The 288,358-nt window shown below is 41.6% G+C and overlaps 4 protein-coding genes and 1 long non-coding RNA gene across 24 annotated transcripts in view; 3 read left to right on the top strand and 2 right to left on the bottom strand.

The window, feature by feature from the left end:
* TBC1D5 (TBC1 domain family member 5) overlaps positions 1–92,471 on the top strand; it is a 252,557-nt gene extending 160,086 nt beyond the window's left edge. For 7 of the 10 annotated variants that reach the window (XM_079947228.1, XM_079947229.1, XM_079947230.1 and 4 more), the window contains 10 exons: positions 31,760–31,902; positions 37,412–37,518; positions 47,769–47,854; positions 54,098–54,363; positions 59,164–59,253; positions 63,679–63,842; positions 73,603–73,702; positions 79,416–79,495; positions 81,501–81,677; positions 88,406–92,471. In XM_079947228.1, the coding sequence (XP_079803354.1) occupies positions 31,760–31,902; positions 37,412–37,518; positions 47,769–47,854; positions 54,098–54,363; positions 59,164–59,253; positions 63,679–63,842; positions 73,603–73,702; positions 79,416–79,495; positions 81,501–81,677; positions 88,406–88,702 (1,510 nt within the window). In that variant the 3' untranslated portion in view covers positions 88,703–92,471. Of the gene's footprint in view, positions 1–31,759; positions 31,903–37,411; positions 37,519–47,768; positions 47,855–54,097; positions 54,364–59,163; positions 59,254–63,678; positions 63,843–73,602; positions 73,703–79,415; positions 79,496–81,500; positions 81,678–88,197; positions 88,311–88,405 lie in introns of all 10 variants that reach the window. The other 3 variants (XM_079947234.1, XM_079947233.1, XM_079947226.1) reach the window with 2 other exon arrangements.
* Positions 92,472–117,206: 24,735 nt separating this feature from the next.
* On the bottom strand, positions 117,207–271,046 carry PLCL2 (phospholipase C like 2). Of its 9 annotated transcripts, XM_079947189.1 has the most exons (12): positions 270,142–271,046; positions 265,961–266,610; positions 255,720–255,778; positions 228,943–229,018; positions 211,452–211,523; positions 205,341–205,935; positions 139,437–141,923; positions 136,217–136,420; positions 127,097–127,172; positions 123,458–123,567; positions 118,311–118,466; positions 117,207–117,406 (listed from the first exon to the last, which is right to left on the bottom strand). In XM_079947189.1, exons 6-12 carry the CDS (start codon positions 205,650–205,652, stop codon positions 117,395–117,397), a joined length of 3,357 nt encoding a protein of 1,118 aa, XP_079803315.1. In that variant the 5' UTR covers positions 205,653–205,935; positions 211,452–211,523; positions 228,943–229,018; positions 255,720–255,778; positions 265,961–266,610; positions 270,142–271,046; the 3' UTR covers positions 117,207–117,394. The 9 variants fall into 9 exon arrangements, with proteins under 9 accessions (XP_079803315.1, XP_079803307.1, XP_079803308.1 ...); XM_079947181.1 differs by lacking the exons at positions 117,207–117,406; positions 228,943–229,018 and having other exon boundaries at positions 117,452–118,466; positions 270,142–271,043; XM_079947182.1 differs by lacking the exons at positions 117,207–117,406; positions 265,961–266,610; positions 270,142–271,046 and adding an exon at positions 257,149–257,382 and having other exon boundaries at positions 117,452–118,466.
* Positions 153,733–155,942, bottom strand: LOC307227135 (uncharacterized protein). The gene is made up of 2 exons (XM_079996228.1): positions 155,059–155,942; positions 153,733–154,157 (listed from the first exon to the last, which is right to left on the bottom strand). Exons 1-2 carry the CDS (start codon positions 155,926–155,928, stop codon positions 154,119–154,121), a joined length of 909 nt encoding a protein of 302 aa, XP_079852354.1. The 5' UTR covers positions 155,929–155,942; the 3' UTR covers positions 153,733–154,118.
* On the top strand, positions 230,644–235,044 carry LOC307199576. Its single transcript, XR_013832076.1, has 3 exons — positions 230,644–230,889; positions 231,019–231,093; positions 234,791–235,044. It is a non-coding gene; the product is annotated as an uncharacterized lncRNA (long non-coding RNA).
* A 2,272-nt stretch (positions 271,047–273,318) lies between the features above and the next one.
* On the top strand, positions 273,319–288,034 carry DAZL (deleted in azoospermia like). 3 transcript variants are annotated; one of them, XM_079947431.1, is made up of 11 exons: positions 273,319–273,479; positions 275,169–275,303; positions 276,669–276,760; positions 277,563–277,614; positions 278,391–278,457; positions 279,455–279,585; positions 281,026–281,103; positions 282,253–282,303; positions 283,693–283,794; positions 285,241–285,339; positions 287,173–288,031. In XM_079947431.1, the coding sequence occupies exons 1-11, from the start codon at positions 273,477–273,479 to the stop codon at positions 287,224–287,226; spliced, it is 864 nt and encodes a 287-aa protein (XP_079803557.1). In that variant the 5' UTR covers positions 273,319–273,476; the 3' UTR covers positions 287,227–288,031. The 3 variants fall into 3 exon arrangements, with proteins under 3 accessions (XP_079803557.1, XP_079803558.1, XP_079803559.1); XM_079947432.1 differs by lacking the exon at positions 273,319–273,479 and adding an exon at positions 273,712–273,894 and having other exon boundaries at positions 287,173–288,034; XM_079947433.1 differs by lacking the exon at positions 273,319–273,479 and adding an exon at positions 274,162–274,295 and having other exon boundaries at positions 287,173–288,034.
* Positions 288,035–288,358: the final 324 nt, after the last annotated feature.

Below are 288,358 nucleotides of genomic sequence, written 5' to 3'. Positions count from 1 at the left end.
ATATGGATTTAGACTTTGTTCAGTAATTTGCTTTCCTGCATATGGTGTCAAAAGTGATTGGTATATAAGTAGGATGAAAGATGGGTTGAGAAATGGGAAGTATCCATTTGAGTTCTATTCTCTTGCCACTTAATTATATGCTGAGATGTTAATGAATAGAACTGAGTAGCTGTGAGGATAGAATACAGATTTGTCATGTTACTCCTAGATGCAGGTGATGTGCCTTCAGTCTCAAGTGCTGAAAGTAAGATATAGTCAGAATAGATGCCTGGCAAGTAAACTTTCATAGCACCTCTTGTCAAAATGTCCTGGGGGTGAAAAGACTGCCAACTTTAACATTGCTAAGCACTGGAAATTAAAGTGAAAATCTGGACTAGATGAAGACCTTTGGCCATGTGAGTTTTTATTATGAATATTCAAGAAATATATTCCAGGATATTTGGAAGACTGTTTTTGCTACTCTTTGAATTGTTATCTTTGATGTGACTGCACAAGGTAGCATAGTAATCTCACAGTACTGATCACAAGAATGGATCCTTCTACTAAGCTACCCAGGAATGATGTTATAGTGGTACCTCAAGTTAAGAACTTAATTCGTTCTGGAGGTCCGTTCTTAACCTGAAACTGTTCTTAACCTGAGGTATCACTTTAGCTAATGGGGCCTCCTGCTGCCGCCGCACCGCCGCTATGCAATTTCTTTTGTCATCCTGAAGCAAAGTTCTTAACCCGAGGTACTATTTCTGGGTTAGCGGAGTCTGTAACCTGAAGCGTCTGTAACCCGAGGTACCACTGTATATGACTGCTAGTGTGAAAAAAGAAATAACAAAACAGATGTACCTAAAAGGAGTTACATGAGATTTGTGGGTCATATTGCACAAAAAGGGCAAATAAGGCAATAAGTTCCTTAAAACATGTATCTTTAATCCAGTTGTAATGGAATTGTTTGCCACAGTCAGATAGTACTGTTTTGGAAGCAGAAGAAGAATCAAAGTTAATTTTTACTTTGAGGACTGTTGTGATTTAGAAGATGTTTGCCACCAGCATATTAACATTTTCTTTTAGGAGCTTTGTGCATCAAAGTGCACAGGGTGAAAGCTGATCATAGGCTGCTAGAATGAATGTCTCTTCCATTCACACACAGTGTTAATGCTAGGGAAGCATACTATAAAAGGATAATTCACAGTTTTGACCTCAGTTTTTTCCAAACCATAGTAGGAGTTAGAACTTTTAGGAACTTCACTCTTGTGGCTGCAGAATGATTTTAACAACATATACAGATACTTGCTATATCCTAAGACTGCTTTAAATGATTCCTAATGTAGCTGTGCTTAGCTAGTGATAAGCAAGCAGTATGTTGGGTAACAAGTAGGTCAATCTAAGTGACTACTTTGGGCTAAGATGAGCAACAAGCCAATGTATAAGGATGCAGCCTTATATCCTTGCATGTGTATTTAGAAGAACTGCGTATTGTTGGTCATTATAGGAAAACAGGATGCTGAATTAAATGGACCTCAGCAGAACTGCTGTTATAGGCAAGCAAGGTCCATTCATTCATTTATTTTCCTCCAACCCAACCTAAAATGAAGATCAGTCTAGCTTCGTATTCAAAAAGGATATTTTGATAAATACTTTTTCCTACAAAGAACCAGAAGCATAAATGAGTTGGGTGGATCTTTGCAGAATTGTGTATATGTGTAATACAGGGTTGACACTATTTTGCTTTGTGCAAATATAAATGAAATAAAGTGAAAGAGTTGTTGGGATAATTATGTGGCATTCTGTTTAGCACCCTGGAAATAGGATTACTACAGCCCTTCAGGTTTAGACTTAAAGATAATACAGTGAAGATTTGTATGTGCAGACTAGTTACCTTTCCCCCCCTCCATGCATGAGATTGTATGGATAAACTTCAATGTGATCTAGTCTGTTCACATGGGAGGAGAAAGAATGCACGTTTTCAGGCATTTTCTTGGAAATGACTACTGGGTACTGTATGTTGTTTAGTGTTCATTCCAGTTCACACATTTCTCTTCACAATCCCATAAATGGAAAGGATCACATTGGGGGGGGGGGTCTTACCCTAGAAATCACTTAATGGTTTCACCACTATTGTCCACAGGATGTAGATTTGCATCCACAATCACTTTATAAAGTTAAGATAGTCAAGAAAATCTCTCCTGAACATATTAGGACTAGTAAATCTCCTAGGAGAAAAACTGCAAATTTCTAATTTAAGAGTAAGCTTTTCAAAACAGTAACTCTGTTTTAAATCTGAATTGCATATTAAAAAATGTGTGTTACTAAAGCATTGGTATTATGTAAATATGTTTAATCTTATTTAAATTTGCTTTTATACAGTAAATTATTATGATAATAATTTTTAACATTTATAGACTGAGAAATATATTCCAGTCCTTTTATAGAACTAGGAATGGAGATCTGTACGATTGTCGTCAGTTCATTTTTTTGCAGCATGTATTGTTGGGTTTGAATAATCACACGTCAGTGTAAACAAAGAGCATATGTAATGGGGGGGGGGATCCTGCTCTGTGAAAGCAGTATCGTAAATTGTGCTACCATTTAGAATGGGTGAGTCACACAATGGTTTTCATTAATCTTGCGGGGGGGGGCGAGTTTCCCTTTTCCACATCTGTCAGGATAGAAACTTTAATGAGGAGCCTGCTTTAGTCAAACTAAGAGCTAAAGTATTTAAACCTTCAGTATCTGTTCTGCGCTAGAGAAAAACTTTCTTAAGACCAATACTGCACAGACTAGGAATCTCAGTACCGCTTTAGAGTATCTGCCACCACATTCAAGGAGCAGAACAATACAGAATTGTGTTTGCAACTGAGGGAAGGGATAACCTGATGGAAGTATATTGTGTGGAATGTAAGTTGTGTTTCCCAAGTGTTGACAAACTTAAAACCATCTCTAAAGGTACACAGCTTTTGCCTGCAAATTAGTTTGGATCAGTTTGGGGGTAATTAGGGTTGTTTCCACACTAATTGACAGCCAGCACGTGCTAACTGTGCTTACTAATGACTCATGTTGGCTTTGTGTGTTGTGTGTGTGTGTGTGTGTGTGTGTGTGTGTGTGTGTGGCTGTTGTTGGTTGAAAATACCAGCCCAACACTACTCTGTTATCCTAGAGTAAACTTACAAACTGCACAATTGAGCTATGATCATGAGTGGCAGGGAGAGGATTATAAATCAGCATCAAAAAATTATCCCAACAAAGACCATGTATGGGAAGGATCTGTATCTATGGGAATCAGATGTAGATATGCCAAAAACTCTGAAGAGGCTTAGCACAACCATCCCAACACTGGCACCGCCTTCTGACATTTGTTATTGCCATGGTTATGTAGTGACGTGTGTAAGTGTGTTTCACGGACCCGTGGGATCACTCCAAGAAGAGAAAATCATTATGTAGGGCAAACACTGGGCACTTGAGATATTTTGGACTCCCACTCCCATCATGCCTGGCCCATTGACATAGTGGCTGGGAATTATAGGAGTTGTGTTCCAAAATATCCAGAGAGCACTAGGTCGATGAAGACTGCTGCAGGATGTGACCCTCAACCCTCACTACATAAAAGAACCGGCTTACTGCCTGCAGGAAATCTTCACTAGACAACCCAGCTACATACTTGTATTAGTATGGTTAAAACAATACGTTAGAGAACTTAATTTGTTTTGCTAAAATATGCCCCCAGAAGCTTATTAATAAGAATAACTTGTTCTTTTCTAAAAAGATATCTTACAACACATTCAGGTGACAGTGGGAGGCATAAGACCAGTTTTTCAGGTCTGCACAACCATGTTGCCTATTCAGTATGTTCTGGTGAGGCCTCCTGCAATCACTGTTGAGACATCCTGCAGTCACATCTTTCATATGCGAAAAACAAGTGTGTGTCATCCTTTGCTAAACATTTGAGGTGTGCTTTTATATACCTTTTATGCCAGTGGTGAGCTTCTAAATGGTGCTTCAGAATTATGTTATTCAGCCTTGCCTGTGACATCACCAAGCAGCTGTGTTGCATTATACTTAAAATAGCATTAAACCTTTACATTTTAAATGAATATTTTTCTTTGCAGTGATCTAGAATGCATAATAAGCATCTGTGGGCTATGCAATTAATGTCACTTGTGAGGAAGGACCTTCATGATGCACAAGGGCTTCAGCACTCTTAAATTATGATTCCTTTACTGCACTCATGGGATAAATTCTATATCCCCCAGATGCTTATTATGTATCTTCTATGTCCCTTAATTCCTATTAGCTGGATTAGCAGTTGTTGTGATGTTGAGGTTTATGGTAATTTAACTGGGATTGTTCTTACAGATCAATAAATAAACTTTGCAAAACTTAACTCTGTATTATCTTTCAGCTTTGATGCATACAATGTGCTAATAATTTAACAGTATGTACGAAAATATTTACTTACATGAGCTTGAGACGTTACTATGGAAATACAAGCAGGCCCATCAGTATAACTGATTGATTGAAAGATGCAGAGAAACTTACTTAATACAAACAGTTAAAATACCATATTGTAATGAAAAGGAATAATTTGTTAAAATTACTGTTATTGCTCCCAGTGGTAAAGATTCTTACTTTATTATGTGTATAACCCATGCATTAAACACAAAAATGATGGCTCTAAAGCTATTTTAAAAAAACAAGTTGAAATGAATACTATGGTGCCTCGCAAGACGAAATTAATTCGTTCCGCGAGTTTTTTCGTCTTGCGATTTTTTCGTCTTGCGAAGCACGGACTTTGGAAAAGCTTCAAAAATCACCAAAGATTTCAAAAACCTCAAAAAAGGCTACCACACCGCGTGAATGCACGGTTTTAAGAAAAAGGAAACAAACTTGCAAGACAAAGGAAACAAACTTACAAGACGTTTTCGTCTTGCGAAGCAAGCCCATAGGGAAATCCGTCTTGCGAAGCAACTCAAAAAACGAAAAACTCTTTCATTTTGCGAGTTTTTCATCTTACGAGGCATTCATCTTGCGAGGTACCACTGTATTTGTTTGTGGGCTGATATTTACTAGTTATCTTTTCCCCTTAATTTTCAAATGTTTTGAATTTTACCTGCAATGATATTGCTTTCTATGAAAGCAGAGGAGATGCCAGCTGGAAAAAAAATCTTGAAGAATTATCCTCGATGTATAGCCTATTCTGGCAAATTAAGTCAATTCTTTCTTCAAATTAAGTCAATTCTTTCAATTCATTCTTCTCTTTCTTTCAAGTAAGTAAGCCCCACTGAATTCAGTGCAGCTTCCTACTGCATAGACATGTACAGAATTGCACCATGAAGCCAATGCAGCCATTTCATAGAAGTGTTTCCTGGGCTCATCCTTATACATTTAATAAAGTTTTCCCATTGACATCATAGGGGGTTTGGCTCCACCTGGTGGATGAAGGCAGGAGAAGAACTTCCTGGGAAGTAGGCGGCTCCCATTCAGTTTTTGCTCTTGCCTTCCAATGTTACCACACTTTTCTTCATCTTTAGGATTGTTTATTCAGCTTCTCCTCTAAACTATATATATTTTACTTTTCTCCTGTACCTATTGTTTTTGTACTCTTCTTTCCATATAGTCTTCCCTTCTCTAAAGAGACAGACTACCTCCCACCCTTTTCTGTCTTAACCACATCCTTTCCTAATTCCTTTTCTCCTCCTCAAACAAGAAAAAAAGACCCCAAAAATCATTCTCAGGGGGTTTCTGCCATGGCACCTTTGTAGCCTGACTGATTTGCTCCTGGACATGCACCTTGACCCCAGAGTGTTGGGATTTCGGCCCAATCAGAGAAGAAGACTGTTGCTGTGGCCTCTCCACATCCTCATGGCTCTGTTATCCTGGTCACATGGCAAATGTAGATTCTAGATTGTGAGCTAGACAGGTACAACACACTGAAGCAGGCCCAGCTGAGACCTAGGGACCCACCGCTTCCTCTTGAAGGTTGCGTATGGCCGTTCCAACACAGTCACCCCTCCAGCCGCTTATCAAACAAAGATGTTTCAGACCAGCCTCTACCAGTGACACTGACTCCACAGCAGTCCACAAGGCCACCAAAAAGACAAAGCAGCCTAGTAGCAGGACGAGGCCAGGAGAGCTCACCTCCTTGGAGAACTGGTAAGGTCATAGCCGCCTCTCCCTCCTACCTGACAGAGTGCAGTGACTGACTCAGGCATGACATCTCTTCCAATACCCTGTGGGTTCAGCCTGGATGGCCAATAAAATCCATACTCCAGTTGTCAAACAGGATGTTTGTTTCGGCATTGCAAGGCCAGCTGCGAAACAACCTCAACCAGCAAGTGATTGAAGGGTTGGCACATCAAATATGAAAAAAAAAATCACTTGTGCATTGTAGACCCAGCTCAACTACAGCCCACCCACTCTGCTACCCTCTGAGGAGGACAAATTATGGACTTTGAAGATACTCCAGCTTCCTCTCCATTGTCTCCACAAACAGGGACCCAGGACTCATTCCTGACACAACACCAGTGGGCTTCCAACTCACAAAGGACATACACAAGCCCTGCTTGGCTGCATATAATTGGAAGTAGGCAGATCCACCGCTGCCCTCCTTGCCTAATCCTTGCTGCATGCTTCAGCCTAGAACAAGATCCTGTCGTCGTCCCTGCCTAATCCTTTCACATTGTTGTTTAGTCGTGTCCGACTTTTCATGACCCCATGGACCAGAGCACACCAGGCACTCCTGTCTTCCACTGCCTCCCGCAGTTTGGTCAAACTCATGTTGGTAGCTTTGAAAACACTGTCCAACCATCTCGTCCTCTGTCGTCCCCTTCTTCTTGTGCCCTCAATCTTTCCCAACATCAGGGTCTTTTCCAGGGAGTCTTCTCTTCTCATGAGGTGGCCAAAGTATTGGAGCCTCAGCTTCAGGATCTGTCCTTCCAGTGAGCACTCAGGGGCTGATTTCCTTCAGAATAGATAGGTTTGATCTTCTTGCAGTCCATAGAACTCTCAAGAGTCTCCTCCAGCACCATAATTCAAAAGCATCAATTCTTTGGTGATCAGCCTTCTTTATGGTCCAGCTCTCACTTCCATACATCACTACTGGGAAAACCATAGTTTTAACTATATGGACCATTCTCAGCAAGGTGATGTCTCTGCTTTTTAAGATGCTGTCTAGGTTTGTCATTGCTTTTCTCCCAAGAAGCAGGCATCTTTTAATTTCGTGACTACTGTCATCTGCAGTGATCACATTACAATCTACCAATACTGGGGAACCTGACAGCTCTTGGGCAATATCCTCCATAGGGTCTGACCTCTTTGTCTTTCAGGATGTGGAAGAAAGGGAATGGAATGGTAGTTCTGTGGTGGACAAACAGCTATCTCTTTCCTTATTTCAAGACGCTCATAATATGCCACACCTCTGTCTCTCAGGAGCAGCACTAGACCTTAATGCTAAGTCATCTGAACCTACCCCCGCTCCTTCCAAGGGGGCAGTGGTGTTTCCTGAGACCCAACCTTCTTCTAAATTTGTACCAGCGCCAGGCTATTCAAGAGAATCACTAAAACAGGATGGGATACTCCCACACAATACAAAAAGTTGGTCCAACTAACCAACAATTATCAAATCCTGGATATTGAGATCATTGACCTCTTGAAGACCACATTGCAAAACCGAACCAGGATCCCAACTGTGTCTACAAGACACTACTCAAAATATCGAGGTCAGCGGCATTTGTGGCAGAAGCCACCTAGGACTTCACCCAGTTCACAGTGTGCTCAATGGCAGCAGGTGTGGTAACTTGCAGGTTGCAGTGACTGAAACTCTGGGAAGTAGACAAAACATACAAGATCAGTTTCTCCACAGCACCCTTTGTAGGTGGAAACTGTTTGGTGAAAAAACCCTGGAGCACCTCTGTAGATGAAGGTCCTGGTCACTCAACAAGATGTGAGGTGCTACTCTACATGTTATACATCTTACCAGGTGAATTAGTTCTTTTGGAACTACCACTTAGACGGCAAGCACCACAACTACAAATCCAAGCCATCCTGGAACAAGCACCACCACTTCCCCAGATGATGTCAGGGAAACAAGTTTGGGTCCTCCAAACCCCACCTACCCGGCACACCAGTAAATGGAAACAATGACATGAGTATCAGACAGGTGTGGGTAGGCTCCAGACATTCATTCATCTTGCCTGGCAAGATACAACTGCAGACCACTGATTTCTCAACATTATATCACAGGGCTACAGGATCATCACCAGTGTCACTTGCCCCAGAAAATATTGCATTGCGTGGGATTTCATATGATACCTTCTCAACATGGGAGCCATAGAACAGGTACTTCCAGTAGAGTTCTGCTTTGACATCCACTCTATATTCTTCATCATGCCAAACAAGGACCAACACTTCTGGTCCTGGATCTCAAATAACTCAATTAACAGGTGGTCTTCAAAAAAGGATTCAAGACGAATTCCCTTTATTCAGCCAAGAAATCGCTCCACATCAAAGACTTATATCCATCAACCTACAGGATGCATACCTCCTCATTCTTTTCCACCCAAGCTGCCACAAATACCTCCAGTTTGCCATAGGACCCCACCATTTCCAATACAAAGCTGTCTCCTTCACATGGGCCTCCTCTCCCTACTCTTTTCATGAAGATAATGGTTGCCTTGGTGGCCCAAGTAACATCTCAGCTTTGGATGGCCATGAAATAGTGAATCAGAGGTACCCCTTGCTGGATGCTAATAAAGCAATGAAGAGGGGAAACTCCTCTTTGGAAATCACAACTTACTGATTTGTTTAAAAGTAACTTATAGGCACATATACTTGCTGGCAAACTTATGGTAGCCTTGAAATCTGATTTGATTGTTCTTGTTTTGTTTTGTTTTTTACTTCAGGTTCTAAAAATAAAAGTAAGCAGTGTTATTGAAGAGGAGATATATTGATCAGAAAACACTTTGACATAGCCAAATTATACCTTTTTAGATGCAGGTTCATGACAGATTTTTCTTGTTCTTCCTTTCCTTTTAGCTGGCTCTTGCTTTGTTTACACATTGCTACAAGAGATGAGATCCTATATAATTTCTAGATTATGCCCTATAGAAATACAAATGAAATAATATGATCTTGTTGTGGCTCTAAATATGCAAACACCACCATTTCCCCCCAAAAAGTATGAAAAATGGAAAGCAACTTGAGAGAGAAAATAATACAAAATTAAATATTTTGGTATCAAGGCAAATGAAATGGTGAAGTAACAAATTGGGTTGCATGCAATTAATTTGGCACTTCCTTTTAACCGCAAATGGTTCATTTTATACACATCTGCAAGGCAGTGTTTTTTTCTTCTTATTGGATCTTTTAGTAACCTTCTACTACAGTACATAAATACACATTTCTGCCTGCTTAGTATTTTTTCAGATGATGATTGCAGAATCTCTCATCTGAGCTGCTTAGAAAGAGTTTTTGATATTGTAATTTTTTACAGGAGAAATTTGAACTTAGGCCATGATAGCACCATGGATCTTCCACCTGAAACTCTGCCCACAATTCTGACAATCACTTTGAAAATCCATCCAATTATATTCCTTCCAGGCAGTTTCCTAGGTAACAGCCATACAGTTTGAGGAACGGGGGCTATCCACATCAGAAGAAACAAAAACAAATGGCAGTATTCCCAGTTTTCCAATACGTTTTAATTGTAAATTGTTACTGAATGTTGTTTTAAAACCATGCATTTAATGCACTATAAAATATAGCATAGGTATTTATGACATTGCCAGTCCTTTTGATGCTAACACGGGCTTTTAGATTCTTTGTCTTCTATGAATGTAATGGTTCAAATCTCTGCCCTTTTCTTCTCAGTGATAGCATGGTATGCTTTATACAACATATGTATAATATGTGTAAACACATTAGATATGTTACAGGGGACCATCAGACCCAACTTGGTTTCTGCTAGTGTTCAAAGCCATGAGCACTGCTAATACGCAAGCTCAGCATGAAGCTCTCACTGCAAGAAAATGAATGAAACATCAACGTAAAAAACAGAGTAGAGCTTTCAAATGGATATCATAGATTTGTAGAGTTGGAAGGGATTACGAGGGTCATTTAGTCCAACACCACAACCTTGAGATGCTCTACCAACTGAGCTATATGGGAGCCAACAGTCAGGGCTAAGAAGGCCGGAAGTTGTGTATAGAAGGATTTATGGAAACCGTTCCACCAGAGGCTTTGAGGGAACGTGAAGTAGAGCGGAATGCTAGGCATGGAGACTTGCTGAAAGAGCCCAGAGGCTTAATGTGCAGCAACCCAGGAGCACTGCTGGATATGTGCAGCACACATGAGCAATCTATAAAGTATTCTGCGATGTACTGGTCCTGAAGCTTAAGCTGGTGTCTGAGCCTGGAAGCCAAGGAAGATCTTCCTAGATGTTTTGGTGTACCAAATGTGGGTGGTAGCTTTTCGGGTATGTGGCATTATCAGTTCATATTTACGTTAGCTAGAAAATCTTTGGCACGTCAAGATTATTTCACTTGGTTATAATGCACTAACTGCTGCTGTAAAAACACTATTCTCATGCCCCAGGAAGACACTAAGGCAAACTGGCAGGTGTGTTTCTTCATAGCCTGTAAAAAGGTAGTTAAGACTGCACTATAATGAGCAATCCTCCCCACCCATTGACAGTTTATCATTCATAAGATGATACGAGTTGCCCGTGTCAAAGAATATGAAATTAATGTCAACTAGCATATGTGACATGGCTTTCCTCTAATGTGTGAGCAAGCTTCCTAGCAGAGAAATACAAAGCATGTTGACTTTTCATAAAGGCCCATTTAGCAAATACTGTTTTGGAATAATTAATTGCGCAACTGCATAGTAAGCATAAATGCCAATCCTTTAAGCAGAGGTTACCTAAACATTTCAGGCCCCCTGTATAATACAAACCCACATTTGTATTCACAACTAAAGCTTTTTGTTTATTTAAAAAAGCGCTAAGTACTTTACAGGTAGTTTCCATAACCTTGTTCTGTTGTACAGTGAGCAAATGTGCAGCTGAGTTGCACCATGTACAAAATGGTTTACCATTGAAAATACTGTGTTCCCACCCTATTTACTTTTATTTCTGTTTCACTGTCTGTAAAGGCTATACTGCTAGAAATGATTATTTAAACTAGTAGGCTTAATTATAGGTAGGTATCAGAACAGATTACTCAAATGCCAAAAAATCCCTGTTCATTCCATATACAGTGTATTCTTGTACATTCAATTCTGCTGCTTTTTTTTTTTAGGAAAATAAAAAGTCTGTAGAATTACCACTTATATTTTTAAGTAACTTGCATTATTGGCAGCAAGAGTGGCCAAATTCCTGTTTCAAGTCCATGTCACTTCTGCGTGTTTTTATTCATAATTCTGTTCTGTTTTCATATTAATCTGCAATTTTTAGCAGAAAATCTCATATATATATATAGAGAGAGAGAGAGAGAGAGAATGTTAATACCTAATTTTTAAATATTTTAATGTATGTTTTCTCTCAAAATATGTGCATTTTGGTACATTTCAAACTGCTGAGAATTATGTGGCAACAGTTGGGAAAGTGTGAAATCCTGCAAATGGCTGTGTTCCAAAACTTGCATTCATTTGACAGGTGTAGATCAGATCATTTTGTGTAGGAATGTGCAAAGATCAGTTTCCTCCAACATTCCAAATTGGCAAAACCAGTCAAGAAATCCCTGTCTACATGCATGGTTCCCTTCCATGTGCATCAGCAACTCTTTTGGATCAAGAGCTATGTATGTCTCTTGTAGCTATTCAGAGCAAGCTGACATTTGTAAGACTGATTTTTCTCACGGGCTCTTGGCTAACACACTGTGCCCAGGGTAAACTACATTTTACTACACCATTTAACACTCATGTTCATACACTGCAAAGGTCAACAGGTATTCTTTTTCCTAGTGCATGATTATCATCACAAACAAACCATGGGATAATTATGGGAAGGACAGAGAGCGAAGAAGCTATATATATTGGCTCTAAAAATACAGCCTACTTTGTTGAATAAGGGGTGTATTTGTGTGTATCCCACCTCGTGAATAATACAAGGAAATTCAGTTATCACGTGACTGAAAAGCAGCCAGTTGGACTCTGGTAATGCAAGATTGAAATCCACGCACAGTTAAGTTAGTCTCGGTCTTTTTCATGTACATCAGGAATGATGTACGGGATTCCTATTCCCTGAATTCATTCATGTGTGCTAATTTCACAAATATACAGATTTAGTTTTCAAAGAGGAAATAATGATCCGACGGCTAGGTAGCAGAATAGCAAAAATACTCAGTCAAACTGGTTTCTGTGAGTTTTTTCGTTGCCCCCCCCCTATTTTCTCCAGTTGTAAAAATTGCAGTGATTACACATCATAAAGCCTATCTGTAATAAAACGCATCAGCTGGCCAAGGTTTTCATCGCTCACTCAATAATCCATTAATACAGCAATGCTGCCCAGGCATCTTTATAATACCAACTCGGAGGTAATTTTAATCAGCTAGACCAGCTGGTATTTAACAGCAGCTGCTGGAGACGCCACAAATATACTCAATAGCTGACATCTTTATTTGCAGTTTTTCAAGGGGAGAAGAGATTCCCCCTACGGTTACTTAGATTAAGGTTTTATGAAAAAGTGTTGGGTATATTAAGGTTACCTCACAGAGCGCAGGAAGGGTTAATGCGAACAATAAAAATGGTGGAAGTTATGTATAGATGCTTGTTTTTTTTACAGAAATTGATTTTTTTCAACACAGCTTTGTTTGAAAGTGCAAACCATTTCCTGCTACATTTGTATTGATAATAGATTTCAAAAGAAGCACAAAGTGTATTTAGAAAAGCTACATCTTTCTCAGTTACTGAATCTTTTTCTGGTTCACAGTATAAGCATGTAATAAATAGTATTCTTGCTAGTGAAAAATTTGCCATTTTAATATGTTTTGCCCTTTTAACTACAATATACCTCTCTTTCAATCTTACAGCTTGTCTTAGTTGTGTGCACAGGCTGACTGAAAATATAGGCAACGTTTTCGTTATTATTTTTTCCAACATTTTCTTATATTTTAGTCTAGATATAAATTTCACATTGTGCACTCTGCAGCTGTAAACTGCATGCCATTTCGCATTGGGGTGTGTGGGTAGCGGGGGGACAAGCAGAGGCAACATGAAGTTAACAGTCACAAACACATAAATAAAATTTTAATTATACTTGGGGGAGCTTGGCTTACAAAGCTCACAAATCCATAATGGAGCTTGCTGGTAATAAAGGCCTGATCTGTTTGTTAAATTCCACTGTGCCTAGCCTAACTTGTACCTCATCTTTCCTTCACGAGTTTTCTTACTGAGTGCTGGTTGCAAAACGGACTGATTAAGTCTAGCGCAGAGTACTTTCCCAGTGTTAGAAATAAGTTGTGTTTCTGTATGAGGAAAACGGGATAATTTTGCTAGCTGGGAAAAGCAAGGTATCTAAGCAAACTTTTGGAAGTATCAGTTTCACCCTATGTGCTACATCAAATGAATTCTTAGATTTAGTGCAGATCTTATGTGGGTAAAGTATTTTTATCTTTGAATTCATTTCTGTTTGCATATATGCAGATTTCTGATAATATCCATTCCCTAATGAGAGCGTAGTAGTATCCCAGGATTAATTTAAACAGTCCTTTAAATACCTTGAAGACAGACATTATTAATAATAAAAGAAGCATTTCTGATAACTGAGAACTATATAGCTACTCCATGTATGTAATTCAGTGGTGGAAATAATTTATAAACTGATACTGTATAATCAAACCAATAAATGTATAAAGATTATCAATATTTGTGTTAAATCTAGCAAATGTGTGGGAATTTCCACTGTGTGAATGCTGTCACAAACCAGAAAATGTATCATTGTCTAGGATGATATACTTAATACTGAATCCAGTTAAAGAATGGACTACCAAGATTGCAGTTTGACTAAAAAAAAAAAATACTTAGCAAGCATATTTTTTGTTATTTGCAGTGATAGGCTGTTTAAGTTTGTATAGAGTGTTTGACAACAGACAGTTTGATATATTGCTAGGCACAGCGGTAGGTTGGACTTGAGTGGTATTAGCTCTCAGTGTTTTGATTAATGGTAATTGTTGTGATGAAAATGCATGTTTTATGTGCAACTCATAGTTCTGAAAAACAGAAGCCAACTTACAAGATCTGTAATTACTATTCAGAGTTAGCATATAAAAAGATCATTGAGAACATACAGACAAGACACAGTAGGATATTTTGTATGTGTGTTTATTTGGTATTGTGTTAGATTTCTGTGCTGTTTTTTTAAAAAAAATGAGTGTGGGGATCTTGTTTTACTATCATTTAAACATCAAAATGAGCATTTGTATTGTGAATTTTGGAATTGCAAAATACACCAGCTTAATTCCACTGAATGATGACATTTTACCTTGAATCAACAAGTAAAAAACTCACACTTGAGAATTCCAAAATAGTTCAAAGGAAGGTCAAAATACATTTTATATACAAGGTGCCTTTAAACAGCCTCAATTGCTTCAAGCCATTCATGCTAATTTTGCAATATTGTTCTTCAGAATAGTCTTTATTTTAAACATTTCATTGTTCTTTTCACATGACTTAAATTGCAGCATATTCATTGTTTTTATGTTTAAAAGGACACAGCAATAGCATACGATTTCAGTAGTAATAGTTTCAACAAGATATCAAACTCGTATTAATATGCTTTCTATAGACTGTGACACTGCAATCTTGTATGTGGACTAATCAGATATAATTGAAGTCACTGAGATTAGTCAGCAATGCAAGATTTCAGCCAGCATCCTTTGGTCATCTTTACTTTGTGTAGATGGAATCAAATATTAATTTAAAATACAGCTCCTTTTGTGATTTATTTATAGAGCTTTTCTAAATTTCTTAATATAAAAAACTAAGCATTATCCAAAAATAACATAAAATCTGCAACGTCTTACCATAAAAACAGTAAAACAGCATTATAAAAACAGGAACAGGTAAAAACAGGTGACTATGTTGTATTTGACAGAGAGATCATCAAAAATTTATCTCACTTTTGGATGCATAAAGTTGCTAACAAAAAAGATACATTTAGACTACTGTAAGCCCATCTTTACAAGATGAACACTTCACGTTGCAATTCTAAACTTGTTGACTCAGAAGTAAGTCCCACTGGATACCCCCAAATAAATATGCCTAGGATTGCAGCATTAGTTGCACTAATGTGTTGCGTTCATTCAGCCTTCAGATTTTACTCTTTTGTGATACATTATAGAATTCAAAGTATTCTTCTGCATCTGAAATTTGTAGTCATGCAGATTACCAGAATAGTTCCCCGACTGATTTTTTTTTTTAAAAAATGAACAATAATATCAAAATTATACAAAAGCAACTTGATTTCTAACTGTAGTGCCAAAGTTTGTAGTCTGCAACGAGACATCTAATGGAAAAAAAGAATTAGTCCACGTTGGTAATAGCAGGATATGAGACTCATTATTAGAGCTTGCCTAAAAATATTAACACACAATTCGTGGTCTATTATATATTTGTGTGGGAGATAAAACCTGCAAGGCATGAAATTGTAGTGTTACAAAATAATTATTTCAAAGAGTAAATGATCTCATTTCAGACTGGAACTAGCTTGGAACACTGTGTTAGTTGTCAGGTGGTTTATCTCTCGGCAAAATACAAATTAATAAATGCATCTTCGATATACACCTAAATCTATGAACTGAAAATAAATCACCCTCCCACCAAACTTTCATTGCAGCTAGCAACCATGTGTCATTGTGGCATCTTTTATTGAAAGGAACTTTATTTAAGTAGCATAAACTTGTTGGATGGGCTTCAATTAAATGATGATTTGTTAATGCAAATGTGTAGCGAATGACTGGTAGTACATCTGTCTCTTCATCCATAGGCCATTACTGTAGAGCATTAGCACATGATTGTAAAAAACTGGAAATCATTATATGCAGGTAGTACATATTCAATCAATTCTGACCTTATGTCTCCGATGAAATAAAAAAACCCCAAGTAATGTAAATTATATTTAATTTGTAGCTGGGGGTGGGGGGAAAGTAGAATCTTGGAATATTTGTGATTCAAGCTGTTATTTGATGTGAGGTGACTGCAATTTGGATATGACTGTCATTGGTGTCTCCAATGGGAACCATTAATCCTCTGTTACTCCTCCTACATGCTCTTCCAATCCAAATAGTGATGTTTTGGTTTACATTAGCAAAAAATATTGTCCCTTTTCTTTTAGCATGCAAAGTGTTTTAACCTGAATGAGAGTGCAGGGTAAGGGCAGTATAATTGTGACCAGCATTAGTTAGTTAAGCAGGCAGTGACAATTAATACCCCCCCAAAATCATACAATTAGCTTCAGCTCCATAAGTATCTAATGAGCCATTTGTCAGTCTTTTGGTGAAATAAACTACTCTATCTTAATTCTCCACTCTTGCAGCAAATAAATAGAAATTATGAAACACCCGGGCACCAATAAAATATAATTTATTTCATAGGGCATGACAGAACTCTTTACATCTCTAAAATGAACATGTTATTTACAAACGACTTGTGATACTAATATATAAAAAAGGATTTTAGCGTTAACTGCTTTCATTAGGCGGTAGATATTTTTTCCTGATTTGTTTAATCATTTAAATGTGTAATTACTCCTAAAGGCATGAGAGCTAAAATGACTATTCCTGACGTGATTAACTCATAAAGTCACAATGAACCTCACAAGAGAACCCGGGAAATGCCAGGGATCAGCATTCTGCAGCTGAAGGCATTAAGAAATTTCTGGAAAGGACAAAGTAATTATTTTCATTATGGAACATTTCTCAGCTTGCTATTTCTTTCTGGCCTCTTTAGTCTTGTCGACATGAAAATCATAAGCCAAATAGGAAGGAGAGGAAACAGTTCTCTTCCTCAAAAGTCAGCCGCAACGAAGAAATGCAAGAACAAGTCTCAAGGGCTCCAGAAGGTGCAGGCAAAAGCCTTTCCTTTCTGCAGTTCTGTGGAAGGAGAGTTCAAGGCTCTAAACCGGTTTCAGTTTTCTCTGCAGGAAGCACTGGAGAAGCTAATGTCTAAGTGTTCCATTTTCCACAGCAGGAAAATTCAATCTCCCTAAAAGAATCCAGAACTGAGAATGTTTTTCCTTATCAGAGCTAAGCTAAGAAAAGATCCTGCAGCATTTAATACTAATTACATCAATGCAGGGTAAGGGAGACTTGTTGTTCAAGCCTAGTTTTATGGCTTTCCCAAAGAAGTCTTGTCTTTACCAAAAGGTAGGTGCTTCCTGCCTGTCAAAGGTGAATCATACTACTATGATTCAGTCTCAAGTCCTTGGAGGTAGCAGTCATGATGTCCTAGTGCAGGCAAACTTGGCCCTCCAGATGTTTTGGGACTACAACTCCCATCATCCCTAGCTTACAGGACCAGTGGTCAGGGATGATGGGCGTTGTAGTTCGCCTATGCCTGTCCTAGTGGCTGCCTCATGTGCTGTGAAGGCAGCCATTCTGGGAACGCAGGCTTCATCCAAGTTTCATACACTCTTCCAGACTGTCATGGGTGCTTCTGAGATCACACACTGCTCATTGTACACTGTTACACACTAGTAGGGCTCTAATCCTATCACAACAGCCTAAATTCACAATTGGGCTTCCTCTCTGGAGCACAAATCCCCCCCCCGCCCCCGCCCAAGGTGCTCTCCACAATTAGCATCTAGCTGACTAGAATGGGTATATAGAAACTAGAAATATGAATAAAATGGGTTGCCTTCCAGAAAACCTAGAGAAGTGCTCAAAAGTGGTAAGCATGTTGTTCTCTGGCCACGAGCATGCAAAAGGATTTGTTGTAGGGAACCAGAAGTGAGTTATGGGGTTGTGTATACTCTTACCCAAACCTTTCCTCTGGCATATAGTTTACCCTTATCCTAGGAACCTACTTCATTGTTAAGGGTTGAACCAGCAACATAGTTAGTTATAGCTAAGACTAGCAAAAGTTAGTACTCAACCAAGATGGGTGGAAGGGATTTTAGCTTCATGAAAGAAGGGAGGGAGCATGTGCCCTAATCCCAAATTTGTCTTAACCGTGGCTAAACAATCAGGAACCTTCTGCAAACAGATATAAAAATAGGAACATCTCTCTGGAGGCATACTCAGCATTCTGCTGAAGTACTGGAGGGAATCATGACAGAGTCTCAGGTCAGGAACATTAGATATATTCCTGGAGGCTCTTCCATTGCTCATTTTGCTTGAAAATCTGAGAATTCAGGTCAAGTGTTGACGTACATGAGAATCTATCTGGCATCTCCTGTTTACTGAAACCACCAAGCGTGTGCTAAAGCACAGCACCCTATACAGTCATACCTTGGAAGTCGAATGTAATCTGTTCCAGAAGCCTGTTTGACTTCCAAAATGTTCGATTGATATCAATGATAAAAACATAATAAAAAACATACTGGCAGACAACCTGTTAATAAAATAACCTTCATAATAACAGTCATCTCCCCTCCTCCCATACACACTTTCACAGGCCAGATTATTTAATAGCCATAGGCCTGGATTAAGAGGAATGTTTTTGCCTGGTGCCTAAAGACATGGAGTGATGGTGCCAGGTGAGCCTCTCTGGGGAGAGCATTCCACAATTGGGGAGCCACCACAGAGAAGGCCTGTTCTCTGGTTGCCACCCTCTGAACCTCTCCGGCAGGGGTCAGCAAACATTTTCAGCAGGGGGCCAGCCCACTGTCCCTCAGACCTTGGGGGGGCGGACTATATTTTGGAAAGGGAAAAAAAGAATGAATTCCTATGCCCCATATATAACCCAGAGATGCATTTTTTAGAAAAGCACACATTCAACTCATGCAAAAACACCAGGCAGGCCCCACAAATAACCCAGAGATGCATTTTAAATGAAAGGACACATTCTATTCATGTAAAAAACATGCTGATTCCCGGACCATCCATGGGCCGGATTTAGAAGGCGATTGGCCCGGATCCGGCCCCTGGGCCTTCGTTTGCCTACCCATGTTCTCTGGGATGGGGGACATAGAGAAGGGCCTCAAATGACAATCGCAGGATTTGGGTCGGTTTGTATGGGGAGAGGCAATCCTTCAGGTATTGAGCCCCTGAGCTCTATAAGGTTTTACAAGTCAACATAATACCTCTAGTAGTGTAATGGGATCTGAAGACACCCAACCTCCTCCTGTTTGACAAAAAATATCTGGCAGTAGTAATAGGACCACACAGTGAACAGGTATAGCAGTGTACGCAGTCAAAATCATATGCACCAGAGCCTCAGACATCAGGAAGTATGTTTTCCATGACTCCTTGAAACTTACAAATGTTTTTCCTTGTTAGTTGAATTTTTCCCAGAGTTTATCTGAAGTTGACCCAAGCTCTAAAATATCTGAGCAATTAAATTTGTAAGGCATATATTTCCCCTTTTATTTCCTTCCAATTCTAAAACGCTAGGTTAATGTAAAAATAAAAAAGTTATTACCTGAAAACAATTGATTAGATCAAAATAATTGTTAGTGGGGAAAATAGATGCTAGTGCTGTTCTGCAAATACTTGTATGGGAGTTTGTTCAGTGCTGTAATGGGCAGACACTGTAGTAGCTCTCACAGTTATGCCTGTGCAGAAACTCCTGCAAAAGTGGAAATACATTTTTTATTAGTTTCACTTCATGCATCGTTTTTTGCAAGGTGTAAAATGGCCTATCCTACAACAGAAATGCCTGTTGCATAGAGCAGAGCATCCAACGGAATAACCATTAGTAACAGCACAGAGGCAAGCTGGGAGCGGTAAGAGATCAGGGACAATAAATTCTGTCATGTACTTCTTGCTGAATTCTGACCATGCTGTAGGCGTTACTGTTCCTGACGGTTTCCTTGGAAGCCGTTAGCTGTTCTGTCTTCTCTCACCTCCGCTCAGGTCAAAATGTTTCCAAGTTGTTCTGTAACAACACTTTGGGGTGGGACAGGCAATCTCAGCTGGAACCACTGCTTTCACAGTCTGTGACATCTCTGGGATCCTCAGAAGAGTCATTTATGCACCAGGGAGACCCCGTATGGGACAGCTTCATATTCCTGCATTGAAGGGGTTGGACTAGATGATCCTCAGGGTCCCTTCCAACTCTACAATTCTATGATTCTCTGACTCATAGTAGTATCTGGTTGGGGGAGAAACATGTGTGGAATCTTAAGTCACCCCTCTGCCATTTCCCAACCAGTTCCCCAGGGTTGATGTACACCTGTGCAGTACCCTGGCTAAAATCCCCAGGGCAACCAGGTGTGGTTAAATGCAGCAGTTCAGGATCTATCCATCAGGACACACCAGATTATTTCAACCAAAGAAGTCGGTTTGTTAATAAGACCATACAGAATATAAAATTTCAATCAAGCAAACGGGGAAGTTGGGGCCAATTCCTAAGACATACCCTAACTACCAGATAGGCAGGTTGTTCTTCTGTTAGATGTTAGTCAGCTATTGAACTTATAATAATAATAATAATAATAATAATAATAATAATAATAATAATAATAATAATTTATTATTTGTACCCCGCCCATCTGGCTGGGTCTCCCCAGCCACTCTGGGCGGCTTCCATAAAAAACAAAAATACACTAAAATATCACAGATTAAAAACTTCCCTGAACAGGGCTGCCTTAAGATGTCTTCTGAATGTCAGGTAGTTATTTATTGCTTTGACATCTGATGGGAGGGCGTTCCACAGGGCAGGCGCCACGACCGAGAAGGCCCTCTGCCTGGTTCCCTGTAGCTTTGCTTCTCGCAATGAGGGAACCGCCAGAAGGCCCTCGGCACTGGACCTCAGCATCCGGGCAGAACGATGGAGGTGGAGACGCTCCTTCAGGTATACTGGGCCGAGGCCGTTTAGGGCTTTAAAGGTCAACACCAGCACTTTGAATTGTGCTCGGAAACGTACTGGGAGCCAATGTAGGTCTTTCAAGACTGGTGTTATGTGGTCTCGGCGGCCGCCCCCAGTCACCAGTCTAGCTGCCGCATTCTGGATTAGTTGTAGTTTCCGAGTCACCTTCAAAGGTAGCCCCACGTAGAGCGCATTGCAGTAGTCCAAGCGGGAGATAACTAGAGCATGCACCACTCTGGCGAGACAGTCCGCAGGCAGGTAGGGTCTCAGCCTGCGTACCAGGTGGAGTTGGTAGACAGCTGCCCTGGATACAGAATTGACCTGCGCTTCCATGGACAGCTGTGAGTCCAAAATGACTCCCAGGCTGCGCACCTGGTCCTTCAGGGGCACAGTTACCCTATTCAGGACCAGGGAGTCCTCCACACCAGCCCGCCCCCTGTCCCCCAAAAACAGTACTTCTGTCTTGTCAGGATTCAACCTCAATCCATTAGCCGCCATCCATCCTCCAACCACCTCCAGGCACTCACACAGGACCTTCACCGCCTTCACTGGTTCTGATTTGAAAGAGAGGTAGAGCTGGGTATCATCTGCATATTGATGAACACCCAGTCCAAACCCCCTGATGATCTCTCCCAGCGGCTTCATATAGATGTTAAAAAGCATGGGGGAGAGGACGGAACCTTGAGGCACCCCACAAGTGAGGGCCCAGGGGTCTGAACACTCATCCCCCACCACCACTTTCTGAACACGGCCCAGGAGGAAGGAGCGAAACCACTGTATAACAGTGCCCCCAGCTCCCAGCCCCTCTAGACGGTCCAGAAGGATGTTATGGTCGATTGTATCAAAGGCCGCTGAGAGATCCAGCAGAACTAGGAAACAACTCTCACCTTTGTCCCTAGCTTGCCGGAGATCATCAACCAGCGCGACCAAGGCAGTTTCAGTCCCATGATGAGGCCTGAATCCCGATTGGAAGGGATCCAAATGGTCCGCATCCTCCAGGCATGCCTGGAGTTGTTCAGCAACCACGCGCTCAATCACCTTGCCCAAGAAAGGAAGATTTGAGACTGGGTGATAGTTGGCCATACTGGCCGGGTCTAAAGATGGTTTTTTAAGAAGCGGTTTAATGACCGCCTCTTTCAGCGGATCTGGGAATGTTCCCTCACAGAGGGAAGCATTCAGCACCCCGCAGAGCCCATCGCCCAGCCCTTCCGGGCTTGCTTTTATTAGCCAGGATGGGCAAGGATCCAGGAGACAGGTGGTTGGTTTCACGCGTCCAAGCAGCCTGTCCACATCCTCGGGGGTAACGGATTGAAATTGATTCCATGCAACTTGACCAGACAGAGCTCTAGCACTCTCCCGCCCCGGCACTGCTCCCACGGTGGTGTCTAGCTCCTTCCGAATATGAGTGATTTTATCTGCAAAAAACTTTGCAAAATCGTTGCAGGAGATCTTGGGGTCTTTACAAGGCCCCGGTGGTAAAGGTGGTTCCGTTAAATTACGAACCACCTGAAAGAGTCTCCTGCTACTATTTTCTGCAGATGCAATAGAGGCGGTGAAGAAAGTCTTCTTCGCCGTCGCTATCGCCACTTGGTAGGCTCGACGTTGAGCTCTAACCTGTGTCCGGTCAGATTCGGAGTGAGTTTTTTGCCACCGACGCTCTAGCCGTCTCAGCGATTGTTTCATCGCCCTCAGCTCCGAAGAAAACCACAGAGCTGTCCGGGCTCCATGCAATCGGAGAGGGCGCTTCGGAGCCAGACAGTCGATAGCCCTGGTTAACTCCGCATTCCAGCGGGCCACCAGGGAATCAGCTGAAAGGCCATCAACATGGGATAAAGCATCCCCTACCACTCTCTGGAAACCATTTGGATCCATTAAGTGGCGGGGGCGGACCATCCGAATTGGTCCCACCTCCCTGCAGAGGGGAAGGGTCGCGGAGAAGTCCAGTTGCACCAGGAAGTGATCTGACCATGGCACTTCTTTTGTTTCACTTTTACTTAGTGTCAGATCACCCACGTCACTAGAGGTGAACACCAGGTCTAAGGCATGTCCATGACTATGAGTTGGGCCAAACTTATTCAGGGACAGCCCCATGGAGGCCATGCTTTCCACGAAGTCCCGAGCAGCCCCTTGTAAGGTCGTGTCGGCATGGATGTTAAAATCTCCTAGGACAACCAAACTAAAAGTGATTTGAAATTTCTACAGTTTAAATCCTGGCATTCCCAATTCCTTCTCTCCCTTAATAACTGAAGTGTATTTCGTTCCTGACCATTTCCATAGCCTACTCACATAATGCTTCCGATGTTATTGCACCAGTGGATTCATATAGCTCAGCAGAATATTTGCTTGACTCACCTAAACTTCCTGAAGGTCAGCTATCCACATGGATTCATCTCTCCCTCTCTCTCTCTCTCTCTCTCTCTCACACACACACACACACACAGAGAGAGAGAGAGAGAGAATATACATTCAAACACTGATATATGCTGACTTGCATTGAAAAGAAACACGCATGCGAACTTGTGCTGGTCAGAAGTGATGGTGGCCTTGGCCCTCAGTCCCAGGGCTTGTAGGTATGCATTTCACGTGTACTGTAATGCATGCTACATAGTTGTATAAAATCACAATGGAACATTTCATTACGTCTAAATAATGAAAAGTGCATATTGTTTGAATTACTAACCATTCAAAACATTCAGTACAAGTCACTTGACACTAATTTTCCTGGTCAAATCATTTTTTGAAAGAAGTCTGCCTTGACAAGCAATTTAGTAAGTACCTTTGCAGAAAGAGCCAGGCTTGATGGGTCGTCGCATAAGCTACTTGACATTTGTCCCCAGTCAGACCTGATGCCACATGAAAAATTTACTCTGGTAAAGGGCTCCCAGGAATAAACAGTTCTCTAGTGTTGCTCACAAGGGAATCAGCAAGGTGAGCGGAACTTCAACTTGTCACGGATGCACTGTTCTGACAAACATAAGTAGATGCTAATGGCTAAATCGTGACAGAATAAAGTCCCACAACCATATGGCTAATTGCCACAACAATATCTTCAGTGTTATTAATCAAGTTTTCATAGTGTGCCGTGATAATTGGAATAATTAGAAGCAGCATAGACATTGCTTGCCTCTGCTTGTTTCTCTCTCTCTCCCCCCTTTCCCTCTCCAGACAGGGACTTAGAAGAACCACAATTTCTGTACTGCATTATTTAATGCATATTTTCCAACAAATACTGTAGTTAATGAATTAGCTGTTTATCATCCAAACTCTTTAGTGCCAGCAGGGTTTCTATAGGAATATGTAAGTAACTAAATGACTAAATGATACCACATTTTCCTGCCCAAAAATGTTAAATGCCCAACTAAGGTGCACCCCCCAATCTCTACTAGCTATAGGCAATCTACGTTAGAAAAGTAAGAAAGTGTGTGTGGTGGGTAAACTGTGTTTCTTTGTATAAATAAAAGTACTTCTAGTATAACCCTCCTTTGCCCTGTTAAAAAAGTAATAGGAATAACCTCAAATGCACAAAATTGTGTAGTTAAATTAGCACATTGTAATACCGTCTATATAAAAGACTGTTTTAAGGTTCTCTAATTTCTTCCTTACAAATTTTAAATCCTCACCCAACCTATTTTTAGCGCTGCCAAAAACTACATCTCAAAAAGGTGTACTATGAGATTTCAAGAAGCCCAAAATTATTCTTTACCTCTGACCTAGGGAAGTAAATAAAGCTGCAATTTAGCACTTTTTGCTTAGCAGAGTATTTAAATCATCATCTTTGTACATTTCAGACTGGACTAGCTGTTTACTGAGCTCTCTCTGGAACTGTGTTAGCAATGAGAAAACACCCAGTATTTCCTGGGTACATGCATAAACAATTAGTCAACTGGTCGGTATAACTGGAAGATTGATGATAATGACTCTCTTCATGAATGTATGAAGGCATTTAGCCAAACTAATGGATTGAAATGGACTGCTGTCTATGGCCTTTGAAGGGCAGCTTAATTTAGTTTTAGAGCTTACCATAGGCATAAGATGAAATACTGTGATGACATAAATCTCTCCTATTTCTTCTTTCTGAAATGTTAGCTTTTCCTCAGTTGCGAATTTGCAGAACAAATATCTTTTGAAATGTTCTGTGCTTCATTATAAAGTGGCCTGAACTACCCAAGTCATAACCTGGTTTTGATTGAAGTTCATCAGCTGTTCATCTACAGGGCTCAACTGGAGCTTAATATAATAGTTGTGCTGGACTGGAAATAATCCTTCTCATAGTGAATGTTGTGGGTCCATGTATAGCTGGGAATGTGAGAACAAGGCAGAACATCAAGAATACTGGTCCTTTATGCAGCTTCCTTCATTCTCTGTGCCTATTCCCAAGCAGTAGAGCAGTCAAGTCCAGCCCTCTTGGTCCATACGCTATAAGCACAGAACTGTTTGCAATAGGCATCAAGACCAAGCAGCAGAGTGGTTTATGTGTCCCTACACCTTCCTGGGAAAATGGCAAGAGCTTTTCTGGGCTGGGCCCTGTTCCTCCAGACCAGCCAAAATTTACAGGATTGATCCCTCCAAGACTGAAAAACTAACTTCATTTCTGCTCCTTTTCTGAACATGACTCCTTCAGGATTTTGGAAATAGGTTTTTGGAAACATATTACTAGCTCCTGCATTCTGCCTTCACAAAAGGAAGGAGGAACATTGATTGCTCCAGCTGTGAAAACCTGGTTTGGGCACTTAATAGTTAATGAACAGGTTGTGCCCCCACCATAGCGATGTACTCAAGTGCAGGCTGTTTTACTTTTCCCCATTGAAGTGAATGGCAGGTGTTAATTTGTATGATAGAAAATGAAGAGAGAAATGGGTAAAATATTGGGGTGGCAGATAAAATTTTCCCCTTCTCCCAACAATCAAAAAGCAGGCTCCATCCTTGATTAGGATATAATGATCTGCAGAGACAAATCTATAGCTGAAACATCTTACATTCTCTGTTAAAACCATAACTATTCAATACAATTTTCCTTATCAATCGGAGCTGATTTAGGTGCACAAGAAGCTGACTTATACTGAGTTAAACTATTGGTCCATAAATTGTCAGCAGTGGCTCTCTAGGATTTCAGATGGGAGTCTCCTAGCCCTACCTTGAGATAACATTGATTGAAATTGGGACTTTTCTGTATGTAAAGCAGATGTTGTACCACTAAGCTATGACCCTTTCCCAAATCACTGCTAAATCTGGTTAGGTGAGGAGTACACCCATTCCTATGAAGAGCTTGAAGAGTGATAGAAAGGTTTGTTTTTCCCCTCCACTAAACTCACCCTTCTTGGTGCTTCTGTTGAAAATAATAGCAAACATGGGACAAGGAAACTGAAAAGAGAGAATCAAGAAAAGACACATTGGGTTTAGGGAGGGAGACTAGAAAAAAAGCTTGATTACCAAAACAAGACAGTTGCAGCTTTTTTAATGTATCTGTTCTGCATACCTACTACAGTATCAAGGTAAGATTGCATGTTTTAATTATTTGAGTGAGAGCAGGACGTTTGCAGCTAGATAATTCTTAAGAATGTGTTATCAGGTGTAAAGGAAAATCAGATTTTGGAATTGGCACACAATGGATTGAAAAAAGGACCTGTGGAAGTTAGTGCTGCTTATAGGAAATTGGAATTATTGGAAAAACTGGGATTGATGAGAGGAGTTAAGACCCCCAAAAGCATGGAAATGGTTAGTTATGATATTACAAAGCTGATAAATAAAGGTTGGGGGGGGGAGAGAAGGTAGGCATCAACCAGACATTTTAGGAAGTGTATTATGGTACACAACCAAACAGTGTGGGGCTGTTCTTGGAGAAGAAGACTGAAAATGGGTGATGTGTGTAAATGGACAGCACTGCAGTAATCAAAGATTTTTTTGGGGGGGATCATGTATTTGGAACATAGCTGCTGGGGGGTTATACTGGGGGACAGCATAGGTGCATGCTGTATTTTCAGCTACAGAATAAACAGTTGGAGTTAAAGAATGCAAGACAGGTAAGCGTGGAGAGTATATTTGAAACACACACACAGAGAGATGTTGATTCTTGGGTGGGGTCCAGGCGACCTCTTAAAGTGCTTTATAGTAATACTAAAACAAACCATGAATTAAAACTAGTTATATGAACACTCCCAAATATGGTTTTATCACTTACGATTTGTGCAGTTTTGTTTCTTAGGTGTTGGGCTTTGGAGCTTTGTCTTAAATTTGTAAGTCACTTTGAATTAATTGTATAATGAAAAGCACAATATAAATGTTTAAGAATGTATAAATGTTGTGAACCACCCTGGGATATTCAGATGAAGGACAGTATACAAATTTCAGCCACCATCAAAGTAAAGCCCAGATATGACTATCAGAGTAAAGCTAAAACATACTAAAAAAATCAGTAGCAAAACTGAGAGGTAAGTGTTGCATACTCATCAGCACGTTTTAGAGGATATGCATGGCCAAAAATGTATGTATGTATGTATGTATGTATGTATGTATGTATGTATGTATATACTGTTGCTTGGGGAGTGAGAGTTGGATGTGTGATGGTAAGGTAGAAGCATATGTCAGGTTGGACAAAGCTCAGCCGGGGTGGGAGGGCTATATTATACATATATGGGTGCAGACAGTAACAGGAAGCGATACTGAGTTAAACGTAGGGTGTCAGCTATGGGTGAAATAATTGTGCTTCCCATGGTTTCGTATTCCTCCTCTCAATAACATTTTTCTCTCACAAAACAATTGGCATTCCACGTATCCTATCATTCACACAGTTCCTTGTTTCTGTGCCAATCACTGAAGACTCCTCCCGGTTATTTCATCCATTCCATAAACTCTCCCGGGCACCAACCTTTCACATGACATCCTCTGCCCACACTCCACATTCCATAGATACGGCTTCATTGTATTCTTTCAAAGCTAGTTAGTGGGATCTGCGAATGGCAGTAGAATTTATTTCCAAATTGGCATCGCTGATGAATCTGTTCCTTCCACTGGGCATTCTGGGTCATTAATTTCAACTTGTAAACAAATTCTTATTAAACATTTATATAACAATGACACCAGTTCAAATGCAGTGAGGGAAGGACTGGAGAGAAAAAGAGAAGGAGAAAGGCAAAATATGGGTGCGTGAAGCCTAAATTGTAGGCAGTATAAACCATCTGTACTATTTACGTGATATACATAAGAGCTCGGCTAGATCAGGCCAAGAATTGCATTGTTTTATCACTGATGTGTTTGCTGTCCTGGGCTCCTTTGGGAGGAAGAGTGGGATACACATTTTTATTTTATTATAAATAAATAAAACCTCTCATTCACCACCCTGTTTTCCACAGTGGCCAATCACACTTTTTTCTAGTAAGCCCACTCTCCCCATGCTTTTGTGTTGTCCCCCCCCATCAACTGGCATTTAAGTGTAGACTATTCCCAAAGAAAGGGGTTCCATTTAACTAGCATGTCTTAATTAGCTATTGTTAGACCTATCCTCCTTTAATCTATCTCAGTACTTGTGAGTTAGCTTTCTGTAATAGAATTTGAGTTCTTAGTAATTTCATGTATTTATTTTGTGTAAGCATTGGAAGTGAAGGTTTCTCTATTGCATGCTATTTTTATTTTTCTGGTGATGTTTTTTACAGAATATTATTATTATTTACACAATTTGGAATAGATACTTTGAACTGTAACAAGTGCATGTGGGATGAGTTGGGGGGAAGTCAATATTAAAAATAGATTAGATCATACATAAATGAAGAATATGGAAACGAGCCGGTGTTGGGCATCACAAAAACAAGGACATTGTATGCCTGGTTCCACTGAAGACCAAACGACATTTGAATGAATGTGTATTCTCCCTCCTGGCTGCTTTTCCCCACTGCCCAAGTGTTGTTTACCTTGTGGGGAGGAAAGCAAAGCTCAGGGGCATTTTCAGAAGAAAAACAGCACAGGACCCCAGTCCAAATTGGAAGAACATTTTAGATAAAGGTTTGTTTCCTGCTCTCCCTGCAAAAAATGAACGTGTGCTTAGCAGGTATCTGGTGTCTCTAGCATGGAAGGCCTCACCTATATTGGTAGTAGACTTTTCCAGATGCAAATAGATCAACAATTGGTGTAGAGTCTGTGCTTGTGAATGACATGGAAGCCGATGATGGAAACCTGTTATGCAGAGTCTCTTTGCTGTTACTGTACTGCCTATGTTATCAGTGTGTTCTTACCTTGCAGAGTCCATTAAATTTGCAAAGGAAAGTCAATTGAGTAATGTGAAAGGGGTTGTGGTTGGCTTAAAATGTTTAAGGGAACGAGGGAGATGTATTGTGGGAGAAAGGCATGTTAAGAGCAGGTTCAGAATACCTTGAATCTCAGGTCAAGACATCAGCCCCACTTGATTTCCCAGACATGCCCCTTTATGGAGGGCTAAGACCCTAAAGGACAGTCGTCTCTGCCTTTGAAACCTCAAGAGCCTTCAGCTTTTTGTGGGACCGTTATTGAAAAAGATTATGGATGTAGTACAGAAAACAGCAAGCTGTATCTGAAATGCTTGTTATTCTCAGTCAGAATAAAAATAGTTTACGCAGATAAGGCAATGCATGACTCATTAGGTTCCCCCCTCCACCACCAAAAAATAACCTATGCAGAGGTTTAGTTCCTTATACTGAGTCAAATCATTGGTCCTTTGAGTCCAGTATTGTCTGTCTACCCTGACGGGAAGCATCTCTCTGAGGTTCCAGGAAGATGTTGTTCCCAGGAACTCTTAATAAAAATTATTTCCTTTTAAAGTTTAAATTTGATTTTAAAAATATGTCACTCTTGTAGTTTAAAGTTTCCAGAGCATTTGTTTCTCTGTGTTGCAGGTCATTATTAAACCACTGTCTGTGGGTAGTAATTACAGATTGTTTGGGGATTATGGTTTAATTACATAGAAATCATCTGTAGAACATGGGGTTATGCATTTCAGCAAGGAGATTGTAGTAACTCTTATATTTATTATTGCTTTAAAAACTCCCTTCTGTATTTGCAGTTGGTTGCAATTGCTATGTCGGTGTGGTAAAATACAGATTATTGTGTTACCGAATGTGATAAAAGGGTACACCGTTGTGAGCATAGTAGTCTGCAGGTGTAGCAGATGTGAGGCTGAAATTAACAGGACACGGCTATAATTAAACTATAGACAGCCATCTGAAAAGAAAGGGGCTCCTCTTGTCCAACAGTATCATTAAGTGAAACTTAGATTGTCTCTAAATATTTGAAAGAGCAATAAAAGAGTGTTAATTAGTAAGAAAACACTCCAACTTAGAACTTAATTCCTTAAAGCATCCCTTTTTATGAAGGCAAACTTGCTGAAGTCAAGCCATATGGTAACATAGTTCAGAGACAATAGGGTCCTTGGTTTATGGCTGCTACAAGGGAAATGTTGCTGGAAAAGAACAGATAGCAGTTAGTATACATCCATTTTCAGTTGTGTGAATTGCTTACACCCATTGAGACACAGAGGTTCAGATCATTAATGGCAGCATTATGGTTACTAAAGCAGTCCAGTTCGTCAGCTGTCTGCATCTGTGAAAACAGAATACCTCTGGGGACTAAGACTTAATATTCCCAAGAGAATTTCTAAAAGCAGAATAGAAGAAGAAAGCAGGGAAGCTGATTTTGGTTTGAGCAGTAGAATCCTACATTTACAAACGATTAACACTGCATAATGAAGTGGTAATGAAGAAAAGGAGATTTCTGATAAAAGACTAATAACAAATCCCATTATGCCATGGTGTATTTTTCGCCTTTAAGTGTATTAGTTTTATCCATCCTCTGTCCTGAATTGCATGAGGTCGTTTGTGAATAATGTCAGCTCAAATGCTTCAAGCATTGCTGAGTTATGACTCCTAACAGTTTGTGAAATGTGAAAGGTGGGTGGGGGGGGGGTTAAGGGAAGGCACAAGTGCTACTTAAAGCGATAGACTTCCTGCAGAGTCTGAGTAATGTTTGCGACACTGAAAGGTAATAGTTTCCTGTAGGCTTGTCACTGAGGGGTAATTTCCCACTATTGGGTAAAACACCTTGCACATAATGTTGTTAGAATTAATTGTGCAAAATTAGCTTTGCTCCATGTTTCCCCTGCTTCCCCTATTGTAGCACCTATTCAGATTTCAGAAGTAGATATTCATAGGGAGCCAAAGGAAAGCTACTGTGAGATACGTTTAAAATTACACATTATTGTCTTTTTTCTGTATTCTTCATGAAGTGTTTATTACTCCTAATATGCACACAACAAAATAAACCCTCGTTGAAAGTTACTCCATCTTGCACCTAGTGTTGTTTAACCAGATGGCAGTTGCAACTAAATCCTTAAAGTAAAATTTATAATCTTAAGTGCCCAGTGGTTTCTCTTAATGCCATTTTAAGATTATGGGTTCAGTTCAGACGTTTAAGTTCTTTTAAATCAGAAGGAAGGTGCTTTCCTGCTCAATTCCACTGAAAGCTGTTACAGCTGAGCTCATCCGCGGACTTTTTTGGAGTTGTTATTGCAGCTGCTTCTTTCATTTGCTTATAAAGCTGAAATGATAGGTAAACTGGGACAAAGCTTTTCTAATAAAGCCTATCTGCTAAACAACATTGGAGAGCTAGAGTTTTTAAAGTCTTTCACACACTTCCTTCTATAACCAGGTTAAGATATAATGTAGAACATCGTAAACATATCTATATTAATTTTAATCATAAGTTACTGTGTGTTGGATTTCCCCGTAAACTATTAATTCCCGATCTTTTTGGTTCAACTTTTGATATGTTTTGTTGACTTTATTTGCAGGCGATGGGTAAGGCTTCTATTTGGGCGAGAATTTCCCCTCCAGGACCTTCTTGTCATCTGGGATGCTTTATTTGCTGACAGCATCACTCTCAATCTAGTTGACTATGTTTTCTTAGCCATGCTGCTATACATTAGAGATGCCTGTGAGTATGCATTACATTATACATATAGCCTATATATATATATATATATTTAATGCAATATATTTCTAATTGAAATAAAAAATTAAAAAATCATTTTGATTGGAAGTTGTTTGAAGTTGTTTATAATATATAAGAAAGCAACAACTTTAAAGCACATTTTGGTTTTGGGGATGCTCTTCCTCCTGCTATGCCTCTTTTAAAACACAGAAGTGTAGATTGCATTGCATAAAACAAAGTGGCCAAGGTAAGTATAGAGCTCCACCTTCTGTCACATGTAGTGTATTGAGTAAAACTATACATTCACTACTGACATATTTTATGTATTTCTAAAATAAGGGAAAATGTATTAAAAGAAAATTTATTTTTTACAAAAATTCTCTGCATTTTATTTTATTTTATTTTGCCTTTAACTATGTCACATGAGCACGTAAATTATTTTTGATGTGTATTAGAGTCCCATAAACTTAATTAACACAAAAGTTCAGGGGAATGTTTAGAACAAAACTTTGATTTTCATATAGATAACTATGTGGAGATTTACTCTAAAGCAAAATCTCTATTAAGCAAGTAGGAAGTAGAGAATACTTGGGAAGGTAAAAAAGTAAATGAAATAAATTTGTAATAAAACCACCAATTTATCCTAATTAGTTGAGAGACGTGCAGAACCACAAAAAGGTAAATTAAGCAAATTATGGTTATCAATAACCAGGCCTTCCAGTAGATTGTATTTTAAAGTCAGCCCACCTTTCCAGGGCAAATTTGTATGCATCTGGTAACATTCCAACTGCAAAAGTCTGTGAAGTCTTTGTGAATAAGCCTTTAAAGATTTTGTGTGCGTTAGCTGACTTGCAGGAATCATGCAGAAGTCTCCAGCACACCTGTGGGTACTACCTGAGAGCCAAATCTTGCAAACAATTATTCACACTTGATTCTTTGATAGACTCTGTTGCCTCAAATGCTCCATTCCCAATGATCTGAGATGTTGAGGTTGGCCCAAAAAAAGCATTTGGACTGAAATTCCTGAAACCATTTAAAAATGGGCTTTTTCCAGTTTGTTTGTTTTTTGTTCTTTTTTTTATATAGAGGACATTGAATTGATGCTAATCCATTTTTCTACAACCACCAGATTTTTGAAACTATCAAGTGTTCTTTCTTTTCTCTTCTTTTCCAGTTCATCCCTAGGCTTTTCTGCACAAGGCCTTAGCACTGTTCTAAAGGGGAAATTACAGGTGGACTCTTCCCTCCTCTCTTGCATCGGGGTAGCATATGGCAGCCACTGTAAAAAGACCCCTAAGTGAGGCAGTTGCAATCTGCAAGGGACCTTTTGGCCTTTTTTGTGTCTGTGTCCTATGAAGTTCCTTCCATACGTAGATACATGACCCCCAAAAGGCTGGACCAGACCCTTATTACTTTGGAATTTACAATCTGATTCCCTGTAAGGAACCGCAAAGCAGTTCAGAAGAATTGTGTAAATATATAAATATCAGCATTCAATATAGTACCACTGGTACAAAAACAATACATCCCATCTAAGAGGAACCTGCAACAAAATGTTGCTGTGTATCTTCACCTTCTAACAGTACTGAAACTGTTCAGGGGTTCCAGCCATCCCCACCTTCAGGATACTCCATTCCGTCCTACTGCCATCACTTACTTTCAGGTTTTATTTTCCAATTATCAGTTAATGTTCCATAGCTACTGAGCTTGATTAGTCCTCACTGAGCCGTTTCTTGTGAAGAGAGTTGTTCCCTTAATTTTTATTTTTTTTTACATCACTTGCAGTAGCTAATATAGGAAGTGGCTTTTTTTTAACTGCCAGAACTATGGAATAAATGGAATGCTTAAATATATATATATACTATTACAGTCTTTCATGGGACTAAATGATCAAGCAGGCTGTAAATAGAGCCCATGGCCCAAAAAGTCGTTCTGTGAGCCCAACAGAGCTTTTTAGATTTGTTTTACTAGTTGTCCTGTAAGGCAAGATGACCTTCCACAAGCTCCTTCCTATAGCCTGAGCACCTCTTCAAATCCTAAAGAATGAAAAAGAATATCAAGTTTATATTACCATGTGAATAAAAATATATGTCTTTCTAAGGTATTTTTTTCTGAAACAGTTTAGCCACCTGTTTTTATTTATTATGCTGTATTAAGTTTTTATTGATGTAGGTTTTTTATATCTAATACACCACCTCTAGACTGATGTGAGAGACAGTATAAAAGCATTAATAATTAATTAATTAATTAATGTAGGGCCTGCTTTCTCCTTTCACTTGTTTGCTTAGGCCACCTTATGATGAAACAGACACTTGCACCAATGCCCATCTGGTTCCAGTCTTGCATATCTCTCTCTCTCTCTCTCTCTCTCTCTCTCTCTCTCTCTCTCTCTCTCCTCCCTCCCCCCCCAAATGTGAAAGCATATAAGGAAAGCAGTGTGCAGCTAGATGGCCACTGCCTCATAGAGTCCTGCACTATAGTGCCTCTCAACTTGCAGAGGAAAAGGATTATGACTAAAAGACCAAATGGAAGTGTGGGTGTATGGAGGCTAATTTGTAAGCGAGTACTATGGGTGAACAATGGGACGCGGGTGGCGCTGTGGGTTAAACCACAGAGCCTAGGACTTGCCGATCGGAAGGTTGGCGGTTTGAATCCCCGCGATGGGGTGAGCTCCCGTTGCTCGATCCCTGCTCCTGCCAACCTAGCAGTTCGAAAGCACGTCAAAGTGCAAGTAGATAAATAGGTACCGCTCCGGCGGGAAGGTAAATGGCGTTTCCGTGCACTGCTCTGGTTCGGCAGAAGCGGCTTAGTCATGCTGGCCACATGATCCAGAAGCTGTACGCCAGCTCCCTTGGCCAATAAAGCGAGATGAGCGCCGCAACCCCCAAGTCATCTGCGACTGGACCTAATGGTCAGGGGTCCCTTTACCTTTACCTTTACTATGGGTGAAACTGTAAAATGGGACTAGCCATGGTGGAGCCTTCCAGTTGTTGTGGGCTACAACTCCCATTATCCCTAGCTAGCATGGCCAGTGGTCAAGGATTATGAGAGTCATGGACCACAGTATCTGGAGGGCCCCACATTGGCTACTTCTGTTGTAGAGTGTGTGCTGTGATGCAGTAGTTAGCCGTTAGCAAAGGGTGCCTTAATTTAAACTGTTAATGCTTTTGGCACGTAAGTTATAAGTGATTTAATTACTCTCTTAATCTGAATATTTTTTAAAAAAATTAAAATTATATAGGTTGTGGAGATTGCAAATGATGTCTATATGCTATGTTTCTAAAACCATAGTCTTCCCAGATTTGTTAATCTAGAGTTAGAAGTTTGTATTTTTAATTTTGCTCCACACCAATACAACTATTCTTAGGATGTTTTAAGCCTTCTAGACATATAATTGCTCACTTATGAGCTAGATGTCTTTCTTTTTCAAAAAGAACCTTGTAGTAGAAATATTCCCCCCCCCCAGCTATATTTCCAGGTATTTGCCTATATCTTTCAAAGAACTGATATAAATGAGAAATGATTCTGGTATCCAAATGTATCAGCTTCACTCCACTGATGTTGCAACATACTGTTTCCACCAATTTGAATTCATAAGGGTGTCTGCTTTTTTTCCAACCTTGAAGATGAAATAGAACTAGAACAAAGTATTATATAAAGGAGTGTCTGTTTTTGTCTTACACATGTAAGGAAAGTAGCTATCACAAAAAAAGACCCCAAAAAGTTTTCACCTCCCATTTGCCACCCCGTTTAAGATAATAGGTTGGTTTTGGTCACATAATAGAGAAATTTCATTTCTTCTGTTTGTTGCATTTACCTATAATTTATAATAGCAAATACCTACGATCAATATTTTAATGCTCATTATTGAATCAAATCACACTTCGTCTTTTTCCCCCCAAAAAGAAACAAATAAAAAAGTCTAAAATCTGGCTTGAAGAAAATACATCAGATGTTGTCTTACAAAATCCATTTAGGACGAACTACTCCCAGCATTCTTATTTATTTTAAGAAAGTATAAAGAATCCTTATCACAACTGCCTTATACTGTGTTACGTTTGATTTGATTGGTTCTATATAATGCATGGTCCCATCTATTATACTCGGCAGAAAGAACTCTTGACTGAGCCCATTGTATTGCATTCATTACGCTAACTTCAAAGAGAAGAGAGAAAAGCAGGTATCTGAACATGAACAAGAAAAACAAAAGGAAAGGAAAAGAAACAGGCAGAACAGATAAAAAATGAGTAGGATAAGTGAGTGCTTTACAAATGAAAGCAGATGTATAAAATTACAAGCTGTCGGATCAGCAACGGAAATGAAGATGATAAAGTGGCTCCCTACACAGATTATAATTATTCATTTTGCCCAGTCCTGAATCTTTTCCTCATAAACCTCTTCAGGGAAAGATGGGAAGCTACCAAAGGATATGAGATTGACTCACATGGAAGCGGGTGCAGGGAAGCTGTTTAGTAAGTCTCTAAGGCCATAAAGCAGTCAATATATTTTGGATTTCTTTTTTTATCAATGATTTTTGCCTTGTGTTGCAAGAACATTTTTCACAAAGGCTTTTAATTAATAAAAATGATATTATTTCTAAAACTGTAGTTCTCAAAATTGTAAACTTGCACTATCTAAAATATATTTATTATTAATAGCAATTTAGGTGAGCAATTCAAAAATAATTGGCACTCCTTTGACAGCTCCAGTAGATGGATTGCCAAGATTTAGATGGTGCTAAAGAAATGAAGTAGTTTACATAGTCTTGGCAGAAAAGATTTATTTAATTTCACCCATAATTAAGTTCATCACATACCCAGAAAGGGACAGTTGTGTGCTAACTAGACGGAGGTTAGATAATGGAAATTTAATACATCCTATTAAAATATGTAGCAAGCTTTTAAGAGGGGCCAATAAGTGGTTCTCTAAGCTAATTTAGAAGGGACATGGGTGGCACTGTGGTCTAAACCACTGATCTTAGGGCTTGCCGATCGGAAGGTCAGCAGTTCGAATCCCTGCGACAGGGTGAGCTCCCGTTGCTCGGTCCCTGCTCCTGCCAACCTAGCAGTTTGAAAGCACGTCAAAGTACAAGTAGATAAATCCTCTGGCGGGATGGTAAATGGTGTTTCCGTGTGCTGCTATGGTTTCGCCAGAAGCGGCTTAGTCATGCTGGCCACATGACCCGGAAGCTGTCTTTGGACAAACGTCGGCTTCCTCGGCCAGTAAAGCAAGATGAGCGCCGTAACTCCAGAGTCGTTCGCGACTGGGCTTAACTGTCAGGGGTCCTTTACCTTTAAGCTAATTTCAGGATTAACATGTTTGGGAAACAAAGCAAAAGCTGTAAATCAGCCCTCAACCATTTGAGGCTATGTTTAACTAAAGAGAGAGAGGAGCTGTATACTATTTGGTAACAATAATTTTTTTCCAGAACCCACAAATTGTGCTTAGAATGATTACTTTTATGTTAAACTGAGAGAAAAAAAAATCTTATCATATTTCCTATTACTTTTAGTGATATCAAGTAATTATCAGACCTGCTTGGGACTTTTGATGCATTATCCTCCAATTGGAGATGTCCACTCATTGATCTTGAGAGCTCTGTTTCTCAGAGATCCAAAGGTAAGTCACTTCAAAATCTTTGCAGTTGAGGCACATCCCAACTGCTTTTAAAACACCGTTACAGTCCTTGTTTAATGCATGAGGAGAGGGAAGAGTTAACAGTGGAGGAAATTGTCATTTCAAAAAGAAGCATCTAGGCTCAGACTCATAGAGAACTTGCATTGTTTTGACCTAGGCCCTTGTTGTCAGCTTCTAGCTTTGGATGGCAAAGTGATAGCTCCGAGTTGCTCACTAAGGGCCATTCAGAATGAATGCCCAGAAAACAGAGGAGCAAATCCCACCCTTTTTTCTTTTTAAATTTGAGGTCACATGCCCTCACACTGTATCTCCAGCATTTTGAAATGTAATCTCAAGTGGCAATGTTTTCTCATGCTACCAAGCATAGCCCCTCTTGCATTACATTTGACAAGGATATATCAGAGGGGAACCCTTTGGATCCAACCCATCTTATTTAAGGTCCCAAACTGGTTTTAGTATTTTCATTGTAGGTGTTGTGTTCTAATGTTAATAAAGAGGTCCAGAGGGTGGCAACATGAGAACAGGCCTTCTCTGCAGTGGCTCCCTGTCTGTAGAATACTCTCCCCAGGGATGTTCGCCTGGCGCCTTCATTATACACCTCTAAGTGCCAGGCAAAAACGTTCCTTTTTTACCAGCCCTTTGGTTGACCTGATCAACACCCCATACCCTTTTAAAATGTGGCTCTTTTTGAGGAGGTATTATTGGGTTATTGCTTTTATTTTTATTTTATATACTATGATCTTTTTATGTGAACCGCCCTGAGACCTCCGGGTATAGAGCAGTATATAAGTTCAAATAATAATAATAATAATAATAATAATAATAATAATAACAACAACCCCAGCAAAGGTGGTGAGACCTGGGCCCAGATACAAGCTTTGGTGGGTTGTCTCAAAGAAGGAGGAGGCAATGCAAAGTCTCAAACACACCTTCTCAGAAGGTCATTCTGGGATATCTCCTGGTTGGAAGCCTTTTTGGCTTGAGAAGTGATATTCAAAGATTCCATTACCTGCAGTTCTGAATATTTGTCTCCAACAGCCGGGAGAAGCCTCATTGTGGTTTTCCGGAATGAACAAAGCTGTCAAAAGCAGCCAAGGATTGTGGAGGCTTGCAATCTTTTATCATCTCTGACTGCCTGTGGCTGCCTGTGGCTTGCCCCCAGCAGTAGTTAGTTAGTTAGTTAGTTGGTTGGTTGGTTGGTTAGATAGTTAGTGTCTTTATATGCTATTATGGCCCACTCTTCATCTTGCAGTCTCATGGTGGGTTTCATACAGCTTAAAGCAAAGAGTAGGTCCTGCATAACAGCACTAAATTAGCCCATAGCAAACAGCAAGCAAAACATGCAACAGTGCTGCAGAGGGAGTGATAACTCTGAGATCGTGCTCTACCCCCAAAGGCAAATGTAAAACAAAACTTATACAATGATTGTGCCAGGTGCACATGAGAGGGAAGGGCATTCCACAACCTGGGAGCCACCACAGAAAAGGCCCTCTCATGCATTGTGGAGCTGCCAGCACAAAGGGAACAAGTGCAGACCCTTCTCACCAGCATCCTGGGTTCTGCATTCTTCAACAGTTGCGGCTTCTGAACCATCCTTGAGGGCAGCCCCAGTTACAGAAGTCTAGTCTAAAGGTTATGAGAGGTGAGGAGATTTCACCCCTCCCATATCCAAGAATCTCCTGAGGAGCCTGCTGATTCTACAGAGAGGAGGAGCAATGTTCTGCTTTCTACTTAGTCAGTGAGTGAATCAGTCAGCGAGTCAGTCAGTCAGTGTATCGGAGAGAGAGAGAGTGTTAGAGATCGTGTCTAGAGATAAGGTTGCTGCTAAGAGCAGCTGCAGACTCTCAGTGTAGCATTGATCTATGCTTAGATCTTTTAGCTCTGTATATAGTTTTGTATCATAGTTGTAGCTATAGAATAAAAGGAAGATATTCTACAGAGCTGCTCTCCGAGTGGTTTATACTCTGCAAGACTCTGCAAAACTCTGCTGCGCAACGACTGTATTATTGTGCAAGTGAATCCGGTGCTCTCAGCTCTAAGCTGTGAGTCCACAGCACGGTGACCTGTCCCTGTGAGAAGGGTGGTCGCTGGCAGTGCTACCCAGCTCGCCTAGCCCAGTCGGGGTTGTAGTGCATGAGTCCAGTTGGTACACTGGCTCAAGGGCGATGCTGACAAGAGGATGGGTCACTGCGGCAAAGCCATATCTGTCCAGGAAGGGCTGTAGCTGACAACTGATTGGAGCTAGCCATGGGTGCTCCTAGCAGCTGAAGGCATGTGAGTTTCAAATGGCGAGCCAGGATCAAGGAATACTTCCAACTTGATCACTCCGGAGGAGAGTGACCCTGTCCAGAACAGGTCATCTGCTCACTTTGCAAGAGCTCACACAGTACCTCTACTGTATCTGGATTTGTACAAGATCCAGTCTGGCAAGGTCTTAGGGTCTCAAAAACAAACACATATAGAGTCACATCAGCATCAGTCCTAAAGCACCATGATCACCTAAACCCCCAAAGTGCTTTTCTCCTAAAAAATCATTTTGAGTTAGTCTTGATTCTGTACCCCTGTATGAACTGGCTTCAGAGTCTCTTTCTGCCTGCAGGTGGATCTGAGCTGGCCAGCCAGAGGTCCACATTGATCTACTACATGGATCATCCATTGATTAGCATTGATTGATATTCATTCATTTATTTAAAGCATTTATAAACTGCTTAATATTTTAAGGATCTCTAAGCTGTGTACAGTGTAAAAGCTGTTAAAAATGTTATTAAAACAGAAATTCAACACAAAAGTAGCATAAAAACATATAAAAGTAATTCAGGGAATTTATACTAATAAAAACAGAATTGGAATTTTATGCACTGTTCTTGGTTACTGATTATTTTCTACAAGAATTGTTACATTAAACATGTAGATTTTTTTAAAATGTCATTTTTAATTCTGGTTTTGCATAGAACTGCTTGCATATACTGCTCCTCTTTATTGTGCATAAACTTTCCTTTCTGACAAAAAGCAAAATCCATGATACTTGAAAGCATTTTGGTCTTTTAAAAATCTGAGTATTCTGCACACATAGGCACTAAAGCAGAAAAATGTTTAAAATGATGCACTTTAAAAACAGGATTCCACTCTTTACAGCAAAAAAATTGTTCATTGGTTTTATCTCTCTACATTCTGGGGAATAGGTGTTTATTATACTATTTTCCTTGTATGGGCCCCATGACTAAGGTCAAGGGGGGGAAAGTCTTGTCTGATAAGTTCCACCCAGTTGGTCTCAGAAATAGATTTTTTACTATTCACTCAGTGTTAAATGCAGGTGTTGCAGACATTTTCAGGGATTGGCACCTGTAATTGAAGCAAGAACAAGAGAGACCAATTCTTAAAACAGTACCTGTACAGGGTAGTGGGCATTAATGGACAGCATGATGGAGCTCAAATGACTTCCCAGTAGATGACTTACTGTTGCCTACCAGGAAGGAGAGGGGAAAGGTGCTGGGAAGGTCAGCATGGTGCAAGCACACCAGCAAGAGCACTAGATTGGCTCTGCATTTCGCTATGTCAGCATCCCTCTAACCCTCTTCCTCCTGTTAAGCAGCAGTGACTCAGCTGCTTGGGAGGTCAAGAGACCAGCTCTGTACCACCACACCATCCTCCAGTTGTAGTGGATGCTGGCTTCATTTTATTTGTGAAAAATAGATATTGTTTCATATGTGAAAAAATGGTTTCATCAAAAACCAATAGATATTTGGGAAATATTCAGTGAATTTTGACATTACTGTAGTGATTACAACTGAGCCAAAGGGGGAAAAGTAGATTTATGGTGCAATCCTTTGCCTATGAACATGCAGTGCATTAAGTGGGACTTACTCTAAGGTTGGTGTGCATAGAATTGCAGTCCTAGTATAGTCTCAGACATCTTCTCATAGGGATGCAAATAACTAAATATCCCAGCTTCCACATATTCCTTGTAGTATCTTTACGGTCTTTGGCAGAGATTACAATCTCTAAGAAAACATCTTCATTCCACCAGAAAGGAGCCAACAGTGCAACCCAGGATCCAACCAGCCCAGCAATGCAACATAATATTTTTCTCACTTCAACATGGAAATTAGAAGTTTGTACAGATGTTTTACTAAGCACAAATGCCTGCTATACCTTATTTTCTGCCTTTACACACCTGCTTCTCCTGCAAGTGACCATCATCTTCCTTTCTTCTTTCCAAAACAAAATCTTGGAAACAATAATAAATTATGTACATTTGCATGACTTCTTCCATTTCACTGGAATAATTTGCTCACTTTGGGATTACCTGTAAATTTCCCTTCTTTCCTTATTCAAATTGTGGAGAGGAGGGATGGGTTACTATTTGATCTTTGGGTGATTTGCAGTAGATAGACCAGAGTTGTTTTGGCGTCCAATTGTTGTTAACAAAAGCAGCAACAAAATGCCTTTTCAGGCTACTGACACGAAGAAAGCGTGGGATAACCACGCTTTTTTGTGAAAGGACTGCAAGCTTAGCTCAGTTCTGGTACTGAAAACAAATACTGTAGAATGAGTTCAGAGGCATCATTTTCTCTAACAGAGTTTCTTTTGCACCTGGCTCTGATTGGTCGATCTTGGGGTATTCATGAGTATAAGCGATATGAACAAACTTCGAGCCCTAGCATGGAAAAAGGGATCTCAAATTCTGCAAAATAAATAGATTCTGAATAAAGCCTCTAGCATTGTCAACTTTATGTGAAGTATAATTATGTAAATATTTGCTTGCATGCAGTTTTTGAGCTATTTAGGTACAATAGATGTAAAATGCCTGATTTGATTGTTTTAAATTTATTTCCTGACAATCTAATAATCATTCAGAATTCTCCTTTTTACGGTTTGCCTTTCTTTTTGATATTATTAGTATTTATTTCATTTATGAATTGCTTCCAATGAGGCATCTTGAAGTGATTTTACAATAAAAGCATATTTAAACAATTATATATATATATATAAACAAAATTAAAAACATGTGCATACATAAAAACAATGTTTTCAAAAATTGCATATAAAAGAATTTTAAAACCTAATAAAGTTCAGTTCGAATACAGGTAGCAACTGGAATCTCCACTTAAAAGACGTATTGAAAGAGGATAATCTTCAGCAAGCACCTAAAAGGTGGCACTTGCAATGGGAAGCCAGTGCTGCTGTGCTAAAGGCCTGATTATTACATTGTGCAGAACAGACCTTCCAACAAGATCTGCAGGATCACCTCTCCTGCAGAGCACAGTGATCAATTTGGTGTATAGGTGATGTGACGATGTTCTAGATACCTTGCTCTTAAGCTGTGTAGGGCTTCATACACCAGTATCAGCAGCTTAAATTAAGCTCAGTAGATAATTGGCAGCCATTCTTATAAAATGTGCTGTGATAAACCCTTTCTTTTCATTGCAACATTTCAGAAGTGGTTAGTTTATATACTAGAAGGACCGTGTTGAGGTTTCTTAAAACAATGCTAACTTCCATGTCTTTAATATAAAACTGCTATGGAGAGCAGTCTCCAAATTTTCGTTTTCTTAATAGAAATGTTCAAACGTACGCACTTCACTGTTTTTCAGAAGCAAAGTATTACCCTGATGTGAAAAGGACAGTATGCTGAGTGCAAAACCAATTATTTTGCCCAAAGCACCTAGAGTAGGTGTTTGCTGTATTTTTACTATCCAGCAGTTTCCTATTTTTTTCTGCACCACCACCAATGAGAAGTGCCGTTAATTTTCAAAGCAGACGCTTTCAGATGGAAAATAGATACATAGGGATGGCAATCACAAAAATATAAAGCGATTAAAAAACAGTTCTAACTAGAGTTGTTCAAATAAAGAAAAATTAAAAACTAAATTAGAAACAAAAGTCATAGAAAATGTGAACATATTGTGTTCCTTAAATAACCAGATGTTCTTTTCTTCCTGAAGGCAGTCAAGCCTAGGAATAAAAGGTTTTAAACTATTGTTTTAAGTTAACTGTGAATTTTGCAAATCTGTTTTACCCTATAGCAAATAAAATTCTAATACAGCAACATAAGCAAAGTAATTTTCATCTTTGGGTGTATGTGGTTGCGCTAACCTTATCACCATGACTTATTATGAAGCTAAACTGCTATATAGAACATTACCATTTTAGATGATGTACAAAGAAGTTGCCAGCTATATTTTGTTTGAGTACTTACAGTAGTTGTCCCAAGTATGTCTGCCAAAAAAACTTTAACGAACCTCCTATCAGTAACGGTGGTGTAGCTGAAGGGGTCTTGAAATAAGGTTGTTTAGCATTGATACTCAGAAACAATATATGGTATTATCACAAAGAAGTGCTAAAAGTTTAAATTGCTTTGGATTATTCTAAACCAATAGATTTGGGATAGATTTTCAGGGAAGAAGGATTTGGAACTAAAGAATTGTGCCAGTCTTCCATGTGGTACCAGAATGTTTCTTGGGGGGAGGGGTCCCACACACAAAAGACCACTAAAACCTCTGTAGTGGCATCTAGCAAAGAACAAGTGGGAGTAATCAGAAGCAAATCAGCAAAATATTCTTAACGTGCATAGAAGTGCACAGAATTCTCGCAATCCTGACCCATGGTTTGAAGCTAAGTGACCCTAATGAGGCACTTAATCTCAAGGTCATGGTTCTAGCCCCACGTTGGGCAAACAATTCCTGCATTGGAGGGGATTGGACTAGATGGTTGTCATGGTCCCTTCCAACTCTTCAGTTCTAGTATTCTAATTCTTTAAGACATTGGGAGTGTTACCTTTGTGTTATCTCTAAGTATGGGTCCAGACAGTACTAGTTTTCTCTTAGACTAATAATGCAGGATCATGATTTTGTATGTGTGCAGGTGTTCATTCTGATCCAGTGAGAAGGATTGCCATATTTCAAAGAGTGCAAATCCAGACACAAAAGCTGCTGGGTTGTTGTTTTTTTGCCAAAGTTGTTCAGATTTTTTAAGTTTTCCCCAAAGTTGTTGAACTCTTTTTAAAGAAATTCTCCAATGTCTTCACTCCCGACATGGGTTGCCGTATGTCCGGATTTCCACCAGGACACTGTTTCCAACAGCCTAATGCTGGCTATGTCTGGGAAATTCCAGACATATGTCAATCCTACCAGTGAGTAAGGATCAATAAATGCATGACAGTGATAAGCAGCAGATCCACAAGTATGTGGCTCCATCTCCATCATAGGTATCAATGGGAGGTTATTCCCTCCGCCCACCAAAACTATTGAATTTTCAATCAAAGCAATCTTTTGTTACAACAAAATCCATGATATAGGTACTTGCAAGGAGAAATTTGATTGAAATAGTGAAAGAATAGCCCATACATTGCTTGTAGTTTAATATAAAAAGAATACAAATAGATAGAATTAGATATTTGAAGATGGATATTGTACCTCCTCTCAGTCTCCTCTTTTCCAAGCTATACATACCCAACTCCCTCAACTGTTTCTCTTAGGCCTTGATTTCCAGACCTTTGATCATCTTGGTCACTATCCTCCACACACATTCTTACTTGTCAATAGCCTTCTTAAACTGTGGTGCCCAGAACTGGAGACAGTACTCTGACCAAGGCAGAATAGAGTGGTACTATTACTTCTCTTGATCGGGAGACTATACTTCTGTTGATGCAACCTAGAATGGCATTAGATTTCTTTTTCTTTTCTTTTCTTTTCTTTTCTTTTTGCTGCTGCTGCATCACACTGTTGACTCATGTTAAGCTTGTGATCTACTAGGACCCCTAGATCATTTTCACATGTGCTGCTGACAAGTCAGGTGTCCCCCATCTTATATTTGTGCAACTGGTTCTTCATGCCTAAGTCCAGAACCTGACGTTTGTTCCTACTGAAATTCAGTTTGTTAGCGTGTGCCTGTGCCCAGTTCTCCAATCTGTTAAGGTCATTTTGAATTCTGATTCTGTGAGGGCGTAGAACATGGGTAGGCAAAATATGGCCCGGGGACCGGATCCAGCCCAATTGCCTTCTAAATCCGGCCCGCGGGTGGTCCGGGGATCAGCGTGTTTTTACATGAGTAGAATGTGGGCTTTTATTTAAAATGCATCTCTGGGTTATTTGTGGGGCATAGGAATTCATTCATTTTTTCTTTCAAAATATAATCAGGCCCCCCACAAGGTCTGAAGGACAGTGAACTGGCCCCCTGCTGAAAAAGTTTGCTGACCCCTGGGGTAGAATCAACTTTGCAGCGCCAGCATAACTCCTGACAGTGCTTGTGTGTCACGTCCCTCCAGCGGCTCATCTCCTGCAATGGGCAATCTCCTCCCTAGGGGCATTTTTCCCTCCCTCCCTGCATCATTGTTGCAGAACAGTCCGCTCAGCTCTTTCAAGAAATTCCTCATCTTGCCCAGTAGCTCAAAGTGTGGATAGACAGGCCTCAAGTTTCTGTACCTTCTCTTCCAGCAAGGCAACCAGCTTGCACTTGCCGCAGGTGTGGTTTTGCACATTCTCAGACAAGAAGACAAACATGGCACCCTCGCAAATGCCCCTGTTTACAAGTCCTGCTCACGAAAATGAAGGCGTGTTTACAAGCTTGGCTTTTCATAATAAAATCAAGGGACAGCCCAATACACCTTGCTGCCTGATTTGGACAAAGTGGCCACACACACGTACCCATTCCATGTTCAGAAGACCAGACTAACGGTTTAGTTTTACTTCAACACTGATGATGCGGCAGCCTGTTCCACCATAGCTTAAGGCAGCAGGCTAACTTAGGGGACATAGAGAAGGACTCATGCCACACATAGTTCTGCCTTCCAGCTCCTTGCCCTTGCCCCCATCTACCATCTAACGGCATACTTGGGAATAGTAGTTCTTAGAGCAGGCATAGGCAACTTTGGCCCTCCAGATGTTTTGGACTACAATTCCCATCATCCCTGACCACTGATCCTATTAGCTAAGGATCATGGGAGTTGTAGGCCAAAACATCTGGAGGGCCGAAGGTTGCCTATGCCTGGCTTAGAGCAGTGCTCAACTTCAATTCCTTTCTAATAGCTGCAGCTGTTTTACACACACACACACACACACACACACACTCAAAAACGAATAAGCAAAACCTGAAGTTTATAAACACCTAGCACTCAAGAAACATGAGTTTTATTTTGTAGTGCAGTTTCTAAATCCTGTTAATTTCTGGAACAGAAATATACCAAAAATGTTGTTTTATCTCTGGTTTGACAGTAAAATAGAAAGCTTTGTAAATGTACAATCAAAGTAAAAAAAGATGGGAGGGGGAGATGTTTCTTCCCCTGAAGTTATTGAATTGTCATTGATGTGCATAAAAATGTAGATATAGCTTCAGAAAACTTACTGCTACAGGTATGAAAACTTTCCTGCTAATTCCTATTACAGTTCATGAGCTCAAAATAGTGTTGCTTTTTATTGATTTCTACCTTGGAAGGCTTCAAGATAGAATAGACATTGTAGTGTCTCTAGACAGCAATGAATATAGAATTTTAGCAACCTGAATGAAAAATATCCCAGCAGAAATCCCTTGAGGCTTAAAACTAGGGATGGGAAAGAGCTGTAGTACAAGACCATCTGTAGGCCACAGTTTCCTCATCCCTGATATAGAGGTTATAGCATGCTACCATACCAAGTCTCCCATTCATGGAAATTTTATTTCTAAAAGCAGTTTAAAACCAGTCTTCTCTACGTTTAAGAGAAAATTGATCTTGAAGCACAGAACCAAATCATACAAACTTCTTCAATTATGATTAGGTTTTTTAAAATATATATATATCTCACCATAGTTTTGTTTGTTTGTTGTGTTATCTGCATATGTTCCTTAAAGGTACTATCAAATAATGTGTGTTCTTTTATAGAAACAGATTATTAATCCAGAATAATTTACTTAAAGCAAAGTTTTATTTAAATTAAAAATAGTAATTTTTCATTTGCCACCTTTGAAGGAAAAATAAGACAGCTATTTCAATATTTTGTACAAAATATGTAGCCTCCCATTGTGGGCTAACATTCTATCCTGTATTTGTTTGTAATAGTGGGAGAGAAGGTTGTATGCACCATCTAGTGGCTGTGCTAGATTTAGTCAGAAAAAGAATAGTAACCTGAAACATAGCCATAATTTTCCCTAATACTTTTAAGCTGGGACAAATGATATGAATAGTATTATGTTACAGTATAATGACAATTTGCTATCCATGCTTTTACTTATGCAGTATGATCATTCTATATTTTTAGAGAAATCCAAGACCTGTGACTTACCAGTTTCAACAAAATTTGGATTACTACAAAGCACGTGGAGCAGACTTGATGAATAAAACTCGGTAAGCCTTTATTGTATTTTGCCCAAATAAAATGTCTTTAGAAAAAACTTATACAGGTTAATAATCCTATATTCATTTGGGACTAAGTTCCATGTGCATCAGAGGCCTGCTCTTGAGTAGAATTGCATAGGGTTGCAACCATGATTTGTTTCTGTTTTTTTAAATTAGGTAACAGGTAAAACTGATTGCTGAACTTGGTTTTTACAAATGAGAAAAACTAAGAAAACCCCAGCCTGGATCAGAACAACGGTCCATGTAACCCAATGTCCTGTTTTATCACAGTGGCCAGCCAGATGATTATGTGAAGCAGTTGAGGGCAATTGTCATTTGTAGTGTTGCTCCCAGCAGGTGCCTAATATATTAAGTAAATAAATGTTTGGTGGTATACTGCCATTAAACTCGGAGATTTCGTATATATGAAGCTGTGTTCACAGGGAGCACTCACTGACCCTGACAACATAAAGTGGGCAACTCCTGCTCATCCAGAGTCCTTTATCTAGTCTAAGAAGAATGTGTTGATCTTTTTAGCAAATGTCAAAATAGGTAAGGGTGATGGCGGCCCTATCTTACATTTCAGAGACCGTTAAAGAGGTAGATCCTTGCTCGACTTCACACCATAGATCCAGCATGGTGTCGTGGTTTGATAAATGGACTAGCAGCAGGGAGACCCATATTAAAATCCCACCCACTCCCCCAAATGTTAAAAAAGAAAAAAGGACCACTTCCTGACTCGCACTGCTGCTTGGTGAGGAGATCAATCAGGGTGGTAGGGTTTAGGGTTAAGGGTTAGGGTTAGCAGAAAAATAGCAGAAGGAAGAAAACTGCAGACAAAGCAGTAGAGCCACAGCGGGGAGGGGGCGAATGTGGCATTGTGTGAAGGGAGAAGACAAAAAGCGCCCCAGAGGACGCTTTGTCCAAGACTTTCTCAGACCTCGCAGCTCCTGGTCTCAGTACAGTGGTACCTCGGGTTACTTACGCTTCAGGTTACATACGCTTCAGGTTACAGACTCTGCTAACCCAGAAATAGTACCTTGGATTAAGAACTTTGCTTCAGGATGAGAACAGAAATTGTGCTCCGGTGGCGTGGCAGCAGCGGGAGGCCCCATTAGCTAAAGTGGTACCTCAGGTTAAGAACAGTTTCAGGTTAAGAACGGACCTCCAGAATGAATTAAGTACTTAACCTGAGGTACCACTGTAATTACTCATGACAGTTGGCACACCTTCTATTACACCTTCTATTAAGAGCATTAAATAAAAATAAGATTTAGTCAGGAACCAAAGTTTACCAAGTGGTGGCAAAACTTTTTCTCAGGGACAATCTGATTGACAATGTCAGTTGTCGGCAGCCACATGGTTAAAGGGCATCTTGGCACGCCACCCCTTTAGATAAGGATATCTGTATATAAGAGTGGGATACACAGACTTGGCTCAGGCATTAAATAATTGTACTTTTTCAAATAAGAGCTGCAGTTTGTTAATTTAATTGTTGCATTAATTAATTAAGCCTTTCAGTTAAGACCTAGGGCAAAATTTGTCCCACAATACACAAGAGGATACCATTTTTCCAGTGTTATAGATAGCTACAGCATTTCTAGGTTGAATTCTTTGAATCAAGTATGTGCAAGTTCAACATAGCAGCATGCCTGCATGAAGCAAAATGGATTATTCTCAAGGTGAGGTAAAGGACACTGGGTGTAAAATGCTAACAGTTAAGTGTCAGTTAGGAAAGCGAGTTTAGGGTTCGGGTGGGGAGCACATGTGGATGGCCTTGCTATAGGGAAAGATTATAAAAGCAGAAATTGAAGAGAGGGAGGAACAAGCATAGCATTACATGCTAGCTAGAAGCACTAAGTCAGGCTTCCTCAACTTCGGCCCTCCAGCTGTTTTTTTTTCTTTAATTTTTTATTAAATTTTCCAACATACATTTGTAGTATCCAATCTAAATTTATCACATATTTTCTCTTTTAGACTTCCTTCAACCTCTCTGACAATCATCCATTATTCAAATTTTTTAAATACGCATTTCCTAATTTTATATTGCATTTTATAAACATCCACACACTTAGTTTTCATCACTACAATAGTCCTCTATCATTTACAGGACTTCTTGAAATCCCACTAGCGTTATTTGCTCATCACATACACATTTCAGATAGTCTGAAAATTTTCCCCAGTCTTCTATGAACTTTTGATCTCGTATGTATCTGATCTTTCCTGTTAGTTTGTCCAATTCAGCATACTCCATCAGTTTCATTCTCCATTCTTCGAGCGTCGGCAGTTGTTCCTGTTTCCATCTTTGGGCAATAATATTCTCGCTGCTGTTACTGCGTATTGGAAAAGTTTACAGTCCATTCTATTTATTTCATTTCCTACTATTCCTAAAAGAAAAGCCTCTGGTTTCTTAACAAACGTATATTTCAACATCTTTTTATCTTATTATATATCATTTCCCAGAAGCCCTTCATCTTCTTACAATCCCACCACATATGATAAAATGTTCCTTCTTTTTCTTTACATTTCCAACACTTATTACATGTTTTATACATTTTTGCCAGTTTCACAGGTGTGATGTACCATCTATAAATCATTTTCATAACATTTTCCTTTAATGCAGTATATGCCGTAAATTTTATACTTTCATTCCACAGTTTTATCCAATCATTAAACTGTATATTATAACCCAAATCTCTGGCCCAGTGCATCATAACCGATTTAACTTCCTCATCTTTTATATACCATTCTAGCAAGATTTTATACATCTTGGACAAAATTTTATTTTCATTGTTTATTATTTCTATTTGAAATTTCGATTCTTTTTCCTCATAACCTCTTTCTTTTAAGTCCTTTTTAAACATTTCGTTAACCTGATAATAATGCAACCAATCATACACATACTCTTTCACTTCTTCATAGGATTTCATTTTTCATTTTCCTCCTTCCTTTATAATCAATTCTTTATATGTAATCCAGTTCCCCCTCATATTGACTTTCTTAAGACTCATAACTTCTAACGGAGATAGCCAGTGGGGAGTTCTTGATTCTAATAAACTTCTATATCTCTCCCATATTTCTATGAGAGATCTTCTAAAGATGTGGTTTTCGAAACCTTTATGAATCTTTCTTTTCTTACACCATAGATATGCGTGCCAGCCAAATCTGTTATCAAAACCTTCTAAGTCCAATAACTCAGTATTTTTTAACTTTATCCATTCTTTCAACCAGCAGAGACATGAAGCTTCATAATATAATTTCAAGTCTGGCAGGGCGAAGCCGCCTCTTTCTTTCGCATCCGTTAGTAACTTATACATAATTCTTGGCTTCTTACCCTGCCAGATATATCTTGAAATTGCTCTTTGCCACTCTTTAAATATCACTGTCCCCTTAATTATTGGAATTGTCTGAAATAAGAATAACATCTTTGGCAGCACACTCATCTTAATCGTTGAAATTCTCCCTGACCCTCCAGCTGTTTTTGGCCTACAACTCCCATGATCCCTAGCTAGCAGGACCAGTGGTCTGGTATGATGGGAATTGTATTTTCAAAACATCTGGAGGGCCAAGGTTGAGGAATCCTGCGCTAAGTGCTCTCTAGGTTTTTTTTAGAAACTCCAAAATACTGTGGTTTTAAATTGATAGTTTAATTTTTGAGTTTGGACCCATTATACCAAAAATTGGGTGAAATCATACCAAAGTCATGTTTCAGTCCACCATCTTGATTCACAATTAGGCCTGGCATCAAAACAGTGGCAAAGACTCCCAACCCCAACTCAGAAACTCTTGTGCTGAGTTTGGCCACAGTATCTTGAGAGGCACCCAAACTTGTATCAAAAAATGGGTGAAGTCATGCCAAAGTCACATTTTGGACCTCCATCTTGCTTCCAAATGGCATCCAGCATAGCAATGGAAACGAAGTCTGTGGCCTTCTTATCTGGAACCCTTGTGCTGAGTTTGGTAATGGTATCTCAAGAGATGGCCAAACATATGCCAAAAAATGGGCAACGTCATGCCACAGGTCACATTTTAGCCCCCCATCTTAATTAAAAATACAGTGGTACCTCGGGTTAAGTACTTAACTCATTCCGGAGGTCCGTTCTTAACCTGAAACTGTTCTTAACCTGAAGCACCACTTTAGCCAATGGGGCCTCCTGCTGCCGCTGCGCTACCAGAGCACAATTTCTGTTCTCATCCTGAAGCAAAGTTCTTAACCTGAAGCACTATTTCTGGGTTAGCAGAGTCTGTAACCTGAAGCGTATGTAACCTGAGGTACCACTGTACCACTTGGCACCTGAACATAAACTTAGGCCCCTCATCTCTACCTCAGCGACTCATGTGCTGAATTTGTTAGCAATATCTTAAAAGGTGGCTGAAACTATGTCAAAAACTGGGTGAAGTCACACAGATTTGATTTAAAACAGTCTGCCACCACAGCCCTCATTCCGAGTTTAGTGATGATATATTAAGAGGTGGCCCAAACTATGCAAAAAAATGGGCAAAGTCACACCAAAGTGATGTTTCGGTCTGCCATCTTGATTCAGTATGGTGGCTGGCATCTAAATGTCAGTGAAGAGCAACCCCCCTACCTTGGGAATCCTCTTGCCAAGTTTGGCAATGTTATCTTGACAGGCATCCAAATGTATTGAGGAAAAACAAATGGACAGACAGACAGACAGACAAACCACTTTCCAAAATATATAGTAGATTTCACCACTGTGATTCAAATTTTAATTAATGTATATGCTTTGCAAAAAACATATATTAAAAATGCAGAATTAAAAACCACACAATTGTGTTGTATTTATAGAAAGTTTCCCAGTGGCTACATAATGGGAACATATTTGAATCAGCTTTCTTAAACATAGCATTTTCATCTGAGCAAAACACAGCTTGTTTTAAAAATATCCATTGATATCCAAGGTCAATGATGCTTATTGTGTTGAAACAAAATCATCTTCTCCAGAGTCTGGATTCACAACTTCTTGACATTCATGTTTTTAAAGTAATACCTTGCTTTTAAATGTATTTCTTAATGACTGTGTAACATAATCAATCCCCATTTTTCTGGTGATCATTGTGTAATTTTTGTGTATCTTGATGGTTAAGCCATAGATATGGATCCTTGTTTGGTGGCTAAAACCATCTCTTACATCCATATATCAAAACATTCAAAGGTGGCAGAGAGAGAGCGCGCACACTTAATTTGTCAAATCTCTTCTATCTATAACTTCCTGTCCCAATCCTTGTTTGCTTAAACTGCTGCTTCGGAAAGTTGCTGCTATGTCAAGGACATAGCAAGGGGGGAATAAACAAGCAGATGGAACATCATAATTATTGTTTGGGAAAGGAGAGTTCCTAAGAACACTGTACAGGATCACAGCTGGTGCACAGCTAGTCCAGTAAAAGGACCCAAGTCTCTCCATCTCAGCATCTTCCTCTCAACAACAGCAGTGCCTGAGCTATTCCATTACCTCTTAAGCAGAGGTGGGAAAGAAAGGGGCATATGTCTGCTTTTAGGTGTGCAGTGAAGTTTTGCCTAAGTAGACTTCCATTGGATTTTGATGTTATGTATGCTGCTCCTGTTTTAAATTGCTTTGTCTTTGCTGGGATTTTATGTGGTGCTTTACCTTATTTAGCCTCACAGTATCTTGGTTTCTTTGTAAGCTGTCTTGTGTGCTTCAGTAAAAGGAAAGTGGAGTGTAAATTAAAATCATAACCTCTAAGGAGTGGAAAGGAAGCTCCGCATTTCCTTCTCAGCAGTGACAACGGTTGAACCTTGGTGTTCATGTCTGTATATGGGAGGGGATTTCTCACCTCACCTCACGGACTCAGCTTGTGATTTTGATTCCTTTTAGGCTTCGTCGGTGTGGAAGACAAAAACTGCCACCTACACTTGACACTGAGGTCACCATTATAGTCACAAGTGAAGGAAATATGTTGCTTCCATCTGAACAATATTTGTGAGAGAACTCCCCCCCCCCATTTGAATAAATGCTAAACAGTCGCTTCTGTGGGAGAAAATTCAGTGTGGTTTTCAGGTGGTTCAGACAAGGAGGAAACTATTTCCTGAGTCCCTGAATTTGCCAATAAGGTTCATTCCTTATAGACTAATGGCTCTTCTTTCATTAAAACAGAACTCTGAAAAATAGTGCTTGTCCTTATAGAGTCCTATGGGGGGGGTGAGAAAGTTTTTGACAATGCCACATACAACACTATTGTAGCAATGCTGTGTTTCCTCTTGTTTTACAGTGTCAGTGCCAAGGTTCCTCCGCTGAACATCAATAAAGTTTCTAGTAGCTTACTGAATTTTGGCCGAAAGCTGATTTCCCCAGCCATGACATCAGGTGGTGCCACTGGGCTAGTTGTGGGTAGCAGTGGCAGCTTTTCTTCTGTTGCAGTGCCCATTAGGAGTTCAGTGGAGCTCCCTCAACAACAACTGCAGCAGCAACAACAGCAGCAGCAGCAACAACAGAGAATTATGAAATCTGAAAGTGTACCAGTTCAACTAAGCAAAGGTAAATATATGACATTACTTGGTTTTGAGACGGAATCCTATAATGAGCAAAGCTTAGAGGCTTTTAGCCCAATATTTGGGCAGTTTTATCAAGTCTACATGTGACCTTCAGCCTTCCACAGCTTCTCAGCTCCTGATCATGTTTATCTCTCTTCTAAACTAAAACCCTTTCTGCAGTTACCCTGCCACTCTCCAAGTTCTCCATCTTGTTTCACCTTCTTTCCATGCTATTGCATCTGCCAGCCCTCTTTGCCCTAACCCCTTTGCTTGCTGCTTCTGACTGCTACCTTCTCTAGCCCCTATCTCCTAGTGCCTTCCTTGACCTGATTCTGTACCCTTTCCCTATGTGTTTCCCTGCCCTGCCCAAATCTACTTCTGTTATAGTGAGAAAGTTCAGTCAGTCATCATCACACCATTCCTCAGTGCTTTGCAATATAGAATCTCATATGGTAGTTTGCAAAGGGGTATTTTAAGTATATTCATTCATGTGTTTGCCCTTTTACTAATAAACACTATTACAACTTTGTAAAAAAATATATTATCAAATTTTGGCCTGTTTTGAAGATACTTTGAATATATATTGGTATATTTTGATTATTTATAACACTTGTGGGGAAACTACTAAATTCAACAAGTTGTTGAATCACTTGTTCTGATTTAGCTCTGAAGAAATGTTGCTGTATTTTGTGGCTTCAGATAAAGGAGCATGACTATTCATATGTCATTTTGAGTCTAAGCTCCATTCATGATTTATAAATGTTCTCTTTTCTATTAGTGGCAATAAGAGAAAAGCATGCATTAGCATAGTCAAATAACTATAAAGGTCATGTTACTCCTAAAATTCTCATTCTAAAGAAGTAGCTCAACCAGATGATCAGATGTGTATCTCACCACACCACACTTACGCACACTAAATGCTCTGCCAGCGCCTTGGTCACAGTGTTTCCTCACACTTCCTCTTGTGCTTTCTCGGGGAGGTCATGACTATGAAGAAGCCACCACTCCATGTAAAGGCTGTCTTGCAATTAGGACAGACTACCTAACCCTATGCTGGCCACATGACCCGGAAGCTGTACGCTGGCTCCCTCAGCCAGTAAAGCGAGATGAGCGCCGCAACCCCAGAGTTGGTCACAACTGGACCTAATGGTCAGGGGTCCCTTTACTTTTACCTAACCCTAAGATGCCTGAAACACTCTTATTGCTTCTGCTGACATATCAGTTTCCTTTATGATCTACTACATAAGATTTGGGGACGCAGGTGGCGCTGTGGGTTAAAGCCTCAGCGCCTAGGACTTGCTGATCGAAAGGTCGGCGGTTCGAATCCCTGCGGCGGGGTGCGCTCCCGCTGCTCGGTCCCAGCGCCTGCCAACCTAGCAGTTCGAAAGCACTTCCGGGTGCAAGTAGATAAATAGGGACCGCTTACCAGCGGGAAGGTAAACGGCGTTTCCGTGTGCAGCTCTGGCTCGCCAGAGCAGCGATGTCACGCTGGCCACGTGACCCGGAAGTGTCTCCGGACAGCGCTGGCCCCTGGCCTCTTAAGTGAGATGGGCGCACAACCCCAGAGTCTGTCAAGACTGGCCCGTATGGGCAGGGGTACCTTTACCTTTACCTTTTTTACATAAGATTTGACAAATGTCTGTAAAAAATACTCCTTTTAGTGAACTTCAATTTTGTGAGATGCTTGGGACATCTCAGTTCGCATGGCATTCACACATACCGGAAAGGAGGTATTTCAAGATCACCTGAAAAAGCAGAATTTCATTGTCCTGAGTAGGTAAACAAAAAACCCCAAAACACCTAAAGTTTATACTTGCACAGTTAGAAACTTCTAAGAGTTACAAGTCCTTTTTCCAAAACCATAGCAGGACATTGAAGATTTGCCACTTGCCTCCATTAGTTCTAAGTTAATGGAACAGAAACAAGCAAATTTACTCAACAGTAAGAAAACTGCAACTGAAAATACAATCTGCAAATCGGTTTTGAATCTCTGGTGTCCCATCCTTTAGGGAAAAGCTGTCAGGATGAGAGAAAGAATGACCAACCAACAGTGTGCATAAGAGCAATAGGCAAGGCTTTTTAAAAACCAATCATGGCTGCCCCCCCCCACCCCACCCCCAACAAAGTGGGGAACATCAGCCTAACAACAAAGGTTTTAGCACTTCAAATGCTGGAATTCCATGAAAGGAGGACAGACAAGCAAAATCAACAAAGAAAAAAGCAAACATGTATGCTTGTAACTAGCGAACACGATTTCATAGAAGGAAATGGAACATCAAAAAATATAACTTCTTGTAACTGGATTTTTTTAGCCTGCAGGCCCCAAAGTAGGGTTTTGTTTTGTTTTTTGTATTGTGATAGTTTGCCATACCATAGAAATCATGACCATTATAGGCCTGGTTCATGACATGGCATGCTAGGCACTCTTGTAAATTTAGTCAATTACCAAATTGATATTGTTTCACACCACCCCAATCTCCAAGTAGTGCAGGATTCCAGAGGTTCCAGGAACTTACACAGGGTTTGTGTTCCTTTTGGAAATGAGGTGCAGCGAAGACTGTGGTGTACTTACGATATTTGGTTTATTTACACATACAGTGGTAACTCAGGTTACATATGCTTCAGGTTACATACGCTTCAGGTTACAGACTCCGCTAACCCAGAAATAGTGCTTCAGATTCAGAACTTTGCTTCAGGATGAGAACAGAAATCGTTCTCTGGCAGTGCAGCAGCAGCGGGAGGACCTATTAGCTAAAGTGGTGCTTCAGGTTAAGAACAGTTTCAGGTTAAGAACGGACCTCCGGAACGAATTAAGTACTTAACCCGAGATACCACTGTATTTACAACCTGAGCCTGCAATGTAGGGGTTAACAGCTTCAGCACCCCAAGAGGGTCTTGCTTCTCCCAGAGTTGCATCCTTGGATTCAAACAGTCACCTCAAGAAGAAGCTAGCCTGACTTAATTACCGTAGCTCTTAACACTTACTAGAGCCAGGGATTAGAGTCCTCTTGCACCCATTTTAACCCCCCAAAGCCAGATGAAATTCTGACTTTTGCTTAATCCAGGGATTATAGGAGTCTGGCACCATCAAACTCATAACAGTGTTTAGGATTTGATTTACCTTCTGTTTGTTACATAGGGAAGCAATATGATTACATAACAACCACGGAACAAGCCACAAATCTTGCAGATATTTATGAAGGTGTATTTATTTCAGTATGCAGGAGGTTGACTGTTTGCCTTGCTCCTGTTACATAGGTCTGCATGTGAGAGAGAATCTACAAAACTAAACAAAAAACTGAAGGAAAAGTGCAGTGTTAGATTCCGTATCTTCATCACCTTTCCAGCATAGACTACCAGCCCCAAGTGCACATTGTTTCTTTATTGGTCCGCTTCTGTTAATCAGTAATGGTGCTCTAAATGTCAGACTAAAAACCATGCATGTCTCATTATCGTCAAAAGCAAATATTCAGAATACTTATTAAAATCTAAAAGTGAAGTTAGACTGTTTTCTTCTAGTGTTAGTGGTTCATTATACTGGCATTAAGGGACGTGGGTGGCGCTGTGGTCTAAAACACAGAGCCCAGGGCTTGCCGATCAGAAGGTCGGTGGTTCAAATCCCCACAACGGGGTGAACCCCCATTGCTCGGTCCCTGCTCCTGCCAACCTAGCAGTTCGAAATCACATCAAAGTGCAAGTAGATAAATAGGCACCGCTCTGGCGGGAAGGTGAACGGCATTTCCGTGCGCTGCTCTGGTTCGCCAGAAGTGGCTCGGTCATGCTGGCCACATGACCCAGAAGCTGTATGCCTGCTCCCTCAGCCACTAAAGCGAGATGAGCGCCGCAACCCCAGAGTCGTCTGTGACTGGACCTAACGTTCAGGGATCCCTTTACCTTTACCTTTATACTGGCATTACCTCTTGGACAATTCATGCTGTAGTAGGAACAGAAATGCTTGGTTGATCTGACTGCCATATTAAACCCTAATCATATATAATTCTGATTAATGTTTAGGGGATTATTACTAATAAATAATTTAGGTGGCAACTTTATACCCACTTGCCTGAGACTGAGCCTCAATGAGTTCAGTGGGACTTACTTCTGAGTAGACGTGTATAGGGTTGCACTATTAATTACCAATAATTTATACCTTTTCTTACTGGGAACTTTGTGTGTTGAGTGCCTCCTGTGGAAATGCTGTAAATTGATCGTAAAAGCAATAGCTAATGAAAAGACTCCAGTTGGTTTGTAATATTAAAAAAAGGCATCCAGGGACTGAGGAAGGCAGTCTTCTTTTCAAAAAATATCTCTTGTTATATTTGAAAATTGATAGAATACACTTCTTATAACTGTTAACATTCTTAAGATAAAGAACTTTGCTTTAATACTTCTTAATAATAAGTTAATTATTCTCATTTTCATTGACATATATTTAAGAGGTGTAATGTGAAATTAGACATAATCATTATCCTAAATCTTTGTACACCAAGAATCTTGGTGGTCTTTATTTACCAAGTTTTACAGGGTTCAAAAAAAGTGTGTGTTCTTATTTTTAAGATTTTACAAATTGTTCAAATAAATGCATACTCTGTGGAGTAGTAGATTTGTAAATGTAGGGAATGTTGGCATTAAAGGGAAGTGAAATGGAAAAATCAGATGACAGTTAGGCATATATCTCAGGGAAAGTAGATCAGATGTCAAACATTGTATTTGTAATAGAAAGGGGTCGTTTCCCATTCTTAGACAAAAAATGAAAGACTTCTATTTCTGTTACGGTAAAGTTTTTTTTAACTTTATTTACTAGGAGATGTAGTTACAGGCAGTGATGCTCAAGTGTCGGTTCCTGTCCAGAATCTCACTGCCCTCCAAGGGATAGTTGCTACAGCAACCCATGGTATGTTTGCCTGTCACATTTTTATTGGAAAGCCAGACCCACACCTGTTTCATTTGTGGTGTTGTCATTTCCAGTGTGTATCATACATCGTACTTCCACTAAGTGGTGCTGTTGTTTAGAAAAAAGAAATTTCCTTTATTTAATCACCATATGAGATGCGTTGTCTTACCTTTACTTTATGTATCAGCTTTCCTCTCAGCTATTTTTTAAAATTATTATTATTATTACCATTTTGTTTCATATAGTATCATGCTATTCAGGTACACTGTAGGAATTTTGATTTAGGACTTTCGGAAAGAATATCTTCTTTGCCTACAATGCTTTTTTTAAAATCTTCAATTAAGAGCCTACATCTGAAGTAGTGCATTGTAAATCTAATGATGTAAAAGATTCCCTTCATTTAGAAAGCTAGTATTTATATGAAGCAGAGTCTTTTCCCAACATTTGACAGTATTATGTGGAAGGGGATTATTTTGTGACTTTGCTGAAACCATAGGAGTGTATCCAATTAAGTTATACTCATAGTAGTCTAATTGAAATTCATGGAATGTTTGTCATGTCCATTAATTCAGTTATTCTGCTCTGAGTGTTAGATACATCCCCATAGCTCAGATCCTTAATTTCCATGTTGAATCAGAGTTCAGGCAGCGGCCATTTTAGACACGTCCAATTGATGCTCAGTCGCTGATGTGCAGATCCTTTTGGACCTGGAAGAAGGCAGAACAAGGGTGGGGCAAAATAATGTGGGGCGCATGAGGGCCAGGAATGGAACTCCCACACAGAATGGTTTTCACTTATGACTGTAAAAGTAAAACAAATTCTTCTTCTTTTTAACTCACTCTATTTTAAAAGCAAAGTTGCTTAAACATTCAGAATTCTAAATTGTTTTTCAGATTTTGTGTTTCTTCTCTATGGCTACCTCCTGCTTTCAGGGAAAAAGGAGTGATATCAGACTTTGCTACTTGTTTTGTTGATGGATAGATTTATATTGGTCATTGGCCTTGGCACTATTAAATTTCCCCCAAAAAATAAGTTCTATAAAATAGAATAGATACAGCTTCCAAAGGTAGAGTCTTCAATATATCTTACACAGAGATCATATAATTTATCATGCTTCTGCAACTTTTTAGCAGACTTTCCCAACTAACAATCTAAATAATGCAGCATATCTTCTAATTGTTGATTTATCCCAAAGTTAAAAAGCTGCTTTATGAAGTTTACACTTTTGACCTGCAAGTACATATTGATCCAGTTCACAAATAACTCAAAGCCATGCCACAACTTACTGAAAATACATGGGCTCCTGGTGAGAAGATTCTGGGCACTTTGGTCCTCCTGCTGTGAGCAAAGCCATGGTTTGGATTAGCAATACATCAGCACATGGGCTCATGGTTTATCTCACTTTAGAAAAACCATGATTTGTACCTAAGGTTTGTTCTGTGGCTTACCACTTGCAAAGTACACTTTTTTGTAACCTCAGGTCTAAAAACATTTTTAAAATATCTAAAAACACTTTTTAGTTGGGCAGAATTCATGTTAAAATAGAGTTCTACAATAGGGATTTGAAACCAACACTTGGGGTGACGTTAGTATATGTACAATTACAGCTAGCAGACAATTTTTTTCTTAATATCTATATTTTTAAAATACCATTTTTATCCTGCCCATCAAGGAGCTCATACATTGGTTTTCCATGAGCACCATTTACACTTCAAGCAGCCTACCTCTGACAACCTATTGACTTCCATAAGCAGCTGGGGACTTGAACTCAGGTATAAATAGAGATTCAAGTATACTTCTCCTCACCATGACCCTCTTGTTATATTTAACAGTAGACATAAGAGTGAAGGATAGGAATTTATCAAAAGAGAGCATTCACAAATACCACTCCACAGAACTGTAAAGAATGGGATGGGGGCAATTTTTCCCCACCTGTTGACTAGAAAACCTAATTACAGATAGTACTTAGTATGTATGCACTCTTCCATTTTATTGGAAGCATGGCACCTGTGATGAAATAGCTGCTGAGGATCTGGTAGGAGACTAACTACCATCTGGTATGATGTATAGTAAAAGAGTGAACCAAAGCTGGTGGGACCAGAAGAAACATGAGAGTTCCTTCCCTCTTTGGCTTGCACTTCCCCTCTAAGCATGTATCTTAGCAGTATTCCTTTGTCTTGATGGAAGCAGTCAGCGGAGGTGTCTGGCAAGGCCTGTCAACATTACTTCTATCTCAATCAGATTAGGCTCTCCTTATTGTCATCACTGAAGTTTGGCAGGGAATAGTTGCCAGGAACATAGGAAGCTGCCTTGTACCAGTGGCGTAGCGTGGGTTGTCAGCACCCGGGGCAAGGCAAGTAATTTGCACCCCCTAACCCGTGGATTTGCGCCCCTAACCCTAACCCCCAGATGTTGCGGCCGGTGCGGCCGGCCCCCCCTGCACCCCCCACGCTACGCCACTGCCTTGTACTGAGTCAAATCATTAGTCCTTCTAGCTCAGTACACTCTGCACTGGCTAGGAGCAGCTGTCGAGGATTACAGACAGGGGTGATCTGAAATTGCCGGTGTAGTCTGCACAATTCCAATCTAACTAAAGCCCCATTTGGGTGTTCAGGAAACAGAGGCCTCCCTGCGATTGGGAATCACGCATCATCGCGGTTCTCAGTTGCTGGGAGGATTCTGTGCACATTCAGATCTTCCGCCCAATGCACAAAGGACTTGTGGTTGCAGCCAGCAGAGTCTGGGATATTGTTGAGGAGGCAGTCGTGCACAGCCCCTACTCTCTTTCAGCCTGAACAGGCTCAGCATCATCTTAGTAAAAAAATATTGAGGCTGTACTGTGGGTGAGAGACATCAAAGGCCACCAAGTGTGTTTATGGCTGAGCTCAGCATCTTAATTTCTACTTCTCTGGGTGATTTGCAAGACTGAATTAGTCTGTGCTGGTTTTGCCCTTTAAATCTCAATGGCTTGGGACCATGATTCCTAATGGGCAGCCTTTTCCTATATAAGCCTATGTACTCATTAAGATCTGCTGGAGAGACACTTTTTTATAGCCCATCTAAATCTGGTTGAAATGAGAGAGAGAGAGTGCGCCAGAGCCTTTCCTCTCCTCTGGCTGTGCTCAGGCATTGGAATTTACCTCCCTCGTTTTGCCTCTTCCGTCACTGTGTGAAGGCCTTTCTGTTCCAGGGGTTGTTTTACCTGCTGAGTTGTTGACTGGCTTCTCATCTCCCTGGCTCCTTAGCTTCTGTAATCATATGTCTCTTGAATTTGTTTATATTCTTATTTTATTGTTACATTTTAGTTTTTTATATTAAATGTATTTGCTCCCTTGAGTGTTTGTAAGGGCATTATTATTATTATTATTATTATTATTATTATTATTGATAAATAAGCACACTGTACTTGCTAAATGTCGTGAAGCTATTCTCATATCATGCTCTGTTTGTCTTAAGCTCCAAACATCACACATGCAAGTGAACATTGATTTATGCAGTGGTCATATATATATTACAGGATCTGAGCTATTGCCTTTTTTTTTTTTTTAAGCCCGTGTTCCTAACTGTTGCACCTAATGAACAGGAAGAACATGCAACTGATTTTGGGATTAGGGTCACACCAATAAAACCTGCAACAAAATATTGCAGTGTGGACTGTTCCAGTCAGCCAGGCACATATGTTCTCAGAATACTCCATTCCACTTCCCCCCGGTTTCTTGTTTTTCCTTCCTCTCCAGCAGATTGCCAGCATTCCATGCCAACTGAAGATGCTCAGCCCTTTTTTGCTATTTTTGGGGTTTTCTGGCCCCTGAAGAATTATTTTCTAAAGATCTTTTGTTCTTACGCAAATCTTGGGGTTCCCCTAAACTTGCTCACATATTTCTCTTATCTATGAATCATGCTGTTTTGGTTATGCAAGGATCAGTTTGGAAAACTGAGTTGGTACATAGGATTCCACTGCATTACATACATCCATTTTATCCTTACCAATGCCTCCTCTGTCAAGCTACCACTTCACTGCTTGCCTCCAAATTCCTTGTCTAGCAAATATTAAAAACTCTGTATTTGGAAAGGAGGGAGAGAGAAATTGTTTGAGGATTTTTTTACACTGTCGTGCATAGATTGAGTACTGAATGCACGCCTTTCATAGGGCACTGTCCATGTTTCTTGCACAGGATTTGTTTTATCTGTTTGACTTGTATTTGTCTTGTGGAGAGTGTGCGTTGAAGGCATGGCACTGGGCAGACCTGCCTGTCTCACAGTGGCAAGTCCCTCTGTGTGTGGACAAATGTGCTTTGATGTCACAAAATCTCATTCTGTGTTCATCTGTTTACGAAGGTTACTGACTGACACTTCAGATAGGGAGCTCTTTGATGGCAATGTTTTCCACTGATCATTTTTTGTTTCCCTCTGTTTGCTTTACAGGGCAGGGTTCAAAAAATGTCAGCGCTTCTCCAAGCATTGAAAGTTTGTCTGGGGGACGTGAATACACAGGGTCTCCACCTTTGTCTGCAACCAAGAAAGAGTCCTTTTTCAGTACTATTTCCCATTCTCGTTCGCACAGCAGAAGTATGAGCAAAAAAGAGTCTGTAAGTCCCTACTGCTTATTGATCTCATATTGTCTCCCGTATTTGCACTGGTCTGCTTTTTCATTCAGGGACCTATGTACACAGGCAGGCATGTATCTTGTGACACAGGAAAGATCTGTTCCGAACTTTAATGGAGGATTATTTCCCTTACTTTCTGTTTTTGTGTGTGTCTTCCTTAACTCATGAACAGCCATGGTGTCCTCTAAATAAGAAAGGCACCCTGTTCCCACTTCAGCACCAGGTCTGACAGGCTTCAGCAGCTGATGAGGTCCCAGAACACTTGCAAAGCCTACTGGTTCTGACACCTGATATGCACCCCTCCTCCCATCCTATCCTGGCACTAGGTGACTGTGTTTTAAATTTCTCACAATGTCTCCCATGTTTAACATTGCAATGGGGCATTTGGGAATGTTAAATGGTGGCTCACAGTCACCCATGCTGCCAACAGAAAGTTGGTAGCCAAGGACTCACTGATGTAGAAGAGGACTCAGTGAGGACCAGTTTGACAAATGCTCCATCAGACTTTACATGAGTCTTCTAGGCAGCACATTCCTGTTCCCTGCTTTAGCTGCTGTGTTGCCAGAGAAGCTTATACGGCACTGATAAAGTTGTGAGAGCAGGGGAGATGGAATAGGAAAGATGTGTCCCAATTCTCTCTGACGCCTCCTCAGGTTCTCCTTAAATGCAGCCTTTTCTGCTCATGCAAGAGCAAGTGCAGAGCCACAGTCACTGCCACTGCCTCCAAAATAGCTGCACACATATCTCTTCAGTGCCAGTACAATAGGGAAGTACCGTAATGGTTTCTCATGCCTCAGTGTAAGGTGCAATGCAGCCTTTTCCCATCAAACAATAGGAAAGGTGCTGAGATCTTGGCTCCTGGTCTGTTGCCATTGTGCTACAAATCATACTGTGAATCAACTTTGTAATGCACCTTTTGATATCTTTACTGAAAAGTAGGAATGCACCATCTCGATGCGCATTCCAAAATTGATCCCTTGCGTGTGATGCAAGTAAGCACACAGAAAGTATCATCATTTTCTAGCGCAGGCAAAGAGGACATGGCAACTGAAAAGGTATGTTTTTGCCAGGTTGCACCGTCCATCAGTGGCGATCAATGCAAGCAGTGTCACGTTCCCATTGGAAACATTGGAACGTGTGTTTACTTATTTATTTTTGTAAAATATTATAACCTGCCAAATTTCCAAAAATAAATTCAAGGTGGCTAACAAATCCATACATCACATCACGCAATATATCCCAGTTCCCTTTCCTTAATCATAAGTGTTGACATAAAGACCCTAAACTACAATGATAAGTTCCAAGGCAGCCATTAAAACAAAAACTTCAGAAATAAAAGGAAACACACACACTGTGGAGGCCTTTTTAAACAGCCACATTTTTGCCAGCAACCTGAAGCAATACTGTGCATCCCTTGGCTGGAAAGAAAGCTCTGCCAAAGAGCTAAATCCTCTGCCACCTCTCCTTTCTGCCCTGAGCAAGTTGAGGGAGCCTTTGAGATTAGGAGAAGGCAGGCAGGCACTGTGGAGGATGCTTGATGTATGTTCAAGTGGGGCATTGCTTTGTAGCAGGCTCCAAAGAGGAGTTGCTCAACTCACATGTCCTTTTGAATAATCAGAGGAGCTCACTTTTATGAATTCTCCTTGTATCATCCCTATACTACTGTAAAGTGTTGCGAAATTGAAACTGGGTTCTTAAAGCGAGTTTGGGAGCATATTCCGGGTCCTTTTAACCTGGCTTGGCAGAAGATGCACATTGGAAGGAGGGGGAAATGCGTGAGAGTGGGAGGCAGTGGAGAGCCCCCCTGATCCCACTGCTCATTCCCTGTATCTTACCCCAGTGTCTGAGCTTTAGATGTTCTGCCAGCTAAGGACAAAAAAGGAGAAGATTTGGAACATATCTTTTACAACTGCAAAATAGCAAACGTATTTTGCTTAATAGAAGAAAGTAGATACACAGTATCTATACACAGTATATAAAATTCATCCTTTAAGAATTTAAGAATTTAAATACACCAATAGTAACTAATACATTTTGAATTAGTTTAACCTTTTAAAATGTATTCATGAAGCTTTCATCACCAAATATTATTTAAGAGCCAACTGCTTTTCCTACTTTTACTCAGATATGATCCATAATCTCCTTACTATAGCCAGAATTTAAGTCTAATGCTTCTTTCATCTTGTAACATTAGGTTGTAAAAGAATTTTCTTCTGATTCTTTGTTATCATCTTACTTAGTTAGATTTCTTGACAATCTATAAATGTGAGAAAAGGAAGAGGGAGCGTGACTATAAACAAATAGTTTTCTTTAGTGCTGTTTCTTAAAAATAAAACAATAATCAGTATCAAAATGATGATCAAAATTGTCTTTGGAGTAGTTCATTGCATCATTTTCAAGTGACAGAAGCTACTTTGTAATCAAGTTATATGTACTCAATGCCCAATGAAATCAGTAAAACAGGATTGGTTCATACAATTTCCTCCATATGTTTAATCCTTGTCTTCCTAGAGCTCACACTCACATTGACATATAAAACACATGAACTAAGTAATCAGAGCTGTAAACATAGTGGGGGCAGGGACATACAAGAACGACATATATTTTCCCATTACTTTAAATGAGTTGTGGTTATACACGAAAGCACGCAAACGAGTTTCATCAGTATCATATGACAGTATCATGTGACAAAGCAGATGTTCTCAGTACTGTTAAATACACAATAAGTAAAATGGGGAAAGCTTACTTTAACATTTTATGACACTATATTGCATGCAGCAAAGCTTCATTAGGTAGTTTGTTCACCGCCTTTCAACTTTGAAAGGAAACACAACTAACCCAAGCCCTCAGCCCAATACAGTTCAGAGTTGAGCAATAAATTGAACCTCTCTTCAGCCCAAATGCAAGGCATTGTTATTTAGTAATGAAACATCAAGACTCCTCAAGTGTAACCATAGCAAAAAATAAAGATAAACTGGATGTTAGTCCTACTTCTCCTTGGCCTTAGAGCAGGCATCCCCAAACTCAGCCCTCCAGATGTTTTGGGACTACAATTCCCATCATCCCTGACCACTGGTCCTGTTAGCTAGGAACGATGGGAGTTGTAGTCCCAAAACATCTGGAGAGCCGAGTTTGGGGGTGCCTGCCTTAGAGGATAAGGCAAATCTTTTTTCTTTTTCTTTTTAAGCATGGGACCATAAGTCCACAGCATGCTTTAAAGGCAGTATTAAGACTCATCCAATTCTAGCTTTGGTGTAGAATCCTTACATCCCATCCCTTGGAGCAGAAAGAGGAGATAAATATAGGAACAAAACCTCAGAATGGTAGAAAAGCAATGACATCACTTTGCTGAGAATGGTAGAAAAGCAGAGACATCACTTTGCTGAGAATGGTCCATATACTTAAAACTATGGTTTTCCCAGTAGTGATGTATGGAAGTGAGAGCTGGACCATAAAGAAGGCTGATCGCCGAAGAATTGATGCTTTTGAATTATGGTGCTGGAGGAGACTCTTGAGAGTCCCATGGACTGCAAGAAGATCAAACCTCTCTATTCTTAAGGAAATCAGCCCTGAGTGCTCACTGGAAGGACAGATCCTGAAGCTGAGGCTCCAATACTTTGGCCACCTCATGAGAAGAGAAGACTCCCTGGAAAAGACCCTGATGTTGGGAAAGATGGAGGGCACAAGGAGAAGGGGGCGACAGAGGACGAGATGGTTGGATAGTGTTTTCGAGGTTACCAGCATGAGTCTGACCAAGCTGCGGGGGGCAGTGGAGGACAGGAGTGCCTGGCGTGCTCTGGTCCATGGGGTCACGAAGAGTCGGACACGACTAAACGACTAAACAACAACAAAGCTCTAAGAAAACTCATGAAGATCGTATAAATAGAATGTTTTTAGAATTTAATCATGCAGTGTCATGGTGAAATTAAGCCTGTTTCCATTTCTATAGTTTCAGGCATCTAGTGCTTCCTCACAAGCAAATGCTTTTTTTAATAAGCATTTTGGTGCCAGTGTTTTTATTTGTAAACATTTGCCTCCACTTAATTATTATGCCAGTATTACTCCTAACTTCTGAACATAGTCATCAGAGCTGTAAAGAAACCAAAATGTGAAATTGCAATCCCATACCTACATGACATCATATTACCATGGAAATTTCATAACCTACAAATCTGAAGATACTGAGTAAAAGTGAATGCTGTGGTTCTGAAGAGGTTTGCTTTCTCCTGTGTCTCTTTTATTAACATAGCTCATCTAGTCTTGCTGACAGTGCTGCCATCCTATGGCCAGTAGAAATCTGTTATTAATGAATACCTTGTTCACAAATACAGCTTCAAACAATACTTACTGCAGTTTTCTGAAGTGGCACCCCATGGTTAGTTATGTGGTAAGCAATTCTGTGTATTTCCAGAGTCCAGCCATGTAGGAACGTAAGCAAAACTTTCTATGAGCAAGTATCTACTCCTATATTCTGTTAATGCTTTTGAGGTGCTGTAACTGATCCCAGCTAGCTGACCCAGAAGGTCATTGTTAATTCTAATGGTCAGTATAATGAAAAGTCACTCAGACGACCAGGAGAATCAACAGGCAATACTCCTCCTGCCCATCTCACAGCCACAGTTCATCTATCCACTTAAGCAAGGCCAGAAACCAGTACTGGACAGAAACCACATATTTAGTACTATTCAAGATAAGCTGGAGCTGTAACTTTAAAACAAGCTTCAGTAAGTTTTAAGCATCAACAACTCCGATACAAGTTTAAGCTAGGTGATTTCTTCATCTCATCTTTCCTTCTGCAACTTCTGTGGACTTCAAGATAATCATTATCAGGACTGGTTCATGCAGTGCTCCATCTTGGCCATGTCATGGTCATGTCATGCCCCTAGGATTCTAAGGGCTGGATGAGAAGAAGCAATGCACAACTGAAAAAATATGTCCCAGTATGCAAAAGTCGCACAAATGGAGTGATAAGTAGCACTAATTGAATCCAGAAAGACAAGAGAACATGTCATGAATCAGACTCTGTAAACAAACAAATATGTAGACGCATCCAGAATTAAACAGGTGTGCAATTTGTCTGAGGTGCATAGTAGCAATGAATACTACTAAAGTGAAACCATATATTTCCATTTCCCCCCAGTACCTATACTTTTTGAGTTAACTTATAAAGAATGTATATGATCAAGTGCCTACATGCATATTTTGACAGGATGTGTTGGTGCACTTAAAGCCAGGGGCGGTGTTGGGGTTAGCATCATTGGACACCTACCAAGGCCCATACTCCAGCAGAGGGCCCACTTTTGACCTCCGGAGACCCTTCCCCCTTCTCCTGCTCCTTGCTGTTGCTACCTGGTCACTTGCCCCCTCTAGGTTTGTGTGTGAGCATGAAAAGAGCATAATCCACAACACATTGACCTCTTCTGGACAAGAGTATAGATTGAGCCAGAGGGAGCAAGCAGGTGAATGAGCAGTGATTATTTGTGCAAGGAGGTGGGCTCCCAGCGAGAGAGAGCACTCAGGGCATCTGGCCTAAATGATTCTCAAAATTAGGAACAGACACCGCTAAACACTATACCTGCTAAGTTTTGAGAGATTTGTTAATATTTTGGCATTAGTGGAGTAATCGCTGCTCACATGCTGTTTGCATAAACAATACAACAATTCCTTAAATGTCACTTGAACATTATCATGAGTTAACATTTATGTATTAGTGCCAGAAAGCAGACTGTTGCAAAAGAATGGAAACATTAGATGATATTTTCGTAGCCATAATAACCTTGGGTGAATGACGTGAGAAGGAAAATTCATTCTGCCATCCATTTGGCCACTTACAATAGTAATAGGCTGTACTTGATGCTAATCACAAGACGATGTACGTTGTATGTGCTTTGTGAAGGCACCTCTCTGTGCCTCCCCCCCCTCCCCAGTTATAGGGGAAATAAATTCAATTAATATGACAGCACTATTTATTTTCCCAAGATGTTGGTAAGAAACATAGTTTCTAGTTTAAACAGGATTTATGCAATTAAAATATGATTGTCACAGTTTTCATTTCATTCTTCCAATGTGTGTGAAGGAAATGTCCTCTCTTCTGTTTCATAATCATCATATTTAGCCTTTTTTATGGCATCCTTCAAAAGCTTAAAGCATGTCACAGGTATCCATCTCTGTAAGCTTTACAACAGCTGGTAAAACATGCCATTATTAGTATTGAACTGGAGGAATCTGAAGGCCAGCTAGTCTGTTAACGGCTGGGATGAAATTTGATTCGGGGATTTCCTGAGCCCCTTTCAGTTATTACCATCTGTGTGACTAGTGCAGGAGGGAAGGAAGGCTGGGGGTTGGCTCCTGACTCCACCCTTAACATCACATGCCTGCCTGGTTCCAAAAACTGGTGTCTACATATAGGACAAAAGTCTAAAGAGGGTACCACATGTACTCGTGGAGACTCTTTCATGTGACTGGGAGCGCAATTCAGTCAATTCATGGAAAAAGCTGCATTCCTTGCATTGATTGCCATGTTTATATAGAGGAATAACTTCCACTTGTGCAATGGAGCTTCCTCTTCTCTCCCCCCACCCCGGCCAGGTACCTTCCCCACCCCCAAAATCTGCTCTGGGGTTTCCCCCAGTTCCCTGGAACATATTTTGGGTTGTTCCATTGCACTAGCAGAGGTTTTACTTGCTCAGTGATTTAAAAGCTGGATTAAAATGTGACATTAGCAAAGTAAACAACATTTGTAGTTATTTATTCATTTAAAAATATTTTAGGGTGCTTTTTTAGACCATGTGCACCCAATAAAACAGCATAAAACAACAAAGAAAAGTGCATTTTTAAAAAAACACCTATGCAGTAAAACCTCATTAAAAGAAAGAGAGAAAGCTGAATTCAACAGAAATATCATCCAACCAATAAAAAGTTGCTCCTGGAAGGCTAATTGAAGAAGAGAGGTCTTCAAGGCCTTTTGAAAACCCTTCCCCATGGCAGCTTGACGCGGGTCTGATGGAAAGGAATCCCAGACTTGTGGGCCCACCATACGGAAGAAACTCTCCCTTAAATAAATATAGGTTTATGGAGTGCTTTTTTTCTTAAAAAATCTTTAGGGGTACTCTCCTTTTGACTCAAATCACCATTTTATAGTTCAAATCAAGGGAAATAAATACAGGTAATGGACAAAAGTACAGTACAAAGATTCGCAAAATGTTTTGGGGTACCCCTGTATCCCCCCAGAAAAAAAGCACTGAGGTATGTGTGACAGTCTCATGTGTAAGGAAGTAAACCCGCTTTCAAAATGTTTACTAAAGGTTTGGTTGTTTGTAACATGCTGTGTGGTTTTCGTACAAACATCAAGTAGTATAGTCTGTAATGAACAGAAACATATCTTAAATTACGTTGTGAAAGTGGTGACCTAGTTGAATATATTACTGGCTTGCAAGTAAAGCACCCAGCTCACTTTTGGGTTTAATTGAAGTGGTTTCTGAGTATCTTTAGATTACAGTGGTCTAGAGGTATAAATGTGTGGGAAGTACTTGCTGCAGTTTCCTAGAAATGAACTTCCCAGAACTGGTGACAGTTTTCTTCCCCTCAGCAGAACAATCTCATGGGTTGAATTTTCTCCTTCTTAGTTGTTTTCACAGTGGAACAACTTATTCATCATTACTATTGTTGCATTCCTTGCTTCTACTAGCACTACTGCTGACATGTTCCTGTCAACCCTGAAATTATTAGCTGTAAGAGTAGGTGAGCTTTAAGAAGTTAAAAGTTTTAAGCACCATGTTTTTTTAAAAAAAAAATCTAAGTGGCAATATAGCAATTGTTCTATTGTGTTTGTTAAGATGGAAACTTAACAGGTTTGCTTAAGTAATATTGAATCTGTTTTAAGCAAATACCTCATAGGCAATTTCATTTTGTAGAGGTTTTCACTAGTTGAATAATTCCCCATAATGCTTGGCTGACATAAATATTTGTCTTCATAATGTAACATTTATTAAATCCCTTGCCAAGCAATGGTTGCCAAATCCTTGGTCTCCAGAAAGGATTGTCAGCAGCTGATAAGATGCAACTGTTAGATGCTACCTTTAGCTGCAGCAAGTACCTTTTAATCTAGAATCTAGAATCGCTTTTAGACTGCCATTCTGCTGAGACCATAATAGAATGGTCCTACGAGCAATTGGTTAACGTATCAGAAAGCGTTCCTCGCAAACTTGGGTTTAAGGACTGACGTAACTACTTTCAAAAACAGTTTCCAACATAGCAAACCTTTACACATACATCTTACCTGCCATTTCTCTGGACAGGGGTCCGAATTTAGATTCTTCATTTACTTGTTCCTGTCTAAATTTAGAATGGCACAGGAAGCCGTGTGAAACGCGGTTGTTTTGCTCTTCTAAAAGTCTGGCTCTGCAAGTGTGTCTGAATAGCACCACAGATACTCTTCAGCCCTATTTCCGCACAAAAGAATTTTGTGAGAGCATTTGAAAAGCATTAGAGTTATGTAGGGCCCTCTAGTAAACTTACATCTGTTAATAGCTAAGAAATCTGCAGTTAATTTAATGCTACTGACTCATGACTACAAATATAACACAATTTGCAATCCTGCCCATATGTCTGTTGTAACAAAGTAGAATTGCATTGTTTGATTAATCTGGAAAAGAAGATTACACTCATAATTACCGGTTGCATGAAACATGTGATGCCTTTATAATTTGTAGAATAAAATAAATGCAGACCGTTAGAGATGGCCCATAGCCTAGACCACTTTGGCAGAGAGAAAAATGATGCTCCCAGTAGTGATAATAATCCTAACCCGCTTACCTGGGTGAAAGCCCCATTGAACTCAATAGGATTTACTTCTGAGTAGGCATGGTTGGGACTCTGCAGTAAATAACTACATAACTGATTAAAAAGGTTGCCTCGCTCTGCCTAATGGTAAAGCCAGTTTCAAAATTATGCCCCCTCTTTGGTCAGTCACAGAGTATTTTTATATGAGGCTGCACCACAGAGAGAGATAGCAAAGCAGGGTTATTCCATTGCCTCTACTGCAAGACTTGTGGATATAAGTTAGACTTTTACCTTTCCTCAATAATTGGACTAGATCACCCTCATGGTCCCTTCCAACCCTTCAGGGCTATGATCACCACAAGTTTTAGTCTTGACTAATTTTTCATCTTGATTTCAATGGGAGCTAAGGAAAACCAACTTCCTCTGGATCTCACCCAAATGATGTGTCAGCCCTTGAGAGGTGTTGGGTTACAGAAGCTGGAACATCACTGTTGTCTACAAAAGACCATAGGCAGCCTTGAGAACTGGTAAAAGTCCTTGAACTTACCTACCCTAAAGAAGACAAATCATTTGTCTAGGTACATGTTTTGACTGGAGACATGCAAGGTGGTATTCTGGAAAGCAGAGTCTGTAACAAAAAAGTATGTTGAAACTATAAGGATCTGGCTTGTGCTAAATGGGTAAGGGGAACATGAGTTATGAGTTGTTGGACTACTTCTGCTTAAGTTAGAAGCTAGTACATTCTAAAACAGCTTGAATTATCTAAGATAATGGATTAATTTCTGGAGAGTTGTTATGAATACAGGGTTGTAGGCAGGATACATGGAGGAGAGGGGCAAGTACGCCACCCTAAGATCCTTTGAGAAAGGGTTTGATAGAAATCCAATTTAGATAGATCATGAATAAAATATTTTATCAGTATACTTATTATTAACTAATTCATTAAAAATTTTAACTATAGGAAGAAGAACTGGAAGCCCAGATTTCATTTCTCCAGGGGCAATTGAATGAGTTGGAGGCCATGTGCAAATACTGTGCAAAGATGATGAATACACATCTGGGTAAGAAGATGCTGCTCTATTAATGTCGTTTATTAAATTTGTATATTACCTTTCATCCATAGATGTCAGGGTGGTTCACAACCATAACATAAAAAATACAGAATAAAAATAGGAACAAAACCAAACCAATAATCCGCCTCTCACAACAGATTTAGAAGGGTATCTATCAGATGTTAATCTACCAAAGGCTTGGTTAAAGAGGAACGTTTTTGCCTCGCATCTAAAGGTGTATAAGGAGCCAGCCAAACCTTCCTAGGGAGAACATTCCACATATGGGGAGCCACTGCAGAAAAGGCCCATTGTTGTGTTGCCACCCTCGGGATCTCTCGTGGAGGAAGCACACAAAGAAGGGCCTCAGATGGTGATTGCAGGGTCTGTGTAGGTTCATGTGGAGAGAAGCAGTTCTTGAGGTATTGTAGTCCTGAGCTGTTTAAGACTTCGTAGGTCAAAACCAGCACTTTGAATTGGGCCCGGAAACTTAATTGGCAGCCAGTGCAGTTGGGCCAGGATTGGTGTAATATGTTCAAACAGTCTTGTCCCGGGGAGAAACCTGGCTGCCAAATTCTGCACTAGCTGAGGTTTCTGAACCATCTTCTGGGTATTGTCTCCCAAATTTAGGAAACGTATCACTATGTCCAAAGTTTGGTGTATAGAACAATTTTGCAACCTTTGAAAATTCAACTGTGCAATGGGAGCATTGCCAGATTATGTTGACATGATTAAGGCTCATATTACTTTCCTCTCTTGACCAGACAAATGAAATGCAAAGTGTGTCTGACCTTCAGATAGTCTGCCAAACCTCTGCATAAATCTTCACTTAACCTTATGCTATGATAACTGTTGTGCTATGATCGTTTTACACAATAGAAAGGCCATCAGAAACGAGGGCGTGGGTTTTCTCCATTCCTTTCTGTAAGTCCTTAGTGGATTGCTTATGCCAGGGTCAGCAAGGTTTACCTTGCCTGGGCTAGTTCATTCCGTCCATGGGCCTGCGATTTTCTGCATCAGCATCTACGCAGACGCAATTTCTGGAACTGCGGAAGCAAGTTCCCGCGCCGTGCTGCGCCAGCGGGCAGGGACTCGCTGAGGAGGCGGCTTGGGGGCCGGTTAAACAGCCCCTGTGGGCTGCTTGTGGCCCATGAACCTTAGGTTGCCTACCCCTGGCTTATGCCAATAATTCTGATTTCTGTTTGCATATAGAGAACTTTTATAATTAATTTTCAGAGCTGATGCATGGGCAACATACTTTTGCCCCAGGTTTGCATGTCTTTCCATTTGTGTGAGCTTTCTTTTCTTACCTAGTAAGGTGTTTATCCACATCAGCCTCAGAATGTTCCTTTGAGATCTATTTAAAAGGAACAGGTTTTGAGTTCATTTTGCAGATTTCATAGTGCAGAGGTGCACTAAATTCTCCCTAAGCCCATGGTAGTTTTCTTTTATCCTTCAGAAGGTATGTATGTGCAAGGGACTTGTAGTATGAAACTGACTAAGAACCTACAGGTGGCTTTCTGCATGTAGGAAACAAGACCACTAATGACCTATTTAGGAATGCTTTTGATAGGAATCTTTTTCTTCTTTTTTTAAGAAAAGAGAAAGAAAAAAAACTAGTAAGATTTCTCCTAGCTTGTCAGTTTCACTAGAGAGCAAAGCGAAAATTCCCAGCTGGGCAGAAAGCAGCTAAATCTTCTCCTTTCTTCACCAGTCAGTGAAAGACCTTTTCTTGCTGTTCAGAATAAAGTACTAAAGACATGCTGTTTTGAACATCAAGAAAGGAACTTTCACTTGTTTTCATTTTTCTTTTTGTAGAAAGAGCACTTGTGCACAGTTTCACTTGAGATTTTAAGGATAGCAAAGCGCACACACACACACAAAATCAAACCAGGCCTGCATATCTGTCATTGCAATGACCACACCAGAAATACAAAGTAGAAGGATGTTTATTACTGAATTAATCCCCACTCATATAAACACATCATTACATTATTTAAGATTGAAATATGTTCCAGGCATAGAAGTTCATAACTCTCATATAAATACATCAGTTCTGTATTCTAGGCATCAGCTATTTTTCTCTCCATTGAAAGGATCAGAGTCTTAATAAAAAATAAATAAAAAATCATGCTTGAAAACACAATATGATTTGGTAATTTTTTGTCTTAGCATCCAGTGCACTTGGAAATATTCCAACTCTAAAAAAATATAACAGTTCTGCACCCAGAAGGTAGTTGAAACTATGTCAGCCATATGCTGATTATTTGGTGTTAGAGCTTTTATCAGCTCCTAGACTTTGGGTCAATATACTAGTTTACACTATATATCTGAGTATTTCTAATGGCTTTTTCATGCAAGCTTGCTCTTCTGCTCTTAGCTAAATATCTGGGTAGGTAACTAGAAAGTATGGGGTGATATTTTTGTGATCTGTAGCAGAGTTTAGAAACTGCGTTATGCAAGACCTGGAGAATCATGCTGTGTCGGGTCCACACCATTTCATATGTAAGTTCTCATCTTTCTGACCAACTGTGTTGTGTCATTGCATCACATAAAGTGGATGGGAGGAAAAATATTAAAATGATGCATTACTGCAAGTACCACAACCATTCACAGGTAGACCAGGACCAGCAACCTTAATGCTGAAGCTAAGCAGCTCTGATCAATCCCTGTGTAGGAAACCTCTTGGTAATCCAGTGTACACTGGAAGGCTAAGTTACACCTACTGTTAGTTATTGAGGCAGAATATCTTTAAATCACAGATGTGGCACAAACCACTTGAAGTTGTTCAAGCAAATGCAGCTCTCTTTACTGTTCTCAAGTTCATTGGCTTTATGATAATTAACCAGGTGACTTTTCTCTTATACAACATACTACAATTAGATATGTGATTGTTAAAAATGTTCAGATTTCCATATCTGTATGATGGCATCATCATACTTCTACTCAGACATACCTTTTTGTTACCATGGGTTTGATCCTGAGGCTGCCAAGATTATAATTGTATTCCCTGGAATGTGAAGGAGGGAAAGATGAGTTAGAGCAGTAATTTTTGTTTGTGTGTTTATACAAAAGCTTTCTCATTAAATGTTCATCCACTTCTTTTGCTGCACCACACAATGACAACATAATTATATATTTGGGACCCTGCCTCCATGTTACTATGGAAATAAATGTGGTGTCTTGAATAACATAAGTATAGCATGTGTAAGAATGATAAATTGGTTCTTGTGGTGAAAACTGATAAATGGGGGAAAGTCTTCAGATTTTGTAGTTAGTCTGTTTTGTTAGGTGTAAAGAGCTTTGAGAGCACATTTCTTCAGCATATTATTGGAGAAACTTTCTTACTTATTAATGTTTTAGCAGGACATCACTTCGGTACCTGTTGAGCAGATCTAATGAATCATAAGACTAGCTGCCACACTTTGATTGAAACGTAGGGGTTTTTCTGCCTCACTCATAACACTGGAAGTCAGGGTCATCCAAAAATATTTAGCTGTCTCTTCCCCTTAAGTGAAGCATATCATAGGCAGAGTCTGGATCCAACCCATTCTCTTAACATGTTGTTTTGGGATAAGATCAAATATCTGGGATAAGATCAAATAACTCAAGTCTTTTTAAAACATTGCTGCTATTGTAATGGCCATTATTGATTTCTTTCCCGTCCTTCACCTTGAGGTCCCATTGCAACTTTCTGTGCTGTTGGAAGAGGAGGATGGCTTTAGTTTAAAATAGATAAATGTTTGCATTAAGGACAGTTATAAACTTTGGAATATCTCTAAAGAGTACTTTGCATTCATCTAGTAAAGTACAGTAGATGAATGCTTGTGCAAAATGAGTGATTTTAATTCTGCAGTTATTTTAGCTGATCTGGAGGTGCTCTGTACATTGCATTTGTTTCTCAGAGAAAGCTTTTGATTTCTAGCTCATTTTCCTCTTGTTTACTATCTGTATCATATTTATGCAGATAGTACTAACTATCCACACCTTTGTAATGGCCCTTGGTCTTTTACATTTTTTCCACTGTAGCCCCTTTTCCACTTTCTTCTTGTGCAGGTTGCTTATTTTGAATGATAGCCAACATAAGTTTCCTTCCTCTCTGCTCCTGTGCCTCTCCTGCCCCTCACCCCAACAAATCTGTTCCAGGGTCCCCCAAACCTCTAAAACAGATTTGGCAGGACCATGAGGGGCTACAGGGAAGAGGGAAGGAAGTACAAATTCTATTGCATGAGCAGAAATCTGTTCCGTTAGGGGTGGGTACAATTACATATCACCCTTTCTCTTACATAACAGAGTTTATATAATTCTGCATCCCCTGGCATTTAAACCTCAAGTTTTGAATGAGGTACATAGCATTACTCTTGGCTGAGTAGTGTGGGCTGCAGATTACATCTTTCCCCTAGAATTGCTTGTTGAGTTGTTGATGTCATTCATCTTTACAGCTAGTGCCTGTGATTTAATCCTAACTTATGTATGAAAAATTGCTGAAATATATCAGCGGTCTGGAAACAAAGCAATCTTTTGTCAAGAGTAGACAAGTTCTGAAGTGTGTATATTCGCTGCTGATTTCCTGAAGCAGAATCGTGGCTTTCATCTGCTTTTAAACAACATGAGACATAACTCAAGGAAGCCATTTGTGACACAGAAACAGATTTTGTTTGCCTTGCAAATAATTTATAAGTCTCATAATTCATTTGTGTGATATCAGTGCTCATTGTTCCATAAAAGATGCAGCTCATGAACCTTTTCTTATTTTAAGAGAGAGATTTCAAGTTTTACAATTTGAATAACAGCAGCATCAGATAGGAAGAATATTTCAAAGCAAAAATGTTTCCAGATGGGCATTTTGTCATATATGCAGTACAAGCTTATCAATACAAACATAGACTCAGACTGGGGCAGAACTATAAAATTCTTGCCTGCTTTCCTGAATTTAAATATCCCATCTGTTGTTATTCCAGGTGTTCAGTTTTTTTCCTGCCTACATGACTTAATTGGGCAAACTTGGTACTTGCCTTTTAGTCATCTGTTTAATTTGCTCTGTTAACTCAAGTGCTAAAGGAACCTGACTGCAAATGCAATAACTTAACTTGCACGTATTCATTCTTAATTTACAATGCTACCCAGATATTTCCTCTTGAATTGGGGAGTATAAGACAATGAAGATCAGTACTCTGATGGAGAGCCAATGCAGCCTTCAAATAGAAAACATGGCCCCTTTCACTCTTGATCTCACAATTGTTTTTGGCATTGCATGAAATATTCAATATAAATTGTAGTCAAATGCAGCATTCATATGTAACAATAAATACTGGTTTCCTGCCATATGAAAATTAGCCTAAGCAAGCCTTGGTATCACCCACTCCACTCCACATGAGGAGGGGATTAGAAAAAAATGCTCTCGTTTTTATATAGCCATAGTTGAGCCTTATCCCCTGAACTCTAAACTGTGCTTAATTTTAATTATGGTTTGTTGAAACAAGCCAGCTTCATCATGAGCCAGTGTTTCAGCTGAACTGTAACTGTAAGTGATTTTTTTAAGTGTTCTTATCCAGACTCTGTGTGTGTGTGTGTGTGTGTGTATATATATATATATATATATATATATATATATATATATATATATCAAAGTATACATTCATCTTCATGGCCATTGGGTTGCATGTAATCTTGAGGCACATAATCTTGGTTCTTTCTTGCGAAATAATTGTTTTTGGGATTGCAGGAAATATTCAAGAAGTCATTCTTCAGGAACACTTGGAGAAGGAAGATGAAATTCTAGTGTCCTTGGCTGGATTGAAGCAGGTATAGCTTTTGACAAAATGAAGATTCTATGTATAATATGTATAATTTTTTTTGAATGGCACGTCTATAATTTATATGCTTTTTATCTGAACTTTGCATTATTCAGGATTCTAATTGCTGAACTTTAATAGTTTGTTGAGACTTATTATGATAGTGAGCAAAAGAAGAGTCTGTGGAACTTACTGAAATAATAATGCTGGTAGACAGTTCTGACTTTCAGTTTCTTCTTGCTGCTGTGAGCTAAAGAAACAGTAGCCAGAGTAAAAGGCCATAACTTTATCAAGCAACATGGCAACCAAGCTCAAATTACAAAAGGCCATTTCAGAGGGAATCTAGCCAGCCCCAATCCAGTCCTCCAGGGCATATCCATGATAGGCCAAACCATTTTAATAATGAATTCCTTCACTAACAGGACCCCCAGTGAAACACCAGGAACCCTGTTGATTCTGTATTCTCTTGTCGTAAAAGTTAGAATCATAGAATTGTATAGTTGGAAGGGACCACAAGAGTCATCTAGTCCAACCACCTGCAATGCAGAGATCTTCTGCCCAATGTGGGGCTCAAACCCACATCCCTGAGATTAAAAATCTCATGCTTTACTGCCTCAGTTATGACAAGTAAGACTATAAGCAATTGAACCAATGAAAGGACCTTAAAAACTTCAGGTCAGCAAGAACAATAACCTTAATTTGACCAATTGTGCCCTTTGGAATTCCATATAAGAGCAAAAATACACAGCCAGCCAAGTTGCCATGTAAAGATTACATTCTACTGCCCAGTAAAGGGAATTTTTTAAAGCCCATGATGTTCCAGCAGGGTGAGTGGCTAGATGAAATGTCTGACTCATCTCAGTGTTCCAGTTTGGGTTTGCCTTCAGTTTACCTAGCCTCACCTTGCAAGATCTCACAGTATCTCAAGCATTACTATCATTTCCCAGAAATCTTGGGAGGCCAAGAACTCCAAACCTTGCAAATTTCTAAGGGAATTTGGCAACTTGGCCCCTCCCTGCCCACTTTCTTACCACACTCACTACCACTGATGGATGAACGATGGGGGACCTTTTAATGGTACCCAGTGTTTGTTTGTTGTTGTTTTTTAAATAATATTTATTCAAATTTTAAAGGTTACAAAAAGAAAAAAGAGAAAAAAGAAAAATAAAAAAGACAGAAAAAATACAATCAATTAAAAAAGAACAAATCGAACCTTTACATAGCTTTCTTTCCTTTACTTATTTCCTTGACCTCCTCACACCTCCCATTTTTGTATTCTAATTCAAATTGTTATTTCAGCAAATCCTTCCAACCTTGTTTTTATCTTAATAATTTGTCTTAATATACTATAATTTTACGTTCTCTCTTTCACCAATTCATTTTTACTTAATCCTTTATGTCATTTCTGCCAAAACCACATAATTTTCATTTTCCAGCATCTTTCTAACAATCCTTAATTTTACAATATTTTTGAAGATAAACTTTGATTTTTTTCCAATCTTCTTCCACCGACTCTTCTCCTTGGTCCCGGATTCTTCCAGTCATCTCAGCCAGTTCCATGTATTCCATCACCTTCATCTGCCATTCTTCCCAGTGTTTGTTCTTCATATTCTAATGTCATTGCAGTTGTAAGATCATGCACTATGGGTGCTTTCAGTTAGATTATCAGTTTTAATATATGTCTGTTCACTCTTGCAATTTTTCAGTACTTTGTGGAATTGTAGGCTGGATCCAGAAAGGGCTCAGGTCGATACACTATGGCACGTTTCAATGTTTTAATGGCATCCAGGGGAACTGATGTCCTTTTAAATGCATTTCCTTTATCTCATCATTCTTGCTAGAAGATTCAGTGGCACCCTAATGCTTTTACTCATAAACACAGTTGTCATTTTTATAAATGTCTTCAACAATTTAGGCAATCAATGCATAAGAAGATTGATTCCGAAGAGGGCCTGGCTTTAAGTGGCAGATGTTGCAATGCAGCTAAATTACCTTTTTCCCCCCTTGATAAACAGATCAAGGATATTTTGAAAGGTTCCTTACGTTTCAATCAGAGCCAGTTGGAGGCCGAGGAGAATGAACAAATCACAATAGAAGATGATCACTACTGTTCCAACAATCAGACCAAGGAGACAAATGAAGCTGTAGAAGAGCCTTCCGTTGCAAAGGAGCCCCTGCCTCTAAGGAAGCAGGTAAAATGCATGTGTTTCAGAAAAGAAAGGCCTGGGGTACTTTTTAAAGCCTTAAAAAAAGCAGACAGGAAAGATAAAGGCCTAATCCAAGCCAAGCAAGCCCCATTGAATTCAAGTCCCAATGGATTGCAGGCTTAGAATTTATTATTATTATTATTATTATTATTATTATTATTATTATTATATTAACAACAACAATTAAGTCACTTTCAAAGTAAATAAATAGCAATAGTAGCTTCCAACTCCATTTGAACCTTTTTTCAGAAGAATCTGAATTTATATTTTAAACTTTCTGATGGCTCCCAACATGGCTTTTAGGTGTGACAAGTTCATGGACCATAAGACTATTAATGGCTACTAGTCATGGTGGCTGTATACGGTGGTATTTTGGTTTTCCATCAGAATGCGTTCTGAACTGTTCGAAAACCAAAGTGCAGCTTCCGATTGGCTGCAGGAGCATCCTGCAGCCAATCGGAAGCCGCACAGGATGTTTGGCTTCCGAAAATCGTTTGAAAACCAGAACACTCACCTCCAGGTTTCGATCGTTCAGGAGCTGATTTGTTCAGGAGCCAAGGCATTCAGCTTCCAAGGTACGATTGTACTGCTTTCAGGATCAGAGACAAGCACCGCACTGAAAACCTGCTGCCAACAAGCACAAAATGAGAAAGCAATTGTCTTTGTATCCTGCTTCTGGGGTTGGACTCGATGGGCCTTTAGTCTGATTCAGCAGGGCTATTATGTTCCCCCTGTGGGGCAAATATCTTTGGGATGTCCTATTCTAATCACAATTACTGACTTTCAGATAAAGTGATTTTCTCTGTTGCTTCCCTGTTTTCTTGTATATATGAAGATAAGCTGTGATATGCTAAAAGATGCAGAATCTGACTATAGAAACTAGGGATTTCACAACAGAAGATGAGCATTTTTTGGCATTGCTTGACTCTTCTTACTATCTCTGTCTTCTAGACTATCATTATGCAATAATATTTGACCAGCTACATTGCTGCGCTATGTTTATCGTCAACTGTTTTGAACCACTCTCCTCTTTCATCTGTTTGGGCTTTTCCTTCAAATCTGTATGGTAGCTTTATCGCTTGTAAACGCTCGTTCAAGTTATGAAGGGAAATAGCTCTATCTGCCTTCCATGTAGCAAGTGGTTGCGTTAGACTTTTCAGTCTTATACATAGGCTGATGAAGTAGACGATCAAGAGTAGACGATTATATACCAGCAATAACATTTATTTATTTTTAATCCACTCTTCATCATAGAGCGATCTCAGGGCAGGGCACAATAATATAAAACTATAAATTAAAATATAAGAGTTTCAACTACGGTAATCAAACAAACAGATAAAATGATAAGATGGAACATTTTGAAAACCCGTAGCGTAGCTGTTTTCTTGAGCAATTCCAATTTATTTCAAGAATTTTACAATGGCAACTCCCAACAGATTGTGCCTGAGATAAAGGAGTCCCTAAATGTTATGGCTGTTTGACATTGGCTGACGTGTGCAACTTTTTAAGAGAAGGAGATTGTCTATCTCAGTACCTTGGAGAGCCCTAACTCAGGATTCACTTTAATATAGCCTTTTAATTAAAAAGTTAATATGGTGAGCACTTCAGGGATTTCTGCTTAAAAACTGACCAGCGAAGTTGGTGACCAAAGAAAAAATATAGAATCAGACAAGTTTTACAAAACATAGTTTAGTTTACACTATGGAAAAGTAAAAGTTTTTTTTAAAAAAAGAATTCTGCCTAATTGGTCAGGTATTAAACATGCCTAAGAGAATAATCCATTCAGTGAAAATAGAAACTTGCCGGATTGGCCATTAGCCTCCCAGCAGTCTTGTCAATACAAGTCAAGCTGGCACTGTGCCCCATCCCGCTTCAGTTTTGTCTGTAAATTTGAGATTTGTGGACATGATCTACATTGTTGCCCCTGCAACATAGTCCAATAGTTTTCTGTTCATAGCTCTCCAGCTATGGGATGTTGCTGAACCATTGACGGGGCTGAGATGCAGACTGCAACCCAAAATCATATTAACCAGTGTCATTATTCAGTGGTAAATCTACTCTGAATCTTCAAAGTTTTAGGACTAGGTCAGCTTAGAATATCTGCTTGAACATGAAAAATGTGATTTCAAAATGTTTTGGACTGGATTCATTGCCGTGATGGATCACATGCTCAGAAGCCTATGACTGGTTGGGTGCTACTGAGAATTGCAGTCTGCCTCCAGGATATCTGAGGAAGAAGTTACTGTTTTCCATATGACAGCTTCTGTTTAGAAAACAGGCTATGTCTGTTTACCTGTTGTATTACATTGTGAAAACCAGGTCTACAGTAAGTAATAGGCTCCACTTACATACTGGACTTCCAATGTCAGCATACTTTTATTAGCAGAGAAGAAATTGCACACCATTTAATGTAAATTTTATCTCATAAAATAGCCAATTGATACTTTTCACAGAACAGGCAGGTGTGGCTTAATAGGATTTTCTGTTTATGAATATTAGGGTAGACGGTTTCTGCATCTTTTTACATTTAAGGCAGATATGATAGCCTTTCTATTACTTACTTTGGAAATAATATCCAATGGGTCTAGGTGTTTACTAAGCAATTACACCTGCTTTTCAGTCTTCTGAAAGCCCTGCTAAACATTTTAGAGACAACATTAGAGCAGAATACTAATGCATAGTATGAAACCCTCATTCACTCAAATAGATTAAATTAGCCTTTTTGAATTTCATGTAGGGTTCTATCCATCATGCTGTTGTGCAGATTTACCGTATTTTTCGTCCCATAGGACGCTCCGTCCCATAGGACGCACCTAGTTTTTTTGGGGGGAAATAAAGGGAAAAAAAATTCCCTTTATTTCCCCCCCAAAACCAGGTCGAGGAACAGCAGGATGGTGGCGCTGCGCCTCCCTCCCGCCGGGCTCCCCACGCTGCGGATGTCTGCCCGATGCGCAGGGCGCTCTGCTTCAGGGTGCCCTGCGCGCCGGGTGGCAGGCTGCTATCCGCAGCCTAGGGAGCCCTGTGGGAACTCCCGCGGGCTCCCCAGGCTTGCTGATAGCTTCCTGAAGCCTGGAGAGCGAGAGGGGTTGGTGCGCACCGACCCCTCTCGCTCTCCAAGCTTCAGCGAAAGCCTGTATTTGCCCTATAGGACGCACACAGATTTCCCCTTCATTTTTGGAGGGGAAAAAGTGTGTCCTATAGGGTGAAAAATACGGTATATAGAGGCCACCATCTTTACAACTAAAGTGGGCAAGTGCTTGTTCAAATAGGTAAAGACAATGAGATCTGACTGGGGCAAGCTGTCAGATGTTTGGGCGGAGTGTGCTCCACTAGAAAGTGACGCTAGAGAGCCCTGAGAAGGGGTGGTGGTTTTGTTGCTTTTTGTGTACTTTCATGGAACAAGTGTAAGACGGTGAGCATTGCACATAGCTTTGGTGGGGAAGAGGTGGCCCTTTTGAGCATTGCTGCCTGGCCAGTCAGCAAGGTTCTGCCCTATCAACATGGTCACTGATTGGGCCGTTTGAAAGGGCATTTTTGGCAGTAGTCCGCCCCTAGATCCTCAGGCTATGGGGAATTTCCTGCAACGGTCAAGCAGAGGGAATTGAGGCTGGAGCACGAGGGACCGCAAATGTCACCCCACCCACCCTAGGAAGGCAGTGAGCAGCCATTGCCAAGAATATGTAGCTTACCATAAGAGCAGGCAAGACACTAGGACCAAAGTATGGTGTTTCAAGCTCATTACTATGAGGGGGGAAAGAGGCCAAATTATATATCTTGCCTGGCCTATCCCAGTAGGAATTCTGCCTGAAATTGGACCCTGGGTATCCTGAATTAAAAAAACACACACCCTGAGGTGCTAGATAGTTGTTTGTCCTCTTTTTTCCTTCCTTTTTCCTTCTCTTTGTGGGATTTATAAAGGAACAATCTTACTTTAGACAAAAAGAATGTAGATCGGTTCCAATATATATAACATATAATGCTTACTATGTTCTTTATTTCAAAAAATTAGAGGAAAGGAAAACATTAATACCTCTATTTCATGTCTTCCTTTGTTCTGCTTAGCTTTAACTTTAATCAGAAGCATTTAAAGAAATAAAAGCTTCATAATGAATTTTCAGAAGTTAAATAAGTGCTATGTTCAATGGCCTATACAGAAAGGACACCAGAGCCAACTTTCAGTTTTAATGAGGCACGGTGTCGTATTGTGATGTCTTTAGGTCAGGCTGGAAGAATTTTATGAGTGCAGCATAAGCTTTTAAAATATTGCCATGAATTAATTGGAACATTTTAATGCATCAGTATCTGTTCTATCAAAGGCAGTAGTTCTAAACTTAGACTAGACTGCAAGTCTCTTTGAGCAGGCATGCTTTGGATTTAGCTTTTTCTGTATTAGCACCAAAATATCTAATTGTATTGCTTTTTCTACCCCTCTGTAGTAGTATGTGTGAGGCAGCTTCAAGGCTGCTACCTCCACTGTATTGCAATTACGTTGTGGCTGCTCACATTTCAGCTTCTTCTTTTTAACCTTCGGCTTATTAATGCATAAAGTTTATTTTGCCATGATTACCTGCACACAATAATTTCCATACAGATGCAACTGTGTTGAAATAGCCAGTAATCCAACGTGTAGATTTAAAATGATCCAGCATTTTTAAGTCCCATAGATTTCAGTGGCAGAGTTAAACAGATGCTTAACTCTCTCCCAATAAGATTAGTGAGGTTGAAAGTTCCAGGGGGGGGGGGGGGCTAAACAGCCTCTCCTCTTTTTTCTGCTGCCTCAGTCATTATAGACTTTATTAGAGCTAGTACAGTTGAATGCTTGATAGGAAGATTGGGACTTGACCTTATTCCATAAATCTATTGGAGATGCCAGTTGTCATCTCATAATAAACAAAAGCAAATGTGTATGTCCGATTGTGATTTGCAGAGAGATAGCTTTACAATAGGGCAGGGGAAAGGAGTGAATTAATTTAGAATTTTACAAAAGGCCAATTACTTATATGATCAACACATTATGTTTTCTTTATACGAGACCAGGGAACGGTCAAAATTCAGAGCCACTGTAATATTTACAATTAGGGCTGGCAACACGCAAGGAAGAAATCAGTTTCAAATGTTTTGCTTGCTGGATTTAAATTTAGAGGGATTTGCATATTCTTTGCATATTGCATCAGTATAGATGTTGAGTAGAGGAAGTTTCAGCAGGATGTTGCTTTTCCACTCTTGGTAGTACAGTTGTCACAAAAGCTACGCCTGGTGGCATTCTCTCCTTTGCAAATTTTGAGGGAGAGGGCTCTGGTGCCTTATAAGGTGGAATGGAAAGGGAGAGTTTGCTTATTCTAAAACTGCTGTTGAAATGAAGGGAAGGACAGCTGATTTATCTCTCTTCCATGATTTGGATCCAGACACCCCTTCTTTCACTGCTCACTACTTTACCGTTTCCCATCAGCCACACCAATTCCAGTCTTTCATCACCTGCCCTGCAAATGCAGAGAGCCAGTGTGGTGTGGTGGTTAGAGTGTCAGACTAAGACCTGGGAGACCAGGGTTCAAGCCCCACTCAGCCACAAAGCTCACTGGGTGACCTTGGGCCAGTCACTGCCTCTCGACCTAATGTACTCCTCAAGGTTGTTGTGAGCTCCTTGGAGGAAAAAGTAGGATAGAAATGCAATCATTCAATCAATAAAAGATAGCAAAAATTCATTTTGTGATTCTTACACAGGACATTATTTCTCTTCCTCCCCCCCCCCCCATGGATAGCTAAAGGGAGGCACAGACATGAACCCATAAAACATGTAGACCTGTTTAAAACATAGTATCAGGAGGGTTTGCTTGCTTTAATGCATGATGGAAATAACTTTCATCCGACTAGAAGATACTCGTCAGGAAAAAATGTTCCAAGAAGCCATATGGCACTGGGTGTAAGGTTGTTAACTTTCAAAGCTACTGGAAGTATAATTCTGTCATATTCAATTTATTCAGTAGCAGCAGCAGATGGGGGAAAACATGCTTCATATCACTATGAGTTTTCCTAAACCGAAACTGGCAGAAGAAGGAGTGGGGAGATATTTCACCTCTGAAAATAGCAGCGTCAGGAAAAAAAAGCTAGCATGTTGCAAAGGATGCTGCAGGGAGATATATCTATATATGGCTTGAGAAACTAATTACATATAAATTTAGAGATTTCATTTTAAAATGTGTAATGGAGTTATTTTAAGATATATATTTTTGCAATGCTGTAGTTAAGAGTCAAGCCTTATTAACAGTTTGCACTTTGCGAGTCACCAAGAGCTGCTTCTCGCGTGACATTTTTTTCTGCACAGGGATAATTGAAATGTACAGGATCATTGTAAAGAATGTGCGGTTGCTAATGTGTCGGGAGACCGACAGCACAACTGTGGCGGGGAGGGAGAATTGCATATGCTTTGAACGGCTTCGGTCCTGTGCATGCTTATGAGAGGGGACACCTTGACCCTATAAACCCACTCATCCTTTATAATCTGTAGGAGAGACCCTGCTTAAAGAGTTCCCAACTAGGACCCCCTTTATATGTGCCTTTACTGGTGTGTACCTTTACACGGGAACGATGGTGGAGGCAACGGCAGCCACGCCTGTAAAGGTATGTGCTAGCTGTGATGATGGATGCAGTAGGCGTGGTATTTAAAAATGGATTTTCTGACATGCTTGCCTGTTCAAAATTCTTTTGTTTCATAGGCTGTGGCCGATTCGAGTGGAAACTCTGCTAACAGGCACACGGATGACTATATTCTACTTTCCAAAGAAGAGGGAGGGAATGTTTGTCCTGCTCCGGAGCATGTGCAGACTGTGCCAACCTGCAAGGATGTGACCACCAAGAGTGAGGTCCCATGTCACTCTTCTTTAGCCTTTTCTGATCCATTGATGGGGTCCATATCTGCCTCTTCTAGTAACCTCAGTTCCAGCCCTGATGACGACAGCAGCAGCAACAGCAAGGATTCTGATTTCACCATTGTTAGCCCCTTGGAAATTTAAGTCAGCCTGTGAGGTCAGCTGTGGCACATTGGCGTGTGCATCTGACACTTCATGGGACTGGGAAACTCATAAAACCAGAGCACAGATGTGGTAAAGGCAGTCCTTTTTCAGCAAGGAAATCAAGACAACAATTATGTAATGATTGCCTTTAAAACATGCACATGTGAATCTCAAGATCTAATGTATACTAAAGGTACTCGTAGGTTTACTTTGTTAACAACTTCTTGGAATATTGAAGTAGTAGCTCATAGTCACTCATCATGTTGTATATAATCTCGTGGGTAGACAGGTGAGCATCTTTTCCAAATGTGGGGAAAGCAAATGAGCATCAGCTTGGATTCTGGCAGATTGATTTGGTCTCAGGAGAGAGCGGGGGTACTCCTCAAAACATGGCAGCTAGAAAATCTGAAAAGTAAAGGTTTCAGAATTGCATCCTGGTTGCATCTCAGGCACTAAGACAATTGGCTGGCCTCCTGAACCATTTCCTGAAAGAAAAATAACATGCTGAATTTACATACAGCAGAAACCACTAACTGCTGTTCCTATCGTGCAAAAATTTCCTCGTAAAGTAATACAAATTAGGTGCACATTAGTTGCTTTGAAACATTTAGACTTTAGTCTCCACTAGATATAAACTTGTCTCCCAATGAATAAATTGTATTGTTGTATATTATAGCCTGGAACATATTTTTATAGCTATTTCAGGACATCCACAATCCCCTCAGGCCCAGGACCAAGGCTCATTGTAGGGTCATAATGCGGCAGTGTTCCTTAGCCATGTAGAAACGGTTCCCTGGTACTCATTTTTTAGATTTAATTTAATATGAGTGCGCATGATTATGTATACATCACTACATGTTTCCCACAAAGGGCAACAAGATTCCTCATGCTTTTTTATACCAAGGATGTCATGTTTCACTCTAGCTCAAATTTCTCTCACAATCTTAAGAGTAGGCTAAACTATTTCCCAAGGCTGATTCTGGCCTTGGGAATCAACTGATATGTCAGTGTCCATAACTAGTGCATAGTATATAATGCTGATGGAGTAGTGGCTATGTTCCTTTCTAGCTTTTAAGAGTGTAAGTTCTCAAAGTAGCTCTTCCTCTGAATCTCACACCCAGCATGGCCAATTTGAGAATAACCAGATGGTAACTGCAGAGAAGAGCTACAAATCAGGGAAGCACAGGTCTGAGCGATTTCCCATTGACCTGCTCCTTTCCCAGGGAAAACCGACCCTTTAACTCTAAATCAGAACAAACAGCAATCCATGGAAAACCCTATTGCTGTTTTCTCCAGTTGAGCGCTAAAGAGTAGTTTTCCCCAGGAAAAAGCAGGAGGACAATAGGAAGTATGCATAAGCCCAGAGACATATTCTGTTCTCAAAATGCTTCTTCCTTTCCCAGGCAGCCAGTGCTAAACATTATGTGCAGCATTGCTCTAGATTACACTGACTAATGTCACTAAGCCAGGGGGAGAATTTGGGTTTATTGAGATTAATAGCCCCAAGTGTCTAACCTGTTGGGGATCTTTCACCTTAGCAATAAATTGGTGTTGAACAGACTGAATTTCAGGAAGCTTCTGGCTTGCAGGTTGAACACAAGAAAACTCAAGGGGTGGGTGGGTGGGTGTCCAGGTATGCCCACCTATCCATTTCTGTATGCAAATATGCCATGGCAGGGTTTCTCCAGATCTCATCAAGAGATAGGCAATGGTTCAATGATGTTAGCCTCCAAAAAGACCTAATTAGCCCACTAATCTGGTCTCTCTCTTTTTAACTGCATTTGGAAAGGAAACCTCTTAGCCGTGAAATGTGTAACCCATTAGGGAAGGAGTTTTTACTAAGGGTGTTGTGCTTCATTATATATAATTATCTCTAGGACCCTTGGAGGTAACAAACAAATAAAGGTTGCTAATATTAATGCAGCCTATTCCCCCCCCCAAAAAAAAGCCTGTTCTGTAGACAGATGCTGGTGAAATATATTTTCAAAGATTTATCTCAAAGTAAGACACTTTGCTTGTATGCTTTAGTTTTCTTTTCCAGACACACACACAGAGTATAACCACCGTCATGTAATGCAGTTGCATGGTAAGTGATAGGGCATGAAGATGTTAATGGTGATTAATTGCAGTTGTTACTTACATTAAGAATACTTCTACCCCTCCATCTGCAGCATGAGTCATGCTATAAACCAAATTGCAACCTGACCCCAAAGCATAAGTGTTACATAACGGATAGCTCTCCTGAGAATATTGCCCCTGTCATTTTGTGCAGGGGATTGTGGGGTTGGGAGATGTGAGCTGTGGGAAATTATTGGATCATATTTTGCCCTGAAGTGAATGGAATACAATTGTTGGGTGAGTTTGCTCTCCCAGAAGTCAGTTGAGCTAGCAATACTTTCCCCTAGTTTTGTATCCATGAATGTTCTGGGCAGATGACCCAAATTAACAGGTAATAGCTATTGAACAGTGGCAGGTTCATATTTATATATTCAGACAGTATCAAGTAATTCTTCACAAGATGATGCCCTTGTGCCTTGTAAAAGTGGGAGTAATACTGAGAGGTTGTGTGAAGAGCTTAATAACAAATACAGTTTGTGAGGTCACATTGCTGTTCTTCTGCATGCAAGACCTAAAACATACTGTGGTTGTGCAAGGTTTCTGTGCCAGCTTAGCACTCCTTCTCATTTAAACTTACACAGTAAACCACCTCAAGATTCAGCCTTTATGGCCTGTGCAGGCTTTTTTAAAAATATAATTTCCTTTGAATTTGTAAGGATGACAAAAAAGGATTACATAGCTTGTGATTAATTTTGATCCTTTAAATGTGACTAACCTTTCTGTTTAGATTTGTTTCTGTTATAAAACAGGGGAAAGTGCCATTTAGAGTAAACAGCTATTTAAAAGTGGGAAACCAAGTAAGAGAGAAACTAGAGTATGGTATATCATCTTTCATCAGGTGGGGGTGGGGGAGTTCATAGAGGGTTTTGTAATTTTGTTATGATTGATCCTTGCTGTCTACAGATAATTCAGGGATCATATTATTTTTCTTGTCAGAGCTGTCTTAGTGCCATGAAACAATGCAATTTATTTTATTTTTTGCTATTATCTTGCTGGGGTTTTTTTAAAAAACACGTTTGCTATAATTAGTATAACTTTACTTCCTCAATGCCTGTAATTATCACTGGTTTCAGAAAATAAACAGTGCTTTACGGAAGGACAGCAATGAAACCTAAGTAACTCCATTAGAGGAGTCAAAATTGGTAACCCTATGACACAGTCTATCTCAATGCTATACAGGAATTTGCTTTTTTGATAATTCTGGAAGTGCTTGGTTTTGTATGCATGTCGATCCAGAATGACTACCATAATATTAGGTCATAATAATCCCATATTGCCTTACATTTGGATTCCTAGATGGTACTTTCCACTTTAAAGTACCAGTTTATTATGTCTTCTAAAATTAACCTACTCATCTTGTTCATGGGTATCAGTAATCTAATAGAAAATAATATGCAGTATAAATGGCTGCTTAGTACTAATACGTGGAACTCTAAAATGTTCTTTTTTCCAGCCTCTTAGAGTCTCGTCTGATTCTTATCACATCTTCGCCACATGGCTCTTTCAAGTCTGTTGCATGTAATGTCCACATTACTGCAGAATGATTATGACCATATAGTGACTGGATGTTCATTTTTAGCTGTGGAAATTTGTATCTTTCCTCTAGAAGAATGTCTGACGTACTTTATTAAAGAAAGAACTAATATGCAGATGTTTTGCATTTCCCCTTGAGTTTTTCTTGCGAAAGTGACAATTATTCTACACCGTCTCCCTTTAAAAAAAAAGAAAAGGCAGTTCCTACCTACCTTCTTGGAGATCCGTCTGCTCAAAAGGTAGGAAAATTAGATTTGATCTAGTACCATCAAGTTATTGTGTGCCTGATGTCCTCCTGTGAGTCAGCAATTTGTATAAATATGTGTGTGCAAAAGAGAAAGTTAAAGGAATGTTCCTGTACACAAAAGTATGGAAAGAGCAATCCATTCTGGCCCATCTCCATACAAATCCTCATTGCATTGTGTTGAAGAGCAAGAACAGAAGGGCAATCAACTAGATAGAAAACAAAGACACATTTGGAACAGAAACCTACCATCTTTGAGTGACAGTAAATGGTGTAAAACTGGGTGACAATGGAACTTCTACTTTCTCTTCTCCAACCCTTTGCAACCCCTATCCATTTGTTCCAGGGGATTCCCTGAGCCCTGTAGTGTAGACTTCAGGGATGTGCAAGGGAAGAAAGAAGCAGACTCCCTCTACGGTGGATCTCATCCAGTATATCTTAAGATAGAAGTTGTTGAAGCCAGCAGCTGGCAGAGCGACTCAAGTATAGCATCTTTGCCGTTGGGTAGGTACAAAGAAGCACCATTGACCACTCTCTTCCCAATTCAGAGAACTCTAGGGGTGGAAGGGATCATCTAGTCCAACCCCCTACAATACAGGAATCACAGCTGAAGAATTCTCGACAGATGGTCATCTAACCTCTTGTTTAAAAACCTCCAATGAAGGAGAATCTATCACCTTCCCAGGTAATTGATGTTAAATTAGTATTCAAGCTTTACAAACCCGGTTATAAAACTGGTTTCAAATTTTGGTTAACAGAAGAAATATAATTAGTGCAGTGTAAAAGTAATATTACCACCAAGGGCAAAGTACTCTTTGGAAAGAACCTCATGGAACTTAGGGCAGCAGGAAGAAACAAGGGATCTCACAGTACATTCCCAACAACCAGGGTTAGGAGACTGAGAGCATGCCATCCAGCCTGGCTTCATAAGGGATCATACTGAGTAATGTGTAACACAGATGGTGTGTGCAGTTTCTGCCCCCTTCTATATACACATCCAAGTGAAAAGCATGTTTTAATAATTGTTAAAGACAATCTGTTTTTGGGCGTGATGTCACCACCTGGATCCCCATGACTCTACCTTCTGCAATGGGAAGGACAAGAATTCAAATAAGCCTATTTCAGGAAGATTGGGTCGCCGAACTATTTCTCAGGGCTGTTTTCTGAACTGAGCAATCCGTGTAAAGATTTTGCTGCCTGTGTTTATTGGTTTTCCTCTTCCTTCCTCATTCCTTTTTCCTTTTATGTCTTGTCTTTTTAAAATTGTAAGCTTGGAGGCAGGGAATGTGTTATTTCCGTTGATCTGTTAGCCGCTCTGGGGGTTTTTTCTGCTTGAAAAGGGGCAGATAAATGCTTTGAAGGTATGAATAAATAAAAAATATATTATTGTTTTCTCAGATTGATTAATGCGGAATACTAGGGCACGGTGCAGAGTCCCTTGTGTTGCACTTTGCAAACCATCTGAGCTCTAAATTAAAGACTTCTCATAGCTTCCTTCTAATATAGGCCTGGTGCAATGCAGTAACAACTGTTGGTTTCAGTTCTCCTCTGAAAACAATGGGCTGCTTAAATGGTGGCGCAGCCACGTTGGTCATCTTCCTGGCTTTTGAATGTCAGAGTTTTTTAAAGACTACTTTTACTGTTCTTCTGTGCGGGGCTCTCAAGTGTATACTTATGACAGTGATTAAACATGAAAGGTGTAATTTCGGAAACCAAACCTGCCTCCGTGCAGGATAGTAATCATCCTGCCTACCACAGTATGCTGTTCTCTGGAGGACAATCATCAGGGCTGTTAACTCTCTCATTGTACTTGCTAGCTAAAATTAGGGCCAAACTACACATTATGCAGGAGATCAATGACTGGATCACCTTTTCTTTCTTCCTTTCTTCCTCCCCCCTCCCTACTAAAATACAGCAATGGAAGCCTGTCTGGGTTTCTTGTTGGGGGGGTGTGTTAGCAGCAGCAAGTCGGGGCAGTTAGCCCTTTGCTCATCTCCTTCAGGGTCTCCTCTTCAAAATCCCTTGCCTAGGCTCCTCCTTTTCTGAGCAAACAGCAACTGGAGGGGTGCTCCTGTCTGGAAAAGCAGCAGAGGCAGAAGGAAAAAATTAAACACCTCTTTCCACACCACTGTTCCAAAGAAACTAGCACTGCCCCACTGTGGGTGCACTCCAGTGGAAAAGAGGTTAGGATACCCAGACACAAATCTCCTGTGTAACATGTAGCCTGGCCCTTCGAGGCAAGTGGAAGTCTCTGAGCAGGAAGTGCCTATTGAATTGCGTGTTGTCTACAATAAATTCTAGTGGCACCAACATGTAACATGATAGATGGTCCCAATAACACTTGATCCCGATGCAAGGAGGACAGGGACACCACCTGCTTCAGCTTATCTAGGGCAGTGGCTGAATTAGAAACGCACATGTTACACTCAGATATGGCAGCCTACTCTGGAATGGCAGTGCCCTGCCAGCAGGTCGCACGGTGGACTGGCACCAGATTCTTTCTATTGCTTACACCTCCAAATCGCAAGCTGAGTTTTGTGGAAGTTCACTGCTAGTGATTTTGTTACTTGATACCTTAATGTAAAACACATTGTTGGGTTGTGATGGCAGTGCAAGGGCTGGTGTGTTGGTGTCAAATTTAGGCTTCACTCCCACTCACAGGCGCCTGCACACCACAAGGCGGTGTGTGGCCCGTGGGTTCCACACTGGCAGCCCACTTGGTATGAAAAGCTGGACCACCCTGCTTTGGGCCATGTCCAGAAAGACACTAGAGAACGGAAGGTGGCAGGTGTGCCTGGATCACTGGTGTTCGATTTAACTGAGTGCCAGGCTCTTGAACCCCTTTAAATGTGTAAAGGGGGTGGGGTGAGAGAAAAGGGTGTCTGGTGTTTCTAACTTTAGCCCTGTTTCCTGATTTGCATCAGTTACTATTGCATGCCTCTGGTCCTCGTTTGGGGGGGATCCCCAGGCTTGGATTCAGGCCCTGAATTCTGGTCTTAGCAATGCCACTGACTATAACCAAGCTATGATCCTCCCCATCATAAACAATCTGCTCAGTTGTTGGTAATAATGTTACATCAAGCCCAAATCCACATGTAGACATTCAAAATAGTGTGAGCACTTCCCATACCCTTTTGCTGGGCAAGAAGGAGGGCTGTTTTCACAACAGATAAATGATGGCACAGGAAATTAATTTTCTCCCACTTCCTGTAATACTGCAAATCAGTCTCTTTCTTTTGAGTTTTGTCTGACAACCATCCCCATGGCTCCCATGAGCTCTTCAAATCATCTTTGCATACCATGTGGCAGATTTATTGCATTGCAAATCTTGGCAAAACACATGGGTAGAGATTTAATAATGCCAGCATGACAGCAAACACATTGGGTGCATTTTGCTGTAGCTGTAAATTTAATTTGCATGTGCGTCCAGACTTGGTGCCTTTGTTATCTGATAGAGTTAGGCTCTGTTGTGGATAACATCATTATTGAGAAATCAGTTCAGTTTATAAGCTGAACACACCGCAAAGTTTCAGCTGATGACAAGGTTCCTTGGGCTTGCAAATTGAATCAGGCCACTCTAGAGAGGAAGAAAAAATATCCACAAATGGTTTAAAAACCAAATTATTGTCATCCATGTGCAACAAATGTATGAAATTATGGAGAAAAACCAAGAGAGGTCTTCGAAAGTATTTAAAATAAGGGAGGAAAGTGAGAGCAAGTGTGGTGTAGGAGTGTCAGACAAGGACCTGGGATACCAGGGTTCAAATCCCCACTCGGGCATGAAGCTCACTGGGTGATTTTGGGCTCATCACTACCTCGCAACCTAACCTACCTCAGAGGGTTGTTGTAAGGATCAAAAGAGGAAAGAGAGAACCATGGAAGCCACTAAACCTATTGGAGAAAAATGTGGGATATATTTGTGTGTGTGTAGATAAATACATTGAGCTTCAGGAGAGGAGAGTGTTCTGCTTAAAGACATTGCTGATGTTTCAGTTTACTGTTTGTGTAGCCTTGAACTGTTCCGTGTTGCATGTGACCTGCTCAATGGATCTGCTTGCTAAGAAGCAAATACATTGCCTTAGCTTACTCCAAGCATCAGGCCATTTGCTTGATTTCATTATCTTCTTGGAGCAGTCAATGTTTGGTGTACCAAAGTCTTGACAGTTTAGCGCCTCCCAAATTGCCCATGAGAGAATGAGCTGTTTACACTCCCCTGAACAAATTAGTTTTCATCATGATCAGGGCTAATTCCTCAGCATGCCCAAAGCAAAGCAGTCCATGACTCAAGCAGAGCTATTGACCCATGCTGAGCTGGTGGTTTCTCATTTATTTTGAGACTCTACTGGAGTCTCCTTTAACAAGAGAACTGAAATTGGCCATGTCCCTAGTCTGACCTTACTCATGCATGGCTTGCAAGTATGTACATTTGCCCCTTTCACCCACCATTTACTTCTTCTTTTTCATGTCTTCTGGAAAGATTAGGAGTGATACATGGTGTTCCCGGAAGGCTATATTTGATCTTGGATTCCTGCTATGAAGATTAGGAAGCAGCTTAAACTGAGACAAAACAATTGATGGTTTCTAAAAACAGCCAGCTTGGAAGTCAGCCCAAGAGAGCCCTACCTGCTGACCTCAGATGTGGATGCATGCATTAACGGCTATTAAGGACATTTTGAAATTTAAGTTCCCACTATTTGAAGGTTAAGGCTTACTGTTAACATTTATCTTGAGCTGGGCCCACTCAGAAAAAGCTCTGCTCATAGGAACATGGGTTGACACCCTTGGTTTCATACTGAAGCCTGTTAAGCACATTTCTATGCAACAGGCACAAATTAATCAGTTAAACTTTATCCCCACCATCACTACTGCTGGACAAAATGTGTTCAGTTGTATTTTCCATGTCATCCAATTAAAGTAGATGGCACTTCAGATACAACTGTGAACCACCAGAAGAAGCTGGGTGCTATATAGATTTGACTCCTCCTACGTGAACTTGCCTGTCTTTCAATCATGGTTGTCACTGGGGGCTCTGTTCTGTGTCCTGTAATCGGTAGGGACCTGGGGGCAGAGCCTTATCAGTAGGAGCACCCCAACTGTGCAACAAGGAAGTTAGACTGCCCCCTTTTTGTTGCATATCAAGGGGGTGATAAATATATTTTTGTTCCCCAAGGCTTTTACATGCATTGTAATTTTACACTTTCTCTGTGGCTTGAGCATCTCTTCTTTCTTTCTTTTTTAGGTATTGGTGTTGGTTTTCTTTTTTACCCATTAACGTTTTTATCACGTTTTCAAGAAGTATTGTTACAGTTGCATAGTTACAGACACAGCTGTGAACCATTGTATTCAATCACTGTAATAAAAGAATGAAACCTGTGGGGCTCTTTTAAAGCCCAAATGAGAAATGGAAATGTTTTATAACTACTCAATCAATCAATAAAGCTTGCTTTCTTAAAGCAATGCACTGAGATCTGCAACAACAACAAAATTGTATCATGGACTGCTCCTGTTTGGAATGTCAGCTAGGTACCCTTTCCCAGGATATTCCATTCCTCCTCTCCCCCTGCTCACCCACCCAGTAGTCAGCGTTTCATGGCTACTGATCCCACCCAGTTTTCAATGAGCAGGGATGGGGTGGAGGAAATCCCACATAGAATTTATTTCTAAAGATCATTTGTGTTTCTGCAAGCCTTAGTGTGTGTGCATGGATGGCCCATGTTGACTCAATACTCAAAATCTTGAGTTTGCTATTGATATATAGGATTAATTTTCTGGATATGTCTGTTCCACTTAGGGAGCTCTCCTAACTCCTGCTCTGGGATAGCGGGGTGGGTTGGATTTGGCAAAGATGTCTTTCTCCCCACAGTACCCCCGGCCCAAGCTCATCCAGCTCCACAGAAGCACCTGCTGTGCCCACTGAAGGTGTGGGTGCCTTGGGAGCTGGTGGTGTTGGTGTTTCTGCTGGCAGTAGCAAAATGGTGTGGAGTGGAGCAAGTCTGTCACAGGATCTGCTGGATCCTAGGCTGGCCCAGACCATGCCTCTGCTATGCTTCCTTGGAGGAGCAAGGGGAAAAAACACTACCCTTCTCTGCCACTCTGATCATCCCCAAGTTAGGATTGCTCTGCCCAGCATCTTTTTCTTTTTAAATCTTCCTTCCCCCCCCCCTCTTAATTTAGCTCAATCACAGTTGTGTATTAAATTTTCTATTCTTCCTTGTCTCTTTTTTGACTGGTGGTTGTCGGGTTTTTTTGCAAAACGGCGACAGACAAGGCATAATAATGAATTAGTACCTTGACACAAATCACAGACTTTCAGCCCTGAAAAGAAACATTCACATGTTGTCCTGACCTCAGTCAGACTACAAATATAGCCAGAATTGCTGGTTACCAAGGCAGTTAAATCTTTAGTTAATGAAAACAAACAGAGGTAGTAATAAGCATGCTGGCACTCAGAATTGTTCAGAGTATTTATAAATGGCACTTGCTGTTTAGTGGCAGGCATAATCGGGGTAATTATCAAGAGCCTTTGCAGAACTCTGAATGAAAAGTTCTTCTGTTTGGGGAACAAATGCAAGTCAAGCCCTTGTTTCTTCCTGGGCCATAAACATTCAAAGCAGAAAATAGCTGTCATTGCTGCAAAGGCCTGTCCAGACAGCAGCTTCTCCTGTAGTTCATTGGGTGCTGTAGCTCCCTTGGCCAAGGGTCCTGGGAGGGTCCCACTGGGGCTGATGCCGATACCTCTTTGGCCATTCTGCCAACCAGTTCCCTGCCCATTGGCTTAACTGGCCGCAGCAGCAATAGCAACTGGGTCTGATTACATTTCCCTGCATGTCTTCAAGTGCCTGATGTAAACCAAGTGAATGTTGCCACATCCTAAGGATTATCCACTTGTGATGCAGAGCTGGGCTTTTTCTCTGGTGGCGCCAGTGCTGTGAAATTTACTCTCTCTGAAATAAAAGAGTGTTATCATTCTACTGGCTTTTAAAGATATTTTACACCTGTTTGCTTTAGCATTCACTTCATCTCTTTAGTCTTCTGAGTTGTTTTGATGAAATTGTGTTATTGCCTATTTTAACTATGGTGATTTATATAGAATCATAGACATGGAGCTGGAATGGACCACAAGAGTCATCTAGTCCCAAATTCATGCAATGCAGGCATATTTTGCCAAATGTGGGACTTGAACCCACAACCCTGTGATTAAGAATCCCATGCTCTACCAACTGAGCTGTCCCACCTGTAATTTTTATATTTTGATTGGATTTTTATTGTGCATTTCAATTATGGGTGTTTATATTTTAATGTCTGCACAATTGGTTTTTATACTTGCAAACCGCTTGGAAGCTTATTCTGGCATTAAGTGGTATATAAATAAATACATAAGACAGTAACGGCAATTGATATTGGTGTCAGGTAAGCTTCCCCTGTTTAGGGAAGTTTTTAATGTCTGATGTTTTATTGCCTTTTTATTGTTATTATTATCATTAATTCTGTTGGGAGCCGTCCAGAGTGGCTGGGGAAACTCAGCCAGATGGGTGGGGTATAAATAATGTTGTTGTTGTTGTTGTTGTTGTTGTTGTTGTTGTTGTTGTTGTTGTTGTTGTTACAGTATTGAGCTGAGACAGTGAATAAACCCTCTGCACTCCTTTCTTGCACAAAAGGCAGGGTGAGCAGGGCTGCACTTTTAGCCCTGGCCCCATTGTTTGGGTTTTTTTGTCCAAATACAATGGCTAAAGCGCCAGCCCCTCCTTGCACGTGTGGGTTGTGTGCCATTGGCACACTCACACAACCAACTTCTCTAATTGAGCAGCACCCCCTACATGTGAGGAGGTGCAAGCACCTTGGCTTGGCTTGGCTTTTGCATGCAGACAACCACATGCAGTTGCTATGAGAAGAAGATCCATTGTTGGGACCGGGTGAAAAGAGTGGCTCCCTCTCCAGGCTGCATCCAGGTATGCTCTACATGGAAATAACAAGCGTGCGTGGCTTTAGTTTTTGTGTAATTCTCTCCTTTCTTGAGTGATGCACAAAGGGTGGAGAAAAGAGCTCCAAAAATGGGCCAAGCAGGAAAAAAGGAGGGAGGGGTTATTCAGGGGCTCGCTAGTACAATAATTTTTTTACTCTCGAGAGCTTGAAAAACCTGAGAATTCCTCAAACCTAGCCAACTGCAGAAACAGCTTGGAAGAATATCGGTGCAAAACAGATTTCTCTTTCTCTGCATCTAAGGTGAGCCTTTGCAATGACCCTTTCTAGTCCCTGGTTTGCCAATTGGAGAAGCAGGGATCTCTCTCAGTGTGAACAGCAGATGTCAGATATGCTGAATCCGGTTAATTAATGCATTTTTGCCTTTTGAGTCATACTGTACAAATATGTTTTGTTTATCCCTTTTTCTCAGTGCTACCATATATGCTGCGTAGATTACTCATATGGTGAGAGCATCTGGGGCTCTGTGTTCTGTGGTACAGGGAACAGGAATGAACCCGGACTCTCTGCCTCCCTTAACAAACAACTGATGCTGATAAAGCCTCGCTGTTTCAGCTGTCCATCTACATTGGTCCATGTAGTACTGTCAGTACTGTCCACACTGATTGACAGCGGCTCTCCAGATTTTTTAGGCAGGGTTCCCTCCCCCCATCCTACCTGGAGATAACAGAGATCAAACCTGTGACCTCTGCCACTGAGCTGTGGCCCTTCCCATGGCTGCCTTGCTACCAAATGTGCTTTTTTTCCTGGATCAGGACTTGTGTGAATAGTCACAGATACTCACAAACCATAATCAATGTTTTCTTTTGTATAGGCATTTCCACATCCCGAAGAAGGTGAACTTCCTTTAAGGCATCTGTAGGGAATTGCTCAACTTCTGAAACACAAAGCCAAAATAGCACAAAACCTTTGGAGAACTCTGAGGCTTACAAGAAATAAATAAATACTCGCAGTGTTCTGCATCATTGTTTGTATTTGCCTGTCAAACAAGTGCTTGCTTCTTTCTATTTTCTTAGCTAAAAGACGGACACAAGTGTAGAAAATGTGAATGATGGTGGGGATGGAAGAGTCACGCTTTAAGAAGAAAGAGACAGTGAGAGACATGAATATTATTAAGACGCTATTAGGGCCAAACGCAGTGAAATGTACTTCACAGTCACCTGGTTCACAGGCTCAAGAAAAGAGTCTAGCTAAAGGAAAACAGAAGGAAATGGTTGCAGGGTGAACTGAAATAACCTGAAGATATCAAAACAAGCAGGTATCTTTACTGCTGTTTTTATCTTGACAATGTTGATTCTACTTATCTGCCTGTCCCCAGCCTGTTCTGCCCCTGCCCATTTTTTAATTCTTTGAAATTCCAACTATATTCGTTTTCCTAATTACTTACATATTATGCTTTCATTCCTGTTAGGTCCCCAGAGCACCACGTAGCAGCTGGGAGAATCCCAAAAGAGCAGTGGGCAATTTCTTAAAATATTGCATTGAAACAGGGTTAACTTGCCATCTGAACTCAGTTGATGAGGTACATAGATCTTCTGAAGCAATGAATTCCATAACTTGATCCCTGTTGATGAGATGATCTGGTCTTGCATCCTTGTTCTCACATCTCACAGGGTGGAGGAATAAATAACTAAACATCTCCTAGTCCTACAGGGCCTTGAAGGTAAGGGTCAGCATCTTGAATTTCACCAGCAAGCAAATTCAGAACCAATGTCACTGATCTAATATCAGTGTTTTGTAATATGGCTGAATAAACTAGGTTACCATCAGCAGCCTCACGAATGCATATTGCACCAATTGACATTTCCAGACATTTTCAAGGATGACCCAGGTAGTGTTCGAAGATTTTGGCGGGCGAGTAGGCTGTATGCTGAGACTCTTCTAATTCCTGGCTTGCTTCCTGATAAAGCAATACAGTGGTACCTCGGGTTACAGACGCTTCAGGTTACAGACTCCGCTAACGCAGAAATAGTACCTTGGGTTAAGAACTTTGCTTCCGCATGAGAACAGAAATCATGCGGCGGCAGTGGGAGGCCCCATTAGCTAAAGTGGTGCTTCAGGTTAAGAACGGTTTCAGGTTAAGAACAGATCTCCGGAATGAATTAAGTTCTTAACCCGAGGTACCACTGTAGGCCATTAAGGAAACAAAGGGAACAGTTCTGTGCTAGGCCCCAAGAGGACCTTGCTTCCCCCATATCTGCTGCCTTGGACTCAAGCAAAAATCAGGCATGGCTCTGATTCTCTGGCTTCCCAGCCTGCTGCTTTGCTGCCAGCTTCAGGCTCACATAACTCTCAACTGTAGCCTTTGTCTTTATGTTTAAGGAAGCTTTTAATATTTGATGAATTATTGTATTTAATATTTTGTTGGAAGCCGCCCAGAGTGCCTGGGGAAACCCAGCCAGATGGGTGGGGTATAAATATATTATTATTATTATTATTATTATTATTATTATTATTATTGTGGTACCTCGGTTTAAGAACAGTCCAGTTTAAGAACGATTTGGTTTACAAACTCTGCAAAACCAGAAATAGTGTCTTGGTTTGAGAACTTTGCCTCGGAATCCGAACGGCGGGAGGCCTCATTAGGGAAAGCGTGCTTCGGTTTAAGAATGGAATTCCGGAACAGATTAAATTTGTAAACCGAGGTACCACTGTATTATTATTATAACCACCAGCCAGCTGAGGAAGGGGGACCTACCCATTTCCCATCAAGCATAGAGCTGTTCCCTTTGTTTCCTTAGGGGTGGTGTGCAACACTATGACAGTATTTTAATCTGGAAGTGTCCAGGGTGCTGGGTAACTGGCAAAATTAATACAGTCATACCTCAGAAGTCGAACGCCTTGCAAGTTGAATGTTTTGACTCCCGAACGCCGCAAACCCGGAAGTGAGTGTTCCGTTCTGTGAAGGTTCTTTGGAACCCGGATGTCCGACGCGGTTTCCACGGATTCCGATTGGCTGCAGGAGCTTCCTGCAGCCAATCGGAAGATGCACCTTGATTTCTGAACGTTTTGGAAGTTGAACGGACTTCTGGAACAGATTCTGTTCAACTTCTGAGGTACGACTGTATTCCCAAGTAAAGGCTGGAGCTGGCACAGCAGCTGAGGCTGGAAGCACGCTTTCAATTCTGGTTTAAGCTTGGCATGGAAGAGCCACGCTTCAGCAGTATTAATAGGAGCCCAGTTTTGAAAGGGCCAATGTGTGGCGACTACTCATTTGCCTCCCTAGGGAAACATGCGCATAGGATTTCAAGACTATAGATGGCAGAGTCTCTGTTCGCTACTACCATCTCCCCCGTAACCAAATTCTGGAAGCCGTTCAAACACCCAAGCATGGAAATACACATTTACACACGCTGTCTCAATCTGATGGCTTCCTTTCATGCCTACAGGAGCACCTATTTCAAACCGGCTGGTGTTTTGTCCAGGAACCACGATAATAGGCCGAGCTGCCATTATGTCCTTGTTTGATCACATCATTACCACCCTACAAAAGAAGAAAACATTTTTTTCCACTGCTCCAGCCTTTGTTGTCTGCTGAAAATGCCTCCGTAGGAGATATTGCCATGGGGTGTTTTACACAGACCGTTTGTTAGAGAAAATAGAGGGGGATGTTCCTTTGCAGATTCCGACAAGCACAATCCAGCATTTAAGAACCGCATTTGTTCCTCCACGAGTCTCTCGTACAAGTGAGATACTTTTTTTCCTCCCCTTTAAAAGAAGCACCATGATATTAATTAATTTGGACAGAAACTCCTCCGTAGAACAGGTGGAGTCTTTTAGCCGTTTGTATATTAACACTCCTAAGTGAGGAATGTTGATTTCATGTCTGCTCTTTTTAAAGAAACCAAGTCCGTCATGCACTTCTGCGACGAGACATAGGAATGCACGCAGAGCCCTGCTGGATCGGACCAAAGGTCCTCCTGCTCCAACATCCTTTTCCCTACAGTGGCTGGTCATATGCCTCTGGGAAGCTCAGAATTAGGACACAAAGGCAGCAGCCTTCTCCGGCGGTTGCTCCCCAGAGTCTGGCATTCAGTGAAATGAGTGCGCAGAAGGTTGCGCATTGCCTTTTTGAAGAGTAGGCATTACTCTCCATGAATCTATCTAATTCCCTTTTAAAGCCATCTAAGCAACTAGCCATGACTAAGCCCATGTAAGAAACGCCATGAACGAATTAGACAGATTTCCCAGAGGTAACAAGTTAATTCAGAACAAAGCCACATGAGCAATAAGAGTCTAGAGAAGACTCCCCCGCCCCCTGAAAAGGAGCCTGCGTATTATAGCAAGCTACTTGTGGCCTTGCTCATTGGCTTGGCCTCTAACAATAAATTTAATTGGCAGTCGTGGTAAGTTAGGAATGGAAGGTGGTGCCTGGTGGCCAAGGTAAGGGCTGAGGCCCGTGTTCTGTCCAGGTGTATTCATGGCAAGTGAGGGAAATAGGGGTGGGTTTGGGGCTTGCCATAAAAGTCACAGCTCACCCTTTTGCTGCTGATCAGAGAAAAATCAGGTTTGCAGGGGGAGGAAGAAACTCCAAGCCTAATATAGCCGGTGTGGGTACCTGCTTGCTCACCTTCTGCTCAACCTATATATGGGTAAAAAAAGTTCCACGACCCTGAACCAGTGCTGACAAGAAGCATGTCATCTGTAAAAAGCCTTGGACCCGGGTGGAAACAAGCATCACCATCAAATGAGTGCAATTGATCATGGCATCATAGAGCTGGAAGGGACCCCGAGGGTCATCTAGTCCAACCCCCTGCAATGCAGGAATGCTGCCACAGCCACCATTGGGTGGACTCAAACCATCAACCTTCTGAACATTTCTGAACATCAACCATTGGGTGGACTCAAACCATCAACCTTCTGAACATTTCTGAACATCAACCATTGGGTGGACTCAAACCATCAACAGCCAGACACACCGACTCACTGCGCCACCTTTCTACAAGGTGTGCATCTTCCTGTGCATCACCTGATAAGTGCTGAAACCTGACTCCCTCGCTGGATTAGAAGAGCCTCCCCTGTTCTTCACAAGGGGATTCAATTCTCAGGGTGGTTTAATAATCCTCCCTCCCAGGGAACTCCAAGAATTGCAATTCTGTGAGCGGCATTAGGAGTCTCCTAACAACTCTCAGCACCATTAACAAAGTACAGTTCCCAAGATCCTTTGAGAAAGTAACAACTGCAAAGTGACATGAAAGTGCTTTAAATGGATAGTGTAGACATGACCTAAGTGTCCTGTATTCCATGGATTCTGCAAAAGGCTGCACTGACCCTTCATACCACAAGGGGAAGCAAAGAGAGTTTACTATTGCATGGATTGCAGAGGTATAAAGTTACACTCAAGTCCTAGAGGTGGTGTTTGTTTTAGCATAGCGTTTTTTTCAAGTGTGGCTTTCTGGGAGGAAACGTGAGGCAGCTGTAGTTAGAATAGGTCCTAAGCTGGCTATTAGGAAAAGTTGAGGACGATGGATGAGGCCAAACCATAGGAGACTATGATGGTGAAGGTGAAGATTAGGAACAAAGTTTACCCCTTTTGTTAGGATAATTTAGACACTGCATGAAGTGGGACTCGGACTCCTAGGCCAGGCTATGGCCAAATGGGGAAAAGGGATAGAGAGGGAGAGTCTGCTTAACCCTTTCCCCTCTTGTACTTTTTTTTAGCACCAAATTGCCCTCAGACTGCTTTTTGAACTGTGAGCAGGGAGGGAAAGGCAGGGTCCCCAGATGCGCTTGACTCCAGTTGTCTTTTGGAGGGCGTGTGGAATGCAGGGGAAATAATGCACTCTATAGCAAGAATCCTAGAGCTGCTCTCCTGGGACAAGAGAGAAGGAATGTAAGCAGCTCCCTTTTGAAGACTGGCTTTCCGCTCCCGTTTCTCCAGCAGCATTAATGTTGTGCCTCTAACATTAAGAACATGAGCTTTTGTTTGCTGTTAGTCCATCAGCAGGACACCAAAAAGAAAGCAGGAAGCTGAAGTCTATAAATATTATCACTTAATTATATGGGGTTTGTATCGATGAGTCTTTACCGCAGGCACCATAACAAACAAAGGGTTTCCTCTTATTGCAGCCATGTGATTTTATTATTTACTGAGAAAAGATAAGAGCTGCAAACTGGAAAGCAGAAGCACTCCTCTCTGATGCAACTATTTCACTCTCCCATTGCCCTGAGTTGCAAGGGCAGCCTTCCTAGAGTTTCTTCCAGCAATGTAGCAATTCCAGTGTGAGAGCCAGTGTGTTGTAGTGGTTAAGAGCGGTAGACTTGTAATCTGGGGAACCGGGTTCGCTTCCCCGCTCCTCCATATGCAGCTGCTGGGTGACCTTGGGCTAGTCACACTACTCTGAAGTCTCTCAGCCCCACTCACCTCACAGAGTGTTTGTTGTGTGAAGGTACATTCTTTCACCTTTGGTGGACATGCCCAAGGATTAAGACATTCTGGGAGATGATTTATAATGAAATGAAAAAGGTATTTAAATATACCTTTCTGAAGAAACCAGAGGCCTTTCTCCTGGGCATGGTCGGCCAATTGGTGCCAAAGAAGGACAGAACTTTCTTTATGTATGCAACAACAGCAGCAAGAATACTCATCACAAAGTATTGGAAGACACAAGATTTACCTACCCGGGAAGAATGGCAGATGAAGTTGATGGACTATATGGAATTGGTGGAAATGACTGGCAGAATCCGAGACCAGGGAGAAGAGTCGGTGGAAGAAGATTGGAAAAAATTTAAAGATTATTTACAGAAATATTGCAAAATTAATGAGCTTTAGAAAAATGGTGGAATGAAGTTATATGGCTTTGGCAGAAATGTTATAAGGAACTAGGTACAGATAGACTGTTGATGTATTAAAGGGGAAAAACAAGGTTAGAATATGTTAAGATTAATTACAGGACAGAAAACAGAGGAAGATGGAAAGGAGTTGCTGAAACAGTTAATTGAAGTGGAATACAAAAAGAGAGGCGTGAGGAAGTGAATGAAAGATAAGCTTGAAAATATTGGAAGTGTTTTTAATTGTTCTTGTTTTGTTAATTCAATGTTTTATGTAGTGTTTTTGTTTCTGTTTTTGTATTGTATTATATTGATCTGTTTAATTCCTTTTCTTTTTGTAATCTTTAAACTCTTAATAAATATTATTTTAAAAAAAACAGAGTGTTTGTTGTGGGGGAGGAAGGGAAAGGAGAATGTTAGCCGCTTTGAGACTCCTTCGGGTAGTGATAAAGCGGGATATCAAATCCAAACTCCTCCTCCTCCTCCTCCTCCAGTGGAGGCTCTCACATGGACTCTGGGAAGCTCTTGCAAGATCTCATGAGAGCCTCCCAGAGCTCAAAAGCTATTTTTGTGCAAGGTTTTCCCAGCATGGAAATAGCTTTTAAGCTCTCCACCGTCACTGCATTTAATTTGCACAATTTCAATTGGCCAGTCACCAAGTATGTCAAGTTGAAATTGTACAAGTTTAAAGGCGTGTAAGGTGTGAGTGATCTGTAATCTGTTTACAAATGTGCAGGTTGAACAGCTGCTAAATGGGCTTCAAAAGGTAGCATAATGTAGGAATCTAAATCTAAAAATGCTTGTTATAGCTTATAAAGCCCATGCGACCAAGCTGCTTGAAAGATCTCCTCTTTTGACAATCTGCTCATCCTTTAAGAACGGATGTTCTGACCCTCTCGAATGTGTCATTTGTAGGGGAAACCTACTGTGAAAGACACTTGTTTTTCAAGGAGATACGTTGATTGGTCTGTAAGATTCTTCCCCCCTGCTTAGTAGCACCTTGGCAAGTGGCAAGGGTTTGGGGTTTGCTTCATTGTTTGCTTTCACCCAGGCCTAAGTAGCAGCAGGATGTGGGAAGACCTGCTGGTGGGCCAGGTGTAGGCTGAGTACCTGCCAGCAGGAATGCAGCTGCAGAGTTGATTAACTGTGCTGGTCCCTGTAGATTGGCCTAGTTTGACAGGTGGGTTGAATTTGGGTATTAGGCCAGCAAGCCACCAAGAGTCTAGAAGAGAAGAGCTTTTTTCAGTTCCAGCACCTCACCAGTGCCATTCGAAGAGAACGAGGGAGGCATTCATGGTGAGTCCTGACACCTCTTTTTCTAGAAAAATAGCACTGTTGAAGAGTATATAAGTTTATCAGGTGGGGTCTGACCCCTGGAGGTTCATTGTAGGCCCTGACATAGCTCAGCTGGTAGAGCATGGGTAGGCAAACTTAGGCCCGGGGGCTGGATCCGGCCCAATCGCCTTCTAAATCCGGCCCGCGGATGGTCCAGGAATCAGCGTGTTTTTACATGAGTAGAATGTGTGCTTTTATTTAAAATGCATTTCTGGGTTATTTGTGGGGCATAGGAATTCGTTCATTATTTTTTTCAAAATATAGTCTGGCCCCCCAAAGGTCTAAAGGACAGTGAACTGGCCCCCTGCTGAAAAAGTTTGCTGACCCCTGTGGTAGAGGATGAGGCTCTTAATCTCAAGGTTATGGGTTCAAGTCCCATGTTGGGTGAAAGATTCCTGCATTTCAGGTGAGGATCCTCGTGGTCCTTCCAACTCTGATTCTGTGAAAGGGTGCAACAAACAGGCCAGCTGGAATCTTCCTGTTACTGATCACTGGAGCTCAGGATAACTGAACGGGGAAGTGTTTTACCTTGTTCGTGCTATGTTAGTTGGCTTGAAGTCTGTTTTGCTGTTTTTGTTGTGCTGTGTTTAAGCCTGCTATTTAATAAAAGCAATGTGATGTCCCTGAATCAAAGAAGAAGAAGAAAAGCTATTGCATTTGGCAAAAACATCATTGCACCCTGTATGTGTGGAATGTTGGGTTATCTTCCTCTTTGTTTGAAAACTTTCCTTTCCCCCATAAGCATTTGATTCTATTCCTGTTTAATGCATCTGGTGTATGGTGCTGCTGTTTGTGCTTTTGCTACTCCTTTTAGTTAGTTAATTTGTGTTTTAATGGTTGGGTTATTTTTGCTTTTATATTTGTAAGCCTTTTTGAGTAACTTATTGGTGGATGGGGGAAGTGGGGCATATACCCATTAACCAAAAATACCTAAATTCATATTTGACTATCCTCCTGCATATCTTCATAATGTCGTGCTTTCTTCTTGTTGTTTCTGGAAATAATACAAGGTGATGCAGCATTATTAAAACAAGCATTTGGCGGCGGCGGGGGGGGGGATAAGTAGCTTTTAATTGTATATTTTATGAAACAATGGAGATTTAGGACACACATCAAATTGATTGTTTCAATTTTTCATAGCAATAGAAATGATTAAAAATCCATCTATACAGATGAGAGGAATGTTTTCAGGGAAGGAGGAAAAGCTAGCAAACTATGACGGATGCTAAATGTTAATCCTTCATCTAGTCTAGAAAATTGTAGGAAAGTAATAGAATACCTGGAAATTTTGTGGCATATGGAAGAAGTTGGAGGCAGAAGGAGACTGACCTGATCTTTCAGTGATATTTATGTTAAAAATAAAACGTATTGGGATGACCTAGACATATGCAATTAAAATGAATAAGAAATGAATGCAATTCAGACGAATTTTTAAAATGAAAATGAATTGAGAAATTAAAACAAAAATTTGCACACCTTTTAGTAAAGAATTTTAGCCTCTTGCAACTTGAACAAACAGTACCTAATTGACACAAACTTTACTGTGTTATTGAAATTAAAGGGTTTAGTTTGTTCATATTTCCTGGCATACCGATTTAACTGTGTTCTTTTAAGATTTATTTATGTTTAAGTGGGTTGTAATTGTGCTGTGCTTTGTGATGCCTTCTGAGCACTAAAGTCAAGTCATCCTGTACTATATTTGAAACTGATTTATTAGCTGAACAACATCATTACACAACATAAACACCATTAAGCATGGTAGATAAATGTAAACATCTAGCAGGTCTTGCCTCTATCCGGTTGTAATTCACATTGCCCTAAAGCTAAGTGGTCACTAATTTAATTCAGACCGAAATTAGTTGCCAACTATGTCAACTGCATTATTCAACTTTTTAGAAATAGTGTATTACACTGAAGCTGGCTGGGAAATTACCCTGAGGTATGCTGCTTCAGTCTAAAGAATCGCACACACTACTAACATTTTGGGAGCTGTAGTTTTTTAAGGGTACTAACGCACCTCTTCCTCTCACAGAGCTTCATTACTCAGAGTAGCTTAACACTCAATTCCTCTTTCAGGAAACTCCAGGAATCATAGTTCTGTGGTTTTCTAACAACTCTCAACACCCTTAAACTGCAACTCCCAGAATTCTTTGGGAGAATCCATAACTGTTTAAAGTTGTATCATAGTTCTTTAAATGTACGGTGTGATTGTGGTCCTGGTCAAGATTAGCTGGTTATCTTTGTGTTCTTAACAGCTATGAGTTCTTATCAGGTGGAATAAAAATAAGAAAAAAAGAAAGAACCATTAATTTGTGGGTGCTGCTTAGCCGCAAAAATACAGAAGCCCTCCGATGAAAAGTATTTGGTGTTCCAGAAGTGTGTATCTCATCATAGCTAAAATAGGCACATCATGAAATATGTCAGAATCAGATAGCAGCCTCAGCACTGTCACTTTTTGCAGAGCAGGGAGACAAAATAAGCCCTTTTCTCGGTAATTGGTTGCTCTACTGTACTTATCCCCATTTTCTTACTGCCAAGTCTCATTTGCTCATTTGTTCTGTGATTTGGATTGACAGTGCCTCTCCACGGTCATTCTCATTACAGTAGCCCAAGGGGCATAGTGGTCTTACTTAACATAGGAAGGACTCAGACAGGGAAATGTTGCCTGCTAGAATCCTGCTCAGAAGATTCTGTAGTGCTGATCATGGCATTTGATTCTTTCCTACCTGCTGGTAACTTGCTAGATGAGGCAGCTGGCATGACTGTAGTTCATCAGCCATCTTTTGCATGCAGTACAAATACTGCTCTTGGAAAAGGACCACAGCTCAGTGGCAGTCTGACCTGGTATAAAATAGTTTAGGCACAACAAATTAAAATAGTAAAGTAAATGGACAGCTGAGACACAGTTTTCACTGTATGAATGTGCATAAGCAGGCAGCACCGGCCCTACCATTGTGAAGCAGCTGCCTCAGGCAGCTGATTGTGGGTGTCAAGAAAGGCAGAACATTGTTACCTGTAGATATTATTGTATTGTTTCTCTGCCAGGGAAGGGAAAGAGCTGATTGTGGGACTTCTGCTTCCAGTGCCTGCCTTGGGATACATGATGTGGGGTTGATGTGGGGTTGAGGGGAATTTGGTGTCCTGCCTCAGACAGCAAAATGTAATGGGATGACCCTGGCTGGTGCTATGGATAAACATTCTGTGCACTCCATATCGTGTGCAAACACATTTGTCATGTGGCTTGTGTCCATTTGTGTTCCGACCTAGGCTTCCAACCACGCCCTTTCTTGCTTCCAGACTCTGCATGTGATTGGGCTTTCTGCATGGTGAATGAATATGTGGCGAGGTACATGGCATGCTTGCATAGGCTGGTTCTTTACCTGCTACCAGAGTCTTTACAGCACTAATGCATTCACAAGTATATTTAGCACATACGTGCAGATTTCGAAAGGCATGTGCTGCTTGACTGAGAGCAGAAAGGGCCGGGTGCGAAAATGAGAAAGACATTTCACTTAATCCTGTGGCGGAAAGCAGGGCTTGTGAGCCTTTGTACTTGTCACTAGTCATTAAAAACAATATCCTTCATGGCTTGTGCTTAATTCATTACCATTTCAATATGAAAAAGGGCTCCATCCCTTGCAAGCCTTTTATCCCCTAATTAGATTTTCCTGTTATTGATGCTCTCATAATAATGGCTGCATCTGAATGGAATTTATGCAGTTAGATTACATTTTAAAAAAAAACTGCACAGAACCAGCGCATAGAGGACCATATGTAAAGTGCCACTAACTGCATGTCATTTCCCTGATAAGCTCTCTGCACTGTTTCTCTCTCTCTCTCTCTCTCTCTCTCTCTCTCTCTCTCACACACACACACACACACACACACACCCCTCTCAACCATCTAATGTTGTGACATCTGTGGCATTTAAATGTCTTACTATGAAATGTTTCTCTCCGCCCCCCCTTCCAGTACAAAACCCTTTAACACTGAGGCAAATCATGCTCAGCAGAGAAAGCGAATGCGTGCGTCGGAGTGATGTAGAGGACACTGTATTTCCAATGATGTCATTGTAAATGAGGCTGAGCAGTTCAGCTGAAAACACCCATCTGAAAGCCAAGACTTTTCTGGTGGTGGAAATTGCTCAGAGGCTGCTCAGGGCTTTACCCACATCCAGTAGATTAGGGATGGGGAGCCTGTGGCCCTCTGAATGTCCCTGGACTACAATTCCCATCAGCCCCAGCCAGCATGGCCAATGGGAAAAGGTGATGGGAATTATAGTCAAACAACTTCTGTAGGCCTGCAGCTCTGTGGTAGATACATTGAGTTGCTGTTGCGTTTTATCAACAGACAAGCCTTCAGACTTAGTGTGTTTGTTGCATTAGTGGCATTTAGTTGTTCAGACTTGTTGATGGCCTACAACAATTAAAAGAAAAGCAACCAACTAGGTCCTTAAGGTATGCACAAAGCTGGTGAGCGGCCTGATAAAAATGTGGTTTATTCTGCAAAAAGTGGCATCTAACCACTAACTGAATTTCTTTGTATTAACACATCTAAGCTGGTGCCGTTCTTTGTCAGGAAATCATTCACTAGCCTTGTGTTGTCCAAGTGACCACAAAAACAATAGGGTATCTTGTAGTTCTTTAAAAAGATTCCAAGTAGTTCTATCCGAGGAGGGTGCAGTGGCGTGCCAAATTATTATTATTACATAGTAAATAATAATAGGGGGATAATGATATTCAGCATTAGCCATACTCAGAGCAGACACACTGGAATCAACAGTTACATAATGTAAGTCCATTTATTTCAATGTGACTGCTTGGAGTATGACAGATGTTGAATATTGCCCATAATTAAGAATTAGTCCTAGTTTCCTTAGAAGTATCTAGGCCTGTGTTTTGAACAGGGACAAATCTCAGCACTATGATTCATTACCATTCTATAAATGATGACCAGCACCATGGTTTTCAGCCAAATTGGAACATAGCAATTGCGTGCTGAAAAGCTCTAATGCCTTATACAGATTTATTTGGGCCATCTACGTCAGTATTTTTTTTTACAGAGATTGGCAATGGTTTCGGACAGACCTGTTGATGCAGCCATACCTGGAAAAGCCAGGGGTTGAACCTGAGGTCTCCTATGTGGAAAGTATTGAGCTGAAGCCCCAAAATTCCATCCAATTGTGAGCGCCTCATGCCATTTAGCCAAGTGAAAAGTGTTATCCACCATTTAGCAGTGGTATCCTGAGTCAGGCTCAACATGTTAAATTTTATTTGGCCAATACTGGTTTGTTTAGCTGCAAGAGCAAGTTTTGACTGACTTATCAAAAAATGATTGTCATCATTAGGCTAAATAGCTCGGCACAACTGCTGAGGATTTTGTTTTAACGGGATGTAACCTTTCCCAACCCAATATCCATTTGAAGTACTTCAATTAAAGGAATAAGCCTGTGTGAAATGAAACAGGCACTTGCCTTTTAAAAACCATGTAAAGGGAGTTTTAAGTGATTCAGCAGAAAGCTGTTGCTGAGGGCCACTATACTGATAGAAGTATTTGGTGTATTATACTCTTTGCAGAAATCAGGATACATTGGGCAGTGTTGCAAGAACAGCCCAAGGTAATTCAAATGTCTGTGCTTCACCATCAGATAACTTACATGGTTATATGATAGCATGCTGGTGTGGAGTGGTTATCTCAGATCAGCTCTTACAGAGAGCCCTGTAATCATGTGATACCCGCTGGTGGAGACAAGTTTATCAAGTGAAACCCAGAGCGTGTCATAAGTACCACCTCACTTCATCAGAGAAAATTGGATTCCACTTTAATCGGATAGAGTATTGATAAGTGTTTCACTTCCAATGTAATGATTTTTTTTAACTGCTTCAAAGTGGGGTGGGAGGAAGCTCCACATCTTTAACCCAGGGGGTATCAGGTTGACAGTTCAATAGCGGGAGCCATAGAAGTAAATTTGACTCATACAATGCTAGGACAACCTAGCCATTTTTGTCACTTTCATCATTGTCTGGAATACGAAATATATGAGCAGGTTCACATTGTCAAGTCACACCAACATTAACAACAACAAACTGCACTTCCTGTTGAATTCCCTTTTCTACACGAATATTAATAGTTGCCAATGCATTGGGTCACCCTATGCAGCATGGACATATGAAATAAACCCAGGCCAATGTATCGTGCAAGTTCCCATGTAACTGCAAATGCCGTTTAAGTTTTTGCAAAATAAACGGCTTCTAATATCATGCTCCCTGATCCAGCAAATTGCTCCAGGTGCAGCTGCTCCATTGTCCATCCCATAATGACAATGAGTTGTTCCTTAAGCAACATTAAGAGCACTTCACAGCAAGCCCTGTCTTGAACAAGGGTTGCCAGCGGTCTTGTTTTCCACATGATATCTCACCTTGGAGACTCTTTCTATCTTCCTTCAAGCAAGAGCCAATTATTTGTCCCCTACGCAGAGGCTTCTGGGGACGCAGGTGGCGCTGTGGGTTAAAGCCTCAGCGCCTAGGGCTTGCCGATCGAAAGGTCGGCGGTTCGAATCCCTGCGGCAGGGTGCGCTCCCGCTGCTTGGTCCCAGCGCCTGCCAACCTAGCAGTTCGAAAGCACCTCCGGGTGCAAGTAGATAAATAGGGACCGCTTACCAGCGGGAAGGTAAACGGCGTTTCCGTGTGCGGCTCTGGCTCTGGCTCTGGCCAGAGCAGCGATGTCACGCTGGCCACGTGACCCGGAAGTGTCTCCGGACAGCGCTGGCCCCTGGCCTCTTAAGTGAGATGGGCGCACAACCCCAGAGTCTGTCAAGACTGGCCCGTACGGGCAGGGGTACCTTTACCTTTACCTTTACGCAGAGGCTTAAGGGACAAATCATGCTGCTGCCTGCACAACTTTGGGGCCTTTTGGGGGGCACTGTGAACAAGTCTTTCTGACATGGGTTGGAAATGTCCATCAGACATTTCTCCTTCATTTTTTTTCTCAGCTTATTAATAAGGCAGGTGCAGGGAGCCACTGGAATAAAATTGGAGCTCCTGTAACATTGGTCCTCATGCACATTGTGGCAGGTAAGAATGGTAGGATATGACATTAGTTTGGGTAACTAAACTTGACTGAAGGAGCCATGATTTGGTTTCTGGTTCTTGAGCAGAGAAGCCCTAATTCCCTGTTCTCAACCAAAAAGTTTTTCCTCCCTCTGCCATTCCTGTTTAGTCTTGTCCTTTCCCTGCTGATTGTACATTGCAATCAGCAAATGCCAATAGATGTGACTCTGTCATATTTCCATGGGCTCAGGCAGCTGAGCCAATGAGCCAAGTCACCAGCACAAACTGCAGAAAGATGTTGTGCCAGTTATGTTTTTGCTCTGGGAGGCAGTGCAGTGCAGAGGGACACCACAAATGGGATTGCAACATTAAAGGAAACCATTGCACTTTACTCTTGCTGTGCTTATGTTTTAAGGAAGAGGTTTCTTTTCGTGAAGAAAACAAAACCAGATGAGGCACAGGCAGGAAGCAGAACTTCCCGGTGATTTTAGGTGTGTTTTGACGGCTTGATGTTGCACTGGTAGGCTTATCTATATCTTTAAAGGTGTTTGGAAGGCAACTGGAGGACAGCAACATGCAATGATAAGGCTGCTAGTTCACTGAGCAAGAAGGTATCGTCTATCCCAGCATAGTTTAAGATAAGCAGAACACAGATAGCCCTTCTTTAGTTCCACAACTTGATACCGTTTCATCCACTGGACTTGAAAGGGGTGTTGAATTTGCATGACCACAAAACTAACACAACTGTAGTCTTTGCTTAAGTGGCAACCCACAGTTCAGAGGCTAGAGGCCTATTTAAAAGCCATCCCTACCCCCACCTCTCTCGTGAAAAGGGAAGTGAGCTGTTTTGCTGGTTGCACCTCTTATCTGGCCACACCCAGGCTGTGCCCGTCTCCACCCATTCAGCAGAGAACTAGCAAAGAAAAAGTGTCCAGGGGAAACATCTCTTGGTGGCAACAAGATTGGTGAACTGATTCTTCAGATGCAAAGTTAATGCAATCTACTCTGTATAGCCTTTCACTGTAGGACTGCCTCTAGTATTGTCACTGGCTGATCCACTGTTCAGGTGGTAGTCCTGATTCAGTCCTTAAAGGTTCAGCCTACAACATTGCAGCTATTTATACTTGAACCTAGGGCTTTTTTTTCAGCTGGAACTCAGCGGAACTCAATTCCGGCACCTCTCAGGTGGGCGCCATTGCCATGATAAAAGAACAGAACATTTCCCCAGAAAAATAGCACTGCTTGAACTGAAATCATCTGAGTAAGAAATCCTAACTGTGTTGCTTAAATGGTGTATCTTTTATTGAGAAGGCTTTGCTGGAAGGGAATGGTGTTTCTGAGGTGCACAGAACATTTTGGATCAATCTTGTCTTATCAGCTGAGCATGGTAAGCACTCACTTGATTATCTTGTCTCTAACAAAATCAGGGTTGACACTGGCACACAGCAAAAAGACAATTTAAATCTCTTAAAACTGACTTCATTTGCTTCAAATTTATTGCACCTTGTGATGTCGTACCCCATTCTATTATTTTTAGCAGAAACATTAGGAGGCAGATCTTGGTTTGTATATTCAGCTTACAGTGAGTATGAAATTTCGAAAAACAAATCCATGTTAAAACCATGTAATGGGAAGATTGATGGATCTGGAAGTTTAAAAAGGCTATTTAAAAACCTGAAACAAAACAAAAAATTGAACTTCAGTTTTAGGCCAATAACATGGGAATTGTATCATAAAACATTTTAATGTAAATTACTTCTTCACTTCCACAAAATGATAAAACTATGTACAGTATTTTGTTTGCAGTTTGGTCACTTTTACATTAGCTGTAGACATCTGCAGATGTTCTTAGGTGGAAATAGGTATATGCACCTTCCTTCTATGCAACGGCTCTCCCACAGTGCACTGTGCCAGGAGTAAGCACTTTGTATTTACATTCCCCTTTTTATTTATGGCTCAACAACAAAAAAGAAACCCAAAAGAGTAGCACTTTCAAAGCTGAACACTGCCAAGTATCTTCATCATAGAATTTTGCTTAATCTGTGCATTTGCTTACATTTTCAGCCCTGATTTTTAAGTTAGATGTGCAACAACAGGCCTAACACAACAAACTATTATAGAACTGCACTGCTCCTAAATCAAGGAATCACTGCACACCTAGATTTTCCCCAAAAATCAAGGCACTTTTCTGAGCAATGACAAAAGCTCCTTCCCTTGCCATTATGACGTATTTCCAGTCAGGAAAACCAATTTGTTTTTCTGTTAAATGACAATGTTATTTTTCTGCACAAGATTATTGAATCATGACATCTTTTACACATATACAGAGTGTTTTAGCCAGCAATATTATTTCCATGTTAGAACAATTCAGTTGCCTCTGCACACAGAATTGCTATGTACATTCACAGTTTTCATGGATAGTAATTAGCTTCTCCAGTTGTGCTTTTAAAATTCCAGGATTTCCCCTCCCACTAGTAGTAAGTGCAAAGCAAAATGTCTTGTGCAGCTACAATGGTTGCAGAGTTATAAACTCCAAAATAATGAGAATGTTCTTTCATTCTCCATTTTCTTCACCCGCCTTTTCAGGTATAGCCTCCAGGCTTCGACGGGGCTTTGAACCCTCGGCTGTTTCTGATCCTGGCTTGTTCAGTCCACATGAAACAGTAGCATAGTGGATTTGCTTTAGGTTCTCCAGGGCTTTGTTCTTAGCATCTTTGAGAAGATCAGCCTGCCCCTGTTAAGAACAAAAGCAGTCACAACTATCAATAATGAGACCATTTTCTAGACTTGATTTATTGTGCCACAGCCTAGTTCATGAAGATGAAAACCAGATTACTTTGAGCTAAGACACACACACACTGGATTGAACTGCATTCAACTGGCTGGATGCATTTAAAAGACAATAATATTTCCCACCAAACAATTATGGGCAAATAACTTTTGCTAAGAGTTTTATTGTTGTGGATGGAATCCAAGAGCCATCAGGAGTTTATTATTCATTGTGATCCAGCAACTGCACTGCCTTTATACTGAGCTTCTTTGTAACATTCAGAGTTAGGAAGAGAGTGCCCAGGGATAGCAGCTACCTTTCAAAAAAGAAAGATGCATGTGTGTGCATGACCACAGGCTTCAGGTTATTTTCAGTTTCATTGGCCAGCACTCCAGGCATAGGCAGGAGAGCCCTGTTCTGAACAGGAATTCCAAAAAGTAAGCAGTTTTGGCATGGGCTGAATGGCTTATGGGGTAGGAGCAGTGCTTGTAAGTAAAGAAAATGAGCATCTAGGAAGGGTTGGGTGATATAAACATCTCATTTTTTCATTAGCAACTCCTTTGGAGCTGTTGGTGGGATGGCAGCATAGTCCTCTCATAAGCGTAAGAAAAACTGCTTCTAGGACAATTCCCCCGACTTTCTCTGGAGGGTGGAATGCTTTGCAGAGCAGAAAACCACAAGTCTGGCAAGGTTCCAGACCTTGAGGATAAGGCAGACACTGCATTCTTCTAAGAAAAGCAGCTTGGACCATAAAATCATGGTCTAAGAATACAGAGCAAATCTTACAGAACTGGGAAAGACACCACTAGCTGAATAATAAAACAGAAAGACCAAAACCCCTATGAACATTCATATGGCAATGTTGAGGGTTTTTCCTGTAGGGAAGAACATCTATTCATTGGACTCTGGCTTCAGTGGCATTCTTTAATCTGTCAAAACAAAACTGGTATCCTTTTAAAATTCCCATGAAAAAGGAAACAAAGAAAGATATATGAAACATTATATGGCAGAGCAGATGAATCATATGTACGTTATCACAAATGTTTCTACGAACTTCAGCACATAATCATTTATTTAGTTCATGTTGTTTTCACTTTGGTTTGTTTAAATCTAAGCTAATCTAGGCTGATTCTTGCTAAAATAAACCGAGTGCAATTTTCAGAGCGCTTAGAATCCAACTGCAGCCCAGCTGAAGCAGTTTTCAGCTGCCTTGACTGCTTATCTGTTACTTGTAAATAAAGTGAGCTATAACTGACAGAAAATTCAGAAGCTGCTAGCAACTGCAGAGGAACCCCAAGCAAAACTCAACACTTGGAATTTTTTCTCTGCAAAAAGGGCATAGCCACATCCATCAAAACTCCAAAATAAGTTTTTGATCACAAATGTAAAGCAAATTATTTAAGAAGCTTAAGGCTGATACATGGCTTCCAGAGAACAGTTGCTACTGAGTGAGCTCCGAGGCCTGTTCCTAAAGGTGAGCAAGTTAATTTTAACGGGAAATAATTTAATAACACTTTCCACAAATGGCATATTCACTGCCCCATAAGGGCACTGTGATCGGCTAATGAAATCTGGCTAGTTTCTTCAAGGTTGATGATTATTGGCTCGTGGTAACACAGAGCAGACTCTTTTACTCTCCCTACTGAAATACACGGCGTTTCCGTGTGCGGCACTGGTGCTGGCTCGCCAGCTGCAGCTTCGTCACGCTGGCCATGTGACCCGGAAGTGTCTTCGGTCGGTGCCGGCTCCCGGCCTCTTGAGCGAGATGAGCGTGCAACCCTAGAGTCGGACACAACTGGCCCGTAGGGGCAGGGGTACCTTTTACCTTTACTTTTACTGAAATACAAGAGTCCCTAAAAATGTTGACATTTCACCAGCTCCCTAAAAATGTGCTTGTTTAGGCAAACATTTCCCTGAATTGAACTTGTGGTTTGTTTTTAAACTGTTTTAATTGTTCATTTGCTTTACGTACATTTTAATTAAGGATGTTTTAACATTATTGTGTATTTTAATTATGGCCTGATATTATAGTTGTAAATGACTTACATGCCAAAATGGCTTCCAAGAGGCAAATTGATAAATAAAATGTTGCTTTCTGAAATATTACTAGTAAATGAATTGTTTCATAGGGTCCTGTTTGCTAGTTTTTGTATCTTAGGAGGGCAAACAGAAAGATAGTTTTCTTAAAATGACTTGTTCACTTTGTTCACCCCTCCACAGGTGCTTCGTAAGTGCAGCGCTAGAGGCCAGGAAAAATGGGCTGCTTTGCTGAGATGTGTGGGAGGGAATTAAGATGAGGTTTACAGTTTGTATGTTGGATGTGTTTCTACAATAGAATTCTATGACAAGTAGTGAGTGGGAAGAATGAAGCTGAGAGGAGGTGAGATGAAACTGTATTTTTGAAAAACTGAAAGAAAGCTTTCAAAAGTGTGTGGGAGAGAGAGTGTGTGCCATGAAATGTGATGTCGTTAAAATAGATTCCAGAGTTTAGTGCAGGGATGAGGTATTCGGTGGGCAAATGGGACCTTTATCTGTTTGGGGAAGAAAGACGGGGAATGAATTACAGGCAGGCAGCTGCACTAACTTTGCCACTTCTTCCATTTTGCTGAATGGAAAAACATTGCTGAGAACAAATGGAAACAACTCTGCATTTTAATTGTATACTTCCATATGAAAAAAGGCTTTGTTTATTATATGATTTTAAATTCATGCAAAATGTAAAGCAAAAATGTTAAGATGGAGTTAAGCCTAGAGAAGTGTGAAGCAAGCATATGCAGCACCTAAAAAAGAAAAGATGTTAATACTTTCCCTCCTGTGTACCTCATTAAGTACCATTGATACTTTTCAAAAGAGCGGCAAAGTATTTAATTTTCTCTTCCTAACTGCATTAATGTTAATTCAGCTGCTTCCTTTCAAAGAAGTAAACAGATTTCTAATAGCTTCACGGAGCCTCTTTAGAGCCCTAGCCACTTCACATAAAAATCGGTTTTAATGATGCCAAGTTTATAGTCTGACAACGGGGGATTCTGATATCACTAGGATGTTTTTAAAAAAGAAAACATTGAAACAGGAACACCAACAACATTGGCAAATGTTCTTTTAAATAACTGTGTGTTTTTTTTAAAAAAGTGCAATGATCGTTGATGTCTATCATTTCTCCATCTCATATATGGCCAGGCAAAGGTCTAAATCAACTAGTAAACCACCATGCTTATTCAAGGGGGTGCATGTATGTTTAATCGCGTCTTGAGGTTACTGAGGTGTGGATATAGCAATGAGAGGTTCAACCATGAAGCTTATGGTCATGGCCATAATGATCTCAAGTGTAATTTACTTCACATCGCTGTTGAGGACCTCATTTTATTTGCACAAGTTCCATGTGTCAAAGGGCAGGGTCTAAATATGACGCAACGTATATCCCCCGGGCCATTGAGTCCATGTGCCAGTGGCCCTTATTTTACACATGTGATCTTTTACAGGGAAGTAGCGGCCTTTGTGCACAAGGCAGCTGAAGAGGTTAAAGAAGAGTTACGTTGAGGGTTGATACTAAGGTTGCACCCTGAATGCAAAGGAGACTTCAGGAATTGCTTGCTCAGAAAATCCTGAAGATTATCTGTACCTCTTCATCCTTGCAGATTAGTGCTACTTCACAAGTGCACCTGACACCTAGGAGCCCCTGTCCCCAATAGGGCCTCTGCCCACACTTATTTTCATTGCACTGCATTCATTTCATCACTTTTCCATAATCTCCAGCTAAGAAGGTCAGTTAAACACATCAATAATAATAATATAATAAATTTTACTTATATCCCGCCCTCCCTGGCCAGAGCCGGGCTCAGGGGTGGCAACACCAGTAAAATTACAATAAAAATATAATGGGGGGGATTTAAAATGCATCTTCATTTTAAAAGTAGCCCATAGATCAAAACCATAAGAGGAGGGAAACATAAGGGTCAGACTGCGTCTAAACCAAAGGCCAGGCAGAACTGCTCTGTCTTGCAGGCCCTGCGGAAAGATGTCATGTCCCGCAAGGCCCTAGTCTCTTGTGACAGAACATTCCATGAAGTCGGGGCCAGTACTGAAAAGGCCCTGGCCCTAGTTGAGACCAATCTAACCACCTTGAGACTTGGGACCTCCAAAGTGTTGTCATTTGTGAACCTTAAGGTCCTCCGCGGGGCATACCAAGAGAGGCGATACGTGGATGCTAGGCTGCATAGGGCTTTAAAGGGCAAAACCAGCACCCTAAACCTTACCCTGTACTCCACCAGGAGCCAGTGCAGCTGGTAAAGCACTGGATGAATGTGATCCAGCAGCAAGGACACTGTAAGGAGCTTCGCCGCAGCATTCTGTACCTGCTGGAGTTTCTGGGTCAGCTTCAAGGGCATCCCCGTGTAGAGCAAGTTACAATAATCAAGCCTAGATGTGACCGTCACATGGATCACTGTGGCCAGATCAGAGCGAGAAAGGTAAGGACCAACTGCTTAATACGGCGGAGATGGAAAATGCCACCTTTGTGAAAGACCTCAGTTTGAGACCCTGGAGAGTTGCTGCCTGTCACAGAATGTGTTGCTGTTGGACTCCAACTCCTGTCTGCCCCAGATATCAAGGCCAGTGATGATGGGATGATGGGAGCTGGTAGTCTAGCAACATCTGGAGAACCAGATGTTCTCCACCCTTCATCATCTGTGCAGTTTTTATTCCCATGTCTTTGATGGCTAAAACTAGACAAGTATTCCAGCTGCATCTAACTAATAAAGGGTGATGCTATACTGTTCATATCCAAGACACAAATGTTTCTGTAAATACAACAAAAGGACGGCATTTCCATTTTAAGTATAATCAAACTTTGTATTCAGTAGAACCACACTTGGTATATATAGTGTAATCATATTTTTGGCAATGGTCTAAGCATGGTGGTTTATGTTTCAAAAAGTATTTAACTTAAAAAGACATACCTTTAGGATTGTAATATTCCAGGTAAAGCTCTCCACTGCTTTTTGTAGCTTTCTCTCCTTTAAACCTTCCTTGGCTCCTATACTTTGTAAATTCTCATGGAACTCCATCGCTGGGGGAAGGAAAAACAAAACAAAAGTGACCTAAGAGAATATAAAGAAAATGAAGCGATACCTTATACAAGAAACCTCTGCCAACTATATTAAGTCATGTAAGATTTGCTGCAGCACAATGATTAATTTGCTCTAAATTAATGTGAGAGAGCACACAAAATAACAGGGATCACAGCTGAGTATAATCTCATTTTCACAAGGGTCTAGGGAGGTTCGCCTGGTGCTGCCTCTCTTCTTTATCAGTGCCTCTGCTAAGCAATACAACATGATAGTGCATTAACTATTTTTGCATTAATACATACTGGATCTGATACGCTTGGTTTCTACCAACTAAACAAGGTGTCAGTTAATGATGACAGCTCATTAATTCTGAAACACAGTGACTTACAAATCTTCTTTGCAATTTCAAAAGAGGAAAGCAAATAAAGAAAGGGCAATCTCAGGGCCCTTATAGATGAATAAAATATTTTCCCCTTTAGAACTGTATTCTTGAAAGTTTCAATGCAGTGTCTAGAAAGGTTCTAAAAGGCAAAATAGGCAAATGGCATGAATGATAAATTGCCTCAGGAAACACACTAGAAGGCTGCCATCTGGCTAAAGAGTATTACTGCTAGAATGAATACTGTTGATAAAACGGCATATATGAAAAAGAAATGAAGTCTTAACAAGAAGAGTATCTTTCTGATGCAAAGAAACAGAATAACAGCTCTATGCAGATGGCTTTACCTGGTTGATGAGCTGAGGATACCACTTTAAGACACTGAGAAATCACTATGTATAAAAGTATTAACTTGTCAGGGAAATGACTAGGCTGCAATTGTTCTACCTGACCTTCTAGTTTTTTTTTATGTGGAATTACTTTGTATGAAAGAGGATTCACTCATGTGAACCTCCATCTGAAATGGGACAACACAAACGCACATACCCCTAGAGCAAAGATAAAACTATTGTACATTTTACCTTAAAAAGTTAGTAGAGATCTATGTAGACTCATGCATCTGCATAGACCAAGATACACAGAAGGATTTTTAATCCTAAACACAGCCCATGGGAAAATTCCACCGCAAACAAAGCTACACCCCCATGTGTTTGTGAGACTAAAAATGCAAGTCAAGGTTGTTGCTTCCTGAAAGAATTTGCAAAATCAGGATGCTATGTCAAAAATATTCATCTATCTTTCTCTTTACTCCTTCGTAAAAGACGACTTGGTCATAATTAAATGCAGCATACATATTTTTTTTGCACAAAACAAACATAAGGATAACTAAACACTGGAGGTTTATCAGCCAGACCAAGGTTACTTATTAATACAAATATTTGATAGGTTAATATTGAACCATATACAGTGGCTTGCTAAATCAGAACCTGAGCCATGGAGCAAGTCAGACTTCACACGCACACCCAGTTCAACAATTGCATCCACCACTTCCCCAACGCAACTTCAGCACTGAAGGCTTTTGTGCACTGTGGGGCTCCATGCCCTAACTACTTGAATCAACAGTTTGCCACATATCTTACTGAAAATGCCTGGGCATGGAAACAGTCTACATTGTTAGTAGGATCGGACATCCTTTCTATTGCCCATTTATGATGATTGCACATGCAAAAATTTGGCTTCACCTCCAATCTGTGCACATCCCATAACATCCTGGTGGAATCCTGTAACTTTTTATACCACAAACAATAGCTCAGTCAGTCTTAATCTCAGAGTTTTGAGCCCCGCATTGGGTAAAAGGTTCTGCATCACAGGGAGTTGGACTAGATGACTCTCATGGTCCCTTCCAACTCTATGAATCTCTGAATCACATTTATTTTTGTTAACAAAAGTTATAATCCCTCTTGGGAAAGCATTGCAAAACAAACTAATACAAGACTAATGCACTAGAACATGTTGCAGAAACATTGTAAATCACAGCCATCATCTGAAGCAGTCCCTAGGAGCTTCAGTGTATAAGGACCACAACATTCTTCACACTGACACAAAGAAATGGTCCCATGAAGGCAGAACAACACCTCCAAAAAGCATGTGCTAATCAGACTGCTTAGTTGGGATAATAAGTAATTCCACTGATACTTTTAGCAGTGCAATCCTGTGCCTGCCTACTCTGTCTGCTAAGTTCAATGGGTTCCTACTCAGAGTAAAGGTAAAGGTAAAGGGACCCCTGACCACTAGGTCCAGTCGTGATCGACTCTGGGGTTGCGGCGCTCATCTCGCTTTAGTGGCCAAGGGAGCCAGTGTACAGCTTCCGGGTCATGTGGCCAGCATGACTAAGCCGCTTCTGGCGAACCAGAGTAGCACACGGAAACGCCGTTTAACTTCCCACTGGAGTGGTACCTATTTATCTTCTTGCACTTGATGTGCTTTCGAACTGCTAGGTTGGCAGGAGCAGGGACCGAGCAACGGGAGCTCACCCCGTCGCGGGGATTCGAACCGCTGACCTTTTGATCGGCAAGTCCTAGGCTCTGTGGTTTAACCCACAGCGCCACCCGTTTCCCTCCTACTCAGAGTAGAACCACTTAAATTAATGAACCCAGTTCATGTCCACTAACCTCAAAGGACCCACTCTGAGTAGGACTAGTACTGAATACCACCCAATAGGCTTACTGACAGGTAAAGGGTTAAAGATTACAACCTTCCTAGACAATTCATCAGGCAAGAAGAAAGAGTTCTAACTAAAAAGCTTTTTATGCCATTTAGACCAACAAAAGCATCTTTATGTTTTCTTTGTGATAAATGCAACGGTATGAATTGCACATTAATTTCCAGCATTTTGATAATTAAATCTTCATCTGTTCCACTCAACTGCAAAAAATGCATTCCTATCTGGTCCTAAAAAATGTAATTACACCTGCAAGACATGTATTACTTTCTGCTTTACAAACAAAACAAAATAGGTAGAAATTAAATGACCTATAATGTGAGATCCTCTGGCTCGCAACTGTATATACATTGCTTCCAAATGGCATAAATCCATCCTTAGAGAAATCCTGCCAACACACTATATTTTCACTATTTCATTGTCAAATAAAAGATGGAAATAATTGAGACAGGGAAGCTGTATACTATGTATTATAAATATTATATGTGATTTTAAATGCTATTAAACTTCCCTGTCAGGTGGAAGCTGCTCATTTAATCCTTGTTCCAGTTAACGCTTTTAAATTTTGGCATTGGCAGACTGAGGCAAATCTTGATTCTTTTCCGAGTTAAGGCTAATGTGAGACCTTTGGCAAATCACTTGCCAAAACGTTTCACTCAGCCAAAAAGCAAGTTTTTTACTCATTGTAAATTGAAATGAAAAATGAAAGAAGAGAATAATCAGCTGCAATGTTCCATGTGTCAAAGAAACATAACTCTCACATAGCTCCAAAAATCTTTAACACAAAAACCAAAAAGTAAGTAATTGAAATTCGTCTGTTGAATCATGTTGGTTATATAATACATTGATGTGCGACTATTTTTACACTTTTAGTAGAATATGTTAACCCACTGCAGAATACTGAATAAAAACAGAGTTGTGTCCTTACCTGCTTTTTGGCACTGGGCTATTTTTTCATATACGTTATCTGCATTTTCTATCAGAGTCTTGATAGTTTGAATCATCTGTAACAAGAGAATAACTTGAGCAATGAGAAAATGAGCAATGAAAACTAGAAGTCAGAGCACTGGCAAATCCAGACTCACAGCCTGCATGGCCATTTCTCAGACAGAACGTATTTCCCTACCCAAGCTTTTTTCTTAATTGAAGTTGCTAGAGATTAAAACAGGACAATTGTGGCCTTCCACTTGCAAAGGATAAACTCTGCTACAGAACTGCGGCTCCTCTCTAAACTTTGTATTGTAACAATCTCAGATTACTACACTGCTGGTGACACTACCAGAGGCGCCAAGTTCTGTCCAACCTATGAGCAACACACACCATGAGGCCCGCTGCCACCCCTGTGAGGCCTGGTGTTGCGAGGCCCAAACCCTCAAGATTGGGGTGGGGCCCTCAGTCACATCCCAACAGACTTGGGGGGGGGGGCTGAAGACACCTCAGCCCTATGGAGCTGGAGCCTATGGACACTACTGCATTACTTTTTTTAAAAGCTGTTTATTTAGATTTATATCCCACTTTTCTCAGAGACTCAAAGTACCGTATTTTTCGCTCTAGAAGACGCACTTTTCCCCTCCTAAAAAGTAAGGAGAAATGTGTGTGCCTCTTATGGAACGAATGCAGGCAGGAGGCTCTGCTTAGCGCTCCCTTTAAAGAGCCACACACACGCTCCGTGCACTCTTTAAAGGGAACAAGGCTCTTGGGGGAGCCTTCATCCTGCTGCCCTGGAGAGGCTTGGCGCGGCTTTCCCAGAAGCCAGATCCCTCTTGCCGTTCTGGCTTCTGGGAGTCAGAATATTTCCCCCCCCCCCTTGTTTTCTTCCTCCAAAAACTAGGTGCGTCTTATAGAGCGAAAAATATGGTGCCTTTGAAAAGTTCACCTACGTTCTAGTAATTCGATCATATGCGAATGTACAAGATTCTATAATAATTGCCTCCCTAAGGAAAACATATTCACAGGGCTGTTATTTGTACTCACTTATTTGCTAATATGCCAAGTCATCCTTCTTTCCTAACAGGCATTTCAAAGTGTCAGAATTTGCCACGTTAATTGTGTGTGAGTCTTTGTGGATTCTACAGATTTACAGGTGTAGTTTTGCAATAAAATGCATAGGTTGCTCCTTTTAGAATACAGTGCTTCCATGAGAACATGCTGTATATATGTTTCAACCCACAAATCCCAGAAGCAATGCTGAACATTGATTCCATGGCTAGAGTTTAAATTGGCCCAGTGTGGATACATAAAAGTCCACAATCCTGAATCTTGCCAAGTATTGCTTGTCGGAACAAAATGCAGTCAAACAGGGCCTGAGATCTGTCAAGTATTTCCTCACATATCCACTGCCTAGCAAACAGCAAGGCGGCCAGGGAAATGTCACTACCATGGCACTACACTAATGAGTTGAAACAGTTTTCACTAAAGAAGCGAACTGCCACAACACTGCAGAAACATCTCCAAGCCAGGTGAGGTCAACTTTGTATAGTTTCATAGTCCCCATACTCCCAAAAAACAGCCCAGTCTCAATTTCTCTCTTATAAATAAGGGGCAAAAGATCATGCAACCCATATATTTTATAAATAATGCACAGAAAAGCAAATTATCTTTAATTTTTTTAAAGACTCCTCAAGAAACATTTAATGAAGGCAGCACATTGAATTAGCAGGTGGGGAATTGTACCGTGCCCTGTGCTAGATTGTATATCCTGAGCCCACCAACTGATTAAAAATTTGGTTCATAAAGTCACAAGTTTAATGATGAAGGGCTTTGAAATGCTTTCAGTAAACCCATTACATCCCATTGATTTCAGTTGGTTTACTCTAAGCATGACAAACTCTGAAGCCAATCCCAGCGTTCAGTTAGTGATTATTTTCTGAAGATTCAATATAGCAATAAGTCTTCAATATATAGCAATAAGCAATACCTTATAGCAATATCTTCAGCTGGTTGTCAAGTTAATGTGATCCATCTCCAAAATACAGAAAATCCAATAGCAGAAAGAAATCCTTTGTAATCCTCTTTTTGTTTTCAGATTATCATTTACTCATTATTTCAGTGTCTCACTTTCAAGGTTATTGGAGCACATTCAAAAACCTGTTTTTCATTACCTCCCCTCAGAGTTAATTTACTTTAGCTTTATTCTAGTTTGTTGCCTTCTTCTTTCATGGTGTATTTTCCTGCTTCACCCTGAAACTACACTCTTCCAGACCAAATTGTCCAATTGGCCCAATCAAATAATGACTAAATAAGCCAGGATACGCACCCACATGCAGCCCCTTTGCTCCTTTGGGGAAAGTGCAGAAACAAGTCATGGAGCCGCAGTTAACCATAGTTTCCTGTGAACTGGAAACTGTGGTTAGTAGCTTCCAAACGAACCAGGATTTAAACCATGGTAGAATTCCATTGCAAGGTATATATGACTGGGGAAAGGAGCCTAAGAAGGTCCAACCATAAACAATTCCAATAAGAAAGCAAAATGGGACACATCTTAAAATGTGATAGCACGAAAAGCTTTTAGTGGCAATATAATGGCAATTAAGACACAAGCTTAGTAAGGAGGGTTTGGGGTTTTTTAAGGGACATGCAGAAGAAGTTCAAACAAAAGACAGGTCACTAAGGATGAATACAAAATTGTTTAGTTCAGTCTTGTAGGGCAAAAGCTACTTGCCTTAGGGTTTGATTTTACTTTAGGAATTTCTTTCACCCAATACACTGTTATACTAAAAGTTGAATTAGCAAAGTAGGTCACGTTAAGTGGTTGAATCTGACAAGTAAAAGCAACTTTTAAATAGTGCTAACCTAACATTCAGTATTGATATAAGAAACAGTTATCCAGCCTTTTCTTAGTGTCTATCAGGTCTTTTTTATCACTCTTTGTCCTTTAGAATTCTTTTGTCATTAGAAATACAGGGTTTATTTATTTCCATTTTTCATAGAACTGTAATAAGAACTCAAAATAAAGAGAACTCAGTGACTGCAAGTCCTTGAGTTCCCCCTGTCTACTTCTAGAGCCGCTTGAGTGGTGTATACATGGAGCTGCATTTCAAATGTTACCCAAAACATTAACATTTTGAGAAAATACACAGTCCATATTCTGTGGAAATATAGGCACAGCCTTTCTGAAATACATTAACTGGCTTGGAGTCACATCTAGGTACGAGAGCTTCATCAGGACCTGGGAATTAGGCAGCTCAAGTAAGAATTTGTCCATCGAGAACTTAGATGGATAGTTAGGCATGAGCAGTTACGCAACTTTATTAAGAGAGGTAATATGAAGGTAATCCTTTAACCTCTATCCTAATGACAAGATTGCAGAACTAGAAATTATGTACAGATTTGCAATGTCTCAAGAAGTTAAGAACATCTTATGTATTAACCGGGCCTCAAGATCTATACATATATCAAATTGTGATGGTTCCAGCACATCCAGTAAGGGAATTACTGTATTTTTCTCTCTATAGGACGCACTTTTTCCCCTCCAAAAATTAGGGGGAAATGTGTGTGCGCCCTATACAGCGAATGCAGGCTGCGCCGCTAAGCCCAAAGGCAGAACAGGGAGACGGAGCGCTGTGGAGCGCTCCGTCTCGCTGTTCTAGCTTGGGGATGGCTGCGCGCAAGCCTCTCCAAGCAGCGGGGTGCCTTCACCCCGCTGTCCTGCAGAGGCTAGCAAGGCTGTTCCCAAGCCAGAACAGTGAGACGGAGGGCTCCGTCTCGCTCTTCTAGCTTGGGGACGGCTGCACGCAAAGCCTCTCCAGGGCTGCGGGGCGCTGCGCTCCAAAGGCTTCAGGGATCTTTGAGGCTGGCGGTGGGGGAAAGCAGCGCTTCCCCCCACCGCCAGCCCCACAAGCTCGGGTAAATGCACCTTGAACGCACCTTGTTTTAGAGGGGGAGAACAAGAAAAAAAAATTTTTTTCCTTGTTCTCCCCCTCCTATGGTCCGGTGCGTCCTATAGAGCGAAAAATACGGTACACTAACCCACCAAACAAGGGAATGCTTTAACTATGGAGAGAAGATTTAAAATACTATTTATCAGATAGTGACACTTGTCAGATCACCTGAAAACAGATACTAATTAAGCTCTTACATGGCGGTTTGTAGTCCAACAACATCTGAAGAGCCGCAAGTTACCTGCTCTCGCTATAGATCAATATATGAGTGTGTCCAAACGACTGCAATGTTCTTGGTTTTTTCAACATTTTACAGAGTCGTAGGGCTTCATTTCTGACTCTACAATCTAACCTGATCTCAAGAGTTGTCAGTAGTCTTCATTAAATGCTTTTCCAGAGTAGCAGGCTCACAAGTTGTTACTACAGAAATAGTACTACCTGGGAGAGGGCCACTGATATTATACCTACTGCTCTGGCAAATGTGTAGCATTTCATAACCTCTATAATTATATTGGAAATAACACAAAGCATGTAAACAAACTTGATAGCTATTGCCTATCAAAATGTTTTCTGAAACTTTACTTTCTTCGTATACCTTATCATTTCAATGATAACAACTTCTAGGATTGGTGAAGTACAGACCTTCACTTAAGAGGAGCTTTTTATGTCAACCTCTGTGACAGCACATAGAGAAAAGAACTTGCAAACAAGACGGCAATCAATAGTAACCTCATTACTGACCAGCTGTGGTTAGGCCCAGGCAATCAAAGTCGATTTATAATTGTGTAATTGATTTATTGATTTATAAAAGTGTAATTGATCTTTCTACTGCTTTAAATGCTGTCTAAAATTGCCATTGTAAGAAAACAAATCTTCTGGGTGTTACTTATGTTTACAATAAAGTACTTGTCATCCATATAAGACTGCTTGGACAAGGTTTAAGAAATAAAATTTGTCTGGTGTTCCCAATTGGTCTGAAAGCCATGTATTTCTCACTACAATACAGAAATCATATTTGTACGTTGTGGACTGCACGGTGCTGTTCATCTACAAGACAAGTAGACAAAGCTTGAAAAGAACTTTACTGACCTCTCTAGAACAGCCTAAAAGCGTTTCCCTACTTTAACTACTTTTTTTAAAAAAAGCCATGCCAGAGAAAGAACCATCTAATACAGCATCTTGTTCTTACAAGTTCTAGCATTTTGAAAGAGAAAACCCTATACTCACTTTCTACGCCTGATGCATACATTTTATACACATCTAACGTGCTCCCCCTTACTCATCGTCTTCCCCCTAAACTATAAGTTGCTTTGGGACACTCTTCTGCGTGTGGAAAGTGACAAATCAATAAATAATATATAAAACTACCACTACTACTACTAATCATTTTTTATTATTTTTATGCCATCCATCTAACTAACTGGGTTGCCCCACCCACTCTGGGTGGCTCCCAAAAGACTTTTAAAAACATTAGAACACCCCCAATTGCACCCTTCCCTCATAAGGAAATTGTTCATATCCCACAATCATTTTGGTTGCCCTCTTCTGATTTTTGCAGCTCTGCAATCTCCTTTTTCGTATAACTTTCAGAAAAGGACAACAAAAATGAACAGGGGATTAGAGCAAACAGTCACACAATCCTTTCTGTTCTGTTCTGTTCTGTTCTGTTCTGTTCCCTTCAATCCCAAAACACTATGGTAGTGGAGCCACTTTTGCTTTCACTAGCAGGAGGGAACGGGAATTCGAAGAAAGTTTTGCCTGCATTTTTTTGCTACAGAATTCCCACTGCCAAACTGGGAAACCACTGCACAGTTTTTAAAAGCAGCATATGTACTTGATATTTGGAATGGTTACATCAAAAAACAAAGCAAAACTCTGTCTGCACATGTGGATTCCTCTCTCATACCCCCCCTTTTGGATCCCAGCTGTCCAGTCCTAGTCACAATTCCCAAGAACTCTTTGGATTCGTCACAAAATGTCTCTCAATGTATTTCACAATGTAATCTAATCTTGGAGGGGGTCTCATTTCTCTGCATCAAAAGTGTAATAAACATGTTTTTGTATTATCCCCTTATACCTCATAATTTCATCACCCATTTTATCAGAACTTTTAGCTAAAGGAAAGCATTTTCTTCTTAGTTTCAAGGAAATGCAGGACAGTAGGTATTACTAGTCCCATGGTGAGAGGGAGAAACCAATATTGTACAACAATTTTGTCTCATTGCAACTTATCAGTTGCCATAATGAATCTATAGAAGGAAGTGAACATAGAACCATGTATGTTTAATCTAGTTTCGGGGTGGAGCTATGTTCTCAATTCCAGGTTGGTTACAGTCTTCTTCATTTCCAGATTTGGTGTGCCAAATCCTTCAGTCATTCAATCAAGTTGCCCAAAAAAGAGTACAGTGGTACCTCGGTTTACGAACTTAATCTGTTCTGGAAGTCAGTTCTTAAACCGAGGCGTTCTTAAACCGAGGCGTGCTTTCCCTAATGAGGCCTCCTGCTGCCGGTGCCCTTCCATCGTTCAGATTCCATTCTTAGACCAAGGTAAAGTTCTCAAACTGGGACACAATTTCCAGTTTTGCGGAGTTTGTAAACCAAATGGTTCTTAAACTGGACTGTTCATAAACCGAGGTACCACTGTATATTAACCAGGGGCCTCATGCTTGTTTCAATAATGTTACGTGTTCAACTAGATATAGCAATGTTGCTGTTCTGTAACTTATGGTTCTAGCATCTCTCCACTTACTATAAATACTATAAATACATCCAAATGTGGGTTCAGGCTCAACTCCCAACTGAAATAATTTGCAATTTCTCCATTAGTCCACATAAGAATAGCCTGGGGGGAAATTCCCAAATGCAAACCCAACCATTTGCATGCAATAATGTATACTGACTTTGAAAAAATTGTATCGTGCTTTATATTTTTATGAGGAAAATGTATAATCTTAAAACTATCCAGGGACATCTTAATTAACTGAAAATACTTGCTCACTTGACACTAGTTCTTTAATAATTATAAGTTTCTCCTTTAACACAGAACACATTTTCATTCTATAATGCCTCAATTCCCTGTAGTATTTTGCCATTTTAAATTACTCTGATATTGGCTAGCATTTTTACTGGAGAGAGCTTACACCCTTGTGTAGGTTAATGAACAAATATATTGAGCTCCCTAGTTACTCACTGTGCAAAAATAAATTTAAAATACTAAACTAGAGAGAGGATTACTTCAGTTACCAGTGTAAATGTTTGCTCTAATTTTTATGGTAAGGGAGGTATTTCCGACAAAGAAATGTTAAATATTAAATTAGTATATTTATCTGAGATGGATTGACCCAGAAACTGTTATACTTTCAGAAACATCCATGATAACCACGAAGCATACTGAGAATGAAGAAAACAATGTAAATCAGAGATAGCCCATGCACTCACCATGGAAACCAAGGTTTGTTTTTAAAACATTCCATAAGGAAATGCCCATGTTTTCATTCTAGTGCAGAGCAAAGGCTGCAGCATGTTAAAACACAAGTTATAAACTAGCTATACAGGACAAAAGTAAAAGGGTTTCTATTCTTATTTAATTTAAGAAGATTTCGACATAACTCTACCATAAACATCACTGTGATTTACATGCAATACCTATACATTTGCAGCACTGCTTGCCAATAGAGGCTTTCCTTGCCCCTTACATATATACATATCCTACCAAATTACATTCTCTTGACCAATTCCTAATGACATATTGCAATGCTTCCTGCTACATATGAAAAACTACAAGTATAGTTTTATAGCAGCAACGTTTAACTTTCATTGTGGAGGCCCTTTGCTGGTAAGTTTTGAAATAGCTTTTGTACTAAGTTTCCTATGACATTTTTTGTCTGAAACTGAACTTTGCTCCTAAAAGCTAGGCAAATGTGCACCTACTGTATTATAGTTTCAAGCAGTTTCTAGTCTCAACAAAATGCTTAGAACATTTAATATTCTAAGTGCAAAGTTTAAACAGATTGTTTGCATATTGCAAATATATCCTCTATCTGAGCCCTGTCATCAGCTCCTGGTAAAGGTAATGGTGGAAATGCAACACTCTCTATCTGTCCACTAACAAAAGGAAATGGTTAGCAGAATGGGGGAGAGAAGCCAGTTTTGCCAACTTCCCCTCCACCCCACAGCTTTTGCAACCATCATCACCCCATCTGCCCTGCAGGTTCCCCCATGCCCCTGGAACAGAACAGTATCATGGATCAGATGGTTCTACAAGAAGACTATAAGCTCTGGAGAGCCAGTGTGGTGTAGTGGTTAAGAGCGGGAGACTCATAATCTGGTGAACTGGGTTCGCATCTCCGCTCCTCCACATGCAGCTGCTGGGTGACCTTGGGCCAGTCACACTTCTTTGAAGTCTCTTAGCCCCACTCACCCCACAGAGTGTTTGTTGTGGGGGAGGATTATATGGAAAAATATTATAACAAGAAAATAATCGTAACAGGCTGACAAAAATATTCAGCAGTAGAGGTTACAACGTGGGATAATATAAGGTAATGAAAACAACTTAATAAAGTAAGATAACACAGTGGAAAAGATAGCAGTTAGGAAACCAAGGAAAGAGTGGGAGTAAAAGTTAAGGTTTATACGACTCAAATAAATTGGAGGAATAAGATGTTATCATCAATATACATATATATGTCTTATATTTATGTATTTTTTTCTTATTATCTTGTGTGTAACACAGTTTGTGTTGATGATATGAGAAAAGCAAAAAAATATATATATTTAAAAGAAGCTTGTAAGGAAGTTTATAAAAATTGAACTGAACCAGGTATTGAAACTAATTTGTAATAAAACTAAACCCTTAAAATAACACCATTTTCTTTTTCCCCTCAGACTAAAAATAAGGCTACAGCTTGGTCATATATATAAAATTGCACAGCAGTATCACACACACACACAGAGAGAGAGAGAGAGAGAGAGAGCACAGCATCAGATACACATCAAGCAAATGTTCTTTTTGGTAACAATGACTTGCACAGGCCACAGCTCATGTGTTATTATCTCTACAGTTTCATACCCTCTGCCATCCACGTGATTTGGCAGGGTGGGGGAGAAGTTTAGACTAATATTTTGAAAGTAATATATTGTTAAAAAGATGTTTATTAAAGGCTACTCACTGTTTCATATGCTGTTACAATTTTTTTCAAAACTTCTGGAATGATTCCTTGCAATTCCATAACGGGATACTGTTCGCTGAGATTCATCACAACCAAGGGTGTGTTATCAGATCTCACCAAGCGTGTAGATACTGCCAGAATGCATTGCATGAGGTTTGCTACAGGAGAGAGGCCACACAGCTCTTTGAATAAAACCACTGCATTCTGTTGAAAAGGAGGGAAGAAGTTATATTTCACTTATACACAATTTGAATCTCAATTATCTTTAGTTTAAGATATTTCAACCTTATTGTACAATCCTAATAGCTACCAAAATAAAACACCCCATAGCTGTAGCCATGTTCTGCAGAAACATCAACTTTCTGAAGTAATTAAGGTACCAACAAGGCTTGCAGTAGTTATCCAGAATTAAAATTAAGCAGATATGCTTTAGAATGCTTCTACATTCTAAAGTAATCCCACTTTTCAGCTGCAGTTGACAGTACTGTAATCATTTCTTCTCCCTGCAGAGAAACAGTCAACATTCCAGGTCATGCTCTTTACTTGAAAAACTTTTAGTCATCAATATTGTCATGCAAACTTTTTCTCTCGAGGAGTTAAGTGATCATGGGTCATTTTACATTACTCTTCAGATATATATTTTTCCAGTGCTGTATTATGATGTCTACGACGCAGGTCAACATCTGTTGATCCTGCCCAATGTTAGTGTATCTATTTCAATTCACTTTAGTCTTTGATTCATCCTTTAACAAGGTAAAACGAATCACAGGTAGGAAGCAGTATCCTAGAATAATTTAACATTAAATAAAATACCTAATATTAGTACTTGCTTAGTACCAAACTATGAGAACAGCAACCTACTTGACACGACAGTGCATGAAACAACATAGAAATACTGAGGATATGGAAGGTCTTGCCTCAGCAACAATTTAATATGGGGGCTTGTAAACATACACCTTAAGTTTATCCCCTTCTCTGACACTAGTTTATGCAGTGCCTTTACATCCCTTGATGACTGCAGAATCAAGTGATGGCTTGCATATATGAATGAGCCATTTTAGATCACACAACATAAACACAATGCTTTTTGATGCACTTAGCTCATACAATCAGCTGCAAGCCAACAAACACAACTATTTTCTGCGAAACAGGTATGCTGAACCCCAGGCTTGCAAGCCTCATCCAACCCACCAAGCCTTTTCTGGTAGCCTAGAAGTGCCACTGAACAAAGTTCCTCTCCTATTATTTATCCACTAACACTTAGCATATCAGAGCACTGGAAACCTGAGCACTGGGAGTATCAAAATAAGGCAGCAGCTTTCTGTTCTGACCTATATTCACCACAATCAACAGCGTATCCATTCTGCTGCAGTCTGGCTTCTACAAAGTATGTTATTATCTTGCTGCCGGCAATTTAACATAACTTGCATAACTATTTATGTATCTTAACATCCCTTTCAGTGTAAAGGAAATGTCAAAACACTGTAGAAAGGTCATTAATTACTTACTGTTCATAGAACTAAACAAGAACATTGAACAAAGACCAGTCACATTTGTTTACCATTCCTGACCACACATGAACATGCCAACTGCAGCAATTTCGGATTTCTTTTCTGGGAGTGCTTGGGAAACATCAGAGCAAAGTAGAATACTCCCTATGGTTCCCAGAGACTGCCAATCTGCTTAGTGGCAGTGGATAGAAAGGAAAGGCACTTCATTCAATGCTCACGAGGAAGGGACACCAGGGAGGTAGACGGCCTTCTTCCTGGCAGAGCGGCGGGGGAGGTTTCCCGCCCCACTTCCCCCTCCCTGCCAGAACACTACAGCTACAGAGGGAGCGTTTTTTTCTTCCCATCCTTCACATGGCACTAAAAAAGATGTCCACCTCAGGATGCTGCAGCATACCATTGCTCCATCAAGTCGAAAGCTGGGCTCCTTGGCACGCTTGAGCTCCTGAACCTCTTTACTATCTGACATGGGTAAAAAGGTGTTGTGAAGAAGGAATGGGGGCATTCTGCAAGCCATGTGTGAGGTGAGATGGCATATACTGTATGTGTACTGTGAGTATATGTGCCATGAGAAAGAAGGGGCAAAGGTGGGGTGGGGCATCAGAACCCACTAGTGATTTGATCATAGGCGCCATTGGGATGTAGCCCTCAGATTAGTCAGCATGTAATGCAGCCCTGAGATTAAAATTCTACTCTGGAACAGATTTTAATGAAGATCAGACTATATATTACCAAAATAAATAATGAGAGTCAGTGTGGTGTAGTAGTTAAGTGTTGAACTAGGAATGGGGAGACCCGGGTTCAAATCTAACTCAGCCATGAAGTTCACTGGGTGACCTTGGACTAGGTCTCTCTCTCTCTCTCTGCATCTGCCTAATTTACCTGCCTAATTTACCTCACATAGTTGCTGAGAGGATAAAACTTTACCTCACATAGTTGCCGAGAGGATAAAATGGGGAAGAGGGAGAAGTGCCATGCCACCTCAAGCTCCTTGGAGGAAAAGTGAGGTAGTTTGTGATTATAAGTTGCTTCAAACGGTTTTTTTAAAAATATTGTTGGACTGTTTTATCGTTGTAACTTGTCCTGGGACCTTAGGATGAAGGGCAGGTCAATAATACTACTAAAAATAAAAATACAGTGGTACCTCGGAAGTCGAATAAAATCCGTTCCGGAAGTCCGTTAGACTTCCAAAATGTTCAGAAATCAAGGCACGGCTTCCGATTGGCTGCTGGAAGCTCCTGCAGCCAATTGGAACCCTCGTAAGCCGCGTCGGACGTTCGGCTTCCAAAGAACGTTTGCAAACCGGAACACTCGCTTCCGGGTTTGCAATGTTTAGGAGCCAAAATGTTCGACTTACGAGGCGTTCGGGATCCAAGGAACAACTGTAAATAAATAAAACCAGTTAGCCAACCTTGCTATAAAACATATCTATAATCAGTCATCCTTCAGAAGAACAGTCAGATAACAGAAAATACTTTACAGCACAAAAACTGAATACACGTAGGGTGGCATCCGTGCCTGAGTACCTTATAGCCATCACTTGAGGGCACTGATAACTCTAATCCTTACTTTTAACTGTCTGCAAAGTCACCGAACCTCTGAGCACATTTACTATGCTTTACATTATTTATTATGGAAACATATAATTACACCAGTATATCAGTATGTAAAATGGTAATCTCATATAAATGGTAGTGAATAAAAGACGGTACCTGCATGTTCTCCCTCAAATCTGTGGCATCCCGTATGGGCTGGAGAGCATTCTTGAATACTTCGTCAATGGTTTTAATCCATAAAGTCCTCATACAGGCATATTCTCTGGATTTCTTGCTCTTCCTGACAGACAGGCCCCGTTTATGTGGCTTTCCACCACCCCTTCTATTAGTTATAGCAACGTGGACAAATAAGAAAGCATGTGCCAGAGCTTCTCCTGTTAAAGACTGAAGGGGGACATGGCGATAACCTGTCTGTAAACACTCAAAGGGAATTGTGTACTGCCCAATAAATTCATCCCCGATATAATCATCGTCCAGCACTACAAAGCGCACCATGGCGAGTTCAGGTAGATTAATCTGAAATTCAAAACTCTCATCAAAAATTGGGTTGTCCCCATTCTGGTGCACAGTTTTTGTCCTTTGCTCTGCACAGTCTGCAGGGATCCCATGGATTTCTACATAGACATAAGGGTCCACAACATCACCTTTGGCACCTGACCCTTTTGGTTTAGGAAAGTTCTGTCCGCTAATAATCTTAACATGAAGAAGCTGAGGTGAAACTCCAGGCACAGAGTCCTTCGTATTTGCACTGAAGTAAGAGACTTCTTCCCGCATGATAGCAGGTCGAAGAACATAGCCACAGTTACCGTTTTGACGAAACCAACCAATGTTGAGGTCCATCATTAATCCAGGTGTCTGAAAGTTCATTGCTACTATCTGACAGCCACACTTCCAAAAATCCTGTGGGTTCATATTACTAGAATCAATCCTCATAGGGCTAGGGAAAACCCTGGCGAGAAACCGTTTGTTGTAATTCACAAAGTCTCCAGGGTTTTCATTGGCATATTTGGTAGCAAGCACTTCATTGAAGGAGCAAACTTCCCAGTATTTTTGAAGCTGAAATGAAACCTGAAAATCTTTAAATTGAACCGACTTACACATGCTTACCAGTTCTGAAAGCTCTTTGCAGAGCTGAAACCGTTTTACTGTGATAATATTCTGTTGTTCCACACCCTCTTTTCCCATTCTCTGGGACATTTCTACGCCTTCGTCTTCATCTGTAACATCTCCCTCTAGCCCAGAACAATTAGGAGACAGCTTCTTGGCTTTAATTAGTATTTTCCCTCTAAGAGATTCAGGAGAAGGCAGATAAGATTCCTCTGTGTTTGGAGACTGTGTGTGGACCTTGTCTCCCAGTATTTTCTTTATATGCTGAACCATCACCTTCTGCTGCTTGAGACAACAATGGTTTTCTAAGCACACAATAAGAGGGTATTCCGAAGCAACGAATGCATATTTGTTTATAATGTCGATTACACTGCGGAAGACTATCTGCGAGGTCATGGTGTGCCCTGTGTAAATTACTGGTTCATTGTCAGGACCATCCCACACATCCAACTCGACACATCGACACCCCATTTTCAAAGCACGAATGTATCCTGTGATATCAGATGGGCCTCGGAACTGATCCTCTATCAAGTACGTGTTATGAGATGAGTTTATAAAATAATGAGACAGAGGGTGGTTCATGCCCTGGCACACTTTTTTGTGCTCTGGGTCAAATATATGGCATTCTGGAGAAGTAAGGTAATTTGTAAAACCGTCTATGGAAAGCCAGCCCTTTTCCTGGCCCTCTTTAGATGGCTCATATTTGTGAATAATATCCAGGCTTATCTCTTCGGTGACATGTGCAATACCCTGTTCTGCTTCTAAAAACATCATAAGGTCCTTTGTGTCCAGGAATTCTTTATTGCTAGAAAATTGAACTAACAAAAAATAGATCTCAGGGCGAGTGCAAAGCTCATGAAAGACTTCAATAAACTCTTCCTTTGTGATTTCTGTACCAGGTTTGTCTTTTGTTCTGTGTAGCTCTTTAAACTTCAATTCAATTTTACTAGTTTTTAAACCAGGATTTAAATTTTTTATAAACTGTACAGCTCTGCACATGGATATGCGCCCCAAATTATCAATATCTGTTTCTTTAAACATTTGTGAAACCCATGAAGTCCGCATTTTATCTTGACTACTTTCTAGCATATCTAGTGTGTGTTTTCCATACGATATCAGGTATCTCAGTCCAGTGACCCAAATATTTGCAACATCTGCAGAATTTGCAACGAGATCTAGAGACTCATAATTATCTCCATAAATAATAGAAAATGCGCAGTCTTCCGAAATCTGTTCCGAAATTCCATTGCTACGAAAAATGTCTGTATTTTTCCCTGTTCTCACTTCTTTGATTGATTTAACGTCAATCTTTGCTTTCTCAGAATCCTTCTTTGAAGGCTCCCAACGTAGAGACTGCATGTCCGCATCTAAAAGGAAGTACCGGTGGTAAATTCTAGAGTTGGAGCGAACCTTTCTGAGTTCTGAGCCTTCCACCATGGCGTTAATACAGTCACTTGCACTGCTGATCTTCTTTTCAGTTGGCATGCTGCTAAATGACACCGTCTTTTTCCGTTCCCTTTTTTGCTTCGTACCATCCTGAAAAGTAGAGGAAGGGAAAATTGGTAAAGTACTTGCCACATGTTACAAAAACAAAATATTCTTAAAAGATCTGTTGAGGACTAACATGTATGTCCACCAGTACTAACATCTATGCAGAATGAATTAGAAGCTACACTAAAAGGTAACAGATATGCAATTTACCCTTATGCTGCTGTGTCCAACTGAGCTCAGTATGACTTATTACCAAGTACGTAAGTGTACAAGGGATTGCATCCTTAGGTGTCAATGGTGTTTCGTGGCCACTTTTTCTGCATTTTTGCAGATTGTATATATTATTGCCTTTCTCTTTTTTACACTCACAGTCAGGAGACTTGCTTAAGACCAACAAACCACCCAAACTATGCCTCAACAGTACACATCCAAGGAATCCTGTACATTCTCTATAAACATGTAATGTGTTTGTGGGCATAGCTATATTTTAATATCTGTTGATATTCTAGGCCACAATTGTTAAAATTCTGGGCATTTGTATTAATATGTTATTACAAGTCCTGGAAAGAAGAGAAGCATATACTTCGTGTGTGGGTTGGGTACTGATTCCTCTGCAACGGGAGACAGAAGAATGGCCCCATGACAGGGGGAGAGGGCAAAGGATATGAGATGCCGAACTAAGGAGCAAACAGCAGAGTGATATGAAGCCTAGCAATGTCTTCCTAGCAACTAATGAAGGAGAAAGGAACCTGCGGCTACTTTTGCCATGGCCTCAAACACTCCCGTAGCCACTACTGTCTGCTAAGGAGTAAAGGGGTGCTTTAAATTGAGATCCTGCTCCTGGGCATGAACATGGAAATGGGTACAGCTTGAAAAACTGCCTAGAAAAGGTAGAATTCTAGCTTCGTTTACATTATAGCAGGTATAAGTAGGAGGCTAAGTTACACATTGCAGGGCTGCTGAACAGGGCTGAAAAAAGCAGTAGTTTTAAGTCAGAATTCAAAAGTCCTGCTGGCAAAAGACCCAGTGCAAAATCTAGGAGCATTAGCTTCTGCCAACTTCAACTGAAGATGCATAACAAAACTCTTGGCTGCACAGTGAAACTGACAAAAGTGGGGTGTGGGGTGAGCATAAGCTGCTTTGGGAACGGTTTCTTAAGGTAATGGGCCAAGCAAGTCTGGCTTGTCCTAGTCTTTGCATATTTAGTGTTTGGGATTAAATGGCCATCAACAATTAGTATCTACATGTCACCTTGCCTATTAGAAATGGACTAAGGTTGGCCTATTTATTTGGGGGGGGGGGTGGAATCAGGAAAGGCCTATAACTTAAAATGTCATTTTATTCTCCATGAAATCCTCTTCATAATTCTTTCCCCAGACTTTTCTTATTAACACACAGAAGTTGCAGCAAGCTTGGAGACTGAGAGGAAGACTAGGGAAAGAAGGGGTGTTTATGCATTCCGCCTCATGCTGTTTTTATTTGGTGGTGGGAAGAATGAAAAGATACCTAGTTCTCAAGGCTGCATACCTTTTTGAAGGAATGAGGGGAGATATACTTATATTGCCCATGGCAACACCTATCCATGTATGATGGGAGCAGTGGGAGTGTGGGTGGCAAGAAAAGATTGGGAAAGAACCATAACCGTATGCCACCCCCATACTCATGTCTGTATACCTGTACACATCAGATTTGATGGGTCTTAGTAACTTCACAACGTTATTGAAAATTAAAGCAACAGTATTGATATCTACACAAGTATTTCTGCAGCAAAATCAAGGACACAAAGCTGATAGGAAGCAGAGCTCAACAGTAAAACTCTGGAGAGGGGGTTGTGTTCCAGCGATCACGCCTAAAGCCAAAACTGTATATGGTCAAAACACATTGGGTACAATGGCAGGTGGGATTGCCAAAGTCTTTTTTTCCTGGATGTTTGCCCCCGCTTTAATTTTTTTTCAAAAAAATTTTGGCCAAGTTCATTGAATGTGCGTAAGTTGTGGGCTTACTGTAATGCTATTTGAGCACAATGGATGTGAATCACCAGGTTAAATTTCTGAAATTATCAAAATAATAAAGCAGAGCAAAGATTTGATAAAATACTCATGCTAAAGCAAAGCCTGTCACACTGATGGTCATAACATCTAACATACAAGGGCCTGTTTATACATTTATAGCTGCTACATAAAATTCACTTTAATATGTCTCCACATGGCAACTGTTACATGAGAAGGGAACACTTAACGATGGCAATAGATATGGGGAATTAGTGTTCAGTAGACATGCTGTAAGGTTGCAAGGAAATGGAAGGTGGCTAACCACCAAACATGCTAAGAAAAACTAATAGCATACAGAAATTGAAAGGCTAATGGCTCCATCTATAGAGCCCCATGTATTCTCCACAGTGTCCACCCAGCTCTGATATTCACATGGAGACATAGAATCATAGAATCATAGAGTTGGAAGAGACCACAAGGGCCATCGAGTCCAACCCCCTGCCAAGCAGGAAACACCATCAGAGCACTCCTGACATATGGCTGTCAAGCCTCTGCTTAAAGACCTCCAAAGAAGGAGACTCCACCACACTCCTTGGCAGCAAATTCCACTGTCGAACAGCTCTTACAGTCAGGAAGTTCATCCTAATGTTTAGGTGGAATCTTCTTTCTTGTAGTTTGGATCCATTGCTCCGTGTCCGCTTCTCTGGAGCAGCAGAAAACAATCTTTCTCCCTCCTCTATGTGACATCCTTTTATATATTTGAACATGGCTATCATATCACCCCTTAACCTCCTCTTCTCCAGGCTAAACATGCCCAGCTCCCTTAGTCGTTCCTCATAAGGCATCGTTTCCAGGCCTTTGACCATTTTGGTTGCCCTCCTCTGGACACGTTCCAGTTTGTCAGTGTCCTTCTTGAACTGTGGTGCCCAGAACTGGACACAGTACTCCAGGTGAGGTCTGACCAGAGCAGAATACAGTGGCACTATTACTTCCCATGATCTAGATGCTATCCTCCTATTGATGCAGCCCAGAATTGCATTGGCTTTTTTAGCTGCCGCGTCACACTGTTGGCTCATGTCAAGTTTGTGGTCAACCAAGACTCCTAGATCCTTTTCACATGTACTGCTCTCAAGCCAGGTGTCACCCATCTTGTATTTGTGCCTCTCTTTTTTTTGCCCAAGTGCAATACTTTACATTTCTCCCTGTTAAAATTCATCTTGTTTGTTTTGGCCCAGTTCTCTAATCTGTCAAGGTCGTTTTGAAGTGTGATCCTGTCCTCTGGGGTGTTAGCCACCCCTCCCAGTTTGGTGTCATCTGCAAATTTGATCAGGATGCCCTTCAGTCCATCATCCAAGTCGTTGATAAAGATGTTGAATAAAACCGGGCCCAAGACAGAACCCTGTGGCACCCCACTAGTCACTCTTCTCCAGGATGAAGAGGAACCATTGATGAGCACCCTTTGGGTTCGGTCAGTCAGCCAGTTACAAATCCACTGAATGGTAGCATAGTCAAGTCCGCATTTTACCAGCTTCTTTACAAGAATATCATGGGGCACCTTGTCAAATGCCTTGCTGAAATCAAGGTAGGCTACATCCACTGCATTCCCTTCATCTAACAGGCTTGTAATTCTGTCAAAAAACGAGATCAGGTTAGTCTGACATGACTTATTTTTCAGAAATCCATGCAGACTATTGGTGATCACAGTATTCCTTTCTAGGTGCTCACAGACTGTTTGCTTAATGATCTGCTCCAGAATCTTCCCTGGTATTGATGTCAGACTGACTGGGCGGTAATTATTTGGGTCCTCTCTTTTCCCCTTTTTGAAAATAGGGACAACATTTGCCCTCCTCCAGTCTGCCGGGACTTCGCCTGTTCTCCAGGAATTCTCAAAGATGACTGCCAGTGGTTCTGAGATCACATCTGCCAGTTCTTTTAATACTCTTGGGTGCAGTTCATCTGGCCCTGGAGACTTGAATACATCTAAACTAGCCAAGTATTCTTGTACTATCTCCTTAGTTATTCTGGGCTGTGTTTCCTCTGCTGAATCATTTGCTCCAAATTCTTCAGGTCGGGCATTGTTTTCTTTATCGGAGAAGACTGAGGCAAAGAAGGCATTGAGGAGTTCAGTCCTTTCTGTGTCCCCTGTTTGCATTTCACCATCTTCTCCTCTGAGTGACCCCACTGTTTCTTTGTTCTTCCTTTTGCTACGAACATACCCATAAAAGCCTTTTTTGTTGCTTTTAACTTCTCTAGCAAACCTGAGTTCATTCTGTGCTTTAGCTTTTCTGACTTTGTGTCTACACGTGCTGGCTATTTGTTTGAATTCCTCTTTGGTGGTTTCCCCCCTTTTCCATTTTTTGTACACATCCTTTTTTAATCTTAACTCAGTTAAAAGTTCTTTAGATAGCCACCCTGGCTTCTTTAGGCACCTTCCATGTTTCCATCTCATTGGTATTGCCTGAAGTTGTGCTTTTACTATCTCCCTCTTAACAAACTCCCAGCCATCATGAACTCCCTTTCCTTTTAGTATTACTGTCCATGGGATCTCACCCAGCACTTCCCTAAGTTTTATGAAGTCGGCTTTCTTAAAGTCAAGAAATTGAGTCCTAGTATGCTTGGCTGCTCCTTTCCGCTGTATAGTAAACTTCAGAAGAGCATGATCACTCGCGCCTAATGATCCTTTCACTTCTACCCCACTAACCAGGTCATCAACATTGGTTAGGACCAGATCTAAAATGGCTGTTCCTCTTGTTGCTTCTCCCACTTTCTGGACAATGAAGTTGTCTGCAAGGCCAGTGAGGAATCTGTTTGACCTTATGCTCTTGGCTGAATTTGACATCCAACAAATATCTGGGTAATTGAAGTCCCCCATTACTACTATCTCCCTTCCTTTTGCATGCTTGGCCATCTGTTCCAGGAAGGCATCATCTATGTCCTCCGTTTGGCTTGGGGATCTATAGTAAACTCCCACAATGAGATCCCTGTTATTCTTCTCTCCCTTAATTTTGACCCAAATGCTCTCACTTTGGCTTTGAGGTTCTAAATCTTGGATCTCTTCACAGGTATACACATCCCTGACATATAACGCCACTCCTCCTCCTTTCTTGTCTGGTCTGTTTCTCTGAAATAGATTGTATCCCTCCATTATTACATTCCAGTCGTGGGAGTTATCCCACCAGGTTTCAGTGATGCCTATTATGTCATATTTAGTTTGCTGTACCAAGAGCTCAAGCTCATCTTGTTTATTTCCCATGCTTTGCGCATTAGTGTACAGACATTGAAGTCCATTAATCATTCCCCCGTGTCTCTTATTTAAGGATTTATTCCTCCCACCACTAGGTCTGCGTGCTGTTTGCTCCATTCGGTCTATGACATTTGGATGATCATCTTCATCAATTGATAGACTCCTGCCTTCAGGAGCACTGTCTCCCTCCCCCACATTAGTCAATTTAAAGCCCTCCTGATGAGGTTTCTGAGATTTTTGGCAAAAACATTCCTCCCAACCATTGTGAGGTGCAGCCCATCGCTTGCCAGAAGTCCATCTTCAAGAAACTGCAGTCCGTGATCTACGAATCCAAACTGTTCCTGTTTACACCATTTGCGAAGCCAGCTGTTCACTTCCACTATTTTCCCCTCTCTCCCTGGGCCACGTCGTTCAACTGGGAGGACAGATGAGATGACAATTTGTGCATTTAATTGCTTCAATTTCCTGCCCAGAGCCTCATAGTCTCTTTTGATCTTCTGGAGGCTATTGCTTGCAGTGTCATTGGTTCCCACATGAACCAAGAGGAAGGGGTATTTGTCAGTGGGTTTTATGATTCCTTGCAGTCGTTCAGTTACATCTTGGATCTTAGCACCGGGAAGACAGCACACTTCCCGAGACATCTTGTCAGGCCCACAGATCACTGCTTCTGTTCCCCTCAGTAGGGAATCCCCTATCACCACTACACGCCTCTTCTTAGGTTTGGTCGGGGTTCTTCCCTGAGCTGTCCGTTCCAAGGTCGCCTGCACATTCCCTGAGGACTGACTTTGCTGCTTGTCTTCATATACCTGATCGACTGTAATGAGGGAGAGATCCTCAAATGGAGTCTGCTCTTCAGAGAGGACCTCAAAGCGATTGTGTATTTCTAAACAATCAGAGCGAACCCTGGGCCTCCTACTTCTTTGAGTCACGTTTCTCCATATATCTGGCTCCTGTGTTGGTGAACTAGCCTCCTTCTCAGGGGAGTCCCCTGTCTCCTCCTTGGTGGAGATGGTGTGCTCTGTTGCTTCCAAGAAGAGCTCCAGCTCTCTAATTCTTTGGAGCGTAGCTACACGTTCCTCCAGTTGCTGGACTTTGTCTTTTAAGAGGGCAACCAACATGCAATTGCTGCAGGTAAAGCTGCCTGCAACCTTTGGCAAGATGGCATACATTGCGCAGGAACCACAGGCGACTGCAGCTGTTCCCTCACTCTCCATCTTGAGAATGTGTTGTTGGGGGTGGCTACAGCGGTCCTCCATCATAAGAAGCGTGCAGACAGGACAAATAACTCCCTCCCAAAAACCCTAGGTCTCCCCCAACAAACGTTTGAGACTAGCTCCCCTAAATCTAAGAGATGGATGAAACTGCGCGTGCCGCTAGGCGCGCGCCGCTGCCCTGCAAGCTCTGATAAGCTCCTCCCACAGCTAATCACCTACCTCAACAGAAACCCTGCCCCCTCTGACCTTTGCACTGGGAGAGCAACTAATCAGCCACAAGAAACACACACAAGAAAACCCTTTTTGCTCCTTCTTCAGCATGTGATTGCAGCTCTGAGCCTTTGCTATTTCTATGTGCAAATAAATATATGCATATATAGTCATCTACTTCCATAACTGAACTTAATGAAGCCAATGATGGCATTCATGTTTATGGTACATCTTGCAACTGATGTTTCTACATACAAGAGAAATTTCAAGAATTTGGGGTGGAGAGCACACCTCTTCACCCCAAATTTACACACTATCTTAAATTTGCAACCAAATTTTCAAACTGCATTTTAACAGGCATCAGATAATTCATTCAAAATTTTATTTTTATTTTTTCTTTATGTGCTGCTTTCCAGGGCAAGCTCTGTCAAAGAATTTTACATTACATTACATTAAATTTAAATTTAATTACATTAAAACTGTAAAACATTTTTAAAAATACAAATAAATCAGTCCCGTTTATGAAACACAACGGCATCAGTTTAATGACTTGTTTTACTAAAACATCACTGTGGCTACAATCCTAAGTATTTTTGAAAGTATATTCTTTTGACATCTGTACAGGGATATGAGAGAAACAACCAGGCAAAGGATACAATATGAGTCACAACAGTACAGCTTCAAATGACTTTTCATTACAAAACAAGAGAACCAAGTTGTAGTTCTTCCATAAATCTGAGAACACCATAACAAATCTAAAATTGCTGATGAAGGCCCGTTGTCTGCAAAATTCATAATTCAGTAAAATATTTTCTAATATATGGTAGTACTTCCTGGCGTCTGGATTCTAGAGAATTTTTCAGCTGTGCTTAGAATCATACAATTGTAGAGCTGGAAGGGATCTAAAGGGTCATCTGGTCCAACCCCCTGCAATGCAGTAATATATCATTTGTAGAATATATCACTAGTGTACATTAGTCATTTAGCCTGGTGGATTTCTACCACTGCAAATCAGGAAGAAACAAAGCTAGGTGGAAGCCAATGACTCACCACTCTGCTCTACAAATGAAACTGTACCTCAAACATAATTCTCGCTCAGGAGAATTAATTACCTCATCAAATGAAGAGATTTAACAGATCAATCGATTGATCATTATTAATGCATGTAATAACTATTCACAAAATCACTCACAGGGCTGTGGAAGCCCTTGCAAGTTATATAGTCTGACATCACTAGTGGGGAGGTTCATCTGTTCCCCTTACCATAGTATTTTAATGCTTCTTCCCCTCACACTTAAAAAAAAAAAAATTCTTAACATGTATACAAACTCCTATATCATTCAAACACAAGAAAACCCAGACAGTTCTCTGCTAAACCGTCCAACACCAGCAGTGCTATCTCATCTCCCTTACAGTAATACCATGTTACTTCATAGGTATTTTGCTGCTTTGCAAAATGTTATTTAACTTTGAAAACTCTACACTCACCCACTCCAGTGATGTCCTCTGACTGATTTACTCATTTCACGTAGGGGGAAAAAGAGTATAGCTATTCCCAAGTGTAGTACCTCTCCCCTTACACAGAGACAATGATTGCTTTTGGTTCTGGATTGGTGCTACTGTGAATGCGGTGGTACCTCAGGTTACAGACGCTTCAGGTTACAGACTCCGCTAACTCAGAAATAGTACCCCGGGTTAAGAACTTTAATTTCAGGATGAGAACAGAAATTGCGTGGTGGCGGCGGGAGGCCCCATTAGCTAAAGTGGTACCTCAGGTTAAGAAGAGTTTCAGGTTAAGAACAGAACTCTGGAACGAATTAAGTTCTTAACCCAAGGTACCACTGTATAGCCCTTTTTAAAAGGTATGCCTTTATGGGTGCTTAGAAGAACGCTTTGTATAACCACATACACGAATATCCAGCAACATTTAAAAATAAATAAATACTGCACCACTGCACTATAGCAGGATGTAATTTCAGCAGGTTTAGTCTAATACTTAGGAAAAAAAATGGCAGCTATTATAGTTTATTTTAACAGCTACACCGATTACTCCCTAATCTGTGTATGGACACCATGGCAAAATCATGAGCAAATCTTCACTCGGTGTTCTCTGTCTATTCAACTTCCTGGTTAATGTCCCTGATTCGGTCATTTATTCCTGCCCATGGTGAAGGGAGTCCACAATCCAGAAGCTCGTCTACAATTTCACAAACAGGGAAAAGCCACTTTTTCACTAAACCAAGCCACTTGCTTTCATCCTTTAATTCACTGGGATCCACAGAATGTTCACTACGCCAGTGTGGTGTAGTGGTTAAGAGCAGTGGACTCATAATCTGGTGAACCGGGTTCGATACCCTGCTCCTCCGCATGCAGCTGCTGGGTGACTTGGGCTAGTCACCCTTCTCTGAAGTCTCTCAGCCCCACTCACCTCACAGAGTGTTTGTTGTGGGGGAGGAAGGGAAAAGGAGATTGTTAGCCGCTTTGAGACTCCTTAGGGTAGCGATAAAGTGGGATATCAAATCCAAACTACTCCTCCTCTTCTTCTTCTTCTTCTTCTTCTTCTTCTTCTTCTTCTTCTTCTTCACTATTCTGATTGTTGGCAACAATCGCGATTAGTACCAAACTGAGACAGCAACAACATACTGACGCTGCATGAAACAAAATGGCCGTGCTGAGAAAATGAAAATTCTGGCACTGGCAGCTACTTAATGTGGGAACCACAATAAAGAGTCCAGTGGGCTATAATTAACACAGACAGCAAGTTCACAAAGCACAGGGAGAACAAAATAGTTTTGTTTGTTGTCTATACTTGGTCAGCATTACATCCTAGCAATGCCAAAATAATGACATGGCTTCCAATGTTGCACTCAAGCAACTAAGCCCATATGCTTTCCACTAAAGCCCAGAAAAATGGCATGCCCAGAAAAATGTGCATGAAATATACTCAGAGTCGCAAAGTGATTTCATGCTCTTTATTCAGCTCATAGTGGTGAGGAGGAATGAATGAAAGTTCCCTCAAGGTATCTGCTTTATATACATTATTTACACAATGGGCTGAACATGATTGGCTAATTCCGGAATTCTACTGTAAGCCAATCAGGTTGTGGATTCACTTCTATCTGGAGCATGATTGGGTAGTTCCTGCCAACCAATCATACTGCTGCATTGTTCTAGGACCAATCAGACTGCTGCATTCTGAATCCTATTGTTCTAGGACCAATCAGGCTGCTGCCTTTTGGATCCTATTGTTCTAGGACCAATCAGACTGCTGCAGTTTGGATCCTATTCAACCCAGTACATAACACCCCTCCCCTCTAAGTTCCAGTCCTGCCCGGGAGGTCGCATTCATAGTCCTCAAGGTACGCTGGCGGCCTACGTGTGCGTTGCGGCCTGGGGTGTTCCCTGGTCCGGGGTTCAGGTTCTGGCTCGTGTTCCAAGGATGCTGGCTGTGATGGGGCTGTTTGGTCTGGCGCAACCGGCTCACTCAGTCGTGGTTCTGGTTCCGGTGTCCTTTCGGCCTCGCAGGTCCTCTCTGTATTTACTGATTCTGCCTCTCCTGCTGGCCCCTCGTGCTCTATGGGCCTCACTGCCCCTCTGTTCCCTTGGGACTCCTCTGCCCTTTCCTCCTCCTGGTTTTCTCCTGGGAATCGTCGCCGTATCTGGTCGCAGTGGCGGCGCCAGCATTGCCCCCCATCCGTTAGCACCTCATACGACACGGGGCCAGTGACCCTGGTGACTGTGGCGGGTACCCATGCTGGGCCTGCCCCAAAATTCTTTGCGTACACTGGGTCCTGAGCCTCGAAGGTCCGGGGGTTCTTGCCTTCCCCCACCACTGCCTCATCCTGAGCTCTATCGGGGTGAAGGCGGTCCAATCTGATTGCAAGGCGCCGACCCATTAGTAGTTCAGCGGGGCTCCGGCCAGTCGTTGAGCTGGGGGTGCTGTGCTGTGCTAGAAGGAATGTGGCAAGGCGGTACTCCCAATCCCCTTGTGTCATACGGCGAAGGGTGTCCTTGGTGGTCCGCACCATGCGTTCTGCTTGGCCATTGGTGGCAGGGTGGAATGGCGCCGAACGGATGTGGCGGATGGCGTTCTGCGTTGTGAAGGTTTGGAATTCTCCTGACGTAAATGCAGTCCCGTTGTCTGAGACGAGAGTGTCAGGGAGCCCGTGGGTTGCAAACAGCCTGCGTAGTACCCGGATGGCTGCGGACGTAGAAGTGGACGATACCAGTGCGACTTCCAGCCATTTGGTGTAGGAGTCCACCACTATGAAGAATGTTTTCCCCTGAAAGGGGCCAGCGAAGTCCACATGCAGGCGTGACCATGGTGCTCGGGCGGACTCCCAGGACTGGACTGGGGCCCTTGGGGGATCTGGGCGGGATTCTTGGCAGGCCTGGCAGTGTTTGACCCAGGCCTCTATCTCTCCGTCGATCCCCGGCCACCACACATAACTCCTGGCAAGGGCCTTCATTCTTACTACCCCTGGGTGTGTCTCGTGTAGGGCTGTGAGGACCCTTTTGCGGAGGGGCTGGGGAACAACGACCCTGCTTCCCCATAACAGGCACCCCTTGTGGGCTGACAGTTCATGTTTGCGGGTTGTGTAGCCGGCGAATTCTGGCCCGGGGCTGCTGCTGGGCCATCCCCTCCACACCCAGTCCAGGACCCGGGAGATGACCCTATCTTTCTTGGAATGGTGTGCAACTTCTTGTGCCTGAATGGGGCGGTCAGGAAGCAGCTCCAGGCTCATAACCTCTTGTGCAGGTGCTGGGTCGGGGCCTGTTTCCGGTAGTGGTAGCCTGCTGAGGGCGTCCGCATGGCCCATCGCCTTCCCCGGACGGTGAATCAGTGCATACTGGTAGCTGGCAAGGAAAATTGACCACCTGAGGACGCGAGGAGACAGCACTTGGGGGGTCTGCTTTTCAGGGGCAAACAAGCCAAGCAACGGCTTGTGGTCAGTCACCACGGTGAAGGGCCGCCCGTACAAGAAATCATGGAATTTTTTTACTCCCTTCACGATTGCCAGACCCTCCTTGTCGATTTGCGAGTAGTTCCGCTCGGTTGCGTTGAGTGTCTGGGAAAAGTATGCCACTGGTACCTCTCTTCCATCCGGGAGTTGGTGTCCCAGGACAGCGCCAATTCCATAGGGCGAGGCGTCGCATGCTAGCACCACCGGCAGCCTCTCGTCGAAGTGTGCCAAGACCGAGTTTGAGACAAGCAAGTCCTTGACTGCCTGGAATGCGGCCTCCTGGCGCTGGCCCCACACCCAAGGGGCCCGCTTGTCCAGGAGTCTGTGTAGGGGCTCCGCTACCGCCGCCTTGTGGGGAAGGAAGGAATGGTAAAAGTTCAATAGTCCCAAGAAGGCCTGAAGTTCAGTCTTGTTCTTGGGCGCTGGGGCATCACAAATGGCCCGTACCTTGTCCCCAGTCGGGTGGACCCCTTCTGCGTCCACCATAAATCCAAGAAAGTCCACCTGAGGCACTCCTAGTAGACATTTTTCCCGCTTCACCTTGAGACCCGCCGTCTGGAAACGGTGCAGAACGGTGCGGAGGCGGTCCTCAAACTCCTCTGGTGTGGGCCCGGCAATCAACACATCATCGAAGAAGGGGGTGACGCCAGGAATCCCTTTAAGTAGAGAGTCCATTAGATTCTGGAATATGCCTGGTGCCACGCTGATACCGAATTGCAGCCGCTTTACCCTGAATGCTCCTCTGTGCGTCACAATCGTCTGTGCCTCTGCTGTGGCCTCATCTACTGGCAGCTGTTGATATGCTTGGGCCAAGTCCAGCTTGCCAAAAATTTTCGACCCAGCCAGGGTGGCAAGAACATGGCTGACCACTGGCACTGGGTATGCATGGGCCGTAAGGGCCTTGTTTATGGTACATTTGTAGTCTGCGCAGATGCGGACCGAACCATTAGGCTTGACGGGTGTGACAATTGGGGTTTCCCAGGGGGCATTAGGCACCGGCTCCAGCACTCCTTGCTCCACAAGCCGGTCCAATTCCTCGTCTATACGGGGTTTCAGGGCAAACGGGACCCGGCGGGCCTTGAGCCTGACCGGTCGTACTGCGGGGTCAAGCTGTAGAGCAATTGGGGGGCCCGTATACTGTCCCAATTTCCCATCAAAAACCCCCGGAAATTCCTTGCATATGGCGTCCACGTCCACTTGTAAGCTAGTGTGGTTCACCCCGGTGACGGCTAGCCCCAGTGGTCCAAACCATGCCAATCCCAGTAAGCTAATGTAGGGGCCCTTGACCACCAGCAATTCCAGTTGCCGCGTCCGCCCTCGGTATTGCACCCTGAAGGTCCCCACCCCCATTGTGGGGACCTTACGTTTCTGGAAGTCCCGGAGGGTGAATGGGGCCGGCCTGAGTTTGGGACCCCCAGTAGGACACAGTTTCCTTAAGGTCCTTGCCGAGATTATGGATAGAGTTGAACCCGTGTCAAGCTCCATGCGGCATGGGGCCCCCTCTATCTGTACGTCAACATAAATTTTCTCTACGTTGGGGTGGGGCAACTGGTATACCTGGAAGTCCGTGAGCTCCGTCGAGTTGCCTTGGTGCGTTGGGCCCCGGGACCTGGGGCTCTTGGATTGGTCATCTGATGCCTGGCGTCGGGTGGGCCGAGCCCGACACACCCGGGCGATGTGTCCCGATTTTCTGCACTGCCTGCACTCTGCGTTGCGGAAACGGCAGGTCCTCCTCTCGTGACTTTCTCCGCAACTTGCGCAGTTCCCTCCTTCTCGTCGAGGCAGCTGTGGTATGTGGGCTGCTTGAGTGCGCTGCTGTACTCGGTGCACCTCCTCCCTGTTGGATCCTGAGTCGTCGGTGAGGTCTTCATGGTGGACCCTCGGTTGGGATGGCTGGCTCGGCCGTGCCTCTTGCGTCGACCTCTCGGCAGCTTCCGTTGCCAGGGCCTCCTCCAGAGCGACCTGGAACGTTAGGTCCTTCTTAGCGTAGAGGCGTCGTTGCAGCTTCTCATCCCTCAGGCCACCGACGAGGCGGTCACGAAGCATGTTCTCCAGCTCTGAGAAGTTGCAGAACCGGGCGGCTTGGCGGAGAGAGGTCACAAACCCAGTTATGGTTTCCCCAGGGGCTTGCCGCTTTGCATAGAAGGCATTTCGACGAGCCACCACTGAGGGCTGTGGCGAAAAGTGCCCCTTCAGCTGTTCCATTATTGTTTTGTATGGAACAGTAGCAACGTCTTCAGGCGCAAGGAGAGCCCGGGCAATTTCAAATGTCTCCTCTCCGCAAATGCTGAAGAATATTGCCCTCTTCTTGGCGTCTTCGTCATCGGTGACCCCTTTGGCTTCTAGGAGGAAGGTGAAACGGGAGGCGTACGCTTCCCAGTCTCCGGATGCTGGGTTGAACGGTGAGAAGCTGCTGTCGGTTGCCATTCTGAGTTCCTTGTGTCCCGGAGCTGAAGCCTGGATACACGGTGCGAGGCAGCGGTGCGGCAGGCGGCGGTGCTGCGGTGCTGTGTGTGGCAGTCAGCTCAGCGGGATCCCACCTTCGTCGCCAGTGAAATATACTCAGAGTCGCAAAGTGATTTCATGCTCTTTATTCAGCTCATAGTGGTGAGGAGGAATGAATGAAAGTTCCCTCAAGGTATCTGCTTTATATACATTATTTACACAATGGGCTGAACATGATTGGCTAATTCCGGAATTCTACTGTAAGCCAATCAGGTTGTGGATTCACTTCTATCTGGAGCATGATTGGGTAGTTCCTGCCAACCAATCATACTGCTGCATTGTTCTAGGACCAATCAGACTGCTGCATTCTGAATCCTATTGTTCTAGGACCAATCAGGCTGCTGCCTTTTGGATCCTATTGTTCTAGGACCAATCAGACTGCTGCAGTTTGGATCCTATTCAACCCAGTACATAACAGTGCAAGACACCCAAACAGAACTGATTTCATATGTTAACAATTAAGGCTAAATATGGTGGGCAATTTGCCTCTCACACTTCTGTTGTACAATCTGAAACGAATCTTAAAATTATACTAATCAGACCAGATGTTTGAGCCAGTCACTTTGCATGCAATAAAGCTTTGAGAAAGGAACAAAAACTACTTTGAGATTCATCAGGTAGTAGTTTACAATGACATTTTGTGTATATGGTTTAAGCCCGCAATCTTATTTGTACGAATAAATCTATAGCAGTGTGAATGAAGTGCCACTCTTGAGCTTGGGCTCCATAAATTGTCCTCTTGGCAAAAAAAGCAAAACACATCTATCAGGTTTTATTTATTTATTCTTTGGACTGAAGCTGTCACCCTTTCTTAAGTTTGGGAACAGATTATTAAGTATTGGTTTTTTTAAAGTGAACTCTTCAAAACAAGAATATTCTTTTTAGTAAAGAATACTACAAAATCCTGTTTGGCAGCAACAATTGCCTACACTTTATTTATCACTGGAACAAATGGCCCTGCAGAGATGGAAAATTCAGAGATAATTCAAATGACAACATGCCAGAAATACTGCAGAATTATTAGCTAAGGTGTTCTACTACACCCTCAAAGCTCAGAGGTGCCTTGTAATAATGACAAAAGTTTCTTAAATTTACAGGATGTGTCACAGGCAATAGATGGGATTCAAACAGCTGGTCAAGCTTATGCAAATAGCTGGCACAACTAACCAAGTGGATTTTTATGGTACTTTTACCCTTTCTGAACAGCTGAACTCATGTGATTAGCACAAACGTCTACTGCAACTGCCAACTCCTCATTTCCTATATGGTATATTGAAGACTAAATCCTCATAGGATCCTTGTCCATGTTTATGACATTCAGCTCTGCCTCCTTCAGTACAAAGCCTATTCAGTTTCTTGGTGCTTATGAGGTTACTCTGGTAAAGGATTAGGCTCAGTTCACCTTGTTATGTGGATAATTACACATTTGTTTCACCATATTCCCCTTCTGAACCTCAGCTCCGTATCAAGGCAATCCTTCTGTGGCAGTTTTGTGGGGCAAATGACCACCACGTAATTGAATCCCTTTCAAAGTTCAATAAATCTCAAGGTTAGCTTTCGAATCAAATTCCACCTTGTTTATGTTTTGCAGTTACTTCAGTTAAGCTGCAGCTCTGCCCCACTAAATGATGCTTACACAGCAGCACAAACCATTGTTTATGGCTAAAATTGATCCTCAAGATCAGACTGCTTGGCTTAGCCTCAGACACAAATGCATTGCAAGGGAAGAAATGGAACATAAAACCCTAAATGCTGCAAAAGGAAATACATTAATTTCTTATGGTCACTAAACAGAACATGAAAAGAAATTATGACCTGGTGTCCTTCTATTCTTTTTTAAAGTCTCAAGTGGGTAGTACAATGTGTGCCTGTGATTTGTTAACAGCAAGCCAGCTAGTCCAGATGTCTATAAATAATTAAATTACACAGACAGTTCTGCATTGACATACAAACATTTTCCTTGCCTAAAGGGATGGAGAGACTATGCTAAAAATGACCCTCTTTATAGGCAAAAGTTGTTGATAAGTTGTTACCACTTAAAGGGTTTCAAATCTTCCAACACAAATCTGGAAAATCTGTTGGTTTACATTTTTTTATTATTTTCATTTTATTTTTGAAGGGAAAATATGGCACTTTATATTTCAACAAAAGGTGCACTATTAATGCAGACCTCCCATTTCCAGAATTCTTTGTTTCTTTTAATAGAACGGGGGATGTATCTAGTTCAGATATAAAGAATGCAATCTAACGCACACTTCCTTGGGTGCAAGACTTATAGAATTCAGTGGAACATATTTCAGAGTGATCTTGAATAGAGTTGCACTGTGAACTGCTCTCCAAATGGATAGTGGGGCTGTCATTTTTTCAGCCAGAAAACTGAACAGTGATTAATTGAACACAGCTTTTGAATTTTTGAGATTAGACTGTTATTGCAGCCAGGGCTGAACAACTGAGATTATTGTTGCAGTTAACTTCAATAGGCTAATTGTGACTCACACTGTTATATGCCCTGTTTAAACTCAAAATTACCCACATTTTAGGTCAAGTCTCAGAACATGGTACTAAAAAGTTCCTTGGCACCTTTGGAGGGGCTCAGAGATCCAACTTGAAGTTCATACTCCGGGGGTGGGGGGGTGGGACAGAATTTGGGAAACATCCTTACCAGAGATCATGGAAGGTTCCTGGAAGTCAGTAGACAAAACTGGGCTTCAAGGCATATAGTTAAAAGCAGGAGTCCGAGCTGCCCAAGGTCCCAGCTCACAAAGGACCAACGCCAGTTCTTGCTATATACAAAAGTCTTTATTAAGGTTCAGTTTCCATTTCAAAGCCGCGGCGTGCAGCTCTACGTCTCAACCCTAGACCGCTGAAGCTCCATCTGAATCTCCTCCCCCTCGACACCAGTTCAAGACCCTAGCCTTGCTCCACCTCCTCCTCTGCTCCTTTCTCCTCTGGGTCCTTCTGCCCTCTGGGGTGTCGCCCTTTCTGGACTCTTCTGATGCTGATTCCCCAGATTCTTCCCCCTGTTTCCGGCGTGCTTTAGGACCTGGCTCCCAATCCGACCTCCCTGCTGTCCCGCGCTCCTGTACATTTGAACTTGGCGCGCACGCCCAGCCGGCAACCTTCCTCCTGACCGTTACACTGCTCCTGTCACTGCTTCCCCCTTCGGGGGGGTTGGCTGGGTCTGACTTCCCCTCCGTTCCCTCACTCAGCGATAGGGGCGTGGTCAGCCCTGCCTCATCTTCTCTCCCCACTGGAGGGGAAGCCGGCCCTGACGCATGGGACTCTTCCCCCCCGCTACGCCCTGGTGGGGAAGCTGGTCCCAATCTCCAGCTGCTGCTTTGGGAGTCGCCGCTGGCCCTTTGCTTCTGGTGCGTCCTTCCCGGGACCCCCCTTGCCCTGGCCATCGGTGTCCCCTTCTGGGAATCTTCCGAATCGCTGGAGAAGCTCATGGAATCTCTCGGCCCACTGTCATACTCCCCTACGCTGCCCTCGGATTGTTCCCCTTCGCTCTCCGCTCTCTCTCTCCCCTGTGCCTCTGCTCCTGAACCCCTGACAGCAGGTTATAACTTCCTTAAATTAATATATGTGCAAATAAACTGACCTGGTATAAGACAGTTTTCTATGTTTCCTAAACCTCTATGTTATGTTATACAGCTGCACAGCCCAAAGAAAGGATGGTGTGGAGGTTGATGACTTCACTGACAACTAAGGGCATGATCCAACCAGTATTGCTTCTGCACAGATCCATTCATTTTCCGTAAAACTCACACAAGGCTCATACACTAAACATGAGATGAAAGGAGGGCTCCCGACTCATGGTTGAAAAATTAACTGTTGAAGAAAGTTGTTTATGAAGATAAACAGATCCTACATTATGCTGTCAGCTTTAGATAAACAGAATGGACTCCTCTAATTCCAGACATACTGGTGTGAAGCCATTTAATCCTATAAAAGAAAATGACAATATTTTTAAGCAGTTGCCTTACTGGTACGTGTGCAGAATGTTTACTCATTTTCTTTCTAGATAGCTGGCCATACAGCCTCTCCTTATGTTCACTTATAAAAAGTAAAGTTCATATAATATAATTGGAAGCCTTTGATTTAAACTTCCGCATTTGCATTCTGCTCACCTGGAAGTTTCTTTAAATGAGATAGATCCAATGAACTTGAGATATTGGAAATAACTTTAGTACAGAAGGTGTGATCGTATCAGACTTGGGCAAGGGCATTTAAAGCACATGACTTCCTCCAAAGAATCCCGAGAATCCCCTCACAGAGCTACGATACTCAGCACCCCTCAAACAAACCACACAGAAACACCTAGGTTCAAATTCCCACTCAGTTACTGGGTGACCTTGGACCAGTAACCCATTCACCCTACCCTGTGGGAATGTTGTGATGATAAAATGGGGGGGGGGATAGGGAAACAGAAGTACACATTACCCTGAGTTTTTCACAGGAACAGCAGGATAAAAATGAACACACATGATAAAGGCAGTTTTAAGGAGGCCTGGGAAAGATGCAAAATAAAAAACAGTGTGATATATGGATTCAAGATTGAGAGTTCACATTAAAACATAACATAGTTCAAACACATGCTTGATCCATGCATCTGTTTTCAAACAGGGGCAAGGAGAAAAAATAAAAACATAGTGTGATGCAATACCTATTTTGGAGCTCAAGATATTGGAGCTACAGTTTTGCATATTCGCTACACAGTTCTATACTTCGTGTTCACACCTGGCGCTCAAGCCCAGAAGTATGTAAGGTGTTTACTGGTCATAATCACCATGTTGCCTTGAAAAATCAAGGTGAATACAATCAATTAAAAATGATGAATGATACTGGGATGATAACACGGTTATAAATTATTTTGCTTTTATATATCCTCATTAATACATCACATTGCCTGAGAAGCATAATAAAAGCACTTCTACGACCCCAGTACATCAAGGCAAAAACATAAACAGCTTCAGCTGACCCTCCCTTTCAACATTAGGGCTGTGCTGCAGGGGACAAATATTTTTCTGCATAAAAGCTTTCATTTATTCTGTGCCATCGTCTTGCACACCCTACCACTCAAACTGTATTTATGGCAGCTATGGGTTTGTGTAATAAGAGGGCTTGCATACTGTATTTATCTTTTAATCTAATTTTAAAATGAGATGCACAGACTTTCAGCTGCATGAATTATTTTGTTATAAAAGTTTCCTTAATTTCATGAGTTTAACAAGCAAATGAAGAATATTGTTTTATTTCTAGATCAGCTTTAAGCCTCTGGAAAATTTTGCCGATAGTCTCAACATATTCTCTCTCTTCTCTGCAATTCTCAGCTTTTGAAGGTAATGTTATGATTCGGCAAAATCATTCGCCTAAGCAAAATATTCCACTAGAATAATAAAGTACGACACAGCATGGCCCAAAATGGTGATTGTTGAAAGACTGAGGCATGCCCCAATGCTGAATGACTCATATTACATTTAAACAGCAATGCAATCGATTGTGCAAGTGCTATCAATGCTACATGTGTACAGGTGTACTTCACATGAGCAGGGCAAAAATAATTTCAAATAGGAATGAGAGGGTCTATTTGGTGCAGAGATGAACCACTGGGATAAGTTTCATAAACATTTTTGCGCCCTTCTGTGGAGAGCTGAGTGGGGGGGCTCAGTTATTCATTACAACACCTGACCCTTCCGTCCCCTTTGGCAACAAACTATGCAACAAAGCAGTCTTCACTTTTTTGGTAGGGTAACTGCATACAGGGCTGAACTTGTAATCTACCATTACACCAGAGTCAATGTTTTTCTGTGGTGCCTCTAGAATAGCTGGTGTTATATAATTTTGTGTATGAGTATATTGTGGTATTTATTTATTACATTTCAATGCCATGTTTACTGCAAATAACTCAAAGCAGTAGAAACGGTTCCCTCTCCCTTCCCCTAATTTTTCTATGCACAGCAGCCCTATGCAATACGGTGAGGCTGAAAGTGTGTGACTCGCCCAGTATCACCCACAGAGAATCTAATGGCAGAGAGGGATCTGAAACTGGGTCTTCCTTGATCATCGTCCAAAAGTTTAACCACAGCACCCATGGGCCATTCGGAACAGCAGCACCTCATATCAGCTGCATGTAAGGGATTTCTATGTAAGGTAAAGGGACCCCTGACCATTAGGTCCAGTTGTGGCCGACTCTGGGATTGCGGCGCTCATCTCATTTTATTGGCCGAGGGAGCCAGCGTACAGCTTCTGAGACATGTGGCCAGCATGACTAAGCCACTTCTGGCGAACCAGAGCAGCACACAGAAACGCCATTTACCTTCCCGCCAGAGCGGTACCTATTTATCTACTTGCACTTTGACATGCTTTCGAACTGCTGGGTTGTCAGGAGCAGGGACCGAGCAATGGGAGCTCACCACGTCGCGGGGATTCGAACCGCCGACCTTCTGATCGGCAAGTCCTAGGCTCTGTGGTTTAACCCACAGCGCCACCCGCGTCCCTATGGGGGAAGAGTGGGGCCTTATTATTAAATCTGAGAAAATATTTTCCCCTCTTGCCCAATGTTTTATGTAACTGTAGTAAGCTAAAACTTATTTCCCCTTATTCCAATGCAGCCTGAAGTCATGGGAAAACTTTACAATCAAAATTAACATCACATTGGAAAAAACTCTAGGAATACAGGCGGGGAAGAGGAGAAAGGTCAAATGATTCAGTTTGGGGGTTTTTTATGTAGAAAGTGTTGGATATATTCCATTAAAAGCAGTTCGTTTTACTCTGCTTTAATAACTCAAACATTGTAAAGGGATAATCCTGTTTGAGAAGATAACCATGTCAGAGAAAAGCTCTCCCATCAGCTTCAGAGAGTTTCATACCACAAAAATAACATTATGAATGGCAGCAAATCACATAATGGCCAGCTTGGCTAATATCAACTATCAGCTTTCCAGTGACGTTTCAATAGCCTTCTAGGGTTAATAGAATCTGCAGCCAAAGAACTGGGTGCTTCCTGAAATCAGTCTGTGGAGTTTAGTGTCCTGAACATCACTACTGTACTTGAGTCCTCTTTGCTGCAAAGACAGGAGACTCCACAATAGGCAGAATTCCCCTGACCAGGGTCTATGAACCTCATTTCTGTCCCCACCACAATACACAGACCCTCAATGCAAAATGTGTTCATATTTATCTCTCTAGCTTCAATTCCTTGTCCCCTCAATCCCTTTCCTTAAGCCACCTATCCTTTCTTCCGCTCCCCATCTTAGTTCATTCTCTACTCTGTACCCAGCCAAACTGACACATTTCCCTTCTCTTACAGAAGCTGGATACCACACGATTTAGTTCTCTGAGCAACTGAACGTTCTGTGCCACCATACCAGCTTAGGCGTACAGTACAGATTTAATTAACATATCTTCCTCATGACAATTAGTGTGCTATTCTTCAACCCCAGGGCTCAATGATGTCTTAAAAAATTAAGCAATGCTACACGCATTACTAATAGCACAGGGAGATAAGACAGCAGATTAAAAGCAAGCAAGGTATGTACAAAAGAACATTGTATAGAATTGTACTTTAAAAACAAACCTATGATCTAGGTGGGTCTACCTAGCCCAGTATTAATCTGCACTGATTGGCAACAGCCAAACAGCTTTTAGTCCCATCTGGTGGTGCCAGGGATTAGAACATGGAACACCTTGCATAGCCAGTGAGCTATGACCTTCTTTCAAGGCCCCTTGTTATTTGCATCTTCTAAGATGGGAAAAGCTAGAACAATAACAGGCTTTTCTCATTTAGAAAACAAACAAGTTAACTCTGCTAGGGTTTCTAAGAGAGGATAGATCATTCTCTACAATTCACCCATCTCATTTGGCTCTCCCATCTTCATTTGCAATTGTACCAGTGCATGGAACTATGCACAGCTGTTTATATGGAAAAAATGGTCTCTGGTGGCCAGTAATTGCTATATGTGTAGATGTTACGTTCACCAGCTTAATCAAAGGCATCTGATTAGCAGCTCAGAATAGGAGCCGAGTATTATAGGAAGCCCTTGGATATATTATTCTCTTGAAAATTTTATTTTGTCTTAAATTAGAACAATTTAGAAGTAAAAGGGAAATACTTGAGTGAGATGTAAATGAGGTATCACAGTCCATGTTGCTATTTGAATAGGACAATCATTATGCAAGAAAACAGAGGAGTCAAGCTATGTTTTCCTAAAGGGAAAAAAGTAGCATTAACAACTATAGTTGCTGCTTTAAAAATCATGGATATGCCAACCAATAATCTGCTACCGCACCACTTTGAAATAAACGTTAAAGAAATATATCTTTCACTAATGTTATTAGTCTTGGAAGGCTTAATAATAAACAGATAATGGGTGAAACTGGCTCAATACCTCCATTCACTGTACTTCATTCTGCATTAATGCTGAAACATTTTCATTATACTGCCGGTAGAATTATTAATTCTTCCTTGAGACAAATTAATACAATTGATCAAAGTGTCTTGGAAAATTAAACACCGGGTTTTCTTTTGCATTTTATGACAACCGGCTTTAAAGCAGAAAAACCCTGTAAATGTGACATCTTTTTCTCCCTTCCTTTGCTAGATCGAGTTGAAAGACATTACATTAAAGCATCAATTTGTACACTTTCCCTCCGTATCTTGCAATTTCCTGCTAACATGTGTCATAATGTTACTTCAAATTTTTCTTCCCTGTTGCAGCTTTAAGTTTAGGTTTTAATTGTGGCACAACTGGTGGATTTCTGTCCCTCTGGGAACCGGTTTATTTGAAAAGTAGCACATAAAATAAATGCAGCTCTCACCCTAAAAAAATATAAATCCACAAATAAGAGGAGGCATGAAGCTAAGCCCTGATCAAATATTTTCCCTTAACATTTAGCTGCACAAACTGGCTGGAGCCTTCCAGACTTTGTACACTTGGTTCAAAGTTGGGTACAAAGATTAGTCTGCACTAGCAACAGTAAAACCACATAAGCAAAAGACCTTTTTAAAAATTCATGAAAGCACAACTGAAGAGACAGGCCACTTTCCCTATGGCCAGAATTCAAAGCTCTGCAGTTGGGATCCAAAGAACTGTGTTATCTCTAATGCTAGTCCTTCCCCTTCCCAGCAATACCTTATAGCACACCACTTCCAAAATGGAAATTTTGGAAATTGGAAATGGAATTCAACAAGAAGGTTTGGGGGGCGGGCACTGGATGTACCTAAATTTGAGGGAACGTCAAATGTAAATATTGGGATTCTAGATTGGGGAATTTAGCTCCATAACAAACGTTTTGGGACAGAGGTGGGGGAAGAAGCATTCAATAAGCATTTTATAAATGGTATTGGAATCAGCTGTTTAAAGGGGGTAGAATAAGTAAAAAAAGGGGGGAAATCAAATGGGCTGGTGCAAACCCCTTGCATTTGTCTAACAGGCTCTTTAGATCTTAGTCTATGTAACTGTGGTCCAAGGTTAAAATAAAATATACTAGTTTCATAACCAAATCTAGCAACAGTTCATGGTAAGTTCTCCGGAGGCTACCAGCGTAGCTGCAAAAGGAGAAGAAAAACTAGCACCCTCATTGGAGGATGTTGTGAGGTGGTGGTGAAAGCTTGAGAATTGTTAATTCAACACTGCAGATCTGGTTGTTTGAGTGGCCAGAAGCAACATCAGGGCCCACCCTGGACACTGCTAGCAGCCACTAAGCAATCACATACTTAGCAGATATTTTTTTAAAAAAAATTCTTTTGTGCACTGTAAGTTTGAAATATGCTGTATTGAAATATGGTGTATTTCAGAGAATTCGAAATAAATTTCATTGAAACACTTATTACAGAGACATGCAGTGGGTCTTTTGTATATATATTTATTAAAAAGATGAACCTTACGACTAATTCAGAGGCGGGTTTGGGGGCAGAGGAATTTGTTTAAAAGATGTAAGATAACCCTCCTGTGGCTTCCAGCAACTGGTATTCAGAACCATTACTGCCTCCATAGTTTAACTATGTGCTGTGTGAAGAAGACCTTCCTTTTATCTGTCCAGAATCTTCCAACATCTTCTGAAGTGCTCTGCGCTTGCTCTTTACTGGCCCTAAATCCATCCATAAGGATCTATGGACACTTTTCCTTGTAGCAGCCCACATGTATATTGCGGAAGGACGGAAGATGTTCTCAGACTTTACCCTTGAGGGCCAGTATAGGCACAATAGCATTGTCTGAGAAACTCCTTTGCACCATCCAGCTTGCCACAACTTGATTCCCCATTTTCCTATGTCTCCATAGGGAGACTGTTCCCATCTTCGCAGCTAAGCTTCTGGAAGACTCTATTCAGTGACGAGCTCAAACTGCTGCTTTATCCTCCTCTTGATCTCCCTCCCTTCCTCTTCCCTCAACCTTACTTTAAGTTATTTTTAAACTGTGCATTTGCCCATGTTCGTTCGTTCTCTCCTTCTCTATTCTCTTTAGTTTATTTGTTTTGAGACTTACCTGTTGTTACATTATGACTGTTTAGCATTATTTGAATTTTACTCACAATATTTTAAACCCCAAACAACTTACACTTAAGAGGTACCACCTCCTGCTATACTACCCTGCTCATCCCCTAAGGAGAGGCCCTACTTCGCACTAGTAAAAATGTGATGTTCCGTGTAGAGGCCATGTTTTATCTGCAAACCATGCCTTTGCGGTGCTGTATGTTTCTGTGAATATATAGATTATATCTATGGGGTTTCTTTTTCAGGCAGCCCTGCCAGATCTTTACTAACCCATGCATTAAGCAGTTAATGCAGTCTCTGATCAGACTTCATCTAATACATATTAGATGCATCTGTAAAAGGTTTGTTTAAAAAGCTCCCAGAACAATTAGAGGACTGGAACATCTGCTTTATCAGAGGAAGAGTTAAGAAGATCTGTCTGCTTAAGTTTATCTAAGACAAAGATTAAAAAGTGATTCCAAATGTGAGTAGGGATTCCTGCTGCCAGAAATTGCAGAGATGGGTGGGTGCTGGTAACCATTGTGCTGAAGTAGAATCAATTGGCTTGTTCTGATTTGGTTCTGAGCAACAATATCCACATCTGTACAGAATAGGTTTCTGCCTGTAGGCAGCTCCTTAAACCCACTACCTTTATAGGTGTAATAGAAACCATTAGATGGAAGATGGGGTGTTTTGTGTGTGTGTGTGTGTGTGTGTGTGTGTGTGTGTTTTCACTTTTCTTCAACTCCAAATACCCATTAGAAAATAATCACAAGAATTAATCATGTGATATGATAAACAACATGCCTTATAAAAATAGAGAGTTTAGTTTACACTGGAATTACAGGGGAATAAATGCCAAAGAGCTACAGACCAGATTATCATACTGATAGATTTGTAAAGCCATGAATCTATAAAGGCTGCTATACACAAATGTACTTGACGCTAGGAAGTGGTATACAAGCCATTTACTGTATATAATTGATGAGAACAGTGCTGCAGATGTTAAATTATCCCCAGGTAATTTACTTTGTGCTTCTGGGATAGTCCTTTGCCAACCATCTGGTACATTTTAAATGATGGCACAAAATATCAGACACTACTTGTACAGATGACTTTGTGCTCCAATCCTTTTGTTTTATTGCGGACAATTTTTCTGTTTATACTTTGTCATAATAATGGTGTTAAGCCCTATAGAACTGAAGAACAAAATGTGGGCTATGAGGAGAGCCAAGCATGTGAGATTCTAGGGTGGCAGAAACACACTTGGCACAAAACTGAAATTAAAAATTGGAAATGAGCTGGTTTTTAAAAGGTGGGAGCGAAGCAGATTCCCCACTATTCCATATGCTCCTTTCTCACTGCCAGCCTGCCCTCTACTTTATTATTTCCAGGCAGCCAAAAGGAACATATTATCTTATGCTAGAAGCCAGGGGAGAAAAAGTCAACAGGCCCTGGAGCAGAGCGGCTCAACTTTCATACCAAGTGGGCTGCAAGAATACTCTCAGACGGAACCCGCAGGTTCAGTTCAAATACATTGCATATATATTTTTATAACCACAAATCTCTCTTGTATCTTATATTACAAAACATTTGTTATAAGAGGTTAAGTTTTGCTAATAACTAGAAAATTCTCTTTAGTTTGCAGAACTGAGAGCCTCATAGTATTCACATGTACATTAACGAGTAACTCAAAATTCGTAATGGTCTAATTGCTGCATGAGGATCAAAATACCCAACAATAACCAAAGTAGTTATACCTCAGCTCTATATAGTACATATGGTAAATGCAGCACTTTTTCCAGGCAGAACTCACCAGAACTCAGTTCTGGCACCACTCAGGTGGGTGCCATTACCATCATAAGAGAACAAGGGAGAAGTTTATGGTGAGTTCCGGCACGGCTTTTTCTAGGAAAATAGCAGTGAGTAAATGTATGTTACAATAGCTTAGTGCAATTTCAGAAATCAAAGTAAACACATACAAACACACACGGTTTTAATTATTTCACCAAATTTACAACGTACAATTGCCTGCTATAAGAAATAGGATGCTCTTGGCAGGTGGATTAAAATTCTCTTTATCCAAACAATTAGCAGGAAAGCATTAGCAATGAATTAACAGTTGTATTTATACAGAGTGTTGCTTTTGGAGAGCAGACATAAATTTGATATAACAGCAAGCAAGGCTTTGTTTTGAATGTTAAAAATAAATTAAGCTTCACATTTACAACAACCCATAATGCACTATACAAAATGAAAATGTGTCGTAATTTATTAGAAAGCTTTCCATGGAGCATGTGGGGTATATGTTATATAGTACTGTGGTGATATTTTTCAGTGTTACTTTGACTTTTTTTAAAAAAAATCCTTACATAAGGGAAGCCCCCCCCCCCAACCTCTGACTGAGCTGGGGGAGAGCTGGCTTAGGATAATGGCTACGTGAACTATGTTCCGTTCTAGTTAAAACCAACAAATAAAGAGGCCTAAGTTATATCCAAAAATAGTATATGCAATGTAATAATGCAAGTTTAAAACTGCATACAAAATAATACAATGATCACTAGTAAAGCATTCATTTTAACAAATACTCTCTGCAAGTTTCTGCAGGTGAACAATATCAAATTCCTTCAGTGAGAGAGTTTATCATCAAATTCCAGCTTAATGATTAATTCAAACTGGAATTTGATAAGAAAGTTCCCTGCAGGAAAGGTGGCATATAAATATAGTAATAAATAAATAATGCAAGTCATTTATAAAAAGGGAAAAAGCAACCTAGATTTCATTTGAAACCAAGACTCCACTTTTCCTCCAAAAGAGAACTACATATCAAACTGAAGACACTGTCAAGAGGCTGCTCTACACCTGCACACACACTACTGATACATACACATATATTAATATTAAAATATTATAAGCAGCATTGCGCAGTCCTTTGTATGTACAACAGAACTTTCCCCAACACTGAAGATCAAGTCTCATGCAGATGCATGTATGCTTTGTAGTTACAGTGGTACCTCGGGTTACAAACACCTCGGGTTACAGACTCCGCTAACCTGGAAGTAGTACCTTGGGTTAAGAACTTTACCTCAGGATGAGAACAGAAATCGTGCGGCGGCAGCGGGAGGCCCCATTAGCTAAAGTGGTACCTCAGGTTAAGAACGGTTTCAGGTTAAGAATGGACCTCCGGAATGAATTAGGCTCTTAACCAGAGGAACCACTGTATCGAGGAGCCCTATATCACAGCCACCAAATTTTGGACTACTGAAAAAGATACCGTACTCTCAAGCAATTCAGAGAAGGGCTTCTCTCCAGTTCACCTGTGTGTTGCCCCTATAGGCTAATATTCAAATATTAGGTTTTGTGGAAGCCAGAGTAAACAATGTTCCAAATCTACATGGTCTAAAAAGTAAATACGGTAATAAATAGTTCTGATATGAATTTAATGAATAAAATGCTCTCATACATTAATCTGGATCTTATTTTGAAGTAGAAGGATTTGGGAACCACAATCTGACTATAAACCCACTATCAAAAAAAAGATTTAAAACAACTAATGCACTCATAAACTGTATGTAATAATTATTCTTCCTGACTCCAAAATATCCAGAGTGTACTTACTACTGTACATAGATTGACCATAGCTCAGTCTGGAAAGCTTGAGGCTCTTAATCCCAAGGGTTGTGGGTCTGAGCCCCACACTGGGCTGGAGACTCCTGGGTGGCAGGAGATTGCACTAAATGGCCCTTGAGGTCACTTCCAACAACTCTATGATTCTATGATAATCACTAAACGCTGTCAACAATTCTGACCTTAACTGAAATACTGGTTAGCAACAACATCCTGGTTCAAAAGGGATCCTTGCTGTCACAATTGTTACTCAGCTGGGAGGAAAGATGTCCTCTTTCCCATCTGTTCTGATTCTCTCAATCCTTCACAAAAAAAGGATGGGCAGTTAAATACTGCAGTTTTACTAAGACCTAGCACCTCAGTGTCTGTCTTGGTTCAGAAGTAGTCCCTGCTGCCACAATTTCTAGCATAGATTCATGCCACAATTCAGTGGTACATTTGTTTACGAACTTTATCCGTTCTGGAAGTCCGTTCTTAAACCAAAGCATTCTTAAACCAAGGTGTGCTTTCCCATAGCCGCGGGGGACTCAATCTACAAATGGAACACACTCAACAGGAAGCAAAACATGCTCTTATTCCAAGGCAAAGTTCACAAACCAAAACACCTACTTCCGGGTTTGCAGCGTTCTTAATCCAAGTTGTTCATAAACTAAGCTGTTCTTAAACCAAGGTACCACTGTAATTGTACATTGCTCAGAAATAAGACCCAATTCTCTTCTCTTTCTGGGCACTTCTGCACAGATCTCTCATACATTCAGTAAAACGCTGGCATATGTCCTTTGTGTGTTAAGAGTGCCGCTTCATAAATCACCAGAAAGAAAGGCCATACACTGATATTAATCAAAGGCTAAATAATGTTCCTACACAACAAAGAGAGTTTTAAAAATTGATATTTTGCAGTAAGGAAAGTGGTGGGAAAATACAATGGAAAGTGCAGGGTAACAGCCACTTGACATCAACATCATATAACAGTCAAACAAATTTTGCGAAATAAAGTCAGGGGGATTGTTCAATATGTGCTTCACTGGGAAATAACCTAAACCCTATTACATAATTATTCCTCATATCAAATGAAGAACTGAATACTGTTCTAATATAGCACTGCATTCTTTTCTTGGTTTTAACTACTCAAGTACTTTAGTTTTTCGTATTATTTGCACAACCAACTGCAATAAACTACATTTCTAAAAACCAAGCAAATTTCGTTTTTAAAAAAAGATTAAAACATTAAATAAGGGTTTTTTTTCTAGTATTAAGATAGCCTAGCATTTGGCTATCACTGGAAAAAACCATTTCCAAAATGAAAAATGACTGCATATGAGATGAGATTACCCTGTCTCATGAAAAGTCAAGAGGTATCGAATATCATTAAACCTAAGATGCATAAATCTAACCAAACTCTTTAGCTTTCTTGCTATAAAGTGGCAGATCAATATCCACCCTTAAAACTGTTTTAATTATCTTTTTAATAAGCATTTTATTTGCAATAAGTTAAAACAGTAAACCTAACTATCACACGATGATATTATTATTGATTATAAAAGTGCATTGCATGGAGCTGCCAAGACCCAAGTAAGAAAAAAAATACATAAATAAAGCAAAGTTATCAAGATAATTAAAATATCAGCCTTTTTCTTCTGCGTATGATCAAAGCTGTCAAGAGCTTCTTCAACTGAAACTTTGGCCCAGTGGAGATATAACGGTGTAATCAAATTAAGTGTCAGCTTCTGAATTCTAAGAGAATGGGCTTCATCCTTAATATTTAAGTCCTCACCTCTTTTACTCCACTTCTTAGCCACAATGAAAGACAAGAAAACTGGAATTGCTAAGTTAATTAGTGATCCTACTGCAGATAAATCCTTCCAGGTCCACTGCAAGTCTTTGCCTAAGCAGTATTCTGCCCAGAGAGGTGCTCAAACTGTCCTCAGGTGCTCTTCGCTCATGACTTGTCTCTAACCTTGCACTGTTCCTCATTTATGTTCCTGTTCCCAGCTCCCCTGGATACCCAGCATGGCTGAAGCTCCACTTCATCCTGGTTCAACTCTGTCCTCGCTGTTCTGGCTTCTTCCTCTGCCTCTTGTTGACTCTACTCTCAGCTGTTTCTTCCTGGTCCTCCTCTCATGTCTTTTCAAAACCCTTCAGCTTGTGGGCCATATGTTTGGACTGCAAAACCTCTTGGGAGGCTCACAATGCTCTACAAAATAGGAAAAACTGGCACATAGACAGCACACCTTATCATGATGCTGGAAAGTAGAAATGTGGCATTAAGGAAGACCCACCCAACCACCCCCAACCCCGCTGCCCAAACATCCTGAATTGGGCTGGTTTGGATTTCAGAGCCAGAAATGCCAAACCGTTCCATGAAGTAGGCTTAGAGATTTTGATGTGCCTGCTAACTGGTGCCCCCTTGCTGACTTCCATCCATGCCCTCCTGTTGCTCCCACACATCTACCAGCTGAGGCTGCAGTTACAGCCCCGTTGTTCCTTACCACTGCCCAGCGCACAGATTAAAACTAACAGCATGCACCATTAGAAGGCTATGTAATCAATGCACTTTAAAAAAAAATACATATTTATTATAGGCAGGCCATAGAACTTGACATTGTGTGGCAGTGTACAAATGTTGTTAGTTAACAAATATAATCAGATTTAATAAAGACCAGCATTCTTATCCATTAAGTCTTTATTTCACGCTGCACCCATTCTGGCTTCAACAATATGTCAAGAGAAAGAATGACACTGCTTTCCAATAGACTGTTCTCTAATGGAAAGCTGTTTCACCGTATTATCAAATCTGTTTTCTCTCGCCTTGCTGTACATTCCTATCACATCAGCTTTTCTGATGAGGCATCTAGAAATCCATTCGCCAGCAAGTGCCCCCTGGCCTTCTAGTGAACAGATTCCCTCCCTGACCCACACCACTTCCAAGTAAGTACTGCTCAACGCTGACAAAATATGAAATGTTTTTATCTATTGAAAGGTATTTTGTCAAGAACCTTAAGCTTTGTGGTCATGGGCTTTTTACTTATTTATTCATAATATCCGTTTAGCACTTCTTGACCACAACGGTGCTCCTGTAACATCTGCTATGGTTTAAAAGCTAGTTTTATAGGAATGAGATTTACAACGTATATAGTGCTTATTTACATTCAGGCAGAGTGTTTATGAACCTCAACAGTTGTTTTACATTCTGTGTTACCTTCCAAGCATTAGTTAAACACGTCCTCCATGTTTCACCAAAATGTTACGCTGAGTACACACTGAAGACTTACGTTTTTAAAGAGATTCTACAAACATTGAACAACGTAAATTTCTAGGAAGATAAACATTGCACCGCAAAAGATTAAAATGCTGCAAGATTATCCTCTGAAAGTGCAAGCTGCCATTATTGTTTGTAAAGCTATACAGTGGTACCTCGGGTTAAGAACTTAATTCGTTCTGGAGGCTTGTTCTTAACCTGAAACTGTTCTTAACCTGAAGCACCACTTTAGCTAATGGGGCCTCCCGCTGCCGCCGCTGTGTGATTTCTGTTCTCATCCTGAAGCAAAGTTCTTAACCCAAGGTACTATTTCTGGGTTAGCTGAGTCTGTAACCTGAAGCGTCTGTAACCTGAAGCGTCTGTAACCCGAGGTACCACTGTATATTATGCAAAGACAGAAAAAAGCTGTATCAAACTTTTGGATTCTTCCAAAAATAAATAAATCTGTAAATAATAAAAGAAAAAATCTGTAAATAACACTCCTAATGTGATTCAGGATTTTTGCCCAAATTGTATTTGCTTATATCCCAGTCTTAATATAAGTAGTATCCTTTCTGTAAGGGACAAACACTAATCCTCTGCTTTTCTTTCAGTAATATGCTCTTGCACTTAATGCTAACACACACACAAAAATACACAGACCAGCAGCTTTCCAATTACTTCCAAACAAATTGCATTGAAATCAACTGAATATTTTCCTAAGTGAAAATGTACTTAACGTGGATGTGTAAACAAGAATAAAAGTTTTTGAAAGAGTTATGATCCATTTTATAACCTTTATAAACTGTGGTTTTTTTTAGAAAAAGATACCAGGCTGCTATTCAGATGAAGACCAAAGAGCAGAATTGTTGCTGGGGGAAGAAACAACAGATGTACTTGGAAAGGGTCACTGCTCAATGAAAGAGCATCTGTATAAATTCAGGTCCTAGAATAACTCCCGTCTGAACCCTGGAGAGCCACCGCCAGTCAGCATAGAGAAAATACTGAACCCCATGGCTCACTATAAGGTAGCTTCCTTCTAAGAGAACTATGCATATTGTGACATGAGCTCATGGGTGCTTTGTTGACAGTGGTGCCCAAAGGAGGTTAAATGCAAATGATTTTTCTCCAAAACCTGCTTACAAACAACATTCAAAGCAGCTCTTTGAACTCCCTTATACAGATACTGCAGCTATTGCCACAAAAGCTGGGCTCTCTTCCTCTGGACCCACCAGTGACTTGGACTGGGGCCCGAGGGACAGAGCTCCAGCTCCTTCCTCCAGGGATTGCTCCCTGTCGCCACTACTTGACTTGGGCAAGTAGTGGTGGCAAGAGTAGTTTGATGCTTGAACTTAGGACGAAAGGGAGAAACGTGCTAAGAGGAAGAAACGTTTGGCAAATCCTCACCGTGATCTACTCCCACCTGGAAACCTATGTACCCACTGTCGAAGGATGTGTGGATCCAGAATTGGCCTCCATTGTCACTTATGGACTCACTGTTAAGACCGTGTTCATGGAAGTGATCGCCAAAGAAGAGAAGAAGCAGGAGTCTTTCCCAGCCTCAGGCCCCCAGATGTTGCTGGGCTACAATTGCCATCATTCTCCAGCCAGTATGGCCAATTGTCAGGGATAACAAGTTGTAGTCTTGCAACATCTGGGGCTCCAAGGCTGGGAAAGGCTGTGTGACAACACACAATTAAGTTACACAAAATGGAAGCAGCGTAGCTGGTGATGGGGTCTCTTCCAAGGTTTTAATTAGCCACAGATAACTGAATGAAATCATGTTTTAGTGCAGCAACACCATAAAGCCACCATTTGTTGCAACCATCGCCACAACAAAGCAGACCTTCAAGTAAGCTATATGTTGTCTTCAGCTGCAACTCAATTTGCACCTTCTGCTGTCTATGTTCCAGCTTTTCTCACAATAGCTCATTGAACTAAGGAGTCATTGGACTTCCAGACTATGGGAGATTGTACCAAAACGGCAATGGTGTCCAATCATTTCTGCATTCCAAAGATCTACAACATTGACTCTAGAAGAGCTAAGGATGCCAGGGGATAAATCCCCTGAGATTTCTTGACCGTAACAGAATCCATCTTGATCCAGGGACAGACCATTCAGATTGGTCTCCCAATTCTACAGGGGTAGCCTGAGCTCTAACTAGGTCATGAGCTGCCCACAGCAATTCCCAGCACAAGCCAAGAACAAATCCCACATATGTTACTGGGCCCAATAGATAAACCTATATCATATATTCCTGAGCTATACCTTAGAAAAGAAACTGAGGTCCCTCTAGGTGACTTCAATACAAAATCAAAGAATGCCTCTGTCAGCTCAGGAAGAGTGGTAGATAGTACACTAGTTCCACTGGATACTTAACCAAAGGTTTATTATATTTCTAGTTTACAACAGCTGCACTTCCCTACCATCTGAAAGGATGTTATTGTTTTTGTGTACTCAACTGGCAACATCTGGATCAAAACAGGCAACCCTGCCTCATTCAGTCAGGTTCCAGTAATGCATACCAGACTGACAGCCTGATTCAGGATTATATCATGCATAACTTTTGCTTTGATTGTGACATTGATAAGCACCGACTGAAACTAGGAAACTAGTGGTGTAACGGCCAGTGTAACTGGGACTGATGAGATGGAACACAAATACAGTTTTCCCATCAACCACTGTTTATTCCTCACCACTCCCCTCAATTTCCATTGCACCCAAGGCTCGGATTTCGGTCGTTTTGGGATTCTACTTGAAGAATGCAAATATGAGAAAAGCACAAACCTACCACAGTTTTAATCCCACAGGAGAGTAGATGACTCTCTTTGTTTCCCAGTTTGCTTTCAGCTACTAATCTTGTGTGACAACAAAAGTTCACATTTTGTTCCTTCCTCTCTGTATGAGATTTCTGACTTGAATGAAACATAATTTCACATTTTGCCTTGCACAATATTGTAGCATGAAGGAAAACTGGGCATGTTTCTGGACATAAAATTCACTGCAATGCATCTTGATGATGCCACCGCCTGTTGGTAGTTTCAATCACTTCTTTTTGGCCTTTATCCTTTAGTGTGTTTCAGTAAAAACCATTCAAGGGTTCTCTTGGGCAGCTGTGAGATCAGCTGTCCAGCTCAAGAATGTGTTTTTTCCCACCATCAGTAACAGTTGCCCATGGCTGCCTTCCCAGATTGACAGTTCTAAACCTTCTGGCAGCTCTCCTGCTATTCTGTAGGAACTACATGCAAGACCAGTAAATTCTACACAAAACTGCATTTGGCACTGAAGCAAAATCCCCCACCCACCCACTCCCATTTAGTCAGAGTGATGAGTGATCCCTAGACTTAAGCTTAGATGCTAAATGCTACAATACTAAGCCATCCTTACCCAGAGAACACAGTGGGCTGAGTAAACAAACAATTGTGTTGCAAGTCCTACAGAGCTATCTGTTTTATGGTGCAGTGCACCTTGCCTGACCCTGTTTGCTTGTGTCGTAACTGTGGTCTGGATTATGTGGATTTATGGTTAAAGTGTGGCTGCAAAAGTTGTGGCCTTTCAAGTCATATGGCAAGCCAAGGTTTATGGTTTGCTCCTGACACAGTCAAACATTTGGGAGAATCACAGGAGTGGCCCACAAAATCACCCCCCTTTTGTTTTGTTTATTAATATGAACTTTTCAGAAGCCACAGATTCTGTACTCAGCAATCATTTAGGTGATGGGTGAAAGCAGAGCTGTAGCTACGGGGGGGGGGGCGCGGCTAGCCAGGTTTTTTGCCCCAGATGAAGCCTCCAGAGGGGTGCCATTGAGGCTCCCCGCCTGTGGGGGGGTGCAAATGTGTATGTGTGTGTGTGTGTGTGTGTGTGTGTAGGGGGTGCCAAACTGGGTCTTTGACCTGGGTGAAATAAAGCCTAGTTTCGCCTCTGGTGAAAGAAAGCCAAAAACATTCATTTGCAAAGAGATGGCTGAAGTATGTCAAGTAGAAAATAAATTATGTGAAATGACAGAAAGTAAGCACCACAGAGGGAAGCAGGTGCACTCTGTTTAAAGTCTGCTTTTATAAAGGAATATTAATATTAAGTGGGTTAGAAGTTAGATACAGTTGGGGGAGGGACTGTTTTATCTCATCCAAGTCTCCCAAGTAGGGAATGGAATGGCTGGCTGAAGAAGACAGTAGAGCACGGATCAACCCAATATATTTACAGAGTAATTTGAATGGATTCAGTACAGAAGGTGATGCAAACCATAGGACTGCAAGCTGCTTGGATTCAACCCTTAAGATGGAGATAGTAGTTACCAAATTCACACCAGTTGGGAAAAGCCAACAAGTTTAACCTTAAAAATACTATTTTGAAAGCTGATTGGAAATGCAAACAGTTCAGTAATATGGGTGACTACGTAAGCAGCCCAGCACTTGAGCTGTTTTCTGTAGCGCAGATCATAGGTCCAACTTAAACAAGATGCTGGCATGCATTCAGTTTTACACATTCAAGATTTGATGGAGCCAAACATTACATTCAAAAAATTCTTAACCCACACAGTGACCCTAAAATGCATCTCATATGCACCACCAAGGCTTCTCTCACAGAGTAGGTCCTTGGTGCTCTAGCACAACATGCAATAGATCCAGCACACATGTGAGATGTGTGTGTGCAGGCTACTCTATAATTTATATAAGCTCTAAGCAGTCTGCACAAAAATATTCAATAGCCTTTCCTGAAAACTAGATTAAAAACAAGAGTAAAAATAAAAACCAAGCAGTGAAGCTTAAGAATGCAGGGAGAGAATGTAGTTGAATGACAGAGAACATGCTTTGAATGCAGAAGGTCCCAGAGTTCAATATCCAGCATCTCCTGGTAGGCCTGGGAGACACTCCCATATGAAACCCTGGAGGTCCACTGCTAGTCCACTGAGAGTCAGTGTAGTGTAGTGGTTAAGAGCGGTAGACTCGTAATCTGGTGAACCGGGTTCGCGTCTCCGCTGCTCCACATGCAGCTGCTGGGTGACCTTGGGCTAGCCACACTTCTTTGAAGTCTCTCGGCCTCACTCACCTCACAGAGTGTTTGTTATGGGGAGGAAGGAAAAGGAGAATGTTAGCTGCTTTGAGACTCATTAGGGTAGTGATAAAGCAGGATACCAAATCCAAACTCCTCTTCTTGTAGTCAGTTTAGACCAGGGGTTGTCAACCTGGTTCTAATTTTCTGACTCACCAGGCCCTTCTGATTGGTTGTCGGGTCACCACAAAGCTGACTCAGAGTCTCTCCGCCACGCTAATCTGTCCCCTAATGGCTGGAACACATATACTGGGAACTGGCAACTAGCACCTTTGAGGGACTATTTCATTTCTCAGAGATGTCTGATATGGAGCTCAACAATGCTTCCCATCTCATGGCTTCCAAATATTATGCAACTTGGCTATTTTTCAGTGCTGACCTAGGAAATTTGCCTTCACCCTCTCCTGCCATAAGAAAAGATAATGCAACAACAAGTTCAAAATTTTCACAAGGGAACTCTTTCAAGGGCCTGTGGCTGTTCACATGGCTATATTGAGATTCAGAGAGCAATTCGCCTGTGTCAGCTCTCATGGGACTGAATCAACAAAAGTAGCCAAAGTTGCTCTTTTTGATCCTTGTTAAAAATTAGTTGCCAACTAGGTACAGTACCTAGTTTGCAATCCCTCTCTGTTCCTCTTCCAAGCTTGTTTTTTAAAAAATGACTCCGCACCCACCCTCTAACCTTAAACTCTTGCCCCCCCCCCTGCAATTGCATTAGCTTACAGTTAAGATATATTGCTCTACCCTAAGCTTCTGCCCCCCCACTCTCAATTTTTCATTATCTTGTACTCTGCTTATTAAGAGAATACCTAATGCTAGTTTTGAAATGGAAAACAGAAAAAAGTGACACAGCGAGTCTTCCCTTCATGTTATAGAGCAGGTGAAAAGCAGCAACCCCTTTTGTTTTCCCACTGGGATTTGGGAGAGAAAACAGAGCATGCTGCCTCCCCTTCTGGGAACTCATTTCTGGCACATGTGATGTTTGTCGAAAGCTTAAAGTGCAAAGAGGGTAGAGACAAATTTTTACATGTCTACATAGCCATTTCCCATTACAGTCAACAGATATTCTGAGCACCATTGAGCATCAGGATACATTTCTATGCATACATATCTGGGAATAGCTATAAGCTAGGCAGAGCACCAGCATTAAGAAAAACCCAGATGTATTTCCAGTAAGAAAGATTCCAAATCTCTAGAAAAGCAAACTGCAAAAAGCCAGCAGCATAAAACAGTTGCTTTTCAGCTGTGCCCACTGGCAACATACTACTGCACACTAGCTTAACAAAGCATTATCCCTAAAATATCCTGCCTACATTAACAAAATTCCCTAGTAAATATATGAATATATGTTACCTATCCTTTCTCTCCCAAACCCGAGTCACGTGAAATGCATATTTTCTGTAACAGCAACAACAACAACCCATGCTAATACACCAAAAGGGTGTATTCCTGTTCTAAAATATAATGCCACAGCCTTCTGCTTACAGCTGGATGAAATCAATCTATGTAAAGAGACCATCTCTTACCCCAGAGCTGCCAAACAGGAGACAGCTAAAATGGCTGGGGGCTGATAACAGTGGGTGCTGCCGGATTCAATTTTCACCAAACTGGAAACTGACATGTTGGTGTGTCATACATTTACATAAAATTTAGTCTGCAGATATATACGAATAAAATTTCCATTTAGAACTATATTTGGCAATGCAGTCCTAGAGTCTTTATTTTTGAAATTGTGAAGTGTTCCTAGCAATTGGTACCAATCACCCCAGTCTTTGCCAGCTGGAATCCACCTACTTAATCACATGGCTGGTGGATATGATAGTGGGTGGATCGATATGATAGTTTGATTACCAGTGAACACCTCTTCAGTTGGTAGAGCATGAGGCTCTTCATCTCAGGGTGATGGGTTCAAGCCCCATGTTGGACGAAAGATTCCTGCATTGCAAGGGGTTGGACTAGATGATCCTCCTGATCCCTTCCAACTCTACGGGTTCTACAATTTTATGATTGTTTTTCTTTTGGGACAGTATGCCAGGTGAATAAGACAAATTCCCTTGATATTCCTTGCAGAGTGAGGTGGTCAACCCATACTATTGCTTACCCTGATAGATGAGTTAGTTGCCCCTCTCCATCCTTTACATCCGAATAAGCACTGCCATGACAACAGTGACGCAGAATGAGCTACAAAAGAGGCTTACCATCTTTGCAAGATACAGGCTAGATTTTATAATCTGGAAAACCTTACAAGGAACACTGTGTAATAATAATAATAATAATAATAATAATAATAATAATAATTTATTATTTGTACCCCGCCCATCTGGCTGGGTTTCCCCAGCCACTCTGTGTACACAAGCGTCCAAATGCAGGGAATAGTCTAACACAAATTAAGATGCAGGAGAAAAGCTATACAATCCACGGAATCAAGATACATGGATGCTCTAAGGCTGGCAGGCAATTAGCAATGACAAAGGGGATGGCAGCAAACAAGTCGATAATTCAGTCAAAATGGGCTACAAGTTCCTGAACTGGGCTAAGGCCTAAAGCAGTCAGAGAGTCAGAGAGTCAAAGGTTTAAGTAGAAAGATAAAAATCAAGGTCAGAAGTTTTTTAAAAAAGCAACTAGTCTAGTAAAGATCTTTGCACATACGCCTCTTCTGGCTATCCTGTGTCTCCCAAGAGTGGTCTGCTCCCCACATTTTGAAAAAGCATTTTGATCCAACTGCAATAAATTTCACTTAAACTGTATTTTAATAACCTTGCCAGTTATACAGAAAATCAGACTTGCTTCCAATGCTTATTATCACCACATGACTCTGGACAAGTTTTATAAGGCCTCTGAAAAAAAGCATTATTTTAGGGTGGAAGAATTTCTGTTGTGCAGCTTTGAGCTTTTCGTTACACCGCTGATCAGCAAGGTCAATATTACAACTATTTACATTTAAACAAAACCCACATCTAATTTTGTAAAATAACTGAAACTCAAACCTCTTTGAATTACAAACGAGGGAAAAGAATTAAACATGCAATTATATACTACTTTTTTAACATCTATAGGCTCCTTGAAGGGACAAGTTCTGATTCTTTCACCAACAGAGAAAGTAATATTTTTGTACCAAAAAACCCACACACACATGCGGTGCTACCATCCTCCAGCTCCACTGTACAAGACCCTGTACAAACCACCCGAGCCCCCCCCCCCCCGCTCCCTCACATTATGAGAGTAGAAAAGTCTGGGACCCTTTATGTCAAGCAACATCTTGCACCTGCTATTACTATAAAAGGCCTCAATTTCAGCTGGTTCCTTGCTGGAACACAAGAAACTGTGTTTCCCAGAGCACAGCCTGAACCCTGCATTATCCTCCATCCTCCATAGAGCCTTGCCACATTGCAGAGTGGCACAGTGATGGAGAAACCCTTTTGGGTTATGCTCAGAAGACAGGGCTTTCAAAAAATGAGCCAAGACTTCCCTAGGCTAAGAGCAGAATGTTTGCTTCTAGGGATTCCACCATCTCTTCAGTCACAAAATACTTGCTTGCAGATAGTTAAGTGCATAGCTTAGTGGTAAGCATTAAGGAACTTTTCTACCCTGACAAGACAGTTAATCTCCTCATTCTCATTTGCCTATTCATCCAGTAGGATTACCTTCAGATCTCATATCACCACTGGCTGGTTCCTAATCTGCAAGTGACCCCAAAGTCACCATGCTAAGATGCCCCAAGCAACATTTCACCTCCCAAAGCATCCTTGTTGGGAGGGCAGGAGCACGGCTTACAGGGGAAGCAGGGGAACTCTGAAATTACCAATCAATGAACAATGTGATCCCTCATGATTCTGATTCAGTTCTGAGCATGTTGATGCCCATCATTAGCTTAATAATTGTCAAAGTCTTCAGCACCAGCTCAACAAACTACCATAAATGAAAAGCCAGAATAGAATAAAAATTATTTTCTCTTTTGGTTTCTTTCCAAGATGTCTGTCTGTCATTTTCATGCCTTTATCTCTTAATATAGTATACCTCCCCAACCCCATATATAAATGATCCACAATTCTTTTTGCCTGTTCTGCTATATCTAGCTGCTTTTCTGCTATGACCATGGGTTTGTTGTTTTCATTGGTTCTGCTCCACTTTATATTCTATATCCTATCTGGTATCGTTACTGATGAAGGGCAGGTTATGTTTTTGAATAAAATCAAAATATAATGGTAGTTTTGTACACTCAGTGATAACCCTATGGTCCTAAATATTCAAGTAATATTACTAGCAATCTGGGTGTGCCATACAGCTGCTAGCCCTCCTTTTACAGTTTCTGAGAGTTCTTACTAAAATAGAAACCCTGCATCCAGAGAGACTGCAGGTCATATCTGCACCCAGGATACATCAGCAGCAGCCATGAATGGTGAATCCCAGAAGATCTTAGCAAAAAACTCCTAAGAAACTTTAAAAGGAGATGATCCACCACCTTAAGTGTGCAGGGTTGTGACACACTCATTATAGTATAATAAGACGCCATGCTGTACATGAATATGAACCTCAAAATAGGAAAACCAACATGGAAATAGTTGTTTACAGTTTTCTGAATTTAAAATATCATTTGGTCTATGGAATGAAAAATCCTAGCGGATCTTTCTCAGCTGCCTAGAATATTCATCCTTGAACTAAAACTTGTCCTACTACAGACCAACGCCTACATGTCATTCAGGAAAGGTGGCAACACAATCTCTTTTTATGCCACCATTTCCTGATGGGGAAGGAACAACCACAAAATGTTGCAACAGAGCTTGTCCGGAGTTAAGAGATATTTCTAGGGGAGAAAAATCAGCTGCTTTGGGCTGGTGCTTGTATGCACAGATGAAGTACCAGAAATAACTGCAACCAATTCATTTGCATTTATACCCATATGTGTAGTCCCACCATCACTCAAGCAAATGAACATATAAAAATGAATAGTATAAATCCACCCATTTAACTCAACTGGCCTAATGTATTTATAAACATAAATTTTAACGTTTTACTTCTTTCCACCCTAAAGGTTCACAGTAGATGTCTGCATTGCTGGGGGTTGGACTAGATGACTCTCATGGTCCCTTCCAACCCCATTATTCTACAATTCTATTATCCCACAGATTGCCATTGGTCAGCCAACATACTAGACACACTGAGAACTGATTTTTAACCCATAACTCCACTTCCTTCAGCCCCTTTCTAGGTGGCAGGGTTTCTAGGAGTCCACAATAACAAGAGTAAAAATGACAAAAGACCTGTTGATACAGGAATCATCTCCCACACCTTTGCCCAAAAACTCTTTCTTCCACAGTACCGTAGTAAACTAAACTTGTAAACACTGAGCTGTGTCTGACTATGCAATGGGATATTTCCCTCTTAGTTAACTCTATCCAAAAGGAGCTGAAGAGGAGCTCCTTCCCAATTCATACCTCTCTTTCCCTAGTTCCAGTGAACAGCAAGTGCCCAGCATCCATTTCTGCAGTGCTCAGTCTAGAGCAGTTATTCTACATATAGTTCATCTCCTTTTGACTGAATGGTTATTCCCCACCCATCACTCAACAGCTCACCTAGAACACATCATAAAAATGGGGTAATTTCAGTGACCTGGTTTATAGTAAAACAAATTGGCCAAATGTGAGGAAGCATGCAGATACTTACAGCAAAAAGTGGGGGTGCTCTGCTCCTCTCCCACTCTTCCTGCTGCCATGCTGCCCAGAGGCAAGCCATGGTTTGGTTTAGTGTTATGGTTTGTCTCGCTCCAGAGGCACTTTTTCAAAAATTTAGGTCACAAACAGTGAAGGGCTTTATATAATCACCAGCACCTTGAATGTGGCTCAGAAGCAAACAGGTAGTCACCACAGTTCTTTCAGAATAAATTTATTCCAATTGGCTGTTCAATCTTGCAACCCAGAGCTGCAACTTCTGGGTCATCTTCCAAGGACACCCTTCAAAGAGTGCATTACAACAGTATAGTTAACAGGTTATCTAGAATCAAAGAAGTGTAAAAGTTGGAAGAGACCTCAAGGGTCATCTAGTCCAACACCATGCAATCCAAGAATCTTAACTAAAGCATACATGACAGATGACCATCCCACCTCTGCTTAAAAACCTCCAAGGAAGGAGAGTCCACCACCTCCCAAGGGAGTCCATTCCACTGTCGAATAGGACAGATCATCTATTTAAACCACAGCACCACCATCTTGTTGAGATCCAACTTGAGTTTATCGGTCCTCATCCAGACCATTACAACTGCCAGACACTGATCCAGCCTCACCTGATTATGGTACAGCCTCCTTTTCGTCACATACCTGTGCATAGTTTTTTTATTTAACTTGGATAGCCTCCTAACCGAACATTTTTCTCTCCTCAGTACTATATTAGCAGGAACATGTTATAAGCAATTATAAAGCTTCTCTAAGTTAAGAACTTTCAAAAAATATAGCAGCAAATGATTGATGCAGTAATGGAGAATTAGACGTTAAATCCCCATAGCTATGGTACAAACTGAAAGAATTTCATAATTAATTGTGGTATTTTAGAATGCGCTTTTTTATTTCCTGCAAAACACAGCTGGCACAACACAATGTGTAAGCATTAAGCAGGTTAGTCAGGCAGGCAAAACTGACAACTGATTGGAAAACTATTTCCGTAGCTACAAAAGAAGTTCATTTGTGCACATAGCCTCACTATCATGTCAGAGCAAAGGCCCATCTCTAGTATCAATCTGCACTGACATGCATTGAGAGCCAATGTGGTGTAGTGGTTAAGAGCGGTAGTCTCGTAATCTGGGGAACCGGGTTCGCGTCTCCGCTCCTCCACATGCAGCTGCTGGGTGACCTTGGGCCAGTCACACTTCTTTGAAGTCTCTCAGCCCCACTCACCTCACAGAGTGTTTGTTGTGGGGGAGGAAGGGAAAGGAGAATGTTAGCCGCTTTGAGACTCCTTAAAGGGAGTGAAAGGCGGGTGTGGTGGGATAATGAGCTGCTTGTGCGTTGAAGCTGGATCCCTCAGAGCTCACTCAGTGTAGTGAAACCCTGCCTTGAGAGGAGCCCTTGAGCATGGCTCCCTCAGTCGCTGGTAGAATCTGACAGTGGGCGTTTGCGGAAACGTTTCCAACATAAAAGCTGTTTCACCGACATGCGCCTCCTGGATTCCCTGCGTGACAGTTTCCGGCGGGGGGTGGGAGTCCTTAAGGGCTGTTCTGATACTTCCTCGCTGTTCTCACTGGAAGTATCCCAGAGCCTCCCCTCCGACTCCCTTTCCTTTGGAGCTCCCGCACTCCCCCTACTGGTTCCCTCTTCTGCTGAAGAAGAGGCTCTCCTATTCTCCTGAAGCCTTCTCACCACCTGTCCTTCCGATGGCAGTTCCCTGACATCCACCTCCCCCCCAGGGCCCCCTTCACCCCCTCCCGCCTCTTCTCTTACTGGCGGCGAGGACGGAAATCCCTGGAAGGAACTCCCCTCATCCTCCGAGGATTCAACCACTTCTAACCACGGCTTACCGCCTCTTTCCCCCTCTTCCTCTTCTTCGTCGGAATCTGTTTCCACCTCCACTTCCGACTCTGGGAACCCTTCAAATTCCCCTTCCTCATCTGTAGTCCCGAAGTGTTCCCTCCTAAACCTTGCCACTGGTTGTGGTTTGCTTGGGAAACGCCGATGAAACATTTCTATTAAAATCTCGTCCTTGACTTCCTCTGCCGGTACCCATGCGTTTTCTGACTCTTCCTCCCCCTCCCATTCTACCAAGTATTCCACCTGATTCCCCTTCCACCTGGAATCAATGATCCCTGCCACATCCATGTTGCGTTCTCTCTCTTCTATGACGGGTGTCCGGGTGACCTCCCTCTCATGTTCCCCCCACTCACACCCTTCCCTGTATGGCGACAGTAATGACCTGTGAAATACTGGGTGCAATTTCATGTGACTGGGCAATCGGAGTTTGAATGCTACTGGGTTGACCTGCTGTATGACCTCAAAGGGTCCCAACCGTTTGGGTCTCAATTTCTTACACCCTCCCTTGAACGGCAGTCCTTGGGTGGATAGCCACACCCGGTTACCCACCCTTATGGTTTCGCCTTCCCTCCTATTTCTGTCAGCTTGCTTCTTATATTCTTCTTTGGCTTTCTCTAAGTTGAGTTGGAGCTGACGGTGGATCGCTTCCATCTCTTCAACAAAATTTTCCGCTGCAGGTACACTCCACCTTCCCCCGCCCTCTCCTGGAAACGCCCGAGGATGACACCCATAATTGGCTAGAAAGGGACTCATCCCTGTGGACGCGTTCTCCGCGTTGTTGTAGGCAAATTCTGCCAGAGGTAACCAGTCCACCCAATCCGTTTCTCTGTCCTTTACATAACACCTCAGATATTGTTGCAAAACCCCGTTTGCCCTTTCTGCTTGCCCATTTGTTTCTGGGTGCCTGGCGGTGGAAAAACTTACCTCCACATGCAACATGCTCATTAGTTTCCTCCAGAACCTAGAAGTAAATTGTTTTCCTCTGTCGCTCAAAACCCTCAAGGGGGCGCCATGCAACCTAAAAATGTGCTCCACAAACAACCTTGCGGTTTCTTCCGCTGTCACTGCATGTGAACAAGCTATAAAGTGGCACATCTTAGTTAGTAGATCTACCACCACCATGACCGCGGTTTTCCCTTTGGATCTCGGTAGATCGGTCATGAAGTCTATGGATACCATCTCCCATGGCCTTTCTGGGGTGGGTAAGGGTTCTAATAACCCCGCTGGCGCCAACCTCTCTCCCTTTGCTCTTTGGCACCTGTCGCATCCCCTGACATACTCCCGCACGTCCTCCTGCACCTTGGGCCACCAAAACTCCCTGGTAACCAACCACATGGTTTTGTGCTGCCCAAAGTGCCCCGCCGTGGGGCTGTCATGCAACTGCTTAAGCACCCGCCCTCTTAGTTCCCCACCTGGTATGTAGAGCGCCCCTTTGTAATACAGTTTTCCGTTCTTTTCCTCAAACCCCCCTTCGTTCTCACCTGTCTCCCTGAGTTCCCTAAGTTTCTCTTGGGCATATTCATCGTTTTCAATACCCTCTACCAGTTCTCTTTGCCCCACCAATGCCGCCCCACAAACCCAGTGGTCCTCTGAGATGATATGTCTTTCTTCCGCCCCTCCTTCCCCCTCCAAGTACTCAGGTTTTCTGGAGAGAGCGTCCGCCCTGACATTCTCAGCCCCTGGCACGTAGCGAATCTCAAAATTGAACTTGGAGAACTCTTGCGCCCACCTTACTTGTCTCTGGTTCAACACTCGGGCTGTTCTCCAGTATTCTAGATTTTTGTGGTCTGTCCGCACTTGAACCTTGTGTTGCGCTCCAATCAACAGGTGTCTCCATCTCTTGAACGCTTCGTGGACAGCGAGTAATTCTCTGTCGTACACTGTGTAATTCCTCTCAGACTTGTTCAATTTCCTCGAGAAGAAGGCACACGGCCTCCATTCCGACGTATTCGCTCCTGGCTGCAGAAGCACGGCCCCCACCGCTCTGTCAGACGCGTCGGTTTCCACCCTCATCGGCTGCCGCAGATCCACGTGTAAGAGTTGTTCTTCCGAAGCAAACGCCCTCTTTAAACTTTCGAAAGCTCGCTGCGCTTCTTCCGTCCAGACAAATTTCTTCTTACTGCTGAGACAATCCGTGATGGGGGCTGTTAAATGGGCGAAGTTCTTGATGAACTTCCGATAGAAGTTTCCGAACCCCAAAAACCTCTGCACATCTTTCTTAGTTTTCGGTGGCCTCCATTCCAGCACCGCTTGCACCTTGCTAGGATCCATGGCCAGCCCCTTGTCCGACAACCGGTACCCAAGGAATTCCACCTCCCTGGTGTGAAACTGACACTTCTCCAGTTTCACCCACAGTTGGTTTTCTTGCAGTTTGCTCAGTACTTCTCGCACATCTCGCACATGCTGCTCTTCATCCTCTGAGTACACCAGTACATCGTCCAAGAACGCAGCGCAGTTCTTGTACAGCAATGGTCCTAGTACGTGATTCATGAATGATTGAAATACTGCTGAACCCGCCTGGAGGCCGAAAGGCATAACGCAGTACTCAAATGCCCCCAAGGGGGTGAACATAGTGGTTTTCCACTCATCTCCCTTTCTCATACGTATCAGGTTATACGCCCCCCTCAGGTCCAGCTTGGTAAAAATCTTCCCTTTTCTCACCCGGGTCAGAATGTCATCGATTCTGGGCATAGGGAAGCTCACGGGTTCGGACACTGCGTTTAGGGCCCTGAAATCCACAATTAATCTCGGTTTGTCCGAGTTTTTTTTGTCTACAAAGAACACTGGACTACCCCCCACCGCTCGTGACTCCCTGATGAACCCACGCTTGAGGTTTTTGTCAATAAACTCCCTTAGCTCCTGCATCTCTCTGTCGGACATTGCATACACCTTGCCCACTGGCAATTGCGCTCCTGGAAGTAAGTTGATTTGGCAGTCAAAGGGTCTGTGCGGGGGTAGTTTATCTGCTTCCCTTTCGCTGAAGACGTCGGCAAAATCTGCATATTGTCGTGGTACCCTACCTTGTTCCATTGCTTCTATCTTTGCTAACGTGGCCTGAGTGCCTACTTGGCCCCCTTTTTCTGTGCAGTGTCCCATACAATGTGCTGACCCAAAGGAAACCACTCTCTGATGCCATCCCACAAGCGGATCATGCAGCGCTAGCCAGCTCATCCCCAAAATGATGGGCGCTCCTCCCAACGTGGCTATATTAAACGCTATCCGTTCCGTGTGTCTTGCCACCCTCATTGTCATGGGGACAGTCTGCTGGTCTACTTCTCCCCCCAACAGCGCCCTCCCATCAATCGTGGTCACCTGCAGGGGATTTTTTAAAGGAATGGTTTGTATCTGATGGGCGGCTGCAAACTCCTTACTCATAAAGTTGCAGGAGCTGCCTGAGTCTAGTAACGCCTTCACTTTTAGTGGGTGTCCGTTTGCCAGCTCCAGCAATACCTCTATTACAAGAGCTGGTCTTGGGGGTTCTGGCGTGGGCACATTTACTGTTCCTTGGCCTGGCTGCTGTGCCCCGTCGATGGCAGCCAGGCGTTGGCTTTTACTTGCTCCTTAGCTCCTTCTCCCTCCTCCCCAACAGCTCCCGCCATTCCTTGCCATTCCTTTCTTTGCGGACAAACTCTGGCAAAATGACCTGGCTGTTGGCAGAGAAAACATTTCTTGGCGCCTTTTCCCTCCTTCTTCCGCCCTTCACTGGGGTTTGAAATTGCGCGCGCGCGCGCTGTTCCGATTTCCATCGGCTCTGCTGGCAGAGAAGGCTGCTCTGGCATCTCTGGAATGCGGAAATCCCTCCAACGCTCCCCTTTCCCTTCCCGCTTCTCCAAGGCTCTGGCCTCCTGGCGTGAGCCTATGGCCAGCGCTGATTTAGTCAGAAGGTCCATAGACTCCGCCCTGGGCCCCCGGGAAAGTTCGTCTTTCACTGCCGAAGATAGTCCTTCTTCGAACAGCATTTGTATCGGTTCCGCTGACAAATCCCATCTTAATTTATGGATCAACATGGTGAACTCAGTCCAGTACTCACGGACAGATCGGTTCCCTTGTTTACACGCCATTAACTGCCTGCGCGCCACTCCCTGCTCAATCTCGCTGGAAAACATCAGATCCATGGCGCGAAAAAACTTCCTTGTGTCCCTTAGGGCTTCATTATTGGCTGCCATTAGTGGTCTCACCCAATCCCTGGCCGGGCCTTCGAGATGCCCAATCACAAAAGCAACCCTCGAATCCTCATCAGGAAAATCATCAAACTGCAGATTGAGGGCATATTGCATCTCAGTCCTGAAGGCTTGATAATTCCTGGGATCACCCCCAAACTCCTGCACCAGTCCTGGCACTTTCCTCGAGAGCTGGGCGGCTTTCCCCTTTTCTGCATCATGAGCCCTCCTCTCCTCCAACCTCGCCGTTTGCAGAGCTAACTGTACCTCCAACATCCTGTACCTTTCTTCCAGGCTAGGACCGGCTGCAGCTGCTCCCCCATCTCCGGCTCCGGCTGGGTTGCTCATGATGCCTCTCTTTGCACAAGCTGCTTTCAGGGACTGTCAGATTGCTGTGGTGGGATAATGAGCTGCTTGTGCGTTGAAGCTGGATCCCTCAGAGCTCACTCAGTGTAGTGAAACCCTGCCTTGAGAGGAGCCCTTGAGCATGGCTCCCTCAGTCGCTGGTAGAATCTGACAGTGGGCGTTTGCGGAAACGTTTCCAACATAAAAGCTGTTTCACCGACATGCGCCTCCTGGATTCCCTGCGTGACAGTTTCCGGCGGGGGGTGGGAGTCCTTAAGGGCTGTTCTGATACTTCCTCGCTGTTCTCACTGGAAGTATCCCAGAGCCTCCCCTCCGACTCCCTTTCCTTTGGAGCTCCCGCACTCCCCCTACTGGTTCCCTCTTCTGCTGAAGAAGAGGCTCTCCTATTCTCCTGAAGCCTTCTCACCACCTGTCCTTCCGATGGCAGTTCCCTGACAGCGGGATATCAAATCCAAACTCCTCTTCTTCTTCTTATTTACAACCAACTAAAATGTTGTAAGTATGGATTCATGAAGAAGGCTCAAAACCAAAGTAACCAGTTGAGGAATATACTAACACATTTTGTTCTTCAGCAAGTTTCTCATTCTAACATGGTTATTTTTACAGTCAAGAGGCTTCCAAAATGGATTTGGAATAAAGGTACATTTGAATATTTGTCCAAATAGGGTAACATGATTTTATTTTTTAAAAGACTTTTTAAAAAAATACATAGAGGCAGTCTATTTTTGTAAAGAGTCAAGTGGATTAGCTAGCTAGCTATGTAGCTTAGAGAAAAGCAAATACTTAGAATGGCCACTGCAGAAGACAACCCTAGTTGGCTGTTACTAAGAAATGTGGTTAACTACATCATTATTTAAAAATAACTTTAGGAATCACCTCTGAAGGATCACAGAAACATTTGACTGTAGCTACTTCTGTGGCTCATGATATCATGCTATTATTTTTGTGAATCATGTTAACCAATAAGCATTTACATAACTTTTAAACTATTTGAAATAGTGCACTTAAAGTTGTAAATTCTATAGACAGTGTGATGTAGTGGGTAAAGTATTAGCCTTAGACAAGGCATACATGGGCTTGAATTCCTGACTGAGTGCATGTCAGCAAATCTCACCTCACTGAGTTGTTGCAAGGAGATATCTTTTGAGTTCTGTAGAAAAAGGACAGGATATCAAATGAAATACTGTAACTGAAATTAAATGTCCCTCCCTCACCAATAGTTTCTTATCAAAACTGAGCTTACCACCTCATAAGAACATGAGCTCTGCAGGATCAGACTGAAGGCCTATCTAGTCCAGCATGCTGTTCTCACAAATGCCTCTGGGAAGCCTATAATCACCTCACCCAGAACTCATGTTCCATATTAAGTTCTATAATGCCCTGCCATTCATGGAACCTGATCTCCTGAAATTAAGTTCAGCCTCTATTGCTAGGAAGCCCAGAACCTCAGTTGGTTTCCCAATGAAGTCTACCATATTACTAAGGACTGCTAGATCATCTTCTGCTAGATCATCTTCTGAGGTCATTTTCTTTGTGTGCCTCCTCCTTGAGAGATCTGGCGGGCTTCTCTGCAGTGGCTCCCCGTCTATGGAATGCTCTCCCCCCAAGGAAAGTTTGCCTGGCACCTTCATTATATGCCTTTAGGCGCCAGGCAAACACGTTCCTTTTTAACCAGGCCTTTGGTTGATTTGATTAACATCCTATGCCCTTTTAAAATGAGGGTGGATTTTTGGGGGGTTGGGGGAGGGTTACTGGGTTGTCGTTTTTATTTTGATAATGTATTCTGTGGTTTTATATTTTGATTTTATTCTGTTAACCACCCTGAGACCTCCAGGTATAGGGCGGTATATAAATTCAATAAATAGATCAACAATGAACAGCTTTCTACTTAGTTGTGCTGGAACTGGGTTATTTACTAAACTTATAGGCTTGTACTCCATGGTTGTCCTCTACTGACAAGTGCCCCTTGATCCAGTATCGTCTTCCAAAGGAACAGAGAGGTGATTTTGATCTGTTCCATGACTTCCCATTCTATCCCCTCCATGACTTCCCATTCTGTTGCAAAAGGCCCACCAACCCTTGAAAGCAGATTGGGGGGCTGCAGGGGGGAAAGATGAAAATTACATCCCTCCCTGGTTCTACTGAGAAGCCTCTGTTGGGTCAAAGTGCCTTCTATCATGAGAGGGACATTTAGAAGAATTTCATAAAGAGCAGTCAATATATTCCATTGGGATAACCTGGCAAAGAGTCATGCTGGCCTGAGAAGCAGTGACAAAAATCATAGCTCCTCTTACTCCTGGATTTAGTGCCTTAGAAGAAAATGCACATTCCATTTATGTGTACGGCTTGCACAGCCAGATGTAGAGATAATATTTTCCAGTGATGCATTAAAATATGGAGTACACACTGGTTAAAATAACTGTCTTAGACTGAGATATCAAGTGTATCAAAACTGAGTTTACTTTCAAATAATCTGTAGGATTTATTTCAAGTGAATATTTTTGAAATAATGGATAAAAAAGATTGACTGGTCTTTATGTTAGAAGCTGCAAGGTATAGATTGTTGGGATTCAGAACTTACAGGGTTAAGTTGTTCTGAGTAGTGCCTCCCATTCTGACGTGTGGAAGGAGGGAGGAGCTCTACTCTTTGTTCTCTCTTGGTCTCTGAAAGAGGAGGACGCCATGAATGCTAGCAGTCCAGGAGAATCTGAGAAATGCTGAGCTGTAAATATTTTGCTGCAATAAAGAACTGTTAATTTGGACTCACAGAGCTTGGTGTATTTGGATCTAAGCAAGCAGCAACGGTTTTTGTTCCGCTGTGTTTTTACTCTGCAAGGCGAAACCGGAGAGCAGAAGGTCTGCGCAGCTTGGCTAAGAAGTGTGCCGGACCGCAATAAACTGGGGCTAATTGGGGCCATAAAGTAATTAGCCAATCAAGATTTTATCACAGGTTATGGGCCCAGCACGCTTCCGCTGCGTTCTGTGTTTTGCCTGCTGCTAAGAGGCAAGAGTTGCTGAGAGCTGAGAGCTGGGAAAGCAGCTGAAAAATCGGGTGCCGGAGAGCTGGCTGGTGATACGTGAGTACAGCAGCTGGGGCCCCAGGGAAGAGGAGAGAATGGCAGACAGCCAGGTCCTTGAGGACGTTCCGCTTGAAAAGCTCACTTTAAGAAGTTGGGCAACCTGGTCCAGAAGAGTAAGGGGTTGGTTTCTGGTTACTGGGCTTTGGGATGTAAGCCAGAAAGAGCCAGTACCCCTAAATCCAGGTCCTGAAGGGACAGACATTGCAGGCTTTGAGGCTGCGTTGCCTGAAGATGGCCAGCAGAGAATGCAAAGAGAGCTTGCTATGCTGAAAGCATGCGTACACGCATCGCTCCTGCCTAGTTTGGAGGGCGTAAAGTCAGCAAGGGCTGCCTGGGAGGTGCTGAGAAGTTTGTGTGAAACTTCAGCAGGAGGCCAAGGCCCTGGAGAAGTCATGGAGAGCCTGGAAATGGCTGTAGCCCCAGTCCCTGAGGTGCAAGTCGGGGGGGGGCTGAGAATTCCAAAGGCAAGTTTCAAAAGTTTTCCACTGTGAGTGCTGAAGTGAAACGCAGTTTCAGCGAGGGCAGGGCTGGCACAGAGTGCTCTTCCGGAAGAAGGGGGGCCAGGCCAGCTGAAAGGAGCCCTGGGCAGTGTTTTTCCACTGGTGACCGTCCTCAGCCAAAGTCTGGAAAGCTACGGAGAGCTAGACGCTTCAAGGTCGGCCACCTGGACAAAGTGAAGATAAGGCCTAAAGAGTTGCGTGGGAACGCAGAGACCAGTCCGGTCTCCAAGGCAACGGAGGAGGCTACTTCTACGGAAGCTGCCAAGGTCCTGAGCAAGGGGGAGTTGGTTGCCGAGACAACCAGAGAGAACAGCTGCAGAAGCCCAAAGAGAGGGGGCAGCGAGACGTTTGTTGCTATGGCGATGTTTGAGGACAGCTCTGAGAGAGACACTGACTTACGCTTTGTAATCGACTCAGGAGCTAACTGCAACCTGATTCCAGAGACCCCTGCAGTCGAGATGTGGAATTGCACGGCAATTCCGGCTGGGAAAACTGTTCAGTTTGCAAATGGGGAAAAGAAAAATGTGACTAATGTTGCAAATGCCTTTTTTTCTGTTTTGCAGGAGCAGATGGAAGTTTGCATTGTGCCGGGAATGCAACGCTGTATTTTATCTGTGCCTTATTTGTTGAAAAAGGGGTTTAAGGTTTGCTTTGAACATGGTTTTTGTACAATCTCCAAAGGAGGGAAGCAACTGGTCAGAGTTGCAAAGGGGCAGAATGATCTCTTCATTCTTAAAACGTCTCTGGAGGGTGAGGGGAAGGTTGAGAAAGCACAAGCCCTGCGTGCTACAGTTCCCACTCATGTTTCATGTTCTTGTGCTTGGCATAAGAAGACAGCTCATTCTTCTGTTGAAGAACTACAGGTGCTACCTGAGGTTAGCAAAGGCTGTAGAATTGAGGAATGTGCAAGAGTCCTAGATTGTCAGGCTTGCAGACAGGCAAAGGTAAGAGGGTGCAGTTACCCCAGGGTGGAGAGGGTAACCACAAAACCTTTTGATCTTGTGCACATAGATCTGTTGGGTCCCATGAAGGAACCAAGTCTGGGAGGGGCCAGGTTTCTGCTGACGCTGCAGGATGATTTTTCGCAGAACACCTGGACACATGGTCTCAAATCCAAGGAAGATGCAGCACAGCTGATTAGAAGTTGGATTGAGGGGGTGGAACTAAGGTTCTCCACGAAAGTGCAGGCAATCACTAGTGACAGAGGTGCACAGTTTACTGGGTCTGCTTTGCAGAAGTTCTTTCACAAGAAAAGGATAAGTCACACAGTGACTTCTCCTCAACAGAGGGGGGTGGCAGAGCTCAGAAGTGAGGCTCTGGTTAAGGCTGCACAGGTGATGCTGTCAGATTCTGGGTTATCTTCAAGGTTTTGGATGGAGTCAATTAAATATGTGAGCTTCACCTGGAATCGGTCCTACAATTCAGTGGTAGGAGACACCCCGTTTTTCATGCTTCACGGGAGGAAACCTCAGGTTCACTTCCTCCGTGCGTTTGGATCAATGGCCTCGGTGCCGGTGCCTGAAGCTTTGCGAGGGCCAGGTGAACCCAAGTTCCAGAAAATGATCTTCTGTGGGTATGAGCCAGCGGCTCGTGCATGGAGGTTTGCATATCCGTCAGGTGATCAGAGTAAGCTGCTGATCAGTAAACACGCTGAGTTCTATAAGCAGGATGAAAGGTCAAAGACTCCTGCCAGACGTGATATTCTTTCAGAATGTCTTTCTGATTCAGAGCAGGAAGGTTCTGATGAGGAGGAAGGAGAGGCTGAGTCTGCTGATGACGATCAGCTCACTGACCGAAGTCAGGAGCAGGATGGGGCATCTCCACAAGTTGTAAAAAGAGAGCCCAAGAGTGAGCCTAGTTCTCCTGTGAGGGTAATGCAAAGGATTCGAAGACGCGTTAAGTCAGAGGGGGAATCCCGGGATGCAGAGGACACACCTGCTGACCACAGTGAGTCAGAGGAAGTGCCTGAGTTTGTGCCCAGACGGTCAAGTCGCACAACGAAGGGTATTCCACCTGAGAGGTATCAGGCCACAGGTGCGTGGGTAAGTTTCGCACAGTGCGAATCTGAGAGTTGTGAGGATGTTCCACAGATGCCTGACAGGAACGCCAGGAGAGGGCGCAAGGCATTGGGGAAGGGATTGATCTCACAGAGGTCTGCAAAGGTACATCCACAGGTCTTGTCAGAATGCTCTGCAAGGTATAGATTGTTGGGATTCAGAACTTACAGGGTTAAGTTGTTCTGAGTAGTGCCTCCCATTCTGACGTGTGGAAGGAGGGAGGAGCTCTACTCTTTGTTCTCTCTTGGTCTCTGAAAGAGGAGGACGCCATGAATGCTAGCAGTCCAGGAGAATCTGAGAAATGCTGAGCTGTAAATATTTTGCTGCAATAAAGAACTGTTAATTTGGACTCACAGAGCTTGGTGTATTTGGATCTAAGCAAGCAGCAACGGTTTTTGTTCCGCTGTGTTTTTACTCTGCAAGGCGAAACCGGAGAGCAGAAGGTCTGCGCAGCTTGGCTAAGAAGTGTGCCGGACCGCAATAAACTGGGGCTAATTGGGGCCATAAAGTAATTAGCCAATCAAGATTTTATCACATAGATTTGATTTCATTCAAGGAATTATTTGGTTAAATTGAATCTAGACACAATGCAGCCATAATCTGCCACAACATTAAATACAGAGATTTTTAATATCATAAATCCCTAATCCTAAAAAGGCTTAGGAACGCATAGTCACATTTCATTCATGTCTATATAAAAATATGTAGGACTAGCACCTCAATTGTTATGTAATTTATTTCAAATTAAAGTAAAAGAGAGTGCTGGGATATTTTTTTGTATAGGAATCTATTATGACAATTTGCCAGATTATTAGTAATAACCTACTCATTTATTCCTGATCAGTCAAGGTGGAAGAATGCAAGCCTAAAGGCCCACTCTTAGTATCTAACAGATGACCATCCGGAGAGTGGGTACAACGTCTGAACAGGCCCATCTGTCTTTCACTTTTGTGGTAACGGACATAAGCTGCCATTATTCAACCCCCAAAATCAATTCAGCAAGAAAATCCTGCACATTCAGAGAAGTACAGTCATACCTTGAGGTACAGACGCTTCAGGTTGCGTTTTTTCGGGTTGTGGACCGCCGAAACCTGGAAGTACCGGAACGGGTTACTTCTGGGTTTCGGCGGTTGCGCATGGCAGAAGCGCCAAATCACAACCCATGCGTGTGCAGATGCATCGCTGCGTGTTGCGAAGGTGCATCCCACACGGATCACGTTCGCAACCCGAGCATCCACTGTATTCCTGTTCCTCCAGCCATCACTTCAGTGTTCTCAGGGTGAATTGGAACTGGCATTGTAAACCGATGCCTGGTTCAAACTCTGGCTACATGAGACCTCCCACAACCAAAGCATACAGTACCTACCATATTACGCCACAAATAACAGCAACAGGTAGAAGAAAAGAATCCAGCGTATTCAGAGGAAGGGAAGCCAAGCCACAAACTAAAAATGTACAATTTTAAAGAATCCAGGGAAATGAAATAGCAGGAGGAAAGAAAGGATTATAGGTTCTCTCTTCCTCTTTGTTCCATAAAGGGAAATGAAAACAAAAAGTAAGGACAATAATATTCAGCAAGTTCATCTATTCACAATCCTTATATGATGAGATACCCTCCTGTTTCAGGGTTTTCTCTACATTACAGCCTATGAGTAGTTCGAATCTTCTGGAGGCCACTAGGTTAGTGAAGGCTGGGCCCTATAGCTTTTTAAATTTATTTATTTAAAGCTGAAAAAACAGGGCATTGGTTGGGTCCCCCCCCCAAGCAACAACAACAATGTATTTAGGGGAAAGAAAAATAGTTTTCAAGTCTTTTATGGGTATGTGAACAATGCAAATATGTATTGCAAGCAGATACACATATTTTCCTGGGTGAGCTTGGTCCAATCATTATCTCGCACCCTATACCTAAACTGCTTCACAGGGTTGTTGTGAAGACAAAATGAAGTGCAAAGAATCATATATGCTGCCTTGAGCTCCTTGGAAGATATATAAGATCTAAATGTAAAAAAAAAACAAAAAACACAGAATACAGTTAAACCCACCCACTACTCACACAGAAACATGGATACAAGCTTCTGTATTCCTCTACAAACTAAATGCAGATTTAGCATGCATGACAAAAGCCAATAGACACTAAGGTAGTAAAGTCACATGCTCTGAATGTGCATGTAGCTGTTCATATTACACAATGATTGTGCTGACCTCAGGTGACGACTACAATCTTGGTATTGCTTGCACAAGTGGGCATTACCCTGAAACACCAATGTCATATGTTTTGAGGGAGGAGCAATTTGAGTACAGTACTATGAAGGAGAGAAGCTTACTTCCCTAGGATTTCCATGTGGAAAAGCAACAGTGGCAGCATTGAAAAGAAACTTCCTCTGGCTGTTTTAGTGAAAAAAAGGTTGGGAAAACTCAGCCCAGAATAAAGTCCAGCAATACATGCCTTGTTAACGATGCAATTCCAGAGTTTTCCACAGACTACTCTTTGGTGATTGCGACTGCACAGCTTTTGTAGCTACACTTCAAACCTAGCTTTAAAAACTTGGCGGAGTATTTGAGGGGAAAAAGAAGAATTTTGATAGGCTTATGCATCAGGAATATCTAGAATGAAGCTGCTTCCAGACAGAGGCTTAATACTGCACATGGGTTGTTAGCAACTGTTTGTTTTTTAATTTAGAGGATTTTGTGCAGAAAATTCATTTTAAGGGGGTGGTGCAGAATACAGGGTGGCATTTTGATGCCAATGATGTCATGTGGATGCTATGGAAAACTTGCATGAGCGGCACCTGTCTAGAAGCACGCAACTGTTTTTGAGAAACGTTGGACATGGCTCACAGGATTCTTCATATTTTGAATATGACTTCTGCAACTATGAAGAGCAGAAACTCTAGGTTTTGTTTCTCAAGCCAACATTCTACAGCAGAGTTGAAAGGCAGTGTGATCTTGTCAACAGCCAAGTAGAATTGGATTGGGAAGACCTGGGTTCTAATTTCAGCACTATCTTTAACAAACCTCTCTTTTTGGGAGGATTGGGCTGGTGTGTTAGCGGAAGGATATTCAGCTGGGCTCCTGTCTAATATTACAGACAGTGAAGAATGCCAATCCAGCCTTTGAAACAGTCATATCTTTATATGAATGTGATTTCTATTTTTGTGATTCAAGCTGCAAAATACGACCCTAAAGTGTAAAAGCATTTTATTTTGCTATTAATACCAAGGACAGCCTTGTGAAACATTTTTCTACCAATTTTGGTCATATGCAAATGAATTTATCCAACCGTAGCTGAAAGCTAAGTTTCCTAATAAAGATGATCTTTTTTCAGAGGCATAATATAGAATATTACTACTAAACAGTTCAAACAAGCTTTTGGACTCTGTAAAGAAGTAACACCTACTATTTCCTAGTACCACAACATAGCTATGAATGCCTTTCTGGTCTGTCACTTGGCAGTGGGATGGCATCTTCACACATACACGAATAAGAACACATTCCAACCCTGTCCCACAAAAACACAAGACCAAACAAATCACACCAACACATTGCATGTTTAAGTCAAAAAGGCACAGCATCACAGAATCACCTGCAACAGTCAAGAGAAAAAAGGAGATGAACAAAGAATATTAATCACCCTAAGAATTAAATATAATTTTAAGAAATTCAAGATAGAAAACAGTGTGTAGTTCTCTACCAGTGTGACATGATTAAGCAGAAGCAAGTTCCAAAAGAATTCAATCAAAATTATTGAGCTTAGGAAATCAAGTCATTTTTATCACTAGCAAAACCTGGCTGGCCAGCCATTTTAAGAAAAGCATTGTAAGACCTATTGAAATATCCCTTTCATAAGACGGTAGGACTCACCTCCTTGTACATTGGCTTCCACTATATCTGAATTAGTACCAACACACTAATAAACCTACCTGGTCATTTTATTTGTTATCATCTGAAAAAAGCTTTAGGAAATCTTGGATGCAAAAGTTAGATCCACAGACTTCCATGGGACTTACCCCAAGATTAAACATGTACAGGACTGCAACCTTAAAATGTCAACTGAGTTTTTTAACCAGATCTAATCCTTTGCCTTACATTCTTGCTAAACACCTATAAAATGCATCACAAGTATCAGTAAATATCGTTTACTGGTCTGAAGTTGTATTTTAGCAATGAAATATTTTATGTCATATATACATTTAGGACAGTCTTACAGTATTTAACTTGTTTCTGAACCTGAGATGAATGCTAACATAAAATGCTCTATATTTGCTCCTATATCTGGGTTTGGTTTTTTGGTGTGCTCTTTTTTCTTTTCTTTTTTTACTACTTTGAAAAGTATGTACTTTTGGAAACATTTTTTTCTGTTTCCTAAGGTTTAGGTGGCTGTTGTATAAACAAAGAAGGACTCCAAGTAACAACAGCAAGACCTATTGGAGGGCTAGGTCCAGTCTAAACAGAGGCTGACAACCAACTTGATTAATTCCTGTCCTTTGTGATAGCATTATATATTTTTGCACAGACTAAACAATTCCTCTTAAAACAAATGAAGACTATGTTGAGTCATTCAACTCCTGGTTTTGTTGTAACACAGTGCCACAACAAAGCCAGCTTGACACATTGCAATAAATTATTTGCACTTTCTTTATATATCAAAGAGCTGATGAAGTTGTTCTAGTGATTATAAGGATTTAGGGCTGAGTGTGGACAGAACAACTGTTAGCAATAAAAACTGTTGGTCATTTTCTTCCGGGCATTTTCCTTTCTCCCCACCTCCATTCCCAGATCAATATGGAAAAGGAGCCCAAGTTCTGGAGTGCTCTGTTCATTACGCCTTGGGCCATAGAAGCTACTATCATGGGTTTTTTTAGGATAAAGAAAGAAAAGAAAGAAAATGGTACTTCTAATTTGTCTATCTGTCCTAGTACTGTACATATAACAAATGGGGGAAAGCAATCCTAACATGTTACCTTACAGCAGGGATGAGGTACCTATGCCCCTACAGGTGTTGCTTACTCCAGCTTTCAACAAGCCTAATGAACATGCCCAATGGTCAAAGATGTAGGAATCTGGTAGTCCAACATCATCTGGCAGGTAACCTATTCCTGCTTTATAGTCATATACATACATACATACATACATACATACATATGAGATATGATGAAATAATCTGTGGAAAAGATGTCATTATTCCATTTCAGAAGTTTCTACTTTCAGTGTCCTTAGTATTGTTCCTTTGGGATAACCAAATTCTATTTTAACTGTCCAACAGTGGAGCAGACTCCCACGAGAGGTGGTAGTTGACATTCCTTCACTGGAGGATTTTAAGCAAAGATTGGATGGCCACCTGTCATATATGATCTAGTTAGGATTCCTGCAGTGCAGGGGGTTGGACTAGATAACCCTAGGGATCCCTTCCAACTCTACACTTCTAAGCTTCTCACATGTAAATGGTATGTACATTCAGATGTGCTGTTAGTCAATCAAAATGTCAATTCAACTATGATTTCTAACTCCGTGGTTGGAGTAAAAACAAGAATGCCAATGCAGTATAGTTGCGAAGAGTTCCAGACTAAGGTTGGGGGAAGACCCTGCTCTGAATCCCAACTCACCCAATGAAGCTCACTGAGTTACCTTGAAAGTCACTACCTTTCAGCCTAACCTTTCTTACACAATTGTTGCTGTATGGGGAAAAAGAGAGGAGAACCACATCTGCTACCTCATGCAACTTGGAGGAAGGGGAAGGATATAAAAAATATTTTTGTTATATTTTTTAAGGCAAAGACATCTCCTTCCTAACTGCTTGTTTTAAAAACTACTCCGAATGAAAACATGCAGGAACTGTGTTACAATGAGAAAGTGAAGCTTTAATAGGTTACTGCATTATAAATGTTACTAATGCATTGCCTTTTGTGGCATTTATCTCCAGCAGAAATTGAGAACATACCCTAACTTAAAGTAGGGGGAAGGACAAAGCATGAACAGAGAAAATATTCTTGCTGCTGCTTTTCCAAAATGCTTGGAGAGCTAGAAATATTGTTTGCTATGCACAGGATCTCTGTGCAGAAGTGGTGCTTGCCCAATCCAGCCGGCTATGCAGGCAAGCTGTCCTACATGCCAAAATCATCTGGAAGTGGGAGGAAGGGAGGGCTAAGCCAGTAACAGGTTAAGAAAGCAAAAGACTTTCCAGTTCGCAGCATTCATCAAGCCAGGCTCACTGTCCAGCTTTTAAAAAGTGATAATGTAAATGTAAGCAGAGTACTTGTATACAGCAAAAGTAGGGACTCCCAATTAAATAAACAAACTATATTGTATAACATTGTTACTATCAGTAACATATGCATAAAACTTCAATATACAGAACAACAGAGAGTTGAAGCTCATCGTGCAACATCCTACTCCTAAATGGTTGTGTTAGCTTCAGCACACCACCACAGATAAAGCACTATTTTAAGAATGATCAAATGAGGTTCCATTTGCCATTTAGTTTCATAAAGTGCTGCACTGAAAACTCCTGTTGCAATCAGGAGTGCCCACGTGGTAAAACAACTCTAAGGGTTACAGATGGGGCATGTAAAATTGCAACACAGAAGCGGTCTACCACAGAGAAGTAGCACACAAGCCAGCCCTTTGAACGCAGAAATCCTCTTACTACAAATCCCGAGCACAGCACAGGGTCCCTAAAAAGTGGTGACAGTTTTTATGATTTTACATACGCAGCCAAGCCTAGCAACAAACCAAGGGTCAGGTTCCACAATGGATAAAACGGCAACTTCTGCTGGAACTGGAGCACTACAGCCAAATCCTAAAGCCTGCTACCAAAGCAGAGCACTGTAGTTTTTTGCAGGCCCATACTTTTCGTAAGATTAAAATTGTTTACTCCAGCTCTCAGCAAGCCTAGCCACTGTTCATAGAAATGTAATAAACTACACTGGGGGAAGAGGCTCAGAATACCAGTATGGTGGGCACTGCTTAAACAACAGTATATTATTTGCATAAGCAGGCATTTATTATCATATTTGCACTTACATTTCAACATCAGTTTTTAGTATATAACTCAGGAGCTCCAGATGTACTTGGCAGGTAGAAGCACCATTAAACAAAGATTAGTTTCAATAAAGAGGAATCTGTGTTTATGATGTTAAAATTATACTATAGGAAGCAGTTATTTTAGTGCCACTAACTTACACAAGTGTTTTGCCAAACTCTTGCATTGGCAGCCACATACTTCAAAAAGAATGCCAACTGTGAAATAGATAATATAGTTGTGTTCAACTAAATGGAAAGTAACAGCTGACGCAAGAAACTCGTATTATTTGCTAATGCTGCATGTCTATAGGGCAAGGATTTGCAAAAACTTCAATATGGATATCCATAATCAATAGCATGTTTAAAATTGCGCATCTAGGGCTTTTAAATTTTTTGCATATGTATGAAGGTGACCTTGAACAATAAACAAATTCTGAATAAATTCCAAACCTTAGTTCATTTAAAATTCCTGTTCCCACTGAACTTGGTAGGACTTGCTTCCAAGTAAACACACATCAGATGTGGCTGTAAATATGGCTGACACTCCAATACAAAATAATTATAAGCCAAGGCATGTTAATAAGTAATATTTGGAGTTCACACCATGCTGAACCACTAATGGGAGTAATAATATGAAAGAGATAGTGAGGAAAGCAACTAACTTTATTCCTAAAAATACTTATATACCACTTTGTCATAAAAAGAAAAATGTTAGGAAACAAATCTACAGTTTTAACCCATAGTTAGGTAGATGAACCACATAAGTCATAGATGTGCGGAAGGCAAAGTCTGCTTTCAAATTACCAAATTCTGAATCCCAATCCTAGCTTTAAAGCAAGTTACAGTTTGAAAAAATGTTTCTTTTATTCCTACCCTTTTGAAGCACAAGCTTGCTACAGAAACTAAAAAATATATACACCACTATTTAACAAACTCCAGTAATACAGCAATTATATTGTTGTTTGGACTACCAGGGAACACAATTGCAGAGTTATAAATTAACTCTGTGCTTGGTTCAAAAGATATTTTGGCAGGCTAAATGAATACGGTATTGAATTTATACCTAAACAAGAAGCAACAGAAGTTTGCCACTGTGCTGCAGATGTTTGTCACACAGGCACACTGCTGCAAGTGGTTAACAAACCTGCACCACCTCTCTCTGACAGGATGGGTGGGTGAAAGACTGTCAAATGCTCTCTACCACTGACTGTCCTTGTTCTCCCCTTGATTCTGAAAACAAGATCCTGCAGCTTGCTGCACAACTTGAGATCTGCTGCTAATGGAGTATTCATTATAGAAACATTTCACTTTACAACATGCTACTGAAAATACCTCTTCTCAGCAAGGAGATATCATTGGCTATGGACTTGCTGTATTCATACATATTGCAACTCTATTATTTTATGTAACTTTTAATGCAGCTCATCTGTGTTTAAAATTACCAGTATGGGTTATATGCCATTCAGCTATTATGAATCCTATGCCCTGTAGCGATCAAAGATAAATTACTGTCACATTTAAAAATAATAATAAACCAACTGTTTTCTTTAAAACTAACAAGACTTATAGCCAGGAATCCTTCGTTTTGTGAATCTATGATTCACCTACCAGCATTGTCTTATCTCCCCGTACCTGTTTGATATGTGACAATAATATCTAGAAAGTAATTAAGAAAGGCTAAGACTATAGGCATAAGCTGCCATAAACAATCTCTTGATGGATGCGCTGTCACCTTTAGGAGGGTGTTCATCTTTCTTCCCCCTCACCCACGTCATTTATCCTTGGTTTTCACATCACTTGCTGTACGTCTGTCAACAGGGTACAAAATTGCTCTGCACAGGTGCACCCAGCATCCCACAGAATCAGCAAAAACCTGCGTAGTCTGAAATCTCTGCATGGCAAGCTGATTCCGTACTTAACTAGGCAGCAGTACCTTCCTTCCTTCTTTCATTTCAGAAGCACAGGTTCTCCCTCCCCCCCCCATGCCCCCAACTTTACCTCTTTATACAGACACACGCACCAAAGCTCCACACTCATATAATCAAAATTCAATAGCCAGGTTGTGTCCTCTCCCTGCTTTAAAGCTGTGTGTTCACCTGCACAAGTCAGCAGACACATTTACTGCTACATACACGACTGAGTTGGCTCACCTGGAGCCTGGCATTTGTGCATGTCCATTTCTGTCATCCCCTTTCCCACCCCCAAATAGCAGAGAACCCCAGGTAGCATATCCTCTTACCTTGATGATGCTTGTTTTCTTGGGGTGACCAGGTTTGCCATCTGGCTGCAGAGTGGGACATCCTCTCTCTGTGGCAGGGCTGCCAGACTGAGTAGACTCTGTCTCTTCTCTGGTGCCCATCAGAGCACAGTCCCCATTGGAGACCCCGTTGCCGGCACTGTCCAAGTGGGTTCTTGCAACCCCACCTCCTCCTCCACCACCACCACCTTCCCCATCTCCCGCTTTGAAGGCCACCTTCCCGTGTGCAGGGCTTGGGGAGGACGCTATGCCCCCACTGCTGGTGCCACCCCCTCTGCTGCCAAACTCCGCCATCAGCCTCGCCAGTTCTAGAGGAGCAACAATATCGACGACCCTTCTCTTCTCCCTCCTCCTCCTCCTGCTGCTGCTGCAGCAGCTCGGCGATGATGATGATTGGGCTTCTCCTCCTTCCGCTTTTTTTCTTTCTTTCTCCTCCCCGATATATGCAAAGGCTCTAAAGAGGCGGGTTGCAAAACTCTCCCGTCTCCGACCGTCGGTCAAACTGCAAAGGTTGCAAAGCGCCTGAGCGATCGCACGGATCCCGGTTCCGCCAGCGCCAGCCGTGGCTTTTCAGCACCTGGGAGAGGAAACAAGAGAGAGAAGGGGGGGGGGGAGAGGGGGGCGGGATGAAACGTGACAATCAGCTCTCAAATGAGGCGCACGAAACAATAACATACTTTGTAAAAAATACGACATACTGCATGCATCCGGTGGGGCGGCGATGCACCGCCTTACACACATACACACACACACGCAACGCGGCGTGCACGGAGAGGTGAAGGATAGGAGTCCTCCCCGAAACACAACAACAAAGGCGCTCTCCCCGAGGGAGGAGGGAGGGGAGGAGACAAGAGAGCTTCCCCCCCCCCATAAGGAGCTAGAGGCACGGGCGCGCGCGCGAGGCGCAGCACCCTTGCAAAAAAAGGCGGCAGCTGCTGCCGCCGCCGCTACTAAACCAACAGCGACTTCAAAGCAGCGGTGATTATTTGTGCATTATCTGGAAGGCGGGGAGGAGAGCGAGCAAGCTCTGAAAGGAAGTCGCGCGGCCAGTCACTTCCTCACAATATCGATGCTTGCTTGCATCGTCCTCCTCCCGCTCGCCGTTATAATTCCCGCGTGCGCGGGGGGCCAAGGAGCGCCTCCTTCCCTTCCTCGCCGGAGAGCCGTCCCGCCTCTTTGTGTCCTCTCCTACCGGCTGCACACGCAGCTGAGGGCACTGCAGTGGCGCCTCGGAAGCGTCCACCTGTGCTGACACGGGGACACACACGCGCGCGCGAGAAAGTCAGCACACGCAGAGAGCCGCCTTGTACACACACACACACACACACATATACACACGTATACACCCCCCTCTTCCTCCAGCACCCAGGGGCGCTTACGCACCCAGGGGCATTTTTACGCGCTACTCTTAACCTGCCCCTCCCCGCCACCGGGCAGGCAAGCAAGAGCGCGCGCGCGCCCCACCCCGGTTTCTGGGCTCCAGGGCAGCACCTCTCTCTTGCGCGCGCGCAGTGTCCCCCAAACTGCCCTTCCCCGCGCACAGGCGCTGTTTCGGCCAGCTGTCACTTTTCCCGCCTTCCTTTCCCTCCCGCAACCTTTCCAGCAGCTCTCCCTCCCCGTCCAAAGAACGCGCACACCTCAACGGCAAGGTGACAGAGTCGCCGCCGCCGCAGCCGCTCTCGGCATGGCCGCAGTCAGAGCAGGCGTCCCCTCCCTTCCCGCTTCCCCGCTATGGTCGCCGCCTCTGCCTGAAGCCGGATACGCGCCGAGAGACTGATTCATGTGCCTGGGCTGTGCTTTCCCCCACCCCGTCTCTTGCCTCACCCGTTGGGAGAAAGGGTGGCGGGCGGGCGGCGGCTGCCGCGGCTTCCCTCCTGGGCTGCCTGAGGTGAAGGGGCAGCTGCGAGCGTGACGCCGGAGCGCCCCCGCCTGTGGGAAGGCAGGGAAAAGCCCCGCGAAAACAGCCCCCGCCTCCGTCTAATTGCCTGTGCGTATCTTGCACCGGTGCCGGCTGGGCCCGACCCAGTTGTCAATCAGACGGACGAGCACCGCTCAGATTGGGCAGCCGCCCAGCACCCCCTCCGGCAAGCCCAACACACTACAGTGGAGCCCAGGGAGGGAGAAGCCAATCTGTCAGGCAAATGTTGCCCACTCGGGGTGACCTGGCGCTTTGCCTTCACAGACACCCCCTTCCTTTTTACCCCGCCCGCCCATAACCAGTTGCTTGGGGTTGTTTTAATGGCGAAGGAACTCAGCCTAAAGTGCTCTTCCTTCATATTCCTTTCATTTTTTTGCTTTTCAACACACCTTCCTCTCCTGACCTCTTCCAGGGCTATTTTCCTTGGTCTCTCATTTTATTTTGTTTTTTAAAACCGCACTTTTTACCTTGATGCGAACAACCGCGTGTGACATGGCACTTTCACAAATGGGTTTAATTGTTTTGTTTTCATTTTCCTTTTCTGTGATTGAATCTAAAGCCTCGTTTGGCTAGAACATGCGTTCCATTTAAAACTGGCTCTCTCCTGCGTTAATAATGTGCAGAAGAAGTGATACATTCCAGACTAAAATGCATTCTCGGCTTCACTTGTAAAAATGCCCTCAGGACTTTCAGTGGTTAACCCATCGGACCATCTGGATTGGGTTAGAGTCACATTCCTGGATAATCAATCCTTTTCCTGTCCATTAATGGCTTCCAAAGTGTAAATCAAATTGAAATGGATGTGTGTACATGCCGTATGCTCAAGGACATATAGATGACGCTTCCAAAAAGAGGCAGAGAGCAGACAAAACAAAAACAACAGAATAAGTGTGCTGGTAAAAAAGCAAGGATATATGCGTTTTTTACACATGCTTTCCATACACCAACCACATCATGACAGCCCAGAGCACATTCTTGATGTGAAGTCTACCAGCCACTTAATGACCACAAAGCCTGCCCTTATACAAGCATACTGGCATTTCAGGTAAATTATATAATTATATTAATAATAAATTATTTTCCAGCCTTCTGCATGCTGTACAAAAAATGCAAAAGGGATCCTGTGAAAACAGGCAGCATAATGGTCACACAAGAGTTCACTCTTTCACTTTTGTTTTAATTGATGTGCTATAGCTACTAGCCTCTTGCTTTTTACTCACTAACTTTAATACAAACACAGACCGAAAGGGTTTGGGGAAGGAAACACCTCTGCTTCACTCACTCTCTTTTGCTACCTAGATCATTGGTTCCCAATTAGCTAACGACTGAGGACCCCCTGTTTTTCAAAAGCTTTTGAAAACTTTGGTATCCCTATGGTAGTTTTAATTATGTGAATGGTACCACGGTACCACAGACCATGGTACCACGGTACCACTGATCCTGAGTAGGCTATGCAGACCCCCTGGGGTCCATGGAACACCAACTGGGAACCACTGACCTTGATAATCTACACTAAGCATCTCAAAGTTGGTTAAGGAGCAATGACTGAATCTGCATTAAATGAGTCTGTGTTAAATGAATTCAAGTAAATACATTAAGTGACATCATGGAAGATAAAGTTGAAAGAGAGATTAGATGGTTTGATAAAGCAACTGCAATATTAACAGCACATGGCAGAACCGAATCTGTCATGGCCCTGAAAACACTTTGCAAAAGAAAACAGATATTGTGGGAGTGTTTAAAAGAGGAATGGAATAACTTGATAGACAAAGCTTTAGCACAGTTGAAGAAGGAAAAGAAGGATTGCATCCTAAATACACTTACTAGGGTGTAAACCCCACTGAACACAGTGGAATGTCCTTCTGAGTAATAGGATAGGATTACTCATGAATTTCCTTCTGAGTAAACAAGCATATAACCATCTCTGAATGTACAAGGCAGAAGCAAGAAAGGATAAAAGCGGGGTGAAGAAAAGAGGTCTGGAACAGACAGAGACTAGTTTGAAAGTGACACAGAAATCCACAGGGGGTCAGTATAAGTGATGGGCTGTGTCATTGCCTATAGGAGAGAAAATGCAGAACAGAAAGAAGAAGCAAGGCTTTTCAAAGGACATTTAAAAAAAAAAATCACTGACGCACAAGTACATGCATTGCAACATGACAAAATAAATAACAAAAACAAACATGAATAAATAAGTCTATAACAAATACTGTAGGAATAAAATAATAGCCCCAAAGACTTACTTACAGTAATTATGTTATAATTTGCTTTATAAGACAAGTGTCTTTTCAAAGTAATAATTGAGATGATGGAGGATAAAGCTCCCAAGAGACCTTCACTGATGTGAGAAATGAAAGGAAACCACTTCTCAAAAAAGGAATTTTGTATAGCTGTGTGTTTTTGTAAGTCTGCTCTGTGATGCATTAACTTTTTGAGCAATTGGGAAAAAACCAGCACACAGATTACCACTGGCAACACAAGGGGTGTTATTGGAAAAAGCAGGTACCTTGCCCTCCCCCCTCCCCTCTGAACAAATCTTCATTCAAACTGCACAGCCTCCACATGACCTTCAAATGGGGCTTGTTGGTTGTGACTTGTAGAGCAGCATGAAGCTGAGGTATGCTATGTGCATATACTGTAGCTATCAAATGTGCAGTTTTCACCATATCCAGTCCCATAACTTAGACCAATGCAGATACCCCAGTACAGTGAAAAGAAGCTAAGAGATGGAATATCAACCATTTAAAAGACAGAAGACAAGCTGACTAGGAATAGGATAGAAAATAGATTTTGTTTGGAAAGAAAGATAGCTGAAAACTTAGTAACAGTCATTTTAGATGAGTAGAATAGAGGACATCGGCAAGATAACTAAAAAACAGAAAGGACATGCTGTGCACCCACTGCTGAAAGACAGCAAGAATCAGGAGTGAAAACTAGGGAGACGAAATCATAGAATCATAGAGTTGGAAGAGACCACAAGGGCCATCGTGTCCAACCCCCTGCCAAGCAGGAAACACCATCAGAGCACTCCTGACATATGGTTGTCAAGCCTCTGCTTAAAGACCTCCAAAGAAGGAGATTCCACCACACTCCTTGGCAGCAAATTCCACTGTCGAACAGCTCTTACTGTCAGGAAGTTTTTTCTAATGTTTAGGTGGAATCTTCTTTCTTGTAGTTTGGAATCATTGCTCCGTGTCCGCTTCTCTGGAGCAGCAGAAAACAACCTTTCTCCCTCCTCTATGTGACATCCTTTTATATATTTAGAAGACAAATGGAAGAGGAGACTAACATTGTCTTAATGGCATTGATGCTCAGCCATGTCAGTCCTCTGATTCAGTAAGTTTCTGTTTCCTATTTCTCCATTTAGAAAAGCACTGTACAATTAAAAATCCTTTGTTGGTGGATACCAATGTATTAAAATAGTCACTAGGCACATTCCACCATATATTACAGTGCACACTAACATTCCAAGGTTACAAGTCTATCCACCTCAATTTAAGCAAGTCTACAATGAATTCAGTTGGCTTGACGTCTGATGGAACATGCATAAGATTCAGCCGCATGGCTACTATTGATGGAGTGTCTGTGAGCTGTGTCCAGAAAGGGAGTTAAGTCCTTGGCTTGGGTTAGGATTCCCTTTGCTAGTCTACCACAGTAGCAAAACAGGAGGAAAGGAAACAGGCAAAGTAAAACCTGATGTTGCCACCTTAATTATGATACTGGTTTCTCTTGTCCCATAGAGAGAGCCTTGCTACTGTTATACTGGTCCATCCTAGCTTTGCCTTCCTGGTGGATTTTGCTTATTGGTTCAAAATAGGTTTGTAAAATTTATCTCCCCTCTTAAATGCCTCATGGACCCTGTAGGTTTTCAAGGCAAGACCCTGAAAGAGTCCTTGTATTTTTAGGAGTTGCATGGAGAAAGTAATTTTACCTGGTGTGTCTTTTTCTCCATCACAACTCTTAGTTTAACTTGTTTAATAATTTCAAATTACACCCAGAATATACTATTAAACGCATTTCTAAATGTAAGTCTGCAAGAATTTGTCATGTAGAAAATGTAGTTAGAAAAACGCACTTAATAACAGCAGAGAAGAGGTCATTTTCATTTAACATTTTAAAAAAAAAACAATAAGAAAATTAAGAACTAATCAATAACAAAATAACCAGTCAATTACCTAATAAATGCTGCTGGCCCAAAATCAATGGTTGTGTCTCATTGCTTGTACTGTTTGTGCTGTTTCTACATCCTGTTGGTGACAAGGAAAAAAACAGATATAAAAAGAGAATTCCTGGATGCAAGGCTCCAAGTTTGGGGCAAGTACTCTGTGTAGAGAGAACCCCAGCAGAGATTTAAAATCACAATATGCAGTAAAGTGCGGAAATATAAGCTGCTCAGACCTGAGTTCCAAAATACTCCCCTCTTTAACCAGCATAGCAAAATACCACACAATTTGTTAGTTTAAAATGGTGTACTTGCAAACTCTCCAAAGGTTTCAAGGGAGGCTTGTTAGAATCATGTGGTCTGAACTTGGAAAAACCAGATCAGACCTCTTTACATGCTAAGCTTATTAGGTAGACTGAGGAAACAACAGGCTTGATTACCTAGTCCCTCCCAAAGTGCGCTAAGCCTGGCAGACAGTTCACTCAATGGCATTAACCCTTTCACACATTCCCTTCATGCATTAATTAGACTTAAGCATACTGGTTGTATGAGGCTAGTTATCCCACACATCCAATGTTCTAGGGCAGACATAGGCAAACTCAGCCCTCCAGATGTTTTGGGACTACAATTCCCATCATCCCTAGCTAACAGAACCAGTGGTCAGGGATGATGGGAGTTGTAGTCCCAAAACATCTGGAGGGCCGAGTTTGCCTATGCCTGTTCTAGGGAAAATATTTGGTTGTTTTTAGCTTTCCACATGCATAAATATTATTATTCAAACTGTTTTCTGAACAGATTTGGTAGTCCTATATATTAATCTTACAAATATATTAACGTGCACACTTTTTACCAGATATTATAAGAAAAATTCATATAAAAATTCCAGACCATTTGAAATGCTAACTATTGGGGATCAATGCAGTCATCAAGAAATAGATAAAACTATGCCTAAATTGCTAGTGTTAAATCCACAGATTGGGCTGGATTTATTTTTTGTGCTGCTTCACAAATTACATTAAATGGCAGGCTGAAATTAAGTATGGATTTACAGTAACATCTTTAGATCTACAAACCCTTCTGGACAAACAGTCTCTCCCTCATTAGCCTCAAATTAAAATTCTGAATTTAAAAGCTGCAGGAACCCCAAGTTATTAGAATTCTTTGTCATGTAGCCTCTCCAGCAGCGCAGAGAACATGAGTAATGATTTCAGCCATTTTGCCACTTAAAATGCAAGTACAGAACCATCTCCTTGCCACTGCTGATCAGACTGATAACAAAATTTGACTTCTGCATCAGTACAGTATAGCATGATAGCGGATATTGTAAGAGCTGCGGCATTAACATTAAACTTTGGCAGAATGCTCCTAAAGCATGCTGGCCATAAAGAGATTATCCTATGCAGCAGTTGTTCATGGCAAAAGATGTCTAGCTATAAATCTCTCTGAATATATGCTTAATGAATCTGTGATGTCAGCAAGCATCAATGAAATAAGTTTGGGAAGCAAGGACATGTTGTAATTGTGATGAGATTTAGTGTTAATGCCTGAGCCTTGTTTTCATGCTGCTTCTCCCCTTCCCTAACTCCTCTGGCACAGTTATACTGAGGAGATCAGAAGCACTGACTTCCTTTTCAATGAACTGCAGCTTAGCTTTACGTCCAGGCCCTAAACTATGGTTAATCTTGACCATGGGTCATTGAAACAAGCAATCTTCCCAAACTACAATTTGCAATTGAGCTGATTTATATTAAACCTGTTTTGTCTGGGATTGCACAAATCTAGACTCTCAAGCCATAGTGGACTCCCTCAGAGGGACTCTGGACTTCTCAGAGACAAAGCAAAACCTGTATGAGTTCAATGCAGGGACTCCTGGAGCACCTTGTGGTGCCTCAGCAATCCAAACATTAAAAAAAAAAAACTGCTGCCAAGTGTCTGCTAAAAGTGAACTGGGAGTCTCTAATCTTATCATATAAGGAAAACACCAGAGTGGGCTGATGGGGGAAAGGACATTAAACATCAGTACAGGGAAAGGGCAAAGTGAGAGCTGACAAGTTATAATCAGAGGGAATGGGTTTACCCAGAAGGCAAATCCCTTTAATTCTTTTCTTCAACCAACTTTAAAGGAAATGATAGCCTTTGGAAGTATTTCTCTACAGTTTGGCAGGCTTATTGCCCCGGGGCACATATCTCAAGTCTTCAATTTTTAGACCAATTGCCCACAAGCACTAGGAAAACACCCTAAAACTGTGAAGGTTGCCCTTGTGGGTAAACCATTGCAGCTATCATTCTGAAATTTGACAGAATTCAATCTGGCCTGTAAATGTCATCCAATTCCACCCCAAAATAAGGTCTAAAAATTCCCCTTTAGGAAAAGGAAGAAATTTGAACTCTAGAAGATGCCCTGTACACACACACACACACACACACACACACACACACCCTATTTGCCTGTAATTTGGCAGGCTTTATTCATTCCAGAAGAGTAGCATACCTGCAGATTTAATCCACTTTTGTCAAAAGGGAAGCAAAGCAAACTTGGGCAGACCCTAAGGCAAATCAGCTGCCCTACAAAGTGTTCCTGATTGAGATGGGTTGTTATTCAAAGCACTGAATTGATGTCCAAACCAAATCTTGAAGTCCTTGTCTTGTGTCTAGGATCAGAACTCAGGTGCCACAATGGTTGTCTAGTGGCACAATCAGCGGCGGAGGAAGCCGCTCGGGCGCCTGGGGCGGTGCACCCAGGGATGGGGTGAGCCTCCCATAGGGGTGGGACGCACCGTGGGGCCTCCAGAGTCTGCCTGCCTCCTCGCACTCAGCCGCCCTACAGCTGGGGGGGAGGCAGTGGGCGGACCGTTTGGGCAGCATGGAGCCTGCACACCCAAGTCACTGCGTCTCTCCCAGGAGAGTGGTGACACCCAGGGTGGCCCGCACCCCCGTTCCTCCACCCCTGGCCACAATATCTAATCATAAACAGGATGCATTTGCCATACAGTCTGTGTACTGTTTTTGATAAGAGGGGGAACAATTGTTGAAGCACAGCCTTATCATAATCATCATCAAATGTTAGGATTCTGCAGATTTGTACCTGTGATGATGATGATGGTTATAAATTAACTTCCTGCTTATTTTTTTGAGCAGAAGTAATAAAAAACCACACCCCAGAGAATCAACTCTGAGTCATATGCACTTAAACTGAAACACATATATTTTCCTGAAAAGATGAGGATAACAAATCTGTTCTAGATTGACTTATTAATAGATACAGATTTTTGTCTCATTTCCTAGTTGAAATCTCTAAGACCAGCAAGGTCGCAAGGGATACACACACACACACACACACACACACACACTTACAGCTGAGAGCGAGAAACTGAGAGAGAGAAAAAGTAATTTTCTTCACATAAATGTTAATAAATTATAAGTTATGTATCAGACTTTGAAGCTATATACCAGATTCTATCTTCAGACCCTCTGAAGATTAATTCTGAGCAATTGCCTAGGTTACACAGTGCAGTATTGAAAAGGCAAGCATTCATAAAGTCATGAGATAGATCCCTGCAATAATTAGATTTGCTTTAAAACTTCATACATACAGTGCTAACCTGAAGGCAAAAACAGGGGTTTGTCTACTTTTGAAACAGGGGTGGAAGAGCAGTGGCCCTTGGGGCATTATAGGGTTCCAACTCCCATCAGCCCCATCCAGCAGGGCCCATGATTAGGGTGATATGAGTTGTTGCAACGGAACGACGGAAACCAGAGCACACAGAAATGCTGTTTACCTTCCTGCCGCAGCGGTACCTATTTATCTACTTGCACTGGTGTGCTTTCAAACTGCTAGGATGGCAGGAGCTGGGACAGAGCAACAGGAACTCACTCCATTGTGCAGATTCAAACCGCCAACCTTCCAATTGGCAAGCCCAAGAGGTTCAGTGGTTTAGACCACAGCGCCACCCACATACTATGGTATGGCTGCAGGAAACCCCAAGGTAATATGGCATATGATGGTGTGGTTCTGAACAGTATGTAGCTGACTGTAGCTGAAGGGTGTAGCATGAGACTGCCATCTTCTCCCCCTCTCCCGACAGGTTTCTCTGCCTAGAGATGCTGGTGAAAAAGCTTCATCTTCTAAAGCAGACCTTTCAAAACTTTTCATGTTGGTGACACACTTTTTAGACATGCATCATTTCACAACAAAGTAATTCAATTTTACTAGCAAACCGGAAATTAAACTAACTCCTTTCCAGCCCCAGAAGCAGCATGGGGGGCATTCACATGACACACCTACACAATGTAGCTGACAAACTAATGGGTTGTGTCGCAACACACAGTTTGGAAAATTTTGTTCTAAAGCTACACTGGAGGGGGGGGGACAAGGTGGTAGGAAATGGTGCTTCCTATCCCTGAATTTGTAAATAGACCATAAGGTGTTGAGCTGAGTAATTTGCAGGAAGATACCTGAAGTCATCATGACTTACACACATATTCCAATACTGGAACCTTTCTAGGAATTAAAGTACCATTGATAGGCTAGTCATTGTTTTGCATACGGGTCTTATTTGCATACAGGCATTATTTGCATGGTTGTCACTAAAACCTAACTCCCATTATCCCTAGCTAACAGGACCAGTGGTCAAGGATGAAGGGAGTTGTAGTTACAAAACATCTGGAAGGCCGAGTTTGCCTATGCCTGAGTTTAGATCTCTGGATCCTAATATTGTATGACTATTTCATCTTCTTCAGCTAAGAAACCCAATTTCATTATTTCTGCAGTTGCAACCTTATGAAACAAATTATCGCCATTATAATTTACATGTCTGAAAACACTGAACCTGTTTGTAAATTGTTCAAAGGAAGAGTCCTAACTTGATATCTTACACCCCAGATTCAAATACTATTTTCATTTGGCCAGGAGATACAGTGTCACTATTTGAATATAAGTTGATCTGCTGCAGTCAAAAGTTAACAATCATCACAGTGGTTCTTAAAAAAGAAAATTGTTTTGAGAATTCCTCATTCATGGATACATCTATAGCACATATCTCCATGTTTCTTCTTGCCCAGCCTCCTAAAGGAAGATGGAAATCTGACACATATTTATTTCAGTTGTACAGTTTCTCCATTCTGATGTTAGCAATTATCTTGCCAGTCTGAAAGCTGATGACACGCTATACTCCAATGGGAGTAAACGATAAGGATCACAAAAGAATTAGTATCAGTCTGATAAGTGGCATACAAGTTACATCATTCTATTTTAGTCAAATGGCTTCTGAAGTATTATATGATACATACCTCCTGAAAAGAAAATGAGACAGGGCTGATTAAACCAAGCACAAACACTTTGAGATACCTGCCTTTGCCCAACCATAAACATACATTATGATTTCCTCTTAAGGACAGATCTTGATGCTACAGTATTAACATTAAAGGTAATTGGGAGGGGGCATAAAGCTATGGGCCCAATGTCTGTTTTGGGAAAATTCGTGGAAATTAAAGCAATCTTCTGGAGTTCTCCAAGAGAATGGAAGGACATAAGGACAGCCTGGTGGATCAACCCAATGGCCCATCAAGTTCAGCATCCTTTCTCATGCTGGCCAACCAGATGTCTGTGGGAAACCCACAAGCAGGAACTGAGTGCAGGAGCCCTCCCTCACTGTGGTTTGTTCCAACTCTTTCTGGCTTGGCTCCAGTCTCCACACCAGGTGCTGGTCATGGATACTAGACGCTCTGCCACTGTGGCCTATCCCGAAAATGGGAGTGTGAGGAACACTTGGGCTAGAACCAGAGAGACCTTCAGCCTTGTGCAATGCTGCCTTGTGAATCGGCTTTGTTTTAAATAGCCTGCATTGAGTTCTATAAAGGTAAAGGTAAAGGGACCCTGACAATTAAGTCCAGTCGCGAATGACTCTGGGGTTGCAGTGCTCATCTCACTTTACAGGCCGAGGGAGCCGGCATTTGTCTGCTTCTGCAGACAGTTTTTCCGGGTCATGTGGCCAGCCTGGAAAAGCCGTTTACCTTCCCACCGGAGCGGTACCTATTTATCTACTTGCACTGCGTGCTTTCGAACTGCTAGGTTGGCAGGAGCTGGGACCAAACAACAGCAGCTCACTCCATCACAGGGATTTGAACCGCGACCTTTCGATCGGCAAGTCCAAGTGGCACAGTGGTTTAACCCACAGTGCCACCCGCGTCCCATTGAGTACTATAGGGCAAAATAAATAGGCCATAATTTGTAATGTTGTTGAGGGAACATTTTCCCTCATCTCTACACTGGGTTTGCCAGAGTCATGAGACAGCTTTAGTATTCTTTCCAATGTACATTCCTTGACCTATTCACATATTTATTTATTTATATTTATAAATATTCATATATTTATTTTTATAGAGACTGGCATTTGGGAATGACGTTGTGGAGAAGGATCCCTTTACTACCACTTGCTCTAAGATGATCAGTTCAAAAGTATATGAATCTGCTATTTTTCAAATGCAAGCCTGCAAATTCAGTGTTCCTCAAGAAATTTGGCACACTACAAGGATGATTGCAGAAGATCTTAACTAGGGTCACCATATGTCCGGAATTTCCCAGACACAGCCAGGATTCAGCCGTCGGAAACAGTGTCCAGGAAGAAAGCGCTGCAGTGTCTGGGAAAATCTGGACATATGGCAACCCAGGTTGGAAGTGTAGACTTTGGTGGGATTTTCACTTTTTGAAATATGGCAACCCTATCTTAACAGCAGAACCTGAAACAAAAGCCAATGATGAAAACCTTAATCAGCTCCTCTATCTACAACCAGCCATTTTTTTGTTCATTCAGTCAACTGTGACTGAATCTGGCCAAAACAGCTCATGCGGATGCCTCCTCAAATAAGTGTGTTTTGACCATATGTGGAGGATAAAAAGGCAGCCTGACAAATAGGAGGAAGGGGCTGTTTTATGCATAGGGAGCATAAAATTCATGAATGGGGAATGGAAGTAAATAAAGTCCACTGGAGAGGAATCTGAGAACAGCAGAAGGAAGAAAAAGCAGAAAGGGTACACTGGTCTGTTGGAATACGCCTACGTTATATCAGTGGCTTGGTGCAGGTAAGATTCCCCAAACTCTTCCCATTTCCTCTTGAGGTTCACACACTCCCTGCCACTTGATATCAGCATCTCACTCCTTTTCAGCACTAATGGTTAGCAGCTGTTGCCTCAACCTGAATGCTAACCACAGATAGTGCACCAGTTTAAAGATAAGTACCCTGAGTTTTCGGGACGCAGGTGGCGCTGTGGGTTAAAGCCTCAACGCCTAGGGCTTGCCGATCGAAAGGTTGGCGGTTCGAATCCCTGCGGCGGGGTGCGCTCCCGCTGCTCGGTCCCAGCGCCTGCCAACCTAGCAGTTCGAAAGCACCTCCGGGTGCAAGTAGATAAATAGGGACCGCTTACCAGCGGGAAGGTAAACGGCGTTTCCGTGTGCGGCTCTGGCTCTGGCTCTGGCTCTGGCCAGAGCAGCGATGTCACGCTGGCCACGTGACCCGGAAGTGTCTCCGGACAGCGCTGGCCCCTGGCCTCTTAAGTGAGATGGGCGCACAACCCCAGAGTCTGTCAAGACTGGCCCGTACGGGCAGGGGTACCTTTACCTTTACCTTTACCCTGAGTTTTCAGCTCATTGCATCTGTAATGCTCACCACAGTTAGCACTGAAAGGGAAAAGGAGGAATTTCAGCAAGTGAGGTTAGAAGCAACACACAAGCCAGAGGGGAAAGGAGGAGTATTCAGATTCTAGATTGAGAAACATTATGTCTATAATGAGTCGATGAGATGTAGAGAGGAAGAGAGGAAATGAAAAAGATCTACTATTAACAGAAGAGATTTAGACACAAGGACTAAAGGTTTCCTGTGCAACAAAATCGTTTCCCAATACTGTAAACAGAGCACTGCACACTCCTAATGGCACTCAAATGTATCAACCAAAACAGAGAAGCCAAGGAAGGAGAACACTGAATACATGAATTGTGTGGACTTGTTTTAGCCAAATGGTGTGTCCTCCTGTGACGCCCAGTGTCCTTGGGATCAGAAGCTCAGGCCTTGTCTTTCTGTTTATATTTTGTAAATATTCCTAAGCCCGCTGTAAACAGTGTACAGTAGTCACACATTTATCTGTTGTCTAAGGAGCAAGTACACAACAGAAGGGGACTGAAAGCATGCTGTTTACCAAGGCAATAGAACTTTTCAATGTCGGTAAGAATTTTTTGTTCCTCATCAAGGGCATTAGTATCATTGGGAATACTCAAAAATAGAAACAGAGGAATATCTTGTAATGGTAAATAACCAAACTCCAAATAAATCCTTTGTTTGTCACCACTGAAACCCTAATTATAGGTGCAAGCAGTGCTTTTTTTCTAAAAAAATGTTTAGGGGTACTCTCATTTTCCCACACAGATTGAAATACTGCCCCTCAATGAGGCCAAACTTATATTAACAAAATGTTTAGGGGTATGTGTACCCCTGTTCCCCCCAAAGCACTGGGTGCAGGTATTCTTTTGCTATCAGTCATTATTATTATTATTATTATTATTATTATTATTATTATTATTATTTTGCCGTACCAGGAGTTCTAAAACTACAATGGAAGGGCTCTAGCTCCATGGTAGAATATTGCTTTGCATGCAGAAGGTTCCTGGTTGAATCTCTGTCATCTCCAAGTAGGGCTTGGAATGTCCCCCATCTAAAATCCTGGGGAGCTGCTACCAGTTGCAGTGTGGACAATACTGAGCTAGATGGACGAAGGGACTCACTCAGTATAAGACAGTGTTCCTACACATGGTAATGAAGATCTGCACACAACTATGTTGTGTGTAGTCATCTATTTTGTTTTGAATTTGTTTCTCTCCTGGGGTGCACCTTGCGCAGAATAAATGGTCAATCCAAATTGCTCAATCTTTGAGCAGTGTGAGATTCCAGGTATTTTCCTAGGATTCGGTTTCCTTGGAATGAGGGACAGCGGAGATTGTGGTCTTTATGCTATATGGTTTAAGGTAAAGGGACCCCTGACCATTTGGTCCAGTTGCAGACGACTCTGGGGTTGCAGCACTCATCTTGCTTTATTGGCCAAGGGAGCCGGCGTACAGCTTCCGGGTCATGTGGCCAGCATGACTAAGCCACTTCTGGCAAACCAGAGCAGCGCACGGAAACGCCGTTTACCTTCCCGCCATTTACCTATTTATCTACTTGCATTTTGACGTTCTTTCTAACTGCTAGGTTGGTAGGAGCAGGGACCAAGCAACGGGAGCTCACCCCATCGCGGGGATGTGAACCGCCGACCTTCTGATCAGCAAGTCCTAGGCTCTGTGGTTTAACCCACAGTGCCACCCACGTCCACCCGTTTACTTGCACGTATATACAACCTAAGACTATGATGGCGGGGGGGGGGGGCTTACAACATTAATACCCCAGAAGGTCTTGCTTCTCCCATCCTCACAGCCTTGGATTCAAGCAGAAATCAAGCATGGCTCTCACTCTCTGGCTTTCTGCCTGCATCTAGCCCAGCTCACATAATTTTAGCCATTGTCCTTCTAACTATCAGTCAGGTAAGGGAAGCAGGACCTGCCCATTGCCCTCTGGCACAAAGCCATGCTTAGGCCCATTAACTCACCAAGAAGCCTGGCTAGTTCAACAACTGAATCCTCCATTAGATTTCAGCCCTTGCTGGATCCAGGAGCCAGGCATCATGCAGAGTAACCCCAACCCCCCAAATGTACAGCAATATTTAAAAATATGCTATGTTCAAAGAAGCCACTGTGCTACTCTGCTTTCCTCCTTTTGCTCTGATGCTGTCTTTCTGCTTTTACCTCAGCCAAGGAATATTATTAAAGGATTTCAAGGTGATATGTACTCCTTAGTCACCAGCCTAGCAAAATCTGAACATATTACAAAGGGAAGCACAGCTACTCCACTTGAGGGGGAAATGTACTAAGTAATAGGAAGACATTGTCTGCTGTTCATCCTACAAGCCTCAGTGCTAATAACAATTGTGTTTGGCGGGGCTTGTGTCCTTTTGCAGTGCAAGCACAACTACATTTTGTACAATCAAAAATGACAAAAGGGACTATGAGACATCTCAAGTCCCCACGCTTAAGAGCCACAAGATGACAGCTGATGCAACTAAGGCTGCAATCCAACGTATATCCCATTGAACAAACTACTTCTGAGTACAGATGGATAAGACTATACCGAACATCTCCTTCCTGAACCTTGCCATCACCACCGTTGAAACTTTTCCTGTTCCAGCAGCCATGATGGCATTTTTCACCCTGCAAGAGCTCCTGCCCAGCAGCTTGTTCCTCTGGCCTTATTTCTCTTTCTATCCCCCTTCCCTTCCCAACAGCTTCATCCACAATCTCCAGGGATATGTGAGTCTAGCAGACTGTCTGCCAGCAACACCTCTTCTTGCTCCTCTGGTAGCTGATTCCAGAATATGTTTGGGAGAGGGAAAGGGGAGTGATGATCGCAGGAAGCTGCTTTTTATCAAATCAGGCTGTTGATTAATCTAGTCATATTGTCTATACTGACTGAGGGCTGTTCTCTAGGGTTTCAGTCACAGTGCCAGGGAACCTTCTGCAGGCACCACAGAGCTAAGCATGATGCTCTTGCAACACATATGTATACAATAGCAGCTTCTTTTATTTTGTTTTTTATTCATTTTATTCCACTGCCCAGAATACAGATGTGGTTCACTAGGCATATCATGCAGCTAATATTTTCTCTGGAGGAAACTCTGGAAGCAGCTATTTGGAGTCAAGGAATTGGCATTCTAGGCTGCCAAGATTAAAAGAGTCAAGACAAAGAAAAAAACAAAATGTATTTTTTATCCCCATCGAGGTAAAAATGACAGTAAATTTATATCAGAAAGGACATCTTTCCGCTTATGTAACAACTTGCTCTTTGCACAGGCCAATGCTAATTTGAGGCATCTGTAATGTGTTATCTGAAATGTGCACTGGAAATATATGAAAATCAGCAGAACAGCAATGTATCATTGCTCACAATTTTAAGCAGGGTCATCAATACAGCCAAGAGGCACTTGGATGACAAACATCTGCGTTTTCAGCACTATTATCTTATTGATCGTCCTCAACTCTTAAATGCAAGATGTAGGGTTCTGAACAGGCTTCTGTTTTTGCCCTCCCCCCTCCCCCTCACCCTTTGTGCACATGCTGCTCAGCTGAGCACATTCAAAGCCATTCATTTCCATGTTGGAAATTATGTAAAGTAGTAAACATGCAGAAGCACTCTTCTGTGGTTATATGAAAATAGCACCCAGGATTGTTATTGGTTGTAGAAATACTCTCTAATGAACTATACAGGTACTAATATTGCTGCTTTGGTAAACTCTCTGAATAGAGATGACTGTACCATTGGTTTATTAATATGCTATTTGAAAGGGAGCATCAATGCTCAGGTGCAGTCAATCATCCAGGTTGCATGTGCGGCAATTTCTCCTCTGCTGGAGCTCACATAAGATCCTCTCTAGCATAGATGTTGGGAAGCCTTCCGTGAACAATGTGAGGAAGATTTTAGAAGATACAGCTGAGCTGCAGTCCATAACAATACTAAAATAGATATTGCATTATTTTTTTAAGATGTCTCTTTCATTCTCTTGCAACATCTCATTCCTTCTGCACATTAGAAAAAGATTCAGGAGCACCAGTAGGAAGATTAGTCATGAATGATGCTGCCAAAAATAATGGAGAGACAGCCAGGAAACACCAGGAGCACAGGCTAGATCATAAATGTTCAAATTATTCCTTCCTCCCAGTATAACTAGCCTGTGGTTTCCAATAGCTATATTTCAATATAGTTTCACCTCATTATAGTTTACAGCCAGTGTTGTATGCGTCTGTTCCAAGATTCATAGAGCTCATCTACAGTGGAGCTTAATGTGGGTTTGAAACTGCTTATATCACTATTTGTTTTTGCAGTGTCCACATGACATTCTCCTGATCCAAGTGGCAGTCCTCACTTTCCCACTGGTAAAATAGGATTCTCCTGATTTGTGGATAATCTGATAAGGAAAGAAAATCCAGTATAAACTTGCATGTTACCTGACGGTGGAGGTACTGAAGCCCATTGTGTAGGTGAGCTTTTTTTCATGTGTGATGACGTTTTTCAGTTTTTCACCGAAAAACATTTCTTCTTAAATTGCTTGTAAGAAGTCAAATGTTGTGTTTAACAGCTCTCGGTGTTACAGAAAATGTGACCAAATCGCTTGGTAGTATTTAACACTGTTGATTTGCCACAGATAGAAGTTGCCTGTGCTCAGATGTTTCTAATCTTTCCATCAAATGCTTCAAGAGAGTGTGAACTTTGTGTAAACGAAAGTGAAGGAATTGCAAAACCAACCTAACAAACCTAAATAGACTAAGCTCAAACTATAAATAGAAATCACTGGGCGAACAAAGAACTTAATCTGAAAGTCACACAATAAGAGCAATAATATTGGCTCAGGTCAACTAGGGGCATGAATCTGTTTAAAATCATGCATCTAGCATGATACAGATGTTCACAATGTAAATATGAACGTGCATTATGCTCGGATGTTTCCATGATTATTTCCCCACCTATGCTGTACTAGTAGAGACTGTTTGCCCTAGCGGAGTCTGTCGGTAATGTAATTCTGTAATTTAGCAAAAAGAAACACCAGCTCTTTCTTTAGCGCAGTAGGATATGATGGCTCTTCTATCAATTTCCATCTAGTTCTTTTCAGAAATCCTCATTTGGGCTGTTACTGGCACTTCAATTCTGTTTTCCTATTCTTTCCCTTTGGCTCAGTGCCAGTGTTATATTCCCTGCTATTCAGATGTTCTGTTTGATTACACCTGGCCGAGTAGTACTAACTGCTCGCCCCAATCTCTGATCCTTGAGATCAATCCATTACGTGCTGACCCTGCAAGAACCCAAATACTTGAGGAGACCCTAAGCATAGCTATGTTTGTTGAGTCAATATTGAAAGAGAGAATTCTTTTGTTTAAAACATAGACATCAGTTGGAGCCCTTGCGGAGCAGAAAAGTCAGTAAATATCAAGAATGTTTAACCAGATGTGAGAGAAGAGGCACAGTAACAACTTTCAAAACTAATACAATCAGAAACCATTTTCACAACTGGAAATTTAGGCACAACTTTTCTATCCGCTTTCCTGTTTTATTGTCATCGTTTTATTTCTACGCCGCCCTTCTACAGTTAAACCCATGCTCATGGTGGCTTACAACATGAAAATGAATACATAATTACAAACATAGCAAAACTAGTCATAAATAATAAAACACATCAAAAAGTACACAACCAAACTGAACAACTTCCACATAAATAATATCTTAAAAAAAATCACAAAAAATTAATATCAGTAACAGCAACACAACCGCCTAAACCAGTGCTTTCCAAACTGTGTGTCGCGACACGTTACTCTGTTGGCTGCAGTGTGTAGGTGTGTTGCACAAACGCTTCCCCCGCTCCTCCCGGGGCCTGAAAGGGGTTAGTTTAATCTCTGGTTTGCTGGCAAAACTGAATTACTGTGTCATGAAATGATGCATGTCTAAAAGGTGTGTTACCAACCTAAAAAGTTTGAAAGCTCTGCCCAAACCAAACCACAGTCCAATAATTCGTTTAACAACTTCAACTTTTGTAGCAGGAGTCAGTCAGCCTTGACCTCCCAAGCCAGATGTCAAAAAGACCAACAAGACAAGGGGCAGATCTTCCAGGACTCACAGCCAAGATGGCTATGTATGACTGAATATGAATTACATAAGGCTGTAGCCCTATTTAGCCATGCTGACAAGCCCCAGTCCTCTTCTCAGCATATCATGGTCTCCATCTTTACAGCTGTCCTTAGGTTAAAGCAGGGAAACTCTTGTACTTGTGGGGGCTCCATCCCACTCCCTGCCCTGGTTATTTATGTAGAGTTCGCCATCGTGCATATATAATATTATTTATTAGAATACATATTTATTATTATTTTGCCAAATGCATAAAGCTGAATGTTAAATGTGCTTAAGTTGCAGGCTTACTGTATGTGCACAATAAAGAGCTCTAGTTGTGTTCTGTTATAAGTAGGATTACTATGCACAACCCAGAGATTGCCACTTTTAAGAGCTCACACAGGTACCAATATTGTTTCCGAAGGTCTCCGCAGTCCTCACCCAATCGACTACACTGCCTGCTGCAGTCACCATGCCTTTAAGTGTGGCTCACAATGTGCAGCTTGATGGTGTTTTCCTCAACGTGCTCTACCTATGGTGAAAGCTAGCTGCCAATAATATTCTTAGCTTTGGATAATTGACTTTATAGCAATTAATCCTTTAGAGCAGCCTTCCCCCAAGCTGGAGTCCTCCAGATTGTGGACTCCAGTTCCCATTATCCCCATCTAATATGGATGACAGTGAGGGATGATGGGAGTTGTAATCCAAAACATGTAGATGGCCCCAGATTGGAGAAAACTGGTTTAAAGGGAGAAAAAAAGGTAAAGTGGAAGAAGGGGGTTGGGAAATGTTATCTGCATAAACCAATACACTTTTCAATAGTAAGTTATTAACAAAACAAAACAAAATGGAGGAAGGGAAAGGCTGTTGCATACTGTTGTAAACCACATCCATAGGATTATCCAACACATGGGCACCAGAATGCAATGAACACACAATGGCAAGTTATGAAATTAAAGGCCTCTGTGGCACTTGTCCACAATCAACTTCTGGTGTGTACACACATTAACCAAAAGTTTAACACTGCTGAAGACCAAGGAGCCACATTTTGGCCACAGGTTGCCTCTTCTGCGTGGGTCAAAAGCTGGGGGGGGGGAACCTTAGGTGGGGGACCTCAGGCTTTGCCTCTCTGTCTGTAGGAACTCACCCCAGACCACATCCATCACTAGCCCTGCTCCACATACTGCTCGAGTGCTTTTGCCCGGCTGGAATTTGTCCTTGAAACTGCAATGGTGTTTCTTGCTTACCTGGTCAGAGGATGGAGATCTAGCTGTAGAAATCTCCAGCTTTGTGTGGCTGGAATGTAGCCTACTGTAGAAAGGTATGAGTCACATCTGTTGCTCCACCTACCACTAGCTTGCAGTCCTTGGAAGTTTGCCCATGAAGGAATTCGGCCTTGAGGCTCAACAAGTTTCCCCGCCCCTACTTTAAGAGAAGGCACGACTGACCAAGCCTGCTAACATTCCTCAGAACCTGACATAGGATTGCTCCTTCTAAAGAGACATCCTCAGTCTGTTTCCTCAGGATTCAGCAGAATCTCACTTCTGTCTATATTTGTTTACTTTGTTCTGCTGAGTAATCACCCACAAAGGCATATGGGTGATCTTCGGCCACCACTTCTTTAAAAAGTTCAACACCGGCTGCCAGTTTTGCTTCCAAGCATAATCCAAAGTGCTGATTTTAACCTTTAAAGATCTAACTGGATTGGGACCATGATCCCTGAAGGCACTACTCCCTAACAAACTTAACATAAATTAAGTCCTTCAGAATGAGGCCTCTTTCTCTCTGTGCCCTCCTGATCCTTAGATATTTGTAAGGTGCCTTCCAGAGAGAGTGTTTGGAATTTGCTGTGTTTAGAATCCCCTCTCCAGATAGCTTTGCCTAACTTCGTCATGAACATCTTGTTCACCTGTGCTTTTCACACTGTGTGGTTTTACTCCTGCTGTTACTAATTTATTGATTTCGGGCAGCTTTTTTTAGATGGTATTTGCACTGTTGATTTTCATTTCTATCAGCCACCTTGAGCATTATTTTTAGGGGAAAGTCAGGATAGAAATGTCCTAAATAAATAAATCAATATCTGGCACATAGTTCATCTCTTAGTTCCTTCTCTGCACTAGTCACCATAGTGTACTTGGCTGCCTAGATATCAATTAGTTTCTCTATTTTTTCCCTTCTATACAACGAAGCATTACACCAGGAGTAGCTAACATGGGGCCCTCCAGATGTTGTGGACTACAACTCCTATCATCCCCAGCCAGCATGGCAAATGGTCAGGGATGGGAGTTCTAGTCCACAACATCTGGCGGCAACTAGATTGGCTACCCTTAAAATAGGTACTTCAATTTCTCACCGACTCCACATCCTTAAAATAACAGTTTTTATTAAGTGTTACTGGGTTAACACTTAGTCTTGTTTAAATGGGAACAAATTTATGCCTAATGCAAATGGTGACAAAAAGTGGTTCGGGCTTCTGTAAGTGTCCTGTTTCCCTACCCTCAGTTATATTAATACAGGGGTCGGCAACCTAAGGCCCATGGGCCGGTAGCGGCTCACGAGGCTTGTCTAACCAGCCCATGGCGCCCCCTGCCACCCGCTCTTACCAACACGGCATGGGGACTGACTTCCGGGTTGATGGCACCTGTGCGCATGCGCACGGGTGCTCCTCCAACCCGGATGTGCATCAGAAATAGCATGTGCACATGCGTGTGGGACGGAGAAGCACCCATGAGCATGTGCACACACTATTTCCAGCACACTTCCAGGTCGCAGGAGTGTGGGAAATAGCGTGTGCACGCGCACGGGCGCTCCTCTGACCTGGAAGAGCTTGCGTGTGCACACGTTCTGGCCCATCCTCCGAGGACGAAGCGTCAACCGGCCCATCCTCTGCTAAGGTTGCTGACCTCTGTATTAATACCTTCAGCTTGGGTGGAGGAAGAGGACTTCAGTCATGAACATGTCACAAGGGGAAAGGGTTAAATATGCCCTTTCCCTGTTGCTATCCTCAATAAATTCACAGCCCTACTCAATAGCTGCTTTGAAGCTTTAGAAAAGGCATTCAAGGATCTAAACCCAGATCTCCTGCCTAATGGGAAATCTGGCACTCACACAATAGGAAGGAGACTAGTTAGACCAGTCTCCTGAAGCGGCAAAGTCCAGCATCAATCATATTGGCCTTATCTGCGCATCAGGGTACACTATTGTTAATTGCTCTTTTTCGGTCTGTTCTGCTCCACTCCACTACCAGTGAGAGCAAATAAACTACACTCACTGTGGGTTCTCAGCAAGCTATGCTCTGTAGCTAAGATTATTTCTTAGCGTACTGATGATGGCGTATTGGAGCAAAATGTGCTACATTCCCTGGTTCATGGAACATGAAGCCAGGGGTTGTAGTCTTATGCCCAGTCCTCAGCATTTCCTCCCATATCCTCCTGACAAAGTATTTACCTTGTACAATGTGAAAGGTTCTGGGCGTGGGAGCTTCCTTTGGAATAGTGGAGAAGAGTGAAGAAGAATTTCCAGTTACCTAGCAACTGTTTATCCAGTGTGTTCTAGTTGTTATGCAAATGGAATGCCACTTAAGAATTACTGTAAATTAAATGGCATTTTTAATTATTCTCATTATTAACTACAACAGAAATGGGGGCGGGGGGGAGAGCGGTGTCTTTTCAAGTAATCTAAACTTAAGAGATCTAAGGAGAAGAAGAAAAAGTACCTTAGATGTCAGACGAGGGGCACTAAGTGCTACCAGTTACACAACTTCAAGCACTTACCTTGCAAAGAGCTGAAGTTGATGATAAAATGATGGGCTTCTCTTGTTTAGAAAAATTCAGTCCTCAGAAAGCTTGCCTGTTGGCAGAGGGAAGAGTCTTGACAACAGGTAACTCGGAGGATCGTGATGGGGCCAAATCTCCATCCAGAATGCTACCTCGTGCAACACAGCAAGGGTGTTTGCTGCCAAAGTGGTTATCATTTTGGCAGCAGTCTTTCTTGTCATTAGGAGGTTTCGAGGTGTGCAGAGGAAGGCAATGATAAAGGGTCTGGAAACCAAGCCTTATGAGGAATAGTTGAAGGAATTGGGTATGTTTAGCCTGGGTATCAGGAGACTGAGAGGAGCCTTGATAGCCATTTTCAAATATCTAAAGGGCTGTCACATGGAACTTCCTGTTCCAATTGTCTGAAATCAAATTGGTAATCCAATGGAAGAAAATCAAGGTGGATGTGCTTAGAGAGAATAACAACAAGAAGAAGACATAGATAGAATTTAATTGTTGGATCTTGAAAGACTGACATTTCCCTTTGTTTGTAAAACAAAAAGTGCCATAGGATCTGCCTAGTCGCTAATCAAAATTTTAGAACAGTGTCTAAATATCTGTAAAGTCCCTGTGGACTAAATGAATGACTAGTTATCAAATATCAGAAAGCCTGGTTCAAGTGACATTGGCCACTCAACAACTAAAACTTCTTTCTCAAATAAATACATTTGAGTTGCATGTTCTTCCTTAGTCAAATTGTTGTCATAAAATGTGTCAACAGTTGTGTGTTTTTTTTAATATTCCCAAACTTCTTGCTTTTTTCAGAGGCAGACAGAAAAACCTATTGCGTTTTGAGAGTGGAGGAAAATACAGTAACTGCCTACTTCTGCCAGGAAGTACGGAGGAGTAGCAAATAATGTAAAATTAATTAATCACATGTTTGTATCTTATACTCAGAAACAGAAAATTGGCTTTTAGCATGTCAGACCATTGATCATAGCTCAGAACCTTTTGCATGAAAAATATGAACTCTAACCACTTCTCCAATTTTATCAAAATAATTCTTCTTATTCCTGCTGCTCTAATAATGGTATACTTAGTAACATCACATCAAGTAAGTCAAAAATAATTTAAAAATAATTATTACCATTTATTGCCAACCTTTTACCCACAAGGTCCCAGAGTGGCTTGCAACAATCAAAACACAGTATTAAAAATTAGTATTCCTGCTGCTAAGAGTAATACTATTTTATTTCTTGCTTTCAAAAAGGGCATTCTATTACCCTCTGAGCGGATCATGTTCTGATCACAAAGTATTTCTGCAACTCAACAATAGTGGTGATGAAAAATATGCCCTCACTCCTCTACACAGAAGCTATTATATTTCAAAAGCAACTCAGTTCTCATGTTTACAGACTGTCTTGACCAAAGACCACAGCACAAGTATTGTGTTGTTGCAGACTGAATGCCATTTGTTTCCACAAAAACAAGCCCTCACCTTTTCCTCCCTGTTTCTAAATAAGAAAGATTTGAAACTCACAGGATTTGACATAGCAAGCTTTGCTATGATACCTTAGCCATTTTGCAAGACAGGTGAGGTTCCCCTTTATGAACCATCATCAATAACCTGGACCGCACTGTGGTGTGCCAGAACCAATCCAAACCTACCTTAAATGAAATGTCAGACTGCCTTTCTTCTGCTGCTCAGAGTGTTTTCTGCTAAGCTTTCTCTTTCTCTTTCTTCCTCTTGCCAGTCCTCTCCCCACCCCCTGGTTGCTAGGCAACCAAATGATATGGCTGTGCATGCATGTCCAGCAATAACGAACACTGTGTGATAATTTTTTATTTGATTTCTTAGATGGAAAACAGGGGAATATCCTGGCAAAGCTTCACCTCCTAATGAGTTAGTTTCAGAAAGTTTAAGCTTCCAAATACACACCAACCAAGTCACAGAACTTTTAGACGGTGGAACACCTAAAATTACCAGTCTACTGTTATATAACCTTCATGGTTGTATTGAATGTTCCATGGACATTTTTGTGCTTATAACTGCATGACAAACTCTCACCTGCTGAAATGTCTTCTTCTACACAGCTATTAAAGTTGCAGATACCCTGGTTTCTATTGGATCTGGGCACACTCTCTCCTTGACCTTTTGTATCTGGGGAGGTAACCTTTTAAATACTAATAGGCAACATCCAGTCCAGCCAAGCTTGGGCATTTGTAAGACGGCAACCCTATGCATACTTGTTTGGAAATAGGCCCAAGTTAAACACAGTGAGATTTACTTCCAAATAGGCAAGCACAGGATTAAGCTAAGCATCCCATTTGTTTTAATGGCAGAGGTGCAAAGCACTAGCCTGAGCATTTACTATGTTTTACAAAGGTTCCTTCCCATTGCCTCCAAGTGTCCCTATTTTCCAGGGACTGTCCTGGAATTATGAAAGTCATCCTGGCTTCTGATTTGATCCCAGAATGTCCCTATATTTCCTGCCAGTGCCGAGCTCGGGGAGGTGGTTGAGCTAGCTGCAAGGAGTAGCTGCATGAAGCTATGAAGGAGAACCTCATTGCATCTATAATCAATAATATTGTGGCCATTTCGATGCCAAACTGGTGTCATGTCATTTTTGCTACTTCTGCATTCCAGTGGCCTCCAGCCCACTGCACATGAGCCTGCAAAGTTGTGTGGCTGTGTGCATGTCTCTGTGGGGGGGGGGGGGATGGGGGTAGAAGGATGTGTGTACTTGAGTGTGAGCCTGCACATGCAAATCTTTGGGACCCTAACCAACTGCCCTCCCTCTATTCAACACCCCCAAATGGCTTAACCCTAATTCTACAACAGGAAATGTAAATCTACAGTTCGTATTGTACACTGGAATCTGCAGTGGATATATAATTTGTACTGCAAACGTTAAAATTGTAATGTAATCTTGTCTTTTATTGGCTTGCAAAACGTCAGGATTATATTTCACAGTGTGGTGATAAAGAATTCTGTGACATTACACACACACACACACACACACACACACACACACACACACACAAAAGTTCCTCTGTTCCTTTCCTCAGCAATTGAGAAATCACTTCATCTCTGTGATGAAATTTCTCCCTCTTCCACCCCCATCCCAGACAACCAATCTGTTAAAGTGGATGGCTACAGTGCCCTCCTTTGACCTAACAATGACTTAACAGATTGAGGGCTTTTTTATTTTATCAGGCTCCTCCACTAGGGGCTAGGTTATATTCAGAAAGATCTGTTTGCAGCTCTGACCCTATGTAATCTCTCTAAATATTTGTAGACTATATATCTGACAGTCCACTGTTAAGGCCAAATGGCTTTTCCCATTAATACAAATTATTACATTTAAAATAAACAGGAGACAGCTAATCCAGCATCTGATTTCTCTATTCATATGAACCTATGAAATGGCCACACTGAATCAGACCATGATCTTTCCAACGCAGTATTGTCTTTCAAGCAAGTGTCTTTCCAAGCTGTGATGAGACTTGGAATGCACATCTCACATCACTAAGCTACATTCATGAACTGGATACTTTGCTTTGTTAATGGCGTTTCACAGGCCAACCTGGGTCTTTGGCTTAATAATAACAATAAAGAGTTCCATCTGGCAGCATGAGGAAACTAATGGCGGGGGGAAGTGAAATGAAATCTCAAACCTCTTAAGTTCCCACTCTCCAATTCTCATGATCAAGGTGTCTCCCCTGCCAGGTAAGTATCCCACTCTCCAATTCTCAAACATAGTGCAGTTCTACAGCTCGGAACACATGGATTCCTTGCGTACTTTTAGACAATAATGTATCAACATTAACATTTTGGCTGGTATGGTAGGTCCTTACCCAAACGTGATATTGCTTGCAACACCATGCAGTTGGCAATAATACACAAAAGGGTCAAGTCAAGTCAAGTCATAGAGAATCATGTACCAGCAGGTAGCGTTCCCCCTATATCCCTCTGCTAATAATGTGTTACTACACTGGAGCTGTAGAACAAAGATGCAAGCATCTTCCAATAAGAAAATTCTTTAAAAATCATCTTTTGTAGAGGTTCACAACCTGGTGAAGGCATAGCATGTGTACCTTTTCATTGATAGCACAAAAATGTATTATGTGTGGAAATTGGGTATTAACGTAACTGTACCTCACCAAAAACATGACATTCATGCAACCAAATTCCATATAGCTATCGCAGTCCTGATCAATCGTCCTATAATCTCCCAAGAATTTGGAGAATTTAAGAAAAGCTCTGCTGGGTCAGTGATCCACCCAGTCCAGCACAGAATCCAGTTCTCATAGTGGCCAACCAGATGGGCCAACCATGGGAAACCTGCAAGCAGGACCTTGGCACAACAGTGCTCTTCTCACCTGCAATTCCCAGCTACTTATATTCAGAAGCATACAACCAGTAAAGGCAGAGCATAACCACTATTGCTAGTAACCACTGTTTGGAGAACAGAAAATTGCTGTGGTCAACCGTCCCTGGCTTCTCTTGCATATGCTAGATCTTTGCATAGAAATGGCAGGCATAGATTTTGTGTGTTTCAATAGAAGGGACACAAGATACCATCCTAGATCTGACTATTTGTCCCTCTATCCTAGTACAGCCTACTCTGGCTGGCAGTGGCTCCAGAGTCTCAGTTGTCTTCCCCATCAGTTTTTAACTGGAAATGCCAGGGATCTTTGTGTACAAAGCAGACATTCTACCACTAAGCTATGCTCCCTCCACCCCTACTGGAACTGCCAGTGATAAAACTGGGATCTTTTCATTCCACTGCCTGAGAATACCTGAGACTTCTTTTGTGTATTGCCCACTTCCTCAATTAAAAGTTCCAGGGGAAGTACTACCCAAGTATGGTTTCTTTTGGAAGTGAAACCACTGGAGACTTGGTACATGGTAGTAATATTTCCTTTATTTACAAATATACAAAGAGAGTTTTCACTAAGATAAGAAAAGAAGCAAGGCATCACATCTGCTATTCCATATCAAATTCCCAGCTGTAAGTTGGCTCCATCTATACACCTCTTCTGAAAATGATAAATTTATCTCTCTTTCCCCTACACTTTTCTCTCACTTACACACACACACCGTTCCTTCTTCTTGTAGAGAAGTATGTTTCCCCTTCTTCAAACTCTGATGGCTGTCTCCTTCAAAACACTCAAAAGAGGTCTGGCTGTCGGGATACTTTTTCCTAATCCATGTTTTTTGTTGTTTTTTTAAATTGACTAGAGTAGCAATTTACCTAACAAAACAAGAAAGAGGTTTATTGCATCTTAATGAGTAAGTAATATATTATGGCATCAGCTTTCCTGGATTACAGTCCACTCCATCAGATGCATGAAGTGTTATCCTGAGTTACAGATGGAGGCGGGATTGTAAACAGTGGGAAATGTAATGCAGAAAATGCAGACAGCGACAATTACTTAATTAACAATGGTCACATTGGTAAATCAATTAACAGATGTAATGTGATAAAAATCCTTTCTCCTAGTTCAGTTTTTGAGTGAAGCAGTTGATGAACTGTAATTGAGCAGTTTCACAATGCAACCTCCCACTGAAGTTCTTTTGTTGGCTTAGCCACTAATAATAGCCTTACCCTCCATGAATTTATCTAATCCTCACTACATCATGTGGGAGCAAATTCCATAGTTTAGCTATGTGCTGTGTCAAGAAGCACTTCCTTTCATTTGTCTGGAATCTTCCAACATTCAGCTTCATTGGATGCTGGAAGATACATTTTCACTCTTTTGCAACCACTCTGTCCCTTATTTCCATTTAAGAGTTAGGAAGCAGAAGAGAGTCAGAAAGGAAATTGTGCCCTAACCCTATGATGCTTTTTTCCTTTTATAGCACAAATTCAAGGGCAGGAAGTTGGTTGTTGATGGCTCTTACTCATAATAGCCAAAGATGGAACTATAATATTCAAAGGAAGCATACTTCTTACCTCAAGATATCAGGGACCAGCAGCAGAGGATGGGCTATCAGCATTGTATTCCATTCGTGGGGTTTTCAAATAGACTTTGAGAAATGCAATGTAGAAATAGATGGATTGTGGTCTAAGTCTCCCCACAGGTAGGGAGGATTTTCTAACTATGCAGAACATTTGCTCTTTAAGGTAAAGGTAAAGGTACCCCTGCCCATACGGGCCAGTCTTGACAGACTCTGGGGTTGTGCGCCCATCTCACTTAAGAGGCCAGGGGCCAGCGCTGTCCGGAGACACTTCCGGGTCACATGGCCAGCGTGACATCGCTGCTCTGGCCAGAGCCAGAGCCAGAGCCGCACACGGAAACGCCGTTTACCTTCCCGCTAGTAAGCGGTCCCTATTTATCTACTTGCACCCGAGGGTGCTTTCGAACTGCTAGGTTGGCAGGCGCTGGGACCGAACGACGGAGGCGCACCCCGCCGCAGGGATTCGAACCGCCGACCTTTCGATCGGTAAGCCCTAGGCGCTGAGGCTTTTACCCACAGCGCCACCTGCGTCCCTTTACTTGTACTTTAAAAAAAAAATCACAGGGCACTGAGGTTCTAGCTAAATATATACACAAAAGGAGACCATGTATGCTTGAAGTGTGACATTTTTTCTGATCACCACTGCTAACCAAGCAAAACTGAGACACAGAAGTGAATTGCAATCAAATGAAGAGCTGCTTAGATTATTATGAGGAAGCAGTCTGGTAGACCACTCCTGCGCATGTGATTGCAGGTCCATTTTTTGATGGCATCAATCAAATATTATTGTGAACTTCCAGCTGGGCTTCACACAATCATTAATGGCAGAGTTGAGTCAATAAGGTCATGAAAAAAACTCTTGTTGTGAAATGCTGTTATTCCTAAGCAAATATTTGGGTGGTGGACATCTAACGTTTGAAGGCTATATTTATTGCTTTTGCATTCTGCATAGGGCAAACAGGTTAGTCTCTACCTAAAAGAATGGGCACAGATCTGACAGCAGAAATGGCAATATATTCAGAAACTAATAGGGTTTTCAACTTCCCAGCTTATTCTGCTACTGACTTTAAAGTGTCTGTACAAAGGGACTTCAAAGAGAGACTGCACTGCGAAAGTGCTCAATTACAATTCATTAAGAGGTTCATTGCTGTTATCTGTGAACTGAATCGGGTAAAAGGGTTTTTGTTACACCACCAGTGTTAATTGGCTTACTAATCCCAGTATATCTGCATTAGCAACAATAGCTGTTTTGTGAATGACCACTGTTAATCACATAATTATGGAAATTTACCTACCAAACCACCTAATTTAACTTGCACCTTTGTTAATATAAAAAATACGCAGTTTGTCTTTATTCTTGTTTTCTACCTACCAAGGAATCTGTGTGTTTCACCTAAGGTTGGAGAGAGATTTGGGTAACAGCAGCTTCTTCCATTTCCAGAGATGGGAAAAGTTGTGTATTCCACCTTCCCAAAAGGCTTTGGTGTAGCCAAAGACCTGCAAAGCACCTATAGCACATCATTTGAATGTCTGCTACATTCCCCCTTCTTAAGACTATTACAAGATAAAGACTCATGGCTTTGCCACCAGCTAATTCCCCCACCCCCCTTCTCTCCCCATTTGCTTGGTTTATCATCTAGCCTGATGAAGCATTCTGGAAAACTCAAAAGCTTGCACACCGTTTTGTTGCATTTACGCTTGTTCCCTTTCCCTGTGAACTCGTTATTTATAATCCCCTCCACCGACTAGATAACTGTGGCAGTGTAGGTATAGTATAGTGGCTAGAGTACTGGACTAGGACTGGGGAGACCCAGATTCAAATCCCTACTCAGCCATGAACTCACTAGGTTACCTTGGGCCAGTCATGCTCTGTTGGCTTAACTTCACATGGTTGTTGTGAGGATAAAAATGGGGAAGGCGAGAACTGTGTGTGCCAACCTTGAGCTGCTTGGAGGAAAGGCAGCATAAAAATGTAAACAAACACACAGTGCATCAGATGAAGTGGACTGCAGACCTTGAAAACTCATTTTACAATAAATGTGTCTTTAAGGTGCCAGAATAAGTGTTTTTGCTGCAACAAATTAAGACAGTTACCCTCTGCAAATGACTGTTTCCTGTTTTTTAAAATGCTTCAGAACTAAGGATGTATATTTTTAGTGCACTTGGGACATAGAAGCCAAAGATGTCCCAACACAGAAAGCTTTTAACCTGCACAGTAGAAATGAATGCAGAGTCCACCTGTGAGTCGGACATGTGTATTACAACCCACATATGTAAAGGTGCAATGCAGGCCAGCAGATAACCTGACACATGGACAAGCTTATGTGGGGCAATGTGGTCCTTTTGTTACCCAGCTCCCAATCTCTATAGGGCTTTCATCATCAAGCCCATTGCTTTGAGTTCAGAAATGGAATGGCAGCCAGTGCAGCTGTTTTAAAACCAGGGAGATAGTTTCCATTTCCTGGTCCCAGCAGTTACACCATTTTGGAGTAACAACAGCTTCCAAGCACTCTTCAAAGGTAGTCCCGCCTATAACAGAGTTGCAGCAATCAGATCTGAAGGTTACCAGATACTTATGACCAGGCTGCTTCTGTCCAGGAGGGGTCGCATTTGGCACACCAGCACCATCTGGTGGAATCTGCTGTATGCTGTGGGTGCCACTTGGGCCTCTGGTATCGTAAGTGAAATATTAACTGTTGTTTGCCCCATAAAACACAGCTATTGTGCTTCCTGTTACTTGCTGGGGACAGTGGTTATGCAAATGTTGCAGGACCCTATTGGATAGTGCTTATGACATCACTGGCAGGCATGTCATTAATCCCTCCTTTGTCCTATTCACACAATCTTGAACTGCTTGTTTATTTTAACTTCTCCACTTCCTCAAACTCTATGCAGCTGCATATGGTACTAAAAACAGAGCTCCCCTCTTGAGTTAGGCTCCCCTGTGTGGTGCAGTTAATTCCACTTTATGAGGGTAGAGGTCACATGGCAAGCAGGTGCTACGAGGACATAGAAGGTTGTGTCTGGCTGGAAGTTGGCAACCCTACAGTGTAAGGATTTTTGTATTTAGAAAACAGGAGCTGAGTCAGTCTTGAGGGTGTTGCTTTTCAATTTCTTGCACTTAAGCAAAAAATGATGGAGATCATGCCACACAGCAGGTTGTCAAATCCTTTATCACACCACCTGAGGCCTCAGAAGACAAGTCTTCAATACATCCTTGCTGCCAGAACTATAGCTGATCTTTAGAAATCCAGCAACCATCTACCACATTTATCACTTTTTATTCTTTCCTATATAGATGAGATAAAATTTGTAAGAAATGTTCAAGCAGTTGGTAGAGATAAGCAACAGGAAAATTTATTGAGCTAAGTGATGGCCTAAGCATCTTTTCAGTGCTGGAACACACATTTCTCTTCAGTGTGTGTGTGTGTGTGTGTGTGTGTGTGTGTGTGTATTTAAAGAAAGCCACATCTGTACAGATATTCCCCTGGCAATAGCCTATGCTCTGTTTACCTTCCCCATGTTACCTGTGCTCTGGATATTGTACTGCTATCTTTGAAATAGTGTTTGGCTGTCAATGACTATGATAAAACACATTGGGTGATAATCAATGTAAGTTTTACTCAGAGCAGACCCACTGAAATTCATGAGCATGACTAAATTTCAATGGGTCTACTCTGATTAAAATTTAATTGAATACCATCCTCAACAAATGCATTTGGAACAAAAAAAAATCCTTCCAGTAGCACCTTAGAGACCAACTAAGTTTGTTATTGGTATGAGTTTCCATGCACAGTTCTTCAGATACACTGAAACAGAAGTGAGAGGGTGGGGAGGGGTATTACTCAGAAGGGTGGTGGGAATGGGTGTGGTAAACTTGTTGACCACTGTTAATGACTGCAATTGGTCTTACAGGAAAAAGCAAGGGGTGAGATGGCTAAAAATAGCTTTATCATGTATAATGAGATAAGAATCCAATGTCTCTATTCAGACCAGGTCTCTCCAAGGTTTTAAGTTTGGTAATAAGTTGCAATTCAGCAACTTTTCTTTCCAGCCTATTTCTGAAATTCTTTTGTAAGAAGACAGCTACTTTGAGATCTTGTATAGAATGTCCTGGGAGATTGAAGTGTTCTCCTACTGGTTTCTCTGTCTTGTGATTCCTGATATCAGATTTCTGTCCATTTATCCTTTGGCGTAGGGTTTGGCCTGTTTGTCCAATATAGAGGGCTGAAGGGCAATGTTGGCATTTGATGGCATACAGAATGTTAGAAGATGAGCAATTAAATAGTCCTGAGATGGTATGTTTGATATTGTTGGGGCCAGTAATGGTGTTGTCCAGGTGTATGTGGCAGCAAAGTTGGCATCTGGGTTTATTGCAAGCTCTGGTACCAGTGTCCATGTTAAGTCTGATTGTTGTATTATTGTGGGTGAGGAGTTGTTTAAGATTGGGTGGCTGTCTGTAGGCAATGAAAGGTCTTCCTCCCAGAGCTTGAGAACTGTCATTGTCTAGGAAAGGTTGTAGATCTCTGATGATGTGTTGAACTGTTTTAACTTAGGAGCTGTATATGATTACTAGTGGTGTTCTGTTATTTTCTTTTTTGGGTCTGTCTTGCAGCAAGTTCTCTCTGGGTATCAGTCTGGCTCTGTTGATCTGTTGTTTAACTTCATCAGGTGGATATTTTAGTTCTTAAAAGGTTTGCTGTAGATCTCTTAGGTGAGAGTCTCTGTAGAGTTGGAACAGATGTGGCTGTAACATAGGGCCTGGCTATATACAATGGATTGTTTGGTATGTTTGGGATGGTAGCTAGAAGCATGTAGAGGAAGGCACGCTTGGCAAATCCACACTGTGATCAACTCCCGCCCAGGAACAAATGTCCCCCCTGTGGAAGGACATGCAGGTCCAGAATTGGCCTCCACAGTCACTTACGGACTCATGGTTAAAACCATGTTTATGGAAGACAATCTTGCTCAGCTACGAGTGATCGTCGAAGAAGAAGAAGAAAGACAAGATACAGACTCATGGCTTTGCCACCAGCTAACTCCCCCACCCCCCTTCTCTCCCCATTTGCTTGGTTTATCATCTAGCCTGATGAAGCATTCTGGAGAACTCAAAAGCTTGCTCCCTTTCCCTGTGAACTTGCTATTTATAACCCCCTCCACCAACTATATAACTGTGGCAGGGTAGTGTAGTGGCTATGTGATCTGAATATACAGATATACATCTGTTTCATCTGAGCTATAACAGAAAAAGATAATTTGCCTAATTTAGCAGGTTTTGGTCATTCCTATTGTTAAATAATTAGGGGTCAGAATCTCTTACTGCAAATCATCCAGCCACCTAGGAGATCAAGATCTGTCCTCTGCTGTCCTAGGCAAAGCACAAAGAACAGTGTAGTGAGTGCTGTAATTGAGAGACACATTCCTACAGGAAATGGAAGGGATAGGGATGGGATTATAGAGATGATCCCTGGAAGAACAAAGGCTCTGAACATCAGGGAGGAAGGTGAATGCTCCATAATGACTGCGTGGCGAGGCCCAGGCCAAAGCCCACAGGAGAACCGGCCCAGATTCGACGAAGGGGACAAATGGAGGTCACTCTCCCAGCCATTCCTCGGTTTAAATGGCAAGTGGCCACGCCCCCCAGCTAATCCGATGGTCAGCAGGGGGCGTGATGCGGCTGGGTGTCCTATTGACATGGGCAACATCCCTCTGCCCACCCCCAGGTCACTGGGGGGGTCCCGGAACTCCTCCCACAATGCAGCCCCCCTGAAAAGGGGAGCTGTCCTCCCAGAACCTGTCTGAAAAGACTGCCACAGGGCAAGGAACTGTATGGTAAAGACTCACATTAGGGTGATATGCTGGGAACATCTAATCTTCGGAACATTTATCATAAATGACAGTTGGGCTAATGTTTTTGAGTGCTTGTTGTTGCTTCTAGTCGGGAGGAAAAGGGAGATGCAGTGATTGCTGGCATTTACAGACACTTCATTAATTTAGAGGTTATCTCTAGCGAAAGAGCCAGTCGCAAGAGGAGCTCCAATGTAAGTTGTTCGTATATCTATTGGGCAATGAAATATTATATTAACTTCTTCATGTGAGTAAACCCCTAAGCAGAACATTTCAGCACAGGCAGGAATTCTTGTTTTCTACATATACAACCACATTTGCAGGTCCACCCACCCATGAGGCAAGGTGAGGAGAGCAAAGTGCCAGCCTATAGCCCAGCATCTTTTAGTCTTAAGTGTGTAAATACTTCCCCAGTTATTTTACTCATATTAGTCTAATTGAAATCAATTAGGTGAATCACTACAAGAAAAACAGCTCCTACAGCTATCTATCCGCTGGATTAAGCTCTCAGGTACATTCTAATAAAAGCCGCTGACTATATGAGTCACCAGTAGGAACACTAAAAGGTTTGATATGGAAAATAGTAAGAAGGTGGGGTAGAGTGGTCTGCCTCTCTTGGGAATACCTGAATACATGGCAGGGTAGAAAGTCATTCATAGAGCCAGTTAGAACCTGCCATAAGCAGAGAATGTCTCTAGCCTTTCTACTGCAATTAGGAAGTTTTCAGGCATGTCTTATTTGCTCTTTCACTATTACAGGTGGGGAACCTCTGGTCCGTTGTCCAGATTTGACATGTCAGGCTTCTTCATTTGACCCATAAGGCTGCTTTCCCCAAAGCATGCCTACCTGCTTAACACCCAATTTTCTAGAAATTTTCTAGATTTTTTTCTTAAAAATCTACTACAGATGTAAAAGGCCCCTTGCTGGAGATGTTCACCTGAAGAAGCTAGCATTTCTGAACCATTCACATAGCAGATGAGAGATACGGGAAATCTAAATTTCCGAGCAAAAGGTGCCCATGGCTGAAGGCAGCTGAACCTTCCCTTCCCTTCCCTTGCCACTCTGTCCTTTACTTCCCAATCTGGCTCCCAATATTGCAGCCAGGCTAGGGGTTGATAGTTGCACAGAAGAGGGACTTTTAACCAGTGCAGACAGCACCATCTGTCTATTAAAGGTAAAGGTACCCCTGCCCGTACGGGCCAGTCTTGACAGACTCTGGGGTTGTGCGCCCATCTCACTTAAGAGGCCAGGGGCCAGCGCTGTCCGGAGACACTTCCGGGTCACGTGGCCAGCGTGACATCACTGCTCTGGCCAGAGCCAGAGCCAGAGCCAGAGCCGCACACGGAAACGCCGTTTACCTTCCCGCTGGTAAGCGGTCCCTATTTATCTACTTGCACCCGGAGGTGCTTTTGAACTGCTAGGTTGGCAGGCGCTGGGACCGAGCAGCGGGAGCGCACCCCGCCGCAGGGATTCGAACCGCCGACCTTTCGATCGGCAAGCCCTAGGCGCTGAGGCTTTAACCCACAGCGCCACCTGCGTCCCATCTGTCTATTAGGGATACTGAAATCTCATCCTTGTTTGCATGTGGTCCCCCCTAGGGAGCATCCTCAGAGCAGGAGCCCTGACTCTCTCCACCTATGAACTGGAGCTAGACAGGCAACAGTTTTCAGATGAGGGGAGGCTTTGTCAATTCTAGTTTCTTTTAATGGGGGAGCTGGGTGTGTGTGCAGTCTTCTGGAGACCATAGCAGTGCGGCCAACCTGATATCAACCAACATCAAGCTGTATATAAAGCAACCCTTTACATCTTAAATGATGTTCTGGATAGAGAGGAGGATGTTGCAGCACCACCAATGGAGGGGCAAGAAGCAGCTGTGTTGCCACCAATGGAGGAAGAGCAGTGACAAGGACGTAATGTTTCGCAATCAACAGCTGCCTATGCCCCATGGTGCCGCTGGGTCTTTAATCTTTATTTTATGATTTGTTTCTTCCATTCTATGCCCTTTGGACCCTGCAAACTCATTTATAGAAAATCAGTACGATCAAAATGAAAAAACAAACATTAGGAGCAAATAAAGCAAAGCACATGCAGGATTCTGGCCAAATCACACCCATTCCATTTAGCTGGGAAGCTTAGCTTACTGATGAATGCGACTTTACATTATTTCACTGTAATAGCAGGGAAAGGGGAAAATGCAAGAATTAACTGGGAGTGAGAGAGCCCACGGGGAGATAAATTCACCAAATGAAATGTGGTTTTTGTACCCACATTGGTCACTGTTGTGTACAGTGTTGAGAACAAGTGCCTTGCTTTTTCTTTTACCAAGGCTGTGTCAAGGCATTGCTTTGTCTCTTGACTGTGTTGGCAATGAAGCCACTGGACTGGAAGTCACTGAATATGGCTTTTCCTAATTTTTCTTCTCACAGATTATCAAATCTTGTTGTTTTGAGTCAGAAGTATGTCAGACTCTAGGAAAGGATAGAGTAGGTTGACTGACCAAGAAGTGAACTAACTTTTGAATGGAGGCCTACATTGTTTCCAGCATCTGTGTGGCCAACATTACAATAATTACATTATTTATTATTTAATCAATCAACCTGTATATTGAACATACACACTGTTCCCAGTGATGCATTTATAATCTGTGTTCATGTTATCCAAAATACATGCCACCTGTACTGTGTTTGCAGAATTCATCATGCGAAAGGCGGGGCTGGATGAATCCGAAGCCGGAATTAAGACTGCTGGAAGAAATATCAACAACCTCAGATATGCAGATGACACAGCCTTGATGGCAGAAAGTGAGGAGGAATTAAAGAACCTTTTATTGAGGGTGAAAGAGGAGAGCGCAAAATATGGTCTGAAGCTCAACATCAAAAAAAATGAAGATCATGGCCACTGGTCCCATCACCTCCTGGCAAATAGAAGGGGAAGAAATGGAGGCAGTAAGAGATTTTACTTGCTTGGGCTCCATGATCACTGCAGATGGTGACAGCAGTCACGAAATTAAAAGTCGCCTGCTTCTTGGGAGAAAAGCAATGACAAACCTAGACAGCATCTTAAAAAGTAGAGACATCACCTTGCCAACAAAGGTCCGTATAGTAAAAGCTATGGTTTTCCCAGTAGTAATGTATGGAAGTGAGAGCTGAACCATAAAGAAGGCTGATCGCCGAAGAATTGATGCTTTTGAATTATGGTGCTGGAGGAGACTCTTGAGAGTCCCATGGACTGCAAGAAGATCAAATGTATCCATTCTTAAGGAAATCAGCCCTGAGTGCTCACTGGAAGGACAGATCGTGAAGCTGAGGCTCCAGTACTTTGGCCACCTCATGAGAAGAGAAGACTCCCTGGAAAAGACCCTGATGTTGGGAAAGATGGAGGGCACAAGGAGAAGGGGACGACAGAGGACGAGATGGTTGGATGGTGTTCTCGAAGCTACCAGCATGAGTTTGACCAAACTGCAGGAGGCAGTGGAGGACAGAAGTGCCTGGCGTGCTCTGGTCCATGGGGTCACGAAAAGCCGGACACGACTAAACAACAACAAAGTACTGTGTTATACTATTGTCTGATGTATTGTTTCTCAACCCAGCCTCCCACTGATTAGAGTCCTTAAGCCTTTCCTAATTCATGTCTAGCCAAGGTGTGAACACCTTTGCATAGGGTAAATACATCCCCGTCTATGACCCCTGGTGTGTATACAAAAAGAAATGAACTGATGCCCTGCTGATGTGAACAGCTGTTGAAAGGGGGGGCAAATTCCCTGCACTGGTAACATGAACATCCCTCTTTAGGCAAAATACAGGTCACATAGAAACTATAATTATAGGCTTGATCAGGACTGCGGGGTCATGACAAGGAACTGTTGGAAGATGGGGGAACATAGTAACAGCTATCCAGTAAATAACTTATGTTTCAGCATAATGGAAATGTTGATTACCATGCCAATGATAGACATTAGGTGCATCACTCACTATTGCCACCAATTGTGTTAACTTGATACATCCCACAGAAAGACAATTCCTAATATCAGAGGGCAGTGTGCAATGTGAAGGGGGAGTCTATGTTTCTGCATTCTTTAAGATTAGATAAAAACAGCTTTGTTTCACTATTCTGCAGCACCCCTCTTAAATTATTATTTAAAGCAGAGAAGTGACATACACAAACCTAACATACCAAGTACCCACATTTTGAGATGTAAGATTAAGTGGAATGCAGATTCCTATCTCAAGTTATGGTTTTGAAAAATAAGCCTCATCATGGGAATTTGTTTCTGCCTAGCTCTTTAATTTGCTTGCTTTCTGCTGAAATATGCAAACTGGGCATGGGAATTGTTCGTGAAACTGATCTAGTGTTCCATGCGGGATCTTTTATCATTGGACAGTAGAACTACAATCTCTCAACCACCCCAAGTAAATCCTAAAGAGGTTAAAAGTGCAGAGGCTATTGGGGAAGGATCATAGCTCAGTGGTTGTGCATTGGCTTTGCATGAAGAAAATTTCAGCTCCAAACCGGGCATTCAGAAGATATCAGCTTCAATCCCTGGCATTCTAGGTGGGGCTGAAATCCTGAAGAGCAACTGCCAGTCAGTGTAGGCAATACTGTGCTAGATGGACCAATGGTCCGCTTAGGTATAAGGCAGCTTCCTGTGTGAATCAAATTGTTTAGTACCTGTTAGAATCTTGCCATGTTCATGCTTATAGAGCCATGTCTCTAGGGGGTGTAGGGCTGGGGCAAATAACACTATGTACCCACTTCCATTGCTGCCACATCCTCCTATCTGCACTGTCCTTCTGATGGTAGTGGCAGTGGCAGTTCCTTCCCACCTACTATTCATTGCTTTAGCAGCAACTTTGCTGGTGAGGTCCTCTATTTCCACATCCTCCCTCCCAGGCTCCCCCTAGGAAGGGATGGTTTGAGAGAGCCTTGTCAAATGGGAGGGAGGCAACAGGGCTGCCAGCCATGGCCACCAGTACCAGCCACAGTGAGCCCTACAGAACAGGGTCCAAGGCTTATTCACTTCCCTGAAGATAGCCCTAGGCCTCTGTATCCAAAATGACCCATTGAGAAGAGTGAGGAATCGGTCAACTGCCATTAACCCCCAAGAACACAAAATATATATATACTGGGGGAAATAACTACCCCCCCAACTCCCATATCAACTTGTGCTGAGTCAAATGACTTCCCCCAAAGAATCCTTGGAACTGCAGTTTGTTAAGTGTACTGGAAATCGTACCTCTGTGAGGGGTAAGCTACACTTCCCAGGATTCTCTGGCGTAAGTAATGTGCTTTAAATATATGGTGTGTATGAAGCACTGAGAGAGAGAAAACTGACAACTGAATATGAGGGAAGGATAGAATTTAGAAGGTGGAACAGGAGGACACACACACACACACACACACACTGCAGGGAGAACCATTGCCTGGATGTCACTACCTGGTTCATACTGAAAAACTATGTCCCAAGGGACAGAAATGAGAGCCACCCACACCTATCAATGGAGAAACCCAATATTTTAATGCAGCTGGAGGTGGACACCCTTGTGCCCAACTCCTCCTCCCCCTGAGGTTTCCAACTTTTTCTAACTCAATTTTTATTTAGTATGATTTAAAACAAAAACAATATTGCCAATCCAAATTCCAGACAACACAGCTAACTGTCCTCAAATAGCAGGTTGGAAGGGGCTGTTGCTTGGATAGACTTGGAAGCTGCTTAGAAGTAGTTTATGATGGTCCTGCAGTATAGTACATGAAGGCTTGCAAGAACCCTGCCATGTTGTCCAGAGGTATTGGAACCTATTTATTGCAGGTTGGGTTGAAGTTGAGAGAAGTTGGGTTTACAACAACCCTGCAGGTTTATCTACTGTGTTTATCCCCACCATTGTAGGCTGGGCTGAGAGAGTAGTATACAACAACCCTGCAATGTCTTATTCTATACCTTTACCTCATGTTGGAGTGCTGTGTTGAGTGTAGCTTACAGATGCCCAGCAACATGGTCCACTTAAATTGCTACTTCAGACACACTTCCTGGCCAAATCAAGCACTTAATTGCATGGGATAGCCTCTTGAGCAGAGACTCCTTCCTCTGATGCTAAATTTTGTTTTCTCAACATCCTCATCTAAAGGCTGAGTTAACCGATACAGACATGCTCTACTGCTCAGTTCTGCTCAGGTAATGGACACAGTCCTGCTCTACACATATCTGCAATGGTGGTATCTAAAACTCTTGCTTATGTGACCTGGAGGCAACCTCAGCAGCCTCCTTTGGATTATGTCCATACCTTTTATGGCAAATGGAATCAGAATCACTGCACAAATAAAGGTCATAAAGATCAGTGACAAACCACCTAAATTAGCTGGAGATCAAAGTAATGAGCTCATTAATGATGTCGTAAGTCATAAAAGATCACAAAACAACTCCAGAGCTACAAATATGCTATAAACATAACACGCTCACACTCACAATGCACTCTAGTCTGAGCACACTTCATGCCTATAAGGCACTGTACTGTAGTAAGAAAGCAGATTCACACAGAGGTAATGGCAACCTGTCGCTCAAAGCGACATAAAATCTGTCCTCATCTGAATGTTTAAAGTATTAAAACTTTATACTTCTTACATGTATGTTATATCATGTCAACTACACAGGTCTGTTACATCATTATTATTATTATTATTATTATTATTATTATTATTAAGAAAGGTAAAAGTAAAGATAAAAGGACCCCTGGACAGTTAAGTCCAGTCAAAGGCGACTATGGGGTGCGATGTTCATCTCGCTTTTAAGCCAAGAGATCCGGCGTTTGTCCACAGACAGTTTTCTGGGTCTTGTGGCCAGCATGACTAAACCACTTCTGGCGCAACGGAACACCGTGACGGAAACCAGAGCACACAGAAACATCATTTACCTTCCCACCACAGCGGTACCTATTTATCTACTTGCACTGACATACTTTCAAACTGCTAGGCTGGTAGAAACTGGGACAGGGAAATGGGAGCTCACCCCATCACACGGATTCGAACCACTGACCTTCCAACTGGCAACCCCAAGAGGCTCTTTTACTTTTAGGAATCAAGAAAACACAGTTGTCAAATCTGGTGGATGACATCATTTGTGCATTACTTCAGGAGAGGGAAGACTTCAAGCTTTTCAGATCAAATTTGTGTGTTTTTTTTCTATAACGCCAAGATCTACTAGAGCCATGGACAAAAGACATGCAGTTAGAATTAAAGAATACAGTGTCTCTGAGCCTATGAATTTGTTGTTGGTACCATAAATGAATTGAACACAGAGTATTTTCACATTAAAGTCCACTTCTCATGAATTTTCTCCATTTCAGCTGCCAAATTTGGATACGAAAATTTTGTTGTCACTACCATCAAGTAAGGAGTCAGAAACACTTGCTGTCTACTGCACATCACTCATGGCTACGCCAGTAGAACTTGATCTATTTTCTCCCACACATCCCTGCTCTACACAACAGGCGAACTTGTAAACACGGATGGTATGAAAGCAGATTAAAACAACAACCTTGAACTTACTGCAGAAACAGCCTGGCAATTACTCATTTTCCCCATCCCATGACCTTTTTCCTTCATGCATCCAGCTGCAGAAAGGATAAAATGTTAAGAGCCCTGAAAGATACCCAACACCATCCACTGTATCATTCTGACACTGAAGTGATCCTCTCAAGACCAATTATTCTGTCATCAGAGCCAGTTGCATAGGACAGAACAGCAAGCTGATTTGGTCCAATGAGTTCAGCCCCTTATCTTGCAGCCCTCAGTGTGCTATTGGCAATGGATCAGTAATACATGTTAAAGACATGTCGTGGGGGAGCTGAAGAGTTAAATTCCAGGAAATGGTTTTTTGTTTTCATCACAGTAGCTGAAGACTGGCATGTTTATGGGGAAGGAGTCTCTTAACATTCTGCTTAAAATAGAAACCATTTCAACGAGGGGGTTTAGCTCTTTAGTTACTATTTCCGCTTATGAATCTATTTTGAGGAACCCAGTAATCTGAAACTCCATGTGGGGGAATGCACTGATATAAGAGAAGGCAGCAAGGCTGGGGGTTAAATGAGTTTTAGATCATGCTAGTAGCAGCAGCAACTGCTTCATTTCTTCCCTTGCTAGCCCCTGAGAGGGGCACCTGCTCAAAAAAGGGGGCTACTCCTTGTGCAGTTTTTCAAGGAGAATTATTTTGATGGAGTAAAAAAGCCTGTCTGCTGTTTGCTGGCTCTGGCTGTGTTACAGGGCCCAAGGTCAGGGCAGCTAGTAAGGAACTGAAAGAGGCCTCTGGTTGATTTGAACAGTCCAAAACAGGAATGGGAAAGAAAACTGTGCTGAGCTGGAGCCCAGCATTAGAAACCAGATCTCGCAGAGCTTTCAGCTAGAAAAATGGATGCACCTGGGGTTAGTTAACCAGGTAGAAAGAAAGAGTGCCTCTCAGCAAGGTGAACTCCATATGGTAGCTTGAATTATGTAGGGCAGATGTTGGATTAGTGAGATCACCTTTATAAAGAAAACACCACCCTAAAACTCTATAAACTCCATGAGCTATGGGGGAAGGATATGACTGCCCATGGGGGGGGGGTGAACACATGATTAAAATTAAAATCTTGAGCAAGAGCAGAGCTGAAGAATTTGTTTTCAATATCAGTACAGGTTTCTTTCTACACTGAAATCCATGCCTGGGAAAGTGCATCCCTGCAAGGGAAAGTGTGGTGTAGTGGTTAAGAGCGGTAGACTTGTAATCTGGGGAACCGGGTTCGCGTCTCCGCTCCTCCATATGCAGCTGCTGGGTGACCTTGGGCTAGTCACACTTCTTTGAAGTCTCTCAGCCTCACAGAGTGTTTGTTGTGGGGGAGGAAGGAAAAGGAGATTGTTAACTGCTTTGAGACTCCTTAGGGTAGTGATAAAGCAGGATATCAAATCCAAACTCTTCTTCTTCTTCTTCATTTTAGCAGCCTAATATAAAGTACGAGAAGAAAAAAGCCTTGGTGGTCATACTGTTAAAGACTTGGGAGTTAAAACTCTTGCTTATAACCAGTGCTTTTTTCCGGGGGGGGGGGGCGCAGGGGTACACATACCCCTAAACATTTTGTGAATCTAAGTTTGGCCTCATTGAGGGGCAATATTTCAATATGAGTAGGAAAATGAGAGTACCCCTAAACATTTTTAAAGAAAAAAAGCACTGTTCCTAGCTAAGGAAGGAAGATAGCCTCAAGACATATCACCTCTTGTAGATCTGTAACTGGTTAAGAAACAGGGAGCACACAGAAGGAATAATGGACAGTTCTCCCAATGGAGGGATATAGAAAATGGAGACCGTCCCCAAAGATTGGTATTGGGACCTGTGCTTTTTAACTTGTTCATAAATTAACTAGAGTTAGGAGTAAGCAGTGAGGTAGCAGAGTCTGCTGATGATACCAAATTGTTCATGATGGTTAAAACCAAAATGGATTGTGAAGAGCTCCCAAAGGATCTCTGAAGAACTGAGCAGTAAAATGGCAAATGCAATTCAATGTAAGCAAGTGCAAAGTGATGCAAATTAGAGCAAAAACCCTGCTTAATTACACATATATACTAATGAGGTCTGAACTGGTGGGGACTGATCAGAAATGAGATCTTGAGGTTGTAGTGGATAGCTTGATGAAGATGCTGACCTAGCACTCAGCAGTTGTGAAAAAGGCAAATGCCATACTACAGATCAATAGGAAAGAGGATGAAAATAAAATTGCCAACATCACAATGGTGGTGCAACTGTTTTTGAAATCGTGTATGCAGTTCTGGTCACTTCATTTCAAAAACTATATTGCAAAGGTTCAGGAAAGGGCCACCAAAATGATTAAGTGGATGGAGCAACTCCTGTATGAGGAAAGCTTACCACATTTCGGCCTTTTTAGTTTAGATAAATGGCATGCAAGAGGAGACATTATAGAGGTGTATAAAATTATGCATGCTGTGGAGAATGTGGCTAGAGAAATATTATTATCCCTCTTACATAAGATTAGAACTTGGGGACATTCAATGAAGCTGAGTGTTGTGAAATTTGGGACAGATAAAAGAAAGTACTTCTTCACACAGTGCAGAGATAAAATATAAAATTCATTCCTACAAGCCTTACTTTACCTGGTACCTGTTTATACTATGCACCAGAACTAGATTGCCACACATTTATAGAAAATTTTTGAAAAATTAGAAATTGTTGTGCAGAAGGATAACAAGTAGGTCAGGTGTATTGTCTGGCAGTGATTATAATGATGAAACTGCAGGATGTTTTGTAAGAGTCCACATAATATTTTTTTCATACGCTTCCAATGATGTCCAATTTAATGTCTGCTTTGGGGATGAACTCCAACCCTAATGACATTTGTCTCATTCAATTGCTTTTCAAAACTAAAGTTCAAATGCAACGGGAAATTCACCTCATCAATGGGAAACTGGTTGAACTGCCTTTTTCATAAAACAAAAAAACTTAACTTACGGTCATACAAAAGGAATATATGGCCCCAAGGAAAAGTAATAAGAGTGCATGCCCTTTATAAAGCAAACAATAAGTCACCAGCTGTGGAAAATTCAAATTTGCTTCTAAAATAAACCTTTTGATACTGACTGGTATGGTGGAAACAAAAGTTAATCATCAAAAAGGAAAAAACAGCCAGCGTAAGATGCAATGGGAATTTGATGGCAAGAAAACATTTATTTACCGTGCATTGATGATGAATGAGGGCTACTAAATCAGTAAGACTCATGTCATACGATGGGGTGAGGAGTAGAGATGCAGCCAATGAGAGAAATCTGAGTTTTACAGCTATCTAAATGAATGAGTCAGAGATTGGGGAAGAAGAGCACAAAGGTGGGGCGGGGTGTGTGTGTTTGTTTTTTGAGGGAACTGATACTGCTTTACAGACCACTGCAAGCTGTCTGGGTGCTTGCCTGCTCCCCTATGCTCAATGTCTGTTTGTAAATAAAAATAAATCCACTGTAGCAAAATAAAAATGTCATGAGTCTCCAGTGCTCTGTCCTTGCAAAGAAATAGATTCATATACTGGCAGCCCCTAGCATTTTTAAAAATGTATTGTTGTATAAAAACAATACAAAGTTAAATACAGCTATACATTTGGATAACTTGCAATCCTGTATGTTTATTATAGATAGATATAATTGTGTAATATTAATAGATATTCATATCAATCAAACACATATTTTCTTATTTCTGTTCAATATCATCCTTAATCATCATATTTGTAATCACTCAGCAAAGTGTGGTGCTGTATGTAGCAAAACAATACAAAGATAAATACTAAGAGAACTAGTTTGCAAGCAAACAGATGGTGGGGCTATTATGACAAAAAATGATAGATTCAATTTTAACCTGGTATTAGTGTTTGGTAGATGCAATGGGGAATATGTTCTGTGGCTCAATATGACACAAGGCTCATTCATACATACATATTTATCACTTGCTATCTTTCAGCCAATGTGTGAACTACGAACTACAGAAAAATATTATTTGACTTGACAATGGTCACCAATATATGATGGCAGACTTGCACATACAGTGGTACCTCGGTTACAGACGCTTCAGGTTACAGACTCCGCTAATTCAGAAATAGTACCTTAGGTTAAGAACTTTACATCAGGATGAGAACAGAAATTGTGCGGTGGTGGCACAGCAGCAGTAGGAGACCCCATTAGCTAAAGTGGTACCTCAGGTTAAGAACAGTTTCAGGTTAAGAACAGACCTCCAGAACGAATTAAGTTTCAACCTGAGGTACCACTGTATAAGTTACTGCTTGACACTAGAGTCAGCAAATTTATAAACCTGCACATGCACAAACCTGTCTATTGCTCTGCTTGCATGCTCAGAGGATGCTTCAACAATCAGAGCTAAGGCTGCCGTCTTACTCCCACTTACCTGAGAGTAAGCGCTATTAAATTCAGTAGGACTTATGAGCATACATGGTTAGGATTGATCTATAAGGTTGCCATCCTATGCACAATACCTTAGGTGTAGGTCCTGTTGTATGTAGATGGATTAATTCAAAGTAAATCTTCATAATTTATTCTGAGTAAATTTTGGAATAACATTTTAAATAACAATTCTCACCAAATACATGTGTTCAGCCCAGAATAAATCTTATTTCAACCAGTAGGTAGGGTATAACTGCCAGTGGTACTTTCTTAGATTTGTGCTTGGTTGTATGTTTTGAAAACCAGAAAGGCTTCCAATGCATTAATAGACTTGTGTGCGAATAGACCAGTGAGAATATATGAATTGGGGCTATGCAGGGTTCTATCCTAAATCTGCTCTTCACCATTTAATATTTTTATATGCTACTGGGAGAAAATTACACTGAATATAAGAAGATAGCACAATGGTAGTGAAGAACTAGATAAATGTTTTGGCATTGGCCGCATTAGACTTTTTAATCTATATGTTGATTAGATGGCACAGCTGGATGGCACTGTGAGGATGCAACAGAGGAAGCAAAGTATTCCTTCTTTGCTGACTTTGCCGCCACTGAGTAGGCTTGATAATGAGCATTCAATAGTGTTCAACTGTATTCATCTGGAGTTTTCACCGTCCTAAGCTCTGATGTATATCAAGAAACCAAGCAGGCTCTACAAAACAGAGGAGGGCACTCATTGGCAATTGTCAACGACTTGGCCCATTTACATTTCCCACAAATCAGCCAGAACTTTAACAGAGTGTCATCCATATCAGCTATAAAATCACCCAGAGCTGCCTTGAAGTAAACTGGGATCCATCAGCCTTCAAGAGTGGGCCACCCTAGTAGGTTCCACACACTTGCAGAGGGGAAAAGATGCTGAAAGCCTAAATTTCAGCCTAAACATGCATAGGATTTTAGGTTAACAGGACACTTGTAAAATCTGGATACTTGTGCACATACACACATATTGAATGAAGGTAACCTAAATTCTGCATCACAAAAAGCTGGATTCTGTAACCTGTGTAAATCAGGCAAATTAAGTGCATTAGCCTACTTCAGCTATTTCTGCTAGTCATGGGAAGATGCCTGCTACCTGGTTGCAAGTTCTCTGTCAAAACTGCATTTTAGGATGCCCAATGCAGTGTTATAAGCTGTGTTCATCCTAGCTAGTGGAATGATCCTGAGGACCTCCTGTATTTTAAGCAGTGGTCATTGTTTATGCAAAGCTGTTCTTAAAAAGTAATGACAATAAATATTTCTACTCAGTTTTCAGTGACAAAGGTCTTAATTACTGAGCACTTTACATACAGTTTGGTAATGGATATCAAACAATACATCTGTCAACCATGCCAAATTACATCTTTCCTGTGCACACCTTTCTCTGCTTCAGACAACAGTTGTCAAGCTTGTATACGTGCACTAGGAAACACAAATGCTCCCAACAATTCTAACAGTTTGGTTGCCTTCTGAACATACCATCAGTTTTATGCTATAAGAAGACACAGAACAAGCAGCCCACATGGAAAGGACACGTGTTTCATATAATAAGTTGGCAAATGTTGCATCTTTTATATAAAAATGCCTTTTATATTTTAGCCCACACACGCTATTTTACAACCCCGTAAAATAATGTGTGTGGGTTAAAATATAAAAGGCATTTTTTCAAGCTGACAATGCAAGTATGAGCTCATAAATGCACTATGAAAAGTTTAAGTTGTTTATTAGTGTATGTTTGAATTATTCAAAAAATAGTACTCAAAAACTGGGCATACTCCATTCCCAGAAACTTTAACATTATAGTATCAGAGTTACTCCTGTATCACACATTATAGAATTAAGTGGTATATAATCTAAGGCAGGCATAGGCAAACTCAGCCCTCCAGATGTTTTGGGGCTATAACTCCCATCATCCCTAGCTAACAGGACCAGAGGTCAGGGATGATGGGAGCTGTGTCCCAAAACATCTGGAGGGCCAAGTTTGCCAATGCCTGATCTAAGGTGTATGGGTGTTGGGGAGAAGTGGTATCTCTGGTGGGTCACACATCTGGTGGGGGACACATCGTGCTTCTTCTGGGGTAGTTTGTCCACTTTTGGTCCCTACTCTGCACTCAGCTATGACTGTGGTTCCTAGAAGCTGTCAGCATGTGACAGTGGCCACACTCCAGGAAATGGCTTTGACTAGCCGATTAAACCAAGTGAGGGTAGCCAATGGGTCTCAAGCCCTTGGTGAGCTATGGACTTCCTCTGCATGCTAAGACAGGCTCCAGGAGATTGAGCAGACGAGACCAATAGGTTAATCCAATAGTCAAGAAAGCAGTTAGCAGAAGCCAAAGTCCATCCCTGTGGTTACTGCATATGCTGCAGAGGGAAATGAGGGACAGGTGGGGCTCACCAAGGTAGCCTATTTAGAAGAAGGAAAACTCTGATCCTAAACTTCAGCTGCCTTACAGCTGTACTCATATGCAAGAAGTAAACCCCAAGGTGAAGAAAAGGCTAAGGAGTAAACCCTAAACAAATCGGGAACAGAGCCCCTAACGTGTTTGGATGGCATTTTGTATACCTCCTTCCAGCAACTCATGCAGCCAAGCTGGTGCCAAATGTATTGCTCTGTTTTCATTTGGACATCAATGAGGCTGAGAGGGGGATCTTGGCGTTTGGGCAGCCCAGAAGCTCCATACACACTACCCAGGCTTGTGCCCTGGAGAGGTTAGTTTGGTGCTAGTAATGCAGCAAAAACAATGCTGGAGGCAGAAGTTATGAGTTACTGGTCTCTGCAGCCACAGCAGGCGCTGTGATTCTCCAGTGATTTCACTTCACCCCCAGAAATGCAATCTATTACCTCCCAAGACAGAATCCAACAACACAGAGCCTAGGATCCTACCAATTCTTTCTAAAGTTAGAATACTATCTTCTTGAGAAACTGGTTATGTCTGGGTCTTGGTTCAGATACGGGACTTGTGTGTACATTTTGCTGTGCTTCTACTGTCTTCTAACAACTTCTAACTTAAAAGTGAGCATAGACATACCTGAAGTTAGGATGACAGCAATTGCCTCCAATTCTCATGTTTTACAAGCTCTCTTTGATCTAAAAAAGCACAAGTGTATGTTTATTGTTAACGCTGATACATAGCTACACTTCAAAATCAAATGATTATTAAACCTCAAGGAATTATTGAAAGTGTGTTTTGAAGTATTTTTCTTGGAGATGTCAGTATTTAACATACATGGCATATTTTGAAAAACAACATAGAAATCGTTTTCTTTTTTCTCTCCCCCCCCCCCCCACTGAACACAGTTTACTGTAATATATATCATGACTCTATGAATTAAATAAAGAAATGTTTCCTAGATGGTTACAAGGCACTGACTACTGAATGCTCTATTTAATATTTCACATTAAGACAGACACTTATAGTTAATCCAGAGGAGAGAGAGAGAGTGAAAGAGAGATGTACATTACGGGATGGTATTATTTTGCTTGTCTCCTGACAAATGCCTTAATTTAAAGATTACACAAAAAGGTCAGCTATCAAACTAAGTGGGGCAGGTTCTACTGAGTAATCCAGGTGGCTTAATTGGTCATCTACAAGTGCCGCCTCTTTTAACACTTACAAGAAACATAGTAACATAGGAAGCTGCCTTAAACCAAGTCAGATCGTTGAACCATCTAGCTCAGAATTGTTGAGACTGACTAGCAGCGACATTCCCAGAGTTTCAGGCAGGAGTCTTTCCCATGCCCTACCTGCAGGCACCAGAGATTGAACCTGGAAACATTTTGCGTGGAAACCATGTGCTTTCCCAACGTCGGGAACAGCGACTTTCACATCTCTTCTGTGGGACATGCATGAGTTAGATGTAGTAGAGTTTGGACATCTCTCTAGAGGACAGATATAAAAGCAGTACTCCATACATTACTCTTAAGCATGGAAAGAGGATGCATGGAAAGAGGATGTTTCTGGCACTTCCAGGTATGTCCAAAGCCCAGGCATGTTAATTCAGAAGTAACCTGCACTATGTTTTGATGGAGCTTCCTTCAAGCTAAGTGTGCCTAGGATTGCAGCCTGTTATTCAGTGAAGAATGATGTGGATGGGGTGAAGCCTGCTGATGAAAACTATTATTTTGGAAGTTTCCTCTGCCAAAATAAAAGCTTAGAGGGCTTCCAGGCTGCAGGGGAAAAACCAGGCTTTGTTTCACCTGGGTCAAAGAGCCAGTTTGGCACACATACCCTTCACATTTGTATACACACAGAGGCTGGGAACCTCAATGGCACCCCTCTGGAGGCTTCAACCAGGGCACACACCAGCAAGTTCAGGTTGTGTAACTAAAGCTTACTGGGAGATCTTGTGCAACAAACCTGCTTTCCCAAAAGATCAGACTTTTTGCAGTAAGGCAAGTGAGAAGAAAATACACTGGAAATTTTAGGTTAATGCTTGGAGTTATGCAACATAGCCTACCTTCACAGCAAATGAATCAATACTGACGCTCAGTAAACAGCCAATGTTGTCTGATCTACTGCAACAAATCAGAATGGAATGCTCCAAAAGGTAATCTGGAAGCACCCCTGCTCTTCCAATGAAAGTTGAGGCCCCTTCTGAGGTTTAGCAGTGTAGGAGGAACTACGGTATGTGGGTGTCCTCCTTGCATTGCTCCAGAAATGCATTCTGGGCCACCAGGTGTTATAAAATGCATTGAAGCAGCTTCACTGCTGCTGAAATTAAGTGGAAAGAAGCCAGTGACAATGGACACAAGGCATTTAGTAAATTTTAAGCAGTTATGTTTGGTGGCAGAAAAAAATCCATCCAGACATAAAGAGGACAACTAAACTAAATTTCATTTAGTTTAAAATGAAATTGAAAAATTATCTTCTAATGGAAAGATGGGGCACTATTGCCATGCTAGAATAATAATGCAAGAAGAATGAATAACTTCTCATATGTTTCAAGAAAAAGGCAACTGGGAACTCCCCACACATACATCAGTGCCTTATAACCATTCTTTGAGTAAAACCACGTAGTAGTTAAAAATGTGTATATTTAAATTCAAGTTGACTAGGAAATAAGTATTCTGTATTCATTATTGCACCATCCACTATAATTAAATGCATCTGCCTTTAATTACCCTACAAGAGAGACAGTTTTTATTATTATTAATGGTAGAGTTCTAGCTTCAAGATCAACCAGGTCACTGAAAACAAAAGTTCTTGAACACACTGTTAATTTGGGCAGAGATCAAATCATGCATGTATTGATAATGCATAGTTTAAAGATTATAAAAGATTTTTTGGCAATCCCTGAATCACATAGCCAATTATATGAGTGTGGACTTCAATGTGTTCGTCAGCAACAATGAATTCCGTTTTTTCACTCATTTTTTCACAAAGGTTTGGCATGCAGTTTATTGTTTATTCATCTTTTGCCCTTAAACACTTTACATTGGAGAGAGAGAGAGAAGAATTACTGCCATCTGCTGTACAAATTACTATTGGAAACTTAGCAGGGCATAGGAGAAAAGGAGGATCCAAGATTGCCATTTATGCAGTTAGAAGGACAGCAATTTTCAGTTCAAATGCCAAAGGAAGAGCCCTGTCCATAAAAGGAACAAAATATTAGAGGCTGCTTGGAGAAAAGAGAAGTCAACAACAGCAACACAGAAACTGTGTGACAGCCTATTAATCAGTCCCTATCCCCAAACTGCAGACTGCAGTGGAAGACAGGAGTGCCTGGCGTGCTCTGGTCCATGGGGTCACAAAAAGTCGGACTCGACTAAACAACAATTAATCAGTCCCACCTCCCTGCAGAGGGGAATGGTCATGGAGAAGTCTAGTTGCACCAGGAAGTAATCCGACCATGGCACTTCTTTTGTTTCATATTTAATTAGTGTCAGATCACCCACGTCCACAGAGGTGAACACCAGGTCTAAGCCACATCCCCGGCTATGGGTTGGGCCAAACTGATTCAGGGACAGCCCGATGGAGGTCTTTCCACAAAGTCCTGAGCAGCCTCTTGGCATGGATGTTAAAATCCCTAGGACAACCAAACTAGGTGTCTCCAGGAGAACATCCGCCACAACCTGAAGCAGCTCAGACAAGGAATCCTTGGTGGAGTGGAGATGTTGGTACTCCTTTAGGAATCCTGTACTGCCCCTATTGCCCAACTTCCAGAACATGCACTCAGAAAACTGGGTCTTCCCAATAGGACACCTGGTGCAAGCTAATGACTTCCTAAAATCACTGCAACAACCCCCTCCGCCCACATGACCTGGGTTGCTGTGTGTAAGAGAAATCTGGTGGACAAGCAGTGTCAAGAACAAGCCCATCTGCCATGTCCAACCAAGCTTCTGTTACACATGCCAGGTCAATTCCTCCATCCACGATCAAGTCATGGATGGCAGTGGTCTTGTGGATCACTGACCTGGCATTGCGCAGCAGCACCTTAAGATCATGTGGGTCACCCTTTTTGATTCCAGTATCCTTCCGGTAAGTATCCAACCAGACCCGGAGGAAGGGATAGTCTTCAAACAACAACTAAACCTGTCTCCTCAGTAATGACGTGGTCTGATTGTAGCGTAACTCCTCCTCCTGACCATGATAACTGAGATTGGGTGTCCCAATATATCCCACCCTCTGTAGAACCTGCCCCAGCCATCCTATTGGTTAGGGCCCACTCTGGGGGCAGCCCAAAACCTATCCCCTTAAAAACAAGTTTTCTTATAAAAACAACAAAACAAACCCATAAACCTACTAGAAAATAATAAAAGAAGCATAATTTACAATGGCACGCAAATTAAACTAACACACAACCCCAGTTAAACTTTAAAACCAACAAAACAACCCAAATTTTAAACCCCATAGATTAAAAGCTACTTGACCACCTTTTAAAATACATTAGACAGTTGGAGAATGGAAACAATAGCAGAACCCCCCCCCCCAGCAATGCCCCAAGGTTTGTTCCAGTGAGTCCAGGCCCTGCCCCCTAGGCCAGATGGTAAAGGCCTTGCAAAGGGCGCAGGCCCTCTAGCCTCACCGCAGCAGAACTATATCATATGGCAGCTATTCATTTCTCTCATCGCAATAAGCATAATGTCATTCTTTCACTCAATGTACTCTCAATTACTGTACAATGAAAGGTGGCTTACACCTACAACTCAAGATAACCATGAATTAGATAAACTGCAGTATGGTCAAGAAAAGCTTATGCCATGAAACTTTTGCCACCGGATTCTTTGTTGTACTTAACACTTTGCACTGAATTATTTTACCTGTCTTTGGCTTGAGGTTTAGCTTATTGACTTTGCTTAAATCAACTATAAATGTCTTTTCTCCCTTAAGGTTGGTTTTCTTAAGCTGTTGTTAATTGTTTTACTTTTTTGCTGTTTAAAAAAACACTCTAACACACTATTAAAAACAATATAAAAAATAAGCACAAGTTCTTAATTAAGTCCTAATTGCATCATTTTTCATCAATGTAAGTAGGAGATTAGAATTCACATTATGAGAATTTACATAATGGAAGTCTGTTATTAAGCTTTAAAGCAAGACTAAAAGAAGCATCTTATTTTTGTTTTGTTTTTAGCAACAAAAATAGCCAAAGGTCTAGTTTGATTCAAAGTTACAGTAAAAGTATACATTGCCCAATTCTCAAAGGAGATAGACAGATAGATGTACATTAAAAAAAACTAGTAAAAATTATTTCACAATTAAACAAATAAATTTGTATTACTTTATGTAATTTAGACACATACAGAATATTGCCTGACTTCAGCTTGGCTTCCTCCTGGCCTGTGGTAAGCCTTTAATACTCCTCCTTGTAACACCCAAAATTCACTTTTTACATAATAGTATTAGGACACTAACAATGACATATCCAAAACTGGATGGGTTTGCATTATAATCTTTGCAAAATGAAAGGCTTTGAGCACTAATGGATATCACTATATATTTACCAAGTACTATTTTTGCATAAACTTTGCTATGGCACTCTTCATCATACTGTGATAGCAAATTTATTGTCAGCCACATACAAATAAAATCTGGTTTGAAAAAGTAGTTCCTTTGGGTAGGTTTTGCATTTCAAAACTACATAAAAGAAGTAACGGGCATTACAGGTGGTTGTAAGAAGCCAATTCAACTAACTATCCTTTTGTAATGAACAAGGTAATGCATTTTAATTCTCAGGCACATCAGCTGTTGGGCTAAAAGATCACAGAGGATTAAGATCAACACTAGTCACAATCTTATGGTTATTCTAGGTCTGGAAGGTTGCTTGTTTGCACTCTTGATGTTTGCACACAGCTTGTCGTCTATTGTTTATTATCCAAACTGATTCTTGTCTCATTTAGAGACGAATTCACAAATAAGAAGTTACATGCACAGTGTAAAGAGAAAAGGAGAATGCTATCAAGAGAAAACTGGTCCTTTTCAAATGTAGATTGCAGCCTTTAACAGTATATCCTTTTGACATGATAGGGAAACTGAGGTTTGACTCTTCACTTAGGCAGGCCAATGAGAGAGAGAACAGTTGATATATCGCTTTTTAGTACACAAGCTTTTATAGACCAGCTGGATAAGCAACATATTTTTATCCATATCCTAGCAATGCTGATATCACACACCATCTTGTGGTGAAATGAGATATACCTTAGTTTTTCATAAATTAAAACAGTTTATTGGTCAACTTGTAATTCAATACAACTTGATTCTGCCCCCCCAAAAAAAACATGTTGTAGCTATTTTCCATACAAATAAGTTTTGAAGAGCATATTCCATGTATAACAATGAATTCCAACATTCTTGCCAAAACCAATCCTCATAGTCTCCTCCATTGAGGTTATAAACTTACTAACGAAGCAAATGTAATTCTTCGGGTGTCTGTTATAACTTTATTATAGTAAGACTCCTGCTCCAGGCCTCAGTCAATCTCTGCATGGGCCTGAAGGGCGGTAATTTTTTTAAATAAATAAATAATATGAAGTACTTGTCCCAGTCCTCAAATATGCTCCTGGGAAATAATCCCAACCAAGAAATGGAGGCCCAAGCACCTGCTTCCCTCATTGGGCTGCTGCTGCTGTCTCTCACAGCATTTGACTCTTGTCAACAGAGGAAGAAAATTATGGAGATGCAAAGGTTCTTAGACGCCACGCCCACCCCCTCCCCACCCCCCGTTCTCAGATGTTACAAGTGTTTCATGCAATAAATCATGGGATGACCTCTGCATGGAAGTGTGACTGGCACTGATCATTTTGACACTAAGTAGAGGCCTACCTTGCCTGCGTGACTATTAGATACAGTACTAGTGTCAGTAAAGGTAAAGGTAAAGGTACCCCTGCCCGTACGGGCCAGTCTTGACAGACTCTGGGGTTGTGCGCCCATCTCACTTAAGAGGCCAGGGGCCAGCGCTGTCCGGAGACACTTCCGGGTCACGTGGCCAGCGTGACATCGCTGCTCTGGCGAGCCAGAGCCGCACACGGAAACGCCGTTTACCTTCCCGCTGGTAAGCGGTCCCTATTTATCTACTTGCACCCGGAGGTGCTTTCGAACTGCTAGGTTGGCAGGCGCTGGGACCGAGCAGCGGGAGCGCACCCCGCCGCAGGGATTCGAACCGCCGACCTTTCGATCGGCAAGTCCTAGGCGCTGAGGCCTTTACCCACAGCGCCACCTGCGTCCCCCACTAGTGTCAGTATGCTGCTGCAATTAAGGAGTCAATGAGTAGGGTTGTTGTTGTTTTTTTAACTGTATAGGAGTTAATGTTTTGTTATGTTTTTACCTGGTCTTTTAACTGTATAGAAACATTTTTGTTGTTTCAACTATATTGTACCCCACCCTGGCCTCATATGATAAAAGGTGGACTAAAAGTACTCTTAATAAATAAATTCATGCAGTATGCCTAGAGAGGTGTGGACACGTGGCTCCAACAGAAATCTAAGATATTGGAACTGAATGTTTCTCTCCATAACAGCTCCATGTGGCGGAAGTGTGCTGGTTCCAGAGTCTATCTGTGTGCTTAGAACACTGCAATCAGAGAAAGCTAAGAGTGCAGAATTTTATTGGGCTGGAATGTAAGAACACAAACAAAAGCTTATATATTTAAAATGTTGTTAAAGTTTGTATGTTCATGTCATTGGATTTTAAAGGATAAAAGTCTTTAAATGTTATCATAAATGTACAGTAAACCCATGTATTTGGATCAGAAAATTTGAAAAGATATTACCATATTATAATGATATTATTACTTAGCCATGTATACTGCAACAATTATTCTGCCTATTAATCCAAAACAATCATCTCCTGAAATGGCAGCTGTTAAAATTCCTCCTTTAAAAATAAATAAATAAATATTACACATAACCAAGTTCCTTCCTTTTTTCAACATCTTATTAACTTCCTATGCTGCTCATTTTTATACCTGCTGCTCATTTTGTCCTCTTTTGTCATTCCTTGCACCTTGCAGGTCTTTCGTCTGTTTTATGAGTAATGGAAATACCAAACAATTGTCAGGCTCCAAAACCTGTGAATTTCATTTAATGAGACTTAGTACCTTTCATACTTCCCCTGCTTTTTTAAATCACCAGACCTTGTGCAGCTTTTGAACTAGATGGGAGTTTCAAAAATGGTTTTTAATGTGGAACTGATATTCAATGACATTTTTCTGGATTTGTGTTAAGCCCATGAACCTAGGCATTTATTTGTCCCCCTGTCATTCTCTTTAAACCAGACATGCAGCCTCATCTGCTGAGTTCAATGGGACTTCCTCTAAAGTAATTATGCATAAGTAGCATTGTAGCTATAGTAGACATTAGAACATTCCTGTTGCACAAAGTGCAAAAAAAGAAAAAGATTGATAGGAGCCCTCTGGAAGTTACACATTCCACAGGCAGTTATTTAATGTTATTGTGCTGCTCCACATCCCAGAGTAGTGGCATAATAAGCAGCCTTTGCAGACTCAGTTTACTTTGGAGAACAGAACCCTGTAGTTTATGGTATTTTTGTTAAAATCCATTTACAAATCTGTAGGTTGAACAAAGAACAGCATGAGAGAAGCAGCCAACATAGAGAATACTGATCCAAAGATAGAACAGTGGAAGTCTTTCCAACAGAAGAATTTCAAAGGGAAATAGTTGAATTCCAAACTAATAATGAAGTTTGGTTATATTCATTTGAGTACAAATAGAGACAATGATTTCCTGCCATACAAATGTTTATTTTATTTGCCCATGCCAGAATGATTGCATTATCATTAATTACTGCTGTTCTGGATGATCACAAATAGTTTCTATGTAATGTTTACATTTTCTTGTTGGGCTAACTCTTGTTTCTTGTTTGGAAGGGTTTGAAATGCTAAGAAGGAAGCAAAGCATAGGATGAAATGGAATGCCCACCATTGCCTAATCACTAAAAATTAAAGAACAGGCTTAATTTTTAAAAAGAAAAGGTAATTCTATTGCCTTCCTAGATGTGTTTAGAAGCTGTGTTACTTATATGAGCATTCGATATGAGCAAAATAATGTATATTACATAATTTATTCAATGTATTCTCATGTAGGCTGTAACATTTAACCTGTGGTCTGTGCACCTGGCTGTTAACCAGAAGGTTGGTGGTTCGAACCCACCCAGGGATGGCTGTGGCCAAGATTCCTATATTGCAGGAGGTTGGGCTAGATGACTTTTGGGGTGCCTTCCAACTTTAAAATTATTTGACTCCAAGTTGTTCAGTGGGACAGAATATATAGCACAGGTTTCTTAAAGATAATATTTTATGATATAAAATATAACTGAGTTTTTCAAGACAGAAGATGTAAAAACTATATATGTAATGCATAGTATCAAAGTACCCATAGGCATTTTCTGTCAAGTTATACTTGCTGAAATTCCCTCATCTATACAAACATTACATATGATCTCTTTTCTATCTCCCTACCTTGTTGGCGAAGAAAACTATAGTCTGATCCTACGCAGTCAATTCATTTCTGCTGTCGGCAGCTTTAGAATTGGCTAGCCCTTTGGCGAGGTATCATTTTCAGACCAAAGAGCTGCAGTCTCATATGGGCAGCCTTCTAGCAAAAGTGACCAAGCAACGGATGTGACTTTTAACTTTGTACAACACACTTCATTCCAGCCACACAAAAGTCAGATTTTTTACATATCCCCACCCACAACTCTCCAACCTCCATCCAGGCAAGCAAAAGGCATTATCACAGTTTAGGACACATTCGAGCCAGCCAGACGCACTCAGTGAGGGTATACGGCACAGTTAGTAAAGGTGTGTGGCCTTGGGAAAGTTTCAAGGACCAAACAGAGAAACTTGGATGGTCACTTTTGGTACTCACTCCTGCCTTAGATATACAGGCAATGACCGATTAACACATGTCTGAATGACGCATGATTGTGTGCATGTGCACAGCGGTGAACCCAGAGGTGACCGAAGGTGTCACTAAACACGTCACTAAGGTGTCACTAAACACGTCACTAAAAGGGCAGAACAGGGATGGGAGGGGGCAGAATGGGGCATGCTTAAGCGCTTATGCTCATGCTGACACACATGACACACATGACATGACACATGACACACAACGGTGTATGATACAAAACTAGGCACACCTAATTGGGGCTGAAATAATAGCACCAAGTTGTCAATAAGGAGTATTTTCAACACAGGATGGGATCCCCAGCTTGGTGAAAAATAATATTCTATTCCCTTAACACATCACTAACACCTTGCTTTATGCCGTCTTATATCTTAAAATATTTAAATCTTGGCTCAGTAATAAAGTTTACTGACTTGAGGTCACATCATGCATGCTGCTGAACTCATGGGCAGAATTAAAATATGGATTGAAAACAAACACTGCCTCTGATCATAATAACCTTAGATGATTAAGCACTATACAAATCCTATTAAATATAAAAAAGTAACCTAGATGTTACCGTTCAGTAATCAGCCAACATACATACACTTCATACTAAGTATTAATTTGTAATAACAACATCATCACCCTGATTCCAAATTCACAATCATTGTCATGGATTAGGACTCTCAATTAACCTAACAGTATGCAGTGTCAAAGTGGGAAAAATCTATCCCACTTCTTAGCAAAAAATGTTATGTTGAGAAGGCTTAAGGATACATGGGACATATGGTAGGTAAATCAGTGTAGAAGACTTTGATACCCTAGATAACCTAATCTGTTTGCAGTTATTTAATTGTACTAAATCTTAATAAAATAAAAGTACATTTATCAAATAAAGCTTTAAAATAAATGCCTGGTGCTTACCTGTTATTCCAGTGCCTTTGCTCTCATTGGTCAAAACAGTGGAAGGCAGGAGCCGTTTTCTTCTTAGTAAAAAACTGGTGAGGATAATGACTTCATGTTTTTCTTTTAATAGCCACAAGTAATTAGGTTTTGTTGTTGGTGGGGATAGTGGTAAATAAAAGTCGAACATCCATGGAGCTTGACTGAAATTTCTCTGAGGAAATGTGCTTACACATTCCTTAATTCAAAATTTATTGACCATTAGGTGATGAACAAAACTTAAAAGTACTTTTGTGACTTTGAATGATAGTTCCTCAAACTTTAGATAAACCATTAACCCCAAAAAGTGGTATTATAAGCCAATGTTTTAATTTCTTTATGAAAAGAAACCATTCATTCCTTAAAACAAGTATAGCTTTTACTAATTTACCTCTTCAGATTCTTAATTATCATGGTCCATTCTCACTTGACCATGACTTGCTTTTTAAATATAAAATATATTCTGTTTCTTATTTGGAGATTAATTAATACTATTATCAACAGTCATTTTAACAATTCCATAAGAACGAAAGCACCTCTTCCAGAAAGATGAGAAAGGTGAGCTGTCCATGGAAACATAAGAGCCCTCCCCCTTCTCCCCAAAACAGCAGCCAAACCTAGAATCTCTTCACCTCTGTCTGTTCTCACTTCTTCTTTTTTTTATATAAATATTTATTAAGATTTTTTGAATACAAATACAAAAATAGTCAACAATATAGCATATATCATAACATATTTTCAAAACCTCTTTGGACTTCCTCACATCTCCCGCTCCCACTTACATCGTCTTAAAATTTTAACCAGCAAATTATCATCTTATTTAAATTCTTAGGTCCCATTCTCTTAAACATAATCTAATTGTTCTCCAAATGATTTATATTTTCCTCGATCTACTTATCATCCTAATTCCATCTAATTTAATGGTGGTCAATTTATTTATGATTTAGCATCCTTCTTAACATTCAACCAAATTACAATACTTTTTTAAATAAGTCTTAAATTTCTTCCAGTCTTCTTCAACCTTCTCTTCTCCCAGGTCTCGGATTCTGCCAGTCATCTCGGCTAGTTCAATATAGTGTATCAGCTGCATCTGCCACTCTTCCAGTGTGGGTAGATCTTGGGTTTTCCAATGCTTAGCAATAAGTATCCTTGCTGCTGTTGTTGCATACATAAAAAATGTTCGATCCTTCTTTAACACCTTCTGGTCGACAATACCCAAAAGGAAGGCCTCTGGTTTCTTAGTGAAGGTATACTTAAATACCTTTTTCAGCTCATTATATATCATTTCCCAGAAAGCCTTCACTCTAGGGCAAGTCCACCAGAGGTGAAAGAATGTTCCTTCATTTTCTTTACATTTCCAACATTTATTTTCAGACAAATGGTATATTTTGGCAAGTTTAACTGGGGTCATGTACCATCTATATATCATTTTCATTACATTTTCCTTCAAAGCATTACATGCTGTGAAGTTCAACCCAGTGGTCCACAACCTTTCCCAGTCCTCAAACATAATGTTATGCCCAATATCCTATGCCCACTTTATCATAGCCGATTTAACCATTTCATCTTGTGTGTTCCATTTTAACAGCAAGTTATACATTCTTGAAAGTACCTTGGTCTTAGGTTCTAACAGTTCTGTTTCCAATTTCGATCTCTCCACCTGGAACCCTAACTTTTTGTCATTTTTAAAAACTTCGTTAATCTGAGCGTAATGTAACCAGTCTCGCACTTTGTCCTTAATTTTCTCCAAACTCTGCAATTTCCAATTGTCTCCATCTTTTTCTAGTATTTCCCAATATTTTGGCCATTTGGCCTCCATATTGGGTCTTTTTCGGGCCTTGGCTTCCAGCGGTGAAAGCCACCTTGGAGTTTTATTTTCCAGTAAGTCTTTGTATTTTGTCCAGACATTAAACACTGCTTTTCTGACAATATGGTTCTTAAAGGCCTTATTGATCTTAACTTTGTCATACCATAAATATGCATGCCAACCAAAAGCATTGTTAAAACCTTCCAGATCCAATACATCAGTGTCTTCGAGAAGTAGCCAATCTTTTAGCCAGCAGAAAGCTGTGGCCTCATAGTACAACCTTAGGTCTGGCAGGGCAAAGCCCCCTCTTTCTTTCGCATCAGTTAATATCTTATACTTGATTCTTGGCTTTTTGCCCTGCCAGACAAACTTAGAAATATCTCTCTGCCACTTCCGGAAGCACTCCGTCTTGTCCACAATCTGTAATGTTTGAAACAAAAACAACATTTTTGGCAATACATTCATCTTGATAGCGGCAATTCGGCCTAACAAAGAAAGTTTCAATTTTGTCCAACTATAAGTCTCTCTTAATTTCTGACCAACATTTTTCATAATTATCCTTAAAAAGACTCAGATTTTTTGCTGTTATGTTTACCCCTAGGTACTTTACTTTTTTAACCACAGTTAGTTCTGTCTCTCTCTGAAACTGTTCTGACTCTGTCAAATTTTTCCCCAGCACTTTAGTTTTCTGTTTATTTAATTTGAATCCCGCCACCCGACCAAAGTCTTGAATCAATTGTAACACTCTTTTCGTACTAGATTCTGGCTCCTGCAGAGTCAAAACTAGGTCATCTGCAAAAGCTTTAAGTTTGTATTGTTTCGCTCCGACCTGAATTCCTTCCACCAACCGGTCCCCTCTAATCATGTTCAAGAGCACCTCCAGAACCAAAATAAATTACAGAGGGGAAATAGGACAGCCTTGTCGCGTTCCTTTTTCAATTTTAAACTCTTCTGTAACCACATTGTTAACTATCAATTTAGCTTTTTGTTCTGAATATATAGCATCAATCCCATTCTCAAAACCCCGTCCCACTCCCATTTCTTTTAAATTTCCCTTCATAAATTTCCAAGAAATATTATCAAAGGCCTTCTCCGCGTCTATAAAAATTAACACTGCTTTTGTATTAATATCTGTTTGCAGAAGTTCCAAGATATCAATAATGTTCCTTGTGTTAGCAAACAAATGTCTACCTGGGAGAAAGCCTGCCTGGTCTTTATGAATTACTTCATTTAATACTTTTTTGAGTCTACTTGCCAAAACATCTGCGAATATTTTGTAATCCACATTTAGAAGGGAGATGGGACGATAGTTCTTAAGTTGTGTCTTTTCAGCTTCCGATTTTGGTATCAATGTGATGAAAGCTTCTTTCCACGATTCCGGCGCCCTCTTCCCCTCCATGATTTCATTGCTGACCTCCAACAGTGGTTGTATCAGATAGTCTTTTAATGTCTTGTAATACTTGGAGGTCAGGGACGCAGGTGGCGCTGTGGGTTAAAGCCTCAGCGCCTAGGGCTTGCCGATCGAAAGGTCGGCGGTTCGAATCCCTGCGGCGGGGTGCGCTCCCGCTGCTCGGTCCCAGCGCCTGCCAACCTAGCAGTTCGAAAGCACCTCCGGGTGCAAGTAGATAAATAGGGACCGCTTACCAGCGGGAAGGTAAACGGCGTTTCCGTGTGCGGCTCTGGCTCGCCAGAGCAGCGATGTCACGCTGGCCACGTGACCCGGAAGTGTCTCCGGACAGCGCTGGCCCCTGGCCTCTTAAGTGAGATGGGCGCACAACCCCAGAGTCTGTCAAGACTGGCCCGTACGGGCAGGGGTACCTTTACCTTTACCTTTATGTTCTGAATGGCTTGTTCAATCTCTTGTCGTGTTATTTTGCAATTCAGGATTGATCTATTTTCTTGTGACAATTTTGTTAGTCCATTTTTTTCCAAAAATTGTTTAATCTCGACCTCGTCTTGCGGCCCTTGGGTGTATAATCTTTTGAAGTATCTCTGGAAGCACTTTCTGATCTCCACAGGGTTCTGTATGTTTCTTCCTTCAATTTCTAAATTTGTAACTGTGTTTAGTTTTTGTCTCTTCTTCAACTGCCAAGCTAGCAGTTTCCCACATTTATTTGCCGATTCAAAGGTTTTTTGTTTCATTAGTTTAATCTTCCACTCTATTTCCTGGTTTATCAATTTAGAATATTGTGCTTGATGTAGTTTGATTTCTCTCAGAGTCGGCTGTGACTTCGGATTTAATCTTAACTTCTTCTCCAATTCTTTAATTTTCTCCAAAATCTTATATTTCCTCTCATTTTGTCTCCTTTTCTTTACAACATTCTCTTGTATCAAGAACCCCCTCATTACATTACACCTCTGTCTGTTCTCACTTCACACCTCTCTGACTAGCTGACTTTTAAACCATGTTAATGATATCACAAAGGATACGTCACTGTTCCTTGACAGCCTAACTTAGGGTTGCCATATTTCAAAAAGTAAAAAACAGGACACCCAAAAAGTTGTTGAATTTTTTAAAGACAAAAACGCAACCCCCCCCCCCACATTTTTTCGATTGACTGCCTAAGATCCAGGACAATGCACCGCCTTTCAGAAATTCTCCCCAGACATCAATTCTGCCTTTGAAATCCCAGTAAAGGCTGGGAAAATCCAGACATATGTTAGACCTAGAATGGTAATTGTTCCTTTTGAATCCAGATGTTTCCTTAGAACATTGAGGCCCCTGCTGTTCTTTCTACCAAGTTACTTGGGAAACAACTTTCTTAATTTTCGTAACTCCATTTAGGAAGATCATCACAGAAAAGTCATACCTCCCCATATTGTCATTTATCCTAAAAGCAAGCAATCTTTTCTACAGGCCATACGGTGCCATTCCTTTCTTAAAAATATTAATAAAGTATTTTCTGACTGTGAAGAGCAAGAAACTTCTTACCTGTGCAATAAAATCATTGGTGGTACAATATGACTTGTAATATGACTTGCTTCACTTCTAGTTGAAACAGTCCTTTCAAAATTCCACAAATTAAAATAGGAACGATAAAGATCACTGTGTTTGGAAATAAACTGAAAGGCAGTGTAATTCTTAAAGGTTGCCATTTCATGCTTTGTTCCTATGGGAACTATGCCCCATTGAACACAGTGGGACTTTATTCTGAATTAACATGCATAGGATTGTGCTGTATATTCTTAATCACACCCCAGCCTGGCAGTCCCTGCTCAGAACTGGCACCAGGGGTTGTCTCTTGCACAGAAGAAATCAATTTTGCCTACTGGAATGGCTTGGTTCACCACTTACCAGCTGTCTTTCCTTCATCTAACATACCGTACATCTCTCTAGGTTGACTGCTGTGTTTAGCTTGATCTGCAGGGCTAGGTTTCTACACTTCTTTACAGCTTCACTGATATTTTTCTATGCATAATCAATAATGTTCAAAGATATGTGTCTGTGTGTAAGTGCCATTTCAAAAAACAAAAATAAAATCATATTTGCTTAGTAAGAACATAGGAACAGCCCTGATAGCTCAGGCCAAAGGCACATTTAGTCCAGCATCGTGTTCTCACCAGTGGCAAACCAGATGCCGGTAGGAAGCCTGCAAACAAGATGTGAGTGCAAGATCACTCTCCCAACTTGCAATTCCCAGCAACTAATATTCGTAGGCTTACTCCCTGCAAAAGCGGAGGGAGAACATAGCCATCATAGTTAGTATCTATTGATAAAGATTATTCTCCATGCATGTTTCTAACCCTCTTTAAAGTCATCCAAGTTGGTGGAATGCATTGTGACTTTGTCAGTTTTCTTGTGCAGGACTGGATACAAGGCTGTGCTGCTGCCATTGATTGGTGCTAGGTTTCATATCATGACTTCTGTGATCCAGCTTGCTTAATTGGTAGCATATTGATATGAGCTCCTGTAGCATATCCATCAGTGTTTATAAAGGAATCAGTACAGCCATATGTTGGCTGCAGGGTTCACATGATGTAGGTAGGTAGCCAGCTCTTTGATACTGCCTAGGACACATTCATTAAGATAATTTGAGAGATTTTCTCTTAATTTCTTTTGGTGTATTATATACATTATGCCTGATATTCAGTCCTGAAATCTTTTTGTTCTGTCCACTTTCATCTATTGCAATCCTGAGCTGATCATTTGTAACACAATGTGTACCACTCTTAGATCAATAAATAATGATTCTTATAATACACATTTTTATTGTCATATCTACAACACAATTCGTTTCAGGGATGCTTAAAATAGAGCAAACTTCACTTACTACACTACAATGAATGCAATCTATTCTGGGGGGAAATATTCCTCTCCCGAGACAGCTCCTACTGCTCCACACACCCACCCACCTGCGACAAAAATCCTTTCCCTGCAGAGAACCTACAGCTGACCAAAATAAGTTATTTTTCTAGCCAAATTTTTATTGAGGACACAGTTAAGGTGTTATTTAAAAAGAAATACTTCAAAAAAGGAGGTGCGGTTCCATCCCACTGTTTTGCACTTAGCATCTCAACAACCCTTTTATCAATCTAAACCTAGTGCAAAATTGCGGAGCACAAAATTACATGGTTAACGGGCATTATGAATGGTTGCTGTATGATCACACTATTTTTTATTTTTTTTAATAAGGCGACAGCCATTTTGAACACCTTCCTCCTGTCTTTCACTGCACTTTTGAGTGTGGCCAACTGGTGGATTCTTAGGCCCCAATATTGCACCACACGTTTCTCACAGAACCCACAAGTCCAGCCAATGGCCCCTTTGCTAGTAACTAACAGCACAATCCTATGCATGTCTACTTAGAAGTAGGCCCTACTGAATTCAATGCGACTTTTTAAACCTGGGAGGACTGCAGGCCCAAAGCTATTACTTTCTACCACACACCTAATTTAAGGCCACTAAGGTGTTAAGACTACCAAAAAAAAAAAAAAGCACCAAACTACAGTGACTATGCAGAAGGGCAGTTGCTATGTATAAGAAAAGGTAGGTCATCTAAGCATTTCATTATTATTTTTTACACGAAAACACGTTTTTAATTCAGATCCAGATTAATAGATGCGCAACCACCTCCTTTCCTGTAACCTCACGAGGGTCAGTGTCGGTTTAAAAAAGCGCTTTTCACAATGGCGCTTTTAAGCCGCTGACGTGAAAGTCGACTGAAGGTCTCTTAATTTTTTTTATTTTTTACCTAGGACGGTCCTGAACGGTGAAGTAAAATGGGGGTCGGCGGCACGCGCCCACTCCCCAACGAATAAAAAAACCCCATCCCTTTTAAAGTTTTACCTCAGTGCGGGGGGGAAGGTAGGAAGTAAAACAGAGGTGGCGTGTCTTTTTTATATATATCTTTGAAACGCTCTTCCTACGTGACAACGCTATATGGCAGCCTCTCTCGGGTTAAAAAATAAACCGAATAAGCGTTCAAAATTGAGGGGGGGGGGAGTGAGCAAATTATTAGGACCAAGTCCCGCCTTGGCCCCTTTTGGGTGTGGCGAAGAGCCGTGGGCGGGGTCTCTCTCTAGGGGCGCTTTCTGGAGCAGCTGCTGACATGTTTTAAAGGGAGGGGAGGGGAAATTTGTGGATTTGGTTGTGGTGGTGGGGTGTTTTTATTTATTTATTATTTAAGGGGGGGGGAAAGAGAGAAAGCCTTTGTTTCCCATTTCGACGAGTTCAAAGGTTTGCCCTAGAAGATGGTAAGTTAAGTAAAAAAAAGTGGTGTTCCAAGTTCTTCAGGGGCAGCCACGTTTTTACTTCGTCGGTAAAAAGAATGGCTTTTCAGAGAACCGCGAGGGCTAAGTCGGGGGATGGAGCCGGGGGGGGGGGGAAGAGGTTCCCCCCCCCATCCATGGAAGGAAGGGGGAACGGGGTCCATTCGTCTTCCCTTTCGGAATCTAGCGGCGCGCGTGACGAGGTGCGCTTTTCGTGAGGGGAGGAGAGGCCGGCTCGACTCGGCCTCGAAATAGCGGCTTGGGGCGAAGGCGGCTCTTCCTCCTCCGCACCTATTGAGGGGTCGAGGCCTGCCGTGGGGGACGGGAACAGAAGCGGGCCTCGAAAGGCTTCGTGAAAAGCCGTCGGAAAGGCCTCCGTAGAGCGCGAGGAGGGAAGGCGGTGAGGGGAAAAGGGCACCATTTTGTCGCGCGGCGATTTTTTAAAAAAAAAACTTTATTTGAAGGCGCTGCCCCTCCCGCAAAACGGGTTCCCCCCCTTTTGTTGGGTGTCTGGAACTGGAAGAGAATAGTCCTCTCCAACGGATCAGCTAACGCTGAATTTGAGCACGCGTGTTATGTGTGTGTGTGTGTGTGTGTGTGTGTGTGGAGTGCGAAGCGAGCGGCTCCAAGCGCGCAGGAATGGCGGGCACCGCCGCTGCGTTCGTGCTGCGCACGCGCGCCAGGCCCTGCCGCTTTGCGACTGAAGAACGGTCTTAATTTGGGGTCGCGGCTAACGTGATGTGTCTAATAATGAGCATCGGTTGGCAGTAATATCGGGGTGCGGGGCACCTGTTCGCTGTGGTTCGTTTCTTTCTTGGAGGAAACATGTCTCGTGGTTACTTAACGCTTGTCAACTAGGAGGTAGCGGCGTGGAGGAAACTGCGAGAAGGGGCTTCTTCAGTCTGTGCAGCCTCGGTGCAAGCTGCCAATGCGAGATCGGGGGGCGGGGAGGGTGTAGGGAGCGTGCACTTTTATTTCAAGGGTTTGGGATCCCAAGCAGCTCGCAAGGCTCCTAAGCATCCTGGCGATTGCTTTGCAGCCCGAGCCATCTCTTGCCCAATGAAAATGTCTCCTGCTTGTTCCCCCTCTCTCCCTCGAGGGGCTTCAGCTGCTTCTCAGTGTCCAGGCCTCCGGGGTGGGGTGGGACAAGCTGGGGAGGAAGCAGCAGGGCAGCTGCCCATACCAATGTGGCGGCCCACCCCAGCTGCCCAGTCCAGCAAGGGGGTGCAACACTTGCACCAGCAACCCACAGGGCATCTCTGCAACTGGGTAGGTACAGGTAGCTTTGATCTTGTAAAGACCCCACAGAACTACGGAATCGCTCGAATATTCTGTTTAATTCTTAAATCGAGGCCTTAAGATTTTAAAGAGTTTAAAATATTTTTATTATACATGTGTTGTATAGGCATGTGTTGCTTGGAGACTGTAATGAATCTACAGTAGGACCAATGTTTTTCTCTGTGCAGTACGGTACTTAAAATTTTCCAACGCAACATTCTAAAACAGTCATGTTGCAGACAAACTTCAAGGGAAGGTAAAAAGAATCCTGATGTTAGCTAGAAAAATGCAATTGGTATTCTGTTCTGCATGTTAGTTTTATCCACATAGAGCAGAAAATGTCTAATAAACAAGTGTGAAAATTCTTATAAAATGGTATATAAAATTTGTTCATAGTCTGCTGCAAATCAAGACTCCCAAAACATTACCCGAGAAGAAAATGCTCAGTTGCCTGCAACAAGCCAAGGCTATGTTCTGCCTGAAGGGAAAATCATGCCAAATACCATTTTTGTGGGTGGAATTGACATTCGGGTATGTATTCTTTTTATTTTGAGCTTATTAAGATTTGTTAAAATTGGTGCATTGATCTGTCTTGAGGACTTGGGGCAGATGAGTATATGCACAATAAAGGCACAATAAGCTTTTATGGGAACTTAAGTCCAACAAGTCCAAAACTTAGGGGGACTTAATTCTGATTAGATATGCATAGGATTGCACTGAAAAATTACTCTAGCCCGGATATTACTTAAGGTCCCCTATTTGGTTGCTTTATGTGGAGGTATTATCACTAGTGCTGCTTTTAAATACATTACTCAGACTTAAGAATTTTCATCTTGCCACAATAAAAAAATAATCAGTGGCTGTCCAGAGTAGGAGCAAATGTTTGACACATTGTAATCACAAGATCTTCAAATGCAGCTGGAGAGCTAGTAGCATTACTACTTTAGTCAAAATATCTCTAATTTGGTGTTGAAAAAACTGCACAGCCTTTAGAAATGATTTTTACAACCTTATTTTCTCTTGGAGAAATATCTCGTGCTCAGGATGCATTGAATAAAATATATGCAGTAAGCCTCAGAAACCCAATGAGAACTTTTAAGCAGTGTGCTGCCTTCTTACATTGAGACTCAGTACTTTTCAGCCTCCCTCAGTGATCATACTAAGGATAATTCCAGTTCTCTCACTCATACATGCCTTTCCCCCATTACCTTCTGTTCTTATGCTGCTGACTAAAGCTAGCTATTTTAAGTCTTGTTTAAGTTTTAAAATATCCTCAGTAGGCAGTGTTAGAAACTGAGATGGAATCTAGGAGCAAAATGGCAAAAACCTAGGTTACAGGCACAACACAGGAATGTCTAGGTGTGGTTTTTTTTAATAAGAAGAATACAAAGCTGAAAATGAATGAACTGCAGCTAAAATATTATGTTCATTTTTCACATGGTCTAGTCCTTCCCCTGCCCACCCCCTAATATTCTTAAGAGGGTCTTCTCCAGTCTTCAGAAAGCAGATGGAAGTGGGGAGGCAGAAAAAGGTCCTCCTTTCCTCCCACTCTGCAGTTTTAATCTGAAATCTTAGGCACAGTACTGTGCCCAGAGCTCATAAACTGCTCGCGCTAATGAAATTTCCTGTCGCAAAATGCGCCTAGAACAATGGGAGTTTTGAACACTGTCAGTCAGCATATTGCTAGCCCATAGAATAGGCATATTGGCTCCATTCAGCTTCTAGCACTTTGTTAAGCAACCATATTTTATTGTTGCTGCAGGATCATAAACTGCTGAGAGTTAATTATTTTGCTGCAAACACTTTTAAAACAATTTAGAAGCCATACTTGCTAGATTCATGATACTGCACTGATTTTCACTGTGCCTTTGTTCATATGGTGCAATGTACTTCTAGATGGATGAGACAGAAATTCGGAGCTTCTTTGCACGATATGGCACTGTTAAAGAAGTGAAAATAATCACCGACAGAACTGGTGTGTCCAAGGGGTGAGTAGATTGCCTTGATAACAGTGTGACCATTAATAAGGTGTCAGTCATACCAAATTAGCCTATTAGCTGCTAGGGTAAATGTGGATGGGGTAAGATAAGCACAGGAAGTATCAGTTGCTATTAGAGATATCAGTACATCGTAGATCTGTGTGAGCTGTGAATTGGTAAATCCCAGCCATGAACACTGTAAATGGTTTAGTGTCTCTGATTTTTAACTCGTGTCTTTGTATTTTATTGTAATAGTGTTTTGATTTTTATCCTGCTAAATATGTTTTCAGGCCTTCGGAAGAGATTAGGTATGAGTTTAAAGTAGTCGCCTCCTGTAGAATACTGTTCTTGTTTTACATTTGATGCTGCTGTGTATTTTATATCTGTTAAAGTATTTTATTTTTCCCTCTGACAATTTGATGAAGAGTGGGATATAAATGCAACAAATAAAATAATACATATGTGTTTAATCAATATTGTAAGCCACTTTGTGGGATCTTGCAGCCAAAGGGTGGGATATAAATCTTCAAAATAAATGAAATTTATTAAGAAGCAATGTGGCTATCAATAAATCCACTTGTCCTTGACTTTGAGGATTACAAGAAAGTGACAATCAAATTAGAGAAATTAGTGGTGTCTCTCCACCCCCAACTTTCAGGAACATAACTGCCGTCACCCATTCTTCATCTTGTTTGGCTTGGGATTGTACTTGCCTTGATGTTTTTCTTCTAGTGTATGAGGTTCAGTTTAAATGGTGTTACTAATGCTGAAAGGTTACACTACTGTAGCTAATTTTGACTTACCTTTGCAGATATGGATTCGTGTCATTTTTGGACAATGTCGATGTACAGAAAATAGTAGAAGTAAGTTGTCATTTGGGATGTCTTATATGTGAGAATTATCTTCAATATCCAAGGGTTCAGTTCTGGTTTGGCATGGAATCAGTAAGGGGTTCAACTTGTAAAGAGAACATTGGATTAGAGTGGCTAGTCTTGGTTTCAGGTGGGATGCAAATTGACTGTTTTCAAGACTGTTTGGGTAGAAAGACTGCTTCTTCTCATTCCAAATGTTCATCTAGCAGATAGCTCTCTATCTTCTTGTGTTGTGTTCAGTCTGCTATACTTGTGATTATAATTTGTTTACACATAGGTTCTTAGCCTCTGTAGAAATGGTTGCATTATCAGACATTGCTTGCAGGTTTTAAACTGCTATTGAAAAATAATGATTTATTGATAAGTGTACATCACTCCTGAATAACTGACTTTATTCGTTAAAGAAATGAGTAAGCTTCTGTAGCTGCTTCACCAGATCAAGCTACATCAAAGGTCTTTGCCCAAATAAGTTTAAAAAGAAACTCTTCTGTGGAAATCTGTTTAGTGTATCAGTACACTACCAGTGTGGAAATTTTTTTTTGTACTGTTCTGCCTTTTTGCTTATTTTACAGAATATATTTGCTGCTTCCAATTTGTCAGTTAACACTTCTAGAAAAAATAAATTAAAATAGAGAAAGTACTAATTAGAATGACATACCATGAAAGCAGTTGCAGAGGCTTGTGGCGTTTGTATGTTCCATAGTCTGCAATGTTTAATCCAATTAAGAAAATGTAGGGATCAAACTCTCACATAACTCTTTTTTCAGTCACAAATCAACTTCCATGGGAAGAAACTCAAACTAGGACCTGCAATAAGAAAACACCCAAACCTATGTGAGTATCATTAAACGTGTTCAACTGTATCAGGTGAAACTTTGTAGTACCAAACTTAATGTACCAAACACCATAGTGTGTTGTTTTGCTGATAAAACCAAATATTTTTACAGAGCATTTGTAATTCTTCCCAGGGAACAGCAGGGAAGACCTGCAGAGATGTCCCAAGCTCTGCTTGCTTGTGCTAGCCAAGGCGAAATGTGATTTTCATGGGTGTTTTCTGGCTTATTGCTAGACTCTTCAGGTGGACATAGCTGAAAGGCCCAAGCATCCATGGAGTTTTGAATCCAGAAGATCTTCACTGGCGACCTGTCCTAAAACACTGTTTCAGAGCTTTCCATCAGCAGGAGAACCTTCAGTGATAGCTTCCTGTTTGGGCAAAGCAGGGAGGGACTGCCAACACTGCAAAACTCTCCTAAGCTGGCAGTTCCTTTCTCTTAATATGTCCAGTGGAGAGACAGCTATATGTTATCCTAGTGCCGCACCCAATTCATATAGGGTGTGTGTTTGACTGCCTCTTGTGCATGCAATCCTAAACACACTAACCAGGGAGTAAGCCTCATTGAAGACAGTGAGATTTACTACTTGGTGAACATACATTCACAAGAGTAACTCTTGTGCATGATGCAGTTCAGTGGCATATCTGCTAGTACTGTCTGTGACTTCTGTGGAACTGGAAAAATATTACAGTACCAGCTGTACAATTCCTTCAGGATAAAGAAGCCTAAACTTTTATTTTAAAATACAATACACTTGCAACTTAGGGACATTTAACTTGTGCGCATTCAGCTTTACATGCTTGGCAATTAAAAAAACACACACAATTGAAAAGGGGGTGGGCACCCAAGAAAAGAAACTTCGGCAAACGCACCTACCATTGTACCCAATGTGTTTTGACTACTTGATTTTGGCTTTAGGCGCTATGCCCAGAACGTAACCCCCACGTAGGTGGCGTTACTGTATATGAAAGTTCTCAATGCTTCCCTTGTCTTCCAAGGTGCCTATCATGTGCCACCGAGACCAGTGCTTATTAATTCGCCCACACCTCAGTTCCACAGCGTTTGGAGCAACCAGGAAGCATATTTGCAGCCTCCAGCTGTGATGAGTCCTGTCACACAATATGTTCAGGTAACATTTTCTAAAGTAGGGCCTTAATACAAGTGAACACCACTCCACAGCTATTTTATATTTTGGATTACTAAAAAATTGAATTTAAAGATTCAATGTTTTCTGCATAGAGGGTGGACAAATGTGACTTAAGCAGTACTGCAAGAATAAGGGTTATACGTTGTAACCATTACTCCTTGCTTCCTTGTCTATTGCAAAGGCTTGGAATGGGTTACATTTAGCTATTTAAATCAGGGCGTTTTTTCTAGAAAAAGAGGTGCCGGAACCTTTTGTTAGGGGCAGGGGGAGCAACCAACTAAAGTTGTCTTCACGTGGGAGGATAACTCTTGTCGCCCGCTCACCGTGGCAAAATAATATAAAATGCTGCTGCCTACATCACACAGCTCCAAGTGCCATGGTGCCTCTATAGCACAGTACCGAGCACTGTGACAGGGAACAGCAACGCTACAGAGGTGCCGGAACTCAGTTCCAGTTTGTTCCGGCTGAATGCCCTGATTAAAATACTTCTGAAAAATTACATGAGAACTGGCAAACATAAAATGCATGTGGGGTAAAGGCTTCATTCTCTTGACACAGAATATTCATGTAGTTTGTGCCTCCCATATGACATAAACTGTTAATCTAAACCCAAAACTGCTAATCTTCCATATTTACATCTTTCCAGAAGCATGTAAATCTTCTAAGTTGTCTATCAGGGAAGGTGGGATTCTCGAAAAGAATTATTTCATATGGGGTGGGACTCTTTGTACAGTAAATAGCTGTACAACAACCTTTTTACCTTTTGAAACAAAGCTTTCTACTAAATTAAATGCAGCTTTGAATTTGTCATAACTCATATGTTCCTCTTAACTAGTCAGTTCGCTCAAGACAGCAGCCGTTTTGTGTGGTGTCTTGCTATTAGAGCTTCAGATACAGTTATGTTTGCAGGTCCTTTCCACTTCAAATCTGGTTTAACTAAACTTATCTTAGACCTGTGGAGATATATATTTGGTTTAAACATAAACGAACCAGCAGTAACCTCAGGCTCACATCCTCCTCCCCTTTACATGTGGGGGTGGATATTTAAAGCTTCCTGGCTTCTTCTTGTTTTTTTTTTTTTAAAGAACTTGTGATTTGAGGAAAATATTTGCCAAGTTTGGATGCAGCAAGAAATAGGAAGTTTTAAATAACTTAAGAAGAGCTCTGCTGGATCTGGTCAAAGACAATAGCACTCAAGTTACTCATGATTCCCAACAACTGGTATTAAGAAGTATACTGTCTCCTGTCTCTATGCATGAAGATGAAGAGGATGCATGAGGCTGTGCCATGGTTAACAAGTCATTGTCTGCTATTGGGTATACACCACACCATACATTTACTAGCTAACCTGGCACTTTGCCCATGATAGTTGCCTTGTAAGAATATACTTTTGCCTAACAATAGGTTTTTTTTAACTTTCAGGCATATCCTTATGGGTCACCAGCTTTATTAATTCAACAACAGGTACCTGTAGGGTTTCAGCCTGCTTACAACTATCAGGTTTGTGTTGAAATACATTTCAATTCTACTACTGAAATGTGAAAGCCAAGCTTGATTAAGCCTGATCTCTTTACTTTTAGATGAATACTTAGTTTAAATATGTCTGGCAGATTGTTCAAATTGATTTGGATTTGTGCATAAATGGCTATAAAATGATTTAGATTCGTTAATAAGATTTGCTATAAGAACAGTTACCAAAATGGAAGTAGTCTTGAGTGATGTGGTGGTAGTATATTGGAATGGATATTTGATTGAATTTACCTTTGTGGTCACTGAGCTGCTTTAAGCATAGGACCTTTTTTCAGTCTATTGTAAATAATCCTGACAATACTTACAATAAAAGGGCAGTATCCACATTAAAAAGAATAAAATGTTGGCTGCAGTGAGGCATGTCCTGCTACAAAGGCAAAAGTCCTTGCGCCAGTGGGATTACTTAGTTGGATACCACCCTTGGTGCCCTATCCTTGTCCAGTTCTGTCACTGAGATGGCTTGCTTGCTTCTCTCTCCTCCTCTTGCCCCTTTGAAGAGATCATGTATTCTGTTTATAGTACTGTATCCAGCTTGGGGACGCAGGTGGCGCTGTGGGTAAAAGCCTCAGCGCCTAGGGCTTGCCGATCGAAAGGTCGGCGGTTCGAATCCCTGCGGCGGGGTGCGCTCCCGCTGCTCGGTCCCAGCGCCTGCCAACCTAGCAGTTCGAAAGCACCTCCGGGTGCAAGTAGATAAATAGGGACCGCTTACCAGCGGGAAGGTAAACGGCGTTTCCGTGTGCGGCTCTGGCTCTGGCTCTGGCCAGAGCAGCAATGTCACGCTGGCCACGTGACCCGGAAGTGTCTCCGGACAGCGCTGGCCCCTGGCCTCTTAAGTGAGATGGGCGCACAACCCCAGAGTCTGTCAAGACTGGCCCGTACGGGCAGGGGTACCTTTACCTTTACCTATCCAGCTTGTGCAAATCCTGATGCAACAGATCTTCATAAACTTGGTGAAAATACATTCAGATTTCTGCTCACACATAGCATTATTGTGAATCTTAGGACTGACATTTAAAAAAAACACTTTGAGGTAAAAAATTTTTTTGAAATAAATAAACTTGTTGAACTGTCTACTGCTAAAGGCTGCTGCATATTGAAACATCTTATTTCTTTCTTAAGGTTCCACCACAATGGCCACCTGGAGAACCCAGAAACTATATTGTGCCTCCGGTAAGAGGGTCACACCATGTATTTAAGCTTGAATGATTAAGCTAAATTGACAAAAAATAATTCAGATACTGAAGTACTGCCACAATAGTGTCTCATTAAAAATGGAAGGATTTTTCTACAGTGGAAGTGAGTGCTGAAAAAGGTTCCCAGTCTGTTTTTCAGCAGAGTGCTGAAGTTGTACATCTGGCACATGTTAAGATTAAGAGTTAAATTTTAGATCCCATCCTTTACACTAGACATTTCAAGAAAAATCTATCAGGCATGCATGAAGCACATATTTGAATTTTTTCCTCCCCTACTCCCTCCTTCCCCTCTTCCTATAAATTCCTGTATACGCGTAATACTCCTGCTCTATTATGCCTTGGTCAGACCACACCTGGAGTACTGTGTCCAGTTCTGGGCACCACAATTTAGGAAGGATAGTGACAAGATGGATGGAACGTGCAGAAGGAGACGACCAAGATAATCAAGTGTATGGAAACCAAGCCTTATGAGGAATGGTTGAGGGAGTTGGGTATGAAATTCCTGCATTGCAGGTGTTGGACTAGGTGACCCTTGTGATCCCCTCCAACTCTGCAATTATCGTTCTATGAAAATACTTTTTACTTATGGTCACAAATCTATGCAGATACCCATTACTATACATTATTTCATATCTGTAATATTTTTTGTATATATACTTCAACATAACTTTGTTAAGATATTCAGAACCATTTATGTGAGTTTTTATTGTTTTGTTTTAATTTTATGTTATTCTTCCATGTTATACGCTTCAGTGTTAACAAAGATACAGTTCAATCCATGTTAAGAGTTTAAAAATAAAAATGAATAAATACTATGCTATCAAAACCTGTGGGATTGGTTTGTTTATCTTCACTGACATGGGGACTACTGGTTCTATGGTTGCTCCTATGCCAGCCTAAGGTTATAGCTATTTTAAGAATAAGGACAGACCTTTCTGATAGCTGCCACATTCCTATTTAATTATCCTATTCTAACTAACAAGAGAGCTTACTTTGAGGTGTGTTAAGGATGCATAATAAAGTGACTGTCCAGCACCTCATAAATTATCTTGCCACCCTCAATATTTACAACAAGCACCATAGAGAAGTAGAGGTGGAAGGTCCAGAGTGGCTCTGTGAGTGATAGCTGTAGATTGGGGACGGGTTCCAGGAGATGCTGAGGCTGGTAGGGTAGGTGTGCTGTGCATAGCAGTGCGTTGTATTATAATTACTGGATGGCCCATCCAACCATTTGAGCTTTTAACTGGTGTGGGAGCAAAACGTCACGATTTCATATAATAGCTTGCCTATAATACTTCCATTTGTTCTGCACCTGGAATAGACAGTATCAATTTATATTAACTCTTATACTTCGTATTTTACATAGGCTTATACCATGAATTATGGTGGTGATTTGGAGGTAGGCGCAGAACAGGCAGAGTGTTCTATGGCCGAGACTGCACAGTCCTGTGGAAACAGTCCACAAAAGGTACCCATGATTTCTTTCAACATCCCCAAAGGGAAACGAGAGATGAGGAAATGCAGAGTATGAAAAGGGTGGGTGGGTGAATTGCTTCTCTCTGTTCCTGAAGTATTTTGTGGCCAAAGGTGAATAGAAATACTTGAGTTAAATGAGAAAAGGCTGCTGTCTTGCTTCATTCAGCATCTTGGCCTATGCTTGGCCTTTACATTTTAGCATCCTCCTATGCGTGAGCCCATTGCTGGAGAAAGTAGCATGGCAATGATAATTAAAGCAATGTGGCCTAAATTCGTTAGCATGGGATTCGTATTTCTGCTGTTGGAGGTCCTTGGCCAGACCAGAATCTACTTGTTTCTTATTACACAAGATGATTAAATGCCTCAAATGGGCAGGAGGCTACAGTAGTATTCTGCAGAGTAGAATGTTCTATTCCGGAGAAACCTTAGACTCCAGCATGGTTTCTTTCTTTCTCTCTCTCTCTCTCTCTATATATATATACACAGTGGTACCTTGGGTTAAGAACTTAATTTGTTCCAGAAGTCCGTTCTTAAGCTGAAACTGTTCTTAACCTGAAGCACCACTTTAGCTAATGGGGCCTCCTGATGCCACCGCGCCGGCAGAGCATGATTTCTGTTCTCATCCTGAAGCAAAGTTCTTAACCCGAGGTGGTATTTCTGGGTTAGCAGAGTCTGTGACCTGAAGCGTCTGTAACCCGAGGTACCACTGTATATATATTTGCCATTTTGAAGTTCTATGTTTGCATGTCTGAACAACCTTTTAAGTGGAGGATGAGTCCCATAGAGGTGGGGAATGTGTACTTCATATCTGTCTCCTGGATGGTGTATGTACTTAGTTTGTGTAAATATTCACAGGTCAGCAGTATGCTACTATTTTGTTACCTCTGAATTTGGAGTTGTATTGGAATTTTGTCCATAGAATTCCAGATCAATCATTATATTTATGTAACTTTTAATCATAGTAAAAACTGTGTTCATTCTGTCCAAACCCCCTGTACCCCTAAGCAAATGATACATTGGGGTTGTAAGTTATTTTTTGTTCTCTTCTCTGTCTTTCCCTAGTTGCTAGTTCTAGAATGCAGCAATCAAGCAAAAGTTGATTTTGATAATGTTATTGTTGGTAGGATCTACCTAATCAAACAAGACTATTTTCAAGACTGCTATTTGGGACATAATTTATTTAACGCTAGGAAATCCTCACTGTAGGTGAAGGGTATTTTTTTAAAGAGAAGGAATGGTTTTAATAAAACTTTCATTTTGTGTTAGTGCTGTGGTGTCTTCCAAAGTGGCTACTAGAAAGGTTACGAAAACAATAAAGATCTGATTTTGGCAATACCAACCTTTGCAGCAAAGGTCTTGGTACAGACAACTTTATTTGTTTTTACCTATGGTGTACATACTGTATTGAAAATAAACTAATAAAATGTAATTACTTTAGAAATCTGTGGACCGAAGCATACAGACGGTAGTGTCATGTCTATGTAACCCAGACAACAGATTGAGGAACAATATTGTAACTCAGGAGGACTATCTTAAGGTATGAAAATGATTGCAGACTACTAGAGATCACATCGTTAGGGCAGCAACTCTTAATCACTTGAATTTTATTAATTTGTTGAAGCGTTGGGTCAACTAACTTGCATTCGGAGTAAAGGTAAAGGTAAAGGTACCCCTGCCCGTACGGGCCAGTCTTGACAGACTCTGGGGTTGTGCGCCCATCTCACTTAAGAGGCCAGGGGCCAGCGCTGTCCGCAGACACTTCCGGGTTACGTGGCCAGCGTGACATCGCTGCTCTGGCCAGAGCCAGAACCGCACACGGAAACGCCGTTTACCTTCCCGCTGGTAAGCGGTCCCTATTTATCTACTTGCACCCGGAGGTGCTTTCGAACTGCTAGGTTGGCAGGCGCTGGGACCGAGCAGCGGGAGCGCACCCCGCCGCAGGGATTCGAACCGCCGACCTTCTGATCGGCAAGTCCTAGGCGCTGAGGCTTTAACCCACAGCGCCACCTGCGTCCCTGCATTCGGAGTAGACCCATTTAAATTAATGTATCTAAATTGGTCATGATAATTAATTTTGATAGAGCTATTCTGGGCAAAAGTAAGTTGAAGCCAACTTTTAAAGCTTACTGCTGCTCCTGTTTGGGGCCTAAAGAAATCAGGATAATTGCGTGTTCTGACTGCAGACTTGACAGTGACAACTACAAATAAGCACCTGCCTTCATAAGCCTTATTGCTGCATTTTAATTTGGCATTGAAATGTTCTTACTAAATACAACTGTTTAAGTGATGGTAGGGCTGGGCAATAAATGGTTTTCAACATCATAATATATCACCAGGTAAATATCTCTATATATCACAATATATATCTGCGGTGGCAGAAGGCCTTGCTGGGGCTTCCCACAGTGGCAGAACGTTCCATCGTACCTGCCTGTGGTTGTGGAGGGTGCACCGCACTTCCCTGCAGCAGCAGAGAGCCTTGCCACGCCTCACTGCGGTGGCAGAGTGTCTCTCCGTAGTTGCAGAGGGTGTACCACACTTCCCCCAGCAGCAGAGGGTCCTGACTCTACTCCCCATGGTGGTGGCGGGAGGAGGGTGTGCCGTGGTTCCCTGCAGCAGCTGAGGGGCGGTGGTGGAGGGCTTTAAAATGGATTCTGTGCATGCATAAGCCCCTTAGGTTAACTAAACTTTCTTCTACTTTCTGGGAGTAAGCCTCATTGAATTAAGTAGGGCTTGCTTGTGAGTAGACACACATTTGCTTGCACTGCTTACTGAAAAATGCCCTATGCATCATTCTCACATAGTACCCAATCTCCCATTTCAGCATAAGGCAGCCAGCTGAATCTTTCCCCCCACAGAAGCCCCCCCACAAGCCCTCTTCCCACCGATTTCTCCATTTAGCAAGCAAGCAAGCAAGCAAAAAGATAGTTTCCTTTAAATAAATAAAAAAAGCTTCCTTTAAATAAATATAAAAAGCTTCCTTTTTGATATGGAGGAAAGCTATTTAGGGGAAATCAACATAAACGCCACCAGATAATAATAATAATAAAAATTAATAATAATAATAATAATAATAAATATAATAATGATGATGATGATAATAATAAATAATAATTATTATTTATTTATATCCCGCCCTCCCATTTCAGCATAAGCCGGGCTCAGAGCGGCTAACAACAGTAAAATAATACGGCATTCTAAAATCAATTCATTATAAAATCAGTTCAAATCTAATTAATCAAATTAATTAATAAAAATTCTTCCCCCTCTTTTTTTCACTGGTGGGGGTGTGAGGGAAAAAAGAACTTTATGGAAAGTATAATTGTGCTCTAATTTCTCTTTTCTTTCTCCCTCCCCCTTGCCACCTTTGTAGGAGAAAAGGGCACATCATTTTAGAAGAAGCAGAGCTGTACTCAAATCCGTTTGATTAATGACACTGACCTGAAGTGCTTCATCTATTGCGTTTAAAAGAGAGAGATTACATACACACATATATAAAAACGCACTTGACAATTATGTAGCCTTACTGGCAAAAGTTGTTTCAAGTTGGAGTTTGTTTGAATTATATGTTATCTATTTCTAGACATGTTAGAATGTTGTGTGTTTTCTATTTCTAGAAGTGTTTGTTTTACCTTGTCTAGATGTTTCACTATTCTAAATTTCTAACCAGAAAACTTCTTGAGTTCAGTTTAAAAAAAGAGTTAAGTTGTGTTTATTCCAAAGCTTTAAAATATGTATGTTTCTGCATGTTGGCAGTTGCTTCTAACATTTTAACTTGTACCTTCAGTACTTTTTATTTACTTCCAGCTCACGCTTAAAAAAACGAAGTTTTTTTTGCCAGAGGTATTTTTAGAACTGTACTTGAATCAGGTGAAGACATCCAGTTGCAACTCAATTAATGCCAGAAGTACATAAGTACAGTGTTGCCTTAAAAATTCAATCAGTGGGGACTTCATTCACTGTGTGTGCTGCTTAGTTTTATCAGTTTGAGAACTGATAATTAAAAGTGTACTCAAGAATGTAACTTAACGGTATTAATTATACTTGGTGAGTTGCACTTTTTTTTTATACTGAGCCATCTTGGCTAATAGCCATATCCTAAAATTGTGGAAAGAATGAGTACTATACAGTGTGATCTTGTGCTTTTTAAAACTGGTCACCAACTTTAAATCAAAGAATTTGTAAAACTGTTTAATTATGTAGACTTTAGTTTTATATGAGAAGAATTCCACAAAATAAACTCTTTGAAGTGGATTTGTTTTGTGATTGGCTATCAATTTCAGTGAATCTTGAAAACCAAGGGATAACTACAGCATGTTAGTAGTACTTTTACTTTGTCTTAACACAGTTACTGTGTGGGTGAAACATAAGACTGATTAAAAAAAATTTAGAATTCATACATTTCTCCTCTAACCATGGGTGTTGCCAGGATTTTTGTTGAGGGGGCAGGCCTTTTGTTAGGGGGGCAGAACCTCAGCTGTTTTTTTTAATTGATTGGGGGGGCAGCTGCCCCCCAGCCTTCCCTTGGCTACGCCCATGCCTCTAACTGAAGTCATTGC

Source organism: Podarcis cretensis, assembly GCF_951804945.1.
Source record: "Podarcis cretensis genome assembly, chromosome: 12".
Taxonomy (NCBI): domain Eukaryota; kingdom Metazoa; phylum Chordata; class Lepidosauria; order Squamata; family Lacertidae; genus Podarcis; species Podarcis cretensis.
The sequence above is the reverse complement of the archived record's forward strand: the minus strand, read 5'-3'. Positions and strand labels throughout refer to the sequence as shown.

Coding starts and splice junctions, on each gene's coding strand:
- LOC307227135 (XM_079996228.1), bottom strand. CDS start 155,928: ATGGCAACCGACAGCAGCTTCTCACCGTTCAACCCAGCATCCGGAGAC. Junction 154,158..155,058: donor CGGAGCTCACGGACTTCCAG/GTATACCAGTTG, acceptor CTCTACTTAAAG/GGATTCCTGGCGTCACCCCC.
- DAZL (XM_079947431.1), top strand. Junction 282,304..283,692: donor GAAACTATATTGTGCCTCCG/GTAAGAGGGTCA, acceptor TATTTTACATAG/GCTTATACCATGAATTATGG. Junction 285,340..287,172: donor CTCAGGAGGACTATCTTAAG/GTATGAAAATGA, acceptor CCACCTTTGTAG/GAGAAAAGGGCACATCATTT.
- PLCL2 (XM_079947181.1), bottom strand. CDS start 205,652: ATGGCGGAGTTTGGCAGCAGAGGGGGTGGCACCAGCAGTGGGGGCATA. Junction 127,173..136,216: donor TTGTAACAGCATATGAAACA/GTGAGTAGCCTT, acceptor CTCTTGTTACAG/ATGATTCAAACTATCAAGAC. Junction 118,467..123,457: donor GGAATATTACAATCCTAAAG/GTATGTCTTTTT, acceptor TGTTCTTAACAG/GGGCAGGCTGATCTTCTCAA.